Source organism: Phoxinus phoxinus (genome assembly GCF_949152265.1).
Source record: "Phoxinus phoxinus genome assembly, chromosome: 4".
NCBI classification, from domain to species: domain Eukaryota; kingdom Metazoa; phylum Chordata; class Actinopteri; order Cypriniformes; family Leuciscidae; genus Phoxinus; species Phoxinus phoxinus.
Genome location: NC_136879.1, coordinates 32385794 through 32652534, shown reverse-complemented (window position 1 = coordinate 32652534; position 266741 = coordinate 32385794). Strand labels below are relative to the sequence as shown.

The window sequence follows — 266741 nt, the reverse complement described above, 5'->3', positions numbered from 1 at the left end:
GTGATAACATTATATTCATTTAATAAAGACTGTAATAGTAAGAAAAGCATAAATGTTATTTATTCAGCGATCGGCGGTAAAAGTTCATCTGTACGGAACATCGTTGTTGTACGGAACATGGTTAGTCTACGTTACCCTACTTAAAACGACACTAACGAGACGCTTACATACGTTTGAACAAAACAGTGTACACAACAAACATTTTTATATAGATATTATATTCTAATTAAATGTACTTACAATTACACAGAATGTCCTTGGCGATGGTCAATGTGCTGCCGCCGCAGTTCGTGTCTGACAGCTGAATCCGTGTAACAGCTGTTCTAAATAAACTACACCTGATTGGTTAATACAAATCATATGTCAGTATCTTGCCGCGCTATTGGTTTGACTGATATAGTAGGCAACCGCGTTTGCCTGCATATTTACGGGGACATTTTATCATTTCGGGGGAAAATGTGCAATAAATGGGAGTGGCAACACTTTTCATATCGTTGAGAATAAAACAACCGTCCTAACTTTACAAATTCAGGTTCTCCCTCCATGGGGATCATCCATTTCGAAAAGTAAAGCAGATACGGACCCTCGGCCCACCGTCTAAATCATGTAAGCCTAAACATAGCCAGACGTGAGAGCTCCATAAAAGGCCATATCACATGACCACGTGTACCGTGTGAATGTTTATGTGTGTACACACCATGTAGAGCGGATTGGCCACCACTAGTTATTTCCATTTTCAAATTAGTCTCTGCTGGTCTTCCAGCCTGGTCAAGATGCTTCTTGTTTTAGAAGAGGTTTAAGCACTTTTAAACTTGTCAGTCAACCTTGACTGCACTGGGAAATAATCTTAAACCAGGTAAGAACAAACTGCCAAAAACACCTTTTTTTTTCTTCATGCAACCAAAATGTCTTACCATAGATTTCATATTTTAAATGATGAACCATACATTTTTTTATTATTACAATTTTATATGATTCTCATAAAAATTCCTTTTAAAATTATCTTTGAGTTTTCTTCGTGGACTTCGTGGTGTCTCATCAAATCAGAGCTCAGTTTCTGCACAATACGTCCAGGCTATAAATTAGTGCCTTGGTTATGGCATGGGGTATTTCGGATTTACATTTATTTAGATAGAGAAATTTTGTCTAACATTCTTTCTGTACATGCTATATAAAATACAATCAGTCATTATAAAGCTTCTTAATACTACATTGATAATAAAATAAACAAGGTTATAACTTTTATCCAAAAAAACATTTCTTGACACAAACTTAAGCAAGATATATGAAATATATATTCCCTCCTGAGCTTTTTGGCAGTCTTCAGTTTGGACTCTGTGCTTGGTCCACTTTATGGCGGCGACGGAAAAAGCCACACTGAAAATAAAATCACATGAAGAGTCAGTGCATGCTGAGATAATGGTTCTGTTCGGAATAGCATCTTACAACTCTTACTATTTCTGCAGTATGTTGTATGCAGACTGTGCACAGGATGCAAATTTTATACATAAAATACAGATGACCAACTACATTCACCAAAATATGCACAATACCATTACAGCTTACTGCAAGAAATAAAATCCCAGATTGCATTGCGCTCGACTTGATGAAGGGTTCATTTTTACCTTTACGAGAATGACAATAATGATGAAAAGGAGCAGAAATCCTCCAATGGATCCTCCAATGATGGCACCTTTAGATGACGTCACGGTCAGCTTCGTGATCATCACCTCAACCTGAATTGCATGAAAAATCTCTCAGCCACCAAATGCTTGATAACATGTTTGTATGCTTGAGAAGGGTCTGCCATTCACCGTAACGGTCCTTGAAGTATCCTTCGCAGCATAGAAGGTCTCATCAAAGCTGTATTTTCCTACGGCAGTGATCTTTTCTGATTTGCCCTATAGGTTTGAAAAGTAATATAGGATAAACAGGTTGTCCGTGTACATGATTATCCCTATACCAGGATTAATTGCTGCTTTCACGCCATGTCGTAATTACCGTAATTTCGAGATGAAAACACGTGACGTTCTCCTCGCACTTGGAATTATGCGTTTTTATGACAACACTATCAACACCTAAATTAGATCTGCAGTGGTCAGGTGGTACACCGGTCACGTGGTGCAAGTAGCTCTCAGAAAATTCCCAGCTTTTAAATTGTAATTACAAGCTCTACGAGGACGTGAATGCTTTTTACACGTTTAAATCTCCTAATTACAGTAATTACGACATGCGTGAACGCACCTATGCAGCCATACCTGAACATCATGTATCAAAACACCGGCATCAATGATGATTTTCTGCAGCTCTTTCATGGTACATCTGATGACATAGGGTTCCTACAGGCACAACAATATAAATATAAAATGCATTTTAAATGTAAAATATTACAATTATTTTATAATAACAGTTGAACAGTTTAAACAGTTTTTTAAAAGCATGATCAATGTTTCAAGGTAATCTCTTACTTTATTTCCTTGCCAAACACACTCCTAATGCAAAAGGAGAAATAGATGTTAGTTTGAAAGCCTTCATGCTGTTTATGGTCACTCTATGCACTAAATATTTCATGTGGTACCTCTGGTTTTACACTTTTGATGTGCAGATCGGTTTGGGAGGTTTCCTTTATTATGTTTACAACTACATCGATTGTAGCGCCATACTTATTTTCACCTACAAACTGAATCAGAATACAATAGAATATATGAAATGTATAATATAAATATATAAACATAAAAATTTGCCGGTTCTTATGTGATTTATATACTGTACCTGAAATTCAAACTGAATCGGTTGAGTGTCTTTTTTTGCACCCTCTTCAATACGGAGTCTATTTTGGGAGGCTGTGCTGTTGTTGTGGAATAAATAAATAAATACCCTAATAATAATACATATGCTTCAATATTACAAAATCAAGAAGTTTAAATGGGTCATGAACTGCATTTTTTTTAAATTAATTTATATTTCCTGAAGTGTACTTATAATGTTAATATGATTTTTACATCAAAAATGGTCATCATTTAGAAATAAAAGGCTATTTCTGCCCTGATTTTAGCCCTCTGATTTGAACTCTCTGTTGGAAGGGGCGTGTCCGCTGTTAAGTAAACGCCCACTGCTGTGATTGGCTTACATCTTCTCATATGAAATAAGTATGAAAACTTTACTATGTTTTTACTATCACAGCTGTTGAGATTAACAAATCGTAAAAAGTGTTGATTATAGCATTATATTTAGATCTACTTTTAAAAGTTAAAATTAAAAGTTTTAAAAGTTGCAGCAATGCACATTGTAGCCTATGACAGATGTGTCTGTTGAGCGAATGAATGCAGTGATCTCATCATTGCAGCTCGATCTCTGCACTCTCACAAATGTTTTCATCATATAGCAAATAGCACAAACACAATGTAAATAAGATTCACATTGATAATAATGGGAGTTTTGGTGAGAGTCCAAAACTCAGTCACTGATAAACTCTTGACAGCTCCAGCGATTATAAAGGGAGGGTTCTTTAAACCGCTTTCTCTATATAATTAAATCACAATTAAAATAACAGATTATTTTCATGCTATAAGAAAAATAATGTAAAGTTGACCGTTTAGTCACTGGCTTGATTATGACGCATAAACAGCAAAAAAAAAAGAAAAGAAAACTCTTTTGAGACAAAGAACATCTGACTGTACATGAATCTTATCCGAAATCACTGGTCACAGATTAGGCATTAGATTTAACTCAGTTACTTAAATGTTGTGGCATTACTGTCAGGTCCATATCTTACAGTAAAAGTCTGTTTGTAAAGCCTGTGCCGAAATTGTGACTGATTTACTGCATAATCCACAGTGAAATGTATGGAGCTAAATGAGTCTCAAAAAAGATAAATGCACACACTACATTCACATATGCACACACTACATTCACATATGCACACACTACATTCACATATGCACACACAGGATTCATAAATACACACACAGGATACACAAATGCGCACAAAATTCACAAATGCACACACAGAATTTAAAAAGCACAGAAGATTCACAAATGCATACAAAATTCACAAATTCACACAAAATTCATAAATACACACACAATTCAGAAATACAAACAAAATTTACAAATGCACTCAAGATTCAGAAATGCACAGGGCAAGATTCAGACGTGTATTTCTGATGCACACACAAATATATATTGATTTACAAACTGCTTGCGGTCTGTGAACTTCACTGCATTTGTGTGTGAATTTTGAGACTCCCTTGACTTGGCTCGACACACAAATGCCTTTTTTTAAACAGGGAATGATCAGCAACCAATCAGATATCTCCCTTGGTTTAGCCAATCACAAGAACGCACCCCGCGTGGGGGATTGTTTACTCATAAGCCAATCACATGAATGCGTTCACACAGCGCGATATGCATGTGGCGCGGGCGCGGTGGAGTTCTGTCTGTCAGTTGGTTGAGACATAGACATCATATAGATAGACGCCCTATCGACCGCTACTATGGGAAGCCAAACAAACCAAAAGTGGGACGAGACAGCGGGGGTTCACAGAGCTCGCGCCGCGCTGACATGTCATCTGCGCGGTTCAATGGTCCGAGCCGCGCGGCCGACTCGTCAGCGCAGCGCGGACGTGTTTCCTAGCGACAACCAATGGGCAGCGCGGCGCGAACAATCCTCACCAGCGCTGCACTGATCAAACAGCGCAGCGCAAACCATACATGCAAATAAATGTACAATAAAGAAACCCCAGCTTCCTTACAAAAAATTGGTTCTCTGCTGAAGTTTAGGAGTTTTTCCCTACAGAAGACAAAGAAGAAGAAAGACTAGATGAAATGCATTTCTTATGTTTATTATAGCTATTTAATACTGTTAGTAAAGAGTAGTGTTGTGCGTCGATACTTTGAAGAACTGCACATATATAGAGGCTACGGAAAGAGCTGTACAAAGCAGAAACTTCAATGACTTTCAATTTCGTAGTCGTCTTGAGGAGCACGCCAACCTTCTGGAAATTATATCGGACAGTTTACATGTTCAGGTAATGTATGTTAGTAAGTTATGCATTCAGCCATCATTTGTAGACTTTAAGCTTTTTATGTCTGAATTCCATAATCATTTGTTAATTTTGAATAAAATGTTAAAACTAAAGATCAATTTTATGTTATTGATATTTTGTGATATTGATTTATATATTGTGTGTGTATTCAGGTTGATTGGGAGGGACACTTTTTCCAATTAATCTCAATAGCAAAAAGTGTCCAAATCACACTGAATTCACCCTATAAATCAATATCACAAAATATCAATAACATAAAATTGATCTTTAGTTTTAACATTTTATTCAAAATTAACAAATGATTATGGAATTCAGACATAAAAAGCTTAAAGTCTACAAATGATGGCTGAATGCATAACTTACTAACATACATTACCTGAACATGTAAACTGTCCGATATAATTTCCAGAAGGTTGGCGTGCTCCTCAAGACGACTACGAAATTGAAAGTCATTGAAGTTTCTGCTTTGTACAGCTCTTTCCGTAGCCTCTATATATGTGCAGTTCTTCAAAGTATCGACGCACAACACTACTCTTTACTAACAGTAGGGTGATATCAGCTAAATTGGGCCACTTTTCGGTAAATCGTTTGGGACAATAATACAACACCATATATGCCCTTTCCATGTGTTTTTATGATTAATAATGACTGTTTTTTATCATTTTGTGTTGAAATTATTTAATAAAATATAATTATTTAGGCCCTACAGTTCTTGAAACATCAGCTGTGCCAACTTTTTTTGCATGAGCAGTTTCAGGTAAAATGGGCCAGCTGTTCAGGTAAAATGGGCCAGTCAAACTGCAAAGAGAAATAGTAATTTATCATCAATTTTAATTTTAAAACACAATTGCTTATACAGCCACATAACATTTAAAGTGCATTAAACAAAAATATTCATATGTGCCATTAAAAAAAAAAAAACATTTTGGGTGCAAACCCACATATTAAAATGTGCTATTAAAAAAGTGTGTGTGCATGTGTGAGTGTGTGTGCGTGCATGTGTGAGTGTGTGTGTGATTGTGTGTGCATGTGTGAGTGTGTGTGCGTGCAGGTGTAAGTGTGTGTGTGATTGTGTGTGCATGTGTGAGTGTGTGCAATGTGCATGTACGAGTGTGTGTGCGTGCATGTGTGAGTGTGCGTGTGTGCATGTGTGCATGTGTGAGTGCATGTGTGAGTGTGTGTGCGTGCATGTGTGAGTGTGTGTTCGTGCATGTGTGAGTGTGTGTGCATGTGTGAGTGTGTGTGCGTGCATGTGTGAGTGTGTGTGCGTGCATGTGTGAGTGTGATTGTGTGTGCATGTGTGAGTGTGTGCAATGTGCATGTGTGAGTGTGTGAGCGTGTGTGCATGTGTGAGTGTGTGAGCGTGTGTGCATGTGTGAGTGTGTGAGTGTGTGAGCGTGTGTGCATGTGTGAGTGTGTGTGTGTGATTGTGTGTGAGTGTGTGCAATGTGCATGTGTGAGTGTGTGAGCGTGTGTGCATGTGTGAGTGTGTGAGCGTGTGTGCATGTGTGAGTGTGTGTGTGATTGTGTGCATGTGTGAGTGTGTGCAATGTGCATGTGTGAGTGTGTGAGCGTGTGTGCATGTGTGAGTGTGTGAGTGTGTGCAATGTGCATGTGTGAGTGTGTGAGCGTGTGTGCATGTGTGAGTTTGTGTGCATAATGTAAATCAAATATCTACTGCATTATTACTGTTCAGGGGGTGTGTGGGGTCATGGTGAGACACGCACAACACACACACACACACACACACACACACACACACACACACACACACACACACACACACACACACACACACACACACACACACTCACTCACACTCACTCACTCACACACACTCACTCACACTCAAACACATGTGTGTCATTGACAGATGATGGCCCATTTTAGCTGAAACCATGTAGCCCATTTTACCTGAGTGGGTTAAGGTAAATTGGGCCGCCAAGAAAAACATCACTTTTTCAAAAAATATGTTCATATACCAAACTAACAATATTATTTCTGATCGATGCCATCAAGACAGATATTATGCATAGTTTTTTTTATGTGCATGTTCGTTTTTTTATAGATGTATCATCCTTATAATAGTTTAGTTATATTTGGTATGCCAGGCTACTTACCATGCAACTTTCTGGTGCAGTCTTGATTTTAATTATTGCCCCACCCACCATAGCAACAATAAACCAATCAAATCACCTGTTACTTGTCAAGCACAGTTATGACAACAGTTTGAAATCCTTTGCAGTCATTGGCTTTAAATTCCAGAGGGGCTGGGACCCCCAAACCTTAGATGGCCCATTTTACCTGATGGCCCATTTTACCTGATATCACCCTATTAAATAGCTATAATAAACATAAGAAATGCATTTCATCTAGTCTTTCTTCTTCTTTGTCTTCTGTAGGGAAAAACTCCTAAACTTCAGCAGAGAACCAATTTTTTGTAAGGAAGCTGGGGTTTCTTTATTGTACATTTATTTGCATGTATGGTTTGCGCTGCGCTGTTTGATCAGTGCTGCGCTGGTGAGGATTGTTCGCGCGGCTCGGACCATTGAACCGCGCAGATGACATGTCAGCGCGGCGCGAGCTCTGTGAACCCCCGCTGTCTCGTCCCACTTTTGGTTTGTTTGGCTTCCCATAGTAGCGGTCGATAGGGCGTCTATCTATATGATGTCTATTGGCCCGTTTCCACTGAGCGGTACGGTACGGTACAGTTCGGTACGGTACGCAATTATTTGCGTTTCCACTGTCAAAAGCTGTGAATGGTACCAAAAAGCCGAACCGTACCGTACCACTTTTTAGGTACCCTTCCATTGGGGTACCTAGCACAGTGGAACGGTACTAAAAGGTGGAGCTAGATCACTGCAGGACGTTGATTGGTTGACAGAGAATCGTCACTTGCGCGTGCTACAAGAGGAATGACAACATAAGAAGCGCCATTTTTTTATATAGTTTAATATAATACTACTGTTACTGTATCACGAAATGTAATTTTAAGAGTTTACAGGCGAAAATGTAGTTGTTTAAAGCTCAAATCTGTGGTTTATTTATAAAGATGATTATTTTTTTCCCCGGTTGTGAGATCCATGCGTTCAGCCGGCGCTCGGCGCTCATGTTTCCCGGCTGGATGAGCCTTTCCTCGGCTAGTTCGTCGCTGACTCCGACGGTAGTGGTTAAACATAAGATATAATTCGTTTTGTGTAGACCTAACGGGCGATCTTTGGTCTCGTGAATATATAATGAGTTCCCTGTCAATCGTTTTGGCTGAGGGCTAAGTTTAGTTTCATATTAACGTTATTTGTGTTTACTTGTAAAGACTAGAGCGCTGCATTTGGATATTTGACTGAATTGTTTGCTTTATTTCTTATTGTATAGCTTCTTGTACTTTACTTAAAGTTTTATATAGGCTATTATTGATAAAACTGAAATTTTACAAAAAGAAATATGGTTTATTGTCATTTTTTATTACAAGAATATCACTGATGTTTATTGCAACATTTGTACAAATGCATATATTGCCTGGAATATGTTTATTTTATTTATTTTTTTAAACGAAAAGAGGTAACCTTAGGGTTGTGTTTTAAATTTCGTTTTGTTATAAATAGAATAACGTATAACGTGCAGTGAATAATCAATATGCGTTGCGCATGAACCACATTTGTGTCCCTATATGTTTAATTTATTTAAATGAAAACGAAAAGAGGCAGAGTGGTGTTTTATAACATATTTCGTTTTATTGTTGCTTAAAATGTACATACCGAGTGACAGAGATAACCGGAGTAGCAGCGCGAGCTGAGTGACGCTTTTAAGAACGCGCTGTAGCCTACCATTTGCATGTAGGAGTCGCACATGGCAAGTACAAACTTTACGTACTTGATATTGAGAAAAGCCTAATGTCGGTGCTTGTCTTCTTGTGACAAACATCATACATGTCGAGGAGCAAGAACTAGATCTGCTGTATGTCATCCATTGTAGTTTACTATGTTCTTCTTCGCGCGAAAATGACGTAGATCGAAACACCACGCCTATCAAGTAAGGGTACTGTTGGCAGTGGAAACGCTAGCCAGATCATGGTTAACAGACCCGAACCGTACCGTACTGTCCCGTACCGTACCGTACTGCTCAGTGGAAACGAGGCATAAGTCTCAACCAACTGACAGACAGAACTCCACCGCGCCCGCGCCACATGCATATCGCGCTGTGTGAACGCATTCATGTGATTGGCTTATGAGTAAACAATCCCCCACGCGGGGTGCGTTCTTGTGATTGGCTAAACCAAGGGAGATATCTGATTGGTTGCTGATCATTCCCTGTTTAAAAAAAGGCATTTGTGTGTCGAGCAAGCGGCAACCTCCCCGTCTCTCTCTTGAAACCAACACGGAAGTGAATTAAACGGCAATTCATCGACTGAGGCTGGCTGCAGAAGGGAGTCAAATCTGTATCTCCCCCATGTTAAAATGCCCAACTTTACAGCAGAACAAAACATGTTTACAGCCTGGTTCTCTCTGTGGCTTTGGTCTATAAAGCTAACTTTGCCCTTCATAACAACTGTGAGGGGGGTGCATTTTTTTTATAACTCGCCCGTGTAGTTGATTAATATTTAAAGTTCTGCAAAATTAAGGGTGTGTCCACTTTTGAGTGACAGGCGGATTCCCGCTGATGTAAATGCTAGCCGGTTAGCAGTCACTTCACTTCAGCAAATTCCAGCTGCTGAATTTGCCATCTCTGCCGTGTTTGTGCTTTTATTCGGGATTATTTCATATAATTTAATACACCCGTGACCCATTACCTCGCCCACGGCTTTGGATTCCGCCGTTTTTCGTCGAGTGTCGTTCGAGAGAACAACCAGCGCTGTATTCCAGTCGTTCTCCTCTGTGAACATGCACTGATGGATGTGATGTCTGACAATTTCGTTGCTTTTTGGAGTTTTCAGATTTAAAAACGTCTATAGATATAAAGGCTACACTCGTTCTGCGGTGCCGTTGCTCTGGGACAGATTATAACATGCTTAACGTTATGTACCGTCAGATGAGATCCTGTAGGTGTCTGTGTTTCTCCGTTCATGCAATAAATGCACATCCTTGAATGAGCGCGTATTTCTAGCGCATTTACTTGAACTTCACAGGTAATATATCTATGTTTTGACCCATTTGAGAATTGAGATGCGGCCAAAATCAGAATTTAAAATGGACTGAATAATAAAGCTCTCTACGAACTTGCCGAGCGATGCCGCGCTGACGGACCATAGACTGTAATAAAGAGTGACTGACATGTATGCACATAATCACGGTCACACACACACACACACTCTCAGAGTAGCCTAATATTGTAAAGTTACTGCATAATACATTTTCAACAAGCAGAATAACTTAGCTGCACAGAATCGCGATACACAGTCTCACTTGTAGCTATGTCTTTTAACTATTACAATATTTCGAAGGGCAAAAACAGGACCTTTTAATTGCCATTCAGATTTTAATCATCAACTGTCAGTGTCACTTTAGCGCGAGCCCGTGTGCAGTCGCAGACTTGGTACTGTGAGTAGCATATAGCATTAGCTCCAAGCCTGCTAACTCCATAACGTCGCGCTAGGTGGGCGTGGTTTCAGATAGCCAGGCTCCTCAGCTCCGCCTCTTTGCCCATATTCTGTTATCCGGGAGTGACGAGCGGTGACGCGAGGCCAAGATGGCGACGGCCGGCTCCGCCCACTTTAGGCTTCAAAAATGCTCTTCAGAAACCTACGGGTGACGTCACGGACACTACGTCCATATTTTTTTACAGTCTATGGTGTCGAGCCAAGTCAAGGGAGTCTCAAAATTCACACACAAATGCAGTGAAGTTCACAGACCGCAAGCAGTTTGTAAATCAATATATATTTGTGTGTGCATCAGAAATACACGTCTGAATCTTGCCCTGTGCATTTCTGAATCTTGAGTGCATTTGTAAATTTTGTTTGTATTTCTGAATTGTGTGTGTATTTATGAATTTTGTGTGAATTTGTGAATTTTGTATGCATTTGTGAATCTTCTGTGCTTTTTAAATTCTGTGTGTGCATTTGTGAATTTTGTGCGCATTTGTTTATCCTGTGTGTGTATTTATGAATCATGTGTGTGCATGTATGAATCCTGTGTGTGCATATGTGAATGTAGTGTGTGCATTTATCTTTATTGAGACTCATTTAGCTCCATAGTAATGTTCCAAACAAACAAATAATTATCTACTGAGACATTCACATAGTTGAAAATAAATAACCACTTTTCTAGCATTAGGATCCTTTGGAAGGTAATGTTATTTTTAGTCCAGTGATCCTGTATCTCTCTTCTCTTTACGTCATAATGTGACAAAAAAGTTGTTTATAACAGTTTTAATAAAAGCTGTTTTTTGGACTAACTAGGAAGTTTTGATTTCTGAAATTTACAGGATGTTTTTATAGTACAGTGACCATTTACATGTCAAAAGATCAAGAAAACGTATTTCTCAATTCATGACCCCTTTAATTCAAAATCAATACTTAGGTTCTTTATTCACTTACCCAGTCAGCTGGATTGGTAGGGAATACATCACATTAAATGCATATTTTTTTGAATCCAGAAGCTGAGAGCCATCATTCTGACTAAAACCAGATAAATTTTTTTTTTTTAAATGCATATTTAAAAATTAGCAACTGATTTTTATATAAAGAGAAAGAGAACCAACTCTCAAACCTGGTTAGATTAGCGATGATCTCATAATCCCTCAAATCAGATATGATGTCATTGAGCTGCCAGGAGACGAAGAGGTTGCTCTGGGAAATAAAAAAATAAAACAACAACAACAACTTTTCATTACTGGAAAAAATCAAGTGCAGATCACATCAGAATTCTTATGTTTCAAAGATGAAGTCATACCATTGCGTCTCTTTTGAAAACAGGGTGTTGAATATTACACTGTATCTGATTGTCATTCTTCACGGGGCAGGTGGCACCTTCTATTTTCTGTAAGCGAGACACCAAAACAGGATATCCTGTATCTACTAAATGCATCAACAGCAGAGATAATTGGCTTTTGCAAGGCGAGTTGTTTCTTTACCTTCTGACTGAGTATACTGGGGTAGGTCAAAGTCAGGGTGGTCAAATAGGAAGGGTCTTCAGTATTCGTAAAATTGAAGTTGATATTCAAGCTTTGAGTGTCTCCAATTATGATCTTAGTTACACTGAAATGTAAATTATTTTAGTTACTACAAAAAAAAAACATATCAAACTATATTTTTACATGTGTAAATAGCTGTTATGAATTAAAAGTTAGCTTAATTCATGTCATCAGTACATACCTAATTTGTGAATCAGATAATGTAACACTTAGTTTACAATTTGCAGCTTTGCAGTCATTTTCAAAGGAAATCTAAAAATAACAACAACAAAAAAATGCTATGATCATTTTAAATGTTATTACAGAATCTCTTAATGAAAAATTGCCTAATATGGATGATGGATAATCAAATAATACTTGGTATTCATTAAATTGTTCAAAAATGACAGTAAAAACATGTATATTGTACAAAAGATTTCTATTTCAAATACATCATAGAATGATTTCTGAAGGATCATGTGACTATGAAGACTGGAGTAATGATGCTGAAAATTCAGCAGTCAGGAAGAAATTACATTAAAAAAAACAGCTATTTTAAATTGTTACAATATTTCACAATATTACTTTTTACTGTATTTATGATTAAATAAATGCGAGAAACTTCTTTCAAAAATACAAAACTTACCTAAACTTTTGAATGGTAGTGTAACAAATGGTAAAAGATGACTATGTTCACAATTATAATTTTTATATTATGAATATTCTGAAAAATATTTACCTTATCTACAACCTCAGTTGGAGTAAATATGTCAAGAATTCGGATAGGGGCTCCATTTGGGTTGGGGGCCAATGAAAAATTCAGCTTGATTTTAATTGGTGTAAAACAATCAAAACATCCCTGAAAGGAAGACAATCAGTCAATATCACAAAGAAAGGATCATGGCTCTCAAATGATTTTTGCAACTTCTCTGACAAGTTGGTTAGGGGGGAAAAAGAACCAAACAAAGAAGCAACGTACCAAATATTGTAGGTTGATACTGGTGCACTCTTTTTCTGCCGTCAAATCTAAAATGTTTTTTAATTGATCGCTGTTGTCAACAGTGATACGCTTTTTGTTTACATCAGAATCCAAGTTAATTTGGTACTGAAGAGGGAGTGTTTCTTCAGCTAAAATGACAGAAAGTGAATTGTGGTTAAAATAACCATGAGGACTGTTTTGGATCAAGAATACTCACTGAAATGAAACAGAACACTTGCATTGAAGTTTTCCCTTTTTCACATTAAAACATACTCCAAAACGTATGCTAAGCTTGCTGGATAATTCATTCATTTGTTGAGTCAGAGGAATTCTGTTTTGTGAAATCGTGATAGTTGGGTTGATAACCACAACAGGGATACTCCTGCAAAAAAAAAAGTATAAACATGAAACAACGTCCAAAGAGAAGGTTCCCCTAACCTACAATGAAACAGAATGTATACTGAAATATAATTTAACAAATGTAACAAAATGTTTTTTACTCACTCAAAAACAGTCACTCTCCCTTGACTTCCAACAGCGATGCAGGGCTTATTTGGGGCCGTGGCGGGAGCGCCACTTACTGACTGACCAAAGTGCACAAGTTTCATTCCAAAATCTGAGGGTGAAATTTTCTAGGGAGGAAACAGCAAACTATATTTGAAGACACTTCAAGTCACATTGAGATGGAAAGTCAAACTTTAAAGCAACCATCTTAGGTCTATTATTAAAAAAATTGCAAATTCATTTTTAGAATAAAATAGAATATAGCAGGGAGCTATATTTTGTGAGGAAGCAGGCTCATAACATTTCATAATTTTATTGTAAATGATAATGAAGCAAAATCATGTGTATTACATATTCAAAAAATCACTGATTTATTATGCAAGGCTCATGATCTTTTCCAAGTGTCTTTGAAGAGATTTGAATTTCTGGATATTATCATAGGATATTAATCGTTTTATTATTTGTATTATTTATTATTTCATTTTATGAATTTGACATGAGTAAAATCTCTTTAAATAATAGATATAAAATATTGTTCTAATAATTATCTGCACCATGTCTATATTATCACTAGGGGGAAAAACGGATTGTCTGTCAAAAAATTGTCTGGATATTGTCCAAGATTTATTAAAAAGCTTAAGTGTAAAGAAAATATGCCGGCACGGCACCCACTTGTGAAAACTGAAGGCCATCTTTGAATCCGTTGTAAATGTAAATGCTTCCCGAGGAACCTGTTTCCAGAGGAGCGCCCACAGCTACATCATTGAACCTGTTCCCATCAATATCTCCTATTGAGCCGATGGCTGCACCAAACCTGGCAAAGGCCTGTCCCGCATCACCCTGCAGCTCCATTGTCACGCTCTCAAACCTGTCCTGCTTTAGGATGATTTAAAAATAACCCACGTTATACTATGGCCCACACGTGTTCATGAGCTGGAAGGAGAGTATGATCTTACCTCATTCAATCTGTACACTAGCACTTTGCCTTCTTCCCCGTTTTGATAGAAATGTGGTGCTCCAACTAATAGATAATCTGTGTATTGATCCCTATCAATGTCCAAGGCACAAAGAACTGATCCAAAGTAAGATCCAACCTATGGAAATTATATTTTACTTCATTATTATCATATTAGCAAATTCATACATTCTGGCTTGTAAGTGAAATCAGAAGATAAACAATACCTGTGCATTTATTCATAATTATGCACATCATTTAAAGATTACTCAATTCAACAATTTAAATGTGTAAATCTTAAAAATGGACTAATATATAGATATATATAAAAATATTTCACAATATTACTGTTTTTGCTGTATGGGATCAAATAAATGAAGCCTTGGTGAGCAGAAGAGACTTATTTTAAAACATTAAAAAAATCTTACCATTCTAATCATTTTTGCCACCACTGTATATATATATATGTATAATATTTTTTTGGGAGCGCCTAGAATTATTTTAGACTTTCAAACTTAAAACAAACAGTCTGGTGTGTTAATATCAATAGTATTAACTACAAATACCTGCTCTCCCTGGAGCACATAGTTTTCGGAGCCGTCAAAAATAAATACCCCACCAGTCAGATTATACCGTGGTGCACCAGATATGTAGAGAGTTTTATCAGATAAATGAGCAGAAGTGACGCTATAACCTGCGATCAGGAAGGAGATTCAACAAACATAAAACAGAGATGACTTTCATTTATCCAGGGGTACAATATCAAAAAAAATAAAAATAATAATCAACTGAATATGATGGATCAATGGATTCCCCCCTAGGGCAGTTTAGAAAATTCTTATTATAGTAATACATATATTATTGTAAGGCTGCTAGGAAGATGATTACTGTGAACTGAATGAATATATATATATATAAAAATATATATTATTTGAGAAAATGACTGCTGAACTGCAGTTTTTCACTGAATATATATATATTTTTTAAATCAACTCACTCACCTAAATATGAAAATTTGGGTCCATTATTAGTGTCATTCATAAATTTATCAGTGCCTTTGGATTTCAAAATGACCCCACCACTCCAGTCATAGGCACCAACTGCTCCAAGAAGAATAGATTTCTATGCAAAAAGCAAAACAAATGAATGCTAATAGTATATCAAACATCCACACAAGTTCTTTGTAGATTAAGGTACAAATCCTACTTACGTCCTGCACGATATGGGAACTGAATCCAATTTCTGCAAGCTGCATTTGAAATCCTGAAGTGCCTGAGACACAAAGTGGTCAGATATTGCATGAAACTTATTTTACTTGGTAAAACTCACATTAATATTATATTGCATATTCAGTTACAAAACTGTCAAAGTCAATTTTAGAATATTTGATCTATTTTTAATCATTCACTGATTCACAAAACACTGATTCTGCTTTGGCTTAGTTTGGATCAATTTTAGTTGCCGGTGCAAAAATAGAGAGAGTAACTGGAAATGTTTTGTTTAAAATGTTTTACTCAATTGACTGCTTGTTTACGGAAATGTTATATAAAAGTAGCACTCACAATTTTGTGCTGTTGCGCTGAATATCTGCGTGGTTCAATTTTACAACAGCTTTTTATTTAGGCTATAGCTGCTCATCCAATTAGATTTTAGCATTAGAACTATTCACCAAACTCCCTTTCTCTATTATATTGCAAAATGTTTGATGAAAACTTTCTTACCTTCAACCCCAATTATACTGTTCCCCAGTTTGGACAGAATGTCATCTAATGCAGCATAATTGGAAACATTGAAAAATTGACCGGGATCTGCTATCTCCGTCATCTCTTTTGTCGCATTAGGTTTAGTCAGAATGCCATCACCAACCTAAAGATAAAATCTTATTAGGCATGTATAGGTTTTAAGATAACAAAAACAAAAAAACATACAAATCATTAACTATAATAACAAACTCTGAGTAATATAGCTGATATGAGTGTATAGGGCAGGCTGGTGAAGAAGTATCTACAGGGACAGATTAAATCTGTAATTGTAATTCTAATTGCATTTTAAACATCTAAAATGCTAGAGTAATAAGCAGTAAACAGGACACTTACTCCTATGGAATAGCGATTGACACCTTTCATTTGTGGCATGTTCAAAACGTCATCAAGTTTCATCGAATCTCCCAAAATTTCCCCGTCAGACAAAACAATGATTATTTTTTGGGAGTTATTTTTTGATCCATTCTCAGGGATGAAAGTGTCTGTACTGTAAATAACCAATGAAACCAGTCAGACCATGACATTAACGTATCACCAACAAAAATGCTACATGCTAATCAAACACTTAAGATACAGTATAAAATGTATAGTATTTCACATCATAAATCGTAAACTCACAGGACATGATGGATGGCCGAGGCAGTCTTTGTGTATTGGAGAATTTGCTCTATTTCCTTGACCTTTTTCAAGGCATTGGCACCGATCTCATTCTCAAGAAGTGAGAGCTCTGTCCTGATAATATTGCCATATTGCACTATCGCAAAATCACACTGAGGAGAGAGTTGTTGTTAAATTGCACTTAAAAAAATAGCTATAAATGTGTCATAAAATCCTTTTGTTTATACTTGCATTGAAACATGCTTTCCAAACATTGTATATGACATTGTAGATGAAGTCTTTGGCTTTCTTAAAGTCCTCAACGCTAATGCTACCAGAGCCGTCCAGCACAAAAGCGATCTCTGTCCCAGCATCTAAAAAACATGTTCTGAAATATCAGTATAAAAATAATGGTTTCTTTTAAAACATTATTCCTTGCATCTGTAGTAAGACACAATCAGCATGACATAATTAATCAATAATAATACTGATTTATTTCAAAGGCCAAACATAGACTAGTAGCCTACCCTCCTCATCCTCCTCTTCATCTGTTTGTCTTCTTCTCCTCTGTTTAACTTGTGGATATTGACAGAAATGTAAATTAGCAATAAAGTTCTTTAAATGAGTCACAACAAATTATTTCGTTTTATCTCAGGTGGGCTCACCTTGATCGATACTTCTACCTCGATTGTTGTTGTTGTTGTTGTTTTTGACTGAGATGAAAGAGATTTAGAAAAATCAGGGATAGGATTTTATCTGTTCGAATCTGAAATACCATTATCAAATCATACATACATACCAAATTCAAGTTTGACTTTCTCAGTGGAATTCATCAGTAGGCAATTTCCATTCAAACCCTCAGTTACTGACTTCTGTATGCGAACTTGGTTGCACATCTTGGGAGAAAAAAAAAATACACAACTGATTAACTCGATTGTATCTTTCACCGAAGTCATTCCTCTTCGTGTTCGGCTATCATTTCATTCTAACTGAATAAACGGATGTTAATGTCGGATGACATTAACATCTGATTGAAACGTGACAAAGAGTACATTGGTTTTTTTTTTTTTATGTTTTCACTAGGGAAGTGACGTCACTATATGGTTTTGGGTGAAGTAACAGTTTTGACTCACAATGCTTATGACTTCCTCCTGATAGTCACAACACAAGCATCATCCTGAAAATTTCCCGATACACTTTCCCAGTTATTTCCCAGAAATAACTTTGGTATCCCAGTATTCCTAGTTCTATTTAACTTTTCACAAACAACTTTTTTTCACAATTTTCATACTCTCTAAAAGACTATTTCCTCTATAGAGGAGAACCGACACATTTCTGTCTGTCACGTATCTGAAGGGGAAGCAACACTCTCTGCGGTTTTACTGTGAAAAATGCGACAGACACTAAAACTTTTGCGAACAATATCTGATTATGCAGTTTACTTCTCGCTAGGCCTTCAATAGCTCAATCTTTGGTGAAATCATGTTGAGAATAAAACAACTGTCGACCATATTTGACATCTCTGTTTTTATACATACCACAAGGTGCTCCTCATCTGATATCAGCCTAGAAGCCACAGATGCTACTGATCTCAAGCCTTTTTGTTTTTCATCTTTAAAAGATACATTGATATAATAAGATTTTCACTGTGAAAGTTCTGTAAATTAGTGAGGACATTATTATGAAATAAACAAAGTTAAGTTTACATTTTCTTTAGAGGAGCTTCTCTATAAAAAAGATACAAAAGACAAACTACCGTTTAAATTGATGCATTCATCCTTTAGAGTGCAGCTGAAAAGTTTTCCATTTGATGGGGAAGGAACAAAAACTCTAGAACAGGACAAATTAGGATACTTTTACTAAAATAGATGATCTATAAGGTCATTATAAAGAACATTTATTTATCCATTTCAGTAAAACAACATAATTATTTAAAAAATAAGTCATAAATGACTAACCCATCTTTTGATTGGATAACAGTTTGCCCAAAGAGTGGATCATCTTTTATGAAATGCTTCACTGGAGATATCTGAATATTGAACCCGGTCACACTGCATATGCCTGCAACATATAAAATAATGAGTAAACAACAAAATGATTCAGACAGCAGAATTTTACACAATAAAATTATGTTTTTATAATATTGTTTCTACTTTTGTGCCCAGACATTTTCAGATTCAAATAAATATGTTTAAAACACGCCCAAGGACGAATAATTTAAAAAAAATAATGAATTGTAAACACTGATCATAAACACTGTACATAAATACATACCAATCAAAAATAGCAGTCCTTTGTACATTTTGTTAATTTGATCAACTCCACGCTTTGAAAAAAACATATCGGCACACTGAGACAGAAAGCAGCTCGTTGTGCTGTTGAAAGTAGAACAGCACACACGCCTCTGCTGACTGTTAAACCCTCCCCCTTTGACACACTTCAGCACATTTACTGAAGGACATTTGAAATGATTAGCTGTTTATAACTGTTTTTACTTGTATTTTTTTAAAGTAAAGACTGTATAAACTCTAAAATAAGAACACAAATTAAACTAATTGGAACATCATCGAAAGTGATAGCACTCTTCGGGCAATTTTTTTTCAGAAAATAATGGTTAGTTATAGGCATCCACCAACTATATACGAAACAATGTGGTATGTAGTTATCTTCCTGCTCCTGAAAAGAAAACATGGCTTGGTTCTTTATGTCTTCTTGGGTGTAGACATTGTGATAGCTTGGTCAGAACAATTACTTTTAGTGATGCGTCTTCTGGGAAAGTGTATCCATTGAGTCCTTTATTATTTGCAATTCCTCGTATGTTTATAGGTTAGAGTTTGAGTGCGGATATTTCTATATAGGTCAAACGAAAAGGAAATTGCGTTTAAGAGTGGCTAATCACAAACATGCTATTCGTATGAAAAACATGTTGTAGGCCTATCCATGGCGAGGAATTATTTGAGTTCCGTTAAAGTTGTAAGACTGGAAAAACTGGAAGAAATAAAAGAGATGGCAACTCTCTGAGAAAACAAAGGAAATTAACATCCCCATTCCATCACACTTGAGTTGATCACAATTCTCTCCCTTCCCCATCTCGTCTCTCTCACTCATGCTGAAAAGACAGTAACACGCAGTAAACCTTCACCTGCTTATCGGAAACTGTCGTTGGACCGATTGTGCAGGCCTTATAAAGTGATTGGAATTGATCCATGTTCAATGAGAAGTGGAAATAGACAAAAAAGGCTTTTGTAGAGACTTTTTGGATTCATAAAAGCAACTGATTTCTTATCCTTTTTAGATTGTGTTGATGTATATGTTTATATTCAAATTGCGATGTGTGTGTATATATATATATGTCACATGCTTTGTGTGACTCTCATACAGACCTGAAAATAAACTAGTTAACAAAGCTATTGGTTCAATGTACTGACTGGTAGTCTCAACCCAATAACTCAATTTTATTTTCTATTTAGAAAATGGGCCACCACAGGAAGAAAAATGGTCCTTTTATTTTAGAAAATATTTTTTAAAGTGAGTGAGATGCCCATTCATTATCACTGGCGTACTATAGGTAGGTACTCACTAGTTTTGCAAGAGGACATATATCTTATATCATACATCAACAATCCGAGACGATCACACACTGACTTTGTTACAGGATGTGGTGGTGAATATGGAAACCAGCAACTCTAACTGTGACAGTAAACTAGTCTACCCTCAGCCCTCAGTTTTTTAATTGACCTCATATATATATATTTTATATACCGGATTACACACATAGCCTACATTGTTTTACCGGAACCAGTTTTGCGCAATGTATTGTGAAGTAATTGAAAATCTCAAACAAGAAAAAATCTGGGGTGGGGCTTGATTTTGTCCATCGTGAATTGATTGGATGGTTGTGGTTTGCTATTGGTCGGTCTCATGTGAGTGACAGCTTGTCTAGCCCTCACACCATCGGAGAAGAGATGTCAAAAGGCATAAAACAACTATAATTTTCAAAAACTGAATAGAGATTATCGAACTGTCAAAAGATGCATGAGTTATTTAGAGCACAGAAGAACCCCGTTAGATAAAGGCTTATGAAGGGAAGTTTCTGTCAAACAAATTATTTGTATTAAAAGGACAGCTATATAAAAAAAGAAGCAAACAGGTATATGAAGCTGCTGGCTGGCTGGCAGTTGTGCATAAAGTTGCATTTCAACCACCCCTAACCAAAGCTTACGAAGAGAAACGTTTACATGAAGACAAATTTTTAAATACATTAGTAAACATTTGAACTGGATCAAAAACTTTCATCAAAGTTATACAATTTTGAACAATACCCTATAGGGTAACTTTTTTGATCCACTTCAAATGTTGACTACTGTAGTTGCATTCACTGATGAATGATGTGTTGCAAAGAATAATCCAGATGGAAGGACTTCTGGATGGTTGGTAAATGGCCACCCTGTTAAAATGTTAAAGGAGTCAAAACAGTGGCAAGAATTCCTCCGTTGCACACAAAATGAAGATCTGCTGCAAGGAGACTGTGTTTCTGATGCCTGTACCGAACTGAAATGGACAATGTAGCTCCTATGATGAGAAAATGGAATGCTTCAGCATTCTGTCCTTTTTAGGTTTTTTTTGGGTTACTGTTTAGATGTCTTTGGTCCCTGTTGCATTCATATTTATGTCGGAACTGCATCCAGAGTTTGTTTGGAAGCGGACAGAGACCCCATCTTTTCATGGGTCTCGGTCCGCTTGTTTGGTGCGCACCAGGGTTCGGATGGCAGCGTTCACATTTAATTAAATTAACCGCATGAACAGAGCAATCGAACCAGAGTTCGTTGAAATCGAACCAAACCTGCCAAGTGTGAACACATCCTAAATGTACATTACTCTAAAGTATGAATATGCCCCTTTTATGTGTAGATAAGGTACAAAGTTGTCTCTTTAAGGGTACTGCCCCAGTGATAAGCTGTTGTTTCTGCAATAGATACATTTTAAAATTACTCATTATTTTATGCATGCACCATTTATGGGTTTCTGACAAGACAAGGAAGTTAATCTCAAGTTTACTTAGAGGAAACTCTGTGGTTAGCCATTTTCAGGGCTGTCACATGCTTTGTGTGGTCTTGAATAAAAAGCAATGCACTTATAAAGGCACCTTATAGTTTTAACTGGGGTGTTGGAGGGGTGTTTAAGAATATTGTGACCATCCCAACCACAATCGGATAAGATCAATTTGTATGTCTTAATAATTTAATCATTTTTATTTTATTTACTATAATATGATGAGAAACTAAAAGGATAGTTCACCCAAAAATTTAAATTCTGTTTATACCAGGACACAATTCTACCATTAACTTTCATTGTAAGAACAAAAACACTAAGATATTTCCGGAAGACACAAAGTCATACATGTTTGGAAGCATTATGATGATATGGGGTGCACTAGCCATTTAAATACTGTATGTTCTCAGTAAACAGAAAATCATTTGCAATGTACAGACATAAATTTGCTGTATGAAAATACAGGGTGATAATTGCTTAGCAATGAATGTAATTATAGACAAAGGCAGCTCTATACTAAGCAGCAGTGTAAGTGGAATGGAAAATGATAATAGTAATCTACTTTTTTTTCTTGGATGTCATGGAGCTCTGTAGTAATCAATCATTTTGTTCTGTACTCACTTGTTTTACAACCAGAAAAATGGTTATACCAATAATAACAAATAAACATACTTATTTTGCAGTTATAGAGCTAGGCTGAGAAATCACACCTAGATTGTCACATATAGCATGCAAGGTATTATGTGTGTGTGTGTGCTTATACCGGAAATATCAAGTGACTAATAAACTTAACAGGTTCTTTGAATGAAGCTTCCATTAGTGCTTGGTGACTTCCAAAGACATCTTTCTTGACAAATATGGCATACATTTTACAACTTTGGATATTTTTTACTGCTCTGGTGTCTTCAAACGGTAAGTTATAGATAAAACTATTTCTTAAATCTTCATATCTTTTACCTGTGAGAGAAGAAAAGGTTGATCAGTCACAGATTGATGCTCTTCCACTGTTCAGGTCTGGACCGCTGGAACACAGGATGGACAGAGGTCACCATCAGCGCCTCTCTGAAATCTGAAGTCTTTCTCCCATGTCACTTTAATACATACATACATTTTACAACTTTGGATATTTTTTACTGCTCTGGTGTCTTCAAACGGTAAGTTATAGATAAAACTATGTTGCGGCAAAAATTCATCAAACAAACATCACTGCGTAAGAGACACTCAGAGTCAAATTATATAAAATAGAAGTATTTATTCTTGCAAGAATAGGAGCAGTCTAATACACAGTTGTTACCCTGTGCAGAAGAGTGACACACCCCCAGACAGACTGAACCACCTTTTATCTTAGTTTCAAGGCCTAATTTCCCCCCAGAGCCTTCCTCCCAGTAGTTTTCCATCCAGTAGTTTTCCATAGACAAGGAAGCCATAACATTAGTTTAGATTCGTCACTAGTTGGCCCACTAAGCCCCCCCTGCACCAAATGGCCTTCTGACATCTAGGTCAGAGGTCCTTGTTCGTCTGTTCTCTGGAGTGTCTCTCCCTTCTACCTCCCCAGGTACATAAACATAATCTTCTCTCACTACAAGTGAGAGACACACATGTGACATTCTTTGAATCATCTATATTTTACTAAAGATCAATGAATATCATAAAATTGCCACCACAACTATTTCTTAAATCTCCATATCTTTTACCTGTGAGAGATGAAAAGGTTGATCAGTCACAGATTGATGCTCTTCCACTGTTCAGGTCTTGACCGCTGGAACACAGGATGGACAGAGGTCACCATCAGCTCACAGCCTGCTAGCTAAACACAGGCTGCAAGACAGTCTTATAAACTCACTGCACATGCATGTAAGAGTCCGAGCAAGCCACTAAACGTCAATGGTACAACATAGTCATTTGAAGGTTATAGGCGTAAACACGGGTTTTGGACTGTTTCTGGAGAATTTGGAGGTAAAGAGCTAAAGTGTCTCTTACCTTTAACAAATGAGACATCGTCACCATGTTTCCTTAACTTATCCCCTCGTCCGATCTCGCGAGAATTGGTTCGGTATTAGAACTAGCGATGGGATCTTCGGTTCATTTCTGCAAATGGATTCTTTCGACCATTCGTTTTAAAGAACATTTTCAAAAATCGATTCTCTGCTTATTTTATTTATGTCATGCAGATATAATTCATCTGATGATATCTTTTTAGAACATAATTATTAAAATATAAGAAAACTGAATATCAAATATTACTTTTTTTTTTAGTAAAACTTTAGTTCCCTTTCGTTGTCACTTCGAGTTACGTCGAAATGACGACGAATGGGGTTCGCTTAGAAGCCTATCATCTTCGAACAGTAATAAAACGAGCCAATGGCAAGCAAATGCCATGGGTCTGCTGAATTTGCATAGCATAACTCCGCCCCACCCTGTGGGTATAAAGGAAGTGAGCTGGCAACATGCAGATATGTTTTCGCTTTCGGAGCCAAGAGCATTCTTCACTCCACAAGCCATTCTGAGATCATCTCTCTTCACTCTTCGAGACGAGCTACTCTTCAGAAGTGTTGGTGTGACGGCGAATTCCAGCGAGCTTCATATTGCCTGCCGATCTGCGCAGTGGTCTGCCAGTCGTGTGTCTCTCCCTGGGCGCTTCAACACTGCTGTTTGAGTTTTATCTCTCTAAAAGAGCTGCACGCGGCGCGTCTTTTTAAAGACGGTTCGCCCGTGCGTTTCTGGGTGCGATACACAGATTAAATCAGCTGATGGGCACGGACGCTGTCTGATGTGTTTGGGCAAACGCACAGACAGCGTTCGTGGATGCGTCATGTTCTCATTGCGGGGACATGACCATCGCAATGTAACGATCGAGACTCGATGACCTCCTCGAGAGAGAGTCCCCTCATCCACACCCCGATCTATTCTCTTCACAAGAGGGAATACTTCGGCTGGTGGCCAGGGTGATCAGAGGCTGCTGTGTGGAACCAACCCGACGATCTATCCTCGGTCCACACACTCCTCTTCACATTGCAACCCGTGTGGTATCCGGATGAGATCGCTGACCAGTCCCGGCCAGAGGTTGCGGGCTGGTCCAGCATTTCATTCGATGCCCCGGCAGATGAAATCTTGTCTATCGCCGCATCACAAGGTGGGCGTGAGTACGCTGGAGAAGACTCGGCTGTGCTGCCTCCTCCGGGTGTGCCAGCATTGCCCGAGTCTGAACCAGAACTCTGCCATGCTTCCCCAGGCAGTCGCGAGCATTTGGGCTTGTGTGGAACCCTCCGCCATGTCCCAGGTGCTTAAAGCTGATGATCGGTTTTTGGGGACGCACCGGCACACGTCGGCCCGCCCCCAATTCCTTTCTTCCTGGACGTGCATGAAGAGGTCATGAGATTACTCAGCGGCCTCTTCCGCCTTCTCTGCCCTCGATGAGGTCGCGGCCAGTGGGTACACTGGGGTTCCCCCTATGGAGTGTTCTGTGGCAACACAACTGTGTCCCCACAGCGCCTCCACTGGCGTGGCGGCCCTAAGCACCCACCCACCCCGAAGCATGTAGGTTTTTGTCTACTCCGGTGGCAGAGATCTATAGAGCTGCGGGGCTGGCTGCCACCTCACTGCATGCTATGCCCATCCTTCAGGTCTACCAGGCCAGGGGTGCTCATTGCTAATGCACGAGGGTAGGGCTGGTCCAGGGCTCTTGCAAGAGCTGCGTGCCGCCACCGACCTCGCTCTACGGGCGACGAAGGTGACCACACGCTCCCTGGGTCAGGTGATGTCCACATATGTGGTCCAGAGACAAAAACTGGCTTAGTCTGGTTGATATGGGCGAGGTTGAGCGAACCCGCTTCCTCAACTCCCCATATCCCAGACTGGCCTCCTCGGCGGCGCAGTCGAGGACTCTGCCCAGAGTTCTCGGCTGCCCAGAGCAGACTGAGGCTCTGATCCCGCGGCCAGCTGCTCAGCCGCCGGCTCAGCTGCCTCATTCCGCTCGCCGCCGAGGGCGCCCTCCTGCAACACTCCCTGCCGGCCCTAGCAGCACCCTTCACCCAGGCCGTGCCGTGGAGGTAGTCGCAGGAAGGCGCCCCAGCCCGTACCAGCCCCGCAGCAATGCGGTGCTCCCGTTACGGGCAGCTCAGAAATGGGTTGCAGTTCTTTCTAGGAGGTGGTTGCAGGGCCACTCCTTCCCCCGGTGGAGGGCCGGGGGAAAAACCTCTTTTTCCAAAGAACTGTCTCTCCCATCTCTGAGCACACAGAGTTCTCGGACGACAGTGCGCGCCACCCTCGGGTCCCGCCACTCTCGCCCTCCTCTGTCACAGAGTTCTCGGATGACAGTGCGCACGCTCACGGGCCTCGCCACTCTCGTCCCCCTCTGTCGCCAGACCCCTGCCAGAGCACGCCCCTGTGGAACGCTGGTCCTTCCCTGGCCTCCTCTGGCAGGACGCGGCCAATGACCGTGCCCCCACACCGGGCCGCTATGCCACCCACGTCTGGGCCGGTCATTCCGCTTCGCTGCACCCCCGGGGGGACGTCTGTCGTTCGCATGACCCCGCTGGCTCAGTCCGTGGGAGCCTGGTTAGAGCTTCCCCCCTGTCCCGCTGGCTTGCGCGAACCATCAGGCTCGGCTATGCGATTCAGTTCGCACGGTCTCCTCCCCGCTTCAGGGGAGTCCGCTTCACTATGGTCGGTGGCTATGCCCCTGTCATGAGAGCGGAGGTCGCCACCCTGCTGGCGAAGGGTGCGATCGAGACTGTCCCTCCAGCCGCAATGAGGTCCGGCTTCTACAGCCCTACTTCATTGTCCCCAGGATATCCGGTGGGTTACGGCCAATCCTGGTTCTGCGCGTCTTGAACCGTTCCCTTCACAGGCTTCCGTTCAAGAGGCTCATGGCCAAGCGCATTTTCGAAGGTGTGCAGCCACAGGATTGGTTTGCAGCGATCGACCTGAAGGACGCCTACTTCATGTCTCCAATTTTTCTCGACACAGACCGTTCTTGCGGTTTGCTTTCGAGGGGCAGGCATACCAGTACGCAGTTCTCCCATTCGGGTTGGCCCTGTCTCCTCGCGTCTTCACGAAGGTCGTCGAGGCAGCCCTTGTGCCGCTACGGCAGCACGGGGTTCGCATCCTGAATTATCCCGATGACTGGCTAATCCTAGCTCACTCTCGGACCAGGGTTGCGAACACAGGGACCTAGTGCTCCGGCACCTAGCCCGTCTGGGCCTTCGGGTCAACTGGGAGAAGAGCAAACTTTGCCCCGTGCAGAGGATCTCTTTTCTCGGTAGGAAATTCGACTCGGTCGCCATGTGCGCGCAGCTTACGAGCGCGCGCGCAGTCACTGCTGACTTGCCTGAGACAATCTGAGGGCAAGAGTGCGGTTCCACTGAAACTTTTTCAGAGGCTCCTGGGGCATATGGCATCTGCAGCCGCGGCAACGCCGCTCGGATTGCTTCATATGAGACCGCTTCAGCACTGGCTTTGCGATCGAGTCCCGAGGTGGGCATGGCGTCAGGGCACGTTCCGAGTACCAGTTACTCCGACCTGCCATCAGACCTTCTCCCCGTGGACGAATCTCAGCTTTCTCGGGCCGGAGTGCCCTTAGAACGAGTTTCCAGGCATGTTGTTGTCTCAACGGATGCCTCCTCCACGGGCTGGGCCGCCATGTGCAATGGACATGCTGCCGCGGGCTCCTGGACAGGTCCCCACCGCCTATGGCATGTCAATTGCCTCGAGTTGCTGGCAGTACGTCTCGCTCTGCACCGCTTCCGGGCGCTGCTCAAGAACCAGCACGTACTAGTCCCATCAGACAATACCGCGACAGTAGCGTACATCAACCGACAAGGTGGTCTACGCTCCCGCCGTATGTCGCAACTCGCCCGCCACCTCCTCATATGGAGTCAGAAGCATCTGAGGTCGCTTCAAGCCATTTATATTCCGGGAGACCTGAACTGTGCAGCCGACGAGCTCTCACGGCTTCAGCCTCTTCCGAGAGAATGGAGACTCCATCCCCAGGCGGTCCAGCTGATTGGGATCAGTTCGGGGACGCACAGGTAGACCTGTTTGCCTCCCACGACTCGTCCCACTGCGCCCAGTTTTACTCCCTGACCGAGGGCACGCTCGGCACGGACGCTCTGGCGCACAGCTGGCCCCGGGGCCTCCGCAAGTATGCGTTCCCCCAGTGAGCCTTCTTGCACAGACCTGTGCAAGATCAGGGAGGACGAGGAGCAGGTCATATTGGTTGCGCCGCACTGGCCCACCCGAACCTGGTTCTCAGAACTTGTACTCCTCGCGACAGCACCTCCCTGGCCAATTCCTCTGAGGAAGGACCTCCTTTCTCAGGGACGGGGCACCCTTTGGCACCCTCGTCCCGATCTTGGAACCTCCACGTGTGGCTCCTGGACGGGACGAGGCAGGTTTGAGTACCCTACCACCAGCGGTGGTGGCTACCATCACTTCCGCTAGAGCGTCGTCCACTAGACATGCCTACGCGTTGAAGTGGAACCTCTTCGTCTTGGTGCTCTTCTCACTCAGAAGACCCCAGATCATGCCCGATCAGTGTCGTGCTTTCCTTCCTGCAGGATGGGTTGGAGCGAAGGCTGTCTCCCTCCAACCTGAAAATATATGTTGCCGCTATCGCCGCACATCACGATGCAGTTGATGGTAAGTCCGTGGGAAAGCACGACCTGGTCATCAGGTTCCTGAGAGGAGCGAGGAGAACACAGCCTCCTCGCCCTCCTCTCGTTCCCTCTTGGGACCTCTCAGTGGTACTAAATGCCCTGCAGAGTGCTCCCTTTGAGCCTCTGCAATCAGTGGAGCTTAAGTTCCTGTCAGTTAAGACAGGGCTCCTGGTTGCTTTGGCCTCCATAAAGAGGGTAGGGGACCTGCACGCATTTTCTGTAGACGAAGCGTGCCTGGAATTCGGGCCGGCCTTTTCTCACGTGATCCTGAGACCCCGGCCTGGATATGTGCCCAAGGTTCCCACCACTTCCTTCCGGGACCAGGTGGTGAACCTGCAAGCGCTGCCCCTGGAGGAGGCAGACCCAGCCTTGGCATTGCTCTGTCCAGTACGCGCACTCCGTGCTTACTTAGACAGAACGCAGTGTTTCAGGACCTCAGACCAGCTCTTTGTCTGTTATGGTGGGAAGCTGAAGGGAAAGGCTCTCTCCAAGCAAAGGTTGTCTCACTGGATAGTGGACGCCATTGCTTTGGCTTACAACAGCAGCAAGGTCGACCGTGCCCCCTTGGTGTGACGGCCCACTCCACCCGGAGTGTGGCCTCCTCTTGGGCTCTAGCGCATGGCGCCTCGCTAACAGACATCTGCAGAGCTGCAGGCTGGGCGACACCCTACACATTCGCCAGATTATAGCTATAATCTCCGAGTGGAGCCAGTGTCCTCCCGTGTACTCGCTTCAACCAGCCGGTGCTAGGACCCGCTCAGGTGTCTTCGCTTGCTCGCCATTCCACTCCACGGACTGGATACGTGCGATATTTCCTCAGGTGAGCCTGATAAGCCCTGAGTTCCTCCAGCGCTGTTGACGTCAACGCCAGAGTTATGCCTCCGGCAGCTTTCGCATTGGCTAGGTGCCACCATGTGCATGGTTCCCCCTCTGGGCGACCCCCACGTGTGTATTCCACTGTAAGCCTCTCTCGAGCATGTGTCTTTCCCTTGGCAAGCCAGTCTGCCACCCCTGGGGTTGAAATACTCCACCCTACGGGCTGGACACCCCAGTGTTTTCCGTATGCACCCCCCTCCGGGTCATATGTTATTCTTAAGTCCCCCCTTCGGGCGGGCACTGATTGCATATTCCACTGAGATATGCTCCCAGTGTACCTTGGTATTCCTGTGTTAAGTAGGAGTCCTTCGTCCGTGCTAGTCACGACAGGGAGCTCAGACTTACGCAGGGCACTGGAAGACAGCCGAGGTGGCGTGATTGGACTGGTAACCCCATTCGTCGTCATTTCGACGTAACTCGAAGTGACAACGAAAGGGAACGTCTCGGTTACGGATGTAACCCTCGTTCCCTGAGTAGGGAACGGAGACGTTACGTCTTCCTGCCACTTCCGCTGTACCGCTGGAACAGCCGAGTTCAGCCTTGGCTCCTTCAGCGAAGAAACATATCTGCATGTTGCCAGCTCACTTCCTTTATACCCACAGGGTGGGGCGGAGTTATGCTATGCAAATTCAGCAGACCCATGGCATTTGCTTGCCATTGGCTCGTTTTATTACTGTTCGAAGATGATAGGCTTCTAAGCGAACCCCATTCGTCGTCATTTCGACGTAACGTCTCCGTTCCCTACTCAGGGAACGAGGGTTACATCCGTAACCGAGACGTTTCGTATAGGTCAAAAATGCACCTTTTCATGACATCGTATTTGTGGTATTTCATCTATTCTGCTCCCACATATCAGGGCACTCATTGGTTCTCGGCATTGGCATAATAATGCACATACCGTATTATTATGTGTATTATTCAACACCGTTTTAAAACTGTGAGGCTGTGACAGTGACATTCAATAATCATGTAAGCCTAAACATAGCCAGACGTGAGAGCTCCATAAAAGGCCATATCACATGACCACGTGTAGGCTACTGTGTGAATGTTTATATGTGTACACACCATGTAGAGCGGATTGGCCACCACTAGTTATTTCCATTTAGCAATGTAGGTAATTATAAAGGCAGCTCCATACTAAGCAGCAGTGTAAGTGGAATGGAAAATGATAATAGTAATCTACTTTTTTTTCATGGAGCTCTGTAGTAATCAATAATTTTGTGCTGTACTCAATTGTTTTACAACCAGAAAAAATGGTTATACCAATAATAACAAATAAACATACTTATTTTGCAGTTATAGAGCTGGGCTGAGAAATCACACCTTTGTCACATATAGCGTGCAAGGTATTATGTGTGTGTGTGTGCTTATACCGGAAATATCAAGTGACTAATAAACTTAACAGGTTCTTTGAATGAAGCTTCCATTAGTGCTTGGTGACTTCCAAAGACATCTTTCTTGACAAATATGGCATACATTTTACAACTTTGGATATTTTTTACTGCTCTGGTGTCTTCAAACGGTAAGTTATAGATACAACTATTTCTTAAATCTCCATATCTTTTACCTGTGAGAGATGAAAAGGTTGATCAGTCACAGATTGATGCTCTTCCACTGTTCAGGTCTGGACCGCTGGAACACAGGATGGACAGAGGTCACCATCAGCGCCTCTCTGAAATCTGAAGTCTTTCTCCCATGTCACTTTAATATAAGCCTTGACGATAAAACGGACACTGTGGAATGGACCCACAAATCCAGTGGAGCTACTCTTCTAAGGATCATGAGTAACGGCAGTGTCTACTTTGATAGAACAGAAGGACGAGTGAGTGTTTTTCCCCTTCTGTTCAAAGGAGGAAACTTCTCCATCCTCATCCATGATCTGGAGCCTTCAGACATCGGCCCGTACTTTTGTGAGCGGAGCAGTGAACGCTGGAGAGTGGAAATCATAGAATCAGAGCCTCCAGTTGAGAGTAAGTTCAGTCCCTGCATGGGAAACTCTTTCAAATGAATTTAGAGGAGGAATCACAAAATGGTGTAAAGATAACAATTTATTAAAGATAATTATTATGAAATCGATCATTTTACAATTATATAACACAACATTTCTATTTGTGGCACAGAAACTTTGGAGTTGAACTCTTATCATAACTCCTGGTTATTTTTTTTTGCTGGAGCTGGACTTTTCATTCTTCTTTTTATTGTATTTAATCTAACTGGTGAGCCTTATATTTATAATTTATTATCCAAAGTATTCAATGAACCAGTATTTACTTAGATAATTGATAAACTAACTCCAATTTATTTGTTTGTAAAACAATTTTCAGGCTTAAATAACCGTTGTATGAAATGTATGAGATCATCCAAATCTTGCTCTACTATTAATGAAGAACACGATGAAGGTAAGTTCAGTAAAAATGATTTGAATGAGATTTTAAGATCTTGGTTTGTTTGTTTTTCTAAAGAACGGATTGATAGATTTATTAATGGCACTTATGCCAGTTGATACAGTATGTTTATACAAAATATGATAAAAGATTACAAAACAAATGCATATTTAATTTACATTTAATTACAGTTTCCAAGTACGTTTTCAATTGCTGCTAATGTGGTTTGAAAAAAAGCTGATAATACAATGTGAAATTCCTGTTGATAGCCTATATTAATGTTGTATATATTATGATGTCATACCCTTTTGTTTTTCAAGAACATGATTCTTCAAATCAAAAAAAGATTATTGACGGGCTATAATAGAGTGGTGCAGGTATGACATCACTTTGTAGGCCAAAACGCATTAGCAGTTAGCATTTTAGCACTTCTGGTTCCAACTTCCATTTTCCGAAGTCAAAGTGTTTTTTTTTAATGGGGGTTTTGGTTAAATGGCTGAAATAAGGTCTGTGGTGAACACAAGCTCAAGACACTTTCACGTTTTATTCTACGACATAAAATACATCCGTATTACCCCACAAGTGATTTTTTTTAAGCTGGTACGTGTCTTGAAAAAGGCGGTAAAAAGTGGCTAAATGGGACTACAGAGGCTGTCAAGGAGATTAAACGTCATCACGCCGAAAAGTTAAGCTCAGTCAAACTACTCTTGCTCTTACAAACTATTCTAACTCAAACGTTCCGGGAAAGTGTTTTTAGATAAAAACGGAAAGAGTTGTCGGAAGCTTTGTGATGGTGACTTTGAATTTGTGGGACCGTGGTGTCGTTAGTTTATAGCCTATAGCTTTTTACTTGGCGACTGCATTTAGTCTTTAAAAAAGTTATAATCCAAAAGCCTATGTGAAAATCCTATTGGGTTTTTGTCGAGGGAACCAGTGTGATGCTAACTGCCGGTTGGCCTACAACGTGACGTCATACCTGCACCACACTATTGAGCTCAATTATGCTAATTAAGCAGGCTAAAATGTATTATTATAATCTTTTTTATCAGCATTCAGAACTCCAGATCCAAAGGATTCTCCCATAACAACAGTATATGGAAATATATAATGTATGTTCGGAAAACTGTTTCTATCGTAAGGCAGAGAATAACCTCAACCAGGCATAAAACTGAAAATGAAGGAATGCTGACAACAGTGGGAAATAAAAACAGGATATCCCTGTCATCTGTTTAGAAATGTTTTTCTATTTATTGATTTCTACTTTTTAAAAAGGTTGCTTAGAAACTGAATAAATTTGTAAACCACATATATAAATTGATGTGCAAATGAACGTTTCCTTTGTGCAAGTGCAGTGCACAAATAATTTAAATGCAAACAAACAAGAACACTGTTCGGGTGTATGATATTTAGGCTAAAGGTTATTTTAAAATCTAGAGTCGGGGGAAGCTGTGAAAAAAAAATGTGTATGGTGAGGTGTTAGGTTTTAGTTTTGTTGCCTTTTTGTTCCAATATGTTTGTCTATTGTGTTTTCAGTTCAGTTTAGTCTTGATTAATCTCTAGTTAGTTCCCTTAGTTAATTACATTCACCTGTTGGTCTCCCCTCATTATTCCTTGTGTATTTAAATCCTTATTGTTTCCTCTGTTTATTGTTCTGTGTCATCTGAGTTTTAAGTTGTTGCTAGTTCTTTTGAGTATTCTTGGTGGAGATCATTGGATTAAAGACTGTTTTTGTCATATTTTCCTAAGTTGTGCATGCGCTTCACTCTAGTGAAGAATGACAGTAAGCTAAATTTACGTTTAATATAAGCAGGGCTGGAAATGGCTGAGATTCACTGGGGGACTCTAGTTGGGGAGATTTCTTCTTCTTATTATTATTATTTGACCTTTCAGGTGTATTTAAATATAAAATATTATATAAACTATAATTACATTAAACATATTTCATGTTTCCTCCAAACATTTTTTTTTGCATATGTGGTGCATTGCAGAATTTAACAGGTCAAACAATCATTTTAAAAACATTAGTCACATTTATTGTAGCCTATATATAATATTGATTCATCAATTTTCATAAACAATGATTTAAAGAGTTGAAATGTGATGCTTATTTTATAAAACGTTTTGACAATGTTACCATAGAGACATGTATAATAGGCTATGTTACAAACATGTAGTTATATTCTAAGATAAGAATTCTCTCAAATAATTTCAACTGCTGATTCTACTTTTTAAAGAGTAATGAGTTGATCTCCACCTCTTTCTCTTCTCCACTGCTTCATCACATGACTGAGGTTACTGAAATTGAGAATCACGATTCTCCCACGATTCTTCTGAATAGACAACTAAATAAAAAAAAACATTTAATTCTAGAAGGTTCTGAAAAAATGTTAATTGCTGCAATCTATTTAAAAAATAATAATTTGAATGACTTATTTAAATCTGTTTAAATTAATGGTAGGCTACAATTAATCACTCATAAAGACTTCAAGTTCACTTGTTTCATTACTGGATGAATCAGCGTTTTTGAATCTCCTGATGAACTATTCAATGACAAATTTGTTTTTTAAAACCGTAACTTGTCGACATTGTGGTCGTCAACGTAGACATCAGGGTCTATATCCGAACTAAAAAAAATATCCCAGTACTTCTGTGATCATTTGAAGACAGAAATAATTATATGTGGTTGAAAATATTGTTTGTGTGATGAAGCGCTATCATAAATTATAACTGCTCTCTCTGGATCAGCGCCAACGCAGATTTGAATGTTCCTCTGTGATCGTAAAAAGGTTTAGACATAGCCGAATCGTTGTCATTTAGGAATAAGATTATGTAAACGCAGTTTATCCTTTTCAAACGTTGTATCACATATATTAAAGTAACGGTTTATGTTAATATCTTCGGCCAAAATCTCGTTTCATTCCACTTTACCTGAAGTGTTCTGACGCGCGCTGGTAGGCTACTAGCACTACTGACTGACAGACAGAAGCATGTAAGTCGACATTCATTATCTCTATTAGTTCATTAGGTACAAAAACAAGGAATTTAGATTAGGATATCGCTAAAAAGAAAACATGCTGAGAGAGAAACAGCCTGAGGTGTCACATGGTTATAGCTTGAGTCAAACAGCTTGACTATTCTGTCCAGTAGGTGACGCTAATTAGGCTACTGCCTATCTAAACAAGAAGGTTCAAACTACACATTTTTTTAGCTTTACTGGCTTTATTCAGCAACATCTGATAATGTTACCTTATTTCTTCCCTCTTCTTATTCCATTTCCTGTCTCATCTCTCTCTCTTATTTGTTGTTGGTTCATATTAAACAAATTATTTGAGTAGAAATGTCAGTTTAAAAAGTAGTGCCTATTAAGTATATCTCAGGATAGTCAGGAGGATATATTTGGTCTGAAAAGTTACTAGTTGGCTTACCTAAAAATAAGTTGCCTATAGTTCTATTTTTTCTAGTAATGCATAAATAAATATTAGTCACTATTAAAGTATTTACTAGTATCTAATAAGCAGTAGGCTATCTAATAAGTAAGTACTGGTATCTTTAAAATGGTAGCATACACTAAAGTCAAGTCACCTTCATTTATTTAGCGCACAATACAGATTTTCAAAGCATCACACAAGTGATAATGATTCAATGATGCAAACAGTTCATTTCAGATGTACAGCAGCTCTAAAAGAAAATAGTGTAATTGTTCAGCTGAAGTCAGCTCAGTGTTGATTCAGTTCTGTTGTAAAGATTATCAATTATTAAATTAGTTCATTTAATTTCAATAAGTACTACTGTACCTAATGGAATGGATATAGCTAAAAAGTAAGTTTCATGAAAACATACTAATACATTTTAAGGATTAAATGTTAAAACAGCTTGCTATAAAACTTGGATGCTATAAAACTTTAGATGAACTTGTAATATAGTGAAGCATACTATGAAGAAAAGGAACAAGGAAAAAAACTAAAATGATGATTTAGACCTTCAGTGTTATTTTTAAGGTCATTAAGAGGAAACACTTTCACATGCTCATGTCGCGGTTGTTGCAAGCGGATCTTAAAATAAACTAGACTAGCTTATGCAACAGGCAATACATGCATACAAACACCTGTTGTGGCTGGGGCACAATCTTCATTTTAGTAAAACAACTATGTTTACTTTGTTAACTTGGATGTGACCGCAAACGAGATTGTTTAAAATCAAGGAATTATTTTTGTTTATAAGGATATGATAGGTCTAAATTAAATAATTTGCAATACCTTTATGCAAATTAAGTCTGAGATTGCATAGCAGTTATCCAACAAGATGTCATTTCTGTCGTAAGGTAAGTATAAACTGTAACCTATGACATCAGTGATGTCAGTGATTAAAGGATTTGTGAATGAGTTGAGCAAGAATCATCATACCGTACTCATTAGTTTTGCAACAGGGCATCCATCCAACTAAGAAGTTGATCTTACTTTGACTTTGCTACAGGATGTGGTAGTAGAAATGGAAACCAGGCAAGTAGCCTGGCGTTTGCAGCCTCAAAACACAATAATGCAAAAAGAAAATGTATCTACCCTCAGCCTTTAATGTTATCAAATCTGTTACAAAACACATTTTTCACTGTTTGGTCTTAGTTACATCACTAATCTGACAGGTAAAAAAAAAACATTATATGCCAGTCTAAATGTCAAGTAACTTGGGCTGTGAATTTGCAGCTCCAAACCGCCACATGAAAAGAGGCTGTGTGTGTGAACTTACAGGAAATAACATGTGAAGGACATCAGCCTACTTTTTCTCCATCTCTGACTTGGTATTGCAAACTTTGACATCTTGAATGACATGCATCATGTACATTTCACATCTTTGGATATTTTTTGGTGCTTTGTCTTCACATGGTAGGTTCAAAATACCAGTATTTATTATTGAATATGATGTAGCATAATATTATGGGCAAAAAGTATCATAATTATCAATAATGGTACAAAGGATTAATATAATAAACGTCTCATTATTCTGATATTTTTACATGTATGTTTTTAAATAATTAAAATCTTTATTCATTTATTTTAATTTTAAATTGATGTGTTGAATGTCTTTAGAAACATTCTTTAGAACAATTTTTGATAGCAATCAACTCTTAAGAGATGAAAATGTGTGACTGTGTGACATGATACTGAATCAGTTATATTTCGCTGCCCCTCTTTTTAGCTCTGGACCGCTGGAACACAGGATGGACAGAGGTCACCATCAGCGCCTCTCTGAAATCTGAAGTCTTTCTCCCATGTCACTTTAATATAAGCCTTGACAATGAAACGGACACTGTGGAATGGACCCACAAATCCAGTGGAGCTACTCTTCTAAGGATCATGAGTAACGGCAGCGTCTACTTTGATAGAACAGAAGGACGAGTGAGTGTTTTTCCCCTTCTGTTCAAAGAAGGAAACTTCTCCATCCTCATCCATGATCTGGAGCCTTCAGACATCGGCCCGTACTTTTGTGAGCGGAGCAGTGAACGCTGGAGAGTGGAAATCATAGAATTAGAGCCTCCAGTTGAGAGTAAGTTCAGTCCTTGGAAATATGTAAGAATGGAGCTTATTGTGACTGGGGGAAGTTGTCACAAGTATCTCAATGTAGAAAAGTTATCATATGTGTTTAAAGATGCAACTCTGTAAAAACAAACAAACAAACATTATGGGGGAAGAAAGGCATGTTGCCAGAAAATCACTAAAACTGGTGACAATATTTCAGGTATTACTGGCGTATTGGTGCCTGTATATTGTGCCTGTGTCTTTCATTAAGTGTTATAATTTTAATTTACCAATCTACTTGAAACATATTTTTTTTACATTCAAATTAAGTGATGACTACCATAACTGGTACAACATAAAGCCACATCCATGATGAATCAATTGCAAGTGGCTTGTTCATAAAACATGGCCAAGACAAAACACCTGCAGGGCAACCCACTTAATGCTAAAATATTGCAATAAATATGAACTAAATAACTGAAAAACACAATGTACATCACTGATAAGGACAACAAATATTTACATAAAATATATGTCATGCAGGCACCTCTGTCCTTTTACTGTTTTTCACCATAATTCTAGTAATATCGTTTTTACTTGCAAAAAACATTGATGTTAAACAGGTTTTTACTTTATCCTTTTTTACAGTCTTTTTTGGGGGAAAAATGACAGACAGTTTTTGGTCACACTTTATATATCTTTATTTTACTACTAACATTGTTATGTACTTATTGTGTTCATACTATTGAGGTGGGATACGGATAATGTTAGGGACAGGTTTGGGGGCAGGTTTAAGTGTGGGTTAAGGGGTAAAGGAAGGATCAACAGTGTAATTATGCAATTATAGAAATTAATTGCAGCTGTAATTACATGCAGCTATTTAAGTGTAATGTAAAGACATGTATGTACACAATAAGCGCATTGTATCAAATTATTAATTTTTTTTTACAGTGTTCGCATTTTTACAAGTAATAATTATCGGCCACAACAATGCTTTGATTTGTTAATCCCTTTTATTTTGTGTTTCATAAATTTCATACTGTTTGCATTTTTCTGAAATCCTCTGTAATTGTCCATATAGGACCGGATGAGTTAAATCCCTGGTTCTACTTCGCTGGTGGAGCTGGATTGTTTATTCTCCTTTTTATTGGATTAAGTCTGTTTTCAAAATATTGTGGTGAGCAATGTTTCCTTAAAAAAAGTATAATTCTTGTATTACACAAACTAATGTTACAATATCAGCTCTGTTTAAAAATATTCTCATCTTTTGGACAGCTAAACATAGATCATCCAAATCTAATCCTGGTAATGGAGTTCAGAGTGAAGGTGAGCAGAGACATGTGTGAGTGACATTCTGATGTGGAGTTTGTTGACCTTTATGAAAACCATTTGACTCATAGGTAATAACCCCCCTGAGGAAACACAGAATACAGAAAGAAGTGAACAGAGAAACAACAGGGGTAAGAAACATCACTTAAATGCTTTACTTACATGCCAGTGGTTTTGAAACGCACAAGATTTACTACACTTAAAAATCCATCAATGGCATTGCATTATATTCAATTCAATTCAAATGTATGAGAAAAGGTCTACATTGAAAAGAAATCTCTCTTGCCATTGGTCAGTTTTTCGTGGGCAAGTTCACTACTGTAAATGGATTTACAGTAGAGAAGAATTACAGTAGTGACTTCAGTATATTTTCCCATAATCCTTTGCTGTTTACAGTAACATACTGTATACATATTTTACAGTATCTGTAAAAGTTCAAAATACAGAAACCAGTTGCAGGGTAGCTTCATTTGTTTGCCACTTGGCTCGATGTTCGTTTGTCTAGACCAGGGTTTTAAAACTTTCTGGGGACAGAAATATAATATAGATACAATAATAAACATGTTTGTCTTATTACTATTTCTGAAGGTCTGAGACGGGGTTTCACAACTGTTTATGGTATGCGTTTCTCTTCTTTTCACCATTCCCTATAGTGACAAACTTGTGCAAACTGTAAGATTCTACATTAGCCTTCATTGTCAAGTTTGTTTCAAATGAATTATTTTTTCATTATGATTTTGGGTAAAATGTAATAAATGTTTTTTTTTTTCATGTCAAGAAAATGATGTACCTGCTCCAAATCGAAGTCCTGTTGTGCAGCAGGGGCAACATCCTCAGAGAGGTGACTTGTTGATTTATTTATTATTACTTGATAAATCTAAGATAAAATGATACAAATCTAATTTTGGAAAAAAATAATAATCAGCTTTTAGAGCCGTTCCTGATCCACCTGCAAGTCATCCTTCAGATGCAAAACCATACTATGGTAAGACAATGTTTGTGTTTGGAAAAACAGATTAGCTGTATATGTGCTAAAAATGGAAATAAACCAAATATCTCTTTGAAATATTTCAGTCAACCAGGCAGAGCTCTCCATTCCAGGCAATGCTGGCAACAAACGGAAAAGAAAACAAAAACGTAATTGTTCATTGTTCGGTTTAAAATGTCACTTGAATGAAACAAGTTTTTTAAGCCAAAGTATCTTAATTGTAATTTTCTTGATTTTCTCTGGCAGATTTTCAGTTTAAAAATCCAATATATGCAGACTGCAACGATTAGAAGTCAGATGACAGAATCCAGTTCCACAGAATCCACGTTTCAGTCTGTTTAATTGTTCATTTTAATTGTGCAAACAATTCAATATCTCAATAAATGTTGATGTTTAACATTTATTAATGGAAATCGTTCATTTAAAAGAGAAAATGTTGTGACATGATGAAAAACTAATGCTTCAAATATTATCCTGCCCCCCTGTTTTGCATATTACAGATAGCAGTTGGTGCATTTTAGTATCAGTTGTTCAGAAAACATATTGATGATAATTGTTTGTCATTAAAAAGCCAGGTGATCTTCACATTTTAAGGAGTTGTAGCCTAATATCCGTTTCCTGTTGGGCTAATAGATACACTGTTGGATATCTTAACTGAGGTCATTCGTTTTCTGAACATAACCAGTCATAAAAATACCTCTCTTAGTCTTTTCAAATCATCAATCAAATTTCACAACGTGTTGCAAACAAAATACATCTAGCATTCAGTATAGGATAGGCTAGAGTACCATATGGTTGTGAGGTGCTTTAGTATTCTTATCTATTTTATTTGTATTTATTTTATATTTTATTCTATTTGTTTTGCACATACATCATATAAATGCACTCCATAGATACTGAAGTATAACTATGCATACACAGTCGACGATTCGTCGTGGACACACCACTGAAGAACTTCAGTGGACAGAGCGGCCTGAAGTCATCATCCTGTGCAGCAGGTGGCGCTAGTGCGTTTTCATTAGCTGTGAGTAAGAACAGATATGAGTTCAAACCGTTCAAACGCTCAACTAACAACTTGTAAACAAGATGAAATAAGGTCTTCTGCGCCATCAATACGACTTATTAATATTCTTCTGAGCTTTTAAAAATCGTTTCAAGAGCTGAAATAATATTTCGTTGGATAAATAGCACGTGAACGGATAGACATGTCAAAAGCAGAGAAGAGCAGTGAAACGGAGCATCATGAATCAAAAAAGCTGCCTATTTATCAGCAAAAAGACAAACTCATTCAGGCTGTGAAGGAAAATGCCTTCCTGATCGTAACGGGAGAAACTGGCAGTGGAAAAACAACTCAACTCCCTCAGTATTTGTACAAAGCAGGTATGTTCATGATGACAGCTAATGAACCGGAATGGACGTGCATGTTCGTTCATTTACTGTGTATTGGATCTATCGTTCCTCTTCAGGATGCCTCTGTTTCTGTTCAGGTCTTTGCAGGAAGGGCAGGATCGGTGTGACTCAGCCCAGGAGGGTTGCAGCCATCACTGTAGCACAGAGGGTGTCTCATGAATTGGGGGTCAGGCTGGGTGAGGAGGTGGGATACCAAGTGCGCTTTGATGACTGCTCAACACAGGTAGGAGATAACAAACACATATTATCACTGTTACCACCACTATGCGTTATCAGTATCACTGGTTAACACTATGCAGAAATCTCAATATAAACTACCGGTCAAATGTTTGGGGTCAGTAAGATTTTTTGTTGGTGGAAGAGATATATTTTTTATTCAGCAAGGATGCACTAAATTGATCAAAAATAATTGTAAAAATATTTATAATGTCACTAAAGATTTCTGTTTCAAATAAATGCTTCTTTTGAACTTTCTATTCCTAAAATAGAAAAAAAAAATGTATCACGGTTTCCACACAAATATTAAGCAGCACAAGTGCACAACTTTTTTCAACATTGATAATAAGAAGAAATGTTTCTTGAGTAGCAAACCAGCAACTTAGAATGATTTCTGAAGGATCATGTGACACTGCAGACTGGAGTAATGATGATGAAAATTCAGCTTTACATCACAGGAATAAATTACATTCTTATAAATTGTAATTGTGTAATATTTTCTTATAATATAAAAAAAACCCACACATTTTTGATCAAATAGTATTTGTATTTGTTAGAGTACATAGTCTTGGTTTGTGAAAATAGCCTCTACCAACAAGGTATGTGTAATTCATTATTGTCATTTGTAATGAGTTTTTTTTTTTTAATCTATTTTTCTATCAGGACACTGTGGTTAAATACATGACAGATGGCTGTATGCTGAGGGAGATTCTTGCAGACCCCAGTTTAACACACTACAGCATTGTGATCCTGGATGAAGCCCATGAGAGGAGTCTGAATACAGTATGTGGACTTTATATGTGCAATTTGTGCTTTTACTTGTGAAATTAGTTTTGTATAGTGGTCTTTTTTATTTCCACTTACAAAAAAGCACTGGATTGGTACCATCCATGGTACATTGATTGTGTCAGATTGTAATATTATGGTACTCCAATGTACTTAAAATAATACTAGGTATTACCATAATACAATATATACAAAGAAACCTAGGTAATACTGTGGTACTTTGGTTTTATTGCAAGTTGCAGCTTCATAAAATTCAGAAGATATTTCACTAAATCTTTAACAAAATTGTTTGTTTTTCAGGATGTTTTGCTTGGGTTACTCAAGAAGACCCTGTCAAAAGGGTCCCATGGCCGCAAAACACCTCTCAAAGTGGTGGTGATGTCAGCAACATTAGAAACGGAAAAGCTCAGCTCTTTTTACGGACACTGTCCCGTATTCACGATTCCTGGGCGTACATATCCGGTGAAGGAGAAATTCTGTAATCTGATTGGTCCAAAAGACAAAGATAGTTCTCTCTATGTCAAAGAGGTGTGTTGTGACCATATACAGTATTACAAACTTTATTACAAATAGTGTGGTTGCAGGGAAACGTTATGTTTGAAACACTAGAATCTTCACACTGTAAATGTGTTCTGTTTGTGATCCATAGGTGGTAAAGGTGGCTTTAGATGTGCACACAAATGAAGCAGCTGGTGATATTTTGGTCTTCCTAACTGGTAAGCTCAGCAGAGATGCAAATCTCATTTGAGATTGTTCAAATGTTTTGGGTTTCTATTTCAAATAAAGGCTGTTTTTTCCCCCCTAACTTTCTATTCATCAAAGAATACTGAAAAAAAACACGGTTTCCACAAAAATATTAAGCAGCACATATGTTTTCAACATGGATAATAATAAGAAATGTTTATTGAGCAGAAAATCAGCATATTAGAATGATTTCTGAATGATCATGTGACACTGCAGACTGGAGTAATGATGCTGAAAATCCAGCTTTGCGTCACAAGAATAAATTACATTTTAAAATATATTTTACATTTAGTTAAATGTAAAAATATTTCACAATATTAGCATATTGTTTTTACTGTATTCTTGATCAAATAAATGCAGCCGTGGTGAGCATAACGCCCTAAATATAACAGAAACGAAATCAAAGAACTGGTTTGACGTCATTTCAAACATAATCATGAAGTTTTGTTTTGGGAAACCGCTTCCCTAAGCAAACTTTCCGGAAAAGTTCACTCCGACTGGCAAAAACGTGAACGCACCGGCGAGCGGCTTTATAGTAGAAAATGTCATTCTAATTGAAAAAGTTTAATACTATATAAAACTGCTTACTTTTAAACATTCTATTGTAAGAAGTGAAGTGAATTTACTGGAATGCCAAATTGCAGAGATCGTGCAAACATCCACATCTCTATGATAAGATACTTTCTTAACTTCTGATTTCTTTCACTGCTGTCATTTTTGTTGCGCGTTTATTTTGTTGAAAGTAAAACGCAGAGCACATATTAAGTTTAACATATTCATCTGAACGTCGCTCTCATCAGTGTGGGAGGCGTTGGGATGTTCCCGAGCAGTTTACCTCTGCTCACATATTTATTTTATCTACTTTTTACCTCAAAATGAAGAAAAAAAATAACTTTGCCATGTTTATCGTGCCCTTAAAAAACTTCTTTCAAAACATAAAAAATCTTACCCTCCTCAAAATTTTTAATGGGAGTGTCAGTGTACAGTATTTATTTAAGAGTTTTACAGTAGGTTTGCAGATTTTCAATGGTTAGAATACCTTTATTTTTATATTACCAATATTTGTCTTTAGTTTGTAGCTCTGTGCTTGTGTTTTGAACAGGACAGTTTGAAATCGAGAAAGCCTGTGACTTGCTTTTTGAGAAGGCTGAGATCTTAGACTACCGTTACGATGTCCATGACCAAACTGTTGAAGGCCTTCTCATCCTACCTTTGTATGGATCCATGCCAACAGGTTAGCCTGTCTTAAGATTGGTCTCAAAGCCAAAATAGAGTGAAATCTTGTGTATAATCATAAATTGATCAATACATGTTTTGTTATATATATATTTTTTTGTTTTACAGATCAACAAAGGCAAATATTTCAGCCTGCGCCTAAAGGTGTGAGAAAGTGTGTGGTAGCGACGAATATTGCTGCAACTTCACTCACAATTGATGGAATCCGGTAGAAACAAATCTCACAGTATTAAACAAGCATCAGTTACTCAATAATAAAACAGCAGAAATCAAAAATTGCATGATTGTGTTTTGAGGAAATATTGCACTTTTTACAATTAAACAACAATTATTTTGTTATGTTGTGTTATAGATATATAGTTGACAGTGGATTTGTGAAACAACTAAACCACAACTCAAGAGTTGGATTGGATATTTTGGAAGTGGTACCAATTTCAAAGTATGTGTCATGAAATAAAATGCTACAATTTAGATTTTTTTAATGAAGTTATTTATTTATTTATTATTTTTAATTGTTTATTCATTTTATTATATTTTATTGTCAGAATAATTGTTTCATTATATGTTTGCTATTAGGGCTGCACGATTTTGGCCAAAATGATAATCACGCGAATTTGATCGTGGGAAGCCAAAATCGTAATCATGATTAAAATTCGATTAATTGTGCAGCCCTATTTGCTATGAATAATATAGCTTTTGATGCTTATATTATGAATTAATTAATTCAATTAATTAATTAATTTCTACGTGAGTGTGGGTTATGCTACTTGTAAAAAGCTGTATAGTGGGGTATTGACTAGTTTGTCCAAATAATGAAAAACAGTTCTGTTTGGTTCCACTTTTATTCTGTTCTGATAATGTTTCCACACAGAAGCGAGGCTCAGCAGAGAGCGGGCAGGGCTGGACGAACATCTGCAGGAAAATGCTTCAGGATTTACAGTAAAGACTTCTGGGACAAATGCATGCTAGACTACACCATTCCAGAGATTCAACGGACCAGTCTTACATCTGTCATTCTCACACTGAAATGTCTCGGTGTCCATGATGTGATTAGGTAACACCGGGCTGCATTGTTATTTTTGTATAGTTTAATCGGTTTTCTTAGAATTGAAATTAACACTTTTTTTTTTGTGTATATTATGGTATATTTAGATTTCCTTACCTTGACTGTCCAGAGGAACGGTTTATCCTGACCGCTCTGAAGCAGCTGTATCAGTATGATGCCATTGACAGGTGAAGTGATATTCTCCCACAAACTATTACCTGTTATACAAGTACATTGCAAGAAACCATTGAGACTCTAGTCTAGAATATGTCTTCAGCATTTTTCCAGAAGCCCATCCTAACCCCAGTACGGCTGATATTCACATTGACATTACATGTCAATAAAGGCACACACTGTTTATTGTTCAATGTGTCAGTTCTGTAATACAATGCTAAAATCAGCTTTTTTTTGTGACAGGAGAGGTCACGTGACCAGACTGGGGAGGTTGATGGTGGAGTTCCCTCTTCCTCCTAATCTTACTCGTGCTCTACTCAAAGCTGCCGCTCTCGGGTGTGAGGACATAATGCTGCCCGTGGCCGCCATGCTGTCAGTAGAGAACATCTTCATTCGACCAGGTAATGGTTCCTGTATGTTATCATTAATGTCTGTCTCTTAAAATTCATGTTTTAGATTTTGATTTAATCTCATATAGTGTTTAATCAAAATGTTATATCTCAATCTTCCAGTGAAAACGACAGACTTCTCTCTGATGACGTACAGGTGAAACTTTTTGGTCAAACTAAAAATTTGAATATCGTACAAAAATAATTTATTTCATTAATTCAACTTAAAAGGTGAAAATAATATATTATATAGACTCATTACATGCAAAGTGAGATATTTAAGTCCTTTATTTGTTATAATTTTGATGATTATGGCTTACAGCTTATGAAAACCCCAAATTCAAAATTAGAATATTGTGAAAAGGTTTTCATAGCTGTAAGCCATAATCATCTGTTTTGCATGATATTCTAATTTTTCGAGTTTCACCTGTATGTAGGACTTCTCCAGTCATTTAGTCCTCTTAAACCCTGCCCCTTTCTGACGATAGACTGCAAGCTAATTTCTGTTTTCGAATGCAACGCCCAGATCCAATCAACAACCAATGCATAGAACCAAGTTCCTGCCCTACATTTCTTTTTTTCGACAATCCATTTCAGTTTTATGTACGTCACAATACAGAAAAAAAGATGTCGCAATTTCTGTTTCATTGTGAGTTATAAGTAGTTACTCCATGTCACATAATCTGGTCAACTGAGCACTTATTACCCTACTTTATAAAGCTACACTGTGTAATTTTTTTCGTTAAAACGCCCTCGGAATGGGAGGGGCTAGAAAGTAATATTCAGTTGGTTGTCATATACAATTTCACCACTAGATGGGAGAAAATCCTACACAATGTAGCTTTAAAGGCTCCTAATTTTGTTTAGGAGGTATAATATTTTAATATATAATGGCCCATATTAAAATCTTCTACTATTTGTCTAAATAAATGAAAAACTAAAGACAAATGAAATGCTACAAGTGAAATTAGGAATCACAATATTATAATTTATTGTAGGATATATATATATATATCATTTTTTTTAAGTTATATTGTATTTCATACTTTTCCCCCAATACTAATAATATTTTACAGTAAAATTAAATGTCCTGTCCCATTAAATATAATATCGCCTATTACATTAGATAATTCCAATATTTCCTTCTTTTTTTTTTTTAGGTAAACCAGAAGGACAAAAAGAAGCCGATATTCGACACAAAGAGATAGCAGCTTCTGTTGACAGCTCCAATGATTTCCTCATGCTGCTCTGTGTCTTTGAGAAGTGCAGAGCAAGGTAGACCATGAAGTTTGAACGAATGACTAAATAAATCCAGAACTCTTTATGAAAATCATGTGACATGCTGGTATTCATTCTTATTTTTGTTCTTCTAATAGCGAGCATCCATCCGCCTGGTGCAAAGAGCACTGGATCCATTGGCGAGCGGTGAAGTCAGCCTTCAGCGTTGAGACACAGCTGAGCGAGATTCTTCAACGCCTGAAGCAGGTAAATCAGATTTTCTCTACAACAGTAATTGCTTTTACTTTCATTATTTGAATTCTTATGACTTGCTCTTTGACTGTTTATGTAGCAGAAAGACTTTCCACATGAGACGTTTGAGGGCAGTAGGAATGAACTGCTGCGCCAGTGCCTTTGCCTGGGTTATTTCACCAATGTAGCCAGGCGGTGAGCGCCACACTGTCATTTTATTACATAAAATGTGTTTATTAAAGCCAGTATTAAAGCTGTTCTGTTTTCCTCAGATCTGTTGGGAAATCATTCTGCACCATGGACGGACATGGGTCCAGCGTTGTTGTTCACCCTTCATCATGTGTAAGGAATTAAATCCATCCATAAGTTCATCCTAAAATGAAATTCTCATTTAAAAATTCATTATTTACTCACAATCGTGTCGTTTCTAAGCTTGTTTACATTTGTGAGTGATTATTTTAACCAAACCACTTTAACTTCTTGTATTTAGCTCTTTGGTCAAGAATTGCAGCTGGACTGGATCATCTTCCATGACGTGTTGGTCACCTCACGGGTGTACGTGAGAACAGTTTGCCCCATCCGTTACGAGTGGGTGAAGGACCTGTTGCCGAAGCTGCATGAAATCGACGTCTATGAGCTGAGTAGTGTCGCAAGGGAAGAAGTAACGGATGAAGAGATGGCCCAATGGGAAAAGAAAGAAGCAGCAGCAAAAAGACAAGCAGGTGTGTTTGAAAAGGCTGAGCTACATTTTGCTTGTCATATATTTGTTTACATTATTTTTTTGTATGTTTAAATAGAGGCCACAGAGGATGCGGCAAAGAAGCTGGAAAAGAGGAATGATGAAAGCTCAATCACAGATGCTCGAGCTCGCTACTTGGAGCGAAAACAGCATCGGCTACAAAGAAAGGGTACATGAGAGGATCAAATTTTCACCACAGATTCTGAAGCCGCTGAATACAAATATGAAAGAATTTTTATTCTCAGATTTCAGAACGTAATCCTGCCACAGCACTCTGGTCCTGTGTATTTTGATATGTCTTTTCAGTCACAATGTGTAATGAACATATATTTTAAATCTTTTATGTAAATACATGGTTTAAAAAAAATAAAACGTTTTGATATTGGGTGTTATTTTATTACATCTTCAGAATGCAGACTAAAGATTTTAAAGCACAAAAACATTTTTTTTTTCGTCCCAATGACACGAATCGTTAGGTTTCAATTTGTGACATTGAAAGGGGCGTGTTGATGTGACCATGGAGGAAACACTGATCTAAGATATGTTTTAGGTAATATATCAGTCGGAAGAAATCAAGACTGTAGCAAATGGTGTACAGAGAATACTCAACTTTGACAGTTTGCTTTATGTAACAAAAACATTTGTGATATGATGTTTAAATAAATGATGGAAATGTATATTTTTCATCATTTTGAATTCAGGTGCAGTTATTTGCGTTTATTGTTCACATTCTTTGGTTTGTTTAGACTACTTTTATGTTATGTTTCCTACTTTAGTGCGTGATTGATTTGTAATAACGTAGCCTACGACAAACTCGGAGAAAATGTTTATCAGGTCTACTTGCACGTCACAACTTTTTTAATTTTTTTTATTTACAGTCAATGGTCACAACCCGCATTAAATAATTAAATACCTGCGATACTCAGAAAACGATTCAGTGAAGGATTCATTCACTTAGATTCATTTAAAAACCAACGATTCGTTCAGTAACGCACTACCACTAGAGCGCAGCCGGAACTGACGTACATACAATATGAAGAACTGAATGATGTGGCAAAAATGAAACGAATTATTTAACATTTACTAGACTACTCATACCGGCTCTTTTAAATCAAATATTACATATTAAATGTCCAACCGCTTACATACACCAAATCAGTGCTGCATTCGTCGCCCGCTTGATTAAAATCCCTGAAATCGCGAATGTCCTTCCGCCGCAAAGTCCGCGCTGCTGCTTCCGGATTGTCAGTCTGAGCTGTTTCCGCCGCCATTGCGGGTCTGAGCGAGTCCCATCCGTGCAGAGAGGGGAGAAAAAACATCAACCATCTGGCGGATTGGCTTGACACGACGAAAACACGACAGTTGCATTCTCTGTTTAATATAACCATCAGTCCTGCATTTCATCTGTTTTGAATCGAGGGTGTCAGCGGAGAGGAGGTCGTCGCTCGCTAAAGCTAGGGAGAATTTTTGCGAGGAGTCCGGCCGGGAGGATTGAGAACAGAAAGCCCAAACCATGGCTCAGATCCTTCCTATCCGCTTCCAGGAGCACCTGCAGGTGGGGTTTCACTACAGCTAAACATTAACATTTAAATAATCGGTGGCTCTGCTGTAACAGAGGTGACAGTGCTAGTTAGCTTTAGCGCTAGCTCAATGAATGACCTCCCATCCATTTCAATGGCTGTGTCTCAAAGCTCGCGAGCGGCTCAGCATCATCTTCGAATGCGCCTGTGATTCTAATAATACTGTATGTTCGAAACAAAGTTCGAAGAGACCCCGAAAATACTAATAGTTTAGGCTATATGGTACTCAAAATATGCAGTCTGGATTGGCAGGTCACTAGGTTTTTAGACACAGCCTATGCAGGTGGATTCAGTGATCGGTGAAAGGATTAAACCAGCTTTATAAAGCCGCATACATGCTGTGATTTGTTTTGTCGGTTGAATAAAACGTGACTCGGATTGTCCACATTTACCGCTCAAAAACATTTCTGCTACATGTCTGTTTATTGACGATAGTTAACCCGAAAATAAAAAAAATCTGTCATCGTGTATTCCCCCTTAAAACCCCATTAGACGTTTGGTGAAAATGACGTAAAATTTTAGGTAAATATGACTGGGTATTGGCACAGATTTCCACAATCGATTCTGATTCACAAGATCTTGTTTCGGTTCAATATCTATTCGTTTGGATATAAATTAGGCACTCTCCATAGTAAACTTTCCCTTAAAATAAACGAACCTTTCGGATAGTGTGTGGTGTTTATCAATATTGATGTATATATTCAAAGGATCATTGACGTTCATTAATTTTTGACAGTTTTTATGTCAGGTGGTACAACCAAGTAGTTGTATGTATATACTGCCGTTGTACCACCGAACAATGTACCAACCTACTCATACCTGAAATTAGTTTTTACCAGTATTTGAGAGAGATCTGCAAACCTTTTCACAAGGAAGATCAGTTAGATGATGCATAATCACGTTTACTGTTATTACCTCGTCAATTCATAATAAAAGAGCCATATCTGCTGCGGTTGTGCCACCCTGACATTTGAATCTACAAATTGCTGGACAAAAGTTTAACAATTATCTCAACAGCTTTAAACCTACTGTTATTTATTTATTATTAAGACACCATTTTAAATAGTTATCTTAGTCTGTTAAATTTTTCAGACAATTGCGTCACCTGACATTTTGGGGCTTTAACATAACAATACATTAAATCATATGCACCAAAAATGTGAATAGGTTTTATAGATTAAAGTGATATAGGCTATGAATTTATCAAATTATTTTAAAAGGAAATAATGCACTTGGACATTTGAATGCAATCTCATGGATATTTGTTGCTTAACTGGCTTGACTCGAGTCATTACAGTGTATTGTGTCATTGCACAGTTGCATCTCAGCTGGGGTAAATGATGGGGCTCATGAGATTGTGCCCATATCTCCTTTTTTATCCCCCCATAAACACTGAAACAAATTTGCAGCAGACACATTTAAGACCTCCAGGCTGTGTATTCAAAATAAAGCATACAGTAGCTAGATGCATTTTAGTACCAAAAAATGCTCTCTAGGTAGGTAGTTCACTTGGTTTTGAGAGACACCCTTGATTTATAAAGGTATCTGTAGTAGACAATACTAGTGCTGTTACTAACATTGATACATATTGTCTGTGCACTCTTTACAGCTCCAGAACCTGGGCATAAACCCAGCAAATATTGGGTTTAGCACCCTTACGATGGAGTCGGATAAGTTCATCTGCATCCGGGAAAAGGTGGGCGAACAGGCCCAGGTTGTGATCATTGACATGAGCGATCCCAACACTCCCATCCGCAGGCCCATCTCTGCAGACAGTGCCATCATGAACCCAGCCAGCAAAGTCATTGCTCTTAAAGGTAAGACACAAGGGGGCTTGAACAGTGGGGAGAACACGTTAAGGCATGGATTTTTGAAATGTAATGATAATTCTTGGGATGATATAGAAATTTCTGCAACCCCCTCCCACCCACATAGATAACATGACTACACCTTTTGGCTTACTGTGTTTCTCATCGAGACAATTTAGTGTAACATAGTGTATTACTTTTGTCTTGTCAAATTACATGGTTATCGTAAAATACCCTTCATATTTCCAACAAATGTGTTCATATTCTCAGCCATCTTTGTCTTGCTACAAATTAAAACTTCTTGTTGTAATTTTTTGGTTAAGAATAGCCTTTAAAATGCTCATTGGAAATGTTTTGCCGTCATAAATGCTTTGTCTGTTCTTGCTTGTTTTTGTTCTTTTTTATTTTTTGTTTCTTACTGCTTTCTTATGTTTGCAGACGGTGAGTTCAATTTCATCTATCCTGAGTTGTGGGATTTTGAATTGTGAAATGTGGGGCATTCTGAATGCATTTGATGTTGAATGATAGGTTAGCCATATTAGTAGGGGGTCGGGATCATGTAACATGCATGTAACTTGGCAACAGCCTGTTTTCTTCTTGTTTAGTGTAAAATTAAATCTAGTTTGTTGTTGTTAGTTGAAACAATAGTCAACTGAGCCCTTTAATTTTATTTTTGTTGTGGCACTTGTCAGTCTACTGTTAATGCAATGCAAAGGTCTACTATGTCTGTAAAGTGATAGATGTGCAAGGCAACTTTCTATATATATATTTAACACTGCAAGTCAACTGTAAATAATGAGAAGTGGATTATGACCTTGAAAATAGCAAGATCACAATAAATACTGAATACTGTAAGATTGTCTTATAGTTGGAGTTCTGATTTGTATTTAATTATTATAATGATTTTGGAAATCTTCTGTATAGCCATCAGAGGCTATAACGTATACACTACTGTTCAAACGTTGTTTGGGGTCAAAATGAAATGAACACTTGCATTCAGCAAGAAGGCATTAAATTGGTCAAAAGTGACAGTAAAGACATAAGGTTACAAATTATTTCTATTTCAAATAAATGCTGTTCCTTCGATATGTTTTATTCGTCAAAAAATCCAGGAAAAAGTTTGACAATTTCCACAAAAATATTAAGCAGCACAACTAATTCAACATCGATAATAATAATAATAAATGTTTCTTGAGCAGCAAATCAGCATATTAGAACAGTTTCTGAAAGATCATGTGACACTGAAGATAGAGTAATGATGCTGAAAATTCAGCTTTAACATCACAGGAATAAATTACACATTAAATCAGAAAACAGTTCCTTTAAAATGTATCGTTTCACAATATTACTGTTTTTACTGTATTTGTGATCAAATAAATGCAGCCTTTGTGAACATAAGATGCTTTTGAACTGTAGTGTGTGTGTATATATATATATATATATATATATATATATAGATATCCCACTGAGCACAGAAATTTAACTTTAGCTTTGAGTTTATATAATATAGGCCTACATTTATTTCACAGTAATGTGTCCCCCCTCATGACATAATTGCTTACCACGCCATGTTTGAAAAAAACTAAACCAAACATGTTTCACAAAAATTAGATAAAATATACAGTGACCCCAAAAATATTTGGACACTTAAAATGTCTAAGGGCCTGTTTAAACCTGATAGATTAATGCGTTTATACTGTCCGGATAGCGAACTGATTTGTTAAAACGGTTCCATTTACACTCGACCACATAAATGTGTCTTCGCAAAAAGAATATAAATCCATCTTTAGTTCCCGGCCCGCGTTACATGCAAATCTAACAGAGTTCACGTCAACGAAAACCACAGATATGCGCTGCATTTTATTTATCATCAGCTAAGTCCAAGATCAAAGACCGCAATAGGAGAGAGCGGCATCAGCACTGGTAAGATCATTAAGTCTCACTACTTTTAATGAAGATGATTGTGTGTTGAACATCTGGGACTTACTTTCAGTTTAATTTGCGGCAGTTTGCGCGTCGGCTTGCTGAAGAGATACTCAGCTACTCATCTGCAGCGTTGCGTGTTGCAGTAGCGCTGTCATATCTGGCTATAACATGTGAGAGCGTGTTATAGGCTATATTACGTTTATCTTTTAACATTTTGGGAGGAGTAAAATTGACATGTATGGTTTCAACAACCACCCAATACATTTACACTTGTCCAGTTTCTTCTGGAATGCATCTCAGACCACCTCCTGAAGTGGTTTGAGTGATCCGATTTAAATCCATTTTGGAGTGCGTTTACACCTGGTCTTTTCGTGATCGGAAGTGACCAGGTGTAAACATTTTACATTTGACAACCAGAAAGTATCCACAATACTTTTTGTCTTAATTTTAATTACATCAAATTATTTGTTTCGATTCTTCTTTTTTTTTTCTTTAAAATAAATATGCCACTTTGAATATGTAAATATTTTTTTTTGCAGTGATATTGATACATTAAGTGTGGCTTTTAATTGTCCTTTTAGATTTTGGGGCCACTGTATCTCGATAAAAAGTATAAACCAGATCTACAGATTTAGCCAATTGTGGTCCACATTTTAGGAGAGAAAAAGCTTTTAAACATGTTTTTATATGTTTAACAAATTGTATTCCGACATGCTTAAGGTAAGGTGATGATTCATGTTATTGCAGATGGGAATTTTCCCTTCAAACAATCTGCATTGCATTTTTAGAGTAGAGACAGAGTTGTTTACTAATTAATAATTGATAAGCGTACTAGGTTTAGAACCACTAAAATTGTCCAACTAAGGGCAGATCAAAAAAATTCGGCTTGATATTTGTAAATGTTTGCAGTGTTTGTCTTATAGTTGTTCCTTTTGCATTGTAACCGCTTTGTCGTGTATTCCATATTTGTCTTTACTTCACAATTACAATTTAACATTCACGTGTTATTAGCATTAAGCTGGATGTCTGTATGTTGACTAATTTAAATCACACCATTTATGATCTCGAAGAAAATATTGCTGTTTTATTTAAATGACCTCTGTTCCTGAATTTCAGCGGCAAAAACCCTTCAGATTTTCAACATTGAAATGAAGAGCAAGATGAAGGCCCACACCATGACCGAGGATGTTACATTTTGGAAGTGGATCTCTCTCAATACCGTAGCACTTGTGACAGACAATGCGGTCTATCACTGGAGTATGGAAGGAGACTCGCAGCCCATCAAAGTCTTTGACCGACATTCCAGTTTAGCAGGCTGTCAAATTATTAACTACCGCACTGACGCCAAACAAAAATGGCTACTTTTGATTGGAATTTCTGCACAGGTAAAATAACGAATATTTTGTGGATTTAAATGGTCTAGTCCAGGCGCAGTAACCTTATCTGCATGTCAATGTGGTTGTCGTTTTCCTGCTGAAATGCCTTTTTTTAAAAACCTTTTCCTGTTAGCAAAACCGTGTCGTGGGTGCAATGCAACTTTACTCAGTGGACAGAAAGGTGTCGCAGCCAATCGAAGGCCATGCTGCTGGATTTGCTCAGTTTAAAATGGAGGGAAATGCTGAGGAATCCACACTTTTCTGCTTTGCTGTTCGGGGACAAGCTGGAGGAAAGGTCTGGTTATTCTTCATAATGAACGTCACTGTTGAAGTAATGCTAATTATGTTTTAAATGACTGTAAATTTAATGCCGCCCTTGTGTTCCCCCCCCTGTAGTTGCACATTATTGAGGTTGGGACACCTCCGACTGGTAATCAACCTTTTCCAAAGAAAGCAGTCGATGTGTTTTTCCCTCCAGAGGCTCAGAATGATTTTCCAGTTGCCATGCAGGTATACATATTTTAAAATATTTCATAAATGTATTATTCACATTTGTCTATTGGGGCAGTTAAGTTAAACCACACAATTTCTATGACCAACAGAACTACAACCCATTTGTGTGTGTTACAGTAACTCATTTTTAGTATTGGGAGTGGAGACTCACTCGTCTCTTTCCTGTCTTGTCTTCTTCTAGATAAGCTCCAAGCATGATGTAGTCTTTCTCATCACCAAATATGGATACATCCACTTGTATGACCTTGAGACGGGTACCTGCATCTACATGAACAGGATCAGTGGAGAGACCATTTTTGTCACCGCCCCTCATGAAGCCACATCTGGAATAATTGGCGTGAACCGGAAGGGACAGGTACCGACTACTTTATCTGCTGTTGTTTTTAGCTTGAACGTTAAGGGTTGTTTAGTCAGCACATTTGAATGGACCAGCTGAGCTTGTTCCAGACACACACACCAGGGGTTTGTTTCCATATAGTTGGCCCTGATTTGAGCTGCCTTCTACATGTGCAGACTACAGACTAGCTTGTGTTCTGTAATCTACTGTAACAGGATGCCATCAGTTGATGAATTATTTTGGAGCTCAGACCCAAGTGACATTAAATATGCAGAGAGAGCGTAGAAATGTGATTCCTGCTCATTGTTATTCCTCCGTTTGTTTTCCCCTTCTCATTAGAGAAACCTCCCTGGTCAAACCACAAGACTGTCAGTACAAACTAGCATTGGTTGATATATTGAATATACTGTGTGTATATACAGTATATAGATAGATACAATTACATGGTTATGGATATAAATTTTGTGTTATCCAAGCCTGGAAAATGCAAATATTGTCTAAAAATAGCAAAAATATTTTTGTCTTTGTTGTTTTTTAAATCTACATTACCTATATCACCCTATTCCATCCTAAGTCTTTGTGTGAATGCAGTCCATAATGCATAAGGATGCTATGAATGAGTCCCTGTAAATAACAGTGTTCGTTGATCCCTTGACACGTACAGTGAGAGAACAGCATGTGACACTCAGTAGGAGGTAGAGATAGACGCAGTAATCCGCTTACCGTTTCTGCGATGTGTTCGCTCGGCTTCGGTCGCTGACTGATGACCGCTTTAGCTCTGTCACAGGCTCTGCCGCAGACTTAAATAAGTGCATAATGGGATACCGGCCCATTCATCTTACCCTGAGGGTCACTTTAGATGCTTATGGGTCCAGGTCAGCATCATTTGGAGCCAATCAGTGCATAATTAGGTGCTTATAAATAGAGATTAGCCAGCATTAGAACTAATGTGGTAATGCAACAGAGGTTATGGGCTGGTCTTGGCACACAGAGGTTTGTTTATTTCAAGAAGCCAAACAAACTTCACAACAAACATTGCTGATACAGAAAAGACGCGTAATATACAGAAAGGTAGCTTAGCAATTGCTTGTGGCTGTATATTATGGGTGTTCAGTTAATGCATACATAAGAATGTCATTGATGAAGCCTTTTCAATTATTGTGTTATATTACAAAAAAAGTTAAACGATCAAATAGGGCTGTAATCAACCAAAGGAAATCTTGGTCGACTAAAGTCCTGAAATTTTCGACTAAAAATCGACTAAAAATGACGTTAGAAAAAAAAAAACGTTAAAGTCCCTGTAAAGTCAAAATTAAGTATGTGTTCTGAGTTTGTCATATCACAGAAAAATATGTTATTAGCCACCCAGCCAAATTTGAATGATAAAAAAAGCCGGCAAGTACATAAAATAAGCTATCAAAATCTTGAAAAAATGAGCAGTGGTCTCTGCTCTCAAACGCTGGGGGCGTGTCCGCTGTCTGCGCTGAAACCACGCCCACTCGCGGGGAAGCTGCCGTCGCCACACTCAACTGTCACCGCTACAGCCGGAATGAATGCTCCTAGCAGCGTATTAGGTTTATAATTATAACATAAGCAAGCACACAAGGCAGCTTACCCTCATTGGTGGGCACGCACTGCCGATGATGGCACAGTTGTCGGCGCGACGGGAGGATGAAGGCCGAGGCGGGAGATAGTCGGTTCGGCCCCATTCACCAGTAACAGATTATCAGAGCATCCCAGTTGTCTCCGACGAAAGTTTATAAAACTATCCCGTGTAAAATGATCACTACAGAGGCGGGTTTTGGTGGTGATCCTCAGCTCTCCATCAAGGTGGCTCTTCACAAAATTAATCCACCTCTTCTTGATGTGATCGTTTTTAGGAAATTTAAATAAGGACACCGATCTGTTTCGTACGTGATCGCATCCAGGTAGTAGTGACGAAGGCATAGCTAACTAGCAAACTGTAGGCTGTAGTAACTAATAATAGTACTGACTGACAGTAACTCGCGATTGAGCGGCAAACTGATGCGAATGTGCTATATTTATATTGTTAGGGAGCGCTGCGGCCAGCATCAGGGGCTCCAGTGCGTCATCAAGTAGGGGCGTGTCCAGCAGCTCAGGGGCTCCAGTGCGTCATCAAGTAGGGGCGGGGCCAGGAGCTCAGGGGCTCCTGTGCGTCATCGAGCCCCCGTTTTAGCCCCGCCCAAAAAATCCGGAAAATAGCAATGGTGAAAAACTGTTTAACGGTCTAACTCCACAATTCAGTACTTCGCAGTTCACAGTCTTTGTAATATGTTTTAGCAATACATTTCTAACATGTATAATGTGTTTAGAATTTTTTTTTAGAATTACCTTTACAGGGACTCGCACTGTGCGCAGTACTTGGTAGCCTTGTTGTCCGCCTAAATGAATTATAAATAAACATAAAAAATAGTAGGCTATTTGCAGTATATTAAATCGTTTTTGACCTAATTTTTTTGCACTGAAATGAGTCTGACACTCGATCTGTCGGCTCTGACAGCGTTGCATCACATGCACCTGCGCAATATCATAGTCATAGCCTATGATTTCCGAAAATAGTACTGTTGTCAACTAGTGATATCATCACAAGAACTTTTGAGGAATATGCAACATAATTTAGACGATTGTTTTTATCATATGTATTATAATAACTGACAGCTCGAAGCAGCTCGCAGAGTGAGGCTGAACACAGGAGCGCGGCTTCGCGGCTGAGACACGAATAGACTATTAACTTAAAGCTTTACTCTTAAACACAAAAGGCACGTCCATTTTAATAAAAACATAATATTTATTAAACAAACCAGATCAAGAGCAAAAACGAAATAAAGTGCATAACTGAAAATAAAGCATAGGCTCAAAACTAATACAAACAGTGGCACAGCGCATTAGGCTACAATCATAAATTTCCCGTTTTCTATAAAAAAAAAAAATGCTGCTACACTGCCGATGTCTTTGTTGACATGGTAGAAGAGGACTGACTATGAATTAAACGCTCTCACAATTAAATAAATAATATTCAGCAAACCTTCTAGTAGCCTACTTTCTTCTATCTGTCTCTCTTCTCCGGTGGGTTGGGCTAATCCAAAAGAAGTGAAAACAAGGGGGGTGTTCTGAAGACAGACTGTTACCTGTGAAACAGGGGTGCTCTGAAAACACCCCCATTAGCAATTAGTGCTTTCCACCTGATGAAACGAACGCGGCAAAACTGATGAAACGAACGCGGGAAAACGGATGAAATGAACGCGTCAAAACTAATGAAATGAACGCGCCAAAAAATCGACCAATCAGAATTTTGGTCGAGCCAGAACGTATCGACCAACAATCGACTAATCGACTAGGAGATTACAGCCCTACGATCAATTTCTTATTCTAAAAACGATTCTTCTTCCCCCATCCCCAGTCTTTCTGGGGTTTCTCCCTGAAATAAATACATTTTAAAATATATTAAAATAGAGAATAAATCATTTTTAAATTGTAATTATTTCATTATTGCTGTTTAAATCTATATATATTTTAGTACTTTTGATCCAATAGATGCAGCCTTGGTAAAGCATAGAAGATTTCTTTCAAAAACTTAAAAAAATCGACCCTAAACTTATGGTTGTGTAAATACAAAAATTCTGTTTAATTTGTAGTGTGACTGACACTGTCAGTGTCTCTGACACATTATGTTTGTCGTCTGCTGTTTATCAGGTACTGTCTGTGTGCGTGGAGGAGGAAAACATCATCCCTTACATCACTAACGTGCTGCAGAACCCTGATCTAGCCCTCAGGATGGCCGTCCGCAACAATCTGGCAGGTGCCGAGGAGCTCTTCGCCCGAAAATTCAACAACCTGTTTGCTAGTGGCAGCTATTCGGAAGCTGCCAAAGTGGCTGCCAATGCGCCAAAGGTACAGCAGACTGCATCACACTACCAGATGCTTCATTAGTCTTTGTCAGGCAAATATTGACGTTTCTGATTGGCTGTTGGTTTCTTGCAGGGGATCCTGCGCACCCCAGACACCATCCGTCGGTTCCAGAGTGTTCCTGCCCAGCCTGGTCAGACTTCTCCCCTGCTGCAGTACTTTGGGATTCTGCTGGACCAAGGCCAGCTGAACAAGTTTGAGTCATTGGAGCTTTGCAGGCCCGTCCTGCAGCAAGGCCGCAAACAGCTCCTGGAGAAATGGTTGAAGGAAGACAAGGTACATCCTCCTCTGAAAATAAAAATGTATTAATAATAGATGATCCAAAGTCGTATTAAAAATGTAAAATACTTTATTGGCATGATAGTTAAACAAGCGATGTTACCAAAGCATCAATACATCAAAAGCAGATTAAAAAAAAAAAAAGACAGACAGATGTATCTCTTAAAGGAATAGTTCACCCAAAATTTGTATTGATCCCATAAAGTTCAGACAAACACAATCAGAGTTATATTAGAAAATATCCTCTTCCAAGCTTTATAATGGGAGTGAATAGTGGGCGAGTTTTTCAGGCCCCAAAAAGCACATCCATCATAAAAGAAATCCATACGGCTCCCGGGGGTTAATAAAGGCCTTCTGAAGTGATGGGTTTTTGTAATACCCATATTTAAAACTTTATAAACTATAATCACTGCCTTCTGGCAACGGCCGTACCCACGTCCATGAGATTCAAGTTCCTGATTCATTCTATTCAGGTTCAATCAGTCTAAATCCAAATGATTTTTTAAAAAATCGATATCCTTTTATCACAAACAACCGGAAAGGTCAAGGAAATTAATGTCAAACCCCCTGATATCTTTATAACTAATTTCATTTTTGTTTCTCTTTATGATTTTTGCAGCTGGAATGTTCTGAAGAATTGGGTGATTTGGTGAAATCTGTGGATCCAACTCTTGCTCTTAGCGTTTATCTAAGAGCCAACGTTCCCAACAAAGTGATCCAGTGTTTTGCAGAGACCGGGCAGTTCCAGAAAATTGTACTGTATGCAAAAAAGGTGAGTTTAAATGCGTTTCCTGGCAATATATTTTACACTGCTTTTATACAGCTTTATTTGTGTGAGCTCCGTCCTCTAATGCGTGGCCATCTGTGTGCAGGTTGGCTACACTCCAGACTGGATCTTCCTGTTGAGGAACGTCATGCGGATCAGTCCAGAACAAGGCCTGCAGTTCTCCCAAATGCTTGTTCAAGATGAGGAACCTCTGGCTGACATAACTCAGGTTTAAGAGCATATTATTAAATTTCCTCTGATGTATATCTTGTATTTATTTTGTTTTATAAAGTTTTTGATTATGACTGGATATAATTGCGTAACGTGAAGGGGAAAAAAATCAATCAATTAGGCAAAAAACACAGGCAAAAATTCCTTTATTTACTAAAATAATTTTTTTAATCCTACAGATTGTGGATGTGTTTATGGAGTATAACCTGATCCAGCAGTGCACTTCTTTCCTGTTGGATGCCCTGAAGAACAACCGCCCCACCGAGAGTCCTTTGCAGACTCGTCTGTTGGAGATGAACTTGATGCATGCCCCACAGGTGCTCACTACAAACAGCAGCACCTCGTTTACTTAAAGGACAAGTTCGGTATTTTACACTTAAAGCCCTGTTTACAGATAGTATCTGATGAAATAGAACGGTTAAGATTAAACTTTGGACACATGCTCCTGTCCCGAGAATTTTAGTTTTATTTAGCTTTCCCCCCCACCCCCACAATGGTTGTCTATGTGCACTGGCAGATTCCTTCCTAAAACACATTAAACTTTCGTTTACAAAGACGTGAAACTCACCGAGTGGTCAGGGGTGTTCACTGATATGATCCCAAAAAAAATCGCTGAAAAAGATGCTTTCCAACAGGTTTTATCGTAGTGTTTGTCCACCTCCATTGACTTGTATTGAATGTGCTGTGTGAGGTACGATATTCCTCCGCCGCTTCTTCTGTGTATTCAATGAAATGCCAGCGGTTTGCTTGCAATTGGCAAAGGTGCATTATCGCCACCAACTGGTGTCTATTATTCAAGCTCTCAACGGAAGAATCTGGGTGTGACGCGTTTGGCAAAATAGGTCCACAAAAGCTAAATAAACCTAAAATTCTCGGGACAGGAGCATGTGTCCAAATTTTAATCTTAACTGTTCTATTTCATCAGATACGGTCTGTAAACAGGGCTTTAAGTGTAAAATACCGAACTTGTCCTTTAAATATTTTTTGCAAAGCTTTGTATCACAACATGTTTTTCCTCATTATATTTTCTTATTCAGGTGGCAGATGCCATCCTGGGGAACCAGATGTTCACTCACTATGACCGGGCCCATGTGGCTCAGTTGTGTGAGAAGGCAGGTCTTCTGCAGAGAGCTCTGGAGCACTACACTGACCTGTATGACATCAAACGGGCCGTGGTTCACACCCACCTGCTCAACCCAGAGGTTAGGCCTACTTGGACCTGATGCTACTGTATCATTAATTTGGATGCATTTCAGTTTTCTAAAACTCTGATAATGCTGGTTGTCTGTAACGTATCTGGTCCACGTCTGATCATGGTGTTTAATGGTGGGTAATATGTTCTGCTCTGGTTGCAGTGGCTGGTGAACTTCTTTGGCTCTCTGTCTGTGGAGGACTCTCTGGAGTGTTTGAGAGCCATGCTGTCTGCCAACATCAGGCAGAACCTCCAGATCTGCGTCCAGGTGGCCTCCAAGTATCACGAGCAGCTCTCCACCCAGTCCCTCACTGAGCTTTTTGAGTCCTTCAAGAGCTTTGAGGGTAACAATGCATCACAATATTTTTTACTATGGATATTATTTGTGAACCGGTTATTAGTGTATTAAAGATTCTTTCATTTATCTGTGTTTTATATTCTGTATTTTATTGTGAGTCCTAATTTCTCCTCGTTTTATTATTTATAAAAAGATTTTTGACATCAGACATGTATTGGTTATTAGCCATAACATGATGATAATTAATGGCTTGTCGGTATCGTTCTGAATTTTAATATCGTTACATCCCTATTTTTACAACATTTTAACACTGGCGAAGTGAGTTTTAGTGATGACACCAACAAATCATTGAACAATGGTTTTAAATTGATTCTTGGAAATTGACAGTTTTAACTGAATCATGAAAATGAATCCGATGTCAAGCTCAGTATGTTCTATCATTAACTCTGCAGGTCTGTTCTACTTCCTGGGCTCCATTGTAAACTTCAGCCAGGATCCAGAGGTTCACTTCAAATACATCCAGGCTGCCTGTAAAACTGGTCAAATCAAAGAAGTGGAGAGAATCTGTAGAGAGAGCAACTGTTACGATCCTGAGCGTGTGAAGAACTTTCTCAAAGTATGACACCTGAAGGGCTCTTGAATTTCTTTAAGGCTTTTAACAAGCATCTTAATAGTGCATTATGTTATTCAAAACAATAATTTACCTTGTCTTTAACAGGAAGCAAAACTAACCGACCAGCTGCCTCTCATCATTGTGTGTGACCGCTTTGACTTTGTCCACGACCTTGTGCTCTACTTGTACCGCAACAACCTGCAGAAGTACATCGAGATCTACGTTCAGAAGGTACTTGAGGCCTGATCATCTCAGCTCTCTGTTCCTGTAGCAGTGATGATGACTGATTGAGTGATGAATCGTTTTTGTCAGGTGAACCCCAGCCGTTTACCCGTGGTGATTGGAGGGCTGCTGGACGTGGACTGCTCTGAGGACGTCATTAAGAACCTTATTCTGGTGGTCAGAGGGCAGTTCTCCACCGATGAGCTTGTGGCCGAGGTGGAGAAAAGAAACAGGTTCGATACGGCTGCTTTAAGACATCAAGTCACTGTTTAGGGGATTCTTTGTCCATTATGTAGACAGCAGGGTGGCCAATATAATACAGATAAATTCATAATGCAATTTAAATAACAAATGAGTGAAATATTTTACACAATGCAATTTATGGAAGTATAAAAATATATATTTTGTTTTAGAACATAATTATCGGAATAAAAAAAATAAAAAAAGATTATTATTTATAAAATGGACTGCATTTGGACTGCATTTATATAGCGCTTTCACAGACCCAATGGCCACCAAAGCGCTTTACAATATTGCCTCACATTCACCCATTCATACACCGACGGCGGTGTCAGCCATGCAAGGCGATCCAGCTCGTCGGGAGCAGCTGGGGTTAGGTGTCTTGCTCAAGGACACCTCGACACTTGGTCAGGTGGAACCGGGGATTGAACCACCAACCTTCCGGTTTGTAGACAATCTACATGAACCACTGAGCCACTGTCGCCCGTATAAAAGTATTATTTTATTCAGAAAGCCTTAAGCATTAAAAATTCATTTGATTAAAAGTGATAGTAAAGTATGATATTTAAATAAATGTTTTATTTATCAAAGAACCCTGGAAAAAATACATAAAAAACGAAGCAAATCAGCATATTAGAATGATTTCTGAAGGATTGTGTGACACTGAAGACTGGAGAAATAATGCTGAAAATTCAGCTTTGCCATCACAGGAATTAATGACATTTTAAATATATTAAAATAGATTTTTTAGTTATTTTACATTGTTTTAATAATACATTTTCACAATATTGCTGTTTTTATCAGTAAAATAAAAATCACTACAATTAAATGTAGCCTTGCTGATCTTAAAAAACAGTAAAAAGTATTACTGACCCCCATACTTTTAAATGTGGAGTACAAAATTATATATATATATATAATAACACTTCTGTAAATTTAAATGGGCACAATGATCTCCAACTCTCAAATATTGGCTGATTAATTGTTCTATCACTAATCATATAGCCATATTAGTCTATAATAGTGGCCAAAACCAATATGGTCAGTGTTTTATATTGTTGACGGTGGTCTGATTTGGCTGATTTTGGCTGTTTGATCTGTATAACAGACTCAAGCTGCTTCTGCCGTGGTTGGAGGCCCGTATTCATGAGGGCTGTGAAGAACCTGCTACCCATAATGCTCTGGCTAAGATTTACATCGACAGCAACAACAACCCTGAGCGCTTCCTCAGAGAAAACCCCTTCTATGACAGCCGTGTGGTGGGCAAGTACTGCGAGAAGAGGGACCCCCATCTGGCCTGTGTGGCTTATGAGAGAGGACAGTGTGACCAAGAGCTCATCCATGTAAGGAACAAAAGCACTTTTGTCTTAGTGTTTGTTGCAGTGGAATATTTTAAGCGATTTTGTTCTGAGCTTGTTATTTGCATTTTTAGTTTCTAAAATGGAATAAAATAGCTATTTTTCCATTTTCCATTCGTAGGTTTGCAATGAGAACTCACTCTTCAAGAGTCTGTCCCGATACCTTGTGCGCCGTAAGGACCCCGAGCTGTGGGCTAGTGTGCTTCTGGAAACCAACCCTTACAGGAGACCCCTAATCGATCAGGTGCAAATTAGAAAATGACAGAAGTCAACATGAAGCTCTATTCACAACCCATTTTATCTCCTTAATGTCACATTTCCTAGTAGAATGGGAAAACGTAAAAAAAATATCCATTGAGAATTGTCTGGATTGTGAAACGTGTGTGTTACACACCAATAATGTAACCAAATGGTTGCAAGGGAGGGGCTAAAAAATAAGAGGGATTGGTGATCTCATCAGAAAAGTAACATTGTTTCAGCGTGTTTGCCGAAGGACTAGGAATAGCATTGTTAATAAGAAAGAAAATGGGCCTAGTTTTGATTTCATGTTGACTTTTTAAGTACATTTATGAGTTATAGTGGCAAAAAGGGCTTCAAACGTAAAGATTACACCCAGTTTATCCTTCCATTTACGACAGGTTGTGCAGACTGCACTTTCTGAGACCCAGGACCCTGAGGAAGTCTCTGTTACTGTTAAAGCTTTCATGACTGCTGACCTACCCAATGAACTCATTGAGCTCCTGGAGAAAATCGTCCTGGACAACTCCGTTTTCAGCGAACACCGGTAATTTAATTTGGTAGAAACATTTGAGAGGTGACAGAACAAAATTAATTCCATAAATGCCTTTAAGGGTGCTAAACGTTTGCCTTTCCATTGTTTGTGTCCCAGGAACCTGCAGAACCTCCTGATCCTGACGGCCATCAAAGCTGACCGCACACGTGTCATGGAGTACATCAACCGCCTCGACAACTACGACGCCCCGGACATCGCTAACATCGCCATTAGCAATGAGCTCTTCGAGGAGGCTTTTGCGATCTTCAGGAAGTTCGATGTGAACACATCAGCAGTGCAGGTACATCTTTATCTCTTAAATCTCATCTATGGCCTGAAATATATCCTACACATGTACATGAACTTACTTTTTGCTTCCTTGTTTCAAATCATTTGTTGTTTTTCTTGACTGTAGGTTCTTATCGAGCACATTGGGAATCTGGACCGGGCCTATGAGTTTGCTGAGCGTTGTAATGAGCCGGCCGTGTGGAGTCAGCTGGCTAAAGCACAGCTGCAAAAGGGGCTGGTGAAAGAGGCCATTGACTCTTACATCAAAGCTGACGATCCCTCAGCCTACATGGAAGTGGGACAAGCTGCAGCCCAAAGCGGTAAGAACCACAAAAAAGTGCCTGTTTCATGACTAAATCCATAACGTTCAAGGTAAGGTGTTTAGAAATATGGAAAATGGTCTAGTAGTGAACTAATTGTTGTTTTGTCCTCAGGAAACTGGGAGGATCTGGTCAAGTTTCTGCAGATGGCTCGTAAGAAGGCCCGTGAATCTTATGTAGAGACCGAGCTGATCTTTGCCTTGGCCAAGACTAACCGTCTAGCTGAACTGGAGGAGTTTATCAATGGGCCAAACAATGCACACATTCAACAAGTAAGAGTCTCCTACTTTGGTTGAGCTGATGGTTTAGAAATTAATTGGGCCGATTATGCCACCAAAAGTGACACAAATGTCTCAGAAATGTCTCAAAGTGTGGGTGAAAATTACTCAATAATGAATTAATTTTTGCAATTTGAGTTGTTTTGATATATTCAGCTGTTATTGTAATTATTCCGATATAAAGGAAAAAATACTTAATAGAAGTATCTTACATAAGTATGAAAATATAAGAAAAAAATAAGCCTTTGGAAATAAGGTAAAACATTCTTGCACGTTTTTAAAAATGTCTTGAATAAATAAATGACATCCTCATATTTCTAACAGAATAATGCATTTTGCTCTTTTTTTGTCTAGGTTGGTGACCGATGCTATGATGAGAAGATGTACGACGCAGCTAAACTACTTTATAACAATGTATCCAACTTTGGCCGTCTGGCCTCCACTCTGGTGCATCTTGGGGAGTATCAGGCTGCTGTCGATGGGGCCCGCAAAGCCAACAGCACGAGGACCTGGAAAGAGGTCTGGTTATACATTCTGAGATGATTTCTTGCACTTTCCTACTGTAACAAAGCACATTTTCAGTGGCATGTTACCTTCTTTGTCTTTGAAAGTTTGAATCCCATTTGTTTTGCTTCTTAATATTCTGTGTTTTCGAGATTGGTGATACATTAGCGACAAAGGTGTTTTCTGCTCGTAGGTTTGCTTTGCCTGTGTTGACGGGAAGGAGTTTCGTCTGGCTCAGATGTGTGGATTGCATATTGTCGTTCATGCTGATGAACTTGAGGAGCTCATCAACTACTACCAGGTTAGGCTGAGAATTTGGCTATTTCATTTGGTTTGAGATTAAATATGAACCTGATTCCCACAATCACGGAAAATCTGGAGATATTAAGGATTGTTCTATAGTGAATATATATATTTTTTAACTATAATATTTACTATAATAGTTTTCAATTTAATTTACAAACATATAAAGCTATAAATACTATAGGATTACAAACAAAACAATGTTATTAGTATAATAATTGCCATGATGTTTGTTTTTTTAACACCCTTATCCAGTAAACACAAACAACTTGAAAAACCATGGAAATGAATTTGCCTGGAGGAGAATTTTAGTTTTTGCTTTCAGAAGAACCTTGGGCTGGGCAATATGTTGCAAAAAATCATATCTCTGTATTTTTTGGCTGAATGGCGATTTACGGTATATATCTCGGTATTTTCTACATTTTTTCTATTTGGATAAAAATAATTAAAAATCTGTATTTACTTAAATTTTTATTTCACATTCTGCCCAATGGTGTTCTACAAACAATGTTTATATTGAAGGCTATGTAAACAAATAGTGAATGCAATCATGTGTACAAAAAGGGTTAAAAATCACATTACATTCTAACATTGTAACAATCCACAAACAAACAAAATTATTTTTAAAGCAGATGTTAAATCCACTGAACTTACAAAAACACAGACTAAATATTAACTGGAAAGAGGAGCACACATTCACTCATCTGAGCTTATAGTTACTCTATAACCTCATTACAATAGTCACTACAGTTACTGCTAACATAAAAAATACTTTCTTGTAGGTTTAAAATTCTACAAATGCCACTTTTAATGTCCATCAACAAATATTTGAGCAAAATGTATATTTTAGTCAGAATTATTGCACTCTAGTGCGCTCTGTGTGTCTGGTGCGCATGTGCACGGCGCCGCTCGCCCACCAAAGTCCGTGAGGTTTAGCGGAGACTTGCTTGCAGTCCAATCCTGACAGTAAAATGGAAATATTTGCATGACTTTCTAACATTTACAGATAGAGGATATACCTGTGAAATTTAAGTTATGCACTGAGAAAAACTAGCCTGGCTAACGCCAGACCCAATTCTCGTTGAGACTTGGGTCTGGGAACCACATGTTCATTTTCTCGTATTTGAGGCGTGGTTTACGAATGCGCCGGCGCCGTTTATTGGGTGCTAAGAATGTCTATCAAATGCGCCTGTACGTAGCTCATAGCCAATCGTTTCCATTATAACAGATGACGTATGTAGAGAAATGGTTTAACGCCAAACGCTGCTCTTTTTTCTAAATAAAATTGCGATCTAAACTACTTAGAACAATATCTAAGGCTGCATCAAAAGGTAGCTTCGCGTCTGCTGCCATGTTGACTCCATAGATATAAACAAACTGCTTAGTTGTGTCGCAAAGATGTCATGTCATCATCGTCTTGCTGCTCCCTCCCCGTTCTGTGATTGGTTCCCTAAACGAGGCGAAAATCAGGTCCATGGTTTCCAGACTGCCTTTCAGCGAGAATAAAATCGCGCTGCGCAAAGGCAGTATGGGGAAACCCAGGCTAGAGAAAAACAGCATTAAACATAAAAGCACAAGTATCTGTTAGAGCTTCTGACGGGGAAAGCCGCGCTAAACTATATGCGTTAACTATATCTTATGAGCTATTTTGAAGCCCTTAATATAAAGCATGTCGATATAAACGGAATTTGCCTCATCCTATATTGTTTATAAAAAATATATTGAATATTGTACAAACTTAATTATACCGCCCAGCCCTGAAAGAACCTCCTTAGTGTACAGTATCTGTCAATCTTGGAGTCCAGCAGGGTTGATTGATGTTTGTTGTTGCTCCATCAGGACCGTGCCTATTTCGAGGAGCTGATCACCATGCTGGAGGCGGCGCTGGGCTTGGAGCGCGCTCACATGGGCATGTTCACAGAACTGGCCATCCTCTACTCTAAATTCAAACCGCAAAAGATGAGGGAGCACCTGGAGCTCTTTTGGTCCAGAGTCAACATTCCCAAGGTTGGTGAACTAAAACCATTCTGTAAACTCTGAAATGTCTCTCTGCTTATAATACATATTGATTGATGTAAATGGAGTTTATATTTTTGGGGCCGAACAAACTATCATTAAAAATAGCAAACGCATAATATCCATCTATTTAGGCACTCTCTATGTATTTAGCATATCTCAGTATTGATTTGATGGAAAAAATTACATTTGATGTATCTGTTCAGGTTTTGAGGGCAGCTGAGCAGGCTCACCTGTGGGGGGAACTAGTATTCCTGTATGATAAATATGAGGAGTATGATAATGCTATCATCACCATGATGAACCATCCTGCAGATGCCTGGAAGGAGAGCCAGTTTAAGGACATCATAACCAAGGTATTGTCACACTTTACTTAGAGTTAGCCTTTTGTTCGAACTTTGTTTGCTTGCATTCATTTAAAACAGCAGCAGGTAAAGGAAATTAACTGTTTTTGTACATTTTTGTTGCAGGTGGCTAACGTTGAGCTGTATTACAAAGCCGTCCAGTTTTACCTGGAGTTTAAACCGCTGTTACTGAACGACCTGTTGATCGTACTGTCCCCACGTCTCGACCACAGTCGTGCCGTCAATTTCTTCAGCAAGGTACTGTGCACAAACTTTTGCTTACTGTACCAACCAGTTGGTTGTTTTTAGCCAGGAAAGATCCAATCATTTTGATTCGTTTCTTTTAGGTCAAGCAGTTGCCGTTGGTGAAAGCTTACCTGAGATCTGTACAGAACCACAACAACAAGGCTGTAAACGAGGCACTAAATAATCTCTTCATCACAGAGGAGGATTATCTGGTATATATCAATGGACAGTCATTTTCTGGACAGTCATTTTCCAAACAGTCTCTTGGTTAGCAGCTTTGCAATCTGTCGTCTTTTTGGTTTCTCTTTTTTCCACAGGCTCTGCGCACATCCATCGATGCCTACGACAATTTCGACAACATATCTCTGGCTCAGAGCCTGGAGAAGCATGAACTCATCGAGTTCAGGCGAATCGCCGCCTACCTGTTCAAAGGCAACAACCGCTGGAAGCAGAGCGTGGAGCTCTGCAAGAAAGACAAACTCTACAAGGTCTCACTCTTTGCCAACTGTCTCTTATACCAGGGATTTTCAGTATTTTAGATGTCATGAACCCCTGAAAGGCATTACTTTTCAGGCCACTGGCCCCAATTTGAGAAGCTCGATCCACGTCGGGCATAATTTTATTTTTTTTACAGGACAGTTAACTAAATCTTTGTTTTTTTGTCGCTTTTCCACAGGACGCGATGCAGTACGCTTCAGAGTCAAAGGACACCGAGCTGGCGGAGGAGCTGCTGCAGTGGTTCTTGCAGGATGACAAGAAAGAGTGTTTTGCCGCCTGCCTGTTCACCTGTTACGACCTGCTGAGGCCCGACGTGGTGCTGGAGACCGCGTGGAGGCACAACCTCATGGACTTCTCCATGCCCTACTTCATCCAGGTCATGAGGGAGTACCTCTCCAAGGTGAGCCCCCATCTAGAGGATCCGCTGGGTCTGATGGTGGTCTTCAACGTTTTTCAGGGCAAGGACCCCTTAGGCGATAGAGACATGGAGCAGGGGCCCCCAATACAAAATGTGTAAAACAGAGCTACATATTAAGCATATAGTCTTCGATATTAATAGAAACAACCATATTATGATGGTTATATCATGTTAAGACAGTAGATTATTACTATGCATGTTATTGTTGTTGCTCATGCATCATTGTCTGTATATTACTTTTCATTGTTAAAATTGAAATTTATGCATAATAACAAGCATATAATTGAGATAAAAAACAAACAAAAAAACTTTAATTCACGGTCATTAAACATATATTTAAATATTACTGTCAGGTGGAAAATTAAACATTTACTTAAAACTTAGCTTAATTTACTAAAACTATGAAGGGAAAATTAAAAATTAAATCACTGAGTATGTGAAATGAGTGTGGGTTCTCTAGTAAAGGGCAAATATAATTTGTTAGAAAAGCTGCCACCATAACCAGAATAGCAATGTATAGTGAGTCATTACTTTTACAAATAATTGGAATAATTATTTATTTATTTATTTATTTATTTATATGTTAGTCTGCATTTACGCGTATCTGTTTGGACATGCCATGTTTTTGTCTTGTGCTAGTTATCACTGTCATTTGCAATTTTGAGAGTAAATCTCACATTTATATGTAGATTTCACTTCCAAAAATTTGGGTCGCCAGTCCTCTTAGCAGCATGAAAAACCAAACTTTAATTCAATGGATTATATATAGCCTAGAAAGCACCCAAAGACGGCTCCCTTTACAATCACTAAAAAGCTGTCACTCATCTCAGTTCACGATCTCCATTAAAATCAATATATTGTGTCTTTGTTTAAGGGTTAGTTCCCCCAAAAATGAAATTTCTGTCATTATTTACTCACCCTGTAATGTATTTCCATTTTGTTCCAAACCCGTAAGACCTTCGTTCATCTTCAGAACACAAATTAAGATATTTTTTGATGAAATCCGAGAGGTTTCCAAACCAGCAATAGGCAGCAACGTCCCTGAAATTGCCGAAGATGAATGAAGGTCTTACGGGTTGGGATCAACACGAAGGTGAGTAATTAATGACAGAAATTCATTTTCCCTCTTTTTCTCATATTTTTCATCTTTATTGTTCAATTTATGATTGATAAATGACTAATTATAATGTATCATTTTCTGTAATTAAATTGAAAATAAAACACTTCACACTACAATAATTCGTTTAAAATGCCACAAGTACGTTTAGGCATCACAAATATACACCCACTGAGTGGCAAAAAAGAATGAGTGGCAGCATTGGTTTTCGGTGTGAATGCCGCGAATAACACACACAAAACACATCTAAAATGGAAAAGAACTGTGCGATTGACTACAAATAGAAAATGTACAGACTGCGAAACGTGGATTTTCAGTTACTGTTTTGTGTCAGAGATATGTTGAATTTTGGGGTAAAATCATACCCTAGTTCATATATTGTATTGACAACTCAATTAAATATTTGCCATCTTATATTCTGCGTAACTAAAGTTTTTGTCAGTGTTTATTAAAAAAACATTCATTATGAGCCTTGTGTTCTAAGTTTCTACAAAATATATTGAAATAACTAGAATATCCAAGCATGAAGTGTGACCAAGCCCCATTTATTTCTATAGCTGTTTACAATACACATTGTTTCCAAGCAGCTTTACAGAAAGTCATAATGTCATGTCTATAATGCCTTAGTGCTTTAACAAGTTTTAGGGCAAGGCAATATGACAATATATATCACTGATATACAATAATTATAGTTTTGTCTAGCAGATAAAGTATTCACAGATATATATTAACGTCAGGAAACCCAATTCCTGGCAGCATGTCAATGTCCATGGACCACTGGTTCTTTGGTGAGTTGTGAGGAACACTGTCGAGTCCAACTGCCTTTAATTTAAGAAGATAATCGTTTGTTTTACTCCCGTTTACGCAGTTTCCCCTATTAAATCCAATCATGTTGCAGGATTTTTCATTGTATACGATGCCTTAAAATGCTGTCTAGGTTGGCTGCTAGCTTGGTTTTGGCACAGCTTTTTAGTACCTTCTTTCCATATCGAATAATTTGATGTTTTCTACATGCTACTGCATGTTAAGTTTTAATTCTTCTATCATTCATGAACATGTTTAGACCAGACATTTAATCATGAAGAATATTTAATCACCTTTTTTTTAAAAGTTTAGATTCACTAGGTAATGATCATTCATTCATTTAAACAGCTAATGGAGTAGCAGGGAGGGCATTTGATTTGTATCTTCTATTATTTCCCGCTGTAAATTTCTTTTAACATTTGTGCTCTACCTGCTTTTTGCAATGCTGGACTGTTAAGTTTGCTTTTTTTCTTAAGCTGCCACTCTTAAATTTCCTTTCAGGTTGATGCAATTAAGGAAAAGGTGAAGGTTCACTCTTATTCCATCTTTAACCCTTGTAGTTTGGAAGACTGAAACTTTGAAGAATCTGCATGAGTTCTTCCCTCCCATGTCACTCTGCTGCTTTTAAATACACACTTTAACTAGACTTTCCTTGAGTTTCTTCTAGAGTACTGGCCATCCGTTTGCCAGACGCTGTGGTAGTTCGCCTCAGACCTGTAGATGCTAGAAATCTGGAATTAGCTGATGAACGCATCTAAACGGTCCTTTCATTGATTGTTTTCGTCAACTATATATTTTTTCCCCTTTAAATTTATAATCATAGATTGTTAATGTTCATCAGCTAATTCAGTTGTAGGTAATTAGGTAAAAAATGAGATGAAGGCAAAAAGAAGTGACCACATTTTCACACTTATTTTGATACATAATTGAATGTTATTTGTCTCGGACTGAGAGGTGCATGGTTGCTCGATTTGCTTTCAAGCTACAATCTGGCGACAGCTTTGAGAAAGTGTGGTCCTTCACAAAATTAAAACCATTGTTTGCTGTAGATGCTTTACAAGCATGTGTTTTACTGTATTAGTAGCACCCTTGTACGGTCAGGGATCGTTGCTGTTGGCTTTGCCTGCCTCTGGAAGCCGTGAATGGCTGAATAAACCATCTCTCACCCCGTCACACCTTCACTCTTACTCTGCCTTTCTCTCATGCACTCTTTTTAACATAGGAATAACAAACTACACCTGTGGCATGATTTCTCCCTCTCAACGAAACTTCGACCTGCCGATCTCTTTTAAGCCTACTCAACAACATAATTCTTTAACTTTTAAATGTTGACACCAGCTCTATGTAGAGAACTGAACCCAAATGCCTTAACTTTTAAAGGGATAGTTCACCCAAAAATTTTAATTCTGTAATCATTTACTCACACTCAAGTCATTCCAAACCTGTGACTTCATTTCTGCTGTGAAATTCGAAAGGAGACATTTTGAAGAATAATCCAGCTGCTCTTTTCCCTAAAATAAAATGTACAATAGAAGTTAAATTTGGGTCTGTTCCTCATACAGAGTTATTGTCTGATTTCAGAAGACTTAGTCACAAGGACCACTTTTATGGTACTTTTTAAAGATTTAAAACGAAATGAGGGTGATTTAAATAAGGACAGAATTGCACTTTTTAGGTGAACTGTTGCTTTAAGTCATAATTGAAATCACTCAAGGATTGGTAAGACTCTACCATTTGTAACTTGGCTTTTACTTGCTAATTGGTCATGTTTATCAGCCATATCAGATTATAATTTTTGGTTATTTTATGGTGGTAAGACACCTATAGGACTTAAGTAAGTTTTCGTTTATATCGTTTTTGCAATGACTTCCTTTTCCTCGCAGGGGCATCTTTCACAGAACCTTGTCCAATGAGCAGCATCCTCCCGTTTAAATATTCACACTGCATTTCTTGGCACATAACATCAAGTTAGACCTTCGGTTTGACTAAAGCTGCGGTCACATTTACTGTTATTCTGTGAATTTCGCGGACGAAATCCAGTCATATTGATTGGAATCTATGCGTTTGGGAGTTTCATGTGAGGACGATAGATTTCCCCACACAGATTTCGCATTAGGTCTAGTTGGTCATTAGAATTCACTGTACTGACCAATAGCTGCTTAGTTTATGTGTGAGCTGTAATTTAGGCTTTGATACACTTGACAATGGACTTCTTTTCCCCGTGAAATTTCCCCGATATTTTGCAAATGTGACCGCAACTTAAGAGGGTTCTGTTTTCTACATATGCACTGTTAAATAATAGGATACTGACTGACTGTATGGGGGACCATCTACTATCAGTACCATGTCTTTTGTTACTGACTGAATCATAGAGGACATATAAAGCCATAGTGTCCATGATGTGAATTGCATAGACTAATAGTCCATAATAGGATGCTTATTTCAGTGGTTTGTCATCGGGTTTGGAGTGCCTTGGCAAGAAGCTTGTGCCCCGAGACCTGCTTTGAAAGCGTGTGCACCTTGTATTAAGCTTGGCTTTATGCATCTCCCATGAATGGTCCCATCCATCAGTCATTACCCCCTTTCTTCAGGGTATTTAATCTCTTCTCACTTTTCTTCTTCTTTCTCGCACTTCTTCATTCAGGTTGATAAGTTGGATGCTTCTGAGTCTTTGAGGAAAGAGGAAGAACAGCTCACGGAGGCACAACCCATAGTCTATGGTAAGACCCTTGTACTCCCCCTTCATCTATTTTTATATTTTACATATCTAAATAATAAATGTAGCTTTTTTTGTTGTTTTGTTTTGCTTTTTATTTTATTTTATTAATTTTATATTGAATTTACATATGTAATATTTCACTTATAATATTTCACAGTAGTAAATATCTGCAGTAACCTTAAAATATTAAATATGCACAGTATCACTAGCTACATTTGACTGATGAATCTGAATGTAGTGTTTACATGAACGCTAAATAAGTTGATGTTGAAGGTGATGGCTTGTTTATGTCACAAGCTTCAAATCAGTTTAATCTTTTAAAGTTTCCCGCGGTTGTCACATACTAACCATCATTTTCTTGGTTTTAAAAAGCATACGTTTACACGGCACCATTCTTATGTGTTTTGGCTGTTCATTTACATGACAGCAGCGTTTTGGGGGGCTGAGAACTCAAATTATTGAAAACTGGTTTCAAACAAAATGCAGGTTTTTGAAAATGATACAGTTATTCGCTCAGTGTAAACTACAAAAACGGTGACGTCATGCACATGCGTATTACGTGTTCAGCCTATAGGTGCGTAGTTTATCTTAACAAAGTGACATCGCCAACTACTGGCCTGGCATGAATAATACAGTGTTTTTAATCGTTTTTGCAAATCCGTGGACCACGTTGAACGGGGACCGTTTTGACAACGTTGTCGCCTGTATGCGAAAAACGCAAAGAGAAAACTTTTCTGTTTTTAGTACATCTTTGTAGTGTAAACGTACCCTTAATATTTTTTTCCCGGGTTCTAATTAGGAGACAACGAGCACATGAAGCTTTGTGTCATTGTGCTTATATTTCTCAAGCATTAAAAACACCCCTTCCCCATGCCCAAAACAAGGCGTCTGTGGATTAGAGTCCGAAGCGAGCACTGGCGGGATGTTGTCCTGCTCCACTTCACAAACGATGAGTGGAAGGAACAACAGAAGCTCATTCTGTGCGTCATACATCATTGCACATGCGCAGAACTTTCCAGTTTCAGCTTTTAATCCGATCAAGTTTTTATATGTCCTGTCAAACTGAACAGGTTTAAACCACCTCTTACAATCTGAATGAAATTTAAGTCAGATTTGGCCAATTTATTCTGTTTTACGTGCTTACATGTGACTTTTTTATTCCAGCTGTGCTACTAATCCGTCAACTAATTTACAGTTGCATACTAAACATTTTAAATAAGAGGATCAACCGGATGTAGATTGTTTTTGTGATAATGCTCAACCGGTTTTTAATGGTGTTTAATCATTTTTCCCAGGCACACCCCAGCTGATGCTCACTGCAGGTCCCAATGTCGCAGTACCCCCACAGCAGCCTTACGGCTACGGATACCCCACGGCACCTGGCTACGGCCAACCCGCACAGCCAGGCTTCGGCTATGGCATGTAAAGCCCTCCTGCCCACAGCTGTCCATCCATCTCTCCTTAAGTTCCTTACTAGCTTATTGTGGTCTACACACAAGGTTATATAAAGTTTAAAAAAAAAAAGTTACACATTTTAAATTATTTTCCTTAAAATGCAATGAAGGACTTCATTTTTATTTGTATTGTCAAAGAAAATAATCGGACCACATTTGTTTTGTTATTTCACATTCCATATATTTAAGGCTACTTATATCACTAGTTTTTTTTTTTTTTTTTTTTTTTTTTTTTTTGAGCTGATTGTTTTTTAAGGGGGCAATGGGTTGTGTATGTAAATGGAGTGTTAAGAAGAGCAATTAACCTTAAAAAATGTCGTGAAGCATCTGATTTGCACTCTGTTGTGAGAGGAAACTAATGTAGAATCTCTTAATTTTGATGTATTGTATGTGAAGAGCTTACACTGTCAGTCTGTTTAATGCATTTCATTATTGTATATTATGAAAAAGGTTAAAACAATATTTGAACATGAACGTATGCATCCATGGGTACATTTAGCTAACACTAAGTAATAATCTGATATTCTACACAAATATGTAGCTGTATGGACATTTTAAGCGCATACAGACATAAATATAGTAAACGATTTTAATCCCTTAGCCTAAACGGGTTTCCCCGATCGACCTCGTAGTTGTTAACATCTCATTCACTCCATGTGTAACAGGTGACCTTTCCTTGTATTGAATACAGTGCTCTTTCTTGTGTGAGTCCATTTCCATAAATGAGCAAGGGATACATTGATTCTTCTGACTTCTGTGTTTACTCATTCAATTCTTTGTATTGAGGTTTGTGTGTGCCAGGTGTCGTGCTGTTCTAGCTCATTATTTGGAGTGTACAGAAGAATGAATACACAAACAGATACCAATGCTTGTCCACCTGTAAGATTTGTGCGTGATCTGCAGAACCAGAAAATAGGGAAATAAATTCAAAGGATTGTGATTATTTTGGTGGCTTGATTGTAAATTCGCAAAGATTAAAATGAAACTCATCCATTCTCCATTATATATTTTCCCACTTTATTTTCCCCACAAAACACAGTAGCCATTAAAGATCTGCAGTAATTTTTCCCTATATTGTGCTGGTCAATATGGCAGACATCTTGGAAGAAATTCCTTGTTAGTCATAATTTTTTTATTTTTTTTTATTCTGATATTCATCTGATCATGTGATCTCAACATGGCAGCCCCCATGAGGTGACCGCCCTCCATGTATAGCAAATCCTAATGTGAGTGGGATATTCATCTCACTAACTACATCTTTTTTTTACATTTCTTTACAAAGGTGTTAACTTCTTAAAAAGTGCACCTTTAAAATTGCATAAATTTGTAACTAGATATTTGTATCAATGAAGACAACCCTGCTTGTTTGTATTTGTCTTTAAAAGATAAGTATAAGACCCGTTTAAAAATCTAAATATATTTTAGACGCCTATAAATAGCCACACTGAAAAAGGACATTGATTTCTCGGTAATTCAATAGTACGGTAGTAGTAACGTTAGTGGGAAGTCTGCTACTCTACTACACAATCACGGTCGATGGCAGCGTAAAAGACCAACATCGAAGATATAAATTGCTTTCTGGGTCATCCTAAAATATATTTTCTATTTTTGTCTCGACGTAAACGACATCGACATAATCCGAAGCTGACGGGTAATATACTACATTAAAATATAGTTAAACTGGGTGAAAATGACGTCAACATAAAGCTCGATTATTTTTAGTGTTAATAAAATCGTCCAAATGTGGGCAGCCGGCAGTCAGCATCGTCTTTTATTTTGAAAATACTGCTCTGCTTTACAGCTGAGCATGAGTCATTTCCTGTGGCAGTTGTTGTCGCTTATTGCTGCTGTCAGGACGGAAGAGTGGTTGCAGGTATGAATGTGTCCCTTCACTTTACGTTTTATCTGTCATGACACTTTTGACTCTTTTTACCCTAAAAGTATGTAAACATCACTATGTACTCGTTGCCGAGTCTGAAATAAAATCTAAACAGCGGCAGTGGACTCAAAGCTAACCTAGACAGCTAATTCTTGCCGGTTCATCACCCACATGGGCTTTTTGAAATGAAATAATCTGTCAATGGTATCTGAAAATGTTACTTTGAGATCATTATTAATAACCAAACAAGAGCTAATATTTCTCACATACTATAACCCCACTTACTCTGTTGGTTAATCTTTTACTATGAAGTTCTGGTTTAGTTAAGATAGCTCAAGTGCTAGTTAAAGGTCCTAGTACAACATACAGGTGATCAGAGTCCTGTTGTGGAATTAAATGAATATACTGGTACTATAACTTATTATATCCTATATTAGTCAATACCATTGACAGTGCTGAGCTGTTAATGACCTTCAGATTTAAACAAATTTTTTTTATATATATGTCAGCCATTCTTAAAAGGTTAAAATATAAGCCGGTCAATGTTTTTTGGAGAAGATTAACCACCATCATTACGTTTAAAGTTTGATTTGGGATGTTTGTCTGCCATCAGCAAACATACCAAGACCGCACGAGTAACAACATAAGTTTGTTTTATGTGTGCAGGTGTTTGAACTGTAAACAGTTGTGGGAGATGGATGCAAATGGAGCAGAATGTGAACAGCCGCAGAAAAGACTAGGACCTAAAGACAAGCAGAATGGCAGTTCTACAGGTTTGTTAAGCTGAGAGGAAGCTGATGTAATTATCGGCTGGCAGACACCAAAGTAAGCCTCAGCTGAACAGATCAAGGGTCAGGACCAGAGATAAAACGTCCTGTGGAGATAAACAGACCTGTCATCATCACTGATGGATTCGTCATTGATCTTAAAGTCCGCATGGAATGAAAGTTCATCCTATTTGTTGTCTAAATTGATGTTATAAATCTAATTGTAAACAATTAATCTGTGTACCCCCCATCAGACTTCTCTCTGGTGATGTATGCAGGACTTTTCCAAAAATTGATGCTATTTTATGCATAAAACTATGTCCCCACCCTCCTTTTTTCCCCGATAAGCTGTTACACCGATGTATGTCACAATATGAGATCTGTCAGTAATTCTGTTTCATCTTGACTTTAATCATAATGACAAATCATACACATTTATAATGTAATCTTTGTTTCCACAAATCATTTTTGTTTGATGTTTGAAATAATCAGTAGTGTTTGTGATCTCGCTGCTTTTGTACTTGGGAAAATGTAAAGATGCATGTTGTTTTAAAACATGTAATAATGAAATCATATGTTAAAAGCTTGTGTATTGTACCCACAGATTCATCTTTGAGAGAGAGAAAGCAGCAGGACAGAGAAGAGCGTCTGTCTTTAGTGTTGTGGAAGAGGCCTTTAATCACACTACAGTATTTCTTCCTAGAAACCCTCGTTACCCTGAAAGAATGGACGTGGAAGTAAGCAATCAAACTTTTATTGTACCCTCATAATTTAATTCTGAGTGTCTTTTTAGGTAGTTTATGGGATGTTTAGCTAATGTATTTGCATCTGAGTTGTATGTAACCTTACTTGGCAAGGATGCATTAAATTGATCAAAAGTGACAGTAAAGACATTTATAATGTCTAAAAAGATTTCTATTTCAAATAAATTATTTTGAACCTTCTGATTATCAAAGAATCTCGAAAAATGCATCACGATTTCTACAAATATATTAACCGCACAACTGTTTTCAACATAGATAATAAGAAATGTTTCTTGAGCAGCAAATCAGCCTATTAGAACGATTTCTGAAGAATCATGTGACACTGAAGCTTTGCCATCATATATATATATATATATATATATATATATATATATATATATATATATATATATATATAAAATATATAAAAATAGAAAACCGTTAAGTTTAATTGTTATAATATTTTACAATATTACTGCATTTATGATCAAATATATGCAGCCTTGTTGAGCATAATAGACTTCTTTTACAACAAATCTTACCGACTCCAAACATTTGAGCGAACATTGATTTTCAGTCTTACTTATAATCACATCCACCTTTTATTAATACATATTGCATCATTAATGCTAATTTATTTTATTTGTTTACAGGCTTTGGCAGAGAAAAGGTGTGGTATTTTTGACCATAGTCCTTTTTTCCTTTTTCTCAATGGCTTACTCAATAGAAGGAACACATCAGCAGGTGAGCTCAGCATTTGCCTGTTGGTCACAAATCTGTAGCCAGAATCATGATTTTGCTGCTTGTACTATTTTTTTCTTTTCTTATGATCTTTTCTTTTGTTTTACAAAAAGCTTCTGCAAGGTAGTAATTTAGCAGTTCTGTGTTGTTCACATGCTCTAATAGAGTTGTAGTTATTCTGAAGCTTCTTAGCCACTCTTTAATGCGTTTGCCATTGTTTGTAGTATGTACAGTACCTGGAAAAGAAGTTCCTGTGGTGTGCCTACTGGGTAGGCCTGGGTATCTTGTCTTCGGTTGGTCTCGGAACGGGATTGCACACGTTCCTCCTGTACCTGGTAAGAGTTCAAACAGTGGACTGAAATTTAGACTTAAATTTCTCATTCTAGGGAGTGTTTTCTGGGTGAAAGTTTGTTTGTTTGTTTTTCTCAGTAGAAACAAAGTCAACTTTTATATGTGCCATACCACACAACAAAGCTAATAAACATAAAAGTCAAGTTTTGGTTCTTTGAATACAGTGACATCGGGTATTCCCCTAGATTAACTGTCAGGGGCCCAGTGCTCTGTCAAAAGGGAAGAGTATTTGTGCTGGATGTTCCACTGAAGTTTATTAATAGTGTGACAGTGAGAGCATGTGCCTCTCTCTGCTTCTCTGCAGCAGATCTCGTAAGCAGAACCTTTCGCAGTTTCCACTGACTCAGATTGAACTGCTAGACAGTGGTCAGGAGTGTCCACTTCCACTGGCTGTGGTGAATTCACACCCCTCCTTTGTCACCGGGGAATTCTAGTACTTTGCGCTCGGTTTGTGTGTCTATGGGCGGCATTGTGAAAGAATGGGATGTGAAAGTGCAAATACGCACAATGTTTCGCCATCAGACTTTTGTTTAAAGATGAGCAAATTTTTTCACACATCAAGCTCTATTTTTTGTCGTTTTAATTGTTTATAGGACAAGATCTTGTAAAGGGGCTGTCAAAGCAAGCGTAACTAAAACCGTTCTGCAATAATATTTATTTGATCAATTCAAAATCAATTTGAATTGGGTTTTTTTAACCTTTATACACCTAACATTACTTGAGTAGTGGGAAGAAAAAAGGCACCCTTAATATAAAGACAGTATTTTCTAGGTAGTACTTTGTTTTTAGTAGTGAAGTAGTTATAGTATATAATAGTCAAGTATTTATTATTTGTCACCTGATCTTTACAAAATCATTTTATAATGCTGATTTTCTGCTCAAGAAACATTTATTACTATTATCAATGTTGAAAACAGTTTTGCTGCACTTCTACCAATAATGAAAATGTTATCATATACTCACCCTCATGTTGTTGCAAACCTGTAGGAGTTTCTTTCTTCTGTTGAATACAATAGAAGATATTTTAAACAATGCTGGTAACTAGACAGTTGACGGCACCCATTGACTTCCATAGTAGGAAAGAAAAACACTATGGAAGTCAATGGCTACCTCAACTGTCTAGTTACCAGCATTCTTTAAAATATCATCTTTTGTATTCAACAGAAGAAAGAAACTCATACAGGTTTGCAACAACATGAGGGTAAGAAAATTGTGACAGAATTTGAACTATTGCTTTAGTATTTTTGTGCAAACCATTATACATTTTTTCAAGATTCTTTGATCAAAGGTCAAAAGAACAGCATTTATTTGATTTTGTTTTTGTTTTTCTTTAAAAACCGAAACAAAAAAACGAAACATTTTTAACCCCTTATATTAATAATAATAATAATTCATTACATTTATATAGCGCTTTTCTCGACACTCAAAGCGCTTTACATAGAAGTGGGGAATCTCCTCAACCACCACCAATGTGCAGCATCCACCTGGATGATGCGACGGCAGCCATATTGCGCCAGAATATTATTGGCATAGTAATGTCAACTAGTGAAAAAGTTTGGTACTGCGCCCAAACAGAATCTTACTGAAAGCTTATTTTTTGAGATATCAACCTAAAATTTGAAACACAACTTGTTCAGATTTTTTTTGTGCATTTTTAGAGTCCTCCAGGTTTTGAAAATATATATTTTATATAAAATATGAATCATAAAAATTTTAACATTGTACATTTTCATAAACTCAAACTTCTATAACTTTTTTTCTGTTTAACTTCCTTAATTTATTTCACTTCTACAAAAATCGGCCAAATGTCTTCTTCAAAACAAGACCAATCCTATCTATATTCCAAAGCTTTCTTGAATTACAACCATTTAAGTTCAGAATGTGCATTTTCATGTCTATTTAAAAAAAGGGGGTGCCGCTTAAGGGGTTAAACATTTGTAGCAAAAACGCCTAATACCAGGAATACATTTACATTTTTACAGTTTTTATCAAAACTACTTCTCATCTGCATCTAATGATTGAGTTTGGGAAGTGGCTTGTGTCAGGTTTCAGTGCCTGGGAAATAAACTCAATTGCACTGAGTAACCAGATAAAACAGTTGCTGTGACACCATCATGAGCTCATACCTCTGAATGTGATTAACCAATGGTGGTCCTGACTGGCTGACATCACCTCTGACTGTAAAGATCCCAACATTCAGCAGAGTAACCTAAGACCAGCATCAAAATGTAGACTGGGTTTAGGTTTAACAGGCTTTTTAGTGCAGGTCTTGGATATCTCTTTGCATTCTGTTCCTTATAAAACACAACTTTTGATGTGACAAACTAAAGGTTTCTCTATCATTTGTTGCATCTGTGTAGTATTTCCTATTAGATTATGGTTGGATTTGGATGGAGCCATCCACTAAATGGTACCACCTGACTCATTTGTGCCTCCTTCAGTTAAGCAAGGTTATCAGAGGTTAAAAATGCTAGACATGGTATATTGTCCAGTCTCCTCTCCCACGTATATTCTCCCACGGATCGACCGACTGTGGGAAGGTATGACATCACTGTCTGTTTTCACTTAATAAATGAATTGTCATTTCGTCTTTGTACTTTTTTTCCATCGCTCTACATTGAGGTCACAAGCTTTTTGCAGTTGCATTGAACCGCACGGACATATGTGGTGGTTTTACGTAGTTGGTCAGCAAACAATTGTTTATTTTACTCGTGAGGTCACTATTCTTAGAAACGCATCAAGCTGTGCATGTGACAGCGCTCATGGGCAAGAAATGTTCATGCTCACGTGAAGTTTTATTTCAGCCTGTAAACATGTGATTGCATCATTTCCTCCAGGGACCACACATAGCTTCTGTCACCCTGGCTGCATATGAATGTGGCTCAGTGAACTTCCCTGAGCCGCCTTACCCAGCTCAGATTGTGTGTCCGGAGGAGGAGTTCCTAAAGGAGAGCATCTCATTGTGGACCATCATGGCGAAGGTCCGCCTGGAGGCCTGCATGTGGGTGAGTGCTTTCACACCACAGTCTTTGCTCATTACACACAATGCTCCAGCTTACATGAGCTGTTGGGTTTCAGTAGAGCAGGGTTTGAACTAAACTCTGCTGGAAGTTGACCTTCTGGAATGGGATCCAGCAGGCTGAAATGGTCACTCACACTAAAAGGTCACTCACACTAAAAGGTCACTCACACTAGTTTTTGAGGATGTGAACATATTCTAGACCCTGCCAGTACAATTTCACTCACCATTATATCATTATAATAATTATATCAATATTATAAATATAAAAATATATATATTTTTAAATGCATTTAAAATATAAATGTATGTATTGTAATAATATAGATTTTTTTTAATGTAATAGATTTATAATATAATAATTATAAATAATTTAGAAGAATATTTATAATTAATTCTTAATTTAAATGTTAATTCGGTCATTTGTCATGTTAAAATATGCTTACTATGTATTGGGATCAATGCAGCTTCTTATTTTAAGTTTGCATTTTTAAAAACTTTTAATAATGTGTAATGAGTAATCTGCCAAAATGAGAAGATCCTCCATGTTTGGTGATTAGTCTTAAGATGCCAATCTGTGATGTTTTGCTGTGACAAACTTCTTTTTGGCATATAAATTGACATTTCAATTTCCAAACCTGAACTATGATAAGCAGTGAAAGGCTTCTGAGTATTTGTGTGTTTTCAAAAACCTAGTATTACCGTCCCAACGTAACGTCTTGTTTGTGAAGACTTGCAGAACTCAGAAGCTGTTGTTCATGATCGATCACACTTTTGTCTTCTTTAGGCTCATAATGTGTGACTGTGTTTGCAGGGTGCGGGCACGGCTATCGGAGAGCTGCCTCCTTACTTCATGGCGCGGGCGGCACGGCTTTCTGGAGCAGATCCTGATGATGAAGATTATGAGGAATTTGAGGAGATGCTGGAGCAGGCACAGAGCGCACAGGTCTGGATTTCATCTCAGAAGCACATGTCATATACTGGACCCATGTGTCCAAACTAATAGTTAACCTTCATACGGACATCAGCTCATTAGGATCTCCGGTAGATGTTCAAAGCTCAACTAACTATTTCCTACTAGTGGTCATGCCTTTATGAAGCTGACAGTGATGAAGCAGCAGAGACTGTATCCTGTTGGTGGGTGGGGTCCTTGTATCCTATTCCCATGAGTCCCCACTAGTGTGGTTCACTTACGCAGGTCACATGATTTCTTGGAAGGGCTCTCCCCTGACTTCCAGTAAACCCTTTGAGCAGCGGGTGACTCAAAGTCAGAGCTTCCCTTTAATCATTGCCTCTTAGTGTCTAAGTGGGACCCCACATGGTCTGTGCCTTCACACAAGACTTTTAATTGGTCATCTTTAACAATGTTGTATTCCACCTCAAGGTCTGGTGATTAATGCCAGCCTTTTTTTTATATCTTTTTTCTATCTTTTGTTATTTTAGGCATAAATGTTTTCTTAGTTTTTGCCTTAAAATGTTGTTGAGTAACTGAAAGCTGATTCCAGAAATGTTTTTACTACAATTATATAAAATATTTACTTTATGTAAAAAAATAAGTGAGTAAATGTATTACATTAATATTTGTATGATATTTTAACTATTATTATTATTGAATATAATATTTTATGTTTTATATAAACACATTTTTTAAACAATATTAAACCTATTTTACAGTATAAAAAGTTGTAGAGATTGTTCAGTCCTTGCAGACTTATGATCACTTTTCCATGCCAAGTCTTAATTTTTAAATTGTCAAATTTCTTACAGGATTTTGCATCAAGAGCCAAGCTTGCAGTGCAAAACATGGTGCAGAAAGTGGGATTTTTTGGAATTCTGGCTTGTGCTTCTGTAAGTTTTATTTTTTTACTTGATGTCTTTATCATTGCTTGGTTTGTAATTGCAGAATTTAAATGTTTCACAGCATGGGTGTAGTTTGCTGTGAAACATTTAAATTCTGCAATTTTTGCAAAAAAAAAAAAAAAAAAAACAATAACCAAAGCAAAGTCAATTATCAATTATATAGGCTACATCGCGCGTTCAGAGCTTTTATAAGCACTAAGTTCTCGTCCGAACTAAATGGACCAATTATCAGTGCAATATGACAGAAGCCTGGATTATTTACATGAGTGGTGTGATTTGCGCGAGTTGCTCCTATCGGTACAACGATGATAAAAATGTGTGACCCATCTGAATTCTGTAGACAATTTACTACTTTAAAATGCTATGGGGAAAGTCAAACATGATCTGAAACAGCCCCATGATATTGTATCTATTTATTGTGGTAAATTTTGACAAACATGTAGAATTTATAATAGATAATCTGTTATGGGAATAGATAATTTTTATAGATTTATATATATTTCTATAGATTTATATTAAGATAAATCATGTAAACAGTGGCATGTTGTAGCTTCTCAATGTGTAGGTTGCTATTTTTTATAACAAATGCTATAGATAATTGTTTTTTACATTGGCCTAAGCATGGTAATGAGGAGCTATCAATAGTCTTACTGTAATTATAGCCTTAATATAACAAATGCGACAGTTGAACAATTACACAAACTATGTTACTAAGCACAGTTATATATGCATAGTTACTTATGTTCTAAGCGCAAGAGAATCAAAAGACTGGACCTTCTTGAATTGTTGACTATACAATCAGTTTCCCTCATCTGTAAAATGTGTTCTGTTCTCGATGTTAAACAAAAACCCGGCCTTCAGAAATTCTGAGATGACAAAATCAATGAGCCTGGTGAACTGTTAAGAAGTTGTAAATAAACGTTGAAGTTTAATGTACACTGGGTGTTTTGTAAGAATATATATTTTTTTTAATGGTTCTGAGTTTCAAATGCATTTGTCAGATTATTGTCTTTTGGTGCTTACCAACACTTATGCATATCTGTTTCTCAGATCCCAAATCCCTTGTTTGACCTGGCTGGAATCACCTGTGGTCATTTCCTGATTCCATTTTGGACCTTCTTTGGAGCGACTCTCATCGGAAAGGCCGTTATTAAGATGCACATTCAGGTATACAGAGAGTAAGAAAACAAATGTTAAAAATTTGTTAAACCCCTTTTTGAGTGTCATTCCTATAGAGATGATTCCCAGTATTTTTTCAGTTGATCGTGCCATTAGATCATCAAAGGCAGACCTTTGCATGTGGCTCTTTTGAGTTTAAAATGTTGACTCAGCAGATTCTAGACAGCGGTGCATCTGATGTCTACAGAGCTGCTCATGTCATCCAAATGATCAAATCATGAGCGGGAGTGAGTCAGTGATCTCACCGGGTGTCATGTCTCCTCACTTCTCGCTGTCTCCTAAAGACACTCTCTGCCCCCCCACAAGACACATCTGCTACACTCGCCTTCTTGAGGAACATCCCGTTGATTCATTGTCTGACAATGTTTATCCACTTTTTGTTTCTCTACAGAAACTATTTGTTATCATAACATTCAGCAAGCACATAGTGGAGCAGATGGTCACTCTGATCGGGTGAGTAATGACACCACCGTGAGGTGAATATGGACACCCTGTGTAAACAATGGTAAACATTATAGTGAATAATCAAGAACACCTGAAATTATAGTAGTTGTGCAAATTCTGAAGGTTTTGTCTTATTTGGTTCGATGAGTGGCAATTCAAAATGCATTTTAGACATACAAAAATAAATATATTATTAATCATTTATTTATTTTTTGCATGCAAATTACTTATCAAATAGATGCAGCCTTGTTCCATATGTTTAAAAAAAAATCTTACCAACCCCAAACTTTAGAACGGTAGTGCACAGATGAATAAAGAGTTCTTTTTTTGCCAGTAAGAAACAAATGTCATTGTAACATGTAAATGCACTAGAGGAAACTAAAAAAAGGATCTAGCAGAGTTTAACTCTTTCATGAACTGTGGGCAGCTCATTTTAGTCTGAATCATCTAAAGAATCGCATATAGTTTCTGTTCCTCTATACTACTATATAGGACATGTGAATGGCTAAATATGTCCAGGTTACATTTCACTCCAAAATCAATTAAAAAAAGAAGATGTGTTGCTTTATCTTATTTTAAGATCAGGGTTTTTCCTGGCTCAAAACGAGGCGGAGGTGGTAAAATCCTGATCATGTTTTTTAATAATGTACATAATACATTTTTCGTAGATGTTCATATAGCCTACTGTGTTTCCCAGAGTATGTTAGTGTGTTGAGCTCGGTACCTCTAGAGGGGTCCGGGGGCATGCTCCCCCAGAAGAAAATTTTCACTTTGAGTGCCTCGAATCCGCTGTTAAAAACAATCCACCCGCCAACCTATGATATACTCTGATTTAGATATCTGCATCATAACATTATAATTATTCAAATTCTCAGTGTTAAGCATGATAATATGGTAACATATCAGTAGCTGCTTTAAAAATAACTTTTATTTTACTTCTTTTGGCAAAATTACATTTCCTTAATAGCCTAAACAGAGGCTCCCTTCAAACTTAAATTGTCAATGTTTCATTACTTCACTGTTGAAAAACACTCTTATCAAAATACGTTCTTTACCTTTTATAAAGGGCATTTTTTTCCCTGATTTTATTAAATGTATGCTCCATCTTTCATTTCAAATTGAAACAGCGCAACTTTGTTACCATCAGTATATTATTATCAACTATCAATCGCCACTTACATTCAATTAAATAAAATCAGAATCATCCTCGCGGTTTCGGTGATTCCCTAGTTATTTTTTATTTAGTTTTTTTTTATATTGAAAATTGTTTTAATCAGGGCATTTGTCCGGTTGGGCAAGTACAATTCTCTTTAACTTGTCCCTTAAAAAACCCACACGTGTCCCGGACAAGCGTTATTGTCGAGCCCTGACTATTACACATCTTCTGAAATCGCCGGATCAATACACAGCACAAAGGAGGAGCAGAAACAAGCGATAGAAGCATTGCTTAAGCAAATATAAAATACTGCGATCATTAAACGGCATATAAATCAAAACTGCCAAACATTAACGCATGAAATCTCAACCCAGGAAGAGGTAGGCCCGATATAGGACTGTGCAAGCATTAGGGGTGTTGATGGACTCAATCTACTCGGTTACTTTTTTCAATTAAGTTAATTTCTTTTGATATATTGCATGTTCAGATATTAATAAAACAAAATATTCTGGGGGCATTGAAAGTTTTGTGAAAATGATCAAAAATGCTGGCAGTGGTTGGCAAAAACATTGGCGGGGAAAGAGTTAATTGTCATTAAAATAATGTCAAAACCCTATTAAGACTTTATTGCATTAAATGTCCTTATTAACTATGTAATGTTTTAGGGTGAAATGTGATTGACCTTAACACTTTTTGTAACACATACTAAGGCTACTTATTAGTAAGCCTGAGAAGTTTTCACCATTTATGGTGATGAGGTTCTGTGCACAGAGAGTTTAGATGATGTAGCAGAGTGACTCAAGAGTAGAGATGTGGTCTCCGTGTTGGCACTCAAAAGTAAAAATGAAATGACTGTTCATCTTTGAATGAGGCACAATTGTAGCTTCATAATTAAGCCACATTGAAGTAACTTCATAATTACAATCTAAGAATGTGGTGAGCATGTTTCGTCACATGATCTGGACAAGATCCTTTGGATTTGAAGAGCTGCTCAAACTTGAGGATCTTAATCATCAGACTGTTTGTGGTGAGGTCATTTGACTGAGACCAGTAACATTCAGTATTAGTATTTCTTTGCTTTTTTGATGTAATAAAGACATGGTAATTGCACCTTGAACTGGAAAGATGTGTGGTGCAGAAATATTATAATTGATCCTACATGATGGTTTGGTTTCAGTGACATTCACACACACCCCCCAAAACTGGGCGGTTCTTCCTACATTGCAGTGATGACACAATATTGAGTCACTTCCTCATTAATTGCTTTAGAGCAGTTCCTACAGAAGCCTCTCTGCTATAAGTGAGGGTTCAGAGATCTGGTGCCTCATTCTTCTGGAGGCTTCACTGATGGAAAGCTGTTGTGCGCTTGGGGAGATCTAGTTGACTTCTGGCTGCTTCCATTCTTGGTAAGACTTTGCTAATCATTTCTTCTTTTTTTTTTTTTTTTGGACAGTATTATCCCTGGAGTTGGAGCATCTCTTCAAAAACCTTTTAGGGAGTACTTGGAAGCCCAGAGAGCCAAGCTTCATAATCCAGCCGGCGAAGGAACTGCAGCGGTAAACATCAAGCAATGAGCTTTTTTTTGTTAAATAAATATAGATTTATTTATTTATTATTATTCTCATTGTTTAATTCTGCAATTTATTTTTTGTATTTTACTTTATTTTAAAGAGAGAGAGATACATATACTGTATGTATAATGTGTATATATAGAAATACACATACATGCATATGTGTGTGTGTGTGTGTATATATATATATATATATATAGACCTTGCTTAATCCATTTATTTTTGTCTTTATTTTAATATAATATAGGTTTAACATGGCCTAGAAAAACATTATTTATTAAGACAAATTGTATTTGGCCATAACATCTTTTAATCTTTGAACCAAGTAATTCAGACATATTTTTATATACGTTTTTTCTCTCTCCCCCGTGCAGGGTGAAAGCTGGCTCTCGTGGGTATTTGAGAAAGTGGTGCTGGTCATGGTGTGCTATTTTATTCTGTCCATCATTAACTCCATGGCACAGAGCTACGGCAAGCGTCTCCAGCAGAAGAAGTACTCAGAGGAGAAAACAAAATGACGGACTCACAGAAAAACATCTCACGCTCCTGTTTTGGAACCTACGAAATATTTAAGCTAAAACTGCTACATGAGCACTGATTTGTGTGCGCTTCTGTATGTTAACGTTCATTCAGATCCCTTTAGTTACGTGAAGTCCCTCTTCATTTGTCTGTAGTGTGCTCTACTATTTAAAATCAGATTTAACATTTATAGAGAATTTTGTCTTTACAGAACCAAGGCAGTCTAGCTAACAGGCTGCGTGGAGTCATATTTGTTGCAATGCCTTATGCAACATTTGGAGGTCATGCTTCCATTGAAGTGAATACAGTTCTTAATCAATAGATTGACTTATTTAATTTCTAACATACAGGTATGGATGGGCAGGGTCTGTTTTGCGAGGTGTTGTGATTGGAATTTTCAGGGATAGTTTTTTTTAATCAATATTGATGTCATTTTGTATTTCTTTAACTGTTTAAAAGAGGATAGCAATATCAACTCAGAACATTGTGGTTTCTAAATAGTTTGCACATCTTGTAAATAATGTTTTGACTATACGCACATGTTTATTCTCCAGAGATCTTAAACCAAAATGTCACACACTAGTGGATGTAACTTTTAACCCAAGAAACTAAAGATGTGATATTTGCATTTGTTCGTGCATTTCAACCTTTGACATTTTAACTAAAACCACAAGTTGATCCATATACTTTCCTCTTTTCTTATTTTGGGCTGAAATATTTGTGTAGCTAACTATAATTCTCTCAGAACCAACATTAAATTGATTAATACATCTGCTGTGTTGCATGCGCGTTTTACGTTAATCTGTGAATTATTATCCCTCCCCAAAAAACCATGAAAATTCATTTCTTTGGGTTCAGACCAATGGGTGACAAGTTGTAGGATGCAGCCCAAAAGCAGGTATGTGAAAGGCTTTGAAATATCTATCAATCTGTCTGTCTATCTTTGTTCTATCTATCCTTCTATCTGTTTGTCATTCTGTCTGTTGTTCTTTGTCTATATCTGCCTGTCATTCTAGCCATCTCTATTTGTCATTCTATCTGTCCTATCCGTTTGTCGTTTTGTCTATCATTCTTTGTCTATATCTGCCTGTCATTCTATCTGTTTTTCTATTTGTCATTCTATCTGTCCTATACATTTGTTTTGTCTATAATTCTCTGTCTATATCTGCCTGTCAATCTCTCTCTCTCTCTCTCTCTCTCTCTCTCTCTCTCTCTCTCTCTCTCTCTCTCTCTCTCTCTCTCTCTCTCTCTCTCTCTCTCTCTCTCTCTCTCTCTCTCTCTCTCTCTCTCTCTCTCAACAAGTTTCAGTAGTATGTTGTGCTCATACAGCCACAAGTGTCCCATTTTGTCAGGTAGCTTATCAGACTGGTGTTGGCTGTAATTCATATGGCAACAGCAGTCTAATAGGCTGCCTGAAATTTTGGGATTAGTCACCATCCGCATGTTTTCAGGGCTGAATTTTGTGCCATAAATGTTGAACTGAACAATATTTACTAACTGGTGAATGTTCAGTGCGATGGGTCTGAGCATTTAATGGATTATTTCCTGGTTTGTTGAGGCAGATGGATTGTATGCGAACATATTTAAGTACAACTAATATTTAGCTTTTTTAAAACAACTGTAAATGTAGTGGTAAGATCAATCACTCAAATTTTTCTTATTGCATTCAGCTATTTAGGAGAAAGATGTCAAGGCCAGTTATATATTTTACATTTCATTATCACAATAAAAAGCATTGTGTTTGTCACACGTGTTTGAATTTTTCCCCACTGATTAAAAAGCACGTTATAGTGTGTTACTAGTGTTTTTTCCCCCTCACAATTTGTTGAGCCATTAGGAACATAGACTGTAAAAAAAGAAAAGAAAAAAGTTCAATGGATGGGCCATATGTGAACAACACTTCTTCAGTGCGAATTCAAAAGCGTCATTCGTTTTTTTTTTAATGGGGGTCTTTTGTTGTTTGTGACGGGACATTGATTGTTGTATGGATGAATCGTCCTTTTCCTACTGCACTTGCAGATTAATTCAGGATAATGCAGATTCCATCTATCGAAGTGTTCCACTGTACAATTCGAATGTTCATTATGTTGTTACGTAATAATTCTGCAGAATGTATTTACCAGAGCCGTTGAAAAATTGTGAAACTGCTGTCTATCTTGTTTTTTCAAAGAGAGCCAGTGACAGCGCGGAGCTATTGAACCACGTGACCGCGTGGTGGTTATATCAAGATCAACACATGTTGCAACTTTTCAACGGCTCTGGAGTGTAAAAAAAAAAAACACAGATTTTTTTTTTTTAAATACTAATCAAATGCAGGCAATATCTATGTAATCATAAATGGTAAGGTAATCATTAAACAAAAATATCAGAGAACCCCCCTGTAAATATATCAGATAGTAATAATAATAATAAAACATATTCTAAAAATTCAGCACTAATTCTAGGTCTTCTAAATTACAGCCAGATGTGCGTGCTTCCGTTGAAGCTCAAGATGCTCTTTGAATCATTTTCAAATCTTGCAGGAGAAAAACCCAGGGGCAAACTAAGACATTTTGAAAATCTTATTTTTCCAGTTACAACTTTCTTTTGCTGACACTGCAGAATGTGTATTCATAAGTGGCTCAATTAAACATTGCTTTTATTGAATTAAATATATTTAAATTATTAAAATACAGTTAGATAGATAAATATTTGTATATCACACAATGAATTGCCCTATTTTAACAAATATATTTCTCCAGAGGCCAGTTAAGTCATATAATATGGAATCATATCAAATATTTATGATAAGCCGACTATGATAGGTGTGTGTAGCTGGAGATGATCTGCTCTAGTGCAGTAAAACTGTCCAGAAAATCCTCCTCAGAGATTCCAAACTTTGTATACTGATGAACATAAGCCCTACAGGGAAAAAAATTTTTTTTATTACATTTAAAAAGTACAGAATTTTATCCAGTATTAATGCTACTGTGTTTCTCACCTTGAGGCAAACATGTTCCAAGCCTTCCTGACTATATTGTCCAGTGGTTTTAAAAGGTACTGGCTGTTACTGACCAAAGTGGCAGACTTTTCATATCCGTTGAAAGCTACAGGGGAGTTCCATGTGCTGAAACAATTTTCTGTTTTAAGCCACGGCACATATAACGCAGGATCCTTAAAACCATCTGTTGATTAAAGTATTTTTCATGTTAGTTTCCTATCCACCTTATGTGACAAGTTTGAGAACCATTATCTTACCCTGATTCACTATTGTAAGCCTAATATAAGTGTTTATATTTTAGACCTGACGGGACTGTTTCCATGGGAAATTGCGTACATTCACTCGTCCGTGCATGTCTCGTCATATCTGTAAATAGAGAAAAGTTGCTCCGGCTACTTTGACGTGTGTGTGCTGTGGGACTGGCATTGGTTAGTTGTCTAAACGAGCGAGAAAGGTCGACATGGAGCAGCTAAATCTCGAACTCCGGGGACTCACGCGTTTTAAACAAACTCAGAACAGGAGACTCTGCTGGCAAAAAGAGAACGCGACAAAACTTGTAATAAAACAAGAATCAACATTGACTTGGCTTTTTCAGAGATGGCATGAACTGAGGGATTTGAAATGTTGTAAAAGCGACGTGGAGATGGCCTTTTTATTACTCAACAGTTAAAAGTATTTTATCATACAGATAAATTGCTAAATGTAGTTCTAACAGATTTCATTATGGTTGTTGTAGTGCTTTGTTCTGAAATTTATTTTCAAGAAAGTACCGTGTCTATTAATAGGTAAAGCTACAGTAACATCTTCAGTCAACTTGAGATCCCTTTTCATCTAAACTGGTTATATCTCTTAGGCCTAGTAGTGAATGTTTTGTGAGCGGTAGGATAACCATGTTCATCCTCACAGTCCCGCAGAGCTGAAGCACAACCAAAACAATGTTCTTCCGCAAAATGCAAGCAGTTTTGTTTTTTAACTGCTAGAGGGCCAAAAGTTACAGTGTACCTTTAAAAATGCTTGTTCATGGATGGAAGTACATTAAAGGGCTACTTGCCTGTAACTGCAGTAGATACGTCTTTCCCCCGCAGTATTAGAAGATTAGCAAGTGACGAATTGAAACTTTTATGCCTACTGTTTGTCACGCTCTCTCCTCCTGATGTGACGTTTACTGTCCAGTCAATTCCTTTAAAAAATAAAGCATTTTAGTTCCACAAAACCATTAATGTAGACAATCAATGAAGTAATATTTTGGATTTCTTCTGTTATGTGTCGTGTATATAAAGCATCCTTCCTAATATTACATGAATATGTGACATGACAGCACTGACCTTCTTCCATCCTAGCGCTGGCGATGAGCATTTGACGTAAATGCTTGAGCAGACCAGGCCAGTTAAACGCACTGTAGGCCAGAGACGTGCTGGACATCTGAGGAATGTTACTCAAGCTGAGCAGTTTGTATTCGGGGTGACACACCAGAGAACTCAGTAATTCCCCTGTAGAAAGCAGATAAACACTGGTTAAGGAATTCCTGATGACTCTCTGAAATTGGACGTGAACTGTGAGGCATTTGTACCTATGGGGTTTCTGTTGTAATGGCAGGGTGAGTCAGCAGTATAAGCGGGCTGAAGAACACTGCCCAGCTGGTGAGCGATCACCTTATTAATGTCACTGATGGACATGTGTTTGATGTTCATCAGATGGCTGCAGATTTTGTGCACAGTGTCATTCTCGTGAACCAGAATAGCGTCAGAGAGCTGGTAGAGATGTGACAGCGTGAGCACAGAGTTGTAGTTTTGCACGATCACCTGGAAAGGAAAACAGAATCACAAAAGCATAGCAATGATTAGAATAAGGATCAATGCCAAATAAGACTTTGTTTAAATCAAATCTAGTTTAAAACATGTACCAAGTTCTTAGAAATGTACCCTTTGTATTCATGTTGGTTTAACAGTTTTGATAGCAAGACAAGACACCACACTTCCCCAGTTGATTAATCAGTACATTAAGACAGTTTTTTTATTACAAGTTTTCTAGAATGTTGTTTAAATATGCAAATGCATCATTAATTAAATATGCACTAATTTGCATACATTTCCAGAACAGACATCTGAACATTGGATGAAGCCAGATTTAAAGTTCTTGTATCATTTTGTTTACACATTAGAGTTAAAGGTTTGTACAGAGGGGGATTTGGGATCCATTTTTATCACTCCATATATCAGAAAATACTGTAAATTAACCATGCTTTTAGGAATAAAATGTTATAGAAATCATGTGAATGATATATGAACAAACCACTGTGTAAAAAAAAAAGTTACAACATAGATAAGAATAAAACTGTAAAGTTTGGTGTATGTAAATGCAACTGTACTGTACTTGACTGTGCAATAAAATCAACACTTCATTTTATTTTGGATGTTTTCTTTCCATTAATCTGAAAGCAGGCATGGAAGAAAATCTCAGACAGTGTGCGAATGCTGAATTGAGTTTTCTCTCACATCTTCTTGTGCTTGAATGGACAAATTCACACAAAATTATGTCAAAATGCCCATCTTGGCAAGTATCCTAGTAGCCTTAGCATCGAGCCTAATTTTTTCTTTTCAAGATTTTCATTCTTTTAATAAGGCTTTTTCTTCATTATGATGTCATGATAGTTGCTTCACCCTGACATTTTGACTTTGACTAAATTTTATTTTAATTCATAAATTAAAAACATGTTTAAAATATAAGGTCTATTCAAATCATTGAATGTATGACTTACATTTTCTGAACAAATGAATAGATCCCTACAAAAACAATCGTCATGTCAATCAATGACCCAATTGCTACTACATCAAATACATCATTAAAATACAAAAAGGTCACTACCTCACCAGCTCCATAAGGCCATGTTATTTGATTTAGGATGTAGGACTGGGGGTATGAGTCCCTCAAACGTTGAGTGATGTAGGTACCCACACCAGAACCGGTGCCCCCTGCAACACTCATCATGGTGAAAATCCCTGCAAGACGATCACATCGCTCGATCTCCATCCGCACCATATCCTCCACAGCCTCTTCGTGACGTGGTCCATGAACACAGAACCTTCAAAGAAGAACAGTGAGTAAACTGAACTCAAAAAACAAAACAAAAACAAAACAAAAAACACATTAAGAGCTCGAACTAAGAGCTGCTCTTCTTCTTACCCATTTGCCCAGTTGTTTCCAGAGCCCTGCTTCTGGGAGAAATGTGCCTTGTCTCCATACCTCCATCTTCCAGATTTTGAAGCCTTGGCTATTGCTTGAGAGATAACCTTGGGCTCCATATCAACAAGTACTGACCGCGCCACAAGTTCTGTGAGACATACACATTGGGAACTTAATAGATATCATATTACAGATGTATTAGAAAACATCAGTGGGTTGTGTTGAACCTACCTCCAGTTGAGCTTTCATAAAAGAATCTCTCATCGCTGCATTGCTTGTACTTCTTTCTGTTCGGTCCATTTGAGTCATCGCTTATGACACTGAAGAGCTCGTGTCCGATCTGATTCCCACACTGACCCAACTGTAAGCTTACAACCGACATAGCTGCTATCTATCTACGGGCTCTATCTGTCCACATTACCCATTAAACGATATGACAAACGTCTCACACGATCTCATAGCATTATGTGAGTAACGTTACACAACTCCCAAAAGTGTAGCTATAGCAACGTTTACCTCCTAACTCAATGAGACAAATTCCCTGGGTGTCTGTACGGAGAGTCGAAACAAAGCTATGAAATACACTATATCAAGTAGCATTAAGTCACTACTTTACAAAAAAAAACTTTTACAAAGTAAAAGAAGAGAATCTGTGCCTAACTTACAGCTGAAGGCGGGTGCAGGTTTGCAAGCGTCGGAACTGATGCATGATGGGACTGAGAGTTACAGTGAAAAACATTTCTACAACCAACCATCAGATGGCGCACAAAACATACCTTCTGTTGGCTTCCTGCCTTCCTTGTTCTACTTGCGTACTATGGTAGATGTCACGAAAACTAAGTTTAACCATGTTGAAATGGTTTCAACTTGTAAAAAGCATTTATTAAGGACACCCGTCCTTATTAGACATTCTCTGATTGTGGTGTGTCGCCATCATAGGTCGCCATAGAAATGCGATCAGCTCCAGCTCCGATTCCAAATAGAATGTCACGTCTTGTCATATCGTCGAGCCTGCATACAATATTAATTTTGTTGTCTATTGAACCTACGGACGGTAATTACGATATGGCGTGAACGCACGCAGCACGTAGGTCATATTTCACCCCAAAATCAAACTGAAAATTAGATAATGTTTTTGCAAAAAGCATAAGATTTGTTTTAATATTTTACAAGCACTTTTTTCTCAAATTATTTTTTAATTTGTAAGTTAATTCTATATTTATTCGTCGTGGCGACTCTCCTTAGATTTTCATCCCGTCAAAATATTTATTTCTTTAATATAAACTATTCAACACAATACATTTACAATGTAAGTAATAAGTAATTGTTTTTTTTCTTCTTCATATTGCATTACAATAATAAAAATGTATTTATATATATTTTCATATTTATTTATTAAAATGTACTAATTAATGCATTTATTTGTATTACAGTGAATTTGAGGAAACGTGATATTTTATTATTATTATTTTTGATGCAGGGTTAAAATATGATAATGTTGATATAGGCTATATATATACACACACACACACACACACACACACACACACACACACACACACACACACATTACAAGAAAAAACTTTCTTGGTTTGAAATTTATATACAAATATATACAGTGCCAGTCAAAAGTTTGGGAAACATTACTATTGTTTTAAATGTTTTTGAACAAAGTCTCTTAGATCATCAAGCCTGCATTTACTTAATCAAAAATACAGGAAAAAATTGTATTGTGAAATATTATTACAATTTAAAATAATGGATTTCTATTTGAATATACTTTCAAATATAATTTATTATTTCTGTGATGCAACGCTGAATTTTCAGCATCATTATTCCAGTCTTCAGTGTCACATGTTCCTTTAGGAATCAGTGTTGTTTTTACAGTCTATGGTTTGGAAACAGTTGTGCTGCTTAATATATTTTTTTATAACGTCATACATTTTTTTCAGGACTCTTTGATGAATAAAAAGTTGCAACAATATACACTATCGTTTAAAAGTTTGGGATCAGTAGTTTATTTCGGTTTATTTAGTTCTTTTGAACTTTTTATTCATCAATTAATCTTAAAAAAATCTTTAAAAAAGTATCACAGGTTCCCAAAAAAATATTAAGCAGCAGCAACTGTTTCCAACATTGATAATAACTGAGAATCAAATCAGCATAGAATGATTTCTGAAGGACCATGTGACACTGAAGACTGGAGAAATGATGCTGAAAATTCAGCTTTGCACCATATAAATAAAATATATTTTAAAGTATATTAAAATAGAAAATCATTATTTTACATTGTAATAATATTTCACAATATTACATTGTATTTTTTCTGTATTTTTGATCAAACAAATGCAGGCTTGATGAGCATAAGATACTTCCATAAAAAACATAAAAAATAGTGGGCTAATGTTTCCAAACTTTTGACCAGTATTATATATATTGTGTTTTTACTTATTTATGTATTGGATGTGTTTTTTGACAGTTGCCTACACATAAAAACCATGATAAAACAATTTGAAGTCGAGCAAGAGTATTTTCCACATTCTGTGGTATTTTCCCGCATTCCTCCGCGCGGGGGTGTCGTCAGTCAGTTTGCGCGTCCATGCCGGTCATGGCGACTGTGCGTTCATGTCCATGAGGCGGGAAGCGCGAGCTCCTCACGCGGTGTGAAGTGATACCAGACGGCGAAATCAACGATGGCTGGCGTTTTCGACATCGATCTGGACCAGCCGGAGGAAAATGTCTCCGATGATGAGCTGGAGGAGGTAACGGCCGGCCGGTTTTGAAGTAAACGGCACGCGGGAGTGTCTTCCACCCCGAGCAGAGTGTGGAGGCCTGAGGCCCGAGGAATACGCGTCAGGCTGCTTTATGTTATGCTAACAGGCTAACACGTTTAACGTACAGTGTGTTTTGTGTACTGAATAACTTTGATATTCTGCATGTCAGCACATGCGTCAGAGATAACGGAGTTTTACTACCCGAAATGCGTCTTATATGTACTAGTCGAAGATGGGAGCTGGAGATAATAGGGTTGTATTTAAACTTAACGTTACTAATACTTGACAGTACAGTGTACAGTAAAGGCCATTTAAAGGGCTGGACGTACGTGTCGTCTTTCACATATGATGTTGCAGTGCAGCCCACCGTATATATATTTATTTTTGCATGCATATCGCTTTAAATTTTTTACTGACTTTAATAAGTCTTGTTATATTTACTAGGATCAGTCAATTAGGAGTTGCAACGCCATAGATGGTGCATGTCACCTTATGGGATCTCTGGGAATAGTATTGCGAAATCTGATCCCTTACGTTTTCATGTTCAGATTAGAAGTCCTGCCAACTGTTGCCTCGTAACGTTATCTCTTCGTGTACTGATCATCTCTCCACCCAATATAACGCTGTTCACCATTGCAGTGAATTGAGCTTTTATTGATCATGCATTTAATGCTTCTCTTCTGCAGGCTCAGATCAATGACCTTATAATGGATCAGTGCAGTGGCTTTGAATTGTGAGTATATGTAGTGGTTGCAATTCAAATTTAGAATGTTTTATTTGTTAATATTTGAACTTTATTATTAAACTAAGTTGCAGATTGACAGATTCTAAAAAAGATTACACTTGGAAAAACAACAATAACATCAATATTCTGATGATTGGAATAATGCACATTGTCATTTGTTATTTTTGGTTTGTTCTTATAGTAACATGGACGACTGTGAGAAGATTGAGATATCGGAGGACAATGTGAACCAAGGCACTGAGAACATCCGTCCAGAGTGCTTCGAGCTTCTCCGTGTGTTGGGGAAAGGTGGTTATGGAAAGGTATAAAAAAAAAAGAAATGTATCAGGGGTTAATGAAACAGGGTTATTATATACCAACTAAACCTATTAAAAGCTCTTTTGTTAATTGAAATAAAGCTGAAATAAAATACAATAGAGATAAATTAAAGGGGTAATTCACCCAAAAATAAAAATTCTGTAATTAATTACTCACCCTCATGTCGGTCTAAACCCGTAAGACCTTCGTTCATCTTCGGAACACAAATTATTATATTTATGTGCACAAAAATAACGACTTTATTCAACAATTTCTTCTCTTCCGTGTAAGTCTCTGACGCGGTTCACGTTGTAAACACAGTGCAGCGCTTCCGGGTTCTACGTCAGAATGCTGGCTTTTTATTGGCTGGCTCCTGGTCAGAATCACATGCATGCGTCATGGTGCTCAACATCAGAGACTGACACGGACATGTTTATTTGCGCACAAAAAGTATTCTCGTCGCTTCATAACATTAAGGTTGAACCACTGTAGTCACATGGACTATTTGAACATTGTCTTTACTAACTTTCTGGGCCTTGAAAGTGGTTATAGTGTTGCAGTCTATGGGTGGGGGGGATGGAAAGCTCTCAGATTGCATCAAAAACATCTTAATTTGTGTTCGAAAGATGAAGGAAGGTTTTACCTACGGGTTTGGGAACGACATGAGGTTGAGTAATTTAATGACAGAATAAAACATTTTGGGTGAACCAAACATTTGAGATGTTGCCTGAAAATAAGTTTGTTGAAGCAAAAAATAAAACTGGAAATAAAGAATAAAACTGAAATAAAAATAAATTGAACCTAAATATATTTAAAAAATAATAATTAAAAAAACGAATAAAAAGACAAAAATACTATTAATTTAACAAAATAAATTAAAATGAAATTTAAAATATTTACAGAATACTAAAATAACACAATTTTATCTTTTTCTGTTTGTTTTTTTTAAATAGGTTTTCCAGGTTCGGAAAGTATCCGGTCCAGAATCAGGAAAAATCTTTGCAATGAAAGTCTTAAAAAAGGTTTAGCAAATTCCCTTCATTTGAATGCAATAGTTAACATTTGTCGCAATGTCTCAATGTCACCTTTTTATACTTGTAGGCTATGATTGTACGCAATGCCAAGGACACAGCGCATACTAAAGCAGAGCGGAACATCTTAGAGGAAGTCAAGCATCCTTTCATCGTTGATCTAATCTATGCCTTTCAGACGGGCGGCAAGCTTTACCTCATCCTTGAATACTTAAGTGGTTCGTGGATCAAGAACAACCTTTGTCTCTTGGAAATAGAAAACTTCTCATTCCTTCCACTCCCCTCCTGTTGCTCTGGAGTTGCTAAAGAAGAATATATTCTGCCATTGGTGGCATTTCTTCTTTGAATGTCTTTTTGTTTTAGTTTTAGTTTTTTTTAGTTTTTTTTGCATAGAGGGGATTTATTGTTTAAATTTGTTTGCTGAAATGTTAAATATGTTAAAGTAAAACAGTACTTTTGCAGTGCGATCTTGTTTTGAAATCGAATGTGGTAAAGCTTTACTATCAGTCCATCTCTATGTTTGCTCTTAAAACTGATGTTTGTGGTAAAAACATTTTTTTCTTTTGCAGGTGGGGAGCTTTTTATGCAGCTTGAGCGAGAAGGGATTTTCATGGAGGACACAGCCTGGTAAGAGAGGCCGATTGGTTTGTTCGATTTGTTATTTTTTAAACGGTTTTCTAGGACACATGAACACAGACACATGCATTCAGTAAGCCTTAAATTCAACATGATGAGATGAACAAAGATTATCATAATGATGCTCAGGGCTTTTTACATGCAGCTTTTACCTGGCTGAAATCTCTATGGCTCTCGGACATCTGCATCAGAAAGGCATCATCTACAGAGATCTCAAACCTGAGAACATCATGCTCAATAACCAAGGTTTGGGTGCTTCATTTTATAATTTAGAAAGGAGTAAATTGACAATGGAAGTACCTTTTTTTTATTATTATTATATATAATCGGTTTTCTGTCTTATCACAGGACATGTAAAACTGACTGATTTCGGGCTGTGTAAGGAGTCGATTCATGACGGCACAGTGACCCACACTTTCTGCGGCACAATTGAGTACATGTGAGAGACGTTTAAAGAAGTCCTTAACATTCTTGTAATGTCTGAGTTGCTAATTTCCTGTTTTTTCAAATGTCTCTTCATTGCCTGACATGCCTGTGTGACATGCATTTAGATGAATTCTACAGTAGCGTGAGAATTCCTTTATTTCAGGGCTCCAGAGATCCTCATGAGAAGCGGACACAATCGGGCAGTTGACTGGTGGAGTCTGGGGGCTTTGATGTATGACATGTTAACAGGAGCAGTGAGTATATGGTTCAGTGCACTTGTTTTTCATATTTACATTCTGGAATTTAAGTTCCATAATTAATTTCAACAATCAATTAGTGAGTACACTATGTATCTTTTGGCCTTCTAGTAGTTAAAAAACAAAACTGCAGTAATTTTGCGGAAGAACATTGTTCTGGTTGTTCTGTGACTGTGCAAATGAATGTGGTTCTTTCACATGACTATAAAAGAAAAGATTATCTTACTATTCATAAAATATTCACTACTAGGCTTAAGAGAACCAGTTTAGATGGAAAGAATCTCAAGCTGACTGAAGACGTTACTGTAGCTTTACCCATTAATAGACATGGTACTTCCTTGAATATAAATTCCAGCACATCGCTAAAGCAACCATAATGAAATGAGCATTCACAATAGATAATGCTTTACAAAGAACTCTGTTAGAATAATTTTTTTCAAGAAAATACCTTACTCACCTGTTAAGTCATAAAAATGCATCCCTCATTTCTCGTCATTTCCGAAAAGCCAAGCCAATGTTGATTCTCGTTTTATTACAAGTTTTGTTGCGTTCTCTTTTTGCCAGCAGACTCCTCTGTTCGCCGTTTGTTTAAAATGTGTGATTCCCCGGAGGTTCGAGATTTAGCTGCTCCATGTCGACCTTTCTCGCTCTGTGCTACTACAGCATGCACATGTCAAAGTAGCCGGAGTAACTTTTCTCTATTTACGGATATGACGAGACCCTCACGGACGAGTGACGAATGTACACAATTTCCCATGAAAACCTGAGAGTCCTGTCAGGTCTAAAATATAAACGATTATAATAGGCTTACCACAGTGAATCAGGGTAAGAAAAAAAACAACTTTGTTAGATAGATTGATGTATTGACCCATTATTTCAAATTTGAAGAGAAAAAAGTATACCTTTTAAGTGTGATTAGTTATTTAGGCAACGCACCAGTGAATCCGCTAGGAGGGCACAAGCGTTGGTAGGGGATCTGTGAATTATTATATATTTTTAGGCGGTCAAAGTTGATGTAGTTTTAAGATATTAATGAAATATGTTAACAATGAATTCACAAAATGTAATTATATTTAATTCTGGTTTCTAAAGATTCCTCAGAAAACCATTGTGATTTATTTTAAAATCTTTGATCTTTTTCTCAATTTTTTCTTTTACTAAATATTTAGATAATCTTTGAAGAAACGAGTATTAATTTCACATACACTCAAATAAATTCAAAGTAAATATTTTCAATCTAGCATTTTAACAGTTTTAGTAAAATGACAATGTAAAAGCCAGTTATCTGGTGTTCAGACCAAATTTTTAATTTTGTTTAAAATTTTTATATTTATCAGGTTCCTTACAAGGCGATCATTGTGGGTCCTTAGCATTAAAAAGTTTGAAAACGCTAGATAGTTTTTGATCATCCCTACTTTAAATGGATGTGGATTTCCTTTTGATGTGGAGATTTTTTTGCCTTTCTAGCCCCCCTTCACAGGAGAGAACCGGAAGAAAACCATTGACAAAATTCTTAAATGCAAACTGAACCTCCCACCCTACCTCACACAAGAAGCCAGGGATCTTCTCAAAAGGGTAGGCTAACATAAAAAAAAAAATAATAAAAAAAATCAATTTATTTATTTTTTAATTTTTGTAATAATTTCAATTTGTGTTCAGCTACTGAAAAGAAGTGCCTCATCTCGGCTTGGGGCTGGACCTGGAGATGCAACAGAAGTACAGGTCTGTTTACAGCTCTTATATCTAGCAATATCAATATTAAATTCAACATGAAGTCTTTGCCCGTTAAAGCCTGACATGTACAATAATGTACAATGTACACCATGTTTGACAGCAACTGGGCAAAAAATAAAAACACAAAGAATATATATACATATAATTTAGTATATAAATGATACATACGCTCATTTAGTAGGATATAGGAGAATATGGGGTTCACACTTGAGGGGAAAACGCCTCAGTTTTATTCAGAGGCTCAAACTGTGCAGTTGCATTCATTTTCATGACAGTGTTTTAATTAAAATATTTGTATTATTGCCATGACGGACACGCCCCGCCCCCTGAATACCAGAGTACTCGTTTTTGAGACCTATCAGTACTCAAAAAAAAAAAAAAAAGCCCAATCACTGTATATATATTTTTTTTGCAAAGGTTTGATCATGTTGATAATTTTGAGTCCTCAGAAATTTGCATATGATTCAGTAGGATTTTTTTTTTGGGTTAGTTCAAAATATTGAGTTTTTGGTGATTTTTATTTTGCTTCAATTTGTCTCCTAGACTCATCCCTTCTTCCGACATGTTAATTGGGACGACCTTCTCGCGCGTAAAGTAGAACCACCATTCAAGCCTTTCTTGGTAACTATTGCCACTTTTTGTGTTACTTTCTAGCATCTTAAGGGTTAATTGAGTATATATATGAATTACTTAATCTGTTGACTCATTTCGACAGCAATCTGCTGAGGATGTGAGCCAGTTTGATTCAAAGTTCACCAGCCAGACTCCCGTTGACAGTCCTGATGACTCCACACTGAGTGAAAGTGCAAATCAGGTCTTTTTGGTAAGGCAGATAATCATGATTTTATTGTCCTGTATGGAAGCTTGTTTCTGCCACCGAATGAAAAAGGGTAATTGCGACTTTATCCCAATTCTGACTTTTTTTAAATATTCTTTATAAGTTATAAACTGTATTTGGGAGTTCGCAATGTTTCTGCCACGGAATAAAATGGTTGTGACTTTTTATCTTGCAATTGGTAGTTTGCATTTGTAAATCTCTGATTTAAGGAAATTCTGAGTATATAGCTCTCATTTCTGAGTTTTTTTCTTTTCTTTCTCAGAATTGTGAAAATTGTGACATATAAAGTCGCAATTACCATTTGCTTTTAATCAGTGGTGGAAATAAGCTTTAAGCGTTTTGAAAAAAATCTGTTCTTTTCTTATCTGCTTTTAAATCTTACAGGGTTTTACCTATGTAGCTCCATCTGTGTTGGAAAATTTAAAGGAAAAGTTCTCTTTTGAGCCAAAAATTCGTTCACCTCGCCGTTTTTTGGGAAGCCCTCGAACGCCTCTCAGGTAATCAGACTTTTTTGGCTTACAAATGTAAAAATTTTTAAAAATCGAATTAAATTTGAACTCCACTGTCTTCTGTCTTTCAGCCCGATTAAGTTCTCAGGAGATTGTTGGCCACGAGGTCCCACCCAACCCTCCTCCCTCCAGTCCCCAACAGAGCTCGCTATGGAGGTGTCCACTATGGATCATATGGATGTCCAGGCTAGTGCCGAGGCCACCGCCCCTCTTCCCATCAGGCAACCCACCGGTTCCAACGCGGGCCAGTTTAAGCAGCAGGCCTACCCAGTCATCTCCAAAAGGCCAGAGCATCTACGTATGAACCTATGACCATTAGTCCAATTTAGAGTTTTCCTTGGCTTTCTCTATTTCTTTTATATGGACACTTGGGGAGAAGAAAGGTCCCCACCATCACTTCCATCTGCTATGTGCTGTCCTTCACATCTGATGAGCATGTGTCTTTCACTGAGTTTGAGAAACTGCTTCAGTTCCTCGCATCCCAAAAACAGGGGACTCATTCTTAGATGATTCCTGGCATTACATATCAAATGGATTATCAGGATTGGGCCTTCTTTTGGATTATTGACTTTTTTTTTTTTTTTTTACCTGATTTTACCATAAAAGGAACACGCACACAAAAAAAAGACACTATTTGCAAATGTGCAGATAAGTAGATGGTCCTGTCAAGATGATCAAGTGATGTTGAGGAATTGCTTCCAATGGGATGCTTTAAGTTTTTACAGTATTTCCAGGGAAAGTTGAATTGCTTTCCAGCTGTTAATGAATTGTACAAATCATTGTGGATTGCAAAATGAGATGCATTTGTGGGAGTTTCACCCAGTCGAGGTTCGCAACCTGACTCTGAAGTCTTATACATTTTTAAATGAGTGTATCCCACAGTGCTTTATAGATGATGGATTAATACACGAGCCTCAATAAAAACAAATACATTGACTTTTGTAACTTTATTACATGCTGAGTTGTCAAATTAGTTGAACTGGAGTTTTGTAAGATCTCTGCAGCCGCCAACAGTGGTGGTAATGATGTGCATTACAAGATCGTGCATTCATACACCTTCAGAATGTTGGGCGATATAATTTTTTTCCCTTATGCTCAGAAAGGCTGCATTTATACAGTAAAAACTGTAATACTGTGAAATATTACAATTTAAAATAACTTATATTTCGATGTTTTAATTTATTTCTGTGATGGTAAAGCTGAATTTTCAGCATTATTAATCCTGTCTTTAATGTCACATGATCCTTTTGAAATCATGCTGATTTGCTGCTCAAGAAACATTTATTACTAATGTTGAACAATAGAAAGTAAAAAAAAGTGGTTACACTTTATTTTAAGGTGACATCGTTACATTGTACTTAAATGGATAGTTCACCCAAAAATGAAAATTCTGTCATCATTTACTCACCCTCAAGTTGTTTCAACCCTGTATGAGTTTCTTTCTTCTGTTGAACACAAAAGAAGATATTTTGAAGAATGTTGGTGACCAGACAGTTGATGGACCCCATTGACTTCCATAGTAGGAAAAAAAGATACTATGGAAGTCAATGGGGTCCATCAACTGTCTGGTCACCAACATTCTTCAAAATATATTATTTTGTGTTCAACAGAAGAAAGAAACTCATACAGGGTTGAAACAACTTGAGGGTGAGTAAATGATGACAGAATTTTCATTTTTGGGTGAACTAACCCTTTAAAGAGATGGTTGATTATCACTTTTCTGACTTTAGTTAGTGTGTAATGTTGCTGTTTGAGCATAAACATCATCTGCAAAGTTACAACTCTCAAAGTTCAAAGCAAGGGAAGATATTTGCTTTTAGTTTTTTATATTTGCTTTTAGTTTGTTGTAGTTTTTAAGGACTACAACAAACGGCCTCCCGGGTTAGTGACATCACTATGAGCACATTTTTGAGTCTGCTCAAGCTGTCACATCCGTCTTTAGTTTTCACATGCAATACAGGACGTAACACAAATGCAATAGCATGTCACTATGTAGGCATCTTACAACAGTTCTCACACTCTCAATGAATGTTAATCAAAGACTTGAAGATAGTTAAAGGAACACGCTGACTTTTTGGGACTTATTCACCGTATCCCCCTGAGTTAGATAAGTCCATACATACCCTTTTCATCTATGTGTGTGCCATAACTCTGTCTGACGTACCCACCGCTAGCTTAGCACAAAGACTGGAGGTAAACAGCTTCAGCTAGCATACTGCTCCCAATAAGTGACAAAATAATGCCAACATTTTCCTATTTACATGTTGTGATTTGTATAGTCACAGCGTGTACAAATAAAAAGGTCACATGATACACAGCCATCTTCTAACCGTATACATACTGGGAACTATTACTCAAAAGGCGAAGCACTGTTACTGCTCTCAGCACCTGAGAAGCCCCGTGGTGAGGAGCAGAGAGTTCGCTCAGTGTTGTGCTAATCACTCTGTGACTTTTCCAAAGTCCTCATGACTTTTCCAGTTTTTCATGATTAATTAGATAAGCATTAAAACAAAAATACTTATACTTTACAGATTATGTGCACCTTATCAAATATTTTAGAGCTGGGCAAAACTAAAACAAATGTACGTTTAATATAAAATTCCCTGGGAGATTATTAATTTACGTGACTTTTCCATGTCTACAAATCTCACTTTTAAAATAAGGCTTTCTCATATATTCAGATTTTCCAAGACCTTAGGAATCTTGTTTCTTGAAAGAAAATACTTTAGAGGGTAAATTAAAATATTAAATCTCTTTATTTTTTTTAGTTGTTTTGGGTTGTTTTAATGCCTGTTTTGTCTTATTTTAAATAGTTTTAAGTCATCTTGATTCTTCAGTCTTAAAAATAAAGGATCCTAAAGGGGATTTTCTCAGCGATGGCATAGACGAACCATTTGTTTCCCCAAAAAAACTTTCAGTGAACAGTCCTTAAAAGAACCATTTGTTCTTACTGTGTTTTATGTGCAGATCATTTTTGAAATCCTAAAAACAAATTTTCTCTATAAAGAACCTTTTATAGAATGGAAAAGTTCCATGATTTGAATGGAACCATCAAAGCCGGAACCTTTTTTTTTTTTAAAGAGTATTGAGGCCCTCTGGCTGATTGGTGTAGATTTTCCCGATCCTCCCAGCAACACACACTGTGTGTACGAGGGTTCTACCTTTACGAATACAAATGAGCAATGACTGATCATAATGACATTTAGTTGGTGTAAATCATTTGAATATAAACACTCATGCAGATGGAGCTATGAAAAAAAAAATTCCCTCAGGATTCAGTTCTTGCGCAATATATCTATGAATTGTCCATAAGGGAGAACTCGGAATACTTCTTTTATAGTGCAATATAATGCTTGGAAAAACTCTTTTGTATCAACAGACACACTTCAAAATGTTTTACCTGGTGGAAACATTAGTCTCGAATAGCCATATCTGTGTGTTTGGAGGGGTGTATTGAGGAATGGGCACATGTACATCACTTCTGTGCTCTTCTTAGTCTGAGCCAATCAGAATAATCTGCATTATAGGTCACTGTCCAGCTGGACGGGATTCAACTAGCATTGCAGGACTGGCTGGATCAATGAGTGCTGAAAGAAAGTGTCCCTGTTTACCCGAATTCACCCTATTAAACGCTTACTGTAAGAATCATGTGATGGCTGTAGAGGAGAATTTTTAGTTGCATACGCAAAATGTGTATTTAAATCTTGTCTTGTTTTCACAGTCGATTAGAGGAAGTGCAATCCGGGGAGAACAATAATGATATTTGCATATGACAAACAATATGGTTATCTCATCTGCTTTTTCGGGGGATTCCCTAAAATTTACAGCATAACGGAAACAACTGTCTGTTTCTGAGGAACATCAGTTGTAGAGGACTAACAGCTTTAACAGCACTGGATGATTCATTCATGTTCAAATAGGCAGCTGTGGCGGTTTTACGATTTATGATGTGGGACTTCAGCTCAAGGTTAAATAAAAAGTTAAAAAAGAACATGTATGATAGAAAATAGAAATAGTTTGTAACAATATACACTATTGTGAAAGAAATGAATACTTTTATTCAGTAAGGATGTGTTAAATTGATAAAAAAGTGATTGTAAAGATTTATATTAGAAAATATTTCTATTCTGAATAAATGCTGTGATTTCTGGAGGATCATGTGACACTGAAGACTAGAGTAATGATGCTGAATATTCAGCTTTGTATCACAGAAATAAATTATATTTTAAAGTATATTAAAATAGAATAGAATAAAATAGAAAACCAAATTGTAATAATATTTCACAATATTACTGTTTTGTTTCTGTATTTTTGATCAAATAAGTACAGGCTTTATTCGCATGAGAGGCTAAAGTATTCTTGACCTCTACTATATATATATATATATATATATATATATATACAGGGCTTGACATTAACACCCGCATACCCGCCAAATGCGGGTGGATTTTGCTCGTGGCGGGTAACACAGTCACTCCAACTAGCCACTTACACTTTTTCAAAAGGCATCTGAAATAAGCCATATTGCAGTGTGACACTACAACACTACAACTCCCATGAATATTACATGCACACAGTGTTGCCTTGCGTAGTGACCGACAACACAGAAACGAAGAGACTGCTAGCTGGAGTTTCCATTGCAACTTGTAACAAATAATTTCCCATTGTGGCTCAATAAAGTAATTCTGAGTCTGATTCTGATATTTAAACAGACAGTGTTTCTAATGCTAAAGGTTTTTTCAGTTTAGTTTTTTTTATCTTTTTTATTAATCTTCTACATCCATGCACCAATTTTATTATGCAATAAGAAGCTACTTTATGTCTTTATCTTAATACATGGTTTTATTTTAAAAAAGGAGCTTTACACACAACCTTATCAGAGCTAATGATAATGACCTGTATTGTTATACATTTATGTAGTCTTGATTTGGGTGTACACAGTGGTTTTACATTTAAAAGGGTTGTAAATCTATAGTTCAAGTAAATTTTAGCACGCCATAGTCAACTTTTATCAGGTAATTTCACAACAACAAAAATGTGGCTAGTAAAAGTGTGGCTAGTAACTTTGGAAAACCACTAGCCAATGAAAAGTTAATGTCAAGCCCTGTATATATATATATATATATATATATATATATATATATATATATATATATATATGTGACATATATATATATATATATATGTGACATATATATATATATATACATACATACAGTATATTGATTGTAGTGCATCATGGTTTCCACTAAAATATGAAGCTACAAAACAGTTTTCAACAAAATAAAAAGGGAATGGTGACCGAGGCTCACTGCTGTGTTGTCGCAGGGCGCTGCAGGGATCGGCATGACCTCTAGAGGGCGACAGAACGCTGAATGCATTACAGCATCTGACGCGGAGATGACGAGGAAGAAGCTGTCAAAACACTACAAGGCCGTACGAGTCGGCGTTTTAACATGAATTTGGTAGGCTCCAAATTTGCACCTTACATCTATCGCCTATGTTGTTGAGGTACGTTAATTTTAATTCAATAATGTTTCATTGTACTATATTTTGCATATCTTAAGTATCGCTACAAAACGCCAGCTTGATAGGCTAACGTTACCATCAAAACATAACGTTACAGCAACGACATTATATAAAAATGAAGTCATGATAACTAGATTAGTTAAACTAATCCTTTCTGTTTTGTTTTTTTAATCATTTCAGCTATATATCTACTATTTAGAGTTTTTTATTTTTTGTGTGTATCAAATCGCTGATCATTAGACGCCCCTTACAAACAACTGTCATGGTAACCACAGTTAAAGGTTAAGTTACTACCTGCATGATAAATTATTTAATATTACATTCATATAACTATCTATTATAAATTAATATTTAAAGATGCCAGTGGTGGCTGCTGCCAATTTACACCAGTTTTATTGTGGAGACGTGTGACTCCCAATGTTAAGAATACCTGTCCATCAATTAGGGTAAGTGTACCTATTAAGCCCATGTACCCTTTAAGCCCACTTTCAACTTTGAAGTCTAATATAAAAAAGAGAAAATCATATTTTTTGCTGCTCCTTATTTTAACCAATCCAGTGATTTGTAACTTACCTGACATTTTTTATTGCATGTTAAACACATTTGGCAATGTTAAGTTAGCCCCACTCATGTGCATGCGGTCTCAGGGGACCTCAAACAAAGACGCCCAAAAACTTTGGTGTTTCTGGACCCTTCAGAAATCAACACATTTCTGCAATTTTCAGCCATTCTTTTGGTAACTACATTGATATTATGTCAAATAAGAGATAAATGTATTGTTTTTTGTGTATGAACAAATAATAATTCATAATTTTATATAATTTTCCTTTAAATGGAAAGATGAATTTTATTAGTTTGCGCTCAAAGCTAATCTCAAGGTCAAACCATTTGCCTTACTGGAAGATAGACTGCTGAAGAATTAAGCATGTGAACTACAAACACTAAATATTTTGTGATTTATTTTACATTAATTTACAAATAAATACATCATAAATTGTTTTGTTAGGAAGATTATTTTCATAAATTAACTTTTTTTAAAGATGGGCTTAAATGGTACAGCGCCATAAAACGCATGCAAACTAGAGTCAACACAAGCTAACCTTGAATGAAAAAAACATCATATTTCTCAATGTGGGCACAATGGAAATTACTATGATGCTTTGTCCACAGTATATTTAAGCTCCTTGCATGTCTGTGTAAACATATATTATATTTTTTAAAGGAAAACTGTCTTTTTTTCACCTTTACTGACTGTGGAACCATTTAAGCCCACCTTATGTGTTTCAATGAGGAATCCCTCAAATTACAAAGTTTAATCAACTTTGTGAGATAAATTGTTTAATGACCTATTAATTGGATACTTCATGTGGAATTTTGACTTCATGTGGAACCAAGCCGACTCAAGGCTCCATATTTAGGACATGTGAGGACCACTAGTGGACCCCCCCTAACCCCTGAGTCTGGAATCCCAACTTGGGTTCCTTCCCAGGATACACTCGGTCAAAGTTCCAGCTTTGACCAGGCATAACTCCAGAATCAAGCCAACTTAAGGCTCCATACTCCCGGCATGGGGGGCCCACTAGAATACCCCCTGAAAGCCAAGAGTATGGATCCGCAACTCGGCTAGGCTCCTGAGATGCTCCAGAGTCAAGCCGACTGAAGGCTCCAGACCACCGGCCTGGACCCCCAGCCACTAACACCTACCAATCACACCCAGGGCTCTAATCAAACATTAGCAAAATTAATTTTTTTAATGCTTCCCTGTCACTGAATAAATATATCAATGTTTTACTTATTTAAAAAAAATTAAAACAATTATATTGTATAAATCAATCATGATGTGGGCTTATTTGGAACACATGCGGGCTTAAATGGTGCCAAAGTACCAATTAAGCCCATGCCAGACTTCTGACTTTATTAATAAAATATCTTAATTTTATATTCTAAAATGTACATCAACTAATAAATACATTTTCAAATGTGAGATTAATCTTGCATTTTAACAAATAATTTTTCTTATAAACCATGTCAATATCTATGAAAAAAACCTAGACTTAGATTTTGGTGGGCTTAATGGGTACGCTTACCCTATGCTTTTTTTTACTTAAAGATTCTTAAAGAGTCAATTTTTCCCCTAAAAATTAAATTTCTGTCATAATTTACAAATTACACACCCTTATGTTGTCCCAAAACCGAATGACTTACTCTCTTTAGCGGAAGGAGAAGATGTGAGCTAAAAAGGTCTTTTTGGTTCTCATAGTAGAAGTCAGAAGTAACCAACACTGTTTGGTTAACAACATTTTTCAAAATATACAGGACATAAGTTACAGGTTTGGAACAACATGAGGGTGAGTAGATAACTTGTGGCCCATGGAAGGGGTACTTGCAGGATCAAGTAAAGGACTTGGGAGTCATTTTTGACTCATCTATCATATTTGATTGACAGATATATACGGTGGTTCGTAATTGCTTCTTCTATTTAAGGGCAATAGCCAAATTGAAACCAATACTCTCAGCCAGCGACCTGGAAAAAGTTGTCCACGCTTATATTTTTTTCCCGTCTAGATTATTGTAGTGCACTTTATGTTGGGACCTGGCTGTCAAACACACATTACCCGCTTGCAGCTAGTACAAAATGCTGCGGCAAGGTTGTTAATGAATGCTGGGGCAACGAAACATATTACTCCTCCCTTGTTATCTTTTTTAGGTTGGCTACCAATACATTTTAGGATACAGTATAAGATTCTGATATATGTTTTTAAAGCACTTCACGGAATGGCACCAGAATACTTATAACAGAGCTTATTAAGCCCTATACAGTTCAGGCGTAAGACTAAGATCATCAAACAAGTTTCTTCTAACTATTCCTTATGCGCGTCTCAAATTGAAGGGTGATCGACCGTGCTTTCTCTGTCGCTGGTCCTAGATTGTGGAATAATCTGCCATTGGATGTTAAATCTCCCTTGACTCTTAGCCTAATGTTTTCAAGGACCACTTAAAATCTTATCTGTACTCTTTGGCATTTTAGTACATTAGTACATGGATGTTTTTATGTTTTGTCTTATTGTTCTGTTGTATTTTATTGCAATGTACAGCACTTTGTAACTACAGTGGTGCTATATAAGGTGCTATATAAATAAATAAACAAAACTAAGTATATAATGACAGAATTTTTATTTTTGGTTGCACTGTCCCTTTAAATATTTATATTTGTCCCTCAAGTAAGGATTATTTGACTACATACTTGACAGTAATTGTATAATACTATGGCTATACTTTTGTAAAAAATTGTGTGTTTCTCCATTTTCCCTCACAGGAGCATGTAAATCTCTGCAATGTCTCAGCCTGAGCTTCTCAATGCGAGCCCCTGGGGCTTGTCTGAGTTTTTGGTCCAGAAGAGGCTTCTTGGTTTTGGGGCACTGCTGGCCTGGATGCTCTTGTTCCACCTGCTGGTCAACGTTTGGCTCCTCTGTGTCTTCACAAGCCTCTTAGTGGTCTTAGGCGGTTGGCTGGGTTCCAAGGCTGTCCTGGACTCAGACAGCGTTTTTCATCTGGAGCGTTTTTTTAAGCTGGAGGAGATCCCACATAGTGCCGAGAGCGAGCAACAACTGGAAGATGAAATCCAGAAGACAGTTGGCAAGATCATACGTGACTTTGTCACCTCGTGGTACGCCACAGTTTCCAGAGAACAGGAGTTTGAGGATGAGGTGCACAATGCCATGATCTCCATGGCGTTGGAGCTCAAGGGTAGAGCGGCAAGGGTCGACAGGAAAGCCTTATCCCAGAGGGTGTTCGATCTATCTGGATGCCACCTTCAGTGCTACTTGAGTGCAAAGGAAGGACAAAAGGTGGATAAAGATGGAGATCTCTGGGAGGCGTACTGCAAACTCAGCCCACCTCATCCTGCTCTTCAGAGCTCTGCTGTCGAGGTGAATTACGTACGGGCCATCGTAGATCTCCTCCTACATGCTCTTGTACCTCCTCCACATTTAGAAACCCGAACAGGTCGATTTGTGGTGGGCGAACTTATCACGTGCAACGTTCTTCTGCCTTTAATTACAAAACTGTCCGACCCAGATTGGCTAAACTTGTTGATTGTAAGCGTCTTCACTAAATCCAGCGAACCAACCCCAGAATCAAAACCAGTAGAAGTTCAGGCTCCATCTCAAGTTGTATATACTCAAGAAAACGCACCACAAGAACTTAAGGTTCCTTGCGTTCTGACCTTAAAAGTCACCCCAGAGATGCCCACAGTAACGGAGGCACCAACGCCAGAACTTGCAGCTTATGATGTCATTGATTCCACTGAACTTTATTCTCCACACAACCTGGAGGAAGACGAACCACGGCTGACAAAACCGTTTCCGTTGGGATTTAGCCCCAGAGATTACCTGCGACTCGGCAAGCCCAATCCGTTCTATCAAGAAACAGACTCTGATTTGGAATCCCCTCTGACGGACTTCAAGCGGAGCTCTCTGGAATCGCTGGTTCTGATTGGCACAGAGGAGACCCTTTCGGAAAGACTCACCGATTGCACCACTCCAGTCGACACCGTGTTAGATCTCGAGGATGAACTTCCAACTTACACTAATTCAATAGAGAAGGAGCTATCGGTACATTCGGCCGGTGTGCCCGTGGAAGAGTCATCTGGACTCTTTTGCACTCTTCAGCCATTGGAGAAAAGTAACTCGAGTGTAGACCAGCCTGGCCTGGTGAACCCCAGTGAGCTGGCTTTGACTGCGCCCATCCAGGTCTCTTCACCAGCTGGGATGGCATCCCTGGCACCTTTCAACTTCGAGCCCCTCGGCAGCCCAGAGGGTCCTGTCATTATCCAGAACCTCCGGATCACTGGCACCATCACTGCCAAGGAGCACAGAGGCACTGGCTCACATCCCTACACTCTCTACACTGTAAAGGTGAATTAGCGCTAGCTTTCCTTTGCTGGCTGGTATTAGATACTTCATTGTCTATGCTCATTTCTCCTAATTTTACATTTATATTCCCTAATGCTGTCATCTAACGCTCACTCAAAGTTCTTCTTTATCGGCCATAACATGAAAATAATTACTCCAGTCTCTGCACTGTCTGCAGACAGATAGGACAAGGTATCCAATAAATTTTTAGCACTTTATGAGCACATTTTAGGGAAATCATACTATGAAAATCATGAAAGTCTCCAGCTCCAGCAAAAAGTCATTATAATGTTGACTTAATAAAGATGATGTGTTTGTCTTGCAGTATGAGACAGCTGTGGACTCGGATAATCCAGAATCTTTGCAGCCCTTTGCCTATCACACTGTCAACCGACGATACAGCGAATTCCTCAACCTTCAGACCCGTTTGGAGGAGAAACCAGAATTACGCAAAATTATTAAAAGTGAGCAGAGAAAATTTGTCCTGTCGGTGGCAAATGCTTTCCAAAACAGTGTTTTGATTAGTTGTCTTGTTTCGCCAAATGTAGATGTGAAAGGACCAAAGAAAATCTTTCCTGAGCTTCCATTTGGAAACATGGACAGTGACAAAGTTGAGGCCAGGAAAGGTCTTTTGGAGACATTCCTTAGAGTACGTTCTTTGAATTTCTTTATTTGAATATAAATGACGTAAACATGACAATATTTAAAGGAACACTCCGACCTTTTGGGACTTTAGCCTATTCAACTTATCCCCCAGAGTTAGATAAGTCCATACATACCTTTTTCATCTCCGTGCGTGCTATAAGTCTGTTTGACGCACCCACCGCTAGCCTAGCTTAGCACAAAGACTGGATGTAAATGGTTGCAGCTAGCATACTAATCCAAATAAGTGACAAAATAACGCAAACATTTTCCTATTTACATGTTGTGATTTGTATAGTCACAGAGTGTACAAAAAATAAAGCACCTGAGACGCGCTCTGAACGAACTCTCTGCTCCTCACCACGGCGCGTCTCAGGTGCTGCGGTTATCACTCCGCCCAAGCAGCAGTGCTTCGCCTTCAGAGAATATAGTTCCCAGTATTTATACGGTTAAAATATGCCTGTGTCTCATGTGACTTTATTTTTTGTACACTCTGTGACTATACAAATCACAACATGTAAATAGGAAAATGTTTGCGTTATTTTGTCACTTATTTGGATTAGTATGCTAGCTGCAACCATTTACATCCAGTCTTTGTGCTAAGCTAGGCTAGCGGTGGGTGCGTCAAACAGACTTATAGCACGCACGGAGATGAAAAAGGTATGTATGGACTTATCTAACTCTGGGGGATAAGGTGAATAGGCTAAAGTCCCAAAAGGTCGGAGTGTTCCTTTAAGTATTATTCCATTCCACACAAGTTTTTTTTAAGTGGTCATTCCTGTCTTCTATTATTATAGCAACTTTGTAGCATTCCTGAAACGGCCAACAGTGAGGAAATGCAAGAATTTCTCGCTCTAAACACTGATGCAAGAATTGCCTTTGTGAAGAAACCTTTCATTGTTTCACGCATTGACAAGGTACTTTTTTAAAAATTCACATTGCATGCTTTTGACTAAAACACTTCACAAAAATACCCTTACGATTTGTGTTCAATACGTCACTTGTCAGATTGTGGTGAATGCTATAGTGGACACCTTGAAGACGGCCTTCCCTCGCTCAGAACCACAGAGCCCTACTGATGACATGGATGCAGAGCCTGATGGGAAATTGTCCACTGACAAGAAATCCAAGTATGGCAAGAGAGCTGCTTGTTTACTGTCTTTCTGAACGTTTATAGCTGTAAATAACAAAACACGATTCTCTCTTCATTTCTAGGTCTAGAATGAGGTTCTCTAGTAAAATTTCCCCTGCTCTCAACGTATCTGACATGAAACCCAAAGTGCTTTACTGCTGTGATGAAAGCAGCACTGTAAGTAGCAGTCGTTATTAATTGTTCTTTTCCAACGCCTTTAAGAGCAGGAAGTGAACAAGAAATGGACATTTGCTTTTCCTCAATTCCACTCTGATCTGCAATAGTCGCTGTGCAAGTGCAACATCAGGGAATATGCATTGATTTGCTGTTTTTGTGTGTGAAGATTTTCAATGGTTTCTCGTTGAATGGACTGGAGAGCTTCATCTCCGAGAAGGAGCGATTCGAGATTAACGCACCAGGGTTTGATGGTGATGCAGAAAGAAGCGGGGGCCCGGGACTCAGATGGGATATAAAGACCTGCACATGTACCAAAGCACAGCTACAGATTGAACCTGCCTTCTGTGACTCTGGTAATGACTCTTGTATAAGATAAATAATTATGATTATTATTATAATACTTGAGGTTAACTCGATGTAATGATGCAATCACAGCGGTCTTGTGTTAGCGGATTACTTGAGTGGAAATTTTCTCAAACAAATACCACTTATATGATACTTTTGCTTCTTTTTTGAATTCTCCTTTTCTATTGGAAAGACTAAATTAAATTAAATATTTGGAATGTCATGAGGGGTTACTAAATGGTTGACTTTTCCTTTAAGACAGTGGATCTCAACGTTTATCTCAAAGAACCCCCCACCCACTCCATTTTAACCCTCACTACTCCCAGAAATAATTATTTTGTTACTCTAGAAGTTTCAAGAAGTGTATGTTTACAATAAAAATAATTGAGATGAGAAAAAACGATATGATTTAATTGTATATATCCATTGTGTTTTTTAGCATTTTAAATTATATTAGGGTTAGATTATTTGAATATACTAATAATAATTTATTCATTGAAATACTGCACCCCACTTGGTAGTTTGTGGAGGTGGAGAATCATTGGACATTGGATAAGTAGAACTGATCTGTGATATTACAGTATGACAGCAACTCTAGAGGGCAGCATTGTACTTTCATGTGTGTCCCTTGCATTGACAAAAACCTGACACAAAGCTTTCATAGTTATGTTCAGGAAAACATATACAGTCATTTCATGTTCCATTTGGTAAAATCATGTTAGTGATTGGATCTGTATGTGTCCATATTTTGTATTTTAGTATACTCGTGGACATGGAACATGCTGTGCTCCTTTTCATTAATTCATTTTGGAAATCATTTTACAAATACATTTTCATATTTATCACATGTCGTGTACCTGTGTGTTTGTGTGCAGTTAGTGAGAAGGCTCTGTCTGACCAGGCCCTGAATATCCTGTGCGTGCTCTTGAAGGATCAGTGGAGCTGGCTCTGCACAGAGAACATCCAGAGGACCATCAGACTGCTATTTGGGACCTTCATAGAAAGGTGGGTCGTCCCCAATAATAGCAGTTGTCTGTGTAATTAATCTTTGGTCAATCTTTCATCAGCTGAGGACATTCAGTTTTGCATTCTGCTGCGTTCAAAGTTGGTGGAAGTTTGACCTCTTGAATTCAAAGGTTGGTGGAAGTTTGACCTTGAATTCAAAGAACACAAACTTTAAAGTTGCAGGTGTACAATGTTGCAGAAAAGTGGAGTAGATTGTATGTTTTTAGTTTCAGATTTATTGTTATATGTTTATTTATTGTTTTAAAAAACACACTTGAGAGCGCTCGTTTTGTCCGAATAAATTTTACATGCTTAAGTCTAGTGTTACTATGACATCAGTTCATTAATGTTTGAAATAAAAAAATGGCTTATTATTTATGTGTTATACATTACCGTTTCAAAGTTTGGAGTCAGTAAGATTAATAGTTTTGGATGCCGTTTTTTGTATAATAATAATAAAAAAAGTATATTATATATTTAACAGCATTACTGTTTTTTTATTTTTTATTTTTTTTATTTTATCAAATAAATGCAGCCTTGATGATCATAAGAGACTTTACAAAAACATTACCGACCCCAAACTTGGCTACTATATTAAAAAATAATTTTGGGAAACAAGGCATTTTTCTATAATAATTGTTTAAATTTGTAGTATGCTAGATTATAAGTATCCACTTATCTTGGAAATAAAACGGTTCTTTAGCAATCCAATTTAGTATAAAAATGTCTTCACGGTTTGCAGTCCGATCATATAATTAGTCGAGAAAGAGATTTAAAGTCGGCGTGAACTTTAGCGCTCCTCCTCTCCATCTCTGCTCATAGCAGACTAACGTTTTGAGGGGAGTGGTTAAGCGTTTTCAACCCAACCCGTCAAACCTACGCCATTCCAGACCGGAAGTAACTTTTCAGACTTTGATTAAAGATTACCACGGCAAACACATTTTTTTTGGTATTAACTTGCACGGATTAATTGTTCACCATAAGACTAGTATTATGCGCTAACAAAGTAAATAGGGTCAATTTTTATGGGATGAAAATAGTATCTAAATGATTAACTCATGCAAGCACAATTATCAATGAACTTGATACATGTTGCAAATATGTTTTATCCATGCCTTTCAACTTGCGTGTGCAAAACAAAAAATTGAATGAATGTGTAGCAATTTGTACAAATGCAGACATTTTTGTGAATACAAATGTTTTCTTTTGTATTAGTGTATCATAATTTACGCATGCAAAAAAGAAGATGTGCATGTGTGGATCAGATGACACGCATGCATTCATTGACGTCTTTTCTGAGTCGATCTCATTTGATTCATTTGGATTTTGAGACTTTTTTTTTTTCGCTGTTTTTAAGCATTTCACAACACACACACAAACAACTACACATGAATGGGCCTGGTGCTAATTATTAATGTGTGCACAACTACCCTTCTATTTGACAAATTCACAAATGTGCGTTGCTACATTTAAACTAATACAATACAACTTTTGTGTGCAAAATCCAGAATCACAAGAATGTGCAGCATTTTGTACAAATAGAGACATAGTTGTTAATACAAAACCTCAATTTTGTATTAATGTAGGTCAGAATGTGTGCATGCAACAAGTATAATGTGCATTTGTGGATGAGGTGACACGCGTGCATTCATTGACTCGTTTCTGAGTCGATCCTATTTGATTCATTTGGATTTTGAGACTTTCATTTCGCTGGTTTCGCCTGGCACGATCCACACACAGCTGTCTGAGAAAACCTGCTACCACTAGATGGCAGTATTCTGCTAAAACCGACAACGGCAGTGTAATCAAGCGTTCTTCCCCATTTAAGACGCTTAATGGATTCATTTGAGTGATATTGAAGTGATATTTAGTACACAATATAGGCCTACCTTATTAATAAAGCATAGCCTACTTTAGAGGCAAACAGATTAAATCAGATTATGAACAACACCCATAGAAAACCATTATAAAACGCTTAACGTGCAATAGCGCGTTGCATGTTCAATAAGGTGTATCGGCTACTGAGTTATAATATCAGCGTCTTACTGCATTGATGTTAAGCTTTTTCGTAATAATCGGCTCTATGGGAGGAAAACTATATAGCCTACAGAGAGCCTATATGAACGCGACGCGCAACGTTTCACGTTTATGGCATTTTCCTTCCTGAGCCTGTTAAAATTAAAAAGCAACATGAAATTCTGCAGTTGCGTTTAACTTTGCATGTGTATGGGAGAGCAACCGGTCCGAGAGCGCAGTGAAGTAGGTTTTAGGTTTTATATTCGGCGCATTTTCTAAAGGGACCATCAGTAAATTCCACTCACAGTCAAGAAATATAAACGTCCAATCATTCCTTCAAATGAACGATACTTCCAGTGTTATAGTAAATGCCTAGTGGGCAGACTGACTTAAACTACTGTATGTCCAGCCAATATCTCGATTGAACAGTACATTGTTTTTTTATTTTTATTAGGCTACTATAAATTGTTTTTCTATTTATGTTCCAAAGTTTTAGTACGTTCCTAGTGATCGTCAGGTGAGATTTTGCATTATTCACCTGTAGTAAGTCACCAAAAACCCTTTTGGTGAATACCAGTAATTTTTTATTAAAACAAAAGTGTTTACTGTAAATACATTAAGGGTGGTATTGGGACCATTTCACCTGTAGTAAGCCAGTCTAGTCACGAGGAACATACTACAACCATTTTGAACATGAAAAAACCCTTTTGGTGAATTACAGTATTTTTCTGCAGAATACAGGCTACATACATGAAGGGAAGTATTGTACAAATTTTACTTGTAAGTCAGTCTTACAGGAACCTTCTACGAGCTTTGGAATTTGAAAATGTGTGATTTTAAATATTAAAAGTAATTTTAAAGAAAACAAATTATACGTTTTAACGCAGTTAGTATAATTGGCAGACGTTCCCTTGTGCATCATGAGCTGTGGTAGCGCGTCAAAGCATTCTCATGTATGCAGCGATAGGCTGTACACTACGCGGCCAATGATTTTCAATGAATATTTCTTGTCGATATACAATGGTTGCATATTGTTAAAACTCATCGTGCTATAATAAGACTATATAACAGTGGCAAGGGTCAAGGGGAAACAAATGTTCTGCGAAAATCGTCTTTTAACATTTAAAAACAGACATTTTCAAATTCCAAAACTTGTATACAATGTGTAGTCAGATAAAAATAAGCCTATAATATGAACCTCGACTGCGAAATTTCACGTTCTTTTTAACAGGCTCAGGAAGGAAAATGCCATACATGCACGTTAAGCGTTTTATAATGGTTTTCTATGGGTGTTGTTCATAATCTGATTTAATCTGTTTGCCTCTAAAGTAGGCTATGCTTTATTAATAAGGTAGGCCTATATTGTGTACTAAATATCACTTCAATATCACTCAAATGAATCCATTAAGCGTCTTAAATAGGGAAGAACGCTTGATTACGCTGCCGTTGTCGGTTTTAGCAGAATACTGCCATCTAGTGGTAGCAGGTTTTCTCAGACAGCTGTGTGTGGATCGTGCCAGGCGAAACCAGCGAAATGAAAGTCTCAAAATCCAAATGAATCAAATAGGATCGACTCAGAAACGAGTCAATGAATGCACGCGTGTCACCTCATCCACAAATGCACATTATACTTGTTGCATGCACACATTCTGACCTACATTAATACAAAATTGAGGTTTTGTATTAACAACTATGTCTCTATTTGTACAAAATGCTGCACATTCTTGTGATTCTGGATTTTGCACACAAAAGTTGTATTGTATTAGTTTAAATGTAGCAACGCACATTTGTGAATTTGTCAAATAGAAGGGTAGTTGTGCACACATTAATAATTAGCACCAGGCCCATTCATGTGTAGTTGTTTGTGTGTGTGTTGTGAAATGCTTAAAAACAGCGAAAAGAAAGTCTCAAAATCCAAATGAATCAAATGAGATCGACTCAGAAAAGACGTCAATGAATGCATGCGTGTCATCTGATCCACACATGCACATCTTCTTTTTTGCATGCGCAAATTATGATACACTAATACAAAAGAAAACATTTGTATTCACAAAAATGTCTGCATTTGTACAAATTGCTACACATTCATTCAATTTTTTGTTTTGCACACGCAAGTTGAAAGGCATGGATAAAACATATTTGCAACATGTATCAAGTTCATTGATAATTGTGCTTGCATGAGTTAATCATTTAGATACTATTTTCATCCCATAAATTTTGATTTCATGTCGACTTTAAAGGATAATTCCGGTATTTAACACCTTGAAGTCTATATTGTAGTTTGTTTTGGATGAACAAGAGTGGTGGACAACATTTTTTTTGACAATGGTTCTTCTCTCGAGTTTTTGACTATAATAGAATTGGCCATGGACCCATTTAACATTGGAGTCAATGGGCATGTCCGAAAATGTCATTAAAACAGCCAATAATGTTAGTTTACAAAACTGTTAAACTCACCGAGTGGTCAGTGGTGTTCGTTGATGATTATAAACAATATATCGTCGCAATATATGATTCCAATCCGTTTATTTTGCTATGGTGGAACTATTTTTTCAGACACTTCACAACTGTGTAACTTCCGCTCAATATTTGAATCTGAACATGACATGCCCATTGACTCCAATGTTAAATGGGTCCATGGCCAATTCTATTATAGTCAAAAACTCGAGAGAGGAACCATTGTCAAAAAAATGTTGTCCACCACTCTTGTTCATCCAAAACAAACTACAATATAGACTCAAGGTGTTAAATACCGGAATTATCCTTTAATGTAGTACTCAATGCAGTGTTTGTTGTATACTGCTCATTTTGGTAAATATAGTAGGTCATCCTTATATTTTATGCGTATTTAATGTATACATACTGTGCACATAATATACACTGCAGCATGTAGTATGATGGTTTGTTTTTCTAAAGATAGCCACGATGCTCAGCAGGGCCTAAAGACAGACACGACCGACAGATGGATTGACTTAATGAGGTGTCACCTGAAGGCATCACTCATTCCGTCCCCGAACTGCTGTACAATTGTGTGATCATTCTTATTTTTAAACATGAATATAAATACTTTATTAAACAAGTTGTGTTGTGGGGACCGATGACAACTTGATGTAGGACGTGAGAACTGTGTATTTTAAAGATGTCAACAGGTGGCTTTCCCCCATCATCTGCTCCACTTCTCTTGGAGTTAATAACAATCACGGGACATCCCACAGAGCCACCTTCGGTTTCAGCTCGTGGTCGTAGCTTTCTTCTTTCCTTTAATTAAAGCACTTGGAGTTTTTGCTACTCTGTTTAGCGATGACCACATGTCTGCGATGTGCAGATTTATCCCGTGGCACAGTAATGCCTTTCTAATGCAGAGAGGTTACTGAAACCTTGTGCTATAAAAGAAAAAATGTTTTCTTCGTTTCTTTGAAACCATCCCGTCCATCCTCGAGGATTCAAGCTGAAAGGTCAGGCCTCACATTAAATCACACACGCAATCCCTCAGCTCCATACGCATCTGTTTTGCAGATCCTCATGGTGTGATGTCTAGCCATTTCAAATGACTCGTTTGTGCGGCGGTGTATTAAACACCTGCTAGCAGACAGCCTTCCTGCAATGTTCTAGCTGATGGCCAACAGCCATCAGACGGGAAAGCTGGAGTGAGACCCGTGTCTTTCCTAAACAGTTGGATAGACCCAGTGTCCCAAAGGTGTGTCTTTTGTGAGTTCAAGCTGATCAGTACAGTTATTTGTTCTCTGTTTGAAATCAATTTTCACAATGGCGCCATTTATTTCAGATATGTACAAAGTTTTTTTTTTTTATCCACACATTTAATCTTCATTCTGCTTTAAACCAGGGTTTCTTCCGCCTTTTTTCAAGACAAGGACACTATGGTGCATCACGTGTCTAATTCAGTTGCAAAGTTTTGTGGAAGTTTGTGTGGTTCCTTTTCTCAAACCAGTTTAGCACAATCCTGCCCCACAGCCGAATCTAAAGATTTCATTGGTCATGTCAATCTTAGTGCTGATTGCCTACGCAACGCTGAAACGAGTACTAACCCCTAACCCTAACCTACACCCTAATCTTACTGTAGTTTCCACTTTATTGTTAACATTGAGCAGGCCATTTGTAACTTGATATGCAAGTCTTCCATTGTCTTCTGCTTCCAGTTCTTTTAGCTGTACAAAATTAGTCTGTTATGCTGCTTGAAATCGCATACTGGTATTTGTATGTATTGTCGTAGTTTTAAACACACTGGTTTGTAGTGCACAGTTTTACCCTTTACGGCACGTTGTTACTTCTAGTTGTTTACCTAACTCCTAAAATTTCCTAAAACTTATATCTGAACAAAGTAATTCTCCTATTCAATTATTTGATTCATCAGATGAGAGCAGGTTTTGGACAGAGTACCTTTTTTTGTACCTTCTTTTTTACCTTTGGCTTGGTTTAGATATTGACCTTTTGAGTTAGATTATTTGATTGTAATATTTTGAAACTGCCGTAAGATCAGTTTAGAAAATCACTACTAATTCACACCATAACTGTTTGGTCCTGCAAGAATGTGTAGTTACTAACAAACTAGAGACACGTAATTCTGTTGAGCTTTAGTATGGAGTCACAGTCATGTTGTTGAGCTTATGAAGCCACATTTACGTAAATATTTTGTCTTATATTTGGTAAGATTAAAAGAGCTGCCAATTTGTGTCATCAAAAAAATTATGCACATCTGCATTGTGTTTACAGTCATTACTTGTTACACACATTACTTTCAAAAACTAGAAAATTCTTGAGCAATTCCCCATTATCGTTTTTTCTCGGAAGAGTGTAAAAACATGTTTTTATTCTGTTGTTTGTGTAGGAACAAAATTCATGGCACATGTGGGTGTAGCCATTATAGAGGATCAATTTGAAATTTAGTAAAATTTAGTTTACATAACATTGTTTTTTGTTAATGACCTGCAGAATGTATTGACCAATTAAGCAGAATTAATCATTAATATTTTCTTTTTGCTGATAGAATTTTAAAATCTGTGAAAGTAGGCTCAGAGAAAAGATTTTGTATCAATATTTGATACATTTCATTATTATTTATATTATTTTATAGTTATGGGTTTGGTATGTTTTGAACCCTGTTAAGTTATTGTAAAAAATTTTTTATTTATTTATTTATAATACATTTAAACCTATTTTTTTATTTTTTACTTTTTATTTAATGTGCATTGATAGAAAATATTTAAAACACAGAAATCAGGGGTTTAAACCATATTGAGGCATGTCCCTCATTTTGGTAACAGGGTACACACATGCAAATCTCATATAAGATATACAGCGAGTGAAACAAGTATTGAACACGTCATCATTTTTCTCAGTAAATATATTTCCAAAGGTGCTATTGACATGACATTTTCACCAGATATTGGTAACAACCCATATATGCAAAGAAACCAAAACAAATCATTTCAGAAATTAAGTTATGTGTAATAATGTGAAATGACACAGGGAAAAAGTATTGAACACATGAAGAAAGGGAGGTGCAAAAAGGCATGGAAAGCCAAGATAACAGCTGAAAACTATCAGTAATTAAAAAGCAATCCACCCCCCTGTCAGTGCAAATTAATTTCAACTGGTTCAGTCCCAACTGATGGCCTACAAAAAGGTCTCATTGCCAAGGTGTCACACAAGACACATTTAATGATGGGTAAAAGCAAAGAGCTGTCTCAAGACCTTTGCAACCTAATTGTTGCAAAACATAATGATGGCATTGGTTATAGGCGCATTTCTAAGCTTCTGAATGTTCCAGTGAGCACTGTTGGGGCCATAATACGGCAGTGGAAAGACAATCATTCCAACATGAATTTGCCTCGACCAGGTGCTACTCGCAAGATTTCTGACAGAGGAGTGAAAAGAATAATCAGATAATCAGAAAAAAGGAGTCCCACAAAATATTCAGGTACTGGGCACAGTCTATCAGATCACCACAGCTACGTGGATTGGCCCACAGATTAGATGACAGATTGTGTGTGCAGTGACACTACATGCCGGACAGGTCCTGTTGAAATGGCAGCGTGTGATTGTGTGGATAGAAGGGAGACACGAGGGGGCCAGCTGCTGCTCGTGCCTCGGTGCAAACAGACACATCGGACGTCATCAGAGGGAAAGAATTAGTTTACTTATCCGACGTCTGCGGCTCTTCTAGCACCGAACCGGATGTATTTGTCTGACTAATTATCCAGAGGCAAGCTATTTCCAACTGGAAATTTACACATTCTGCCACACAAACCTCGGGTGATGAAGGCGGCTGATGTAAATTTTTACAAAGTGACCCAGAATGAAAGCAAAAGGACCTAGATGAAACATTGTTACTTTTATGAGCAATAGCTCAATTATCATTTCAGTACAGTCACAATATGGTTGTGGTTATATCATTCAGTGGCCTGATGAGAATTATTTTTTAAACGTATGCCTGCGCTCTTGATAACAGCAGTGGAATGCTAACTATGATCGAGAATATTGATCCCTTATTTTAGACCGCTGCTCGGAAATGACTGCAAAAACCTGCACTGGCTTTGACTTAAAGTAACTCCTGAGACAAACATGTGAACTGTCTGTTCTTATAAAATGGATTCCTGCTCCAGCACTAACACACCTGTCTGTAATTTTCGAGCAGACGTTAAGACCTTGATTATCCGGCTAAGGTGTGTTTGATTAGAGTTAGATCTAAACTTTGCTTGAAGGTTTATCCTTCACAAGAGGAATCAAGCACCGTCTGCTTTACATTAGTGATCATGTGTGTAATAAAACCACTTGGTGGCAGTATATACTGTCAAATGCTGATTGAAGATGTCAAGAAACGGTTGTAGAAATTATGTTTTGATTGGCTGTTCTCAAATGTTCGTTTCACAACATAAATGTCATATGTTGTGATAGTTTTACAGGACATCAAATGTTCTCAAATGTTCTTTCCACAACATAAATGTCATATGTTGTGATAGTTCACAGGACTTGTTCAGGACATGTTCATGAGTTCAGTTGCTATTTTTTATAATGGTATTACATGGAGGCTTTCCATAAGTTTTCCAAGGAATTGTTTACCCAAAAATTAAAATACTGTCATCATTTACGTAACTGTTCAAGGGTTTGGGGTTGATAAGTCTTTTTTAGTTAATACTCAGCAAGGACACATTCAGTTAATCAAATATATATATATATATAACACATTTTAATACATTTTACTGAACAGTAGTGTACTACCCTTTATTTTTCTCAAACCTGCTTGACTGAAAGAAATGAAACCGTTTGTAATGACACATGCAGGCCTTTTTATTTTTGAGCGAACTATCCCTTTAAATCTCTCTTCCATATTGTACCTTTAAATAAATAGTTCAAATTATTTTTTTGCCGATTTTAAACCTGTTTGACTTGCTGCCTTCTGTTGTGTAAACTACTTTTATGGGTCTTTTTTAGTGTTGTGAAAAGGTGTGTGAAAAAGGCTAGCTTATGGCGGTGCTAAAGATACTATGATAGATTGTTCTGCTGTGCATGCCTGACAATATTTATTTCATAAACAGGAAGTTTGGAAAAGGCTTGAGGTTAGAAAGGCTGCCAACCATGGTTTTATAGCACAGCAAAACATTTGTCTCTTGCTGTTTCTTTCTCTTCCTCTCCATCATTCTGCAGACTTTAATTTTGGCTGGTTGTACTGCACACTGCTGTACTGTAAACTACCCGCAGTCCATCCTTATGGTTATGCTTGGGTTATATCCATATTAAACAGGCAAGACACGAAAACACAGTCTGTCAATCGTTCCTCTTTTTTAAACAGTCACTCAATTTTCTACATCACACTACATACTGTCCATCAATAGATATAAACTTTGCACACATTTTATTACAGTCATGGTTTCTCATATTTGATTTTTTTCCCCAAATATGGTGGCAAGAGCTTCATCATTTTCTGATTTGTGATGTATTGTTTTAGATTGAATATTCTTTCTAAAATCATATATAGTAGGCATAGTGATAACATGTCTGTATATACAAAGGATTTTTTTCCATCCAGGTCTTCCATAACACTGTAAGCAAGAAAACAGTGTTGGTATTGTACTCTTTGTGTTCATGCAACCACATAACCAGAAACTCAAAAATATCTGATTGCAGATATGCAAGTTCAGTCAGTGCCGAAAGAAACTGAACATCTTCACTGCATTCTTACAGGATGAGGTGTATTGATTAGAAAAAGCCAACATTCATCATGCTCCATTATTACAAGATGCACACGGCACGGTATAGACGGATCTGCAGATCACTTAGAGTATGAAAGATTATAAATATTGGTATGACAGCACTTTAAGATTCTTGCTTAAGTCATAACGGCAAAATTTTTAATGGACCTATCGGTAGGCCCATGTGGAAAATAGACCACACTGCCTTATCGTGTCCTTATGGAAAATCTTAGTGATGACACTTTGATCTCATCTCACATCTCATCTCTTCTCAGTTTATGTTTGTACATTTTTTTTTTTCTTTGGTAAATTGCATTAGAGAGGATTCCTTACAAACAAATGTACCCGTACAAGATGCTATCCGTGCCAAGAAACTATTTCTTGCTTCTGGCCTCCGAGGTGAAAGTATTTGCTTGTTTTGCAAAAGTTGTGCATGGAGATGGATTAGTCTGAGATAAACCAGTTAATTTGGACCTGAGGAAGATTTGTTTTGGTCCAACATTCCTCTGGGTTTTGAAACAGACTGCTAACTTGTAATGGCTTGTTTAAAAAGCTGGCGCACAACCCAGAGCATTTGATTATTTCACAGCGCAAATTGATGCAATTTCAGCTCTTGGCTGCTCATAAATGTCATTATGTTCCATTTGGTAAGAAAGAAGGAGCTGAATTGGTCTCCTTGTTACCTCTATTTGGACAAAAATCTCTAAATAATGAGTCTGCTGCACAGACACCTGTTACAGACACCTGCACTGGAATCAGTTTCTGTCTCTGCTATTTCATGATCTTAGACTTTTTAAAGTATAGATTTAGCTTAGAAAACAAAAAATAAAACTGAAATATGTAGATATGTATGATAGATCTATCCATCTATCCATCTATCCATCTATCTATCTATCTATCTATCTATCTATCTATCTATCTATCTATCGTTACATATAGTTGGCAGTCTATGTATCTATCAACTTGACTAATTTTCTAGGAACTAAGCAACTATAATCTAAGTTGATATTTGGTGATTACTTAGTTAATAATTGCATAGTTGACAGAGCGTAACTAATAACTATAAACTAACTTATGTAAAATAAGTAACTATCAGTAAAACTCTTAATGAGCTATTATTGAAATATTTATACAAGGTGATCTAAAATCATTGTGAATCTTCGGAGTATAAAAAGTATTCACCCCTTTGATATGATATGCCTAAATTATTACTAGTGTAACCAACTGGTTTGAGAATTCACAATGTTTTCTGTCGATTGTAATATAAATGCACCTGTATCTGGAAGCTCCAGTGACCGGTGAGGCAGTATTGTGGCAGAACTTAAACTGTGGAAAATTATTAAAACAAATCAGTGAAGAATTTGAAATAGCAATGATACAAGATAATTTCCAAATCATTGATTAAATATCCAATTGGAGTCAAGTTAAATCAGTAAGAAATGGAAAGTGACTGTAAGGAGACTGCTCAGGGAGGCCATCAATGACGACTCTGAAGAGTTACTGGCTTTATATAGAAACCACTTAAAACTACTGCTTCACCAGTCACAGCTTAATGAGTGCGTGGCGAAGAGAAAACCACTGTTGAAAAACGTCATATGACATCTCGGCTACAGTTTGCAAGAAGGCATGTGGGAGACTCTGAAGCCAGCTGGATGAAGATTCGGTGGTGAGACCAAAATGTATCTTTTGGCCATCTGACTAAATGGCATGTCTGGTGCTGGACATCAAAAAACACATCATCCTGACTGTGAAGCATGGTGGTGGCAGCCTCATGCTGTGTGGATGCTACTTTTCAGCAGGCCCTAGAAGGAATATGAGAGTAAAATAAACAGGGAAATCATGGAGGAAAATGGGATGTGTGATGGAGTCTGCTGGACACCTGTGATTTGGGAGATTTGTTTTCCATCGAGATAGTGCCCACAATCATAAAGCCATAGCTTCAAAACAATGTTAATGTCTTGGAGTGGCCAAGTCCGAATCCAGTTCTCAATCCAATTGAAAATTTATGGCTGTCCGCTGACAATCTCCATGCAATCTGACTGAGACAGTTGCCAGATGTGCAAAGCAGAGACACGTCTACACAGACTCTGACTCTCTATCAGTCAGTCGTTCTATCGTTCGGTATATCATTCTGTCGGTCGTTCTGTTGGTCTTTTTTTTTACTGTTAGGAGTTTGCCAAGGCAGTGTTAGTTTATTAAAATTTTAGGTTATAAGATAGATAGATAGATAGATAGATTTTTATTTGTCCTCAAGAGGAAATTTGTTTCCACCATAGATGCGTACATAATACAAACACACATAACATATTAAGAACATGAACATATAAACATATAAAATGATAATTTGGTCTCTCTTGATCTGCTGACAAATGTCTTGTATTCTGTAGAATGAAAGTGCTGCAAACTGCAATTAGACCTCTTCATTCATTGTCTTTGTAGGACCGCAAATTTTTTATTTTTTTTATTTGATTTTTTTTAACATCTGTCTCAGGTAACACAGTCAGTTTATTGGATCATAATTAATGCTCCTTGTAAATTCAGTTCCTACCGAGTCTTCCATCACATCAGTTTTTCCAAGTTTATTTGAGATGCAGATCAGGCAAGGCTGTGAATGGAATATACTTATCATGTTTATATTTTTGGATTGTCAGAAGAAATGAAGGCTCACAATAAAATCTGAAAAGGGTAGTTTAAACTTAATTGGCTCCAGTGAGCTCCATGCACCCTTGTTTTCCACTCCTGTTGGCTTGAGAAATGTCTTCCTCCACTAATGCTGCACGTCTCCGTCAAAGGCCATGCCAGTCCACATTAACTGCCCTTTATAATGGCAGAAATGCCATTAATGGAATAAAATACTCCACTTGCTGTTTTGGAAACAGCTGGTTTTTGTTCCATCACCTTACATCAGAGCTTCTCAAGAATTACGTATGTTCTCAGTTAGACTGAGACCATTGCTCAGATCAGACTGCGCAAGTCCTTTCAAAAGCTCTATTAGATCCGCAGGCTTACTTAGTACTCTTGTTTTGGGCAACAAGCTAGATTTTTGACTGAAACATTTATAGAAGTGAGCCTTGGATATCATTCCAGGAAATAAAACCTGTTCGACTTATTTTAAAATGTACTTGTAAAAAGTACTGATGTAAAATCTACTATTTAAACCTACTGCAGGCTCTAAAAATAGCATTTAGTCATGGAACAGAAGAGCAATCCTGTGTGCAAACACTGCATATTGATGTTTTTGTACTATTGAGATGTTCATCAATGTGTACAAACATGCAGTCCGTAAAAAAAATCTCTGCTGTAGGTAAAGATCCCTATATATTCCTCAGACAGGCAATGCAAATGAAACTTGTCATGTTGTTACTGCATGGGTCATTGAAATTTGACCAGAATTGTAGTTTAATGGCCACTGGGAAATCCATCATTCTGTTTGAGAGTCTAAGGGAGCTGCTAGACACTCTGGTAGCCTTGAAGTAGAGCAGACTTTGGCATCCATATGTCTTCCACACACACCGTGTTAATTCCCTCTGACATAAACATACGATATATGCATTTTGGACTGAAACCCCCTTTGGGGACAGCTCAGATACTTCAGATACTTAGGAAACCGATTTGTTTTTTTGGCATTGAGTAAGCATGACCATAAGAGGTTCTCTGGATCTCAGGCTCTGTCACCAAGTAGCATCTGTGGCATTTCAAAGAGTCCGGACCAAAATAAACCAGCTGTGTAATCGAAGAGCAGGACAGATTTAAATCAATGACACAGGAAATTCCTGGGTCCACTTCATAGTATTCATGATAGGAGAAAACCCTAAGGTGAGGGCACATGCTTTCCCAGTTGGTTATGTGATTTGAGCCCTGATTGGGTTATATAATTATAGCATTATAGATTTTCCGATTTGTCACTTGTTTCCAACATAACTGTTGACTGAAGTTGCTCAGTTGTTTTTCTGCCGCATTAAATCACCTGCTTATAAGACCCAGAACACTTCATTTATAAGAAATAATTGTAAAACACAACAGGCACTACTATATAGTCTTTTAATTCCAGTGCCCTGCATCTCTCGTTGTTCTATGCAAAAACGTGTTTAGTGTGATTGTCGTTCTACTTAACCGAAAGAATGTAAATTCAGGGGACTCGAGCCCCCCTATTCAGTGATTTACTCATCTGCCAGAATTATGTCATGTCTTTGAATTGTTAATTTGGGAGATTTTTTCCCCCTGAAAATATTGATAAGCAAATACAGTAATTGCAATTAATTTGATTGATCCAGGGTTATCATTAACTATAACTAAAACTAACGCCACAACTGAATTAAATAAAAATTATAATAGAATATCAGTGATACTAAAATAGGATAGATACAGGATAGATCATCATATCATGTAATTATTTTTATTTATTTTAATTAATCAAATTGCAATCCTAGTAAAATAGACATTATTCTTTTCTAGCCTATTGGTTTTCTATTTCATCTATATCAGCCTTCTAAAATGTAATGCCTTATAATACTTTTTTCCACATATTTTTCTCAGTTCTTTTTGTTATGCTGACTGTCTGCCAAAATGGTAGTGATTATTAAAAGATTAGACGGTCTCATCCACAGTAATGTTATGCAATCCCTCAGTTATCCGCAATTTCTTCAGCATAAAGTGGCCAAAAGTAATTTTGCAGAATTGATTTCTTTGAAATGAGATGCTATTTTTAAAGGTTAAACTATATCCATATGTGGCCCGTCACAGATTTTAATCGGAATAGACAAAGAACATTGCAGTGGCACATGTGAACTGCGACTTTGCTGAAGGACATTCGTGAAAGATGGAGTCCAAACACATGATGTTCTTTTTGACTTCTCCTTTTCATTTGAAAGTTTGTAGCGTGTTTTCTGCTGTTTGCATGCAGCACATCAATTTGCAAGGGCGCATTTACACGACACCATTTTCAGCTAAGAACTGAAATATTTTCATGCGTTCTGGCCGTTCATTTACAAGACAATGACTTTTTGGGGGCCTGAACTTTTGAAAACGGGGTTCAAAGTGCAAGTTTTTGAAAATGATACTGTTATCGTCTCAATGTAAACTACAAAAACACGAATTTGTGAAAACAGTGACATGTTATGCGTATTGCATGTTCAGGCATGTGCGAGTACTTGACAACAAATACAACAATGGCGAACTACAGGACCGTGTTTGTTCTGCACAAGATACTGATTTATGAATGGTTCTCCAGCAAAGTGTAGATTTACTGCACCACTACTACGACCTGGGAAGACGCATTATTTACATACATTGAAGAATGAGTTTGTGCATCGCCAATTAAATAATAATAATAATAAGTTTATTTTATATAGCGCCTTTCTCAAACCCAAGGTCGCTTTACATAGTAGGAAGGCAAGGAAACACAACAACAAACAACCAAAACAATACTACAAAGACAAGTTATCTGGATGAAGCTATGAGTTTGGTGTGGAGAAATGATCAGTAAACAAAAAGGTCTTAAGATGTGCTTTAAAGACGGGAAGAGAAGGACAGTCACGAAGAGGTTGTGGGAGGCGGTTCCAGAGTTTGGGGGCCAAGGCACTGAAGGACCTGAGATTTTGGTCAGAGGATCTGAGTGAGCGGTAAGGAGTGTAAGGGGTCAGGAGGTCACGGATGTAGGGGGGAGCAAGGTTGTGGAGGGCTTTGAAGGTGAGTAGTAGGACTTTGTATTTGATCCGGGATGAAACTGGTAGCCAGTGGAGTTGGAGAATGGGGGTGATGTGTGCTGATCGTCTGGTGTGGGTGAGGAGCCTGGCAGCCGAGTTTTGAATATATTGTAGCCTTTGAAGGGATTTAGCAGGGAGACCAAGGAAAAGTGAGTTGCAGTAGTCTAGACGGGACATAATGAACGAGTTAATCAAAGTCTGTGCATCACTAACAGAGAGGAAGGGTTTGAGGCGAGCAATGTTACGGAGGTGAAAGAAGGCAGTCTTAGTGAGTGATTTGATATGAGGATCAAAGCTTAGGGTGGAGTCAAGTAGAATGCCAAGGTTTTTAACAACGGGGGTAGGATTGGGAACAATTGGCCTAGCATGCATAATACACCGTCTTTAGTCGTTTTCACGGATCCGTGTGAATGGGGATAATTTTGACAACATTATCACCTGTACACAAAACTTTTCAAACACGCAAAGGAAAAACTTAAGTTTTTAGTACACCGTTGTCGTGTAAATGAGAGATGCAAACCCAACATTATGAAATGCATGATGCTGAGAGTCCCGGCGGCTCTCAACATTCACCGGCTGATCTGAGATACAGAAGGCCCCGAATCCCCTGCTGCATTTCATTATATAGACAGAACAATGGTTAACAATGGAAAGTTGCATTCAGAGGTTACACCTTTTGGGGGTAGGAGACCATTTGTTTAGAGATCATCTTCCTTCGTGTGCCAGTTATCTCTAAACTCTTAAAACCCTTATTATCTTTTGTTTTACTTATTTGGAAATGAGACATTTGTACCAGTCACCCTGAGACATTTTAAATGAGAGAGAGATGAGGGAATGAAATGTAGATTAGGATGACTCCGAGGTTCGACTCGGAGTTCAAATGTTAATTTGCTGCAAGGTCCTTTGTCCACTTGAGGAGTGGTCGTTCCTCAACTCGTTTTTTCAGTCTTACACATCAGCAATCTTGAATTTTTGTTCTTGTAGCATAATATTAAATTCTTTGTGTTGCTGTGATTGGCCTATAGGTGGCTAGAGGTGGGTGTGGTTAACCTGACCTGTACGCAGTATTGGGTGATTTATCTGCGGGTACTGCAGGAGGCCATCTGGCCTGGAGGAAGCCTGCCTGCTCAACCCCGACCCCAACGCAGCCCGCAGCAGAAACAGGAGAGCAGAAAACAGGCTCTGCAGTGCCTTATGAAACTACTGCCAGGTGAGACGCCTCATAATATTCACACATATACACTACCGTTTTAAGATCCCACCCTCGCTTCAACGCGTCTCCAAAGCCAAACCTCCTCCAAAATACACGAACAAGCAAAGCCAGAGTTGCAAAGCGTCACGAGAAACTGCATTAAATTACCTCATGTCTCAAAGCACATAACTTACAAATACAATAATAATGAACGTAAACAACTTACAGAGCTCTTACTTGTATCACCTGACTGCTGCAGATCCATTTCATTGTTGATAGTGTTGACATAGAAATAAATCTGAGTGAGGACGTGAAAACAGCTCAGAACGTCACGGGTTGCCAACTCGTAGTTACGGTTACGACATGGTGTGAATGGTTCAGTAGGAACTGTAAAAGCTGGCTTCTGTTTGTTTTTGGCGCTCGGTGGCTGTCTGTCTACAACACTGCATAGCCTAATGGTGACGTGTGATGTCTGCGCGAGCGGGGTGCACGGAGGTATGGAAATAGGAAATACATATGTTGACAGGCAGGTAGGACACCGCATAAGACGGAATGTAATGATGGGACGGAAATTTATTTGGTCCTGAGACGTCCACAGAAGATAAATGTACGTGTTTAATATTTAGACCACATCTATTAATGATTGCTGTCAGGATGTGAAGAGAGTTTCAACCAGCATAACAAAAAGTTTTTATAAAAAATTGCCTACCCTACTACCTTTCATTTCTGATGGATCATGTGACACTCAAAATTCTGCTTTGCCATCACATGAATAAATTACATTTAAGTCCATTTAAATAGTAACACTACTTCACAACATTACTGTTTTTACTGTATTTTTAATCAAATAAATGCAGCCATTGTGAGAGTAAGGGACTTCTTTCAATGAATGAATGAATAAATTAGGCATTTATACATAGCGCTTTGTTATGTACCTGTACTACTGTACATCCAAATCGCTTTACAATTGTATCAGGGAATCTCTCCTTAAATGATAGATCAAATGTAATTGGCATAATTTGAGATGTTTTTCACCTCTTTGCTAAATGACTGACAGATCAGTAATTGATTCTCTATTGGTTTTTCAATTAAAAGGGAACTGGGTGCATTAATGTGTTAAATATGAAGAAAATTAAGAGATTAATCAGGCTTAAATATTTGTATTGATTGATTTGTAACTTTTGAGTGAACATTTTAGATTTTATATATTTTTAGCATTTAATAATGCGTTTTGGGATGGCACACGTAAAATTTGACCTTTGAAAAAATAGGGTTTACAAATAATTGTGTGATTGAGACAAAAAACTGTTCAGTAACACCATTGTTCAGAAGCTGAATCAAAACCACCTCAACAGAATATGATTTTTTTTTTTTTTATCAACAGAGTAGTGTAGTCTTGCAGATCTTCATCTCTGTTTCTTGACTGAGTTTATTTTGTGTTTCTACAGATCTGCTCTGTGATATGCTGGGCTCTGAGAAGTACAAGATATCTTGGCAGACGGTTGTGGATTCTTTTCAGGACCCCAACATAAACAGGTGTGTTTGAGCACTAAACAGAGGAAGATAAAGAACCAGCACCGCAGCCATTTACGCAATGTTCCTGTGTGCATATTTATGAGATTAATAACATTGATTGGAAACTCCAAATTCCGTGGAAGTGTCCGGACGTAGATGAAAATATAGTTTATATTATAATTAAAAATATATATTTATATAAAGAAAATATATTGTAACATCGTCATCTCGTCACAACTCGTCATCACTGTTCAACATTCTGAACTGTTTGTAGCTGCAAAAATCCCATACATATTTCATGAGGTGAGCAGATATGGCCTAGTGAACATATGGCTTTAATGGTTTAAATGGTCAGGTTGTAATTTACTTGACTATTTACTACTTTACTATCATTCTGTTTCACAGTAAGTAAGCAAAGCCGATAAAAGAATGCAAAAATGTGCTTTCAATAGATACATCGCTGTGTTGTGTTATCAGGACACCTCGTGACATCTTTGTAGACTGTTACCACAGTGGGGATGCATGATTTATTCTCACCAGCTTGGGTTTTGAGAAAGCTGCTCTTTGATTTACTAGAACATGCTGTATTCTGCTGTAGATATCCAGATGAAGCAGATGCTGCTACAATCAGTTATACATAGACTTAGTATCCTTTGCTTTATGAGCTGTTTGTGCTTTATAAAGATGGGGGAAGGCAACAAGGCATCCGAATCCAGCGTCTGCATGACATCCTGTTTAGGGTCTTGAGGTTTTTGAGAATACAGTGTTGTTGGATCTGTGTGCAGGATGTACTGTAGCAGTGCTTGTGAACTCCTGTGAGTGTGTTTTTTTTTTTTTTTTTGCAGGCATCTTGTGTACTGCATCTGGGATCTGCTAATCGAGTTTCTTGTCCCTGAGCTGTCTGACGAGGACTTTCTGAAAACACTTCTGCACAGCCTGTCCAAAAATGCCGAGAAGCTTCCACCATAGGTGTGTGGGGACATAAAACCGCTTGCATACATACATGCGTATCGCATTCAAACGTGCGAGATCCGTTGCAGTGTTGGGTGGAAATACAGGCAGGAATATGCGATCAAGAAAGTGTGGATTTTATTCACTTTAGCCTGTGTCTGGCACCAATTTGGTATCCCTGTTTCTGGGACACTACGCACATCCGGGCGAGCATTGATTAATGGACACCTGTTTTGTGTTTTATCAAACCACAAGTCCTATCTCAAAAGCCCTACACACCGGATCTGAATTAGTCGCAAGTTCTCCAACTTTTATCCACCGTGTTCTCACTTCAGCTTTGGGCAATGCTCATACAAATGGACTGCACAGATCATTTCCACACTGTCCTATCACTTGTTTATGGCCTTTCAGTCTTGTTATACCTTGAGTTTACACACATTCCCTCCCAATGATTCTTTAGACGCTGTCCCAGTTTGATCTCTTTAGCCTTCCATTGGAGGAAAGCCTATTTTTTTTTTTCCCCCTTGATTCCTCTTTGAGTATGAAATGTTGTCACATCTGCTTCTGGTGTCACGGTAAAGTTGTACGTGCTTTGTGTGTTTTCAGCCAACTTATGAAGCCTTTAAACATAATGTCACTCTTCATTAAGTGGTTCGATGCTGACACAATGCCTCTAAAGAAAAGATCATGTTGATTCATCAAAAACGGCCAGTTTTCAGAACATTTGTCTTAATATTTATTGACCGTCTTATCGAAGTATGTAAGTTATCTTAAAGTGTTAATTCACCCAAAACGTGAAAATTCTGTCTTTATTACTCGTGTCATTCCAAACCTGTATTACTTCTTTCGTCTGTGGAACATTGTAAAAGAGGTTTTGATAAATGTCTGAGGACTTTTTTTTGTCCATATAATGGAAGTCACTGAGCATCAAAACTATTGGGTTACCAACATTCCTAAAAAATGCCTTTGTTTTGCACAGATGAAAAAAATATAATTGGAACGACATGAGGGTAAATAATGACAATGTTAATTTCCTGGTATGTACATTATAAAAAGGCAAATTGAGTTTTAACAACAAATAATAGCGAATTACATGGTCTTTATTGCCTTAATGAGTGTAAATAATCTAATTCAGTTAAAAATCAGTAACAAATGGATGCAGATGTGTCAGTTTTCATGTTTTATTAGCATCATTGTGTCATCTTGTCACCATTCTGCTTGCACAAACTACCCAGTATTTGTGTAAAACGATCCTGTCCTTTCCGTACGTGATCATGTGAGCTGTGACTCAATGCATGCTGATTTAGATTCAAGTTTTGCACTGTAAGCCCTGTTGTCCAAGTATACATTACAATGGCTTGGTGGCTTTGTTACACTGTACTTGTGCGTAATGCGCTGAATGTTGCACTATTTGTAATTTTGTAAGTGATCTGGTGCGTATATATTGTAGGCCTTATGTTGTTTTGTTGTATATTGAAATGATGGTATAAAGCAGTCGATATTGTCATTGAATTCGGTTGTCACTTTTTTACAAAGCGCTTTCAATTTCGGTTAGCATGTTACACTTGTTTGAAACAACTTACTCAAACGTAATTGTGATTCAATTTACATTTAAAACAGGAATACAGCTGGTACCAAAAACATACTGGGGATTTATATATTAAATGATGCAAACGAATCTACCAAAAAAAAAAAAAAAAGTAAACAAAGTTTCTGCTTCTTTAGGTCACACAGACCCACAGGTCACGTTTAGTTGAGATGAACCTAACGGAAAATTATGTGTTAAAAGAATGATTAAATGACATCAACCACAATGTAATATAAAACTATTGACTTGCTTTATTAAATATTTCGACAATATGATCTATGGTTGTCAGTAATTCATGAGCTTCATGATAAAAATGAACATGTTGTGTTGTGAATAAATGAAGTTGAGTGAACTGTGCACTTCTCAACTAAAAATTATGTAATTCTATTGGCAGCATTTTTAATGAACAGAATTTGGTAGCACTTACCCTACTGCTAATTCTTTATTGACACGCTGTCACTTTAATGGACCTGTCAGTGCTTTTATTCCATCTACTTAATACGTTTGTTTCCATTATTGAAGTGTGTGTCATCATGCTAATACACGTGGTCGGTCTGAAAAGAACAAGGGGAAGCGTTTGCCAAAACACATCACTTGCTACAGTAAATCCTCCTCATGCTAAATAACACCGCACTGCTGTTTCTATGATGTGAGATTACAAGCACAGACATCTTGGAGCTAAACATCCAGATTTTCCTAGAATTTGGTGGAAAACATCTCTAAACCTTTGTTCGAAGTTTTTGCCCTTGGAAAAATAGGTCCATCTCCAAAATCAACAGAAACGGATTAACAAAGAGACGTTGGATTATTGAAATCAGATCTAGTATCTGGGACTAATTCTGGGGTCGACACAATGAGTCTGGCAAGTTGGCGAGTCTTCAGAGTGTGTAGTCATCATGACCCTTTACCTTCACTGATTTCTGTCACAACAAAAAATACTATCCACCATCTATCCATCTGTCATCTTTTTTTTTGAACGACTTCAACTTTATTACATGATATCAAAAGGAAACTCTTTCAGCTTTCAACATGTATGACATCATTTGGTGTACAAGCACAAAATATCATTATGCATCAAGTAGCCCTTTCTTAAACTTGCATGAGTATCTAACATGTTGTTAACTGTCTAAGTGCCATTGGATCGCATAAAGCAAAGCTGGCAAAAAAACAGGTCACATTGGCACTAACCTGAAAATAACTTAGCTGGAAATAACAGAAATAAAACCTCATCTCAGAAAAAGTGCAATTTTAAAAGATTAATGATCCTTAAGTCATTCTGTGTTTGATTCAGGAACTAGAGATGTCCTCATGGAAACTAGAAAAAAAGACCCCTAATGCTCAAATACGAGCAAATTAAATGAGCAAACCGAAAGGCTTGTTTTTATATTACCGTAGTAGATTTGAATGTCTATTTAAAGTAATCACATGTGACGTAATTACAAACTAACAATTGATTTTGTCATATATTATATTAGTACTTATTTTAGTATGTTATATTATGTTAGTAATTTAATTAGCCTAATTGTAAAGCTATGCTTACCAAAAAAAAAAAAAAAAACACAATGTAAACCATGTTCTTTTGACATGTGCCGTATGTGAAATGTTTATATGCCTGTACATCCCACACAAGCAGCCACAAATATTAGGAAACACTCAACAGAATAGTAATACTGTGATGTTAGACCACAGACAGAGCACAGGAATGTTTCCGGAGGCGCTGCAGACCTGGAACTGCTCACAGCTCAATGAAAGAAGCAGGCCTGTCATGAGGACCCTGTCAATAACCAACGTTCACAGCACGCTTGACAAATAAAACGCATGCAAATGTTTCATATTTATTGTTTTGCACTAGTTTCTTAGTAATATATTGTGGAGTGATAGCTCAGTGGTTATAAAGATTTGGTCTGGTAACTTAATGTTTTTATGGTTCAAACCCAGCAAGTCGTAGCTGTTCTTTTCCATACAATGAAAGTCAATGTTGACCAAAGCTGCCAAACAGGATGTTAGGGCTTAAAGCCTATGTGTAAGAATGTTCATGTAGGCTATTAATCGCTTTTTTTTATTGCCAATGTGTGAACGGCTTGTAATTAAATTTTGGGCAAACTATCCCTTTAAATTTGCAAAAATATCATAGCACTTCAGATTAGTTAGTGCAAAAGTTGCACAGGCTACTTTTATGATACTTATTAAGTAGCCTACTTATTATGTGCCTTTTGTCCATTTTGGAGCTTCACTGCTATGTATGGAAAAGAGCAGCTTGGACAATCTGATATCCCCTTTTGTGTTCTATAGAAGAAAGGAAGTCATATTGTTTACGCGCCGTTTCAATGCAAGACAGGATGAGAATGTCAACACCTTGGAGTAGGTAAAGATGAAGAGAAACCGGATGGTGTGTCTTTGATTTATTTCTGGCTCAGGATTTCGATATTTTTGAGTCATTTCAAAATATTTTCGTTTGACTACATATTAGGCTACGTTACATCCTGCTCAAGTTGGCTAGCAGTAGCGCTGCTTCATCCATGTGGCGCGCGAGCGAGCGCTTCAGTAATTTAAACCAATTAATCATCAGCTGTACTTCATGACAAAAGGACACTGATAAATTGATCCTGCCTTTTTGTATCTTTGGCCATGTTGAACATTTTGGCCCTACGCATATTTCTAAAGTAATTACTGATTTCACAAGGCCGCAGTTTTTTTCTCATTGTAAACTTGTTGAATAATTAAAGATTAGCATGAACTTCAAACCCGTCCACATCTATGTGGAAAACACATGGCTTCACTGAAGATATGCAATCATTTGCTGAACGTTTATTCTCTAGACTAGAACCGTTTGACATGCTTTAGCTTTGGTAAAATTGAGATGCATATTTTTCTATATTTCTTTTTTTCCCTCCTCCTATCTTATGCAACAAAAAATACAAGCAAGCATGCGTTCAATTAAAACACTTGTGTTGAGCCAACGAAAAGTTTCATTTGGTCTCTGGTTTGTGTTATCCCGCCGCTTTAGTCGTGGCCAACTAGACGTGTTTAACACATCACTGGATCTGTCAGGTGCCTTTAAATAGTGTCTTTTTATATTATGCCGGACAGTATATTGTACTGTCTTGAATTAGGGAAGATTTTTTGTGATGTAGTTCTCTCTCACAGTGCCTCCTGGTGATCATCCAGTTCTTATATTCAGTATTCGCTCATGTTTATAGTCAGCAGTGTGCAAATATTTAGCAATTAATCTTACTCGTAGTTGTTTATTCGGCGTATAATTAATGTTTACTTTCATTTACAGAGTTCATACTATATCGGAATGGAGCTTTTGTTCTAGTTCTGCCAAAAGAAGGAGCCCTCGAGCTGCTGGGATTTTTAGGATAGTTTGGTTTTCAACCACAAGGTGGCAGTATAAGCAAAGACTAAAAAGTTTAGTTGAGGTAAAAAAAGACCCCCAAAAACACTTTTGGACACTTATACCACACTTAAAGGATTAATGTCATTCTTTAGATATCAAAATATAAAACCAAGTGAAAACAAATGATGCTAGAGCTTTTCTCAGAATTAATCACTTTTTTTTTTTTGCACTGACATCATCAAGGTGACCCCCCCCCCCCCCATATTTGACAACCACAGAGTGTCCAAATACTAATAATATGATATACCACTACCATTCACAAAATTTGAGATTAGTATAATTTTTAAAAATGGTTCTGAAAAGAAAGTCTCCTCACCAAGACTGCATTTATTTGATCAAAAATTACACGTTGACACAATTGAAATTACACAATTGACATGTTGTGAAATATTACAATTAAAATAACTGTTTACTATTTGAATGTATTTTAAAATATTATTTATTCTTGTGATGCAAAGCTGAATTTTTTTCAGTCACATGATCCTTCAGAAATCATTCTAATATGCTGATTTCGTGCAAAAAAAATCATATTATTACCAATATTAATGTTATTCTTATTATTATCAATGTTAACTATATTAAAACAGTTGTTGCTGCTTAATATTCATGTGGAAACTGTGATAAAAAAATGTTCAGTGTTGTTTGGTGAATAGAAAGTTCAAAATAACAGCATTTATTTTTTAATAAATGCCTTTCCTTTCACTTTTATCAATTTAAAGCATCATTGATTAATAAAAGTATTATTTAAAAATAAAAGGTAGGCTACTTACCCCAAATGGAAGTGGACGGGAGTGTGCGTGTGTGTGTGTGTGTTTGTTTGTTATCATTTAAAACATAAAACAAGTAGATTATGAAGTGTGTTTGTGCTATATCACTTTTCAAAATGTGATATTTTGTTATATATATTACTAAGACACTGATACTTTTTAAGTGTGGCTTAAGTTTCCAAATAATTTTTGTGGTCTGCTTGTATATTTCATATTATCACCAGCTGTATTTTCACTGACCTGACCTGACGATCTTTCAGAATCTCTATTTATCTCCAAACCTTCAGCTGTAGTTATATGCACAAGGTGCCATTGATTAATTTCATTAGCATTAGTTTACTCTCCCACTCTCCCACATGATGTAAACAACACTGAGAGTAGCTTTGAATCCCAACTGATTGCGTTACTTTTAGATGAATGACTTGTTTTGAGTGCAGGAAACACAACGCGTCCAGATCCTCACAAAGTCCCGCAAACACAGACTTGTATGTGCTTGCTTGAAGTCTGCTTTAGGGAATACAGAAAACAACATTAAATCATAATCTCTGCTATCCTTGCAGTTAATATAAATCTTTGTTGTTTTTCTTCTTTGTGCTTGTCCCGGGGTCAATTTGACCTTTCTTTTCTTTCTTCAACATCTCACCCCACATCTAAATGAAAGCTCAGCTTTCATGATGATGCATTCATTTTTAACCAGAACCACACTGAACTCACGCTGGCTAAGAAATATGAAGGCGTCTAATAAAGGAGTGTTATGAGAATAGGGAGGTATCCAAGTTCCTCATGACATGTCTTGGACAGCGTGTCCCTAAATGACTGCGCTCTTCAGGTCAATATGTCTCCGTTTAACACAGTTTAAAGGGGCTGTGATCATGCTCGGATAGATTTTTTCGGACGGCCCCTGTCTGTACTGTGCTTTACATTGGCGCGTGATCAAAGGCTGAACCTGTTTTGACCTTGCATGTTTCAGGGGACATTTACATAGCAGCATTTACAAGCAGATTGAGAGCAGAATTAGCCATTATCTGCTGAGGGGCTTGTAGGGGCCGTTCCAGGATACGGACACTGTGTGTTCTGTGCTGCTCTTCCTGCTTTGAATTCCAGCAGAGCCTTTGGTGGTCTTTGTGTAATAACAAAAGAGTGTTCTTCCATTACAGTAAACCATACAGATGTTATCAGTGGAAATGCAGACAGTAACACGATGGAGAAATTGGGGATGATTAATTGCCACATGAAAGTTATCCGTTGTGGTGATTTATTTATTAGCCAACCCCAATTCATATGCTCTTTTGCGCTGCAATAGACGCATGTTTGAGTCATTTTCAAAAACACAAGGTCACATTGACATGCTAAGCAATGCTAATTCAAGATAAATGTATGTTAGTTAGTCTAAAAGCTGAATATCATCTAAAGCAGTGTTTCTCATCTGGTGGGTCGGAGAGTCAAAGAAACAACAACAAAACGTAATTCTAAATGTTTTTTCTGATTCGAGACTCTTATTTTGAAAGACGTGCACGAGCGCTTAGTAAAGAGTGTATGAGAAAAACGCGTTATGCTGATTCAGTATCTGCTGTCAGGTGAGATGTTGTCAATCTAAGCTATATGTCTGTCATTATTCTTGATATGAATGAGTCTCTCGTACCTCTGAAAACGAACTTTGCTTTCAGTAGGCCTACTAAACTTGTCAATTAAGTTATGAAATTAGCAAAAGTAGCAGTCATTTATCTAACTGGTAACTTACGTCCTGTTTTATCTGGGAAGGATCTGCATGCTGGTACAATGTTCCGTCTATCAGGATCAGTGTCCATATGTTTTATTTGCAGTTCATGTTAGTATTGTGTATTTATCATGGTAAGGTAACTGTATTTTCCTTTACTATAGGCATACCACAAAATACCACTTTATTTTCACTGTGCTATTTTTTTTTTTTTTTTAAATATAGCCTACATTTTTGAGGTAGGATATGACTTTTGATAGTGATATTCCCACAATTTATGTGTATGTTAAGCAGTGGTGGGCCGTCAGGGCCAGCAAGGCCTTCTCTGCTGGCCTAAACACTATGAGAATCACTAACTTGCACTTTAATATATTTTTTTTATGAATGAGTATTAAATTATTCCCAATAGTCCGTTCTCATAATTTCATAGCTTTTCTCTTGGTAGTTTTCTCTCAGTAGTGTATATTTATTTTAGTGCTTTTATCCAATCATATTTCAGTCATCATGTGTTGCCAGGGTCAAATATATCTGCCTCGAGGCCTTCAGAATCGATAGTGCAGGCGCCTCGTAGTACCCCAGAGTGCAGTCTGGACGATGGGGCGGGGCGACACTTTGGGGCGGGGTTACACGTGTCGCTCCGCCCACCCCCAATTTAATTGGCTTATTATACAGCAATCTTATTGGCCTGATTCAAGCCTGAGCATGCGCATTTTTTATGTACTATTTTTGTGAATGATTTGTCCATATTAAAGAAATATTAAATGCTAACTCTAATCGTATATTATCGGTTTACCATGGTATTTTTAGTTAAGATCTATTGGATAATGTTTTATTGTTAAGACACAGTATAGACAAAGTTATTGTTTAAAAACGAACGCTTGGTGACAGCACCGACAGCACCATTTCATATTTCCACCAGGTCGGTCGGTGGATCAGCTCAAACTCTGGATTTTACGCAAATTATGATAAATCGCTGTATTAAAGGAAAGACATCGGACAAACCCGAACGCAAGCAGCTGATTTTAGTGCTCTGATTTTTTAGCACGACCGTTTTTTGTTTATTTTTTTAACGAGATTTGTTCTCCAATGCTTGCATTTTTTGGCACAAAGTGCAAATAAAATGTTTAATGGCAAACACATATTTCCTTGTTGTTTACCTGTTAAAAATAGTTTCAAATATTAACACTGGCATAGGCTATATCTGTAGCCTAACTATTTTAAAAAATCACCGCTGTAAATCTGTGCATATAGGCCTATAGCCTAACAGCCTACTTATAGCTACTTATTTATATACCTACTTACTTAAATTGAGCACATAAATAATCATAATTGCTATAGATCGACATAATAATATCTGTTTTAGTAAAAAAAAAATTCCACTTTTCAGCACTGCAGGTTTTTAAATTCCCATTGTACGCAAAAAAAAAAAAAAAAACACACACACACACACACACACACAAAAAAAAAACAATGGCCAGGGCTTGTTTTATTTGGTAGCCTATTATTGTCTTATTTGTCACTTTCGGAACTGTGTCTTACTGAAATACAGTGAATTATCATCATGTAGTGTAAAACCCCGAGTTTATTTATAATGGAAAAATGAAGAAGCATATTAATGATGTAAAATGTCGCAGCACTGCATGACATTCGGAAAATATTACTATCAGCTTAATAGGCGATCTCTCCTTGCAATGCTATAATTTGATGCAGTCATGATCATTGCTCACTTAAAGTGCCATTGACTTATCTGCTGGGTAAATTAATAAATATAATTTAGCTAAATCTAAAACATCGTATGATTTATATCAGCAACATATTTATTTATATCGCCCAGCTCTAAAACGGCTCAATATGAATGCTTAGGCCTATATTACTGTTTGTAAAGCTGCTATAAAACGATGTGAATTGAGCGCTATACACATTTTTTTTACTTCACTTGATATAGACCTAGGTATCGTGGCCACGAATGAAGAATTCGTTCCCCATATTTAGCAGCACACGGCGGTCTGCCTTAAGGGATTGTTATTGTTTGTTGTACAGTAACTTCATTTAACTTATTAAGTCGTATTAAGTTAATAAAAACATTATTTAATTGATCATTACTGAAATCGCCATGCGACAACGTAGTAGCCTACGGCCAAACTGCGCGAAACTGCGTAGATAGAAGATCATTCATAAACTCGTACATAAAGGAATGCGCATGCTCATGCCTCAAGTGTCTACTCCAATAAGATTGCTGTATTATAAACCAATGAAATTGTTGGTATGCGGAGCGACACGTGTCGCCCCGCCCCAAAGTGTCGCCCCGCCCCATCGTCCAGACTGCACTCTGGGGTTACTCGGCGCCTGTAGCTTAAATGAATGGCAATGAAACTGTTGCTTTAACCAATCAGATAATCGGTCAGATTTAATCACCCAATCAGATATCGAGTTGACTGCACCGGGGCCATCTAGCCAGGGGGGCAGTGTTCCGAAAGATATTGAAGCCGACCTGGGCGCCGCCATTGGCTAGCGGACCCCCACCTGCTGTTAGCATTCCATTGACTCCCATTCATTTTGGCGTCACTTTGACAGCGAATAACTTTACATCTGAGGCGTTTAAAGACACCGTTTGTCCATTGTTTATTTCTAAAGAAACACGAAAATGTATAAAAGGCTCCATTACCTTGTATCTTACGTTATGGCCCCGTAGAAGCAGTTTTTGTAAAAACAGGCTAACGATTGCGTCATACCCGCGCGACTCTGTCGCACAAGTCGAAAAATTACCGTATGGACAGGCAGAGAAGCTCGCAAGCAATCGAGGGACGTGGAGGCATAAAGTCAAGGGAGAAGCCCATAGAGAGTGATAAAGTTGCTCCCGTTGCTAGCTCATGGACAGCTAATACTCACGCTCTCCGTCTCTGCGGGATTCGGAAGGGAATGATTCAGATTTCTCTCGGCACAGCTACTAGAAGACCTACAGGTTGCTCACGTCACATCTACGTCGTCAAGCTCAGTTTGAGCCTGCGCAGTTCGCCTTGCGATCAGGAAGTAAGTGCTTCTAATTGACTTCACTGCTCTCCGTTGAAACATATGGGGTCGCTGTGTCCAGTTTATATACTGTCTATGCATCTAGCAGGCATACAATAACGTAAGCATTTTCACGCCCTTTGATTGGATGGTCAGAGCGTGTACTATTATTACTGGTAGTCAGAGCTAGCTAACCTCATCTGTTGCGAACTGTGTAAACTAAAATACCTGTAGATTTAATAGTTTTTCAACCCACAAATTAATGTTTATTTCCTTCCTCGACCACCAGCAGGTTCAAACCTACCGGGAAAAAATCCCTTATCCAGTTTACGCAGAGTCACGGATCTCTATCGATCTGTCCGGGTAAAAACAGAACTGACTGCAATGTAACGTTATGCCAGGACTGATTTTGAAGGGAAAAGTCCCGCTGATCTCAATGATATCGTTTATAAATATGTGTGAGAGCTTGTGTTGGCTGTAACGTTACACATCGTTATGTTTTGCGGTGTTTTCCCTGTTTAACGTTACTGCTTCTGTCGAGCAGACACTCTCAGCAATAAAGCGAATTAAAACTTATGACAGAAATACGACGGGACAGACTCGACTTTCAGCATATTATCCTCGATGGCGATAGAAAAGGTTGTTGGGACTGAAAAGCACAGACAACCTGTACAACCAAGTAATTCAAGTCTTTTTGAGGAAATAAATTAGGATGGATTTTGTGTAAAAAAAATCAGTTTTGGAGAGTATGTCCAAAAAATCATTATAATGCATTTTTTGCCCCTGTTTTTGTCCGTGCTGAATATGATTTTCTTCCTAATTTTTCTTGTAAATTTATGATCGAAACAACTTATTTTTTTCAAACATTAATACTATAGCCATTGAAGGATAAGACAGGGATGAGGATCCGTTTCTGAATTTATAATCGGAACGCAAGAACCACTGTACACAAAAGCCGAACTCACTCGCTCGTTTCTCTCTACCCGGCCTTTCGCGAACTCACCGCATTAACCCTATAACTGCCGGTGTAAAATAAAAACAGGAATTTCATGTGCGTGCGCTGCTACACTATTATAAGTTATTAATTCAGGGTGGACATCACTGAAGGCCTAGGTGTGAAATGCACGGCCCGCCACTGATGTTAAGTAACATGGGGTGGTACTCGTTTGTGTTTCAACCATTTTTGAGAAATACAATTGCTTGTTTAAAAAGTCCTAAAAAATGGGTCGCAGCTTAATGACCAAGGGTCCCATGGCTAAACCAGTTGAGAACCACTGATCTTAAGCAATCTAATTATCATCAATTTGATAATTTTGCACATTTAAGCTGTTTCTGAAAATCAGCATTACTCCGAACGTGATATTGCTTTCATAGAACAATTCTATAGTTCTAACAATAATTGAATAGTGAGCAATACACCTTTCAGTTACATTTTGGCTATCCGTTTTCCATATTTATAGTCCATAAATATTTTTACTAGCATTATTTAATCTTTTTTTTTGTTGCCCCTGTTCTAATTTAATTATTTAGATACATTTTTGTAACAATCATTGTATTAGCAAGATACAACATGAAATTCATAAGTATTGTACTAGTTGGTGATTTCGTATGAATTTGTGCAATCTGACTTCTATAAAAAAACATACGATTTATCGGTAGTGTAACGTGACTTTGGTACTCAGAAATGCTCACAATGAAGGATACTAGAAGGAATTCTTTAAAGAACAAACACATTGGAACTAGGAAGAACACAGGGGGAAAACAACAACCAAACGTTAACGAGAACTGACAGAGACTGAGGGAAAACAAAGGGTATATGAGAAACAAAGAGAACTAATGAGAATACACACAGCTGAACCTAATGACTAATGAAGATGGTTAGCATGAAAACAAAGGAGTGGCGGGAACTTCATACAAAATCATAAAATACTTATGAATAGTCAAGTGACTGTTGGCATGATAACATAAGCAGGCTTGTAGATTTACAGTCTTTTTTGAAAGGCATTGTGTGTATATCAGGAGAGGACTTTAATTTCCGGAAGACAGCTGGTCAGCTGCGGAAAAAGCAATTGACAATACCATCTGTTTGAGAGGAAAGTTTCTCAGGAATCTGATGGAATGTGTTTATTAAATTCCCAATTAATAGCAAACTTTCAGCTGCAGCTGCTGTTTGGTTCAATCATTTTTTCGTTCAGTAATTCCCTGTTTGTTGCTCATTTATACACAAACAAAAACCCAATCCAAGAGCAGTCTGCACTATTTTTTTTTTTTTTTTTTTTAGAAAATGCATGTAGTTAGTACAGCTTGTGTATTTCGTAACAGAATGTGAAATAGTGTCCTAGAACATCTTAATTCGGCAATAAATCATTTGTGTCCACACAAAACCACCAAGCCTTGTTTCTTTCCCTCCTCACTAGAGCGTGAAACAGGATAAGGCGTCTGATTAAAAACAAGTGCACTTCTTCCATTAGTACTTCTCAGTTAAAAGCCCCTTTAAGTAAGCCGAGGCGTATTTAATATAGTTTTCCAGTACAAATGCAGGATTTTAAAACAATATGAACCAGTCGAATGCTTATATTTATTCAGGAAAATGAGGAGATTCTCAAAAGGTTTAGTTGCTACAACAAAACTGTATTTATAATAATTTCCTGTAATTTTCATGTAATAGTTTCATACCGTCACAGTGAATAATGGATGTCAGATTTCACTTAATGTATTGTTATGGCACTTTGCTATTACAAGGAACATGAGAACACTTAATAACGGTCCACGGCAGAAAGTTCTAACGCTACAGTATGTTACAACATTCGCAGTGACATCATGCTCTCTTCGGGAAGGAAACAAAGGCTGTCAGATGTTTCAGTGATTAGCGGTCCATCTCTGGCACACGTGCAGGGGAACTTTGGTTTCTTTGCATCACTTTTGCATGGATGTGCTATTTTTTAGACGCGTGAGAACGCAATGGAGATGTTGTTACTCTGATTACTGAAGACACACACACACACACAGCGCTCCAGCACGTTACATTGCTGTGCAGTGAGGCAATGAAAGACAAGATCCCTCACAGCCAGGTTTCAGAGCGTCAATTCACTCATCGGTTTAAAGGCAGGGGGTTTGAGATGCCCTAAGAGGACAAGAAAAGAAGTAATTATTTCTTGTGCTTTTTTTTTCTTTTTCTTGTTCATTTTGGTCTTGTATTGCACTAATCAGTCCAGCATATTTACAATATAGCCTACTGTTGTTGTATTATTGTCCCGGTAATTATTGGAGCTTTCAATGGCTTAAGGGAGTTTATTTTTTATAATTAAATGCATTTAAAAAACAAGACAAAAGAAAATATTTGAAGAATGTTGGAATACAAACAACACTGGACACCATTGACTTTCATTGTATATGGACAAGACAAAAAAAAAAAAAACAACAGTTTCACAAAACTGTTCCGTAAAAGTTCCACAAAGAAAAAAAGTCATACAGGGTTTGAACAACATAAGTGTGAGTAAATGATGACAGAATTAAAAAATGTTGGTTGAACTAAACCAATCTAATTTGGCTGAACACCTTAGACATTAAATATTTACTTGATGTTAATATTTCAATAATATATCAACACAAAATATGAATGATAACATGTTTTTTTGTGTTGTATACATAGTCATGGGCATAATTATTGGCACCCTTGGTAGATATGAACAAAGAAGCTTGTAAATATAAATCTTGTTGTTAATCCTTTTGATCTTTTATTTTAAAAATCACAAAAATCAAACCTTTCATTGAAGTAAAATAATTGAAAATGTGGGGAAAATCTCTTCATGAAATACATTTTTCTCCAATACACATTAGCTACAATTAATGGCACCCGTTTATTCAATACTTTGTGCAACCTCCTTTTTTCAGCTCTGAGTTTTCTCCTATAATGCCTGATGATTTTGGAGAACACCTGACGAGATTAGAGACCATTCCTCCTCACAGAATCTCTTCACATTCCCAGATCCATGTTGATACGCTCTCCTCTTCAGTTTCTATTGGGTTCAGGTCAGGAGACTGGGCTTTTATGCTCAGTGACCCATTTTTGTGTAGATTTGAATATTATTATTTTTTTGGATCATTGCCATGATGGAAGATCCAACCACGTTCCATTATAAGATTTCTAACAGAGGCCGTCAGGTTTTGATTTTTTATCTGTACTTGATAGAATCAATGATTCCATGTTTCAATGACCTCCAGCAAAAAAATAGGCCCACAACATTAAAGATCCAGCGGTATGTTTAACCGTGGGCATGGGGTACTTTTTAATCCCTGTTTGCTCCAAACCCATCTGGTTGGTTTGCTGCCAAAAATCACTTTTTTTAGTTTCCTCTGACCAGAACCAGGTCACGTTTGAAGTTCCAGGAGTGTCTGACAACTGAATATGCTGGAGTTTGTTTTTGGATGAGAGCAGGGGATTTTTTCTGACCCCAATACTCAACTATTCTCAATTCTCCAGCTGGGATCCTTGGAGAGTCTTTGGCCACTCTAACTTTCCTCCTCGCTGTGCATTACCTAAGACAATATAGACACCTGTCCTCTTCCAGGCAGATCCGTAACCTCTCCAGTTGATTGGAACTTCTCAATTATTGCCCTGATGGTGGAAATGGGAATTTTCAAATGTTTTAGCTATTTTCCTAAAACCACTTTCTAGTTTGTAAAGCTAAACAATCTTTTGCTGCATATCAGGACTATATTCTTTGGTTTTATTTATTGTAATGGATGATTAAGGGGATTTGGTCTTTGTGTTTTCTCATATTTATACTCCTGTGAAACAGGAAGAAAATTTCATGTTCCAAGTCACCCTGTGTGCTAAAACATGAAATATGAATGGGAATAAAATTCTGAGATATTTTATATATTTACCCCACTTTCAATTATTTTACTTCAATGAAAGGTTATTTTTTTTTTCAAATTGTTTTGAATAAAAGATCAAAAGGATAAACAATGCACATTTATATTCACAGCCATCTTTGATGTTTACCAGGGGTGCCAATAATTGTTGATATATAGGCCTGCACAACATGGCAAAAAATTATAATATTGTGATTATGCAATTGCATTTTGAACATATAGTATGAAATGCCATATAAAAATGTCTCATATTGCTACTGCTGAGACATCCAGACACAAAGACTAGACAAATACTTGACTGCTAATGGAAATAGTTACTTTTAATTAACTGTGTTACTTGACACAGTTTAATCTTTACAAGCAACAACTATACTACAAGTTACAAAACAAATATTTATGTCTTAAAATTCTTTACTTTTACATTCAAAGTAAAAAAAAAAAAGACTAAATATTTGTGAAATTCTGTAAACTGTCCATGAAAATTATTCCAATGTGAATCAACAAAGTGATAGAGTTGGAGAGATATAGTTTGTGAGAAGCCACATCTCCAAGCTGCTCTGAAAACGTTTACATGAACAGTGCCGTGCTTTACTATGAAATATGTGCAACAGAGTATATACTTTATTAAATTGTGATGTTTGATTTGATAAGACATATTGCTATTTTAGTTTTATTTTGATTAATTGTGCAGCCCCTTTTGTTTATATTAATGTTACATTCAATTTATTTAGTTTTTCATCAACTCATGAACCGCTTGCAGATCGCCAAACTGTCCCTTTAAGACTTGTCCCTTGGAGAACTTGTTTTGCGCTCCTGGAGTCTGTGTCGGTGAGTAGGCAGCAATGGGCGTCCTGGATCATCTGGCGCTGTGACCAGATGAGGTGATGAGGAAAATTCGCCACCAAACTCATTTTATCCAACAGGCAGAACAGGGAATGACACACTGCTGACCAAAGCCAAAGGTGTATAGTTAGCTGATGCTGTCATATAATGTTAAAGGGTTAGTTCAGCCAAAAATGAAAATTCTGTCATCATTTACTCACCCTCGTGTCGTTCCAAACCTGTGTGACTCTTTCTTCTGTGGAACACAGAATGTGTGAATATTAAAGAGTAAATGATGACAGAATTTTCATTTTTGGCTGAACTCTCCCTTTAACAAAAAAAGTTAAAATGCAGTATGTTTTTGGTGTCTGTTGTAGATTATTGTTTTATTGTGTGATTCGTTTGCTGGATTTGTCAGCTGTTTATATAAGACTTTGTTTTGGCTTGTCTTGGGCAGGGCTGGTTTCTCTCAGACTTATTAACCTTCCAAACAAAAATCCAAATTACAATATCGCCATGTAAACCCGAATAAGTTGGCAGAACTCAAAACAAGGCAATCAATTGCCTCAAATTTTTTAAGTTCTGAAATTCAAAGTTTAATTAAGCAGAACTAGCAGGTTTTTATTTTGTACTTAAACATTTCAAGTTAAGAACAATTAAAATGTATGAGTACCCTAATTCATACAATTAACTTACAAATTTCATGTAATCTCAATGTGAACACTTTAACAAGCTAATCCGCTAACATACTAATTTGCTAACATATTAGCAATATGTTATACAGAAGCACTTGCTGTATAAGCGCAACAATATAAAGGTAAAGGTATACACTTGGCACCATAATAACTATCCTAAAACCAACATTAACAGAAATTCTTCTAAATTAACATAACAAAACATGAATCACTACTAAATCTCCCACTTAACATTAGTCTGGCACAAAAAAAAACCCCATTATATTACACTTAATTTTAGCATTTACTCTCCCTTTCGAGTGCCATCGGCAAAGCATGCTGGGAAATAGACATCCCAGCCGTTTCAGTTAAACTTAAGTTTGTCTAAATTAAAAGAAATAATTTCATTACACTCAAAACAATGAAACAGTTAAGTTTACTTAAAATATATCAGTTCTGTGAACTTGAAAGAAAAAGAAAGTGCTAAATACTCAAAGTTAATTTGACTGAACTAATTCGTTTAATTTAAGTTTGTCCTACTCAAACCAATTCATTATTTTGAGCGTTAGGGTTTACAGTGCTGATGTCTGAAAGTAAACATACAATTTTGTTCATAATCAATGTTCTTGTTGGTTTTGTGCAGAGTATGTTGTAATTGAGTTAATTTTCGATCACATTTAATTATACAAAAACATCTAGACAGTCGAGGCCATGCGGTCCAGCTATACTAATGAAATGCACACGTTTCGTTCATCGTAAAACTTTCGTTTACCTTCGAAACACAAATTAAGATACTTTAAATGAGACTTGAGAGATGTCTGTCCCTCCATTGAAGTTGATTCACATTACATGTGAATAAAAGCCTAAATTAAATGTTCATCACATAAAGTGATCGAGTCTCTTCAGGCGATTTGGATTAAACCGCTCAATTCTTAAGGATTTCTTTATGATCTATTTCACGATTTTGTGTTGTCTAAGTTTTAGTGGAAAGACTTTCAATGGAGGGACAGAAATCTCTCAAATTGCCTTTACATATCTTCATTTGCTTTTCAAAGATTAATACAGATGGAGCCCCTAAAGGCATGGTGATGGGAAAAAGATGAGATGGGAGGAAAATCTTTCGCAAACCTTTTGAGTTCTTTTCAAGTACCGTACACACAAAGTTTCTTGGGGAAAACGCAAAACTTTTGCGAGAGAACGCAAAAGCATTGAAATATGCCTATTTGTCTAATACTGTGTACATTGTTTGTTATTTAATAAATAGTATTCCATTACAAATATAGCCTACGTTTGCGACATGAACTATATTCCTAAAGAATCTTCCACTTTGATGAAGAATGATTAATGATACTCATCTGACTATTGCTCAAGTCATTAGCAAACACCATTAGGACAATATAAAACCCGATCCTATAGGAGAAAGTCAAGTTTTTCCTTCAATCAATTTATATGTCAACCGCACCTGTTCCTCCTCCTCAGCTCTTTGGTGGGAAAACGCTTTTATATTTTGTCATCCTCCTCTGGGAGAGTCTCTGGTAACTGCTGTAGACTTTCACGAGAGCCAAACTTTGCTTGGTTGTTGTAATCACAGAAGGCTCCTAGGAAATATTTACATGATAAATTCTGTTACCTTAGCATTTTAAGGGTCACGGAAATTTCCCGACAGCGTGATTACACTGAACATTTGGTCTGAGTGAGACCAGGTTTTGTGGCAGAGACCTAAGAAGCATTTATAAACAATTAAGTGACAGTATTTGCTAATGCGAGTGTTGATGTGTATCGCTCTTGATTATTTGAAATGTTCTTGGCATCATGTCACAGGTCCGTTCGTGAAATAGAAATACAGTATCTGTCGTGGTCTCACATGCTCGGTTAATGAGGTAACGTGGTCTTGCACAACATCAGTGCCCTCCTGACCTGACTTTCTGCTGGGTGTTGATGTGACTCATAGGCACGTATCCTCCGGTGCGTCTCAGGTTTCAGCTGAATGGTACAATTATACCGGACTCAATCAAACTTCCCACCATGTGCTTTGAATCTTGACAGCATCTATGCGCAATTTTGTCGTGCAGGAGACTGGCTGGAAATGAAGTGTCCTGTACTGCCAGTGTAATGATAAGTTTCTTGAATCCTGAATGAAATAGGATGGGAGCCGTCTCTCCTCCTCAGTCAACAGGAAACATGCAAGATATACTTATCACACATGAAAAATGATTGCGTTAGCCGTTAGTATGACGCACATTTCATGGAATTTGCCATAAATGATTCCCATTTCAGTGGATCTCATACAAGCACCGTATGACAATATGTATGTTTAACTATGTAGTGTATGTATAACGTTTTGCTCATACTTTTTCATCTAACTCGTATGTGCTACACACTATATATCAAATCATGCTATTTCTCTAAACAGCCAGACTTCACTAACAATTTTTACTTTGTGAACAATTTGAACAAAAGATTTGGGCATCATGGTGGGGAGTTTTTGCATGGGCAAATGGCAATTACATTTACTTTAGAAAATAAAAAATCAAAGCATTAAAATAGCTACATTATAAAAGTGCTTCGATTGTTTATATTAAAATTGTTAAATATTATTTTTAGATTCACTAATATTCTTATAGCATATTAATATTTGAATGCACATTAACTACTGCATGGATACAATGCATTATATAATATGTTTGACTTAAAGTAGGCCTATATATATAAACATATATATATATATAAACATATAGTATATATATATATATATATATATATATATATATAAACATTATATCATTATATCATTAACTGTTATTGTAAATATATATATATTGTATAATGTTAATGACTTAATGTATTTTAATTATAGTAATTAATGACAAAGTATTTATTTATTTACAAAGTAAATATTTATTGTAATTTATTGTAATAATTACTTAATGTTTCTTAAAGTTCAATTAAAATATATTAAGATATTAATTTTATACATGTACATTTGTAGCAGTTTACAATATGGTTCAGTTAAGTTTACGTCAGTTACACGTGCTATAAGTGAATTGAACCTAATTGTAAATGTTCTTAATTATTTTGTGTTTTTTCTACTGTATAAGTTTAAGATAAGGTTGAGGTGTATGTGCAATAATATGCATATTCTTCCCATGCTCTGTGGTGTGAGCGGAGCAGGCATGTTTTGCTCTTGACAGTCGTGTTTTCATTGAGCCGCTGTTCTAGGACCGAGAGTATATAGTTTCTGCCAGACCCCTGCACCTGTGCTCATACAGAGAGACAGACAGGATCCCTGCTCCTTCTGGACACATAATGACAACAGTGACCTCATCTCTCATGACATCATGGGAGAGGCAAATGTGCTTTGCACAACTGTCACACAATAAGGAAACGGCAAAAGAAAGAAAAGAGCAGTTTTCTTAACTTTTACAATTGGACATTAAGTGGTCACATTAACATTACCAACACAATTCTAAAGGACAAAAGTAAACAAAACAAAAGTAAAAACATTTTTTGGAGAACCACTGGACTAGAGCTCCAGCCCACCCGGTCCACTAGACTAGACCACCTCTGCTTGTGCAATTACCATAAGACCACCAAATCCTCAAAGCACTTGCTGAACTGAGCATTATATAATCTCTGCACATGCTTTCAATTTTCATGCGTAAATTAGTGCATTAAAAATTCATTCTGAGGGGAACTCTCGTGAGATAAGGTCAATTGTATCCCGCCAAGCAAAACTAAATGAGATATTGTTTTCATTGCTAATCTCCATAACCGTATGATGAAAGCATTAGCATACTCATATTCTCAAATATGAGCTTAAAATACAGGCGATAAAGGACTCTCAGATTTCATTATCGTCCACCACACCTTCTCCCTAGATGCTCGTTTAGTTCTTCTGAACCGCAAATGACCATAATAAGCATTTCTGCTAGAGAGGCAGAGAGTCCATAGCTGAGATTGATAATGCGTCTCGGAGGAAAGGTTGTTGTGATCTTAGCTCACATCATGAGCTAGGTCGGTATGGTTGTGTCGGTTACTTTTATTTCAGTCTTTGGCTTATTTAGGCACTGAATTAGTCCATCCAGAAGCCTGAGTGCCTACGATTCTGAGAGTAAGTAGTTTAATAGAACTGAAATTGAAATGAATTCATCATGTGAAAAAAAGACAGATTGATTCAATGAAAAAGACGAGATCGATTCTGAACTGCCTAAACGAGTCGTCAGCAAATCCTATTCTCACTTCCGTAATGTATCTGTAGGTTTGAATCCAATTTGCATAATGCCAGCCTATTCTGTGAACAACGCCTATGACTCGCCCTCAAACACTGTAGTTGTAGCTGAGAAGCAACATGTTGTATAGCAACATGTCGTGTTGTCGACATGTCGAGAAAACTTATGTACTGTAAATCCACTTTGCATGCACTTCCATAGGATGAGGACTCGCACTTTCTGTTAGATACGATGAAGCCAACGCCATGATAACTGTTCCTATCACTGTGTATGTACTGTGAGGAAACCTCTGGAGCTGAAATTCAGATATGGTAATTGGCGTTTCTACACAAGCTGTAAGCGGTAGATCAAACACAACAAACTGACCTTCTGACCAATCACAGCAGAGCAGGCTCTCGGAGAGGAGGGGATTAGAGAGACAAAATCCTTTATCGAGTCCTTAATTCACTTTGAGAAAACAGACGATGCTGCAATGTGTATTATGAGTAAATGAACGTGTGTGGTTTTTTTATACCTTGGATGCATGTAAATTAATTGGAGACCTCCCAAAAAAAAAAAAAAAAAAAACTAGGAACCTTTTAAATCTACCCCGATTGCTCCTCTGCCTATCTAATTTAATAACTAATGATCCTTGCTACGAAAGTGAATCAATCAAAACTAACTTTAGCTGGAAAATATCTTTATTCAAGAACCGCTATAAAGCCAAAACAATCTCTGTTACCTTAAATTATCCGTTTATTACTGTAAAGCCGCTTTGAAACAATCTACACTGTTAAAAGCGCTATATAAATGAAGATGATTTGACTTGACTTAAATCTCATAATGGGGCACTTTAATGAAAAAAAATCTCAAAAGACAATATATATATATATATATATATATATATATATATATATATATATATATATATATATATATATATATATATAATATTTATTTCATTTTATTATTTTTATTGAAAAAACATTTCAGATTCCTATAATTTCCTATAGTTATAATGCATGCAGCATATAGCATACAGTAGGATGGCCTACTTTTATTACACTCTTTTTATACTTTATGGTAAAAAGCAGCTTGAAGATTCTGCCAAAACCAACAACATCTTTTGTAAAGACAGAAATGACATTCGAATGACACAATGGTGCGCAATTCAAAACAGAATTATCATTTAAATCCTAAATGTTTAGCCTTGGATAAAGTAATGTGATCCTCCGAAGCGAATTGAATCTAGAATCTGAATGTGGTTTGAATACAGTACGGGTGTGATGTTGGTTTGGTCGTGCACAATAGCTGTGAGTGTTGCCAGAGCACACAGAGTACCTAAACTCTGAAAACCTGCTGGAAAGATTTGAATTACCAAACTGCGCTGGCATGTCGTATGTGGCAGCTTGTCCCTTTTCGTTTACATAGAATCACAGGCAGGAACCTGGACATTCCGTGTGAATGACGTAATGCAGATCATGTTAGGTGGGCCTTCCTTTGACATAATTAAAAACATACATGTGAAATACGAGCGCTGGATGCCTAATCGCTGTATTTGTTTAATAGCGACCGTAAATGATGGTGCAGTATTACATGTGAAATCATCTGTCTGTTTAAACTTCGCAATGACATAATTGGGACCATAACCGGTGGAGAACTAAAACAACACTCGATATACCTTTTTTTTTTGGTAAACACACGTAACTGATGTGGCGAGTAATGAGTGAGAAGTTTGGCCGGGTTGTGAGAGAGACAGGTGTTCAGTTGACCTCCAGCATACATCTGCCAGACATCGCTCTCTTCTGCTATATAAACTCCATCTCCACCCAGTCTGAGTGGCTGAAACACTGGGTTGCCATGGCTTTTCCCCGGAGCGTTGGGGAAACAGGCCAGCCCTGTTCAGGCACGAGTCCCACCTTCCAGCTCAGAGATTACTGGCCTCTTTCTCCCTGCATTCCTCATGTGCTCTTGCTTTTTATGACATGGTAAAAGAAGAGCCAGTGAGTTAGATCATCTAATGGAGGAGGGCTGGTGGAGCTCTGCTGTGCATTGTGGGTGAATGATATTAGGGGTGAGTCATGTCTCAGAAATGCTCTGAGAATCCAAATGCATTAGTCATCTGCAAATCAGTCAGATCTGTCACACGAGTGCTTATCTCAATACATCATACGAAGATAACAATGTTGAGTTGTTACCTTAAGGGTCTATTTTTGCTTGATGCGACTATTGAAAGCAGTCATATAGTTTTTAATATAGAGAACCGATGCTAATGTCAATAGAGAACATTTGATCGCACAAAAATCGGTTTTGAGCAGGATGAGTCGTCCATTTTTTGGTGTATTTTCCTAGAAATACAAACACTGGCCACACACACACACACACACACACACACACACACACACACACACACACACACACACACACACACACACACACACACACACACACACACACACACACACACGTTGGTTTGGATTTGAATAGGCAAAATGCCTCAGAGTCTATGTTTTGATCATTATTGCAGTTATTATTATGTTTCTAGTATGTTATATGTTTGGCAACAGTTCTTCTAACCCTAATTGATGGAGTGTATCTTTCATTTCTTAAACAACCATGTAGGAAGACACATCATGGCCAGGATGAAAATGTCAAGATTGATCAGGCTCAAAAAGTGAAAGAACGGTTGGGAGGCAGCATGAAGAACTTTATATATATATAATGCGCAAAGTTATATATATATATATATCATAAAGTGTTATAACGAAGTGCATGTTAGGTTTTTGACAGGTTTTTGTAAGTTTCTTACAGTTTACAGTGTAAATGAGATGGAAAATCAAGTGGTCTGATTCAATTTCCAGTCATCATTGTAAATGATGAAGAAATATAAATATGTTGATTTAGAAAAATACATAGTTCGATTTATCGGTTTAAATGTTTACAATAAACACTCATCTGTTATGCCATTAGCAGTGATGTTTGGTTTTACCTTAGGGTTCTTAGCATAATTGAGTGACACTAATGGCCCATATGACCTCTCTCATTCCCAAAGGCCTTGGATGTTTAACAATGGCTTTTAAACGGTCTTATCAGCTTACATGATCAAAACAAGAACTGAGTGCTCGAGCTTATTTATGTTCCCTCAAAGTGAAGTGGATTGAGTAGAGGAAAAAATGCCAAATTGTTACTTTTAAGCAAGTGTTTGGAGCCAAAAACAAATAGTTGAAGCCCATTGTCATATATTTTAAAGCCAATTATTCTTGAATTGTTCACAAGAGGCATGCAAGTCACGAGAGGGCCTATTGTGGGATCCACAGCAACAGACATTAACCAGTGCACATGATGATAAATCAAGTTTTTTTGTGTTTACTCACTTCATGACTGTTGCATGACTGTTACAGGCAATATCTTTCCAAAGCGAATTCACAAGTCACTGAGTAAAATAACTTTAATTGTACAATTAACAAACCTTTTGTTGGCTGTGCTTTTGTTTACATTGATAAGGTGGTCTAAAACCTCAAAATAATGTTTGGCTATAACACATTATTCCTGCGAGAGGCCGTCACAAATAATTACACAGAAACATCTGAAGACTTCAGATGCAAACATTTAGGAAGACTTTGTCTTGTGAGCATCTCACACTCAATCGTAAACATTTCTGTCTGGTTCACTAAGCAAAGCAATTCCTCTCGGCTGTTCCTTTTTTTACGGTACAACTGCTGTCAAGAACACTATAGCTTTGCTATGCGTTTGGTTAGATATCTCGCTCTTTGTATGCAATCTTTCATTTTCAAAGGCTCACAAACAAATTTGATATTGTGTTTTTTGACAGAACATTTATTATTAATATGTCCAGAAGTATAGCCTATGCCCTAAGGTTGATATGATGCATATTTCGCATCAAAAGACAATTTTGAACAACATATTGCAGGTATTCAGCCGTTACACATGTCTGCATTTATGTGAATCTGTTTTCATTTCTCCAAGGGCAGAACATTTTCACACATGTTCTCATGCAGATGAAGCTAATGTTCTTTATGAATGATCCAGAACAGTGGCTCTCTATGAACGACGCTACATTACGTATAAAATGCTTCTTCCACTCTAGCCATTGAAATGTTGAGGCTGTAATGCATGCGTCTTCACGTTTTTCAGCGAATTAGCCTGTCTGAATCGAGGTGTTGACATTTAAATGAGAAATGCTGGTGACATGCAAGAGAAAGGTCAAGGGAAAACTGCGAGCGGATCTGCATGTTGTCACCTTTGAGAATGTTGCTGTTCCACCATCTAAAGGCTTTATATAATTAGTGACCTCGGGGAGGCACATGGTTGTATTAGCATAGATGTTTTGACAGCTTTTAAAACATGTGGCCGAAGCTTTTTTTTTTTTCGTGTGTGAGCCATGCTTACATTTTAGAAAAGGAAGTTCACTTTGTACCCTTGCTAAACCTCTTACAGATGTTGAGGAGATAGGACCGTCTTTGAGTTGCTTGTGTGTATTAAAACAATTACTATTTATGAGAACTTCACTATTGAACAGGCAAATTATGTTATTCTTTGAAGTTGAGCGCTAATGCTGGTTGAACATCAAAGACTAACGTATTTTAACTGTATATTAATACTCAGGGGTTTTTCTTCAACTTCTAAGTCCCAGGGGGTCATTTTGATTAACAGGTTTCAATTTTGTAAACTTTTTTTTGTTGCCTTAATGATTTAGTACCGCAGAGCAAAGAACACATTTGAACTATAGTTCATGTTAACTATTGTGTACGTTTTAATGTGCAACTATATTGACATCTCTTTCCCTGCCTGTGTTTTTTTTGCCTTTTTGATAATTTTCATAACTTTCATGGACCCTCATTTTGTTGTATGAATATCTGAACATGCAATATATCAAGAAAGAGCAGTGCTTCTTATTTTAAACAAACAAATAAATATTGTTATTTATTTAGCTTCATGATTTTTTTAAATCAAAACCTGAATGTGGGACTAACTTTAATTATAAAAGCTAAATAAGATACAGATAAAGTAGCTCAGTAAATATTATTTATATAAATGCATCAGTGAGAAAGCAATTGTGTGTGAATTAATTCTACCTGGCAGTGTCTCTCTACTAATAGTAAAGCTGTGGGTATTGTTACTAATGTATACTGTTCAGTTTCTAAGATCTATTTGATAGATCACCGAACAGAAGTGTTGACAATACATTTCTGCGCTATATGTTTCTGTGTGCGCGATCTGCACATGATGTGCGCGCTACTGTCTGTATGTGTGTTTTACATTGCAGAAGCGCATTAGTTTAGAATGAAGATTAACTTACATCTACATTTACAATAAGCTGTTCAAAACGTGCATTCACCCGATCAATTTTGAGCATCAAGATGGTATAATCAAACAGATATTGTGGATCGTTCTGAGTATGCTTTTTTTGTCATTGGAAACGGAGCGTAAAAGTGGACTTCAAATATTTCTTATCCTGTTGCGCCCTATAGGCCATGACCAGCGACTAGTTGATGTCAAGCTTAAAGTGTCATGACAGAGCATTAAAGTCGACTAGTCTGTGCAACCCCTATTACATTTCAAAATACTCATAATCAGAGTTACCTTTTTATGATTACATTTTATTCTCACAATGGCAATACATTTATCATAATTCATTGATTCTCCCTACCTATTATCTTTTACTTTCTAAAAATGCCTACTGCTTATTAGAATATTGTGCAAAAGTTCATTTATTTCAGTAATTCAACTTAAAAGGTGAAACTAAAATATTATATAGACTCATTACATGCAAAGTGAGATATTTCAAGCTATTAATCATCTGAATTATGACTTGGTTATGAAAACCGTTTGACAATATTCTAATTTTGAATTTGGGGTTTTCATAAGCTGTAAGCCATAATCATCAAAATTATAACAAATGAAGGCTTGAAATATCTCACTTTGCATGTAATGAGTCAATATTAGTTTAATCTTTTAAGTTGAATTACTGAAATAAATGCATTTTTGCACGATATTCTAATCTTTCGAGTTTCACCTGTACATTTTCAGAAGGTCTTGTTTGTGGAATCTCACACACAGACCAGCCAACCAGTCATGTGCCTATCACTGAAAACTGAAACCCTCACATTATTCGAGCACTGGATTTACAGAAATCATTTCACTTTTAACAAGTGTTTTCCATTTCAGGGGCGGCCAAAATGACAATTTAAAATCAGTCGACAGAAATGCATCTTCATATTTACAAGTAAAGCATATTATGCGGAGGCTACTTTCTATCTGACCCCTCCACACATCTAGTTTTGATGTGTTTTTGTTAAGAAAGCTGAGCTGATCCTATATAAACCAATAAAAGTCTGAAAATTTTATTCTATGGGGAAATGAAAAGATGACCATATACACAGTTGCTCTTGAAAATAGTCTTCAAAGAAGACCTTTTCTCAGGCAGTTCCTAAAAAGCTACATGTTAAATTCTGCTGAGTGCAGCAAAGAAGTGTAGTACCGAAATGCCAAGAATGCCCTAACAACACTTCATTATGTCAAGTCTGAAAGGACATTGTGAGCAGTGAATGAATATGTGCTCTACTCCGAAACACAGTTTAAGGATCTTGCAGAATCACTCCCTTGAGCGGCCAATTAGAATATGATGGATGAAAGAGCTAAATGAAAACAGCAAGCCTATTATTTTCAGCATAGCACAGATTGGAATGTCAGTGGTCTTAAAGGCTCTTAAAGAAACTTCAGTGTAGTTCAGCTCTTGATTAATGACTCAGTCCTGTCATGTAGCGAAAGGTTTTGAAATACCACTTCAATATACGTGTATGTGAAAAACAGTGATCCGAGCTCTCCCAGGAATCAGTGGGAAACACCTGAGCACATTTCCAACTGCAGCCAGCTGGTGCGGAAGTTCTACAATAGTAATTGTTTATTAGTTATTCTAATAAAGCATAATGTGTGTGTAGGTGGTTAGGGGGTTAAACTTTTCCTCCCTGCGGTTGTTATTGGAAGACTTCGCTCATAAAGCAAATACAGACCGTTGCATATATCCATGCATGGATACGGCATGCACCGCAAGGAACTGATTAATGCATTAGTTTGGAATCCTTTCATGCACGAGGATGATAACTTTAGTTACTAGTGTTTATTGTGTTAATGTTCAAACGTGCCTGAACTGGTCCAAGGTAGAAAACCGATGTCAGTGATATGTTGACAGACTTTGAAGTTCGGTTCCACTTCACTAATGTTGTGCAATTCGACATTATATAGAAGGCAACGATGACAGTCTAATGCACGATTATTCTTCATGATGGGCGTCAACGCTCTCATGACTGCACTAAAAATGAAAATCCTGCCATCATGTCATTCTATACCTTTGAAAGAAAAACGTCTGCTTTTTTCATACAATGAAAGTCAATGGCATGTAGTGTTGTTTTGGGCACCATTGACTTTCATTGAATGAAAAACTTTCCTCAAAATTATTGTTATTTTGTGCATCACAAGTAAGAAAGCACTTCAGGTTTGGAACGACACGTGGGTGAGTAAATGATGACTGCATTTTTTAACTGTCCCATTAAGTTGATGTTTATGTATCAAATGAGACATGAACAGCAAGACCACAAATTATTAGAATTTAATCTTCCTTAATTCGTTAATTCACTGCAGTGAACATGATTCTCAAAGTGGTGTTATATATTTATGTTTTCTTAAAGAAATTATTATTTATATTCGGCAAAGAATTGAAATGCATTAAATGTGCAACGAGCGATTTCTGAGAAATATGCATAAATTATATAAATTCTTTTAAGCTGTGCAGAACATTGGTAACATTTGTGGTTGTCACTTCTCAATAACTGCGGCCTGATGATGCACACAGGGAGAAATGACAGAATGACTGTGATTTAATTCACATACAGCATGATACGTGATTCACTTTCACAGGCCGATTATGCAATGGATGTTCCATTGACTCATTCTGTTGGCAGTCCTATGCATTCATGATTTCTGGAATGGAAATCCCCATTTCAGCCCAGTTGAAAATATTCATAAGAATTTCTTTATTCTGCTTTCCCATATAGTCACAATTACAGGTCTATAATTCTATAACACACTGCTTTTTGTGGCTGTAATTAAATATTTGATTATCCTCCTCAGCCCTGTAACCTTTACATTTCATTATGTAACTTATTATTTACTGCAACTAAAAAATATGGGAGTAAGTGTTCATTTCAGGAACCTTGTTTTAGATGCATTTATCAATGTGCATATGTGAGGTTAATTTAACAATGTCAAAAGCTTAAAAGCAAAACCCCCCAAAAAACATCCGGCTACAATCTAGACTTAAACAGACCACTTTACCTGAACAAATTGTAAGTGGAAAACACATTTGTGATAACATCATTGCTGGAGCACTTGAAAATTGGCTTGATCTCTGTTGAAAATGAAACTCGTATAAGAGCGCCTGAACCACTGCTGTAAAATCTAACCGCACGTCCCCCGCTGCCTTCACCGAGCTTGATCTGAGCCAACACATGATGAATACATGTGCAAAAGTAGTACTATGTCCTTATAGACCAAGGAAAAGAGAAGGAATGGCCATGTGACCTTGCAAATCATCTAATAAGACAGCTGAGTAAAAGTAAAAGAGAACTTGTCTTACACTATGTAATGCTATATGATTTTGTTTCTGCTTAACAACCCAATTTGCGTTGTCTCACATCATGCTGCTACAGTCTTCAGGAATGTGTGTCACCAAGATGGATTACAAGCAGTCATGCGTGAATATGTCATGTATGATGTTTCGTTCCAGGATTTGTGAAAATCATACGGTCAGAGAACTGGGATTTCCATAAGCCAGTGAAAATCAGATCAAACAGAAATCAAAGGAACCTTTTGGCGGTGCAGCTTAAATGGCGATCAAGCCTAACCAGTAACAGTCATTTGTTGGTGCAGAACTGAATCAATTTTAGTCATTTCATTGCATTTTGTCCATAAATGTTAGACTAATGTTTCGTGAATGAACATCCCTTTTTATTTAAGAAGATAACTGGAAATTTTACATGTAATACCTTCAACAACATTCCTTCTTATGTTCGTTCATGTTTAGTTGATGTTATGCTATAAATTAACTAAGGAAGAGATGATCGGTTCACGAGCAGCTTTAACTGATGCTCTACATCGATCTGTCAGACACATTAAAGATCCACAAAACGGTATTTATTGTTTAGATTTCTTTTAAAAAAATGACCAAATTTGAAAGGTGAGACTTTGTTTAATATTAAAAAGTTTAAAAAGTAACCCAAAAGTAACCTGGTCTGTCTTGTCTGTCAGCGTGTTGTCAGCGCCCTCTCTGCTCCGCGATGTATTTTTCACTGCGTGAGAACATGGTGTGTGTGTGTGAGAGCGGCATGGCTTGTCGGACATAGCAACTGTAACTAAAGGGGGCGGGTCTTTGTGAACGGTCCATTCATTACGATTGACATGATGGTTACATGTGACTTTCATATTGCGACTGTGCTACTACAATCGGATTATTAGTGTCCATGTAAATGCAGCTAATGTTTGGTCTTGGCAGATTTGCTACTATTGCTTCTGCTGCTACAGAGCAAGTATGAGACTTACTACGGCCAGTACATACACAACACCCTGCTGTGAGCAAATAAGACATGCTGCTGCTGTACACAATAGTATATGAAGTACCTGTAGCAGATCTATACATGCGGAGCTGGGGAAGGTGGAGGGTTTCTGAAAACGCACGGCAAACTGCTAAAGCAAACACTGACCAGGCATTTGAATGTTGAGCAACAAGCATAGACAGTATATAAGATGGACACAGCGACCCCATATATTTCAGCGGAGAAAAGTGAAGCCCATTTGAAGCACTCACTTCCTGATCGCCAGGCGAACTGCGCAGGCTCAAACTGAGCTTGACGACGTAGATGTGACGTGGGTCTTCTAGTAGCTGTGCCGAGGGAAATCTGAATCATTCCCTTCCGAATCTCGCAGAGACGGAGAGCGATATTATTAGTTGTCGATGAGCTAGGAGCAGGATCAACTTTATGAATCTCTATGGGCTTCTCCCTTGACTTTATGCCTCCACGTCCCCCCGATTGCTCGTGAGCTTTTCCGCCGGTCTATACGGTAATTTCTCTACGGTGCGACAGAGAGTCGCGTGGGTATGACGCAATCGTTAGCCTATTTTTTACAAAAACGGCTTCTACGAAGTCATAACGTAAGATACAAACCCAGGTGAAAAAGACGTAGTATTAAATGTATTAAAAATATATTTGAAATTCAAATAGTATGTTTATAATACATTTGTATTTCCAACATGCTTATTTAAAGTGCATTAAAAATACATTGAATTGCATTTTAATATATTTATAAAAAATATACTAGTAGTACATTGGTAATAAATATATATTTAAGTATACTTTTAATAAATATGCTAATTAAAAGCATACTTTAAATATATTTCTAAACAGTATACTAATAGTACATTGGTAATAAATATATATTTAAGTATACTTTTAATAAATATGCTAATTAAAAGCATACTTTAAATATATTTCTAAACAGTATACTAATAGTACATTGGTATAAATATATATTTAAGTATACTTTTAATAAATATGCTAATTAAAAGCATACTTTAAATATATTTCTAAACAGTATACTAATAGTACATTAGTAATAAATATATATTTAATTATACTTTTAATAAATATGCTAATTACAAGCATACTTTAAATATATTTCTAAACAGTATACTAATAGTACATTGGTAATAAATATATATTTAAGTATACTTTTAATAAATATGCTAATTACAAGCATACTTTAAATATATTTCTAAAAAGTGTACTAGAAGTATTTGGTAATAAATATATGCTTAATTATACTTTTAAGAAATATGCTAATTACAAGCATACTTTAAATATATTTCTAAAAAGTGTACTAGAAGTAGGCTATTTGGTAATAAATATATGCTTAGTTACACTTTTAAGAAATATGCTAAACACAACCATACTTTTAGTGAAGTTTTAGTGTATTTAAAGAAAACATGCTTATGTTGCTCTTAAAGTACATTTTATGTGTACTTTGTGTAAGAACATAGCAAAATGATTAAGATTTTAGTGTGTTTAAAATGTATGTACTTTATAAACACTTAGGCCTACTGCAATATAGTTTAATTATTTATGTATTTATCATTTTAATATAAAAAAAAATACATTTACAATATACCAACTTATAATGTATTAGAAACATTTGTCAACTATTATTAGCATTTCAATAAGCTTACAATTATTATTTGTTGTAAAAGGCTACTTAAGGCTGTTTGTCTATTACATTATATTTTGTACTACTGAAATTCCCACAATAATTTCAGCAACATATTTTTTGAAATGCATCATAGATACATTTTCCAAAGAAATGTTAATTTCCAAAAAGGTGTTGCAACGTTACTTGTTTAAATTTGAACAATGCGCATAACACACGTGACTAGTCCTGATTGGTTCCAGAGGCGTTGAACGGCTGTGATTGGTTCTTATGATAATGGGCTCACATGATCTCACTCAGAGCTTCAGTTGCTGTGCAGTGTGCATGCGGTCCATGAATGTGATTAGGTTTAGAAGTTTAAATTTAAACTGTTAAAATATTTATAGCGATCGTGTTTCTTTAGAGGACTTGGAGGAAACCACGCGATTGATATGGATTGGGTGATGTTTTTTGCGATTCACTTTTTGAAACGTGAACAGATCTGGTGAATCGTTCATCGGAGGGATATGAATGTCAGTTTTTCTATCGAAGATTAACGAAAGTCTTAAATGGTTTGGAACTACTAAAGGGTAAGTGATCATGACAGCATTTCGTATTTTTGGCACAAAGTGTAACATCACGTCTTTTTCAGTTCAGCTACATTTGACCATCAGAGCCAAGATTTTCAAGTCAAAGTCGAAGCACACTCGAAGAGATGAAGATTCTGCCTCAGAAGTTACTGGTAAGTTTTAGTTGCTGTTTGCATAAATAAATAGCTCACTGTTTAGTTGTTTTCCTAGGTGGATAGGTCTGCTATGCATTTGCTAATATGACTTGCACGTGGGATACTGACTTTAACCGCTAACATGATGCTGACACTGAATTCTAGCAACTTCTGCACTGTCAAAGTCTAAAGTCTTTGATAAATCTGTTTAAAATCTACGTGGAGTCTTAAAACAACTAAAACATTGTCCAATGCATCTGCAAAAAAAATTATTAGTTATTATAATATGTACATCATTACATTAATATCATTTTTATTTGCTGAAGCTGTGTATTTATTTCTGATTTCCTGAAGAATTTGCCTTCGTTGTTATGATGTTAATGAAATGATCTTTAAAAAGTTTGAAAATAACATGTTATGAATATAGTTACCTTTGTCTTGAGCTGACCAGCCAATAAGGGTAGTGTGTGTTGATTGGTGTTTATATTTGTTCAAGATTGATAACCTTATTGCCTTTTTGATAACTTTCTAATATATATTTCTAATTACAAATAAGTACAAAGATTAAATTGTTAAAAGGGATGCTTATAAGAGAGCATACGTCTGAAACTGCGGAGTCTGTGAAGGGTTTTGATTATATTACCCACCAAGTACATTGTACTCAGCGTACTGTCATTCTTAAAAACAAAACAAATCATTCTTCATAATTTGCCTGCCTTATATGTTTGTGTATATATATAAATATAAATCTCTCGGTTTTTATTTGTTATTTTTCAGACTAGCTACTATAGAAGAAAAACAGAAATCTGAATGCAGAGACAAGCAGAGAAGAGAGTAAGTAGAGATGATCCGATTGATTCCATTTTCGCGTGATCGGCCATGACCTCGGGCGCCGTATGATTAACATCGCGCAACATCGGCAATCACACATGCACAGGGAACACACATGTAGAAAACCTCGTGAGCAACTTTTTTTTTTTTTTTTTTTTTGGTGTGGATGCTCTCATTGATTGACATTCACGCCGGAAAAATATGCGGAGCAGGAGCAGTGCGTGAGCGTCAAGCCGGAGCGTTACGTAATTAAAGCAGGAGCTCACGCTCAATTAAAGTGAAAACACGCTTTTGATGGACAAAATAAATATGATTTCACACAAAAAATGCACAGAATTTGCATGTTTAGTGTGTTTAACAAGAACTGGAGTAGGCTAGAAAATGAACACAAAAATATTTGTAGAAAATTTACCCATTTAAACTTGTTTTAATTATTCAGTTTGGGTAAAAGTTTATGGTGTTTTATTAAAAAAATTAAATAAATGAAGAGTTCAGATGCAATTTAAGCCTCTAAGTGCCAATCTGAAATTTTCTTCTAGAATGATCATTTTTATAAAGCTTGAATATTTAAGTTCAGTAATTTATCTTAAATGGCAACGAAAATTTACCTATTATTTGTCATTTAAGTGAAATTACTGAACTTAAATATATGAGCTTGATAAAAATGATAATTTTAGAATAATTTCAGATGGCACTTAAAAGCGTTTGAATCTGAACTCTTCAAATATGTGTGTGTGCTGTAAAGGGGTTGGAAAAATTTTAATCGGAATCGGCTAAAATCGGTATCGGCAGGTCAAACTCAGTGAAGAATCGAAACCGGCCTAGAAAATTGTAATCGGTGCATCTCTAGTATGTGTTTCTGTACATCACTTTTTTTTGCTCTCTAAGTCAAAGACTAAAACAAATAATAATGCTAAAAATAAAGATTAGCATTTGTTATACATTATAATTATTATACTTGTTGGCTGGGTACTTTTTCAGTTAAACAGTTACATTTTCTTTTTTTTTCTTTTTTTTTGCTGTGATACAGTGTCATGTATACATGTAGACCTCACTGTTGTTCAGCAAGACGTAATGTTTGTGCTATTTTATGTCGATATTTTATTAACTCCTTTATTGCATTTTATTAACATTTTATATTGGATGTCTTCTGTTAAAATATATGAACTAAGCATTAGAGGTCGACCGATAGTGGATTTTACCCATAACGATAGCTAGCTTGGGCCATACTTGCCGATAACCGATTAATGAACCGATAGTTTTTAAAATTGATACTGGATAAAAACAAACATAACACTCGAAGTAAAACAGTGCTGAACTTTATTATAAAAACAAAACAAAACTGTATTGAACCATGAAAACATGCTAAATGAAATAAATATATAAATGTGAATAAATATTTAAGTCAATAAAAGACACTCATTCAAACTGAAACAAAAAGTAATACTCTAAATAACAAATAAAACCAGTTACATTCAAAATGTAACTATTTAACTGTTCTTTTCAAGCCAACTCAATTAATAAAAAAGTAACAAAATTTGTATTAAAGTGAAGATGAAAATAAATAAATAACCGAAATCGAATGCTTTTCTGATTCGTTTATGTTTCTGTCGGCTGTATGAACATCAGTTTGCTTACGTCTCTAGCTTTAAATATGCAACTTCTCTGCATATTTAATGCATAAAAGTGACCAGCTGGATATTAACTAATGCAAATAGAGGTAACAATTGTGACATTAAACATTCTGGTCGGACTTGCGTTTATGTTTGTCAGTGTTTTAACCGCTTGAGGTACTAGGCTACTAATGTTAGCGTCCTCTCAACCTCGAAGGCAAACAAACACACTGTTGTGCTGTTCTTTCTCTACTAATGCAGCATTTAGTCAACAAATTAATCACTTTATAATGATATGACAAAATGTACTGTATACATACATTTGAGCTGTCGGTGCTTTAAACGCGCATCTGATGTCAGCGCTCTCTCCACGCAGCATGTGCTCTCAGTGCAGCACGCAGAATCACGTGTCGAAATAAACAACACGAGGCACGAGTTTTTATTACACCTCTAGAGGCCGCTCTTGTACTGCATCATGCCAGCAGACCCTTCTCAGCTCTGACACTGTGTAATGAATGACAGCGCGCGCTTCTCAGCCGCTCCAGCAATGGACGCAACCAGGAAAAACTATCGGTATATATTTTTGCCGATAACGATAGTTCCACCAGTCAACAATCGGTGCCGATTAATCGGCAAAACCGATGAATCGGTCGACCTCTACTAAGCATTACATGCCATTTTAAAAAAATGTCTAGGTTACGACTGTAACCTCTGTTCCCTGAGAACAGGGAATGAGACGGTGCATCGATGACGCTTTGGGGGAATGCCTTTGGGAAATCACGGCAATCGAATTTGGCGACAACCTATGACACTATTAGTGCGACACAGAAGTATAAAAGGGGCGCCTAGATACGCAGTGCAAGTTCCCTTCGAAAGGGAACAGTGACTTTTTTAACGGATGTTAATTTTGCTTTAATATTAAAAAAAATAAATAATCTTTTTCCCTTTTCATAGATACTGTGATCAAACCGTTTCCGACCACGACAGTGTCTGAGGTGCGAGCACTGATCAGAAGAAAATGCAACAATGAGGCAACTCCCAAGACCAATCATTTCAATTCGCTTGAAGGATGAAGGACTGTTTGCAGCTATTGTATTTAACTTTGTTTGACTTGAAGGAATAGTTCACTTTAAAATGAAAATTCTGTCATCATATACTCACCCTCATGTTGTTTCAAACCTGTATGAATTTATTTCTTCTGCTGAACACAAAGGAATATATTTAGAAGAATGTCAGTAACCAGACTGGGTCCCATTGATTTCCATCGTATAATTTTTCCTACTATGGAAGTCAATGGTACCCAGAAACTGTCTGGTTACTGACATTCTTCTAAATATCTTCCTTTGTGTTCAGCAGAGGAAATAAATACATACAGGTTTGAAACAACTTAAGGGTGAGTATATGATGACAGAATTTTCATTTTAAAGTGAACTATTCTTTTAAGTTCGTTTTTTGTTGTTGTTCTGTTTAATACTTATTATATAATTTTATGTTAATGTATTTTGTTTCATTTTCATATGTTGCTGTACTAATGTAGTGCATTAATGTTTACTATCTTTCAAAGAGCGTTTGTATGTGTTTTATACTATTGTTTTTACTGTGTTTAACTGAATTATAATTTTTAACTTTTTTTTAATACATTAAAATATATTTTAATGTATTAAATACATTAATAATGTGTTTTGTACTATTGTTTTTACTGTGTTTAACTGAATTATAATTTTTAACTGTATTTTTAATACATTAAAATATATTTTAATGTATTAAATACATTAATAATGTGTTTTGTACTATTGTTTTTACTGTTTAACTGAATTGTAATTTTTAACTGTATTTTTATTACATAAAAAAATATATTTTTCATACTGAATTGTTTTGTAAAAATATATTTTTAATATACTAATAGTGGGTCATAGTGTTCTACTAATACATTATTAATAACCTGATATTATATTTAAAATATACTGGGAACACATTAATATGATGTTAAAAATATATTTAAGTTGTATTTCAAAAGTACATTTAAAATGTATTAAAAATACAATTTAAAGAAGTGCTATTAAATTACACTAAATATACTTAAAATAGTTCCATTTTAACACAATTAAGTATATTAAAATATATTACTATTACATTAAAATTGAACTTAAATACATATAAAAGTACATTTAGTATACTTGAAGTTGTTCCAAAATAACACATTTAATACATAATTAATACAATACACTTAAAATACATTAAGTATATCAAAATAAGCACACTTTAAATATATTTCCTTTTCACCTGGGAAGTAATGGAGCCTTTTATACATTGTCGTGTTTCTTTAGAAATAAATAATGGACAAATGGAGTCTTTGGACGCCTCAGATGTAAAGTTATTCGCTGTCAAAGTGACCCAAAAATGAATGGGAGTCAATGGAATGCTAACAGCAGGTGAAGTTCTGCTACAATGGCGGCTCCCGCGGAGGCTTCAGTTTCCGGCGGATGGATTACCCCCTTGGCAACAAGCTTATTGGCTACTGATACAGCAGGAACCAATCAACTGTGGCCAATAAAGAATAATATGATTGCAAGCAGAATGAGTTAAGGACCTATCAGCCTGAACCATCTAGAGTTTCATGACATAACTTTGTATATCAGGGTTTCCACAACAATATTAAGCAGCTCAACTGTTTTCAACATTGATAATAATATATATACAATAATACCCCCCCCCCCCCCCCCCCCCATATACATAGAAACCCTACAAAAATGCATACTGTACCTGAGGGCAGTCAGATAATACCTTAGTAAATATTGCCTGAGTCTTAAAGGATTATGGTCTGAAATGGATGTCAGTCATAGAGGCAAGCCATCCTCGGGTCTCATGGTGGACAGATCAGAACACTTTCACTCTCTCAGGCTTTCAGAGTTCAGCTGTTTTTCAAAGTTTGGCCTTCTCAGCCTGTTGGGCCTTGTTTGAGTTGAGTTCAGGGGCCTTTATGTTTACTGAACACAGAGGTATTCTGAGCATGAGCTGGCAGACGAATCCATCTCTCATTCCTGGAGTCTGCAGCTCAATGACTGTTTAGAATTACTTGAGCACCAAAAAATGCTTTCTCCTCTTCCTTACCTATAAATATTATCAGAAAATGGCAGATTCAGTGTAGGAGCCGACAACAATTTTTCATCCTCAGAACGTTCAGAAACTGAATGATAGGGGAATGTTTTGTGTTTGCTGGGATGAAAACTGTTAAACTAGATGTTAAACTAGATGCTAAAAATGTTCAACTCTTCTGAGAAGGTTTTGCTGCAAATAAAAATACATAAGAATGGGTTTTGATATTCTAGTTGACGTCACTAACTATAGGAACAAAGACCAGCAGGTTGATATAATATTCTAGTTTAGCAAAGTAGTTCTCACTAAAATGCACAAAGCTGCTGTGTAGAAGTTAGTCATGAATGAGGCTCAGTTTGTTGAAATGACGAAAAGTGGTTGTAGGCATACCATAAAATGACCTCAAATGAACAGTAAAGTTGTCACAATCAGACTTGCATTCTGCAGGTTGGTGTAGTTTGTAAATGGCAGCTGTTATCCATAAAAGTTAATACTTTGTCTATCCCATGCGGGTCATGATCTTAACAGCCAGTATTTGGTAGTGAGGTAATTGAGGATCAATGCTTTGGCTTTCCCAGTGTAATCAGCTCCATGTGCTGTTAGATATGTGCTATGTTGGATTAAATCCAAATACAAAGGCACACGTTTCTGTTCTGGTTTGATGTAATGATCATCATGTGTAACGTGCAAGAGTGTAAATGTATAATTTGCACTTATGATGAGGGATGAGCATTGAACCCTCTTAGTGAATTTAAAAATAATAATAATATGAATAATATAATATAAAAATAAGATGTAGCCTATATCTATTTGCTAACTTTCATTCTATTTTATATGTAAACATAAAAATAAATAATATTTCATATTTAGTTGAGTTGTAATCGGAGTTTCATTGAGAGGGTCCTTTAGTGAGTAGTAGGTCTTGCATTATTATAAAAAAAAAAAAATTAAGCTGTTGAAATTCTACATAATGTTAAAGGGATACATCACCTCTGGAAAGATGGATGTTTATTTAAAGTGGGTCATTTATGTAGTAGAAATATGAAATAATTTTTGAATTTGGAGCCTTCTAGACTGCACACATTGCTCTTGTTTCGCTGCCCTACGAGGCCACTCCCAAGCCACGCCTACCGGTAAGAGCGCAGTTAAACAACAAGGCTAGGCTACTAGTGAGTCTCTGTGACGAGTCTGCCCGAGAGCGACAAAAATGTCTGGGATTCGGCTTTTGTGTTCTCTCGCCATTCATTATGTTTACTGTGGCGAGCAGGACGAGACTGAGGGCCGCGGGAGAACGGCGCGAGGCCGGTGGCGTGATTACTGATGAGCGACACCTGTGAGACGCACCGGTCTCGTATCTCTCACGAAGGAGCGGGAATTTTCTTAGCAATGTTAAAACGCACATTAACCCATCATTTTTTTTGCGTTCATGTAAACACTACATTCAGATTCACCAATCGCAATGAATTCAGTTAGATTGAAACAAAATGTGTGCATGTAAACAATGAATGGCGACTGCAGAAAGCAAAAGCCGAATCCCGTACATTTTGGACGATCTCGACGGCCGGACATGTCCGGGAAAAAGAGGATGGTAACCCCTACTCTATGCCCCTACTACTCAGATTTCTCCACAGAATAAGAACCTGTTAGCTTAGCTTCCAAATAAAAGATGGCTGACACTATTTGTACATTCTGTGAGTGAGATCCCACCCTCTATGAGCGGGTTGAAAACATGCGGATCTAGCGCCTACTACTGGCTGTAGTTTTTAGCCTCTGGCCAAAAAAAAGCCTCCGATAACGCAAAATGACGATTTTTGCATCATCGGAGGGTTTTTTACAGACAGAAAATACATATATATCTTGTCTCAGGGGGATATGAGGGAGGGAAGCACTGTAATTTGAAAATACTACAGGTTTTCTACTGATACAAAGCTTAATGCTAAATCCTGAAGTATCCCTTTAAGAATAGAACACGGCCTCATTTCACAATAAACAAAACACAGGTACAGCTTCTCCCATTAGAAGCAAGATACTAAGGTGAGGTCATGTTGATATTATTTCCACAATGAGCGCTTTGTTTTTGGTCTCTTTTGTTTAGGAGTTGATGTGCACTGAGGGTCTCCGGCGTGTCACTCTTCACACTGAAGCGTAACCAAACCCCTGAAGTCGACACACACAGTGATTGAAAAGAGAAGACATCCCAGAATCAGTATTTACAATAACTCTGTGAAAGCACCATGGTTACAGACTAGGAAAAGGGGCTTATTGTTTTGGCTCTGAGCAGGTGTGTTTCACAGCTCAGCACTAAATGAATTGTATGACATATCTTGCATTATATTACTGGTCGGTTGCAGATTATCCATGATCTACCTACTGTACTTACCATCTATCTTATATCGGTCATCTATCTATCTTATATAGCATCTTTCTATCAGTTGTATTTATCATTCTATCTATGGTTTTATAGTTGTATTTATCATTCCATATGTTTTTTAAATTGTATTTATCATTAGATGGAATGATAAATACAACTATAAAACCATAGAACCACAGAACGATAAATACAAATATATAAAACCTTATATGGTTGTATTTATCTTTCTATCCATAAGGCCTATAAAGCATATGGATACAGCAAGTCTATACAGAATCAGGCACAGACAACATCACTCGTTCCAAGCAATTTATCAAGTGCTGGTGCGTGATTGATTACAAAAGCTGTCTTTTTAGCAAGTAGAAACAGTTTCTTGAGTGGTTGAAATGAGTGATTCCAGTTCATCTTAGGCATGTAGTGGCCAGGTAAGACCCAGCAGTGCTAACAGATAGTTGACAACCTTAATGACCTTACCAGCATCTGTCAGGTTTTTTTGTCCCACATACAATATCCATATACTTTAACATTATTATCAGATTTTGAACTAGAAACCCCTGCATGTTGCGTATATTATGTATAGTGTATTCCGATGGGCATCTCCACAATGCACATGTACTGTATATATTTAGCACAAATCAGACAAGACATACAGTGATTTCGGACATAGTTTGAATACATGCCAAAGCTTGCAGCGAGTATAAACACTGTGTGTATAGAGGAATGAGAAACTGTTAGGGTTGGAGGTCCATTGAGAGGGTCCTTTGGTGGTGAACTGAGTGAGTAGTAGGTCTGAATGTGACATGTCCCCCTCTGTGAGTGGTTCCTGGCGCTGAACTCATGTAGTCCTGGGTCTTCCTCTGGGTTTAGAAGTCGTAGTAGATTGTTGAATGGCTCTGGAATAAATAGGATTACCATCAACAGCTGTGACACGAGCAGGCTGAAGCAAAGAAGTTGTTGAAACCTGGTCAGTGTCAGTGGTTGCTCTTGAGTTTCTCAGTGCGGCAGTGGTACACTTTTGTGATACTTTAATCGTAAATCTTAACTGCTGCCGATTAGTTTTGTGAGTTAATGTAGCAAGGATTACTCACCAAAGGATTTTCTTTGGAACAGAGTCAGGACACATACCACAGGTTCCAAGTAAATGGCTTGAAGGATGATGGTTAAATGTATCCATGAAGACCAGTCTGACAAACATTTTTAGATAAATAGGCCTACAATATTTTTAATCAAGTTGAGTACAAGAACCATTGTCTCATATCTCTTTCTGCCAGATTGGGAGAAATAAAATAATTCAACAGATCTGAGACCTTTTTATTGTTGCCCATGTTCACAGGTTCAGATATTAGTCCAACTATAAAAGATCACATTTATGGAGAAGACATTACTCTGAGACAATTGCAGTGTTTTCTTTGAACTGTTGCTTGATCCATTTTTTGGGAAAAGTCTTCAATCTCACTCAGATGAAAACTGAGGATCCACAAGCAGATATTTATTTACAATAAGCTAAACAAAATCCATAAGTAGAATAAACCACGCAAGAATAAACAAAACAGACCGCGAACAGGAAATGACATGCTCAGAATTACAGTTAGAGTGCTTGCTGGACTTCACAATTTATGTAGTACTGAAATGCCATTTTTATTAAAGTGCGTATAAACAATGCACATTATAATAATTTAAGCCAGTTTTGAAAGTACACAAACCTATCAGTATCGAAATATCCTTTGATATGCAGCTTGTACCTAATTGTTTCTCGGGTTTCCAAAAAGTCTGGCCTTTTCTTCAGAAATTAGTTCTCGGAAAATCTGATTCTCAAATTATCTTACAATCTAAAAAAACTGAGCCAAGTTTCCACATAAAGTCCATGTGACAACTCGGGTATCTTAGTTCAAACAATAAAGTTTTAATAATGCTAAATGTCGAATTGAGAACTTTATGGGATAATATTTGAACTTTTATTGACTCATAATTGTATAAAAAAATGTTTTGTTGTGCATGGACTCCTTTACAGAGGAACGTCTGCAGAATGCCACCCTAGAGGTCCGTGTGTTTCCTCCGAGCACCTGACTGAAAATGAAAAGTGCGGTAAGGAGCACAGATGGATATCCCACAGACAGATTTGTGTTTCTCTTGAAGCGATTAGCCTTTTATCCCTGTTGATGCATTAGGAGCAGCTGAACTCTGTAGTTTCATAATGGTAATGTAAGCTGAAGGTTTGCAGGCTGCAGTCAAATTGACACAGTGAGATGTACACTGAGCCATTTACCTCAATCTGTCTCAAAAAATGTTTATACTGAGGTTGTGTAACTGTTATTTCAGTGCTTACAGTGCAACACATACATTTAGTTTTAAGTATGTGAGGTTGTTTGTCTTGTCATAGATACTGCGGTATGAAATGCAGTATTAAACGGAGCGTAGAAGGACATTACAAAACCATAAAGGGACAGTTCACACAAAAATAAAAATTCGAACTCATGTCCTTCCAAATCTGTATGACTTTAAAAAAGAGAAACTTTGAAGAACGTGTTGGCTGCACTTCTCCATGCAGTTGTAATCAATGTGAACTCGGGCTGGATTGAATTGTTTGAATAGTTATTTTTAAATAGACCTGTCTCAAGATGTACATGTAGCTGTTTATTACATTCATTTGCGCTCTCCAGTCAAGAGCGAATGCGACCTGTGTATGGCCACACTCATATGTGCTGTATTAGTTATGTCCCCTAATGTATTATATGAAGCTAGTGTTATGTTGTAATGATTAATTACAACAATTAATTTGAAACAGCCCAATACATCTCACATTTGGGGATTTAAGGCAAGTTGGAGGTTATCCTAACTTAAAGAGGTTCTTTACGAATATTTTTAAGAAGATTCTTTTCAAGAATTTGTATTCTTTATAAGTATTATTAGAAGAACTTCTTCTCTTAAGTAAGAAAATAAGAAGAAAATAGAAGAATTTTATTCTTAAGAATGTGTCATGAATCCGGTCTTGAAGTTGTCAAGCACTAAAATGATCATAAATTTACTAAACAGCCGCAATCTAATGAAAGCACCAATGGAAGTGGAAAGTTCTGTGAGTGAGCAATTGACAATGCGCAAATTCCATGTCATGTCAGGCACAAAAATTGGTTAAGACATTGACAGGGTTTTTTGGGTGGTAAATAATGGTGCAAATACCACTAAATGGACTACCGCAAACCTAAGTAAATCATGTCACATGATTCATTTAAACATGTATGACAGAGAAACAATAAGGTCAACTGCTAAACTAACTGTATCCACGACTTTTCATCGCTAATTTTTTTTTATTAAGCAAACAATGAAATACAGATAAGTGCATATAAAGAAAACAACAGCAACAAAACAAATAGACAAATATAGATGTTGAAAAAGCAAGTATCAGACTAATAAACTTGTTGACGACAAACAAGAAAAGAATGCATAATACGAGAGGCAACAAATGAGCAAACAAATTAACAAACATATAAACAACATAAAACAGAAAGCCATATGGATGAACATGCATATCTCTACTCCACACACATATATACTGTATATACATACACATTCTATATCTCCCCATCCAGAATGAGAAGTCTTGGAAGGGCCCACCAAAACACATTGGCCGGACCTTCCGGATCATTGGTACATGACCCGGTCGCATCTCTGCCTGCGCTTGGATATAAACATTTTAAGAGAAGTCTTGAAAGGGCTCACCAAAACACATTGGCCGGATCATTGGTACATGACCCGGTCGTGTCTCTGCCTGCCCTTGGATATAACCGTTTTAAGAGATGTCTTGGAAGGGCTCACCAAAACACATTGGCCGGACTTTCCGGATCATTGGTACAACTGGTCTGCGCTTGGATATAAAACTTTTAAAAGTGACCATCAGTTGTAGTCGTAAGGTATGTGCTTTAAGCCAGGTATCATATATTATCCAGTCCCTTCTTGGTCTACAGACCCGTTGGCCATGTGGTGCTGTCATGACCTTGTCAGGGGGAGGGGGGAGAGAGAGAGGGGGAGAGGGGAAGACCAAGGAAGGGTGAGAAAAAGAAGAATAGAAAGGAGGAAGAAAAGAAAAGAAAATCCTCTAAATATGTCATTATGCTTGTGATATAGTTGTGGTAGTGGCATCAATGATGGGTTTGTGGAAAAGAAATAGGAGAAAAAAAAGTTAACATTACTTATATGCTAGATATAGTTCATGCCTTTAAATCCCTTCACACAAATCATATAGCAACAGTTAAAGGTAAATCAAAGTAATTGCGGAATACATACATTTACATATATACTGTATACACACACACACACACACACACACACACACACACACACACCTTCATAGTTATACTGTATATACCCATATACCTAGAAATATTAATGACAATAATAATAATAAAATGTCTTTCACATATACTAACTAAAATGCAAAACAATACCATGAATATATCAGATATCTTTATCCTTTACATTTTCTGATATATTAATACAGGTTATAAGTGTATTCAGAGGGTATTCAATGGCATTGATACATGCATGATATGTGTGTTTCACTGAGTTTTAGTAAATCCTGACAGTAGTTTTTTATCGCCAAAAGAGGGTTTACGCTGGAAATCTGGCCACATGGTCTTCTGAAGCACCAAAAAAGTTGAAAAGGCTCAAATTAAGTCTTTATTTTCTGAAAATATTAGGATAATTAAACTTAAATGTTCTTTTGCACCCAAGAAGGCCATCAAAATAGAAATTTTGTCCATCTGTTTTTCACAAACATGACAATGGAAGTTTATATTGTTTTTATCTATTAAAACAGACAGTGTTGGTTAGATGTTCCCTCAAATACTTGGCCCATGAGTGCTTCGGACGGATGAGTTGAGACAGCTGAGATGAGTGTGGTGTTAGATGCTGATTTCCCTTGGCTGTAATCCGTAAACGGAGAATATGGGATTTTAGACGGTGCGAATGCTGGAAAACAAGAATCCATCATTTAGACATCAAAAATCCTCTTGGCTTCGAAAGAGACGAACAGTTATTGGCTCGACCTGGTGGTGTTGAAAACACATCCATACAGCTGAAAATTAAGGGTATAGCTGTGGCTTTCATGTTTAGTGTTAAAGGGGCTCATGAATGAATGATATGGACCACTGGTGACTAATTATCCTATTACTAAGCACAACCATCCCGGTCTCAAGAGTGTTCTTTACTTCTGCATTACCAATACATGCAGGAAATTAAAGAATGATGGAGTGTCTTCTCTGAACTGTAGCGTGTTTGGATCAAAATTTTTGTTTAGCACTGCATAATCCTTTAACTGCCATTATAATGACAAAATATAAAGTGTTTACGTTATACTAGCTGATCTGTCTCAGTGAAAACACAGCTGGTAAGCCAATGAGGGGGAGAAGTTGTGACTTATCTGAGAATGTCAGCCCGTGTGAAAAATGGAGTGTTTAATTGTATTGTAGTGTACTTCAAATTTTAAAAGTATATATATATAAAAAACTGTACTTGTAGATTATAAAATATTGTATAAAGGCTATATATAAGAATGTTAGAATTTTCATGGATTAATCGCTTATTTTAATGCCAACGTGTGAACAGCTTGTAAAAAAAAAAAAAAAGAGGCCTTCTCAGACTTCCTGTAGGTTGTCAATGAAAGCTTGTAGATTGATATTTATATAAGAACTCGGGATGTTTTTGCTGGGAAAATCAAAAGGATGTGACGCACATGCTTCCGAGAGCCTCTTCAATTCTATGACACATGAAACGAATGTATAAACAATGTTAAGGATGATGCCGAAAGAGCTATTCTGTACTATAATGTCAATGTGAAATTCAAACTATCAAACTAAATTAACTTCATTGTTGTTTGTAAATGTAAACCACGTCGTTTTCAAGTTTTGAAGGTCAGCATTACAAAAGATTGCTGGGAAGTGTTGTGGGAATGTTGTAAGTGCGTCCTGGATTTGTCCCGGGACTCAACTCACAGGGATTGTAGTAATGTACTTGGGCGTACTTGAACTGTACCATAAATGTGCTGGGAATGTGGTGGGAGTACACTGTTATGTCAATGAAAGAAATTTGAAACAAATGTTCCTTTCTACCTAACTAAAAGCGTTGAAGTTACAACTAAATCTTAATGTATAGGTATTGCTTAATAGTTTTTTGATTAAGAATGCTTTGAAAAGCTATACGAAGGCTTGTTGTCATTGATGCATAGCCCAAAACATTGCCTTGATTAAGTCTTCCCTGAAACCACACACACCTACTTAAACACATGCAATATTGGTTTCTTTGGTGCGGATGGCCTCTTAAATTTTACTACTCCCGCGGGGTACTGAATAATACAGGTCGCCTCCATCAGAGAAACGTGCTGCGGCGAAGACAAATACAAGTCTGTGGAGCTTATGAAGTAAAGCTGTTGTGCAAGAGCTATGATTTGAGCAGGAAACCGTCTCAAGGCCTCAGGACTAGCATTACCTCATGCAGTGACAGACCATTGATTGAGAACACTGACGAAACACTGAGGGCTTTGACAAGGCGTACCTGACCCAGGTGCATGATTTGTAACCTGCAGAAACTGCAGATAAGTCCTTTCTTTTTTTTCTTTTTATAGTTATTTCAGAATACAATAATAAAACTCTGTTATATATCTTCATAAGTAGTCAACAGGGTGCAAATTTTAAAAAGAGGATATATAAGAGGATTATTTTTTAATGTCAAATCGATTAATCGATTAATTCGCAAATATATTATATTTATATTATATATGTGTGTGCACGTGTCTGTGTGTGAATAAATATACATATACACACACATATGCATGTACATAAATGGGTGTGTGTGTATTTACTTACATTTCCATAGACACCGAAACATACAATATTGTCATATTTACATAGGAACAACCTTACAGACCTTACCAACCTTATGAATCCTTATTTTTGAATATTAAAATCGTATCGTTGCATAAATATTTTAATTCTATTGTATTCAATTGTTATTCAAGTGCATTTTGTCTTGTGACTGAATATAGAACTTTAAAAATACAGTACACCAAAACGCAACGGAAATTCACAAAAGTAATACATTTTATTTGTGCGCTGTAATCCAAATCTTTAGAATCCATTTTATTGTGAGGAACAGACCCAAACTCAAGCCTTTATTCAGCAATCTCCATTCTCAGCAGTGAACATACAATCCTGCATTTGTAAAAAAAGAGAAAGAAAATGCCGCCTCAAGTAGAAGTACATGTAAATGTTATTAATACCTGTAAATGTTATTAATACCTGTAAATGTTATTAATTAATGTTACGTATTAATACCGAATTGATGGCACCTGTAGAGATGAAATGCAGAACCGCATATGGACACAATTTGATTTGAAATCCATGGTGCAATTTCTTCGTCGCATTGGTGTTTTAGTCATTTTGTGGAATATGAGACCTTACTTTTATTATCTGCTTTGGGAAACATTACACCAGACAGATATGCAAGGACTACAAAGAATCTAGCAACATTTTTGTAATGAATGGTATGTTGTATAGTATTGTTATCATCATTAATAATAAAAACGCAAACAAGAACAGAAAACCAGATAACACGCTCATTATTTGTAAGTTGTATGATTCAACACATCACTAATTAGTATAGTTTCCCATACTCCGCGGTGCCATCTGGCTTCATTCACAGAACAAGGGCACTATGGGAAGGGAGTGTTATCAAACAGCAGGAGAGATCAGTTCTCTGGATTCCTTCTTAATAAGGCGTCTCTCAACCATATTGTTAAAATCAGCTGAAGGGTGAAAGCCACATGATTTCATTACTCCCATCCAGTCATGGCAGAGCAAGTGTCTGGTAAATTGCCTCTTCTGCCAACACAGATCTTGGTTCACTACCTCTCCTTATACACTGCACTCTTATTAGACCCTGTGTCTGCACAGCGTGTGAGGAGAGAGGGTAATCGGCCACTTGTCATCTTGCCATGCACACACAGCAAATTAAGATTTAACCCTTGCTGTTCTCTCCTGTTTACAGAAACAAGGAGGGCTGACCATTACGGAGCTGTTCCTTTATTTCAATGCAATTGTTCCCCTGATTAATAGCTACTGTGCATGGCATTCATTGTGTAATTTTGTGTATAATTTAATGCACATGTGAGTTAATATCTTGTTTTGATGAAGAACTACTGCTGTCAGCTTGAAAAAGGCCAAGCATCAGTGGAGACAGTCCAAGGGATCAAAGCTTTGGCATTGGTTGTGGATTCCTGGCATCCACTGGTTCCATCTTCTTAAGATAACAAAAGGCAGTTTTGTTGTGTAAGGGCAAGGAAGACCGGCTGGCCAGAGAAGCAGCCATGGTTCACATCTTCAGCTCATTGCTGGAAGAGAAGCACAGGATCTACTGCGGATGATCCCTCCTGACTTTTAAAAATATATCTGAAAGCTCCCCCCAGTTCAGGCTAATCAAAATATTGTATTTCTCGCTCACTAAACATTTTGAAATAAAAAAGAAAAGTGTAAGTCTTTTAAACAGACTTTACAGAGGTTTCCGAGGACTTTTATGATGTCTTTCAATGTCCAGCCTCTAAATATGTTAGTTTTTGGAGCAGCCCTTGTAAAAAGAAGTACACTTTAGCATTCTTTAAAAAGAGTACTTACTAAGGAAATAATATACTTTAAGGCCCCGCCCTATTACTCTGCCCTATTAGCATAGACCCCGCCCTCATTGAGCTGTACACAGTCTGCCATGTTTATATCCTTTGCCAGAGCATTTAACAGCAGCATTCAAGATAGATATGGACTCTTATTAAAACTATAAAGCTATTCAATCAAGAGCAGTGAGTGATTTTCTGTTTTTCTTTTGTTTAATTCATTTTAAACCACATATGTAGCAGTAGTACATCACGCTGGCTAATACACAGATCTAATGCGATTTCTTTACTTGCTGTTTACATTCACAGACAACCAACTGTGTTTATGTGAGCTGTGTGTTTTTGACATAACCTTGTGTGTTTTTGACAGTTTAAGCGCATTAAGACGTGAAAGGGAACTTAGTTTTATACGCGCTGTCTGACATCTCTTCGTTTTGATGTGTGCGCTCAGAAAACCATATATCAGAAGTTTAGACTGAAATGGCTTTAAAACAAATGCAGATAATAAACTTTCATGATTATGAAAAAATGCAATGTCACGTGAGCGATATATAGAGATAATAATCAAAACCAAACAGATGTTTAAGTTTTTGGCAGAGTATCTGAGGCATGAGTTGTAAGTATTCTTCTGGAATGCAAGGTGGAGAGCAGCAGCTCATTTGCATTTAAAGATACATGCACGAAAGCAGCGTATTTTTTCTTCCACTCAAAAATTGGCATTTACAAAATGGTATAATACATATGTGGGGTATTTTGAGCTGAAACTTCATATACACATTCTGGGGACACTTGAGACTTATATTACATCTTGTATAAAGGAGCATAATAGGTCCCCTATATATAAGAGTGTTGTGTTTTAAAACTTACTTAACTTAATTGCATGTTAATTACAATTAAATGAAGAAGGATTATAGTTTGAAAAATAATTGTGCTTATTTAAAGTATGACAAAAGGTAATTAAAACTTTTAATTTGACATAACGAAGTGCACTTTTTAAATGTGCAAGAAACAGTATGAAAATACCCTTAAGTGGCTTTTTATTGCTTTAATATTACAATATATTCTCTGCAAGTAGTTTAAAAAAAAAAAAAGGCTATTTTGTTTAATTTGCAGTACTTCAAATGCTTATTGAAAACAATTAAGCACACTTCTTTTTCCACGTAGGAGCCCATAAAACATGGAGAAACAGTCATTCTTTTAGTTTAGACTTCCAGCTATAGACTGCCTCACTATTTCCACTTAAACATTCAATATATCAACTATTACTTCCTTCTCCATCGCAACAGTAAATTTAGTTGTCAACAACAGGTGCCATTTGCTTCAAATTTAGCCTGGGCAAATTATGGTGGCTGCACAACGTCACAATTTGAGGCTATTTCTGTGTTGACGATCAGGGAGTGCCTGTGATCTCACCAGTTGCTTTTCTCTGTACCTTGCTCTGATGTCTCTAAGGTTTCACACACATTAGGCACAACCCTTATTTTGATGTGCGTTATACCTTTTCACCATAGCAACTTAAATCTGCAGTAACCCTGGAAAATCCCTAACTATGCCCACTAACTAATGCAGAGGGTGAGGTCGGTGTGGTGTTTTTGCCATTTATCACATTCCAAATAAGTATTTGCAATACCTTGTGATGGAATATTGAAGAATTGTGGAGAATACCCTATTTGCACAATATGGCAGGCATTTTGAAATTCAGATTTTTTTTTTTTTTAAATAGTGTTTATCTGACCTGAAAGCAAAATGCGTAAAGAGACAGTTAACCCCCCCAAAAAATTATTCTGTCAAAATTTAAACCTGTATTTTTTTTTTACTGTAATACACAAGAATGTTGGGGTCTGGACAATATTGGACCCCTAAAAAACTAAAACTAACGGACACATTCTTCAAAATATCTTCTTTTATGTTCCGCAGAGGAAAATAATTCATACAGGTGGAGCAACTTTATTCTGAGTAAATGATGACAGAACATTTTTTGGGGTACTGTCCCTTTAAGGTTCAACCATTTACATATATGAACATTTAAAGGTAAACTTAAAAGACAAAACAAAAAAAAGAGACTTCAAATAAATGAGTTTATCTGAAACAAATTTTGTGGCTTCCCTCACACAGCCTCATTGTCAGTCTCATGTCATCTCTAGAATTTGCATTTGAGCTTTGGATCATTTTAAACGTTTAGAGATTTCTTTGCATTTTTTTTTTTTACAGTCCAACCGCTCATTATGTGAGACCCCCCGTAACAGAAGGTCCTGTTCATTTTCTAAGCTTGAACTCCCAAATGACCTTGTAAAAGCCGTGTCTGGAATGACGTGGATTTAAAGCAGCTCTCTAAAACAGGCAAGTGCATGAAGCCAAAGAAAGAAATGGCCTCTTGGTTCACAGAGCATTTTTTCTCCTGCTTAACTATTGCTGGCCGCCTTCACGCTTGGCTTTTGATTTGTATGGTGGTCCGAACAAAGAATTAATGGGTAACAATAGGTTAAAAGCTTACAATAAGGATATGTCATCCACCAACATTCACTGAATGTGTGATAGTGAGTTCATTGTAAAATCACTAATAATTGTTCAATTCAAGGATTTATGAGAATGAATGCACAACAGACACAGACTCGTTTGACAAAAAGCCATTCTTTCATTTATTTGCCACATCGTCACTTATTTTACTTTAAAATGGGTCCAAATCTCCCTGTGCCATCCTGAAGCATTAACTTCAGCGACGCTGATCATATAGATATAGATTCTCGAGGTTCAAGAGCAGTCGAGGTCAATCCTGTGGAACAATAGATCCAAAGCAGCTGAGAGTTTTAATATCGTGGAGTTGGACAAACTGTGTGCACTGTTTGGATAGGAGAGTGACCGTTTTTATTGGAAGTCAGTCAAACATGGATAAAACTCTTAAAGTGTATTTCAATGCATTCATTTTTTTCCAGATTCATCAAGTTTTCTGGATTAAGTGCTAAATAAATGCTTTAAATCTTCTCACAACATGCACACGATTATTAAATGGATTGTCTGTACTCCTGAAAAACGACTATTTTTTTTTCTCTGTAGGTGTTGAACGTAATCCTCATTATGCATTAGACCTGAAATGTGAAGCTGTTAGTTTCATAGCCATATACTCTTTTTTTTATTGAAGCTATGCTGTGTGTGTGTGTGTGTGTGTGTGTGTGTGTGTGTGTGTGTGTGTGTGTGTGTGTGTGTGTGTGTGTGTGTGTGCATGCATCATGAAGTAAGAATAATATTTATTAGTAGTTCATATGACCACATGGAAAACCATTTGCTCCCTTGCAGGCAATATCTTCAGCTGTAAAAATGTTGCTTTTTTCGTCAGTGGAAATATACTTTGTTTTCACTAATGACACCAGATTCCCATCATTTCCAAAATGATTCAGCCTGATATAATCACTTTTGAAAAAGTTGTAGAATATTTTTATTTTAAAGCAAACATTTAGTAATTCTTTTGATTATATTTTAATGTAAATTACATATTGTATATATATTTAAGTATTTCAATTATAATATAAAGAATATAATTTCATATAAGGCTGGAATATTATGCTGCTATTTTGAACTAATAATCGGAACAAAAAAAGCTGAAGGATGACTTGCATAATTTTGACGTGCATAATGACGTGTAGACACCAATAAAGTTGTTCTTATTCTTTAACCTCTTATTCTTTAAATGTAAAAGCTGTTCTTAGAACTGAAGGAAAACATATTTAACCTGAAAGTTTAGATAATGAAAGTTACAATCACTTTAGCTTTCAACTTTATCAGTGGTAGAAGGAAATATTCTCAAAACCTTGGAAGCATGCAGGCAAAGTTATTTATAGACCATTTGGGTGTTTGCAAACAGATGACATGTTTTGTGGGCGGAGCCTACCTGGTTTAATGGCTTGCAACCAGGCATAAACATCTGTTTAGCTTCAAGGGCGTTGTAGGAAACCCAGAAGCGAAGACCAGGAGACTCGGTTGTATCTACAGCAGGATTCTTTACTTAGAGCGTGCGGTTTGGTCACTGCAGTCATCAAGTCAAACTAAGGCAGTGATACATTGTTGTTTATATACATTTTAGGGGGCAGTACTTAAAAATGGAGACAAAGTACCTAGGTGACGACCTTAAACAAAGCATCCAAATGAAGTATACAGTTATAGCAACCCACCCCAGACTCTAAAGTATCACCAGTCCTAATCCAATCAGCGAAACTATTCAAAGAATGGGACAGGGGCTCCAAGAGCCATTAAAGGCTAAAGTAATCTCAGTAATCTGGCTCATTTGACTTGCAATAAAGAGAACAGGAACTGGCAGAAACCTTTGCTTAACAGAATCATTCATCTGATCATTCATCATCACCTATCTTAAATGCTAAATACAATGTACTTCACATTAGTTTTTCACGTGATGTTATGTCAGGACGTAGGATAAGCAGATCTTAAAAAGATCCCACAGCGTCTTCAACCATGGTATTCTGTAAAAATGAGACGTTTTTTCTCTTATTCCGTCAATCTCGTCCAATTTTCTGCAGTGACAACTGTGACGTCTGCTCCCATGTGGTCTATCACGATACAGACAGAAGAATGGAACAACATGCTGTATAATTTAGCTGTAACAAATCAGGTAGGCACTGGCTTTCTAAGCTTTCTCCTCGATCAACAGTTACCTTTCCTTCTTATAACACGAGCAAAGCAGTGGAATACAAACAACAAAACCAACTGCCAAAAGACCAAAAACCTGAAGGCAAATGGGTGGTGATCGCGAGGGGAAAAAGCACATTAACCTATTTTCCTAAATGCATGTTTATGCAATAGTTAGATTATACATCTGGATACTTTAATATCTCTATTATGTTCACCACGATACTACTGTGTTCTGTTTATAAGCTGTCAGATGAGACCAACCCAGACATAGTTACATGGGTGAATGTGATTTCACCAACTACAATATGTTCCTGGATCAACATCTTTGTTGATCCTGGGACAACATTCCAATCAACCAATCAGATTTGAGGGACAAGTTTACAGTTTATGTCAAGTTTAAGCTTACAGTACGTTTCATTTCACACCTCATTTCCCTCTGATTTTAGGGATAAGTTATGGCTGGTGTTAGGTTTAGGGTTAGGGATATTCAACACGATCTCATGAAAGTGCGTATCTATACCACGAATGTTATTTCTCGTGCCATTTATACGCCAAAAATGTTATTTTTTTTGCGTGCATATGCTATGCACTGAAAACCCTTGGGTTGGATTAGGGGGGCGGAGTGCATGTGTATTACACGACATAAAGTACGTATCATGCACGTGAAAACTGCACGCAAATTTTTTTTTGCTGTATAAATGGCACGAGAAATAGTAGATAAATAGTATGTAGTGGAAAGCACGTGTGTGTCCCACAAGCGACTGCCCCCCCAAACAGAACCATCCTGTGTCTGCATTGTCCCAAAAGTCCTCAATCTGCATACTGAGATATGCATTAGCATACTGTGATGGTGACGGGCGTTTTCCACATTTACTTCACATGTATTTAAAGGGACTACTGATATAGTAAGGCCTACAAAGGTGTGCATTTATTTGCTTGTTTTAATTTGTAAAAGCTATGTTTGATTTATAACATAAATCATATTTAAATTATGATATGTATTATGTTGTTTAATTATTATTTTTTTAATGTAAAAGTGTGATTTAATTTAACCTTGGCTCGAGAACGTAGTGCTTTTGACTTTTTAATAGTGTAATTTTAATGGCAAGTTAGTGCTTGCTGCAACTAATGTTATAATTATGGAAGGGGAGAATTTCATTTGTTGTGAAATCACTGAGTTGGAAATCGTTGAGTTGAAAATAGCTGACCACCACTGGTTTTAATTGACAGGGGATGTGCAGGGCTGACAAAGAGAAATAGTCCCATTTAATGTGACTGCTTATGAATGCAGATATTTTATGGTTTCTACACTTCTAGGTTTCACCTGAAAAAGCATCCATCCATTCTGATCTATCTATCTATCTATCTATCTATCTATCTATCTATCTATCTATCTATCTATCTGTCTATCGGTCTATCTGTCTATCAGATGGTTGAGCTCTTTCACACAATTGTAGAGGATTATCAGGCGTGAGAGGTAGTGAGTTTTCAGTCGTCTCAGCAGAATTCCAGTGTCACTGAATACTATGGGATTGTCCATGATGCTTCATCCGGCCTTTGGTAAAGTGATTACCTACAGTGTGGCATGCATGACCAAATTACTTTTCAGCACAGTTTGAGGCTTTTCGTTAACATATTCATGCTCCATACACACTTCCCCATACACAATAGTGTGAAGAGATACCTTTAAACATTTCATGTAATTTCTGTATTTATTTGTGCACAGTCGATGGATGTATACATAGTATACAATGAATTTCAATAAAATAAAAAAAAACATGAGTGCCTTTTGCTGTATTAACAAATGATGAAAAAATAAAAAAATGAAATAAGGGAGCACCTTTTAAATGAATGAGATGCTCTCAGCAACAACATCTGGTTTACAGGGATTGTTTGCACAAATTACAAAACATCTTCATAAGTCCAGCAGAGAATACATCTAATTAATTTACAATATAACACTTGATTTTCCATCCAGGAGACACTGTGACTTTACTAAAATCATAGTGGCCATAGCAGCTGCATGTGTAGTATGAATACAGGCAAAATAAGACTTATATTTTTGTTTAATATTTCTTCTCTCCAACCCCCCTTAAAATTGTATTGTATAAGAGGTTCAGTCATTTGGCATCACATTTTAAAAAGGCAATGGCAAAGGATCAGAAAGTATCCTACTTTACCTGTATCCACCACTAATCAAAACTGAAAACTGGATTTAGTTAGATTTTATAGATTTAGGGCAGCCATTGTACAATATTTGCATCAGTGTCTTTTAGCAGAGTTCAGTTTTACAAGACCCAAAGACTTTCTTATGGTATGCTTACAGTATATAGATGGCTGAACTGATAAAGTTTATTGCCATAAAAGTATATTAACGGATTTATTTATAGTATGTTAACTGTTTTATCCCTTTGTGTACAGTACCATTATATTAAACTTTAACATTATTTATTTTATTACTGTAAATATGTTTTCAGAATCTGTCCTCTTCAGCCCAAAATGACAGGGTGAGATACTGATTATGTTTAATAAACCCAAACTAAAAGCCTACTTTTGGCGCCATTGTTTTGTCTTCTCTATACTCATATGTAACCCTAAATTCTGCTTGTCGGACCTTCAATGATTAGGAACACTCTAATCTACTGACTAGCTCATCTTAATATATGAATACAAATGATCAATAGTGCATGGACCAAGATGCCCTATTTTTGCATACAATATGCTTCACATTTAGATCAAATTATTCACATGTATATAAAGTCTGAATACAAACTCAAACACTGTTGCCACAAATCTGATATCTTCACTTTATCTACAAACCACATGCAGAGGAGATGCTGTAAAAGTCTGTTTTTGTGACAGTGTTAATGCCTTTTACAACTTTACGTGGTCCGTTTTATTTGGTTGCTTTAAAACGCCCTGTCCTTTTCGAGGTAGGTGATATCTAACTGTACCTTAAAATGTAACATGACGATATTCCCATTACAAAAAGTGAGGCACCACAGAACGCACAAGTTTTAGCTCCATAAAATGGGTCCCAGAACACACATAATGTTTCTCTAGCAGGGCCGAACGTTGCAAAAGTCCAGTTCCTGTGGCTTTCTTTTGCTTGAGCAATGGTCTCTGGGTAAAAGCAGCCCAGTCTGAGAGATGCATCGCAGTGGGCGTCTCTTATAGCCTTTCCCGCAGGTTTTAGAGCATGAGGACCATTCGCCGATGCTCCACGTTGGGCAAGGGTCACCACACATCCTCATAGTACTGGGCCTTTGGGTGCCGTCACAGTGTGTGGCTGTTTCCCCATCCGAGTCCAAACACTGTATCAATCTACTTTGGACCCCGTTCCCACAGGTAACTGAGCACTTATTCCAATCCGCCGTTACCCACTTATAAGACGGCGTCTGATAGGCCGGCTTCTTCAGTTCCACTTTATTGTCTTCCAGCACGCTGTTATGCGTAGGATTCCTCTCGTCCTTCTTTAAGATCTTGCCCTGTTTATTTCCCACAGTCAGGTAGTAGGAGTAGCGCACGCGAGGCGGTGTCATTTTACCCACCGACAACAGTTCAACTGTGAGAGACTCTTTGAGAGGTCTAGTGACCTGCAGCGTCTCCACCGATGTGCCGGTTCCACTGTAGCGCAGCAAACTTCCCTTTACGATAATGTCTTTTTCTACCGCCGAAACCACGAAGTTTCCGTTCAGGAGGTATTTGCCTTGGACATTCTTTACTGCTAAATAGTTGTCATCGTTAATCAAACCGCGGTAACCGCGCTGCCTTACGTCCACGTTTGCGGCTCCGACCGGTAGAGTCACCACAAAGTTATATCCATTCCTGTAAAAGCAGATCACATGATTGGACAATATTAAGAATGAAAGATTTGGCTTCTTTTTGATGCATGAATTTGAATTGGTTACGCAGCTCAGGATTTTGAATTAGAAGTTAAATTGGAAGTTGTACTGGAATGACAGGTGAAGTAAGAAGTTGAAATGGAATTTAAAAAAAAAGTTGTTCCACCAGACTTGATCATTTCTATGGTAAAATATTACAATAAAATAAATAATAATATTAAATTAAAACCATATACTCACTCAAAGATAAAGCACTTACATGGGTTTTGTGAACATTCCAGAGACTTTCTTGCAGTTTTGGTTGTCACCCCCACACACACCACACTTGTCAAACTTCATGTTGGAGCTCAGTTTGCCATCACAGCCAGCCTTGATGCACTTTCCTTGAACACAGACCGCTGAGGTATCAGGGGAACAAGTGGTTCCGTCCACCACCTGTCACACAGATAACATTCACCGTCACTACACCATCGGCCTCTTTTTAAGTATGGTAACTTAAGGGTGTTGAGTTATACAAGAGTAGTTCCCAGTAACACCTATGACCTTGGTGTTGTTAGTGGCATGTTCTGCCAAATGAGGAACATGAACACTTCTAGCTCTCCTTGTCCATGTTTCATCAAGTCAAACTTTTGTTTTGTTTTTGTCATTGTACAAAAATAATCTTATTTTCGTCCTCCACTGGTTGTTTTAAAGCATTTAAATAGAAAAAGAAAGAAAAATGAGACTAAAATATATTTATTATATGGCAAAGCTGAATTTTCAGCATCATGTCTTCAGTGTCACATGATGCTTCAGAAATCATTCCAATATGATGATTTGCTTCTCAAGAAACCTTTCTTAAACTTTTCAATGGCCTAAAGATATAGAAAGAAATTATTTAGGTAAGAAAGTATTAGAAATGTAAGTATAAGTAAAAGTATTATATAATAAGTAACTTATATAAAATACATAAGTGTGTGTGGTATGTTGACCAAGTAAGTAGTGCAAAATAATCTGATTATAATATGATTTTTAAAATGTACACGAGTAGCAGGATTTTGGTCCAATGGGACGTCATGTGGGCGTGGCTAGCTCAGAAATAGAAACCAAGCGACTAATAGACTGTAGCATCACTCGTCGCTTTATAGTGTTGCAGCTGGTTAGGACATGGTTGTAGTTGTGTAACTATTGTAAGCTGAGACACTAGCAGTATAGGTTACTGATACTGTGGCTGATTCTCTCTTCCCATCTACAGCATGAGTGATTGTGACAAGCCCTGCGCTGTGTCACTCCACACAGCCATATCTGAGAGATAAGCTCCCACCATTACTTTTAAAAAGTATCTTGTTCACTTTGAAAGGGGGATGTTATTCCTTCCATGCGATAAAAACCGGCTCAGAACTCCTCCTGCATATAAACCACTAATGTCAAACAACTTTGAAATATTGAAGCGGGTATCAATTTATTTACCTTCTGCGCGAGGACATAGAAGTATCCGGTGCCATTGGCTCGGCAGATGAGCTTGCATCTGTCCTTAACAGAGACTCCAGAGTATTTCGGGACCCAGACCACAGACGGACTCAGTCTGTTAGTGTTCAGACTGAAGCCATTGAACGTCTCACACTGCTCCTCACGAAAGCTCTTTCCTGTCCCAATAATCATCGTCAGACACGGATATTGACTCGCTCGTTGGTTAACATGAGGGTGAAAGATTTCGTTTACCTGAATCTTTGCAAGGCTCTACGTTGCAGGAGCGATACTTCACTCTCAGTCCTTGGCAGTACTTGCCCCCGTTTTCAGGGACGGGGTTGTTACAGTCCCTTTTGGCGAGCTGCACCCCTCCCCCACACACACGGGAACATGGACCATACAGACCCCATCGACCCCAACGGCCATCTACCTGCGGAAAGAGTCCACACGACTCAGAAATGATTACACACCTGATGAAAAGACTGGCGGACATCCTCAAAATATATGAAACTAGCCTATAGACTAACATCCAATTGTCAGCAGAATTATCATGAACATTGTGCAACACACATACAACTTTTTTTTTCATTTAAAAAATAATCTAAATATCCCTAAAACAAGTAACATTTATTTGAGAATCAACACTGGATACGTTTTCAAATATTATATCTTGAATAAAAGAGTTTTTGCTATTGTGCATAGGCAGAATTTGTCTTTTGTTTTTAACAAATTATTTTTTATAATTTATGAAAACAAGTATCAATGCCTTACATAGTTTTTGGTCAATTTTACTTATATTTTTTGTATACATTTTTTTTTACTGCAAAATTTGACAAAAATACAGCCTTCATCAATATAATAATATAATAATGTATTGTATACACTGTGTGTACACTATTCTGTGTATATACACTGTTCATAAGTCAGTAAAACGTTTTCTGAAAGAAACAACTTTTATTCAGCAAGGACACGTTAAAGTTATTAAAAGTGACAGTAAAGACATTAACAATATTACAAAATATTTATATTTCAAATTAAATATCTGTTCATCAAAGAATACTGAAAACTGGTTTCCACAAACATTAAGCAGCTGTTTTCAACATTGATAATAATAAGAAATGGTTGTAAATCAGCTTGTAGAATGATTTCTGAAGGATCATGTGACACTGAAGACTGGAGTGATGATGCTGAAAATTCAGCTTTGCCATCACAGGAATAAACTACATTTTTAAATATATTATGATAGAAAACCTATTTTAAATTGTAATAATATTTCACAATATTGCAGTTTTTGATCAAAATAAATGCAGTTGTGGGGAGCAGCTATACTTATTTTAATATCCAGGGATGACTGACAAATCAAGAGGATTTGTCTGCAGTCAGAGATATCACTCACCTTGTCTTTGGTCGTGTTTTGCTTCTCAGTGCAAATCCCCCGGTAGCACAGCTTGTTGCTTCCACAGGTCGTCCCGTCAGCCCAGGGAAAGTGGCGAGTCTGGCACACCAGCTGTCCTTTAGCTTTCCCAGTGCACCACAGTTTGGAGCAGGCCTGCATATACGGACAAGGCTTAGATCCCGAGCCGAAGGCCAGCTCGCACTGGCGGCTGATCGAGTAGCTGACACCCGGAGGGTCGTCTGGAAGAGCCAGGAGCTTTTGGGGCTGATCCAGCAGACAGTCACCTAGAGAGCAAAGAGTACATTTGTGCTGAGCATATTGTTCGATGGGCCTGAGATACACGTGTCAGTGTGGATCGCAACAGAGTGGTCAACAAACTCACCATGGCCAGCGTCCAGGAAGTCTGTGATGATGGCAGCGCTGCACACAGACCATGGCTTGTTGTGGTCAATCTGGATCAGTGTGGGAGACATCATGTGGTTGTCCTTCAACTTTCCGAATGCCTCCTCACAAGCCTTCACATTGTCGTGTGGCATACTGAAGACATGGCCTGGACAAGAGCCAGAGAAAGGGTCAAGCCATGTCAGTTTTCATTTTCATAAAGGAACTTAAGATTAATATTTATATATTTTTTGCCACAGTTTTAGTTTGTCAGTTTGACAAAAATATTCTTTAAATTTTGTCAACATTTCATCATGTCACATTCATTAATTTTAGTTTTTTTTTGTATACATTTTATTCAACAAAAATAACATTTGATTTGATTTATGTCAATCAATCAATCAATCAATCAATCAATCAATCAATCAATCAATCAATCAATCAATCAATCAATGTCAGTCTGTCTGTCTGTCTGTCTGTCTGTCTGTCTGTCTGTCTGTCAATCTATCTATCTATCTATCTATCTATCTATCTATCTATCTATCTATCTATCTATCTATCTATCTATCTATCTATCTATCTATCTATCTATCTATCTATCTATCTATCTATCTATGACTAACACATTCAAATATGTTCAAAGAGTTTAAAAGGTCTGTACACACAATATAAGAATGGCACTCATGGACCAGCCACAGTTAATGTGGTTCTTTCAGCATCTGCCAATGTTTTCTCATCTGTCTTTTATTAAACCTTTGTTTCCCCAGGGATCAAGAGATGTGGAAAACTCTTCAATGCTGTTGTCATTGTTCTACTAAATTAGTAATTGAGTATGACAGTATGATTTTTTTTCTTCTTGAAACAGCTGGCACAACATTCAAGTTTAAAGATCAAGGAATCTGAGATAGAATTTCAGGAGTGAGAAGCCTCATCAAAATCCCATCACCCTAAAGGATCCGACATAATTACACCACAGTCTCAGTCTCAGGGTGGGCACTGGGCTGAGAACTCGGACAGGGACCTTCAGTTCACCTTCTTTGTTTTTTTTGCACACAAAAGTCTATTGAAACCAAACATAGATCTCACCTAGTTCATGTGCAGTGGTGAAGGCAGAGGGGAGACCATCATCTTCAATAACTGAGCAGCTCCTCTTAGGATCACACATGGTGCCTACATCAGCCATTCCCAGAGTGTCACACGTAGTGGCCCCACAAAGGTCCTGTGAAATCAGTCATTGTATTGTGACATAACGAGCATCAAGTGTTTCAGGAGCAGTATGAAGATGACAGCTATGGTAGAAACATCTACACCATGTAAATCACTTAATTAATCTCTGAAGTCATTTAAATCTTCCTCATTGCTTAGGTCCGAAACAAAGCGTATGTGTGTGAACCGTCTAATTCCAATGAGTCAAATCAGAATACAAGCTTTTTGGCCATTGACATAATGAGAAGCACAGGGCCAGCAAGGGTGGTCAAGAATGCCAGTAAACAGCTGTAGTTATGACCTTGTTAAGAGGACAGATGGAACCATGTGAGAACATCATAATGCAGCCACCTGGAGTCTTCAGGGAGACCATTTGGGAACGTTGAATATAGTGTCTGGATTTTTTTTTTTTTTTTAACTTTCTCATGCTGTCAAACATGAGGAGCGGTGCAGTTTGAAGGAAGATATAATATTATGTGAAGCTATGAATGCTTTTTTTTTTATACATAAAAATAATAGCATTTTTACTTCATATTTCGCAGAAAGGAAGTTTGTATTGCTTTATTTACAAGTAATATAAAGGTATGGAGTTAATCTTGCTGAAATAACAGGTGCAGCGCAGGTATCTTGGCATAGCTTAGAGACAGCTGACTTAGATCAATCCTCTGCTTGAGTCAGTATTATATTTAGTGTTTTTATAACTCCTGACGTGTGCTTTCAGCTTTTCTGATGATGTAATGCTGCTTTTAAGTTTGTATTGGAATCAAATGGTAGAAAATTACATTTTCTTTTAGGAGCACTCCCTAGCTTTGACATGTTTCCAGAAATGTTTTACTATTTTCTATCCAGATGGCATGTCATGTTCGTTCAGAAAGGGATTCTACTGTGGCAAAACCACTGAAGGATGTAATGCGTAACAAACTCAGCCATACCAGGTGACTATAAGGAACAAATATAAAGAAGATATGGGTCACTGACTAATCAGAATATCAGAGGTGATGAAAAGGAGAAATATTTTAACAATAGCTTAAAGCGTGTGTGCTTAGTAGAAATGTAATATTTGTGTTCATGGTGGTTTGATACATTTTTGAAGTAGGCAACTAAAAAAAAAGTCATAAAATACTTTCCTGGCACCTTGACCAAATGTGTGTGTATGTATATATATATTTTTTTATTTTTATAAACAACACCAAAACATGTTCATCATCAAAGGGATGTATTGAAAACATTTAGTATGAATGACATTTTTTGTGGTATTTTAAATGACTTAATATAGCATTGGCCCGTGTATATCTTACCTGCTTTGTAAACAAAATAGCCGTGTCCCAATACTCTGGGTGTTTGTCGTTGTTCTTATTCAGCTTCTTCTGCCAGGTGCAGAAATTGCGCAGGGTTAGTGCCGCGTTACTGGATACTTTGGGTCCCTTTTCTGCCTCATTAATCACCATAAGCTTTACAACCACTATACTGATGGCGTTCAAGATACTGGGGTGTTTGTACAGCTTTGCAGTGACAGACATGAGAGTCAAAATGTAATGCTTCAGGTCGTCTCCGTGGAATTTGGCCATAGACTCATCAGCAACGACCAGGACCTCCACGTATCTCGGTATAGAGGCGAATCTTTTCGATCTGCTCAAAGTTTCTGTGAAGTTCCTCGTATGTCCCTTCACGTGCTTGTACTTTTCTAAGGACTCCACAGCGCCCGGGTTTAAGCCAGATGTAACTCCGCACCGAGATGTTGAGTTCCGAGCGTGAAGATGTCTTCTCCTGCGGATGATGTGCGTTTTCTCAGCATCATCTGAGATCAGTCCTGGTGCTGTTTTGGTCGACCTTCGCTCTATGAGGTACTCCATCCCGTTATAAGAAAACGCACCTCGGACACCTTCACAGAGACTGACAGCGGCGTATGAACTCATGTCTGCATTAATATCACCGGAGTAAAAGCATCTTCTAAGAGCAGGTCCTAAAAACGCACTTGAAGATGAGGTGTCATATTGAAATGTGCCGTCAGGAGCCAGAAAACTTGAGTCAGGTAGAAGATTGAGATAAAATTCCTGATTGAAAGCGTTTATTCTGTAAACAACAAGTTCTCTGTTCAGTTGGTCAGGACTTGGGAAATGTTCACGGTCAAGTCGAACAGGTTCACAAAAATCAGTTTCCATACAGAGGTATGTTTTCGTTAAAAAAAGCAAGTGACACAACAAAACAACGGGGAAAACCGACATCGTTGTTGTTGGTGATTATATATCCCTCAAAGTGTAAATCACACCGTGATGCTCTCGATCATGGTTCTGTACATCCGTCATAAGAATTAAGCATTGCCACAATCGCCATCCATCGCCATGGTGTTTCTCTCTGTGAAACCGGCTCTCTTATTCTTTTGCGTCATATCATATGTAAACATTGCAGACTGTAATATAAGTTTTTGGGAGGTTCAGATGAGAGCTCATGGTTCATGTTGAACGCAGACACCTCTGGCTCTCTAAATATGCGCATCAAGCCAGGCGCGCTTCAGAGGTTACCTCCCACTCTATTATTTAGAAATGCATGTCATTTCATTTGTAGAGGTGTGAAAATAGACTACTTGGCAAATGACTTTAAGGGAACTGTGTAAACGGGCTTATTTTTTTTATTTTATAAATTATTCTTAATTACTCATAATTTTTAACTTTTTATTTAAAAAAATAGAAACAAATATTAAAATAAATGCAATTAATGCAGATATGTTTTAATAATTTCAAATATTTTCTAGGCTATTATTAATGAGAGGAGGTGTAATGAAAGCATTCAAACAAATAATACTAATCATTTAGATTATTTTAGGCTATTTTATGAGTTATTGGCAGCCATGAGAGTAAGTTGAATAATTATTGAAGTCAATGAACAACGATTCGAACAAGACTTCAATGGAACCGAATCACTGAAAGAACTGTGAACTAGGGGTAAACACTACGTGCGTTTAGAAAGAAGTGTCTGTTTAATATCCGTTTAATTTTAATAGCCTACGTGTATTCAAGTGTTTTTTTTACAGTGATATTTTGGAAAGAAGTATTTTTATGGTGCATTTAGAACGACCTGAGATACTGTGGTTATAGTTCAAATTATATAGCCTAACAAGAAGAAGCTTCATTCACGAATATTATTTTCACGAACAACATATTAATCATGAAGTTGAATAGATAAAGTTGTTAGCCTAGGCTACTATTTTTATTGCCATTTGACAGTAAAAAATAATACAAATGAAAGTCATTAACAATTTTATTCATACACAATATTGTTACAATACACCTCTAAACAAATGCAAGGATAATACTTACCCATGTATCCTGTAGCAAAGTCCTTCAAATTTCCACCATCAACCCCTCCTCTCATCAGCTGAACTCCACACATGTGGTCATGACAGGGCTTTGAAAGCTCTTTGGAAGCAGCACAAACAGTAGATGACTGTCCATTATGACACCTACCGTGAACTCTTGCATGAACTGCCAAATTAACCACATGTAGAACATTGCAGCTTCTTTGCCCTTGCCCATAGTGGAACAAGTCACATTTGATATAGCGATATGGACTAGCCTGTCTAGTTATTGCAAAAAAACTCCATCGGTTTGCTGATTTTAGCATGTATCAGAACCTTTTCTGGCGTTTGTGACCTTCAGTGCTGACCTAAATGCCATACAGATTCTGTATAAACATGCTTTGGGCTTATATAGAGAATTGAGTTCTCATGCTATAACCATTTTATTTGATTTAATGTCGATTGGTAGCCTATGCATAAAAACTTTAACATGAAAAAATACTCATAAAAAATAGTTTACTGTAACCTTGGTGGAGTTCAATGCCAATAAATGCAGTTGGAATGCAAATGTTAATGGAACACAATTGTATGCAAAATATAAATCTTAATAGGTGGCTACATTAGGTAGGCTACTCTGATGCAAAGAGGAACAGTTGAGAGACTACAATAATACAGATTATCTTTACAAGATTTAAATAGGCCTACATTTTTACGTAATATCTACATATGTCTATACTTCTAATAGTTCAATTAGGCTAGCCTATCGTGAATGTAGTCTTTAAACTTATTTCTACCTCATTTAAATCCTCGTCGCCCTCTTGTGTCTGAGTCACAGAATATCTCAACTGTTTCAGACTAGTACGAATCAGAACGAAACATGAATAAAGCGAATGTGTTTGTCTGTGCACATCCATATACAACGTTTTACTGCCACCTTGTGGGGACTGAACATTATGTCCCCATTCTACATGGCTACATTGAATCAGCTACACGAACATTTCTAAAATAGTGATGTAGCTGATGCTTTTAAACAATCAATACAACCTACTACCTACATTGGATAACCCCTCTTGAGCAGATTTCTAGATTGCTCAAAACAACAGCATCATTTATCAATCAGCACTTGTGGAGTAGTTAAGCAATTCGTTTTTTGTTTTGTTTTGTATCTTTACATAAATCTGCTGCAGGCTATGCCTATTTTATTATTTATCACTTTATCATTAAAATGTCACAAATAAATGAAATAGGATATTTGACGTTTTACTGGAACATATTAGGCCTACTAACACGTGAAAACTAGAAATACACTAATATTAACTACTCAGTTTACAAACTGTTGCTATTTAGGAAGGGGCGTGCTTCTCAGTTTTCATTGGGCAAACCCGATCCAGAGGTTTTTCATGAGGGCACAGTGGGAGGAGAGACTGCAGCAGCGCTGGATATCAAAAATAAACCTCTCATTTCTCAGAAAGTATAAATACCAGCGCCTCGATCCGTGAGACAGTCCTGGACTTAAGAGCTCACGAACTACAATTTGTGTAGCCTACCTAGTGATATTGCATTAAATAATTAATTATTCAGTTTCAAAATAGATTTAAGCTAATGAAGGCATGTGCTGGATAGTCATTTGAAACGTTTAGGATATTAACATTTTTCAGACAAGGAATAGACCAATGATTCAGTTTCTGAAAGAGGCTATAGTAAATTCGATTAAGTAATCAATTCGTTAAATTTATTGTTTTCTTTTTGAAACAGCGCCATTTTATGAAAATGTGGTCGTATTTAATCATACCTACATTAATTGTTTGCCTCTGTGCTGAAACATCTCACTCGTTTGAGACTGAGGAGATTATACCTGTACGGCTGACTGGAAGGACCGGTGGACGAGTGGCGAAGAGGAGTGAAGAACAACTCAGCTTCAGACTCACGGCTTTCGGCAGGAATTTCACACTTAATTTGACACCGGACAGCACCTTTATATCGCCAGAACTGAAGGTATATCGCATCAAAGTCAAACCACAAGAAAGACTCGAGTCAACCGGCAACCCGACAGATCTTTATAAGTCCTTGAATCAAACTGAAGAGACTGGAGCAGAATTATTAAAAGGTTGTTTTTACACCGGCGCTGTTGACTCCAATGAGGACTCTATTGTTTCTGTCAGTTTATGTCGTGGGATTTTAGGATCATTCATTACAGATGGTAAAGAATATACAGTCGAGCCTAAACTTTTCGGCTTGGGAACATATGGAAAGTTAACCGAGCAGATGCATGTCATTAAAAGAAGACGTTTTACAAAGTCCCCGCAGGTCTCTAAACAGCTGTCCGATATCAGAGATGATCATCGAAAGTCGATGATCCAGATGCCGTCGAGGCGCACGCGCTTTGTATCCACGCCCAGGTTCATTGAGACTTTGGTGGTCGGTGACGCTTCCCTGACACATTTCTATGGAGATGAGATCAAGGTAAGGGCTCACACGTGTAAATAAAGATATATGTTTAGTTTTAACCATTTTGACAGCTGAAAAATCTGTTTCAGAATATGGTAGCTGGTCTAATATGTTTAATAGCATGGTGGAAGATGATGCAAGCTGGTCATTTACTGGTTGACCAGCTATCATTTTACAAAAACCAGCCACTTTCAGATGGCATGCCCTGGTAGCTGGGGTTTGCTGGTCTAAGATGGCCTACCAGCTTGCACCAGCTAATAAGTGTTTACATAGGCCTACAATATAATTAAGATTTTTGATTTTTACCTTTAATAAAAGCTTGCTAAAAAGACAGCATACGTTTTCACTTAAGATTGTATGCTGGTCTTAGCTGTTTTAAGGTCTCATCTAGTTTAAGATGGTCTCCCAGTATGGCCAAGCTGGTTTTTCAGGTCAGAAAGCTGGTCTTCCAGTCTAACTAATTTAAATTTGCCCCAAACCCTGCTAAATCCAATCAACAGACAAGACAGCCGGGAGTCCATCTTGCAAACCATCTTAGGTTTACAAATAGGCCTACTATATAATATCATAGGCTACCCCACCCTTTGAAGTCACATATTTGTTCTAATATCGAAAGAAGGCTAAAACCTTTAACATTAAAAGCTAGTGTAACTTGAGGGACATCTCAAAATATACCATAGACTACAGTTGTACAAGAATGAGTCATGGTTCATACGAACTATACTGTACTGATCTTTACACCCACTTATTATGATCCACCACCCCCTGAAATTCTCCTTCATTGAGTCATCGAAAACAAATGATTGGAAAAGACTAGAGTGTGAAAAAATGCACTGTCTGGGTCGGGATCATGAGGCAGATAGCAATCCAGATGTTGATATTGGGATCCAAATTTGCAGATTCTTTATAAAGAAATCCATGGAAGACCAGCTGCTTCTACTGTTGACGTCAGGGCTTTCCAACAAACAACCCACATATTTATGTGGAGAGTAAACAGAAACAAAAATCTCCAGAATAATCTCTATCGGCTAATAATTATTCCCATTTAAACAATATTGAATGATGTATTATATCTTTAAAATGGGCAATCAGCACAGGTACACATTTTGACATGCCTGCTAAAAGTAATCAATAATCCTGTCTCCATTATGAAAATATGAACTTTTTTATTATGCATTGTCTATTGCAGTGTACTGCATCTGAAAAAGCTGGAGATTTTATTGTCCACAATAACTTGGAAAAATATGCAGTGTAAAAGCCATTCCATTCCAGCAGTTCTGAACTGTCCTGCCAATGATGTCATGCTTTTTTACTTAAAGGTGCAGTAAGCGATTTTTGTTGAATGCTGTTGATATTTGAAATCAACCCAAACAAATACATCCCTCCCTTCATTGCTCCGCCCCCAAAAATGCATGAACACGCATTGCAAGAGTGGATGTCTCTATATCATAGCAGAAGGGAAGCTTAATAAAGCTTCCTGGAAAATAAAGCGAAGATGACGAACGAACACACAGTAAAACAACAGTATACAAGCAAGAGTTGATTGTTAGCCAGCAGCGCACACTCGTCATAACCATTATTAATGTCTGTTTTCAGGCCTTCCCGCTTCGGTCTCTCCAGTGCTGGAAACCTTTTGTAATATTAACACGGGTCCTAAAGCTCTTGCCTGATCATAACCCTTCTTTTTCCATTGATATTCCTCTGACCTTTTCTCTTTTGTAATGCCTCTCAGCCAAATCTCTTTCTACAGTCTTTGCTCACTCTCTCTCCTCCCCCATGATGAGTGGACACGCCCCCTACTGCTTATTGACCGTTCGCAAGGACCTGCCCCCCTTAGTTACTATCGCTATGTCCGACAAGCTACGCCGCTCTCACGCCACACCATGTTCTCACGCAGTGAAAAATACATCGTGGAGCAGAGAGGACACTGACAACACGCTGACAGACAGGACAGACCAGGTTACTTTTCGGTTACTTTTGATTAAAAACATATTAAACAAAGTGTCACCTTTCAAATTTGGTCATTTTTTAAAAGTAATTTAAACTATAAGTACCGTTTTGTGGCTCTTTAATGTGTCTGACAGATCGCTGTAGAGTATCAGTTAAAGCTGCTCGTGAACCGATCATCTCTTCCTTCTAGTTCATTTATAGCATCAAATAAACATGAATGAACATAAGAAGGAATGTTGTTTTAACCGCGGAAAGGCGTCAGTACACTCCGTTTTTCAAGTTCAAATCCTCCCATGTTAATCTACTAACTCTCCTGACTGCTTTGTTGGACAAAATGGCGTATGGCGAAGTATGATTGTCAGATCACCTGTCAATCAAGCTCCCTGCGAAGGGTCAATTGGCTACAAATTTGTTGTGGTGCTCGGTTAGATCCACAGTGTTCTTTAGAAATCGCTCACCGCACCTTTAACATTCTGCTGCACAGTTGGTGAATAGCAAGCTGTTGGTTTTCTCTCTTTAGCACTACATGCTGACCTTGATGTCAATGGCTGCTCAGATTTACAAACACCCCAGCATTAAGAACTCCATCAACATAGTGCTTGTGAAAATGCTGATCGTGGAGGATGAAGAGGTTGGACCGTCGGTCTCCAGTAATGGAGGCGTCGCTCTGCGTAACTTCTGTGCCTGGCAACAGCTCTTCAACCCGCCCAGCCACAGGCATCCAGAGCACTACGATACAGCCATACTTTTTACTAGAGAGGTGAGCAGTGATTTATTATGTATTTTATGGGATAATGATGAAGTGAGATTCTTGACTGTAGCTGAATTTAGAATAGCTGTCCCTTGTTAAAAGAAGTACTCTTAAGCATACTTTTTTAATGATGAAGTTGCAATTTATTATTTACAATGTAATATCAATGTAATATCGAACAATATACAACTACAGTTAAAATGCTAACTTTACATGTGCTTTAACATGTTAGTCAAAACATCAAAATAAGTGCACTTCTTTACAGCATGACAAAAGACTGTTAAAATAACCATAATTAAAATAAACATGATTTAAAGGGATAGTTCACCCAAAAATGTAAGTTCCGTCATGAATTACTCGTCGTTCCAAACCAGGAAGACTTTTGCTCATCTTCATCTCTATTTACAGATTTCTGTCCCTCCATTGCAACTCAATGCAACTACCACTTTGATGCTTCAAAAAGTTCATAAAGAGATGTAAAACTAATCAATATGAATTGAGTGGTTTAGTCAACATTTTCTGAAAGGACATCGCTTTATATGATGAACAGATTGGCTTTTATTCAGATATAAACATTCATCAACTCACATATCAGTAACTGTAAGTTGTGGTAAACGGAAGCTCAACCATGTTCACTTCATGTGCGAGAACCAATGAGGTTCATTCTCGTGTTACGCAGCACGTTTGATCTCATCAAGCTGATTCGGTTGAGCTTCTGCTTATGTTTGCTGATCAATGTTTATATGTGAATAGCTGTCAATGGAGGGACAGAAAGATCTCATATTTCATCAAAAAGATCTACATCTGTGTTTCGAAAATGAATGAAAATCTTACGGGTTTGGAATGACATGAGGCCGAGTAATTACATTTTTGGGTGAACTATCCCTTCAAATATGAGCTTAACCTGTCAAAGAGTGTTTTGAAAAGTGTGTCAAAAAGTGTATGGTGCATTGCTCATTACTAAAGCAGACGTTATGGCATATTGAAACCGAAAACGAGGCTGAAAAAAGGAGCAGACCGACTAGCTTCTCTGAAAGGTGAACACATGTGAGACCGGCTCTCAGACTGTGCCAAGGCCAGATGTGCCTTGAATCATGTGTGTTTTGTGGTCTTCTGCTTTGGAAACATTTGTCTCCATCTCGGATCTCTGGGCAAAGGATGGAAAAGACTCCAGTCATGTTTTTGAGATACATTTTCAGACGCCACATAGTTACATTTTCTCACTTCATAGGTCTGCTGTCTGCCAAAACTATTTATTTGCTTGGTTTTATGATGGAAACATTGGCAAATATGTTTTTCGCTCTTACTATTAAGCAGAGACCTGGAACAGCAATAAGAATTACATTTATTTTTATCCTAAACTGCTTTTCAGGACATCTGTGGACATCAGAGTTGTGACACATTGGGTGTAGCTGATGTTGGAACCATGTGTGACACCAAAAGGAGCTGTTCTGTTATTGAAGACAACGGCCTTCAGGCCGCTTACACGACTGCCCATGAGCTAGGTGTGGATGTCCTCTGGTAAACACTAAGCAATTGTTAAATTGATTGGACCTTCCATAATGCGGTTTTGTTCTTCTTTCAGGCCATGTTTTGAGTATGCCGCACGATGACACTAAGAACTGTGAGCATCTTTTTGGACATCTAGGCGAGCACCATATCATGGCCCCTGTATTCACTCAGTTCAGTAAGACCTCGCCTTGGTCTTCCTGCAGTGCTTTGTACGTCACAGAGTTTTTCGACAATGGACATGGTATGTGCACAACATTTTCACTGGGTCAATGACGTGACACTTTTTGTCATCTATTAATTTACATGAAAAATGCATTTCATATACTGTATACAGCGAATAGCATACTGTATATACTTTAATACATTAATTCTATGATGAACATGTTTTTAATTTATGAATTAAAATTTATTTTGATATTTCTTGGGTCATAAAGTAAAAAATGTCAGAGTGATACAAATGTCCTGATATCATAATGAAGATAAAAAGTAATTCATTTGGCATAGTCTTTTATTATTATTGATTAGAAAAGTTATTTATTAAATTTATTATTATAGACTATATTATATATTTATTACAAAATTAATATTGAACAAAACATAAAACAGGAAATTATATCATAAAAATGTTATGACCCATCTCTGGTAGCATTTCTTGTTTGATATTAATGCAGACCCTCATGATTGTATGTCAGTACTATATTTGATATTATTATTTGATTATTATAAAATAATATTGTTTTATTATTTTTATGACAAATCAAGGTTGTGATCATCATTATGTCATGTGGTGCCACTCTCCAAGTAATATTTATGAATTAATAGTTCTAAAAAATACTATTTGTCTTGAAAAGTACATTTAAAAACCTTTTGAAAATAATGATTAAGATGTCTACACTTACACCACATTACATTTTTAGAAAAGTTTTTCAAAACCAGTAAGAAGTACATTTTTAAGAATTTGTCACGTGTGTTTTAATCCTGATTTTTCCTTTCCTTATGGATACTCTTATTTGTCAGTGCCCCAGCTTCAATAAATGGGAGAGTTTGTAACAGCACAGGAAAAAGATTCTTGTGAATGCCCTCGTTTAGTAAAACACTTTTACGTCACCTTTTGCTTGTAATTATGTAGATTCATAATTTTAGAGAGAATGCATTCATGTCACTTCGCTCCGACTCATAAAAAGGGAAAGTAACAAATGTTTTCTTTCCACCGGGCCACGTCTCTTTAGTATTGGTCTCGCATGTTTCCTTTTTAACTGCTGTATCAGTTGAAGTGGGCAGTGGCCCATGTTCCCCACGTGCATTTCTGCTCACTCGTGTTCCTCCTCGCGGCTCACTCCCCCAGATGTGCATTCCTGCAAGTCTCCCTAAATGTCAGCTCCAGGAGCCCAATGTTCCTACTGTTTCACAATCCTTTGATTTCATGATTTACTACCCTCTAACTCTTCCTCTGGATAATAACAGGAGACTGTTTACTGGACACCCCTGAGACGATAGTGGCCTTACCCACTGAGCTGCCAGGCATAACTTACAGCCTGGACCGCCAGTGCCAACAGATATTTGGAGAGGAGTTTTCACATTGTCCCAACACTTCAGCCAGTGAGGTGTGCAGACAGCTCTGGTGCCAGCAAGAAGGGCAGTCTGTGTGCACAACCAGGAACGGGAGTCTTCCCTGGGCGGACGGCACAAGCTGTGGCCCCAACAGGACCTGCCTGAACAGTGCATGCATGTCCTCAGACGAAGTCATGAGGCCTAAGGTATTTGAAGCTACTCTTGGGTAACATAAGTAGGATTTTTAGCCTTTCATTTAATCATTTTATCAGTACTAGGAACACTAGTTTAAAATTAAAATTATAATAAAAGGGTCAAACAGAATCCTTCAGAAATCATTATAATATGCTGATTTTAATAAGCATTTCTTATTATTATCAATGTCAAAAACAGTTGTGCTGCTAAACATTTTTATGGAAACTAAAAATTATTTATGATTCTATGATGAATAGAAAGTTTAAGAACAGCATTTCTTTGAATCTTTTGTAATATTACAAATAAAAATGTTATAGGAACTTTTAATTTAATGTCTCTTTGCTGAATTGTAGTGTGTAAAGTATTACAAATTTATTCTGACCCGAAACTTTTGAATAGCAGTACATTAAAAGCAATTCGTACATACAATGACTTTTCTACACCTCTTTTATAATGAGCTTATTTTTTATTTTCTGAATTAGAATTCATTCAGTCAGGCTCATCCAACTACCCTGATATCATTTTTTTAAATGACTTAAACATTTGTGATAAAGAATACTTTTGCCATTAAAATATAGTATGTCTAAAAATGAATGCAAAAGCAAAACCTGTGAAAATAACTATATTAGTGAGTAGAATGACAAAAACGTTTTTGAAAATCTTGATAAAGATCTATACACTCACATGTATTCAATGTGAAAGGAAAATATGTTTGATTTTTAAAATGTCTTTTTGTTCTTTTCTTTATCATGGACACTTATATGTCAGTGGTCATTATTTTTGCTGTTTGGTTTGGACTCTTATTTTTGACTCACACACAGTAGTCTAACATCCATTTGGTTGTGTGGTTCTTCTGGTTCAGCCAGTTGTGGATGGAGGCTGGGGCGAGTGGGGACCATGGCAACCATGTTCCAGATCATGCGGAGGCGGAGTGATGTTCTCCTACCGAGAGTGCAGCCGGCCATCTCCTCAAAACGGTGGAAAATACTGTGTGGGCCAGAGAGTGAATTACCAGTCCTGCAACAAACAGGCCTGTGAGAATAACCGAGGTCGGTTCTTCTCTTCAGTGTCAGTCATTTCATGTTGTGTTATTATACTAGGTAACAATTCTTTACTATTGCAGGGAAAAGTTTCAGAGAGGAACAATGTGAGAAGTACAACAATCCCAATCACTTCGATGTGCATGGAAATGTGAAGCAGTGGATACCAAAATACGCTGGAGTGTCGCTACGGGATAGGTGTAAACTCTTTTGCAGAGCACGAGGCAGCAGTGAATTCAGAGTATTTGCACCTAAAGTACGTTCAAATCTATAGTGTGAGCACACTTAAATGTACATTTAGACTTCATAGTAAGTAACATGACACTAAAATAATGCAATAAACATTAATTTAACAACAAAATATGTCAAATATAAACCCTAAGGTACACAGCAGATAAAAAACAAACAAATAAATGTTATTTATTTGTTATGCTAAAAAAAAATCACATGTAAACACTAACAGTTAGACATAATTCTGGGAATGTAAGTTTATGTTTTTTCACTGTAAATTATGAAATTCTTTTTCACTTCGAAAAACTGTTCATGTAATTTTACAGTTAAATACTGTATTTAACAGTAAAATTACATGAAATGTCCCATTAGATTAATTACAGTATTTCAGCATGTAGGTAGTTACCGCAAGGGAACTTACCGCTAACCAATTAACCGTTCTTTACCGTAGCATTTTTTTTCTTTTACTGTTAAAATTATAATAATTTTTTTACATTGTCTCAATCTTAGGTAATTGATGGAACTTTATGCGGTCCAGATACCACATCCTTCTGCGTGCAAGGCCAATGTATCAAAGCTGGTTGTGACCTGGAGATCGATTCTAATAAGAAGCTCGACAAATGCGGCGTGTGTGGAGGGAACGGTCAGAGCTGCAGGATGATATCTGGCTCGTTCAATAAAGTCGTGTAAGCATATCTCACTGCTATTTTTAATGAAAAAGTTGGTTCATTTTGGCCACAGTAATCTAAATCTCACCTGTTTGTTTTTTTAGCCATGGATATAGGGACATTGTGACGATTCCAAGTGGAGCCACTAACATTAACATCAAACAGCAGAGCCATGGAAGTATACCACACGATGGATATTACTTGGCTGTACGAAGAGAAAATGGCGATTATATCTTGAATGGCAACTTCTCGGTCTCCACAGTGGAGCAGTATATTCCAGTGCTTGGGGCTGTGCTGAAGTACAGTGGCTCGTCCACCACATTGGAGAGGCTTCAGAGCTTCCGCCAGCTACAGGAACCAATCACAATACAGCTGCTCTCCACCGCTGGGGAATCCATCCCACCGAAGGTCAAATACACCTTCTACATTCCTAAAACCATGTCTTTCAGCAAACCTAAAGACAAAAAGATGGCGGGCAAACTGATCCATCCCTTTGGGGTGCCACAGTGGGTCTCGGGCGAGTGGTCTGAATGCTCCAAAACGTGTGGTTCAGGATGGTCCAGGAGAAATGTGGAATGTAAAGACAATGCTGGCTTTTATTCAAACCACTGCAATAAAGATCTCAGACTTTCTGATATCAGGCCATGCGCTGACCTGCCATGTCCCATGTGGCAAATAGGACCTTGGTCTTCATGCTCACAAGCTTGTGGCCAGGGTGAACGCCAGCGTAAGATGCTCTGCATTGACTACACTGGGAAGATTGCGGAACCGGAGAATTGTGACACTGCCAAGATGCCTCGGTCAGTATCGGAAAAGTGTTTCTACCAAGAGTGTTGAGGACATCATGCAGGCTTTCAAATTATTCAGAGGTGATAAGACGTTCCTGTGAAACAATATACAGATTATCATTTGACCGTGCTTCGGGTTGGAGCAGGAAATATTCAGCTTTAGGTGGAAAAATGGTTGAGCTGTGTGGAGTGAACTGTGTCATGAATATTGCACGGACTGATCACTTGGGCTTTGGTTTTCCAAATATACATGTATATTAATAACCACTATTGAAGTTTTATCCAATAGATATCTACCTCAGCAAGCAATGCTGTTTCCCTAACGTGTCTCCAAATTACATATAAATTAGTTTTCAAAATGTCATATTTAATAATTCAAAAAAATACAAAACACACCAATCAGCCAAGACTTTTACATTTATCTCAGGCTGAAAATAAGGACAGAAATCAATTAGTTTAAATTTATTTGTATTTTGTACGTGCTCGCTAAGCCACTACGAAGGTGCTATAATTCTTTATTGATTTACTTCGTGATTGGGTCAATAATTATTGACTTTTACTTTTTTTATGGCTTGCATTTATCAGAGGTTATTTTCACTTTCAGAGTTGAAGTGTAGCAAGAACACTCGATTAAAGCATGATCATATAAATATATTAGTCCTATTTTCTTGTATATTGAAAACTGTATCAGAGTTACACAGTGGTTGAGTCTAATTTATTTCCTGGAACATTCATAATTACAATTAAGTGTTAGATCTAGTTTAAATTTTACTTTTGAAAATTCCTCAACAAACAATGTTTGTGTCCATTCAGAGGGTTATACAATGGTTATGTAATTTACCATTTACTATAGCTGTTCTTTGTATTAAACACTGTTTAATTTCAAAAGTGCACATAGCAAATAGTTGTGAATTGCTACGTGAATGAAAACATTGTGGTTTGGAAACATCAGACCTTCCATTGTTTTCATGCTTCATGAGTAGATGTCTGCTGAGATTTTGAAAGAACTGTGTAGTTGAACGTTATTGAGAAAAAAAAACACAGTACAGCATAAAACTAAACTGACAAATAGGTAATGCTCCTTTAAAATGATTGTATATGAATGTCCAGTTGTGTTCATTTCATATATTAGTCATATTAAAATGCAGCAAAACATATTATCCCTTCAGTGAAGGACTGTACTTTGTTACTTCTTCATTGTAAAGCTATTTATTTTTGTACATTTTTATTGTATAAAATCGATACAAATTATGCAATGTTTTCCAGATGCTGCTTTCTTTCTTTTTGTTTTGTAACTTATCAATGAAATGTCTGAAAATAAAAATGCCTAAACATTGCAAAATCATCTTTTTGGATTAATGAATTTAATTAAAGCTAGACCGGAAGGGTTAGTGCAAAACATAAACCAACAGATATTTAAATTTAATGTGAATGGCTACCAAAGTGCATGGACCAGCATAATGAGATAAGAAGGCTCTAATTTTCCTTATGTGAAGCATGGATATGCATGCTAAGTTGCATTTTGTAAAGTTCAGCTGGATGTCAAATACGATAACAAGATTCCTGGCTAGCTGTAGTGTTGTTGACCTCAGTAAGGATGAGATAGAGGTGGCATTCCTTCATCCAGTACAAAATGTCATAAAGTCATTGAGATATATGCTGAGTTGTTGGACTGGAATGACTGTGTATCATCTGCACATCAGTCATAGGAAAAGTCATGAGACTTTATTACAGGGCACAAAGATGTTACAGAACGAGAAAAGGAGAGGGCTAAGCACCGAACCCTGAGGTCCGCCAGCGATTAGCTGGAGTGTTTCAGACACCTCTCCACCACACAAAGCCTTGAAGAATAGTTATCACAGACAGATCCTTAAGACAACTGATTGTGCTAATATGGATTTCTAAGAAAGGGTAAACTGAGCCAGGAAAGGTTAGAAACATTGGTCTTAAACTCCTTACAGACTTTCAGCAATCAACAGGCTATTTTGTCTCAACTGTGTCATTTAAATAAAAATTAAAATCATGACTGCTAAAAATGCCTCTGAAACCCATCACTGCCAAATAAACCTGATGGTCTACTAACACACTGTGGCCCTGATGTGCGGCTTGGAATTGCAAGAAACATATTTTGGCATGGCATTCAAATAGTAACAACAACTCCAAACTTCGGTCTCTGCCTTAATCAGATTGGAGTTTATTGGGCCAACATAGCCTCAGAGTTTTTTCCCTAATTTTGAAGAGGTATTCTTTCCTAAAAGAGGGCCCCTTTGAGAGAATGTTTGTTTGATGGAAAATCCTATTCCTCTGAGAAAGCACATGTCCGAGAGGCAGCTGCTCTCTATCTCTTAGCAAAGGGTTTGCATGAGTTTGGCTCTGAATGAGATGCATCTGCTACAATTGTTACATAAATTCGCACTATATCTTCTTCTGTCTAGCCCACCATTTCACTGATAAAATGAACAGAACTGCACTTTTAAAATGAAGTGTAATCTCTAATAGTTTCACATATTGTCAAACTCAACTATTAACATTGTGAAGCGCTGCAGTACTGTCTGTTTAATTTGTATATTCATAGTATATACTAAAAGTCTATACTTTTATATGGGCTGGTTGCTGAACACTTTTATGCCAACATGATAGTGTAACAAACGTTTTTTGTGAACTGTTAATTGCTTACCTACTTCACCAGACATCATGTTCTCATAAAGTGCCGCATAACAGGCTGCATATTAGTATGTTGTGCAAATCCACCTTAAGGATGTGGAACCAAACTTTCAACAACTCCACCCAGAAACACAAAGCAGAAATATGTGTGCTAAATTACAGCAACACACAATGTTCTAATATGCAGTTACTATTAAGCCAGCACTTTTTTATCCAAATTAAATTATCCAGATTCCGTGCCCAACTTAGTAAAGCTCACATAGTTCAGAAAATTAACCAGTTGAAATTTTCAGGAAACCAGGCGACAAATTTGTGTCTTTGCTGAGCCAGTGGAAATTACATTACTTTTCACCTATTGTTATATATAATCATGCAATTATCATTCTCTGGGTGCTTGTTTTCATAAAATGTTTATTTTTAATTACAGCTGTTACAAGCTGTTTTAACATTCTTATGTGATTATTGGTTATTTGTTGTTTACCAAGCACTTGTCAATCAAAATGAGTTACTCTGCTTAAAGTATAGTCCATCTAAAGACAATTCTAAAAAAAAAAAAAAAAATTCTAAACACTTTATAAATGTTAGAAATGTATTGCTAAAACACATTAAAGACTGAACCGTGAAGTACTGAATTGTGGAGTTAGACCGTTAAACAGTTTTTCACCGTTGCTGTGTTCCGGATTTTTTGGGCAGGGCTAAAACGGTGGCATAACATTGGCTCGATGACGCACTGGAGCCAATGACGTTGGCCCCTCCAATAACAATAGAGCAATTCGCATCAGTTCGACGCTCAATCGCGAGTCACTGGGCTTGTTTGAGAATTGATATGCGCCTTGCTTGCCTTTTTATCATTCAAATTTGACTGGGTGGCTAATAACACATTATCCTGCGGTGTGACACATACTCAGAACACATACTTAATTTTGACTTTACAGGGACTTTAAAGTATGTGCTTTGCTCAAGGGCTCAATGGTGACAGATTTGTGTTATGAGCTCAGAAAATTCCTATTCTCACATCAACTAATTGCTATTTTCATGTAGACCCTTGAGCATAAAGACTTTAAACACACCCTTATTTGTTTCTAAACAACACAGTGAGCTAATGCATTGCAAAATGCATACACATATATAAATCTTTCCACTGTCAAGTGCTAGGTAAAAAATAAATAAATAAATATACATATATTTGCTATTCAGTGAGGATTAGAAAACTATTTGCACTCTCATTCATCTCAGTGGCACTTTCTTGAGTAGTGGTTTATTTGAAATCTGCCATATTTCCTCATGGCGGCCTATGAGCATTCAGTTCTGTTGCCAGGAGCCAATCACCTAAACTATAAATGTCAAGTGATTAATGACTCCAGGGCTGCAGGAAAATTACATCATAACAATGCTGATTGTCTAACGGCAACCCTTCACTAGCAACTATGCTGAGCTGATGGCAAAGGCAGCAGACAGTGAAAAATGTCATTTGTTGTTTTTAAGAGTCCTCCAAAAATCTATAATATATATTTATTTATATTTTTTATCATATTTATATCTTTTAAATTCTGATTCAAAAAAACAAATTATTATTGAATGGCTGTCAATGAAGATGGGTACAGGTAGTGTGGGCTAATGACAGCTCCGGGCAGTCTGAAATGAAATGAAATAAAAGAAAAGATTATAGCATAGCTCAGATTGATGAATGAATGACTTTTTTTTTTTTAATTAAGCTCAGACCCAGCACACAACTGTTGTGTCTCTCTTCTAAGAGACACTATATATATATATATAAATCAGCGTTGGGGTTAACACATTACAAGTATAGTGAGTTACGTAATCAGATTACTTTAAAAAGTAAATAGTAAAGTAATGCATTACTTTTAAATTTACAACAAAATATCTGAGTTACTTTTTCAAATAAGTAATGCAAGTTACTATGCTTTCCCATTTATTGAATGAGAGCTCTCCTGTCTCCATGTTGAGAGAAATCGTGAGGAAGTGCAGAGGTGTTGTGTGCGCTGTGTAAACTAACATGATATTGTAGCTCTGGTGAACATGCATTCACTCATCTCACTTGAACAAAAACAGATTCAGAATTCTTCAAAATTAATAAAAAAAGTGAAATGCAAACTCTGAATATTACACAACCCTGCAATAATTAGCTAAATGTTAAAGGGGTGGTAAAATGCCATTTTCACAAGATGTAAAATAAATCTCTGATGTCCCCGTGAGTGTGTGTGTGAAGTTTTAGCACAAAATACCTCACAGATATTTTTTATAAAACATGTTAAAGTTGTCACTTTTTAAGGATTTGCAAAAACGCACCGTGTTGTGTCTGGCCCTTTAAATGCAAATGAGCTGCACAGGAGGCGGGGTTTCAAAAGCTCGCGTGTGTTAGCAGCTGTTTATCAAATGTTTGTCAGTCAGACAAAGATGGAGAGACTCAAGAAGGTCACGGTGACAACATGTAGAATGGAACTGGACTTCTCTGAAAGGTTAAGGCGGGCGTACACGGTGCGAGTTCGGACACTCGGGAGGTCGTGAGATATTGCACACGTTACGAGTCAGTTAAACTGATAATCGCGTCAAAGCAGCTGGTACACGGCACGACTGTCCTCCTGCACGAATTTTATCCCGAGCTGGCGGTTAAACACAGTCTCTGTGAGAGCTTTCAATGTTTCAGGCAATAGCTTCAGATAGAAAAATGACAGAAATGTGTGTGCAAATGCAGATACTGTAACAGTAGCCATTCCGTTCAACATAAAAACATGAGAGAGAGAGAGAGAGAGAGTGTGTGTGTGTGTGTGTGTGTGTGTGTGTGTGTGTGTGACAGTGTAGCCTATGCGCACGCTGTGTGGTTGCTGCCACTGAGGTATAGCCCCATCGATCTAGCCTGTGAGGCGGTTGTGTATGATTTGGCAATAGGGGACAGCCTATACGCTGGTGAAAATCGGGCCGACTCCCCGAATTTTTTAAACATGTTTAAAAATGATCGGGAGGTCGGGGAGGTGCTCATAACGTGCTCGGCTCGGCTCGTAATTCCTCTCACACGCTGCGAGCCGCGACCATGCGAGCATCACCGATTTGCACTCGATTTCTCCCGAGTGAAAAAATGATCTGCGAGCTCGTAAAACAGCAAAAAATCGCACCGTGTACGCCCGCCTTTAGTTGATGAATTTATGTTGCTTATGTGGACTTAACAATCTTCAATTAGGATATTCTGTCATGGTAATCTATAAATCGCTCATATAGGAACTGTTGTGTGATGCACACAGAGTGACTTTATATTGAATGTGAAAAGCTGGATGCTAAAGTTTGAGCTGACTCACAAATGTACTCGTATACAACAACTTTTCCTCTTCTCAACATGGACTTCGTGTTCCCGGGGGCGGGCTTTATGTACATTTTAGGCTTGCTGATGTCACTACACTAACCCCGGAGGAATGTCATGTAGTCCCTACCAGCTGTTTGTTGTAACGTTAGTCCTTTTCTAAGCAAATATCTTCCTTTGCTTCGAACTTTGAGCGTTGTAACTTTGCAGATGTTGTTTATGCTCAAACAGCAACATTTCACACTAACTAAAGTTAGAAAAGTGAAATCATTAGAAAAGTGAAATCAAATCAAAAAATGTGTTTGGGGGTTTCATGAGCCTTTAATATACGCGGAGACATGAATATGCTAATTAGCCCCACTTCCACTCACACCAGTTCAGAGAATAGGCTTGTTTGAGATAGCAAAATCTGCGCAGAACCGACCACCGGTGATCACCGCGAGATGTATGCCGGTTATAAATCTGTCCGAGTGCGGTTCGCCTGGCTCTGATGTCACGCTGATGTCAAAACACTCTCGCGATCACAAGGTACACGTGTCGGGTTCTGCAGTCGAGTGCAGTTGCTCTCCACTGACTGCGCTGATCAAGAGCGCAATGGGAAACGATCACTGATCTATATAATAAATGACCATTTTTATTTAAAGAAACGTCAGTGAGTGGGCCTTAGATTATTTTGTCAATACCTGCTCTCTCCTCATCTCCATTATTCTTTCTTTCTCTCTCAGGTTCCTTATCCTGCCCTGTCTCTTCCCCTCCTAAAGCTGAGCTTTTTTAATTTACTGAAGGCTACAAATTGTATTATATTAATTCTCAACACATTCAGCCTAGTCTTGTGCCTAATATGATGAAAACGGCTTTGCTAATGTTTATTGTCCCCTCACAATGAATTAACGTTACATGAATCATGTTACAGTCCTATTTTCAATAAGAAAAATTGCGAAATTAGACAAATTTTAGACAGCTTGCTGTAGGCTACATAACCCGCCTACTTTGAATTGATTGGTCATCTCAAATATTCTGACATTGAGACGCAGTGACAGACCAATGAGGCTCAGATGAACACACCTCCGTTTCTGACGTGCGCTCTGCCGTTTCATATATGTATGAAAGAGGACTCACTGAATCAATCATGATCAGTGTAGTTAATCACACATTTTTTAGGCGGGCTGAAGTAAACGCTCCACAATGGTATCACTCTTTACAACGTCGGACACATAACGGTAATTAATATGATTCCCTTTGCTTGACTATTATGTTATCAGCTAGCCTAATAATGTGTTGCTAATGTCCCACAAACCATTCGCCATCTCTGAGTCAGGCAGCTGCCTTCTAAAAATCATCAGAAACGTCAAAACATCAGTGGAGAAAAGCATATAGTTCATCACAACATCGTAATACACATCGTACACCGACTATATTGCAAAACTACCCGATTTTTCACATCAACAGAAAAATATACCGGGATAACCACTAACCAGGCTTCTCTTGAGACTCCCCTGCTTCAGCATAGGCTAGTTAATGATATGATAAAGCCCGCCGGCACTTTGACGTGATTGGATACAACGTAGTTTGTGACGTCAGAAACACCAGCGATTTCAAACCGCGTTTTAAGACCGTCTTTTGATCACTGCCGTTTTAAAGAGAAAACACTCAGCAATGGTGTTGACATGAATTTCCACATGGTTTGTCTTAAAGCATATTAAAAACACCACAATAACATAAACAGCATTAAAAACTTGATTTTTTACCACAGGGGGACTTTATCTTTCTTCTCCTGCGTCCTATTCTTCTGCAGTCCAGAATGGCTGCACAGCTGAAAGGTATGTTTGGGTTGCGCCCTCTACTGTACAGGCGTGAGTTTGTATTTCCTTGTGCCTGATGCTTTTTATTTATTTCACTTTTGTTGTGAAAGGGCTTTTACATTTGACAAAAAAAAATATCTTTGTGATTAAAAAACATACAAGCAAGCCCAGCCCAGCTGAGAAAAAGTAACGTAGGCCTAACACATTACTTTCCCTAAAAAGTGACAGAATAGTTACTTTTTTAGGGAGTAACGCATCAACAGTAACTTTCCCCAACACTGAGCATAATCATACAGACATCATCCTCTAGGATGAACATCTTCATTAAATCATAGAAGTGCACATGAGATAATAACAGTTTTTTTTATAAAGCATTTTACCCTCTGAAAATTATGATGTTATGTGCAAGTATGACGTTAATTGTGGAAATATTGCATCATGGCTTCAGTTCAGGAGGGAGACAGTGAAGATGGCTTACCATCAGCCAATGCTGGCAGGCAGGCCGATGCTGATGAAAGGTAAGAGCGTTGAGTTTCCCATTATAACTCTGGTTAATCCAAGGAAAAGGGAGTATGGAAAATCAATTGAATCAGAGGACCTCTCCACATGCCACAGCAAATTTGTGTCACAAGTTCAATATCAAAGGAGCATTTTAATATGCAGCATTTAAAATTCTCTAGCTAATCAGTATATTTCAGGTAAATGCAATATTATTTCTTATACCCAAATCTGAGATCCAAAAAGTGGGTAAATTACAGAATAAATTTGTTTTCATAGAACAATTCAAGCACCTAAAATGTCTTGCATCAAAATATTGTGGACTGCATCATGCATGTAATATGTATTTAACAGATTATAAATCAACAATTGTTTATATCCTGTTTATACTTGTGCAGATGATATGACTCTTTAAAGATGTGCTGGCCTCAGTAAAGTTAACCACCGTCTTTGTGGCCAGATTAGTCTTTTGGTGGAAAAAATAGTTTGGAATGACTTCTGCAAACCTTGTGGCAAAAACTTTAACAGCTCAATACGTTTAATTAAATTTCAAGCTGTTGTTATCTGTAAGTGTGGCTTTCTCATTGAGCAACAGTCTTTATGATTTACAACACTGTCCATGTGTGTCTTAAAGAGACAGTGTCAAATTTCCATTACATATTCTGTACAATTCACATATTTTTGGACCCCCCCCACACACACACATCTAATTATTGTCTGTGTCATTTTTCACAGCTCTGAACCTGTATGTACAACTTTTCAGACATTATGCTATTCTAAATCTGCCAGAAGGAAAGATTTACTAAACACTTTAAGAATAATACTCAGCTTTTGCAAAAATCCTATTAAATAATTCTTTTTGCACCGACTTCTGGAAAATCCTGATGATGATTTTGGCTTTACTTTCTCTTTTATGATCACACAATAAAAATGGTTTATAAGCTCAGCTCCTTCCTGTGTTGACAAAGTCATTACTTTATTAAATTCCATTAATGAGAATTATTCTTCTAAACCCCTTATTTGAATTGTACTCTTTCACATGCATCCTCACGTTTTGTTTTTGGTTTGTTTGTTTTTTAGGTAGCCTAGTGCACTATATGTGTATGTGACCAGGCTTTTAAACTTAACAGTTTAAGTTTATATATTTACATACATTTTCTACAGTAAATTGCAGTGATTAGCATGGTGATTTCCAGTTGTTTTTCTTCTTTTTTCCCCCAGAATTTGAACCTGAGACAAAAGGGAAATGTCAGGCTTTGATCAGGTTTTAATTATTTGCTCTTCTCCTGGTATTTATTTTCCCTTGAGTAGTTACAGATTTTCTGTGTTTGTGTTTTTCTTTTTACCCGCATTACATTTTGACGACTGTGTTCTATTTAAACAACTACCAAAAGGTTACCTCAGGCTTAGTTCCGCTCTTTATGCACAAAACATTCACATATCTTGGATATGTTCATTATTTTAAAACATAAGAGACTTATAACAAAGACATTAATGAATTTTTACCCTATTTAACGGTGGATAGCAATAATATGCTTCACATTTGCTTCAATAAAATATGTCCAATAACATATGTTCTTGGTGCCATGTGAACAACACACAAATGAAATAAAGGCATAAAACTGCTGTTTTCCTGATCCCTCTTATTTAGCAGCTCTAATTGAAAACGTGTGTATTAAAACACATTATAGAGTAATTTGATATTAAAAATGTTTCTAATAAAGACATTCTCTCACAGTTCATGCAGTTTAAAACACTCCTAGTACCTTTATTGTTTTTCGATTGCTAAAATTCCATTTGTAATTAATTTCACAACTTTTTATTGTTTTATTTTGAAATGTTGCACGGTCATGATTTACGCAATAAACTTTGTAATGAAAGATTCCTGCTCATTCTGAAATATTCTAAAACCTACATCCGTACACAAATATATTGAATATTTTACATTTACATTACATTTTTTCATTTACTCATATTTATGATATGAGTTTGGAATGCTAAGGATTTTTTTAATCTCTAGTGCAAGTAAAGATAAAACCAAAATGTTGCATTCCAAATGGTCGCCTATGACAGTTCAATATATATTTTGATGATTAAAAAAAATAATAATGTTCCGCAAGCATCACAATGACCTGAATCTTCATTCACATTCATTTTGAACTATGCAGGTTTTTTACCTTAACTGAACAGCTTCGGAGTCATTGGAATGGTTATATTACTTTTTTTTCGGGTTGAATGGTGGTCGTCTCGCACCTCCCTATCGCCTGTGAGTGGAAAAACCACCCTCGTAACTTAAAGTAATTAAACGGCCGCATCGTCAGGAAGTATCTAGTGAAATCATCTCTCGCGATGTAACGAATTGCTTTACGGGAAAAAAATCTGCTATAATTATGTCATTAATGCGCTCCCTCACGCTGTTCGAACCCGTATGAAGAAGACATTTTGAAGATACATTGTGTAGGAATCTCTACCATCTAGCGGTGAAATTGTATTTTGCATTCAAACGAATAGTGCTCTAGCGCCTCGCTTTTTCAAATGCGTTTTGCAACTACGGTAGCCGTTACAGTATGTACCAAGAAGCTATGACAACAATAGCCCTTCGGCGAGTTTAACTGTTACATGTTCTACTGTTATGCTGCCTATATAATGAATTACACAACCAAGCAATGAAAAAAAAGCTTGTAATTTAGACCGTAACATTGACTTATCTGTCGAGCAGAAAGCAGGCAACTTCAGCGTCCCTTTCAAAGTCTTTCTCCTTCATTAGCTCTTTCCACATGGGTAAAGCTATCCCGTTTTTTACCCTCGTTTTGAATTTGCCCGTCACGTTTCCTTTTATATTAAATTTTGGCATGTCTCCTGTGGCTCGGCATATCTATGATCCTGAATTATTAAGTACCGTGCAGTGCTGCTTTTCAAATTTACCCGGGCAGTGACACGCATTACGCCTCTCTCTTTCAGTTTCTGCTGGTTTCAGTCACGTTACGCTGGCTCTGAACGAAAACGCGTTGTGGAAACGCGTTGAGGTATAGCCTAGTGCTTTTTGTCCCTCTCAGGTATTATAGTTTTTCAAGATGGTGGAACGACATGGAAGCCTCCGTGGAGTTACCTGTCCCATGTAAATAAAGATAAGAAATTCTTCGCATACGAGAATAAGTCGGATCATTGGGAGAGGTAATTGTACACCATTGAGGACATGTTTATGAATAAAGACATTGATTTTAGCTATAAAATACTTAAACTACACAGTGTACCTTTAAAGAATGTTCCATCAGCTTTGATGTCGTTGATCTACTAGCCTCTGGTATCTGAGAGGCGCCAACAAGTTTTTACGACAGTGTTGTCAAATATCTATTCCGAAGCTGTAGGGGGAGCTCTATAGAGAAACCTGCGAGCAAAAAGCGAGAATACATCTAAGAAATTCCCGAAACTGCACAGCCCTACTTTAACTCTAATTTTACACATGGCTGATGATGTGCAAGAAACTAATACTGGGGATTGTTGAGATATTGCATAATGGACATGTAGCTACTTATAGGAAGTTCTTTTTCATCTTTCAAATTTCACTCTGGATTAAAATGTCATATATTTGATCAGCCGCATGGTAAATGCACACTGAATTCACCAACAAAAAAATGCAATGAAACAATGACTGAACATGTGTGCACTTTCAAGCAGATTTATTCCACTGCAGTGATGTGGAGCAATGGAAAACCCAACCTGACATGATACCAGTAAAAACCCCATGCGACACCTGTGACATTTTCCAGTAGCCATTATTTAATCCAACACGTGCCGCACATATGCAGCACATCATCTCCTGAAGGCTGCGAGCAATTGCATATAATTCACTGGAATAACGAGCAAGAAACACCATGAGCCTCACATCCATCATGCTTAAGTTATAACGTATCCCTTAAAAACAGACTTCTGTTGGTTCGATCAAAACAAAAAGAGGACAAAGTGAAAAATAAACATTTGATGGGTGTTGGGTTTAAAACAAAAGAGAAAAATTAATGTTATAGACAGACATGTCCAGATTTTTGGACTAAACCGTACAACTGCCATTCAATTAAGTGTTGTGCAAGTTGATAGTTCAGGAAAAAAAATATTAGATGTAAGAAAAATCAACATATATTTGTATCACATATGTTTCACACCACATACAGCAAAGGTTAGATGCGTTATTCTTCAGTCAAAAATGGCTAGCTTATCAAATCGCATAATTGAATATGTTTTTTAAATAGTTTTGCTTTATTTTCCAAAATCTATCCAAATCCAAACTAAGCCTAATAAATGGTCATGGATAACAGTCTATGTTCAGGTCATGCCCCCTGCAGGACTTACTGTAAGTATTGGTCTTAATCAAACCGAGAGACATGATCCTACTGTTACTTTAGGCTTCTGTGAGAAGGGCTGGAAATAAGTTATATGGAAAGCTAGTAGTAGTGGAAAAGTTGAAAACCTGTTCTATCATGTGAAACAAAACTGTAATTTGACTGATAATGTAAACATTTTTAGACATTTCCAATATGTTTTAAAATCAAAATCTTCATAGAGCAAACACACAGTGGGCCTTAATCCCAGTGGCCCTTAATTGAAGACTGAAGTCTCTCTCTCTCTCTCACACACACACACACACACACACACACACACACACGCACACGCACACACACACACGCACACACACACACGCCTTTTATGGGAAAACCTGTTTGTGGAGAGCAGGCTAATTAAAGGGATTGTTGAATGAAAATTCTGTCATCATTTACTCACCCTCAGGTTGCTCCAAACTTGTTTGAATTTCTCAAATATCTTCTGTTGTGTTCAGCACACGAAAGAAATTCATACAGGTTTTGGAACATAGGCCTATGTGTTTCAGACAGACCGTACATTTTTTGTCAGTGACTTTTTCTGTACGTTACATCTTTATGCCAAGTATCATGCACTCATTCAACCGAAAACACTGATTCATTCAGGAACGAGACAGCAGTCTCGGAGAAGCGTAACTAACTAAACCCCTGGTCAGAGCCTAACTCCACCCACTGGCAATAGCCTATTTGAAAAACGCTGGGAAAATGAGCCCAGCAGAGACAGGGAAGGACGAACCCGAGGGCAAAACAATAAATAAATGGTGTTATCGTTTACAATTACAGTCTTATATTTAGTCATTTTGGAGATTTTAAAATGTTTATAAATAATATTAGTTATTAACATTCTCACAAAGCAAAGAATCTCCCCCCTCTGCAGCGCGAGCTCATGCTGGTTAAGTGAGCCGTTGGCAGAGCCATCATACGTCACACGGCACCAAAAATTCAACTGCAGTAACCACTGTTCAACCTGAAGAGGGCAGCACTCAGATGCTTTATATATTGTAGAATTAAAACACTTTATATCCAAATGTCAAAACGTTTACTCGAATCAATGAACAGCACTAATAAAGCTTACAGATCATTAACTAAAAAAGTTGTTTCAGGGTTTAGTTAACGATTTTCATTGGCGAAACAAAATAGACAATAGGCCTAGCCAAGGCCTACTCTGTCTAAAACGAATGGTAGACTAATGTTGTAGGCCCACTCGCAAATCGTGCTGTTTTTGTTTACCTGCTGTGGCGTGGCGCCTATAGCCCACAGCGGTTTTTGACATTCTGAATCTGAACAACAGCACCCTTGTTCTTGTTATATTGCTGAATTGATACGCTAACAGCCTCTAGACATGTTTGAGCCACAACATTTACAGGTACATATAGCAACATCATAAAACACGCAATTTTCACAATGTAGCAAGTTCCTCTCTTGATACAATGCACAGGCTACACATGATTATTATTATTTTTATATTATTTTATTTTTATTAGAACCTACTTTTCATTACTGGAACTATTAAGTCATTAAAGAGGAACTATATAACCACTTGATTGAAAAAATAATTAGTGCAAATATAACTCGAGATATATGCAGTAGGCTATAAGATCTAAACGCACCCTGAAGGCTATTACTGCAAGGCTCTACGCATGCAGAGTGCTGGAAAATTCCTTTGAGTGAGCCAAGAGAATGTTCCTGTGATAAGACAAGCCACTGCTCAGGGTGACAGAGCGAATAAATGATTCCAGATCATTTCCCTGCAATCTACAGATCAAACAAATTGTTTAATGAGATGTATAACCACAAACTTCATCAAAAACACATTTATCATTACACATCCATAATGAGATGAGCCTGTGTCTCCTTTTATATATATAAAAAAAAATTGCCTAAAGATTGCCCTATATGGCCCTTTTAAACATAGGTCAAAAGTCGAATAATTAAGTTTTTTTTTTGTTTTTTTCAGCTTTGCCGTCACAGGAATATATTAAAATTTAAAATATAGGCCTATTCAAGTCAATTCACCTTTATTTATATTAGGCATATATAGCGCTTTTAGGCCTACAATACGGATGGTTTCAGCTTTACAGCGATAACAGAAAAATAATGCAACAAAGTTTGTTTCGGCTGTACAGCAGATCTAGAAGAAAATACTAGTGTATATAAATGTAAATATAATTAATTTCGGATGTAAACAAGTTATTAATTTAGTTTATTTATTTATAGGCTTCAGGAGCTCTGAAAACCGTGAAGTCATCGGCCAGCTCAGTTCGGTTCTCATATAATGGTGTCAATGCCATGTCAACGCCGGTGAGTAGGCAAATAAACCAAATAATAGGCCTAATAGGCTAATACAAATTAAAAGGAAGATGATAAATGAAAGCAATGTTTAGCTTTTGAAGCAAAAACGCTAAAGATTATAGCCCGGGTAATTTTTAAACATCGCGATCTCATTCCTAAATGACGTCTTTTAAACCTTTGACAAAATCACACCGGAACATTCAAATCTTCGCCCTGCCGCTGAGCCAGAGAGAGCACTTTTCATACAGATAGCTAGAGCTAGGTATGAAACAGCTTCACAAACAGTCATTTCAACCACAGTATTATTATTTCTGTCTTACACATATATGCATATTATTATCACAGAAGTACTGGTATAAGTTTATAATTCGGATATAAACGTCCATGGTAGTAAATCTTTTTGAAAGTAACAGGGTGCTTCAAATAACGATTGGATTGATTACATATTTACGCCACCAGGTGGCGACAAGTGACTGTTAAAAAAATGTGGGCCTGTTTGTAATTTAATCTTTCTTCAAGAGATTCGTTCACTCGTACATTCGTTCGTTAATAAACGCTGATTAATTCAGTAATGAAAGTGTATTTATGAGTCATTGAATCATTCATTCAAACCAAGTTTTTAAAATAATTCAGATTAGGCTATTGAACATTTTACTTAGACTGCAGCAATTAACATTTTGTCAGAACCTCTTGTACATTTAGGTTATTTTGTTTAGTTGTTGTTCCGAATCGTGGGAGAATCGTGATAAATAAATAAATAAATAAATAAATAAATAAATAAATATAGTGATTCTCAATTTATCCAGAACCGTACAGCTCTATCTTAAGATAGCAGTGAAAATAGTGTGCTTTTGTCTGTTCTCATTAAAAAATTCGTTGTTCAGCTTAAAAATAAACCCATTATATATTTTCAACTTTATTTTAAATGAAATAAATTTTATGTATTATTTTATGTAAATAAATCTCCACTGCACACACACAGTGGTACCTTTTTCATTCAAGAGTTAAAAGTGAGAAACGTTTTGAAACGTAGTTTCTATCATTGCCCACTAGAGGACAGTATTGATCAAAAATTTAATCACAGAAGTTGGTTGTGTGCAAGTGAAGTTCATGTGTCCAGTATTTACATATATAGCACACATTGACAGATTTTTAAAGGTATGACAACATCTGTTGAATTGTGATTTTTTTATCTCTTTGAATCAAATCACTCACATGTTGCTATTGCAAAACTAAAGATAGAGATTTGCTTTGCTTTGCATGATTATAATTCGCAGATAGTTCACATTCCAAAACTAGTAAACATACTAAGAGCATTTGCTTATGGATTTTTGACAGTTTTTTTAATATTTAAGTTATATGTATATATATATATATTTATATTAAGTTATATGTATTACGGTTACAAATCTTTCAGTCAGATAACCCACCAGATTATTAGAATTAGGCTATCATTAAAAAAGAAAAGAGAAAGAAAGTTCAAAACACTGCATTTCCTTATAAAACATTGTCTCCATAAAGTGTTTTGTTCCATGAAGATAATTTCATGTTTTTTTTTTTTTTTTAAATAAAAAGTAAATAGCGAAAAAAGTCAGGATCCCTCAGCTAGTGAGCAAATTTCTGTCCCTGGCAGTCAAATTCTTAAAAGACCAAATCTATCCCAGTATCCAAAAGTAATTGACCTGTGGACTTTCATTGGAAGTCTCTCACAGTCTGGCAGAGTCAGATTTGCATTTTTTCTATATTTAACAGCAAGTCATAAAAAAGTCCTGTATTGTTAGTCAAAAACTGCCGTACATTGTGACATTTCACGTTATTCGCTGTGACTAACTTGATGTAATTTCATGCACGTCAATTAGTAAGAGTAATATTGCAGTTTGATGCCCTACTGCCAGTACAATTGTTGTAAGTGATTTGTTGAAATCTTTTGAGTGATTGTCCACAGAAAAGCATATTTTCCTCCGATGTACCCTCAGTAATTACTCAATTGTCTTTTATTTTAAGAGTTTTTACTGGGTTTTCATGTTCAGTTCAGTGGTTGCCACTTATTTAAGCACAATTGATGTCACAAAGATTGTTGACTTGTCAGCTGATATGATTCCCTATAACCCTATAATTTGCACTAGATTATCTGTGTGATTGCCAAGTTTATGTGGCGCCAGATAAATGGTGTGAAATTTATGTGGCTGATATCATATCGATATTTATTATGTCTGGCCAGCCTTTATGACTTCACATGTTCCAAAAATTTGAAGTGCATAAAAAACCCCCTAAAATAACCGTGAGTCACTTTAAACGTGTGCTACCTGTATATATACCATGTTTCAATTTAGAGCTATAGTAGAGAGAAACTATATACCCGGCCAAAAAAATTGCTGTTTGGATTTAAATAGGCAAATACTTATAAGAGTGACTGGATCATTATTGCTGTGGTTATTATGCTACAATACAAGATTTTGACTAAAAAATGGATGCATTTCTTGATAATAAATGTTATGATGTTATTTCCATCAAGAGGTGCATCAATTTGGTCAATCTTTTATTGACAATGCACTTTGTAAAGTCTCCACCAGCACATCCCAAAGACTTTCAATGGATTTAGAGGTGCTAATTCCTCTTTGAAAATGATTTTTCATGCTCCATCCAAACCGCTCTTTCACAATTTGAGCCTGACTAAGTTAGCGTGAGAGATGGAAGGATATCCTGATATCCAACAGGAAGAAGTGTGCATTTTGGACGTCACAAGTCACTTATAGAAAGAAATGGAGACACTAATTCTTGTTTTGGCAGTTACACAGCCCCAACAACCCAACATGAAAAGTCAATAAAATAACTTCCATGAAACTCCAGGGCCTTTGAATTCACTGTTTGTCGACATAAGGCTTTACCAGAGAGTGCTGAGGTACCTTATGTTCATTTTTGGCCCACAATTCTGTTACATTGTACATCTATAACCATCAAGCCATCTATATCTAGGATAAATCTGAATTCGTCCATAGTGGTTTTAGTTAATTTTATAATGTTCGTGCTGTAAGTATACAACATTGCCGGTAAAACTTGAATGATGATATAATGCTAAGCAAATGTGTACGAGATTCACACCATGCATACTTGACTTTCATGGCTATGAAAAAACACCCTAATAACCAGCAAAGGTTAGTCTTGACATTACCAATGATGATGGCGTGTCATTCGTGCTCGTTTCTCACTAATCTAGAAAGTTGATGCAAATGCTGGAAAACGTCCTGCCAGTTATTTGCATGCAAACAAATGTGTGAGGGTCATTTCAAAAGCTGACTTCTGATCAGCATCTGTAGTATAGTTCTCTAAAGCGGAGTTGGATTTCGTGTCTTTGGTATAATGGTCAAATTCAGCTGGAGTTTGGGAGTAGACACAGTTGTTTCACTGGGATAGACCGAGTATATTTCCTGCCACTCACAGCTGAGGTATCTGCATCATGGAAACTGGTAAGGTATAAATTTGACCTGTTATTGATAAGTAAAAACTTTATGTAGCATGAGCTCAATTTTTGTCATGCTGTTTAATTTTTAAGCTGAGATTAATCTTGAAATGGTTGAACTGCATCGTGTAATATTTAACTCTAATGGTAACCGGTCTGATTACCAAATCACGAGAAATCTTCATAATAGACGAGACTCAGTGTACTTTGAGCCTGTTTGAAAGCATGTTTAAAAATGTGATCTTTCAGACACAACAATGCCTAAATACCAGAAGAACTTCAGAGCTCCTCAAATTCATTCATGAAGCCGGGGTCTTTTACATAACGCTACAATGATTTTTGCATGCAATTTCCTATAGGGACATTTTAAATTGCAAATACACTGTTGTGTTGACTAGGATCTGTGCTTCCCAGGAATCATCTTTTTGCATTTTTTTGGGAAATAAACTTTAAACGCTAGTTCATATGTCGGTATATAACTTGGCACTTGCACAGATACTCTACGTGCAAATGGTTAGTGAGACACATCAGGCTGACATTTTGAGTCACAATTGCAGATTTGACATAAACATAAAATGATAATCGGCCCCTGATGATGTTTCAACAGGACAGAGTTAGTGTTTGTAAACTGACCGATTTGCATTGACCAAAACCAAAGATAATTTCCATGCCAGTTATATAGATGCACGCCATAAAACTGACTAGAGAAACTGTACCTGGTCATAAATTAAGCTGCAAATGAGAAATAATGATGCAAACGATGTAATGAGCGTGCAATTATTAAACAAATCTGAGCGTCTGTATAATAACAACAGTTTTATATTCAATGCATGCAGTATTTGTGATTTGTGTTCAACTGATAACACAAATGTCTGATCTGATAGACATTCATTTATGGTATGTTTGTATTAATATTGTACATAAACTGAATAACATCAGCCATCCAGAGTTAATCAGCACACATTTGAAAGTACTTTTCCTTGTACTTTACACACTTTTTTTTGCAGAATGCTCAAAAAGAGTGTATCAGGGAGTCCGGGTCAAGCACACTGTGAAAGATCTGCTGGCAGAAAAGAGGTCACGGGAGACGAGCGGGCCATGCTACACGGTAACACCGCTTAATCTTACCTGGTCAATACCCTCAACTGAAATATACCCCGCCCTGTCATTCACAATGCTTCCTTTCACTCCATTCACCCTGCCACTCTGCTCTTCTTTCATAAATGCAAACAGTCAGTTTAAAACAGTTGGTATTTTCTGTGCCCCGCCACTTTATTTGCTCATTGGCTTATCTTTTTTATTCTAATGATGGAGCTACGGCCTCTGATACAAGCCCTCAGAGTCTTGTCCTTTTCTCACACGGGGTGGCATGAAGCAAAGCCCGTTAGTGAATGCCTGCGCATAAGCGGCAAACAATAGCAGCAGCGCTGATGGTCATGAGCTCCTGAGGTTTGGGAGTAAATCATCCTTTTGCTGCTGTAGTATGCAAAGTCAAACACTCGCACACCTGCTCCACTGTATTGTTCCTCCTGCAGACCACAGACAAGTCGCCTGTTGTCACTCTAGACAAGCTCAAATCAGACTTGCAGACATCTGGCTGCACAAGAGGGAAAGCTTTTCTCCGTGTGTATGGCACACTGAGCTCGCTTTTGTTTGAATAAGCAGCGTAATGACTTCTGTCTCGTCAATGTTCAGAGCTAATAGTACAGTAAAAAAAAAAAAAGGAATTTTGCACAAACATTTATATTAAATTATAATATGTAATACTTAAAGAACATTAGCATTGTGAAAATAAAATGAACCTTTCTTAAAATTATTCAACCCCCATTGCGAATCAGGTTTATTGGCAACATTTACAGACATTCAGCTGTTTGCAATTAACAAATCAAACAAAAGTAATTGAAATAGCTCAACACAACAAATGTTTCAAGTGGTTTCCCCAAATTCAACTGAAAATGCAACTTTTAAGGATTTCTGCAGTCTCAAAATGATTCAACCCCTTCATGGCAAGCATCTTTAGTACTTAGTAGAAGACCCTTTTGCTGTTATGATCTGCTGCAAACAAGATGTATAACAAGACACCGGCTTCTGACAGCGTTTCTGAGGAATCTTAGCCTCTTCCTCGTTCAGTAATATTCTTGGGTTTGCGTGCTGCAACCGCTTTCTTCAAATCCCACCACAGCTTTCCCATGGGGTTCAAGTCAGGTGAATGTGATGGCCACTGTAGACTCTTCCAGGACTTCTTCTGCAACCAAGCCTTGGTGGAATTTTAGGTTTGCTTGGGATCATTGTCTTGTTGGAAGGTCCATTGACAGCTTCAGCTACCTCACTGACGGCATGGCGTTTTCTCCTAGGATTTCCTGAATCCATCTTGCCTTCCACACGCTGCAGGTTTCCAGTTCCAGAGGATGCAAAGCAGCCCCAGCATCACCGAGCCCCACCAATGCTCAACTGTGTTCTTTTCAGCATATGCTTCATTCTTCCTCCTCCAGATATACCGCTGATCCATGGGACTGAAAAGTTTTATCGCTCCACAGAATATATTCCCAAAACTTCTCTGGCATATTTATAGGATTTTGAGCAAATTTGAGCCGACTTTTCTTGTGCTTTTGGGTCAGTAGTGGTGTACGTTCTTGAGTTGTGGCATGCATTTATTACGCGCCTTACTGTGCAAACTGAAACCTTAGTGCCTGTTGCCACCAAGTCTTGCTGCAGGTCTTTTGCAGTCACTCTAGTTTTTTTTTAATGCTGTTTTCTCAGAAATCTGGTTGCAACCGTTGATAGCTTCCTTTTTCTGCCCCGTCCAGGTAGTGTAACCACTGTTAACCAACTTTAACTTTGAACTTGCGAACTATGCTTCAAATGGTGTCTCTAGGAACATTTAGTGCCTTCACTATCTTTTTGTATCCTGTTCCTTGTTTGTGAAGGGCGAAGATATCTTCTCTTAACATTTTGTTCCATTCTTTTGACTTAACCATATTTCTAAGATGCAGTCAAACAGTCAAACTCAACAAACCTACCCAGTTCAGATATTTAATGTGTTCTAGCTCAAGCCCACCTGATGCAACTAATGAAGCCCTTGATAAGTTGCATCATGTGTGCTTGAGACAACACCTGTTTTGCAGATTTGTGTTGTTATAAGGGATTTTATTCAGGGGGTTGAATAATTTTGAGATGGCAGAAGTCATTAAAAGTTGAAATTTCAGTTGAATTTGAACTTGAAACATTTGTTGTGTTAAGCTACTTCAATTTCTTTTTGATTTGTTCATTGCCAACAGCTGAAAGTATGTATATATTTCCAATAAACCAGATTTGCAATGGGGGTTGAATAATTTCGATTACAACTGTATTCTAAAGATTAACAAAAATACAATTGATTTACTGTATGTGTGTGTTTGTGTGTGCCATTTAATCAAAATAGTGTAATGTTAAGAATGTTTAATAGTATATATCAAGTTAAGATTATTTAAATGTAGTACTTTTTTAATGTATAAATATAAGTATTAAAATGAAATATTCTTAACACTAATGTATAGGCCTATATATATATTTCAATTATATATAATATATATATTAATACTTTTAAATATATATATTACATTTCCCACAACATTTCCCTAAACAAATAATCCCATTAGCTTGGAAGAATTAGAGAAAATCAGTGTCATTTTCTCATGTATGAGTTTCATGACAGTTGTGACTTCAGATTTCCCTGTGTGATGTATTATTGGTTCTTTCAGTCTAGACTGGTAATTAATCATTTGAATGTTATGTAACAGCTGAAAAGTAACTATGTTTTCAAAGCATAAAAAAGTGTATAGGTGTCAATCATTGTGATCCCACAGGGACACGACTGAGACCAAACACATAATACAATGGCTGAGCAGGGGGAGGGTTGCACAGGTGATTCGGAGCATGTCGAGGCCACGCAGAACAAAAATTGCTTTATAATAAGCTTACTTCTGTATCTATGCTCTTTTATATAGAGTAGAAGAGCCATCTGCAGACTTCAGCAAACACTGCCCACAGAAGTCATGTTCAAACACAGGACCAAAACAATAAAGACACTTGCCAGAGGTTCAAGATGAACAATAGTAAAATACTTCTCTTGTATAATCTTTGCTTTTAAAAAAGTTGAAATAATACAAGTGGCATTAAGAGAATAACAAAACTTTTACAGTGAGAGCTGATATTACAGAATGGATAGATAGATAGAAAGATAGATAGATAGATAAATAGATAGATGTCACTTTGAGACATTCAAATTAATTTTTAGAAGAAAAGGTGTTTGCATGGTATTGAACTTCATTTTTACTGAATCCCACTCGTGTACAGTAGAGCTATTTCATTCCTTGTTGGCTCAAGCGGCCACAAAGCACCAACCCCCTCGCTTCCACCCACTCCAGCGTGGTTTATCTTGATGCTGGATCAGGTGCAGTGCCACAGCCTTGGAACTCTTCAACAGCCTCATTTCCATACCATGCCTTCAAAGAGGCACTGAGGCGTAGGTCGTTCACATAGGAAAGTCTTGGAACGAGCAAATGACATTCAAATGCTAGCCTCAAAATTTGTTTGCCCTCCAGCCAGCGCTGCCTTGATATCAGCTCATTTATTCTTGCAGTATGCAAACCAAAAAGAGCGTGTGTCTGTCTGCATTGCCTCACCAATAGCTCTCAACCATTAAATTACAAAAATTGTATGTTACAAATCTTAGGTCCCACTGTTGTGTTGGTAGTAGAATAATTGAACCTTAACTAGTCTCATCCTCTACCCATTGCAAAACTAGGTTTCAAGGGAAAGGGAGAAATACAACATATTTTATTCATTTTGATTTGAATCATTTGATGCATTATAGTGAGAAATCTCTCTAAGATTTGGGGGCAGTTCAATTGGATGCATGCAAATATTTTGTGCTTTAGCTTGTCATGTCCCATTAATACTAGATTGCGTTAGTCAAACGAGGTGATCGCAGAAAACGGATGATTAATGGGAATCATTCTTCTGTTCTAGGGTGTCTCATCTCCTCCGAGTCCATTAGTTCAAATGACTGGTGAGTCTCCCAACACTTTGCAAGCATATTAAATTCAGAAATGTGCAATGCCATTTGCCAATAATGTATCCTTCATGGATTATTTTCATGTATTAATCAAAATTGTTGTGGTCTGTTCAGGTTCTCACATGCTCCCAAGTTACTACGGCATGAGAAGACCTTACATTTCAGACACAGAGTTTTGTTCCTCAACGAAAGCATTTTCTCCTGATGTCTACCCCTCATCGCTAACGGGAAAGTCTCTGTCATGCGACACCGGATGCGTGTCTGGGTATTCCTCTCTCATAGACAGCTACTACCCGGAGTCTTTTGGAGACTACCGCAGCACATCTTTCTCCAGCGGAGGAAGTACAATATTCACGCCATCTGCACTGTCTTCTTTACTCCCTCCTTACTCCAGTGACCCTTCACATTATTTGCTGGTAAGATCTGGCACATCGAGCAAGAAGGCACAGTCAGGAAAGATGTTTGTGAAGTGTAGTCAAGGGGGAAAAGTCTGTGCTGTGTTGTGTTGGAAATATTAATATTATAGGGCATATTTTTCTGAAGTGATGTAAATGTTATGGGCATGTGGGCCAAAGTTCAAATGAATCAATACTTTATATAACATGTTTGCAGGCTGTTTCATCCAAGTAGCACACGTTTTTAGAAAACAAAACAAAATTAAAATCATAAACCATTTAAAAATATTTTAATATGATTTCATATTAGATTTTCTATACTCCTCTATATTCAATTATATTTAAATTAAATAATAAAATTATTAAAAAAATGGAAAAACAAGATTTTAGGAAAATATAAATATGATATGTTTTGTTTTTTTACATTGGACAATGTTTAAATGAATCAATAAATTAAATAACATGTTTGCTGTTTCAAAGTAGTATGAGTTTTAAAAAAATGGTAACACTTTATTTTGATGGTCCCTTTTGAACATTCTGTTGACTAGAAGTAACTTTGCAACTACATGTCAGCTGACTCTCATTAGAGTATTAGTAGACTGTCTGCTTAATATCTGCAAACTCTTTAGTGTGATGCTACTCAACAGACTCTTTACTGACTAGAAGTGACTTTGCAACTACATGCCAACTTATTCTAACCCTACCAGTCGAATAAAACTTTACTAACAGTCTAGTTAGTGGACGTGTCGGTGCAATGTTACTTATAGTCAACAGAATGTGTTAAAGAGACCATCAAAATAAAGTGAAACCAAAAAATGATTAAACAATTGCATAATTTAAAAAATATTTATTTTAATTTTATATAGTTATATTTTATTTGTAATTTTTTTATATTTAAATATATTACATATATGAATTTATTTCCCCATGAAACTTAAAATAAAAATATAAAAATATAAAAAATAAAATACATTTCATCCAAGTATTGGTCAATTTTTACATTTAATGTCTTGACATTTGAGAACGTAGGGATAGTACGCCCAAAAATGTAACTGCTGTCATCATTTACTCACCCTCAAGTTATTCCAAACCTGTAGGCTATGAATTAATTTTTTCTGCTGAACACAAAAGAAGATATTACGAAGAATGTCGGTTACCAAACATTTGATGGGCCCGTCTACTGTTAGGTTACCAACATTATTTTAGAACAGGTTTAGAACAACTTGAGGGTGAGTAAATGAAGACAGAATTTAGATGTTGTGTGAACCTTCCCTTTGAGGGTAATGAGTTTGTGCTTCTGTCGACTGCAGAGGGACTCTTGGGAGCCCACGGGGACCGAGGTGGTGGAGGGTTTGTGTGGAGATGGTCTGGCTCCCATGCCCCTGTCTACACCCAGTTCTCTGGTCAACCCCGAGACCGCCAGCCCGACCCAGTTCCGCTCCTCATCTTCCCGCATGACGTCTTCACAGTCATACTCTCTCCATTCACTGGATGAAGTCAATTATCACTCCTCGTTTCAATCCTCGTCTGGCAGTTTTGCTCCCCCTTCTTTCTTGACTGAGCCTGCGACCAAACTAGTGCCAGTTCTACCATCAGAAAATACCGAAAGTGCCCCTTCAGCCTTGAGTGACAGTCTGGGATGGGGGAAAGAGGACACTGGTAGCACTTGGTCACAGTATGAGGTCAGGAGGACGTTCTGAGATCGAACTGTATAAGGAAGTAAAGGCTTAAAAGCCTAGCAGATCAACACCTCTTCAAAAGACAAGTAAGGCAATTAGCACTAAAATCTTTGTGTCAGTTTTACTTAGCAGAGCTAAGGCTTAACATTGGGGAACAAAAATGACTACATTGTATCTTAATGTTTTATTTGTATCGTTTATTATAGTTATATTGACTAATAATTAGGATAATAATCAGTATGAGACTGCATGTATATCAGAATTTGTATTTCTATGGCACATTAAGTGATTGTGAGTCTATTTAAATGTATATTATCAAAAGTTAAGTGTTAAAATATTTATAGTTGACGTGTAATATCTAGCTAGTCCTATTTCTCTTCTTGTGACTGTTTCATTGGAAAAGTCTGTTGTGAAAACTGTCTCTAAGGTAAATAAACTAGAATCACACAAAAAGCCTTCTTGTGACTCAACAGCACAATGGATTTCACAGGTCAGATGCAGTTTTGCATTTGAGGCTAAAACAAGCATCTATTGCGAACACAACGGAAACAGCTTTACATGCAATGAAAACTCAAACCCTTTATTAAAAATTAAACGTACAAACATTTTCAAGACAACAATTAAAACAAAATGAGTTTTTAGTTATCCTACAGTATATGAAGAGTCAGTCAAAAGGTTGGAAACTACTAAATTTCACGAGTTCACACTTACATAGGCTATATATAAATAGAGTAAAGGTTTATGCATATTTGGCATAAACCTTTAAACTAAAGGTCAAGCTCACACCCTTCATTCATTCCACAACATTTACAAATACAATCTCACATACATATCAATTACAATACATTATGTAAACATGTTTGTTTTAAATTAAAAGAAGCCATTTTTTGGCCCGATGTGAATTTTTTTTTTAAATGTACACATGTGGTCAGCTCTGTTGGCAATTTATTCCACTGTCTGATGGCCACAGGCCACACTTGAGAAAGCTGAGCTGCCGAATGCTGTTTTACACTGAGGAATCCTGCACTCGCCCCGAACAGTCGATCTGAACAACCCATTCTCACCATAGACAGTGATTCTCACTCCTAGGGCGTCAAAAACGGAAGCAAGGTCAAGTGCCTTCCGAGTCACAGAGGAAACGTCGAAGGTGCCCCTAGGCGTCTCTATATTGACGAACAAGGAACTCCATTGATTTCAACGGTTTTCAACGTCAGATTAAGACTAATCAAATTAGCCTAGAATAATAGACCCTACGTCATCGCAATTTTCTAAAGCTCTGGTAAGAAATAAATAGGCCTATTGAATTGATAGTTTTTTTATAGCTAAGTTTATATAGCTACATAAATGTATTTGATGTCTATAAATCCCATTTTTAACATTATCTGTAAAGACTTTTATTTGGGCTTGGCTACCTCCAGCAACTCGAAAGCTTTAAAATCCATAACACATGTGTGTATACATGTATGTATATATATTTGCGTTTTTATAATGCATAACTAAATGATTGTGTAGGCCTATACTTCTGGCCTGTTTCTTATTGTAAAAAAAAAAAAAAAAAGATTAAAACACACACACACACACATTTATATTTATAGATTTGAGATCTTTAGGCTATTTTTACATTTGATGCCAGGGACATTAATAAATTAATTATCAGCATCTGCGATATTACGTGTTTTTACTGTTGTGGGTCTTATGTTGGCCAATCAAAACATAACAAACTCTTACACATAATCAACCGGGTATTTTTACGGAGTAAAATTTTTATTGTTGGTTTATAATTAATAAATGTAAAATATTGTAATATATATATATATTGCTTTGCTTTTATTTGCTTTTATTATATATAATAAAAGCAATGCCACCAGTAAAGTTTTTTTTTTTTTCGCGCGATAAATCCTGCCGCGCTTATAATGCTATACCCACTGATCTATATAGAATGACACTATGCCTACGTACATTTCAAGTGTTAGCATGTTATACTTTATAATTTGGGGTTTATCAGTTAACTTACTTTATGACCTGGGATTTGTGTTAGACTGCCATAGTAAACTAATTAAATAATGGATGGTTTACTTTTTATTATTTACATGCACATATAATACATATAATTTCTACCAGTGTATATATGTGTACATTTGTTATACATAATATGTGACTTATGTGGTATTTGCATTAAAGGGATAGTTCACTTTAAAATGAAAATTCTGTCATCATTTACTCACCCTCAAGTTGTTTCAAACCTGTATTCATTTATTTCTTCTGCTGAACACAAAGTAAGATATTTTGAAGGATGTCGGTAACCAAACAGTAGACTGTTCCCATTGACTTCCATAGTAGGAAAAAAAAAATACTATGGAAGTCAATGGGAACAGTCAACTGTTTGGTTAAGTATAATAATAATTTGTTACATTTCTATAGCGCTTTTCTGGGTACTCAAAGCGCACCATTACACTATATATATATATATATATATATATATATATATATATAGGGTGAATTGCCCTAATGTGTGACATTGCGATGTGTAACCAAAACCTTAAATCCATACCCAATACCATTTTAAAAACCCCAGTATGTTTCCTAATCAAATCAAAGGAGAAAATTCAAATAACCCATTCATAAGAGAAATTATAGACATATTAGTGCTCTTATAGCAAGTCGTCTGAGACAATCTGCAGCTTTCCTAATGTGGGACAGTTGTGTTCCCAAAATGGGACACTGAAAAATCTATGATAAAAAGCCCAAAAATCACATTGATATATGTAGAATAGTAAAATCTTCTTTTATTTTAGATTCTCTCTTAAATCCTCAACAATCTGCCTATACTCCTCTATGGCTCCTTTCATCCTGTCCTGCCTCCACTGATTAAGTTTCTTTCTCTTATCCTTTCCCTGTTTCTGCCTCTCTTTCTGCGTCTGACAATCAGTCCCTGTCTTTCTCACCTTTGCCATTGTGATCTGAAATACATTTCATTGAATAATCAGATGCATAAAATAAAGTGGAATGGCTTTATTGGTTATCTACTGTGTTTTTAAATTCAGAGCTATTTTTTATTTGAAGTCAACTACCTACCTTTCACACACACACACACACACACACACACACACACACACACACACACACACACACACACACACACACACACACACACACACGCGTACGTACGCACACATACACACAAAAAAGAGCCTTCAAACCGCCCTCCAAGAATAAAAAATTCACATGACTAAAAATCTGCATTAACAGTATTCTAATATTGCATTACAAGACTAAAACCATGTAAATAACCATGTTTGTCCCACAAACCATATGCCCCACCACACATTTTTTACTCATTGAAGTACTGACATTAGGCTGATCATGCTGTCCCGGATTTGGAAACCACATTTCCTAATGTGGGACACTAAATTTGATAAAAATATATAGTTTATACACACAAAGTTACACTATTTTTTGATGGACAAGCATTTCATACGCATATTAGGCTAAACAGTATCAGGATTGTTTTGTTTAAAATGTATTTAACTCCTTAACATCAAATTTGTTAAAACTCTATGTCACTATCCTTCGGATGGTCTTCACTCAAAGTGCCTCCTGTTTGATGATTGCTCCACCCTCAAATATGATTGGACATTTGATAGGTCATGTGATTTTGATAACATGACACCACAGCTTTGTCTAACCAATACTTTCACTGTCATTCATGTATTTATGTGGGATCTACAAACACTAGACCTTAGGTGTCCCACATTAGGCAGTGTCCCACATTATGGCAATTCACCCTATATATATATATAGGGTGAATTGCCATAATGTGGGACATATATATTCTTATACATATATATATATATATATATAATTATATATATATATATAGTCTTACTTGTAGCAACTCATTATGGTAATAAAATGTTCATACTGTAATAATTTTCTCAAAACGTAAAAAAATAGTGAGCTCATGATGTAATAACAATTTTTACATTTTGAGAAATGTATTACATTAGAAACTTACCAAAACATATCATATTTTCATTACTGTAATAGATTTTAAAACGGAATATCAATGTTTTTTGTGAAATTAATATATAGGCTATGTAATATTAATTGCATAAATATTTAAATGTTGCATTTTGCAGGTAGTTTAAGATTGGATTTAGAATTTATTTTTAATGTATTGTAAGGGAATACTAATTTTTTATGTTTTAAAAGCTATTACAGTAATGAAAATATGATATGTTTTGGTAAGTTTCTAATGTAATACATTTCTCAAAATGTAAAAATTGTTATTACATTATGAGCTCAAGATTTGATTACATTTTGAGGAAATTATTACATCATGAACATTTTATTTCAATAATAATGTAATACTTATTTCATTATGTGCAGTTTTTACATTATGTGCAGTTATTGCATTATGAGTTGCTACATTTCTCAAATTAAACATTTAGACATCTTTCTTTTTTACTTTGATAATCCAGTTGATTTGCAACAGAATTGTCTGGTAAGTCCCTGCTTACCATTATGAATACATCGATACTTATCGACTGTCTGTGCATTTGTTTTACAGGTTAAGAAATTGGAGGTACTTGAGCCAATTCTCTTCATTACTAAAGAGAAAAGAAATGGGTTTGTGGCTGAAGTCATCACTTCAATGGGTCCATTTACAGTTGGACCACTTCAAACCATCTTTGAAAGGATGACTAGCCTTTATGAAATTTGTGTTAAAAGTAAGTATTTCGTATGAACTACACATGCAATATTCAAAGAAATATTTTTTCATTTTCTTTCAAATATTTCTCATAGATTACCTGAGGATTCAAAACCACACCAGTACTGCAGAAACTGTCTGCCAGCACCCGACTTCCTCCCTTCCTCCTCCTCCATCTTCTTCCTCCAGCCTTCCTCCTTCTTCCTCCTCCTCTTTCTACACCCTTCCTCCTCCTCCATCTTCTTCCTCCAGCCTTCCTCCTCCTTCTTCCTCCTCTTTCTACACCCTTTCTCCTCCTCCATCTTCTTCCTCCAGCCTTCCTCCTTCTTCCTCCTCCTCTTTCTACACCCTTCCTCCTCCTCCATCTTCTTCCTCTAGCCTTCCTCCTTCTTCCTCCTCTTTTGACACCCTTCCTCCTCCTCCATCTTCTTCCTCCAGCCTTCCTCTTCTTTCTAGACCCTTTCTCCTCCATCTTCTTCCTCTACCCTTCCTCCTTCTTCCTCCTCTTTGTACACCCTTCCTCCCCCTCCTCCTCCATCTTCTTCCTCCAACCTTCCTCCTCCTTCCTCCTCTTTCTATACCCTTCTTCCTCCTCCATCTTCGTCTTTCAGCTTTCCTCCTTCTTCCTCGTCTTTTGATACCCTTCTTCCTTCTCCATCTTTGTCCTCCAACCTTCCTCCTCCCACTTCCTCTTACATCACCCTTCTTCCTCCTACCTCTTCTTTCCCCACTCCTCCTCCTACACCATTTCCCCTCACCCCTACCTCCTCTTGCATCACCCCTCCTCCTTTCTATAATTCACATCTTCCATCTACAAACCCTTCTTTCCACTGCCAGAACAGTCATGCTGCCCCATATAAGCCCAAAGATGCAGGTGATTTTTTTTTTCACTTCAGGCAAAAACATGCACAACATGCAACAAGTTTTATTTAAGCTTGAAAAAAGTTATATTTAACACATGTGTTATGGATTTTAAAGCTTTCGAGTTGCTGGAGGTAGCCAAGCCCAGATAAAAGTATTTACACATAATGTTAAAAATGGGATTTATAGACATCAAATACATTTATGTAGCTATATAAACTTAGCTATAAAAAAATTATCAATTCAATAGGCCTATTTATTTCTTACCAGAGCTTTAGGAAATTGCGATGACGTAGGGTCTATTATACTAGGCTAATTTGATTAGTCTTAATCTGACATTAAGGCAAACCGTTGAAATCAATGGAGTTCCTTGTTCGTCAATATAAAGACGCCTATAGGGGCACCTTCGATGTCTCATCTGTGACGTGGAAGGCACTTGACCTTGCTTCAGTTTTTGATGCCCTGGGAGTGAGAATGGGTTGGTTTGAACGAGGTCTCTTGAAGGGATATCATATTTCACCCAAAAAATTTACATTTTACTATTATTTACTGTCCATCAAGTTGTTCCAAAGCTGTATGAGTTTCTTTCTTCTGTTGAACACAAAAGATATTTTGAAGAATGTCGGTAAACAGACAGTTGACGGCACCCATTGACACCCATACTAGGAAAAAACATATTAGTCAATGGGTGCCATCAACTGTCTGGTTACCGACATTCTTCCAAATATCTTCTTTTGTGTTCAACAGAAGAAAGAAACTCATTTGAAAAAACTTAAGGGTGAGTAAATGATGACAGAAATGTAAAAATATAGAAAAAAAGGTAATATTGTGAAATACTATTACAATTGAAAAATAATTGTTTTCTTTTTTAATATACTTTAAAGTATAATTTATTTCTGTGATGCAAAGCTGAATGTTCATCATCATTACTCCAGTCTTCAGTGTCACATGATCCTTCAAAAATCATTAATGCTGATTATAGTTATTAACGATGTTGGAAACAGTTGTGCTGCTTAATAATTTTTTGGAACCTGTGATACTTTTCCAGGATTCATTGATGAATAAATTTGTAAAAAGAACAGCATTTATTCAAAATAGAAATATTTTCTAACAATATAAGTATTTACTATCACTTTTTTAAAATCAATTTAACACATCCTTGCTGAATAAAAGTATTAATTTCTTTCAAAAAAGAAAGAAACAAATGACTGACCCCAAACTTTTGTAAACAGTGTATATTGTTACAAAAGATTTCTACTTTAAATAAGTGCTGTTCTTTTTTTTTTCTTAAAAAAAACAAACAAACACGTTTTATTCATCAAAGAATGCTGAAAAAAGTATCACAGATTATAAAAAAATATTAAGCAACACAACTGTTTCCAACATCATAATAAATCAGCATAAAAGATTGTGACACTGAAGACTGGAGTAATGGCTGATGAAAATTCAGCTTTTCATCATAGAAATCAATTATATTTTAAAGTATATTAAAATAGAAAACCATTATTTTAAATTGTAATATTATTTCACAACATTACAGTTTTTCTGTATTTTTGAACCAAGAAATGCAGATTTGATGAGCATAAGATACTTTTTTCAAAAACATTAAAAATAGTAATGTTTCCAAACTTTTGACCGGTATTATATTAAAATATACAACATTATGGATTAGGAGAAAGAAAATCTATATAAAATAAGGGAGAAAATCAAGGTATGTACGTCTATTTTCATTCTAAAGTGAGGAAGTCAGGAATTGGGGAACTTTTCAAATGTACTGAAAGTAAGAAATTGACATCATGATATATGCTTTCCATATTTAAAATCAGACCAGAACACTTGCCTTATTCCACAATAAAATACATTTAATAATGATAAACAAACAAATATTGCTATCAAGTTGAAACCTCACAGGTTGCATTTCATGCTTTTTTTATTATTATTTTTTATTATAGTATATAGCTGATGAGTCAGCAGTCATACCTTCCTCTATTATATATCTTTGACCCAGTACAATTTACCTCTGCATAGGAGAAAAAAAAGGAAATTTGCTGAATTTGCTAACATTACATTTATTGCCAAACTGAGCGCATTAAGTGACTCTGAATTAACAGTGTCAGATCAGCTTAGATGATGTACAGCTTGAGGTCTTCTGACAGGACCTGAGCGTTCCTCGGTTTAATCACCAGGGGGCGACATTCAACTGGCCAGATCTCGGAACGACCGACCTCTCCTTTCTTAGAGATTTCTTAGGATTATGAAAGATCTGTTCATCAAGGTGACTGATAATGAGAGACTGGTAAGAAAATCATATTTTGAAACAGGAGGTCTGTTTGCAGCGGATTAACATTACTAATCGACACAAAGGAGTCAAACGACTTCGAAATCCCGCCAAGACAGTTTCATTCGGACTACAGCTATTACAACAAGATGCTTAAAGACGTATTAATAAAGTACCCCATGTTTTATCTCATTACTTTAATCTCCAATTATTCTGCACTTGCGAATTAAATGTTCAGTTTGTCTACTAGGCTACATGTCACATGGACCCGTTTCCCGACTTCTTTTCTAAGACAAAGAACACCTGCATGTCATCCATTTCCCCTGTTTTCAGTCTTCTTAAACACGGGACCATTAAATATGACACACATAAATAAATAAAAACTGCATTATGGTCTGGAAGAATATTCCACTTGGAGCTTTTTCGTTTAAATTATCATAAAGAAATAAAAGTAACTAAAGTCAGGTGTGAGATTCTGTTTGTGATCAGCATCCCTCAGCATCAGCCTACTCATTTTGGGGATCAATATGATGATTTTGATGATGATGTTAAATATGCAATATGCATTGATTAACGAAACTATTGCATTAAAACATATAATACCGTGAGAAAGTAAATTAATAGCTTAAATATGATTGTGAACATCGCTTTCAGTTAACTTGCTTTGGATCTGCAGTTGCAACTGACCATTTGAATTAAATATAGCCTAGGCTATACATATAAATGACTAAATTTCATATTTAGCCTTTTAATACCTGTTCCCACTATCCCATTAACTTAACTTTAGCATACGTCCCAATTGTTCTAATGACAAACATGGCTGCTATCATATGCCACGCCCACAACTCCAATCATTCTTAAAATACTGCACAAATAAGATCTACACGACACAATAATTAATTTTTTTTTCAAGACTACCTATTAGAGAAGATATTTACAACGTGTAGTGGAATGTAAAGCTTCATTTGTGCCTTCAGTCTCACTGCAAAGTCGAAATAGTGCTTCCTAAGGGAGACTCCAACCACCAAGACCAAAAGGATGATAAAATGTTAAAAATATATATTTGGTTGATGTCAAAATGTGAAATAACACAACATTCTATTAAAAGAGATGTTAATATATGCATTATAATAGCGAATTTCACTCAAAAATAAGTCTTTTTACGAAGCCTTTGAATATTCAAATTGAAAGTATCGCGCAATCAAATCATTGTCAAATCATTGAGTTCTTGGGGTTTTAAATAGTAGGGATGAGGGGAGAAAAACTCAAACTAAAATATCCCTAGCTATATTACTGTATAATTGTATGTCCTGAGAGTGTTTTGAGGTTACTTTGTTGAGACTTTTTAATACTTTTGTGAATAATTCGTTCTTGCCCATATAATAGAGCAAAGAAGTGACGTTGGGGTATTTCACTGTAGTTCTTCCAGAGTTTTCCTCCTTTTCAGGCCAAAATGTCTGGTAAGTAAATTTTCTTTTTTTCTTTCGTTTAAGATGTTTTATCTTCAGCAACCTGAAAAACATTGAGAAAAAAAATATGTTAATTAAAATCATTTAATACATTGGTAAACTTTGCTTGGAAGTGTGTAGTTCAAATGATGCATGCCTTACTAATATCTTAAAACAGCAAACACGTGTGAAGGATTAAATTCAAACAAATTGGTGAATTTTGACATGTATATGTATTTTATATTAATTGCATGCTACATGCAATTTCTTCCAGTTTAAGGGAACAACATCTCTGGTGATTCATTAGGCTAGAGCTCGAGCTTCATTGATAGCTTGCATTTTCTGTCTGGTTGTATTTTTACTCAGCTTTTCTTCAAACAAAACTGAATCTGAAGATTTATTTACTGTGTCTTTTTAGACTTTACGTTGTCGACCAGCGTGTCCAATTGAATGCAACGCTTTTAGGAATAACCAACAGTGAACGATGCCTGAATATAATTTCGACATTTTAACCAGAATTCATGCCTTGCTTCAGAGCTTATATGAATATTTATTAGATAGGTTTAACTGTCAACGAGCACATCAACACACTGCCGAAGGACGTTTTTGCTATCTTATTAACATCAGCGCACTTTTTTGCCCTCTGTAAACTCAACTGCCTCCATGAACTCAGCCATGGCGTGGCGTTGTTTGGAATCACTAATGTTCCGACAGAATTTTATATAGCTATATTAACACGGATCAGGAAGACGTCCCACTGTGTATGTATATTCACAAGGCTGAACAACCAATTAAAAAATTAGAAAAGAAGGACAACTGTTTTTTCATCTATTTTTTACACATTTCATATTGGGAGGAAGTTATTAGGCGCGGCTTTAATCCAGTAGGAAGAGATACGAGGACTGCCCTTTAACTTTATCAAGAAATAATTTTACATCTGCCGAGCGGAACGCAAAAACCAACTTGGACTCCGGACATTTTTAGCACATTTAAAACAACAGATTGACGCTAAATCGGCAGCGCGCTCGTAAAGAAATCGGGCTTTTTTTGTCGATGCAACAAATCGAATCGTGTTTTCTGTTGGATAGCCAAATGACTTTAACATCTAGTCTATTCCCCGATGCATTTTCTCTGTCCGCTTGTATGCGGCTTTTGCTATGAGCTATAAGAGTGTTTTACTTACGTTTGTAACTTGTAGCGGCGTCGACCGAGGAAGCTTCTCTTTCTCCTTTCCTCGCATGCTGTGTTTTGCAGCGCTTTCACTTCGCTTCCGCAACTTGGAGCGCTTCTGCTCTCGACTGAAACGCTCAATAATTAGATTAGCCTAACTCTCCAGCTTAGTCGGGTTTTAATTTACAGCTACATGAAAATAAACGGTTTAAACTCCAATTTAATGCTGTAGACCCGTGCCAAAGATGGCTGGAGAGCATGTTTCTCGAAATTCACTACTGTCTATTGTAATGCTAAAACTAACCCATTCACTGCCGGATCACCAGGGCACTCAGAACACTGGAGCGTTGACTGGGAAGACGAGCATAGTTGTTTTAATCTTGAGGGATATCTTATCTTGTATTTTTTTTACTGATTATATACGTATATACAATTTACTTAGGCTATATATCTTTTATTTTCTACCATGGCAAATGGGGAAAATGCAAAAGCTATTTGTGTGGTTGAACAAGAGGGAAAATGACAAATAAAGATGTCCAAGAAGTCTTTCAAAGATCTTGTTATAGACTACATGTGCTGGTCTTAGAAACTTAATATTTGTATTCCTGTTGTTTCGTTCATTTTTGGAAAAACATGCATAACATGCATAATGACTCTTCGTTAGCCTAAATAAAAATGTTCAATTCTCTTAAGAACCTTTCAGTGATCAGTTCTTAAAAGAACCAATTTTTTTCTCAGTATGTTTTAAGGATCTAAAGAATCTTTATGACTGTGAAGAACCTTCTGTCCAGTGGCAAGATTCCAATAATGTTAAAGGTTCTTCATGTATCGATGCAAATAAAGAACCTTCATTTTTAAGAGTGAAAAGTGTCAAATACATTCCTTGCAACTTCATTATTTTAACAAACGAAGTCAAAACACATTTTTCAAGGTAAAACAATTAAATTAATATATTGATTATTGGATAGGCTAAGCCTCACTGATATTCACACTGATTTATATTCACACAAATGCATATATACAATAAAAAAAGAAAAGAAAAAGGTTATGGTAGGCTACTACATCTTTGAAGCCCCTCACAGATATGTGTGCATTTTTTTAACAACGAAGTATCCATTGTCTTAAATAGGGATTCATGTATAAACTCTGATTTAAATTCGTGAGGATTTTTATTTTGGCAAATTTTTTTGTTGTTGTTCTAATGCTTTTTTTTCTGCACAGAATCATTTACAGAACATGTAAGAATAATTGAAAATAAATGCATACGTCAGTGGTGAATGAAAATAAACTGAAATGAAAATGTATTGTTTTGCAGCAGATAAACCCAAGATATACCAGGGTGTGCGTGTGAAGACCACTGTCAAGGAGTTACTGCAGAAGCACAGAGCCCTGCAGGCACAGAAAACCGCAACGGTAAACAAAACCTACTGTTGGAAACAATAAAAATCATAAACAGTCAGACACTATTGACTTGTGGTAGGTAGCCTAAGTAAAGTGAAGCGTGGTCAGTCCAAGATCAAATGTAAAGCACCACGCCCCCTCAGGCCTGCTTGAAGACAGTTTCAGTTGATTCCACATAATAGAACTACAATATTTCTGTTGTTTTCCCCTGAACGAACATAAAGGTTAATGTTTCACCTTGCTTCTCTCTCTTACATTTCACCCTGCAGAAATCACAAGCCATGGCTGGTCGCGATGTCTGCTCTACGACCATGAATAGTAAGTTTAAAATAACAAACGAACTAGACGTCGATAACTGACAGTGAAACAAACAAAGATAATAAACCTTCTGCCTACTACATGTAAGAGCTTGAATTTTAACCAGGAAACCTGAGAACAAGACAAAACAAAGTATACTTGACTGCATGCAACTTACTATACTCCAAAATAGAACATTTTCATCCACCGTCAGGCATCAGCTCTACATCTACAATTCTAAGGGGAGAACAAATCAAAAAATAAATAAAAGAACAATGAGACCTACATCTAGGCTATAGGTGTTCCTTACAGATCCTGGAATGATCTCCTATTTATAAACTACTATTCAAATGTGATTTAGCTGTTGGCTGATGGTCTCGTGACATCATCCCAAGTCTTGCTGGCCTAATTTAAATGTTCTCCTGTGCTCAAGCCAGCATTTTCTTCTGTGTTCCCAACAGCCCACCTTGATGTCTTCTCTGGAATGCAAGCTCCAGAGCCCTATTTCCAGACACGTACCTTTACCGAAAATGTCAACATCCCGATGGAGAATGCTTATGATCATCAACAGATGATACACACGATGCCACCTGAGACTTTCAGCGGCAGTAATTTCGTGTGTCCCACCTCTGCGCAGTGGTCTAATGGATATCCTATGCCTTCTAATACGGACCTCTATGGTACTAGCCTGGTACGTGGTTGATGTTTTTTCATTTTTAATCAAACTTTTTTTGGGGCATTTGGACAGTTCTAATGGTCAAATATATGTTTTCTCAAATTAATAAAATCACGCGTGCAGCATTTTTAATAAGTGTTCGTGCTTTTGCAATCTGTTTCCTCAGGTATCCAGGTCACCCTCAGACTCCTTCAATGTCGACTACAACAGTTACTCTCCCCCTCAGTCCCACTCTTCATCTTCCTCTTGCTACAGCTCCCCGACACGGATGGATTTGAGCTCCAGTTTCTCTCCAGAAAATTACCACTATCAGCACTGCAACCTTCAGCATTGTTTTTGCCTGTCGCACTGGTCCAATGCGCATGAAGGCATGGCAACTTCGGAGTATGCGCCCTACGGCTCATCAGACTGTTTGTTTTCATATAGCGACGACAGTTATTTCAGAAGGGATACCTCAAACTCAGAGATGTGTTACTTATAAAATGCATTTTTGTAAGCACTTTGCGCGAAAATTCAGTGTCATAATTGATGCATTTGAATGCATTTGTTGTATTTTAGTTTCGATCAAAGAAAAAAAACTGACAGAATGCATGATTAGGCTTAGGTTAGGAGTTGTTTTTAAGCAACAAGGTTGATTGCAGAGAGCTATGTGTGAGTATAATTTACAAAATATTCATTTATCTTTTCTACAATAAACATATTTTTCATAATTTTACTGGAATCTTTTGTTAAAATTGCTTAGATTGCTTACGTTCAACCTTCAGCATGTTTCTCACTCTTGAAATGTATAGGAGCTTTGACAGTTAAAAAAAACTAAGGGCTTTTATCAACCTTCAACACCAGGAAAGTAGGAGGGGGGGGGGGGGGGGGGGGGAGTTTACACAGCATAAAGGCTATGTATACAAACAGATTTGATATCCAACAATGCATTTATTATAGTTCATAACTGTTATATGTTTTTTTCTTTGCTCCTCAACAATGAAAAAAATGAACTCACTAAAATTGAAGCCTAATTGCTGCCTTCATTTTTCTAAAGTATAAAATCACAGCTTGCCTTGAAATTTTCATCATCATTAATATCGTGGAACAAGAACTTTCATCATCACACACTTTCACCAAAATTTGAAATCGAAAGGAAAACGCAGCACCGTTACCTACACCGTTAACTATGCAAAACTAAAATAAAGAATATGAATTGCATAACTTGCATTGCCTATATATCGCAAGAGGTCCAAAAAATCTACTTGTGGAATGGTAAACAGGAATAATCTTATAGCTACTTATCGGCTGATGTGAAATACGAGTCCTAAACTATAAGCAGTGCATTTGCAGTATCAAAGAAGTCTTTAGAAATGAAAGATAGAAAAGAACTTCATTCATGCTTGGATATCTGTTTTTAAACATGCTCAGACATCAGTTTTTATTCATTTAAAATAAATGTCCCGTGTCTCATTCAACTTCGGAACTTGACACGACTTAATCATTTAACAGTCACGCAATGGTGTCTATTCATTAACTACAGAAACACGGAATGTTTTGCAGTCAAACAGTAGGGTGTGTACAGTTGGCAGCCGCACATGCCTTGTGCCTGCTGCGCTCCAACTTGGAAATCCCCTCGGGAGAGCAAAGGACAAGGAAGTTTTCCTCATATCCACACGTTGGCTTCTTTTTTTTCCATGAACTGCGTCCCTCCCACTTCTGCACAACGTGATCTCTGATTGCGATAGTGATTCCAGCATACACTACTCTCACCTCTCCTGTTATCTTTGACTCTGAAAAAAAAAAAAAACTTTTTTTTAATTGTTATTCTTCTTGTTAATAAGGTCCAGTCTTAAACTGTATTTTCCAACAAACGGCCACTGCCACTTCCATTAGGAAGAAACCCACGATTAGGTGAAGGGATGGGGCACGAGGAACTGAGTCCGGGGAGTGTCTGAGGTTCCAGTTCAAACTGGTTATATATTTTTGGGCAATGAAAAGTAGTTGTATTCTCTCCACTCAATAGCATACGGCACTGCAAATGTAACGGGATCGTGTGAGTCTGTGATTGCGCAATGTTCCCTTTTGAATGGCAATACATGAAGCCGATGAGAATGGACTTCTATTAGCTAGTGCGTGTCTAGCAGTTAAGTCAGCTTAGTTAAAGTGTTATTTCACCCAAAATTAAAATTTTGCCATTAATTACTCACCCCCAAGTCGTTCCAAACCCATAAGACTTTCGTTCGTCTTTGGAACTCAAATGAATCCGAATATTTTTGATGAAATCAGAGATTTCTATCCCTCCAGGCAGCTAAGCAACTGAAACTTTGAGGCTTCAAAAAGTTCATAAAGAGATGTAAAACTAATCCATGTGAATTCAGTGGTTTAGTCAAAATTCTCTGAAGAGACATGATCGCTTCATATGATGAACAGATTGAATTTAGGCTTTTATTCACATAAATATTCATCAACTCACACATTGTGGTAAACCAATGGAAGCTCAAGCATGATCGCTTGAGGTGCGAGAACCAATGAGGTTCATTCTCATTTGAGCTTCCAAGAGGTTTGTTCTTGTGTGTCAAGCACGTTTGGTTGTGCTTCTGTTTATGCTCGCTGATTAATGTTTATAAGTGAACAAAAGCCTATTAAATCTGTTCATCATATAAAGTGATTGTGTCTCTTCAGAAAATTTGGACTAAACTGCTCAATTCATATGGATTAGATTTACGGTCTCTTTATGAACTTTTTGGAGGGTCAAAGTTTCAGTTGCATAGCTGTCAAAGGAGGTACATAAATCTCTCAGATTTGATCATAAAAGATCTACATTTGTTTTCCGAAGATGAACAAAAGTCTTACGGGTTTGGAACGACACAAGGGTAAGTAATTAATGACAGAATGTTCACTTTTGGGTGAACTATCCCTTGGAGGGGCAGATCCAGAAATGTATTTAGGCCCTATAGCAGGGATAGGCAACCCCGGTCCCGGAGGGCCACTGTCCTGCAGAGTTTAGCTCCAACCCTAATTAAACACACCTGGACAATGCAATCAATGTTTTCAGGATTACTAGATAGATACAGGCAGGTGAGTTGTTATCAGGGCTGAAGCTAAACTCTGGAGGACAGTGGCCCTCCAGGACCAAAGTTGCCTTTCCCTGCCCTATAGGATGGCAAGGAGGTGGCATGAGGATTCTGAAGGGCGGCAACACGAAATAATTACAATAATAATTAGTTACATTTACAGTATAGCACTTTTCTGTGTATATAGTACTTTTCACCAATGTGTAACATCCACCTGGATGATGTGACAGCTGCCATATTGCGCCAGAACACCCACACATTGACTCTTCTAGAAGAGATAAGAGTGATGAAGTCAATAAGTATATGGGGATGATTAGGAGGCCATGGTGATGAACAGTGGCCAATGGGCAAATCTGGCCAGGATGCCGCGGTTAAACCCCTACTCCTCTTTTTTCGAAGGACATGGGATTTTTAATGACCACAGAGAAACAGGACCTCTGTAACATCTCATCCGAAGTACAGTGCTTTTTGACATTATAGTGTCCCCATCACTATATTGGGGTTTCAGGACCATTGGGTTTGTGTGTACACACAGGATGAGCACCCCCTGCTGGCCTCACTAACAACTCTTCAACCAGCAAACTTGTTTTCCCAAGAGGCATCCCGTAGTATTGACCAGGCTTAACCCTGCTTAGCTTCAGAGGGCAACAGTCACAAGGTAAAATGGCTGTTAAAGCAAGCAAGCATTCAAGTCTATACCTAATAGACTACTATTCATCTATATAAAATCTATATGATTAAAAACAAAAGTGGAAATCATCGGGTAAATTAAACTATATAAAAATGTTGTAAGGCATGTGATCATAATATGTGGCTTGACTCATATTCAATATTTAAATGATAAATCACGTCATAGAATGTCACAGGACAATTTCAAGTGAATGTGAATATTTAATTTGTGGCACCAAACTTTATTTATCTGAAGCATTTGTCTTAAGTCCCTTTTAATTTTTATAATATATTTATATGTATAGCCTAATATACATATACATTATACATCTTGCAAAGACAAATAAAATGGTCTCTTCATGTAAAAATATGTTTCATTGGGGTCTAAAAGTTAAACGTTTAATGATTTATAAGCATTTCACAGATTTATGAACACTATATATTATATAAAACTGCACTGTCAGTGTGCCACTTTTAAATCCTCTACCATGGCCCCATCCATAGAATCGCTTATGAATCTCAGAAAAATACTGTGAATTTGGACCTACTACTCTTTTCACATAATTTTTCCACCAACTATTTCAATTAGCATAAGCCACACCGTTGTCATTATGCTTTCGAATGATGTCCCATATCAATGTATCTTTTTATAATGAAACATTTAAGGCCCTTTCACTCTGAGCGTGTTGCGACAAAGTGAAGCGATCCGCAGACGAATGGAGCTTTCACTCCGAAACTGTGAGATATTGCGAAAAAAAAGACAAAAAACGCACTCCCTTCCCCACTCCCTGCTTATGCAGGATATAGGCCTACCGCGTGATCTGCTAAGTTGCTATGCAGAAAATAGGCTAAGTTTTTTTTAAGTAGCATATTCATCCTTTCTGATGACACTACCGTCACTGATATCATGATTCATTGCTTTAAACAAGAACATTGTGGAACATTATAAGGATTAATTGCAGGCAGTCCTTGTCTTGGAGGTTAATCTGAGTAGAGGCAGGTTCTGATGCAAGATAACACCACTATCAGACACATAGGTGTCTGCAGGGATGCCAAAAACACTTCAGTAATGCCATTAGGGATTTCATTTTCAACAGTTTCACACCTTGTTTAAGACAAGCATTGAAAGCATTCTGTTACAACATGCTGACTGCAATTCAGCAGGGAAACATTGAAGCAGCTTTGTGTTATATCGAAATCTTTTCTCATTTAGAGGTGTTTTACACTTGAGATTTATCTAAGTTTGTGTGTGTGTGTGTGTGTGTGTAATATTTCTGATGCAAAGGTCTGGCAAGTCAGATTTATATTTACCCTTAATAATTCAGTATCAAGGAAACTAGGTATGCTCATGAAGTCTGCTGGTTAATTAGTACAGAAAAAAAGGAAATGCGGTTGAATAAATCTTTTTGTGGCTGTTAGATTCATTAAAGAAGGTTAATGAACAATGAAGTATTACTGAACCTTTTTTGTGTGCCAGGAGTGTCTAAACCCGGTTTAATGAGATACTAGGAACAAGAAAGATATAAAAAAAAAAAAAAAAAGGAGTAAGGCATTCAGCAATTGATAATCACATGGCTAGTGCCATTTCCATCTAAATCAATTCGTTTAGATGGAAAGCAGAAACATTTGCATAGCCTTCTGCTTTTCATTTGTTTTCTCACCCCCTTTAATAAACTCACAGGGGGTCTTCTCTAGAATTTGATTTTATGGGAAACATTGATAAAGTCTTTAAAACATAACAGTGAACTTCCCATGAGCACTAAAATATTAGTCATTGAGCAACAAACCAAATCCTCTGGAAAACTATAAGACAAACCTTTCGCCAACACCAACAGAGGAAGAAAATTAAATCTGGTGTAGAAACAATGAGTAGGTCAAAAGGGCAACCATGAAAGTGTTTCATTATGGCAACACTGAATTATGATCAGTGTTGAACCCTGTGTCAATTATGCCCTATAGGCAGCTAACCTGATCTCTACTCATATACACTTTATGTTTGTCTACATCCTCTTTAAAAAACAACAACAGTTATAGCACAACTAGCTCTAACTTTGAATCAACTTTGTTCGAGGTTATAATAACCTATCATTAAGAATACTGAAAAAATAACTAACTACTGTAAGAGTTTGACCCATATAAGACATGTACGAAGAGGAGAGAGAAAGATAAAAAGAGGTAAAAGATAAGTCTTCGGTTTATGTTTATCAGAAACATAAGTGCCTCCAAATAATGGACAAAATGAATGTGAAATATAAGCTTAAAAATACTTAAGAACATCTAAATTCTAGAGAAGGGGCTTTTTTTGTCCTCATTTGAGTGCATGTCAGCCTCTTTTTTATCCATCTTTTACATAGAAAAACACATGCATTCAGCAAAAAGCAGGTGAATGAATGAATGCCTTTATTGTCATTGCATTTAAGTCCAATGAAATTATAGAGCTACAGGTAATACATCTACTTTAACATACCAGTAATGGCTATTCCGGAATGACACTATAAATTACTTTCCCATTATATAAGGAGAGAGAGGTCAAGATGGAAAGACAAGCAGATTTATGTCCACAGCAAGGAGAAGACCTTCAGTTAAACAACATGACAAAAAGACACATCTTTATAGGAACTCTTTAGCAATCAGCTGAAACTGGAAAGCTATCCTGTGTTGTAAAGTAACTGAAAAATAGAACGAACATTCGGTTATTAAACTTGTTGTGTTTTACACCAAAATGCTGCAAGGTATTTTTTGTTATTATTCAACTTACATGGCATGTCACCCATTTTTTCCTTTCTTTTTTTGGCAGTAGTAACTCTGTTCCTAGAGAAATTGAAGGCAAGTCATATCATGCCCTCAATTGTTTATGTTAAGTTTTTCTCATAGACTCTTTGCCAACATGGATTGGTCTAGACCTGTTTGTGCAGGGACCCCCTCCTCCCCCCAACTCGATTTCAACCGAGAGGGACCCAATCCCTATTAATGCATTATTCTGCATAATCTTATTCTACATCCCTAATCATACCCAATACCTAAACGTAACAATTACCTTTCTAACTAATTAGGAGTTTATTGAGACAAAGGTCATAGTAAAAAGTTAATTATTAGTGAGAATTGAACCCTAATCTAAAGTGTGACTGATATTTAATATCTGCAGAGACTATCAGCAGCCCAAATCTCCAGAAACCTCTAATGTGGATAGGGCAAATTACCATGTTTTTATTACTTCAGTTTCACAGGCAATCTTGGAAGTTTCTCACGACTCCTTGTCTAAAGAGTTCATTTAGAGTTTTTCCTATCTCTCTTTAAAACCAGTATGTTGGGTTTTCAGCAATTTCCCCATGGAAATAGTAAGAGTGAGATCTTTGTACTATATAACGGCCATTTGATAGGAGGAGCTTGGAAATGCTGGTGTGTTTTTTTCAGTCATGATGCTGTATCACTGGGATCCCTGCTGACATTTCAAGATTGTGCCTGGAAATGATTAATGTAATGGCATATGAAGATAATATATTTACTGTTCATGTTTGCCAATGATTTATCAAGAAAAATGCAAATAAATTCAAACCGTTCTTTGTCCCATAGGAGATTACATTACATATTTTTGTTCATATGGGGGTCGTGAAAGTTCGCAAAATTAAAATCTAGCTCAGTAATGGGTCTTCTGTGCACACTTCTGCATGGACTGTAAACAGAGCATATAAGCAGGTATTTAACTTTGACAAGAGTCACTGCTTTCTCATTCTGCGCAGCTAGGCTAAATGCCAAATATTGTCCGCCTCCAGCACACACTTTCCCTGCTTCTCCTCGACAGTCACACATTGTACTGTTCTTCCTTCCATTTCTCAACATTTGTGCAGACATGCCCCTGGATCCTGTTGGGCATATTGAGCGGCACCTTAAAGGTATAAGCAACATCTTGGCAGCATGTGTGTTCTGAAGAATCTTGTGCACAAATTTGTGCACAAAGGTAATGTTCACTCAAGAAAAACACTGAGCACAGGTGTCAGTGTTTTACTTGGTTTCACTCACTCCTAGTGCTCTTTATGATTTCAAAACACCAATTGTCATGGCCTCAAAACTATTTTGTTTTCTGTCTGGATACTGAATTTCAATGACTAAATTGAAGTATGACCAAGCTTTTCACATGCAGAAAGACATGATGTTAAGTTTCAGTGCAACATACTGTAAGTGAAAAGGTCTTCTTGTATGATCCTGAAGCATGTGATTGTTGGCAATGCAAAGCAAACACAACCTTTTGACAAACATACGTAGGCTATGTTTAAGAATATAGATAGATTCTCAAATAACCTGATTTGTCTCAACTGCTCAGTGTTCCCATAAACACAAATAAACTTGATAAAATTACTAGCAGAATGGGAACTGTCTTCTAAACTGTTGCACCCATCATATAAAAAAAGTTTAGAGAGAAAAGTACTTCACCATGGTACCATGGTTCCAGAGTGTGGAAAGACAGTATGTCCCGCTATAATAATAATTCATAATAATTAATTACTTTTATAGCGTTTTCATAGAAGGGGGAATCTCCTCAACCACCACCAATGTGCAGCATCCACCTGGACAGAGGTGGGTAGAGTATCCAAAAACTGTACTCAAGTAAAAGTACAAGTACTTCTAGAAATATTTACTCAAAGTAAAAGTAAAAGTAACAATCTTAATAGTTACTTGAGTAAGAGTAAAAAAGTATCCAATGAGAAAACTACTCAAGTAGTTAGTTACTAGTTACTTCGGATCATAGGCCGATATATATGATATATATATAAAACATGATATTATTTAGATATTTTTTATTTAAATGACTATTATTATCATAATTAGTATCCAATGAGAAAAGTATCCAATGAGAAAACTACTCAAGTAGCTATAGTTAGTTACTTCGGATCATAGGCTTATATATACTATGATATATATATATAAAACATGATATTATTTAGATATTTTTTATTTAAATGACTATTATTATCATAATTAGATAGGCTATCTTTGCCACAAAAACAGAAGAGACAAGCATTATTTCTGCCATCTGTAGCCCGAAAATCATTGCCTGCCCTTTGGTTTGTATAATAGTAACTTATACAACTACAGTTGGATTATTAGACAATGTCGAAATATAGTGTATCTGCAGAGTTTTGCATTTAAAGGCATGTAAAGGGAAACATTGACAGAGAAGAAAGAGTTAAAACTCTTCACATGTGCTCGCGCTGACCGCTATCTGAACACAAACGACGATCAAACGCACATCGACGGATCTTCTTCTGTCTGTTCTCCAAAATGTAATCAAATGTATATTTCTGCAAGCATGTTTAAACTGGTCAACAGTGTCTAAGGCAGGCAAAGGCATTCGTTTTCAAGTTGAGTTTGCACGCGACTGCGCAATACACACACATTACCGCGGGATGGCGGGTGTTCATTTCATATGTGGACAATGGTAGCTTATTTATTGTATAAAGTAATGTATATGTCCAAAAAAAACGGGTAATGTCATACTTTGAAGTAGTGCTATCATATCGTAATAATCTGTTTGGTTGTAAAATGTATTACCTGAATGAAATTAAATCGAATATCGTCCTGTGGAACGATATTCCACAGGATATATCGTCCTCAGCATACGAAGATAATAGAGATCTTCACTTCATCGCTGGCAAAAATTATGCATTTGCAGATTTGCGTTTACTTGACTGTACTGTAGGTCCACAGCCACTTCATCCAACGCTCTTGATGTTCTTAAATCTTCCTGTTACGACTCCGAGTCGAGTGTGAATTGAAAGCGCTTCAGACGATTCAGTGCGTGCAGGAAACTGAACAGATCATACAAACTGATTCGCGAACCGATTTAGACAGATCTGCCCATAGATATGTATAGAAAGCCTTTATACATGTCTATGGATCTGCCCACTTGTTTGATGAAGTCTTTGAACAGAATCGACTCAAAAGAGTGATTCATTTGTGAATTGAGCATCGCTCATGCCCAGAAAAAAGATACAGCGCGCTTGGAATAAACTACGCATTTAACAACACGTATTGCATTAAAATAAAGTAACGAGAGGAACATCGCTCAACGTAACGAAGTAAAAGTACCGTTTTTTTATTAGAAATGTACTCGAGTAAAAGTAAAAAGTACCCACATTTAAATCTACTCTTAAAAGTACAATTTTTCCCAAAAAATACTCAAGTAAATGTAACGAAGTAAATGTACTTCGTTACTACCCACCTCTGCACCTGGATGATGTGACGGCAGCCATTTCACGGGTTCACACTTACATATAATTAGAGGGAGTAAAGTTTAATGCGTATTTGGCGTGCGGTCCGGGGGGAGGGCTCCGAACCCGAACCTAGAGTAGCCTACTCCTCCAGTATGTAAATTGTTAGGACTAGAAGTGTGGAGAAGGGGTGGTGGAGGGATGCTGCTAAGCTGCCAATGGATTGAGGTGAGACTGCTGAGTCTATATATACCCATCTTATTGTTGATTGAGTGCTCTCCCCTGATGTTAATTATCTGAACATGCTCTTCCCGAACTTTGTTAATAAAACATCATATTGCGCCAGAACGCCCACCACACACCGGCTTATTGGTGGAGAGGAAGCCATGATGGACAGAGGCCACTGGGCAAATTTGGCCAGGATGTCGGGGTTACACCCCTACTCTTTCGAAAGACATGGGATTTTTTGTGACCACAGAGAGTCAGGACCTCGGTTTAACGTCTCATCCAAAGGACGAGGCTATAAAAGGTACCATGTACTGACAACTTCACAAACTCATAGAAAATAACTTAAACAATCAAAGGTTTTTATTTATTAAAAATAAACAGACGTCACCTGAAAAGAATAGTCCTTCACAGTTTACTAGTAATGACTTTAGGAATTTCTTCACTGAAAAAATCTAAAGCATCAAAAATACAATTCTGTCATGACAACTCTCGGAGTGATAGGCATGGTAATGGGTATGACAATGTTGTATTTTTGGTCTTGCCCGAATAGATCTGCTAAGCTGCTGCTGTTGGTTATTACTGCTGCTGCTGCAGAGCAAGTATGGGACTTGCTACTGCCAATACATTCACGACACACTGCTGCTGTACAATATAACGTACATGAATTACCCGTAGCAGATCTATACAGGTGGAGCTGGGGAAGGTGGAGGGTTTCTGAAAGCACGCTGCACTGCTAAGGCAAATGCTACCTAAGTGGTTGAGCAGCGAGCTCATTGGCTACTGATACGGCAGGAACAAATCAGCTGCGCTCTATAGATAACGATGTAGTTAAGAACAGGTGAGTAAAAGGACCCATTAGCCGGCCCCATCTAGAGTTTCATGCCAGAACTTTGTATTTGTAAATGTACAACCATTGACAGCGTTTTATGATTCAGCTTCAATTATTGTCCCCTTTATAACAATTGCAGGGCCTTAGGACAGAGCTAAATGACCCTGTCATTGCATCCAAACCAACTACATGTTTATTAGATCCAAACCCACTAAATTACTGAAAGAGTTGTTACCTGTAGCAGAAGAGCCTCTTCTCAATTTGAATAAGTCCTCTCTGTCTCTAGGTCATGTCCCAAGACTTTTCAAGCTGGCAGCTATTAAGAAACCACAACTAGATCCAAATGAATTAGCAAATTACAGACCCATTTTAAATCTTCAATTTATGTAAAAAATACAAGAAAAAGTAAAAAAAAAAGATATCTATGAAAATTTACAGCCAGGATTCAGGACCCATCATGGCACATAAATGGCACCAAGATTAAAATGACAAAGACTTACTTCTAGCTTCTGACCAAGTTTTTTTCTGTTTCTCATTGTTTCTGCATGAATGACTAGACATTGGCTAGCTGCATGATTTGTATCATCTTAGAACTGTACATTTTTGACAAATGGACATTACTTTGGCACTGTCACCTCTGATAACAAATGACTCTAAATTGGAAACATGCATTTTTCGGTAAAGCTGCTTTGAAACGATATGTATTGTGAAAGCATTATACAAAAAAATGTGAATTGAAATTGA

General features: G+C 37.2%; 12 protein-coding genes and 2 long non-coding RNA genes across 26 annotated transcripts; 10 read left to right on the top strand and 4 right to left on the bottom strand.

Moving 5' to 3' along the window:
- Window positions 1-923: 923 nt before the first annotated feature.
- On the bottom strand, window positions 924-19350 carry LOC306996641 (integrin alpha-E-like). 4 transcript variants are annotated; one of them, XM_079609365.1, is made up of 32 exons: window positions 19225-19350; window positions 18909-19011; window positions 18707-18780; window positions 18489-18562; window positions 17750-17846; window positions 17616-17663; window positions 17478-17525; window positions 17203-17324; window positions 16972-17123; window positions 16687-16840; window positions 16312-16456; window positions 15801-15862; window positions 15592-15712; window positions 15157-15284; window positions 14592-14729; window positions 14308-14511; window positions 13636-13763; window positions 13371-13513; window positions 13132-13280; window positions 12892-13011; window positions 12355-12425; window positions 12114-12237; window positions 11933-12019; window positions 11750-11829; window positions 11578-11658; window positions 2773-2848; window positions 2579-2680; window positions 2469-2492; window positions 2259-2339; window positions 1815-1901; window positions 1626-1736; window positions 924-1377 (listed from the first exon to the last, which is right to left on the bottom strand). In XM_079609365.1, exons 1-32 carry the CDS (start codon window positions 19289-19291, stop codon window positions 1324-1326), a joined length of 3255 nt encoding a protein of 1084 aa, XP_079465491.1. In that variant the 5' UTR covers window positions 19292-19350; the 3' UTR covers window positions 924-1323. The 4 variants fall into 4 exon arrangements, with proteins under 4 accessions (XP_079465491.1, XP_079465492.1, XP_079465489.1 ...); XM_079609366.1 differs by having other exon boundaries at window positions 14308-14508; window positions 19225-19343; XM_079609363.1 differs by having other exon boundaries at window positions 931-1377; window positions 2773-2878.
- An 11563-nt stretch (window positions 19351-30913) lies between these two features.
- LOC306996645 (uncharacterized protein) lies at window positions 30914-40353 on the top strand. 3 transcript variants are annotated; one of them, XM_079609371.1, is made up of 11 exons: window positions 34771-34907; window positions 36619-36798; window positions 37112-37459; window positions 38513-38608; window positions 38707-38757; window positions 38832-38891; window positions 39349-39378; window positions 39539-39601; window positions 39686-39745; window positions 39835-39897; window positions 39995-40146. In XM_079609371.1, the coding sequence occupies exons 2-11, from the start codon at window positions 36738-36740 to the stop codon at window positions 40036-40038; spliced, it is 876 nt and encodes a 291-aa protein (XP_079465497.1). In that variant the 5' UTR covers window positions 34771-34907; window positions 36619-36737; the 3' UTR covers window positions 40039-40146. The 3 variants fall into 3 exon arrangements, with proteins under 3 accessions (XP_079465498.1, XP_079465499.1, XP_079465497.1); XM_079609372.1 differs by lacking the exons at window positions 34771-34907; window positions 36619-36798; window positions 37112-37459 and adding exons at window positions 30914-31056; window positions 31157-31504 and having other exon boundaries at window positions 39995-40156; XM_079609373.1 differs by lacking the exon at window positions 36619-36798 and having other exon boundaries at window positions 34420-34907; window positions 39995-40353.
- Window positions 40354-40682: 329 nt separating this feature from the next.
- dhx40 (DEAH (Asp-Glu-Ala-His) box polypeptide 40) lies at window positions 40683-48760 on the top strand. Its single transcript, XM_079609368.1, has 17 exons — window positions 40683-41128; window positions 41236-41381; window positions 42038-42157; window positions 42461-42688; window positions 42810-42876; window positions 44007-44138; window positions 44249-44348; window positions 44493-44579; window positions 45012-45194; window positions 45293-45373; window positions 45603-45760; window positions 46909-47023; window positions 47125-47233; window positions 47319-47413; window positions 47491-47560; window positions 47709-47940; window positions 48016-48760. The coding sequence occupies exons 1-17, from the start codon at window positions 40954-40956 to the stop codon at window positions 48132-48134; spliced, it is 2217 nt and encodes a 738-aa protein (XP_079465494.1). The 5' UTR covers window positions 40683-40953; the 3' UTR covers window positions 48135-48760.
- Window positions 48761-48966: 206 nt separating this feature from the next.
- On the top strand, window positions 48967-77705 carry cltcb (clathrin, heavy chain b (Hc)). Of its 2 annotated transcripts, XM_079609361.1 has the most exons (33): window positions 48988-49512; window positions 51147-51354; window positions 54388-54656; window positions 54781-54942; window positions 55044-55157; window positions 55342-55515; window positions 59212-59409; window positions 59500-59700; window positions 60323-60475; window positions 60576-60698; window positions 60880-61017; window positions 61738-61902; window positions 62056-62236; window positions 62643-62806; window positions 62909-63034; window positions 63116-63258; window positions 64374-64608; window positions 64745-64867; window positions 65262-65407; window positions 65513-65696; window positions 65811-66003; window positions 66118-66275; window positions 66636-66800; window positions 66979-67086; window positions 68928-69095; window positions 69311-69460; window positions 69575-69706; window positions 69796-69906; window positions 70012-70182; window positions 70371-70592; window positions 73033-73053; window positions 75176-75251; window positions 76546-77705. In XM_079609361.1, exons 1-33 carry the CDS (start codon window positions 49471-49473, stop codon window positions 76674-76676), a joined length of 5055 nt encoding a protein of 1684 aa, XP_079465487.1. In that variant the 5' UTR covers window positions 48988-49470; the 3' UTR covers window positions 76677-77705. The 2 variants fall into 2 exon arrangements, with proteins under 2 accessions (XP_079465488.1, XP_079465487.1); XM_079609362.1 differs by lacking the exon at window positions 73033-73053 and having other exon boundaries at window positions 48967-49512.
- A 458-nt stretch (window positions 77706-78163) lies between these two features.
- vmp1 (vacuole membrane protein 1) lies at window positions 78164-92680 on the top strand. Its single transcript, XM_079609358.1, has 13 exons — window positions 78164-78355; window positions 78506-78577; window positions 79250-79356; window positions 79955-80087; window positions 80747-80837; window positions 81059-81169; window positions 84023-84190; window positions 85019-85150; window positions 85972-86052; window positions 87115-87231; window positions 87635-87696; window positions 90297-90399; window positions 90789-92680. Exons 3-13 carry the CDS (start codon window positions 79278-79280, stop codon window positions 90930-90932), a joined length of 1221 nt encoding a protein of 406 aa, XP_079465484.1. The 5' UTR covers window positions 78164-78355; window positions 78506-78577; window positions 79250-79277; the 3' UTR covers window positions 90933-92680.
- A 550-nt stretch (window positions 92681-93230) lies between these two features.
- On the bottom strand, window positions 93231-97874 carry tubd1 (tubulin, delta 1). 2 transcript variants are annotated; one of them, XM_079609356.1, is made up of 8 exons: window positions 97328-97874; window positions 97097-97244; window positions 96779-96995; window positions 95484-95715; window positions 95239-95403; window positions 94965-95093; window positions 93914-94097; window positions 93231-93834 (listed from the first exon to the last, which is right to left on the bottom strand). In XM_079609356.1, the coding sequence occupies exons 1-8, from the start codon at window positions 97476-97478 to the stop codon at window positions 93729-93731; spliced, it is 1332 nt and encodes a 443-aa protein (XP_079465482.1). In that variant the 5' UTR covers window positions 97479-97874; the 3' UTR covers window positions 93231-93728. The 2 variants fall into 2 exon arrangements, with proteins under 2 accessions (XP_079465482.1, XP_079465483.1); XM_079609357.1 differs by lacking the exon at window positions 93914-94097 and having other exon boundaries at window positions 93617-93834; window positions 97328-97849.
- A 1741-nt stretch (window positions 97875-99615) lies between these two features.
- On the top strand, window positions 99616-107279 carry rps6kb1b (ribosomal protein S6 kinase b, polypeptide 1b). Its single transcript, XM_079609355.1, has 15 exons — window positions 99616-99858; window positions 100557-100603; window positions 100797-100917; window positions 101866-101934; window positions 102014-102161; window positions 102513-102570; window positions 102725-102825; window positions 102928-103018; window positions 103169-103259; window positions 104730-104837; window positions 104922-104984; window positions 105540-105617; window positions 105712-105819; window positions 106219-106331; window positions 106415-107279. Exons 1-15 carry the CDS (start codon window positions 99790-99792, stop codon window positions 106653-106655), a joined length of 1506 nt encoding a protein of 501 aa, XP_079465481.1. The 5' UTR covers window positions 99616-99789; the 3' UTR covers window positions 106656-107279.
- Window positions 107280-111654: 4375 nt separating this feature from the next.
- Window positions 111655-141632, top strand: snx19b (sorting nexin 19b). Of its 2 annotated transcripts, none has more exons than XM_079610443.1 (12): window positions 111655-111808; window positions 115189-116788; window positions 117111-117249; window positions 117334-117434; window positions 118225-118344; window positions 118436-118557; window positions 118643-118736; window positions 118903-119089; window positions 119957-120086; window positions 137043-137227; window positions 138658-138745; window positions 139570-141535. In XM_079610443.1, the coding sequence occupies exons 2-12, from the start codon at window positions 115208-115210 to the stop codon at window positions 139691-139693; spliced, it is 2871 nt and encodes a 956-aa protein (XP_079466569.1). In that variant the 5' UTR covers window positions 111655-111808; window positions 115189-115207; the 3' UTR covers window positions 139694-141535. The 2 variants fall into 2 exon arrangements, with proteins under 2 accessions (XP_079466569.1, XP_079466568.1); XM_079610442.1 differs by having other exon boundaries at window positions 111719-111854; window positions 139570-141632.
- Window positions 141633-172348: 30716 nt separating this feature from the next.
- LOC306997397 lies at window positions 172349-176216 on the top strand. Its single transcript, XR_013797365.1, has 3 exons — window positions 172349-172736; window positions 173496-173552; window positions 176117-176216. It is a non-coding gene; the product is annotated as an uncharacterized lncRNA (long non-coding RNA).
- Window positions 176217-195614: 19398 nt separating this feature from the next.
- On the bottom strand, window positions 195615-204662 carry adamts15b (ADAM metallopeptidase with thrombospondin type 1 motif, 15b). Its single transcript, XM_079609828.1, has 8 exons — window positions 203499-204662; window positions 202081-202213; window positions 200996-201163; window positions 200614-200897; window positions 199470-199647; window positions 199218-199393; window positions 198028-198203; window positions 195615-197751 (listed from the first exon to the last, which is right to left on the bottom strand). The coding sequence occupies exons 1-8, from the start codon at window positions 204423-204425 to the stop codon at window positions 196983-196985; spliced, it is 2811 nt and encodes a 936-aa protein (XP_079465954.1). The 5' UTR covers window positions 204426-204662; the 3' UTR covers window positions 195615-196982.
- A 2335-nt stretch (window positions 204663-206997) lies between these two features.
- On the top strand, window positions 206998-217967 carry LOC306996617 (A disintegrin and metalloproteinase with thrombospondin motifs 8). Its single transcript, XM_079609339.1, has 9 exons — window positions 206998-207958; window positions 210414-210653; window positions 212017-212149; window positions 212230-212397; window positions 213621-213913; window positions 214765-214951; window positions 215026-215198; window positions 215684-215859; window positions 215946-217967. The coding sequence occupies exons 1-9, from the start codon at window positions 207260-207262 to the stop codon at window positions 216676-216678; spliced, it is 2802 nt and encodes a 933-aa protein (XP_079465465.1). The 5' UTR covers window positions 206998-207259; the 3' UTR covers window positions 216679-217967.
- A 3694-nt stretch (window positions 217968-221661) lies between these two features.
- Window positions 221662-243705, top strand: pou2af2 (POU class 2 homeobox associating factor 2). 2 transcript variants are annotated; one of them, XM_079610278.1, is made up of 7 exons: window positions 221662-221773; window positions 224363-224429; window positions 224860-224929; window positions 236042-236142; window positions 240045-240084; window positions 240205-240506; window positions 241796-242926. In XM_079610278.1, the coding sequence occupies exons 3-7, from the start codon at window positions 224881-224883 to the stop codon at window positions 242183-242185; spliced, it is 882 nt and encodes a 293-aa protein (XP_079466404.1). In that variant the 5' UTR covers window positions 221662-221773; window positions 224363-224429; window positions 224860-224880; the 3' UTR covers window positions 242186-242926. The 2 variants fall into 2 exon arrangements, with proteins under 2 accessions (XP_079466404.1, XP_079466405.1); XM_079610279.1 differs by lacking the exons at window positions 221662-221773; window positions 224363-224429; window positions 224860-224929 and adding an exon at window positions 234853-235041 and having other exon boundaries at window positions 241796-243705.
- A 7576-nt stretch (window positions 243706-251281) lies between these two features.
- linc.pou2af1 (lnc RNA pou2af1) lies at window positions 251282-255721 on the top strand. 4 transcript variants are annotated; one of them, XM_079610919.1, is made up of 5 exons: window positions 251282-251474; window positions 253948-254045; window positions 254303-254351; window positions 254792-255021; window positions 255173-255721. In XM_079610919.1, exons 1-5 carry the CDS (start codon window positions 251468-251470, stop codon window positions 255485-255487), a joined length of 699 nt encoding a protein of 232 aa, XP_079467045.1. In that variant the 5' UTR covers window positions 251282-251467; the 3' UTR covers window positions 255488-255721. The 4 variants fall into 4 exon arrangements, with proteins under 4 accessions (XP_079467045.1, XP_079467046.1, XP_079467043.1 ...); XM_079610920.1 differs by lacking the exon at window positions 251282-251474 and adding an exon at window positions 252139-252223; XM_079610917.1 differs by lacking the exon at window positions 251282-251474 and adding an exon at window positions 252219-253870.
- Window positions 255722-256381: 660 nt separating this feature from the next.
- Window positions 256382-257421, bottom strand: LOC306997587. The gene is made up of 2 exons (XR_013797387.1): window positions 257196-257421; window positions 256382-256778 (listed from the first exon to the last, which is right to left on the bottom strand). It is a non-coding gene; the product is annotated as an uncharacterized lncRNA (long non-coding RNA).
- Window positions 257422-266741: the final 9320 nt, after the last annotated feature.

Coding starts and splice junctions, on each gene's coding strand:
- LOC306996641 (XM_079609363.1), bottom strand. CDS start 19,291: ATGTTTTTTTCAAAGCGTGGAGTTGATCAAATTAACAAAATGTACAAA. Junction 16,457..16,686: donor TCAATCGCTATTCCATAGGA/GTAAGTGTCCTG, acceptor TTTTATCTTTAG/GTTGGTGATGGCATTCTGAC. Junction 2,681..2,772: donor CGATTCAGTTTGAATTTCAG/GTACAGTATATA, acceptor ATTCTGATTCAG/TTTGTAGGTGAAAATAAGTA.
- LOC306996645 (XM_079609371.1), top strand. CDS start 36,738: ATGACATGCATCATGTACATTTCACATCTTTGGATATTTTTTGGTGCT. Junction 37,460..38,512: donor ATTAGAGCCTCCAGTTGAGA/GTAAGTTCAGTC, acceptor TTGTCCATATAG/GACCGGATGAGTTAAATCCC. Junction 38,758..38,831: donor TAATGGAGTTCAGAGTGAAG/GTGAGCAGAGAC, acceptor TTTGACTCATAG/GTAATAACCCCCCTGAGGAA.
- dhx40 (XM_079609368.1), top strand. CDS start 40,954: ATGTCAAAAGCAGAGAAGAGCAGTGAAACGGAGCATCATGAATCAAAA. Junction 42,689..42,809: donor GTTCTCTCTATGTCAAAGAG/GTGTGTTGTGAC, acceptor TGTGATCCATAG/GTGGTAAAGGTGGCTTTAGA. Junction 47,234..47,318: donor TTCTTCAACGCCTGAAGCAG/GTAAATCAGATT, acceptor CTGTTTATGTAG/CAGAAAGACTTTCCACATGA.
- cltcb (XM_079609361.1), top strand. CDS start 49,471: ATGGCTCAGATCCTTCCTATCCGCTTCCAGGAGCACCTGCAG. Junction 66,276..66,635: donor ACAATGCACACATTCAACAA/GTAAGAGTCTCC, acceptor TTTTTTGTCTAG/GTTGGTGACCGATGCTATGA. Junction 69,707..69,795: donor CCGTCAATTTCTTCAGCAAG/GTACTGTGCACA, acceptor CGTTTCTTTTAG/GTCAAGCAGTTGCCGTTGGT.
- vmp1 (XM_079609358.1), top strand. CDS start 79,278: ATGGATGCAAATGGAGCAGAATGTGAACAGCCGCAGAAAAGACTAGGA. Junction 81,170..84,022: donor ACACGTTCCTCCTGTACCTG/GTAAGAGTTCAA, acceptor CATTTCCTCCAG/GGACCACACATAGCTTCTGT. Junction 86,053..87,114: donor GAATTCTGGCTTGTGCTTCT/GTAAGTTTTATT, acceptor TCTGTTTCTCAG/ATCCCAAATCCCTTGTTTGA.
- tubd1 (XM_079609356.1), bottom strand. CDS start 97,478: ATGTCGGTTGTAAGCTTACAGTTGGGTCAGTGTGGGAATCAGATCGGA. Junction 96,996..97,096: donor GGAAACAACTGGGCAAATGG/GTAAGAAGAAGA, acceptor TCTTCTTTGAAG/GTTCTGTGTTCATGGACCAC. Junction 95,094..95,238: donor CAGCGCTAGGATGGAAGAAG/GTCAGTGCTGTC, acceptor TATTTTTTAAAG/GAATTGACTGGACAGTAAAC.
- rps6kb1b (XM_079609355.1), top strand. CDS start 99,790: ATGGCTGGCGTTTTCGACATCGATCTGGACCAGCCGGAGGAAAATGTC. Junction 102,162..102,512: donor CATCCTTGAATACTTAAGTG/GTTCGTGGATCA, acceptor TTTCTTTTGCAG/GTGGGGAGCTTTTTATGCAG. Junction 105,820..106,218: donor GTGCAAATCAGGTCTTTTTG/GTAAGGCAGATA, acceptor TAAATCTTACAG/GGTTTTACCTATGTAGCTCC.
- snx19b (XM_079610442.1), top strand. CDS start 115,208: ATGTCTCAGCCTGAGCTTCTCAATGCGAGCCCCTGGGGCTTGTCTGAG. Junction 117,435..118,224: donor TTTTGGAGACATTCCTTAGA/GTACGTTCTTTG, acceptor CTATTATTATAG/CAACTTTGTAGCATTCCTGA. Junction 119,090..119,956: donor ACCTGCCTTCTGTGACTCTG/GTAATGACTCTT, acceptor GTTTGTGTGCAG/TTAGTGAGAAGGCTCTGTCT.
- adamts15b (XM_079609828.1), bottom strand. CDS start 204,425: ATGTCGGTTTTCCCCGTTGTTTTGTTGTGTCACTTGCTTTTTTTAACG. Junction 202,214..203,498: donor CTATTTTGTTTACAAAGCAG/GTAAGATATACA, acceptor CTGATTTCACAG/GACCTTTGTGGGGCCACTAC. Junction 198,204..199,217: donor TCTATGTCCTCGCGCAGAAG/GTAAATAAATTG, acceptor TCTGTGTGACAG/GTGGTGGACGGAACCACTTG.
- LOC306996617 (XM_079609339.1), top strand. CDS start 207,260: ATGAAAATGTGGTCGTATTTAATCATACCTACATTAATTGTTTGCCTC. Junction 210,654..212,016: donor CCATACTTTTTACTAGAGAG/GTGAGCAGTGAT, acceptor ACTGCTTTTCAG/GACATCTGTGGACATCAGAG. Junction 212,150..212,229: donor CACGACTGCCCATGAGCTAG/GTGTGGATGTCC, acceptor TTCTTCTTTCAG/GCCATGTTTTGAGTATGCCG.
- pou2af2 (XM_079610278.1), top strand. CDS start 224,881: ATGGCTTACCATCAGCCAATGCTGGCAGGCAGGCCGATGCTGATGAAA. Junction 224,930..236,041: donor CAGGCCGATGCTGATGAAAG/GTAAGAGCGTTG, acceptor TTTTTTTTGCAG/AATGCTCAAAAAGAGTGTAT. Junction 236,143..240,044: donor CGAGCGGGCCATGCTACACG/GTAACACCGCTT, acceptor CTTCTGTTCTAG/GGTGTCTCATCTCCTCCGAG.
- linc.pou2af1 (XM_079610917.1), top strand. CDS start 253,834: ATGCTTTTTTTTCTGCACAGAATCATTTACAGAACAT. Junction 253,871..253,947: donor CAGAATCATTTACAGAACAT/GTAAGAATAATT, acceptor ATTGTTTTGCAG/CAGATAAACCCAAGATATAC. Junction 254,352..254,791: donor CTGCTCTACGACCATGAATA/GTAAGTTTAAAA, acceptor TGTTCCCAACAG/CCCACCTTGATGTCTTCTCT.